At 35.5% G+C, this 264,374-nt stretch overlaps 8 protein-coding genes and 1 long non-coding RNA gene across 15 annotated transcripts in view; 6 read left to right on the top strand and 3 right to left on the bottom strand.

The window, feature by feature from the left end:
* Nucleotides 1-2,132: 2,132 nt before the first annotated feature.
* On the top strand, nt 2,133-19,416 carry LOC128994480 (uncharacterized). The gene is made up of 6 exons (XM_054419064.1): nt 2,133-2,243; nt 6,705-6,809; nt 9,625-9,693; nt 11,287-11,424; nt 13,444-13,938; nt 17,635-19,416. The coding sequence occupies exons 1-6, from the start codon at nt 2,186-2,188 to the stop codon at nt 18,708-18,710; spliced, it is 1,941 nt and encodes a 646-aa protein (XP_054275039.1). The 5' UTR covers nt 2,133-2,185; the 3' UTR covers nt 18,711-19,416.
* A 13,026-nt stretch (nt 19,417-32,442) lies between these two features.
* On the top strand, nt 32,443-103,134 carry LOC128995103 (hairy/enhancer-of-split related with YRPW motif protein-like). 4 transcript variants are annotated; one of them, XM_054420004.1, is made up of 7 exons: nt 32,443-32,643; nt 67,897-67,986; nt 88,673-88,745; nt 98,029-98,204; nt 98,727-99,032; nt 99,695-99,882; nt 101,029-103,134. In XM_054420004.1, exons 1-7 carry the CDS (start codon nt 32,637-32,639, stop codon nt 101,593-101,595), a joined length of 1,407 nt encoding a protein of 468 aa, XP_054275979.1. In that variant the 5' UTR covers nt 32,443-32,636; the 3' UTR covers nt 101,596-103,134. The 4 variants fall into 4 exon arrangements, with proteins under 4 accessions (XP_054275979.1, XP_054275978.1, XP_054275980.1 ...); XM_054420003.1 differs by having other exon boundaries at nt 98,012-98,204; XM_054420005.1 differs by lacking the exons at nt 32,443-32,643; nt 67,897-67,986; nt 88,673-88,745 and adding an exon at nt 95,809-96,038 and having other exon boundaries at nt 98,012-98,204.
* Nucleotides 103,135-107,709: 4,575 nt separating this feature from the next.
* Nucleotides 107,710-180,202, bottom strand: LOC128994337 (rho GTPase-activating protein 39-like). 4 transcript variants are annotated; one of them, XM_054418800.1, is made up of 24 exons: nt 180,088-180,202; nt 171,998-172,099; nt 162,500-162,638; nt 161,457-161,585; nt 160,740-160,873; nt 159,884-160,031; nt 155,563-155,863; nt 155,123-155,259; nt 152,511-152,642; nt 152,111-152,280; nt 150,366-150,490; nt 148,381-148,629; nt 146,359-146,598; nt 144,835-144,969; nt 143,634-143,752; nt 139,618-139,752; nt 132,584-132,721; nt 131,412-131,638; nt 130,833-130,931; nt 124,252-124,414; nt 123,147-123,304; nt 119,759-120,020; nt 118,588-118,786; nt 107,710-109,506 (listed from the first exon to the last, which is right to left on the bottom strand). In XM_054418800.1, exons 1-23 carry the CDS (start codon nt 180,099-180,101, stop codon nt 118,592-118,594), a joined length of 3,651 nt encoding a protein of 1,216 aa, XP_054274775.1. In that variant the 5' UTR covers nt 180,102-180,202; the 3' UTR covers nt 107,710-109,506; nt 118,588-118,591. The 4 variants fall into 4 exon arrangements, with proteins under 4 accessions (XP_054274775.1, XP_054274777.1, XP_054274776.1 ...); XM_054418802.1 differs by having other exon boundaries at nt 144,862-144,969; XM_054418801.1 differs by having other exon boundaries at nt 159,884-160,019.
* On the top strand, nt 125,663-130,053 carry LOC128994338 (uncharacterized). The gene is made up of 3 exons (XM_054418805.1): nt 125,663-125,749; nt 127,475-127,542; nt 129,394-130,053. Exons 2-3 carry the CDS (start codon nt 127,489-127,491, stop codon nt 129,937-129,939), a joined length of 600 nt encoding a protein of 199 aa, XP_054274780.1. The 5' UTR covers nt 125,663-125,749; nt 127,475-127,488; the 3' UTR covers nt 129,940-130,053.
* A 3,080-nt stretch (nt 180,203-183,282) lies between the features above and the next one.
* On the top strand, nt 183,283-188,700 carry LOC128994908 (glucose-induced degradation protein 8-A homolog). The gene is made up of 5 exons (XM_054419738.1): nt 183,283-183,392; nt 184,098-184,227; nt 185,156-185,352; nt 186,089-186,286; nt 186,929-188,700. The coding sequence occupies exons 2-5, from the start codon at nt 184,110-184,112 to the stop codon at nt 187,103-187,105; spliced, it is 690 nt and encodes a 229-aa protein (XP_054275713.1). The 5' UTR covers nt 183,283-183,392; nt 184,098-184,109; the 3' UTR covers nt 187,106-188,700.
* Nucleotides 188,701-188,725: 25 nt separating this feature from the next.
* On the bottom strand, nt 188,726-194,406 carry LOC128994907 (uncharacterized). Its single transcript, XR_008490925.1, has 3 exons — nt 194,369-194,406; nt 192,466-192,552; nt 188,726-192,294 (listed from the first exon to the last, which is right to left on the bottom strand). It is a non-coding gene; the product is annotated as an uncharacterized LOC128994907 (long non-coding RNA).
* A 908-nt stretch (nt 194,407-195,314) lies between these two features.
* LOC128995735 (uncharacterized) lies at nt 195,315-232,910 on the bottom strand. Its single transcript, XM_054420752.1, has 58 exons — nt 232,826-232,910; nt 231,386-231,558; nt 230,783-230,925; nt 229,255-229,435; nt 228,664-228,820; nt 228,268-228,383; nt 227,401-227,579; nt 226,540-226,724; nt 225,711-225,893; nt 224,670-224,759; nt 221,253-221,407; nt 220,046-220,223; nt 219,357-219,556; nt 218,452-218,630; nt 217,323-217,456; nt 216,978-217,082; nt 215,189-215,227; nt 214,050-214,205; nt 213,147-213,255; nt 212,257-212,381; nt 211,099-211,253; nt 210,586-210,682; nt 209,726-209,914; nt 209,003-209,157; nt 208,235-208,293; nt 207,497-207,654; nt 207,268-207,372; nt 206,307-206,442; nt 205,853-205,959; nt 204,659-204,850; nt 203,546-203,659; nt 201,863-202,606; nt 201,353-201,459; nt 200,804-200,916; nt 200,560-200,676; nt 200,014-200,130; nt 199,827-199,943; nt 199,508-199,756; nt 199,266-199,382; nt 199,079-199,195; nt 198,892-199,008; nt 198,705-198,821; nt 198,518-198,634; nt 198,331-198,447; nt 198,144-198,260; nt 197,957-198,073; nt 197,770-197,886; nt 197,583-197,699; nt 197,351-197,512; nt 197,022-197,138; nt 196,835-196,951; nt 196,648-196,764; nt 196,461-196,577; nt 196,276-196,392; nt 196,091-196,207; nt 195,904-196,020; nt 195,717-195,833; nt 195,315-195,646 (listed from the first exon to the last, which is right to left on the bottom strand). Exons 2-58 carry the CDS (start codon nt 231,505-231,507, stop codon nt 195,315-195,317), a joined length of 8,367 nt encoding a protein of 2,788 aa, XP_054276727.1. The 5' UTR covers nt 231,508-231,558; nt 232,826-232,910.
* A 1,382-nt stretch (nt 232,911-234,292) lies between these two features.
* LOC128995327 (transmembrane protein 115-like) lies at nt 234,293-239,433 on the top strand. Its single transcript, XM_054420313.1, has 3 exons — nt 234,293-235,060; nt 236,341-236,517; nt 237,399-239,433. The coding sequence occupies exons 1-3, from the start codon at nt 234,354-234,356 to the stop codon at nt 237,586-237,588; spliced, it is 1,074 nt and encodes a 357-aa protein (XP_054276288.1). The 5' UTR covers nt 234,293-234,353; the 3' UTR covers nt 237,589-239,433.
* Nucleotides 239,434-251,322: 11,889 nt separating this feature from the next.
* LOC128993855 (zinc finger FYVE domain-containing protein 9-like) overlaps nt 251,323-264,374 on the top strand; it is a 25,145-nt gene continuing 12,093 nt past the window's right edge. The window contains exons 1-5 of the mRNA XM_054417914.1: nt 251,323-251,441; nt 251,533-251,609; nt 258,788-261,236; nt 262,599-262,750; nt 263,427-263,526. Coding sequence (XP_054273889.1) covers nt 251,384-251,441; nt 251,533-251,609; nt 258,788-261,236; nt 262,599-262,750; nt 263,427-263,526 — 2,836 coding nt within the window. The 5' untranslated portion in view covers nt 251,323-251,383. The remainder of the gene's footprint in view (nt 251,442-251,532; nt 251,610-258,787; nt 261,237-262,598; nt 262,751-263,426; nt 263,527-264,374) is intronic.

Genomic DNA, 264,374 nt, shown 5'->3' with positions numbered 1-264,374 from the left:
TCTAGATTGAAGATTTTTTAAATCAATATTGAAGGTTTCAGGGGGGATAACTGTCTTGTTATGCAAAACTGGTTATTGAGTTTATTCAACCAACCACGGGATGAGGCAGATGGGCGACTAATGTGTATAGTCGTGATTTTCTACAACTCCACCATCGAGTTGTCCACCGTCACTCGCGGGAATATCGAATAGGCTATTATCGAGACGTGCTACATTGAAACTAGCCTATATTTATATAATTCCGGTCAGTGTCCAACGGAAGGTGTTCAGCCTCTCACCTCCCATCATCACTCAACTCCAGACTCCATAGTGGTGGAAGGAGCTCCACTCATTAAATTTAGATGTTTATTTAATTGTATGATAATATAATTGTATAAAGATTTAAAATAGTGTTTTAATTTTTTTTAAATGGCTAATATTGAAAATCTTTGAACATCTGCCATTTTGCGCAGGATCTTTTGAAGTGCGGTTTGCGGCATTGTATTCTACTAAAAACGACCTTTCATTTGATGTGCATATTGACCTATGCTTCCATTTAAGATTGTCTTCCAACTCCTTGTGGGCCGTCCCCCTGAAGAGTTATTGGATCACTGAATATGTGTTAAAATAGAGTGTTATGCCTTGTAACTTTGTACAAAGTATTGTAGCTCTATCTACAGTATTTTTTTTTTAAATATTTAACTGTCTTCAGTTTTAATTACCACCCTGCATACCTGGTTAACATATAGGCATATTCCTGTTATAATATTTCCCTTGAGCTACGCCCCATGGGCTTCAAAGTATCAACATTTTGGAAGAATGTAAATAGTCAAAAATATAAATTGAAATAAGCTGTAAATACTATAATTTGACAGTTCAAACAGCAGGATGTTAAGAGGTACAGGTTCTACTCCCAAGATTCTAAAGCTTTATGATTATGAGAATAGTTTGATTAAAATATTTATGAAAATATACTTACTTTCACGGAATCATTACAATTTATAAATGTTTGGAATACTTTTGATATTGTAGCTTTTTGTTTACAAATTTGAACGGATAAATAAATGTTGGATCAGGATTTTAATGGGTTTTAAAAACTAAGAGATATATGTACTGGTACAGTTTAAAAAATGTAACTTACTCAATGTTTACACTTTTATTTGTGTTTTGTTATAATTCAATTTACAACTAAAAAATTGTATTTACCTTTTGTCTACAGCTCAATGAGTTGTAACGTCCGTTACGGCCGTTTCGTCATGAACATGCCATCATCAGACGTCTTCGGCTGAAGCAGCGTCGTAACAGTAGAAACATATAACACGAACACGAACACATTTTACGAATACAAATATACAAAAATAAAACTAACAGGCCTGTCGCACACACGTTACCGGTTGACATGATCAGAGCTAGATGCCGACTCTAATGAGTGTCTAATGTTGAGATTTTTTAACGCCATATAGATGTTGGCACTCACCGATATGGTCTTTATCACCATGCAAAATTTGAAAACGATTGCTTCAGCCGTCTAGGAGGAGTTTGCGTATTACGAAATGCATAAGAGTCGACGTACTAAACTAGTACTAGTACTAGTTTAAGAGCTTCGCTTGATAAATTTATGAATGTTTACGGCTTTTTGCCTCTAGGCACCTCAAAACAAAAAGAATATCGGTCCCGGGTCCAGGTCTTACCACGAGTACTACAATAATAGTAATACTATGGTAATAGCTTACTCCTTATATGGGAAATTCCCTAAATCACACCTACGGTGGGCTTTTTACAGAATTTGTTATGTGGGTAGGGTACTTATCCATGGTATCTCCAGGCTAATCAAGAATTTTACAAAAGTAGAAGACCGTTGCTGAGTGTAAAAACAAAAAAATACAAGTAATATTCAGTTCAATATTTCTTAACTGTCTCATAAAATATAAAATATTATAATTCTATTTTACATATTATTAAATAGTATCAATACTTGGCTTACGCTCTAACTCATACTTGTTAACCTTTACAAATAAATATGATCTTGAAAAATATTTGCGTCAATAACTAGAAATGATTCGCTGATGTACCATAATTGATCCAATTACTGTTTACCAAGTTGCACTTGTTTTCACCAACTGTCGCACTCGTCAATTCCAGTGTAGCCGCCATTTTCATAAAGTGTGTGTTCCTGTGCGTTAGGAGATGAACGTATGAACACAAAATGGACACATCTACCTGGTTGGCACTGATGGCCACATTTTACGTCTTGCATGATCAAGGTAAATTGTCTTACGAACTTCATCAATTTGTTTTTAAATTCTTGTGCGTACTGTCGAGCAATAATGATCTACTCGTACTTAGTGATGTTGGATTACTTTAGTAATTATTTTGGAACTACACAGGAAAAGGAACAGCTGATTTTAAGTGCGATTTGATGAATTATTTTTTCACCACACTACGATGTTTTTAGCCGTTTTACAAACGTTTGGAGGCTGAAAGCTACGTATTGCTGTCCATGTCAGCTTTCGTCGTCATTTGGGAACCGAGCAGGTGTTTGCGGCCCTAGGATCGAAAATCAGCTGTTAGCTTATTTACTTATAACATTAATGTATTTAATGCACAAGCTGTATCCATATTACCACTATTTACCACAACAATAATGCACACCAACAGTCAACACAACTACACCTTCAAGGTTATGTGAAGGAAAAATTTGAGGAATCAGCAAAAATAATAATAAATAGTTGCTAGTCAGTGAAGTCTATTAATTGAAATGTTTTGGATCATTTGGATACTGATTGTGTATTCAATATGCATTATTGTTTTAAGTAAGTAAGCGAAGCTGATTTTCAGCCCTAGGGATGTAAAAATCCGCTCGGTCCCCAAGTAACGATAGCCAGCAATAATTTTTGGCCACCAATAAACGTTTGTAAAGCGGCTAAAAACATCGTAGTGCGAAAAATACATTGCTCTTATTTTATTGTCACCACAGCTTAGCAACTATTTATTATTTTTACTGATTCCTCTAAATTTGTCTTCGATAGCCTAACCGTAAATTTGCTCTTGTATTGACTGTTATAAGATCACTTTTTGCAATACACTTATGTTAAAATGATTAGTAACTGAGCGGAGCTAATAAGATCGAGCCTTATGCAAACTGTGTAATTGAATCATGCAATGATGGCTGAACACATTTAAACAAAACTTACCAAGGGTTTATTCAATAAAGAGTGGGAAAGATATTCAACCAACAATTTTCAATCTTATAAAACCTACACAATTTAATACTGACATAATTGTTTTCAAATTTTAACATAAGGGTTATGTGTGGCGATTACGAATAACAACGTTGATGTAAACAATCATAGCATATGTTTATAAGCAAACAAACAAACGATCTTAATACAGTACAAAAGGAAGCCAACTCTGGTGAAAATCATTGATCAAAGATTAAACAGAGAGTTCCAGGGCATTTTGAAACTATTACTGATCAAGTAGGTACAGAATCTTTAAGTAACTGTTTCCTTTAATTTGAAATGAGTAAAATGTTCACTCAGGCAATTCGCACTAGATCTTACAGATGCAATTTCGGTACATCTCAGCCAGGATGCAATTAATGGTAAAATCCAGCGCGTTTGGAAACTACCGTGCTTGTGCCGTAAACACTCGTTTTCCGGCCTTTTAGTGGGATATACTAGTATGTAGTGGTGTTTATAAAAGAATGCCGGGATTTTAAACGGTCGTTGCTCAGGGACTATTCAAGATAATTAAATGATTTAAACGTCAAATTGAAGGGAAAAGAACAAAGTTTTTCTTCATACTTTGATACTATTCGGAATAATTTAAGAAAATTCATTTTCATCAATTTTCATCAATCTTATATGAGCGTAAAACTGGCTAAGTCTCTACGCTTAGGGCGATCGGCACAAGATTTATCTGATGCAACTGAATCTTCTTAGGCACAAAGACTCTTATGCACAAAGACTTTTACAGATAACATCATGAAGTGTTGATTTAGGTATGTTCAACTGAAGACTTCGTTGGGCAATCGATTTTTGGGGCTTCTGATGCAGAATTGTCAAATTTCTTCGACTGTGTTATCGCTTGTTTTTAGCCGGCCAGGTGAATGTCATTTCAAAACACTACGGTGCCACGAAACTCATTAAACCAGTGTTAAATTTATTTATCATCTAGAGATTTGAATTTAGTTTAATCTAGCAATCGATATAAACTCTGTGAACCACAGATAACACTCTGTGCCTTCTGTTGTGCCGTAAAAATTGCACTGGCGTAGTGGCGTCAGGCCTCTGAGTCACAATAGCGGCCTATCACCCTGCACTTGTTTTGCGCATTCCAAGGTCAAAGTTTCCTCAAAGGTGTCCTCCTGATTGCGAACAGTCCTGATTGCGAACAGTCCAGACTGCGAACATGTTTGGGTCTACGAGGTGGAGGGGGTCGTCCGTGGGGTGGGGAGGATTCCTGATTGCGAACACATTTTGAGTGGTTGGGGTTTTCAACCCTTTCATATAACCCTTTCATAAACCCTTAACAGAATGATTTAGCCTAAATCACAACTTAAGACTGGTAATATACATAATGGAAAGGATGAATGTTCTTGAAGACACATATCTTTATGAGATGTAGTATAATTAGGTGGTAAAGCCCCTTATTAACAGACAGATTCTTCCAGACTCACAAATTCGTTCTGATAATAGGTATTTAAATTGGCTGTTTATTTAAAATTAATTATAATATGTTTGACTTGAACAAGCAACTACTAAACAATCTCAGAGTAAAGGAAATAAAACAATCATTTCATATGAACTAGGGTACCTGTTGCTCGAAATCGAGCAACTGTCAAGTGCAGGTATTATAGGTACAGAAGTTATTTTAAAACTACAGTAATAACAGTAATAATTTTCGATGAGTTTAAAAGACCCGACTAAATGCTTATGTGACTAATTGTAATACCCACGCTATTAAATAGCTCTTTGATATAATAAAGGCTTCTTGTATTTTAGAATTTTTTGGACCCGGCCTTATTTTTTAGTGTTTTCTACAAATGTTTCCCGACTTAAAGCTTTTAACCAGTAAACATTTCTTGCATGTATTTATTTGTTCGGACTTTAGGTAGGTTTACTTTATCACTGTGACAACATCTGTTGTATATTCTTCATGTTTTTAAGTTGCTTAGCATAACTGACAAAAATGATTCATCTCCCCAAGTGAGTGTGTACCTGGATTCCTTACTGTGAGACCAGGCCTCTCCTCTACTCTTCTTATTCGTATAAGATTTCCTATTAATTGTCTCCTCCTCCTGTTTTCAACATTTCTCCTTTAAACTCAAGAAATTGTCTGTTCTTCCAACAAAACTGATTGACTGTTTAGATTTGTCTATTACCTCATAAATATTACAAACATCGATATTTACTCCCAAAAAGCTGGTGAGTTTCTTTTTATATACAGTTGTTTTTGTTTTTAAATTTGCTTTCAATGTAATTCTTATGGGGAAGATGCGACCTTTGATAGCGTCTCGTGCCCTTAAGGGTAAGAGTTTTTTAAGTTCTAAAACGTTTATGCAATACTACAAATTGAGACGAATTATTTGACACCTCAAACGTTAAAATCGGTCCAGAAATAACGGAGGAGTTTTGTTCACAAAAATAGCCTCACATATTAATATAAGAGAAACTGACTATAATTAGCCGAAATATCATGCATTTGCCAATATCACATTCCAAACTCAATCATTACCTAAAAAAACATCGTCAACGAGCAATTTAAATAGCAACTAAAATAAATACCATACTTACATACATCTTACATCCGAAATAACATGTATATGCATTACACATTACAACATAAATCATTCAATCACATTCCCAACTCAACAAGCAATTAAATCTCACGTTCAACAACAGCTACTAAACCATCTTTACAGATTCAAAAATATTTGTTCGCAGTCTGGACGACTCATGTTCAGGTAGTCCACAGCATTTTTGAGGTGTTCGCAGTCTGGACGATTTTACCCTTGTTCGCAATCTGGACTGTTCGCAATCAGGACACAACCTCCTCAAAACTTGGTAGTTTTAGCTTCAATGTGACGTGTAAAACGTTTAGTTACCTTCAATAGTACCCAAGCAATTACTATTTAAAATCCCGGCATTCTTTTATAAACACCTTGTATTTAAAGTGTGATTTACTAATTTTACTGTAACTTTCTCCCCTTATATGGGGAAAGTAGTATGTCCGTCAAAATCTTACAGTCTGAGTTTCGGGTAGAATACATCCGTTATGGGTCCCCCTAAGCCAGTTTTTGAAGTGATGTCGGTGTTCCTGTGTGTGTGCATGTGTAGCCTACAGAGCTACAGACCACGCCTGTGGTGCGATTTTGATTAAATTTGGGATGTGGGTCCATCCATAGTATCTTTCAATTTTAGAAATTTTGAATTTTGGGTTTTAAATCGTGATTTTTCTATAAAACCCCTTAACACAGAAAATGCAAAAACGGCTTGAGTGATTTTGATTAAAATTTAGTATGTTATAGTCCTTTTAACTTCAAACAAAATGGTACAAGAATTGCTGTAAAATTTCAGTTCAAAAGTGATTGTAACATGTTATTTATAAAATATCAAAGTCACTCCCACCACCCGTGATACAATTGACAATGAGAAAGTATTTGCCAGTTTTCTGATCCCGTTTTTTTGGAAAGTTGTAAGAATGCATTTATGTTTTCGCAGGCATAACTAAGATTATGTGGAACAGAGCCTATGACTATTTGATGTCAGACGATGAGCATCCTACCACGAGTGAAATAGCCGGACACATTTCCGATGTGAATAAAGGTAAGCACGTCTATTCTACGCTCTTCTACTGGTTGCACTGTGGTTGAGTTATTTATAGTTGATGTGAGCCACAGATTGTGCAGATCTGAAATAACTTATTTCTATCGAATGTACGTACCTTTTACCAAGTTAAAGTAATGGAATGACTTATTCCGAGCTATAGCAACTGTTTTGACCCATGAAACTGGTCAGCAACAAAAAATAAGGTAGAATTTTAGACACTAGCGTATTCTGTGACTGGCTCACACATCTCTTTTTTTAATTGGCGATAACTAGTCGATATTGATGGGTTTATTTCAGTATCCAATAGTCAATGCATGTATCTAACAGATCAACTCCAGGTTGATATAAACTGTTGTCCAATAATAATTGTTTTTTATTTATGTGCATTATAAATCTTAAACATGGGCTGTCCATATAAACATGTTGAATCTTATTCACAGTAAGCTCTTAATATGAAACCGAATAGAACACAATTTTAAAATGCATATAATTGATCGGCAATTAACTAGAGGAAGCAGGCTGCCAACGTATGGCTTTGTTTTGTCCGAAAAGAGTGACCCTGTACTTGTAATTTGGGGAGCGTTTAAAAAAGAACACTCTGTATATAGCAGATGAGTACTATTAGTCGTGAATTCATTATAATATTACAAACAACAGGAATTCATTAACAAATGGAGATAGCTTACTGATTAATTAAAACGAAGATTTGGAATATACGAGTATATAACTTGTCCACAAACAGCATTTACAAATAGTTTGTTTATATTGTACGGTAATTTAATTGATCGTCACTTTGCCCGTCTACTATAATTTATTTAGCTATTTAATGTAACTAGTGTACCTGTTGCTCAAATTCGAGCAATTGCGAAGCATTACAGGCGTTATTTTAAAACGAATAACAGTCATAATTTCCGATGACTATAAGAGTCGACTCAAAGATTATGGAAATACTCAAGATGTACACAGCAGGTAGATATAATCAAAATTTTTTGTAAATATCTTATCTTTTTTCAAAAGCTGACCTTGTTTTTTAGTGTTAAATTTTCCCCACTCATAGCCGAATTTTTTTTTAAGGGAGAGGAGGGAAAATGCTTTTACGCACACAGGTAGCCAGCCTGTAGTGTGAGATTCCTGAGTTTATCACAGACTACTCACTAAAAAACCCCCTCTACTCTGTTGGACACAGACCTGGAATTGTTTGTCACATTACTTCAAGTCAGGCCAACATGTGACGTAAGCCCTCGGGGCTCTCACCGTTTTTGGCATTTAGATACTTTATGACCTACACCATAACCATAGCCGCATTAGGTTGTCTATAATAACGATTATAAATAAAAAAAAACATTATTTATATTTCTTCTACTGTACTTGGTTGAGTTCTATGACTTTCCTGTTTCCATTGTTTGCAAATCGGCTCTTTCAATTATTGCTCAAGAAATGTAGCACAGTGTTAATTCAGTTTTATTTTTAGTATATCAAATTGTCCAGTATTTCTCACTTTTTTCCATTGTAATTTAAAAAATTACACCAACCAAGTATCGTCTACTACAGATGCAATACGCCAAAGAATATCGTCTACGTGCAATCTCCAAGAAGTGGTAAAAAAGGCAGAAACCAACCAAATAGATATAAGTTAACTCCATAAGAAATAATTTTATGAGTTACTGTGATATTAGGATTTTCCACTGATTTGGCAATAGAAAATTATATTGCAAAACATGGCACGATTCAGAAGAAAATCGATTTTAAAATCAGAAAAAACCCATTGCAAATCATTCATATTGACAAATTTAGTAAATCACAATTTAAATATTAACAGCTGTTTCAATGTATGCATATGGTCGTAATGTAAACAAATCTGAAGAGGGAACTTAAAAGGCCTCTGGGGCAGAGCCCCAAGGAAATTTACATTGTTTCTCTTTTGATGGCTCATCTACAGACTAAGACCTTTCTTTAGAGACCCCTACCGAGTTTCTACACCCAGCCGTTCTCTCAAATTAGCTGTCACAAAGAAAAACAGTTTCAAATTAATATATAGATTCTAAATTATTTTTACACTTTTTAAACTCTATAAAAGAGAAACTATACATAATATTATCACGTAATGAGAATCAATTGAAAGATGAGCTTCTAAAGTTTTGTATGACACTACTTTGGTAAACATAGTTGCAAAATTAGCCTCTACAGACATTTTAAAATTTTAACTAAGATTTTAAACTAATTGCACACTTTCAACTCTCTGAATTTTAGGTGTCAATTAATTAGTTTTATAAAATAGCACTCAGTTATTGTTGTACGCCATTATTTGAAGCAGCGAGGAACCAAAAAGTAAAAAGTGTTCTGTATTTTAGAGTTTGTGACGACTTCAATCATCGAATGGATGGGTGCTGTGGAGCTAGAGGGGACGCAAGGAGCATTTATAGTTTTTTTGTTTTTAGCCACAATCTTGTTCGATTGTTTTTATTAAATCCCCTTCTATCCTACATACTTTTTATGTCAAGAGTTTCTTAGACTTTGAATTGTGTAATTATTTTAAAACCGTAGTTAAAATCTAAAAATGTCTGAAGAGGCTGATTTTGCAACAATGTTTACCAAAGTACTCCCTATCACACTAAACTTTAGAATATCCTCTTTCAATTGCTTGTCATCACATGACGATAAGTTTTATAGTTTTTCATTTATAGAGTTTCAAAAGTGTCATCAAGAAGCAAAACTGCACAACTGCCAAATAATGAGTCCTACTTCGGATTGCTAAGATATTGGATTCCTCAATTTGCTCTGACTCATTTTGTTATGTGTGTGTATATTCCAGAAAGCGCATCGAACATATGTGATTCGACGGGAGACCCGGCGACATATGTACAAACACAGACGGCTTTTGGTAAGTTAAAACACCACAATGGAACCCAGAAGTAAATTAATGCTAATAAACATATGCCAGACATTGCACAGTAAATTAATTTCCCCCTGGTAATTAATTTCACTGACACACAACTATGATGTTTATATGGTCCGAAATCTATTATATTATTAAAGTGATACAATCAAATTTTATGTAAACGGTTAAGGGCATTTACCAAATAAAAATATAGGCATATGGCATATCAAAATTAAGCTTAGAGTGTGTAGATTTGCCGAAAAGTATTGATATGGACGAAATCCCTAAGGGCTCTGCTCCACAGGCTGATTCCCAAAGGGCTACGCCTTGCATGTTTTGGAAATTAACGTCATTCGATTAATTTAGTGCTGGCCATGCAATTTACAATATACTTTGTTTGTTTACATTTTTGTTTACTTTTTTTATTATTTACTTTTATGTTCTTAAAAGAGGTGCGGTGAATAGACATTGAAGCTATTTCTAGCTGTTTGATACAAGTGAGTGATTAAAGGTGTTCGAAACACGATGAATATGAGATTAACAAACCATGTATGTTCGTTCCAAGAGGTTGTCACCGATCTTTAACAGGTCGCCATTTCATTGAAAAGTGTTTAAGTAAAGTATCAAAGACGTGAAAGAGAGCGGCGAGTTCAGGTACAACCGTACCCACCTCGGCCACCTTAGGACGTAAGGTTTGAAGGCTCCTATGGTTTTACCATCCTTTCAGATGACAATTTATCGAACTTGGGCGCTTTAAATGAAATATATAGTCAAAGTTGATTAAATTAATTTAATGGTGGCTTCTGTACACCCGTGAATTCACGGGTAGAACCTCTTGTAACCATTAAACCTTATTTTTATTCTAACAGCTGATGATTAAATAAATTGCAGACAAATGTAAACAAAAACCAAAAACAAATTATTCTTCCTATACGAACTCCATGCTAACTTGGACCTTCTGTAGGGAGGGGCCCATGGGAATTTGGTAAAATCACTTCTCATTGGCTGCCTACGCTACTAGTAGATAATGATTACCAACGATTATACTTTATGTACGGGTTTTCCTGTTCTTAGAACTTTGATGCTTTGGATGCTATCTTTTTCTATGGGATGAATTTGAAGGCGAAGACTATTTGTGTATTTTTTTCGACACTTTAATAACCAGAGGTAGTTTGACGAAAAAACCAGATGGTTGGTGGTTGAAACTTCAAGAAATATTGGACGCGTCGAATTCTAAAGACATCCGTCAACAATAAAGTTGAAGATTTGGATTGTGTCCCGAAATATACAACCCATGTCTCCCATCACCACCGATCAAAAAATGTTAGTATTTTTTATATATTCTGTATATTTTTTTTAAATGTCACACTCTTTGATCCATATCCCGTCGAGAAAATAATAAATATAAAACCCCCTTGGAAATTAGTAAGAACTTGCCAACAAACAATTACTACTACTACTGCTGCTGCCCTTACTATTATTGTTAATAATGCCAACATTCATAAATATTTGTTTGACATTTCCACAGCTTTACACTAAGGAATTTTCTGTTTTTGTTGGCCGAGTCTATTGTGATGTTAATTTGTTTATTCACAGACAGAAATCCTGAACTCTTGGCTGAAATCCAAAGAAGTTGGCAAGAATTACTCGATGAGAATGGAGCAGACCAAAGTAATACAAATGGTCAAACCGAAAAGCTTAGTGCTAGAGATATTACAGAAGCAAAAAAAACAGGTACGTTTGCCTTGTATTAGAAAATATATTCTTTGACTAAACGAGATGTGACATCGTGCAGATATTTAAGCCTCCAGAAAATTCGGTTGAACTGACAAGGCGATCAGCTATTCAATTTTCACTCTAAAGTCTGCAATACTGTTGACATTTCGAAACCTATTAATGTTTCTGTGTTTTAACATTTTAAATAATAACTTTTCCAAATTTTCCAAAAAACATACTAAAGGCTAAAATGGTACAACAATCATTATCATCCTGTTTTCTAGACAAGAATACACTTATGTATAAGATAAAATTAAGTGTCATCTCAATCTATATGGAATTTATGTATCTCAATTTTTTGTGCAATTTATTTATCTCAATATTAATTTTGAAGATGTGTTGAAATTATTTTATTTTGGTAACTACAAAGTAAATAAACAAAGTGTACCAACGGTTGACTCAAGTACTAATGCAAGAGGGCAAACATATGGAGGAAATAGTGAAATTCCACACCATACTGGAACCGGAGAACGTACAGAGATTGGGATACCGGTACTGCAAGGTACACTAGGGGGTAAAACAGGTACGTGTGCCTTAGGAATAGACTATGGATTCTTCAAATAAAAGATTGTTAAACCTTTTGCAAATTTGTATTTGTACAATCCACACAAGGATACCCCTAGTTAACTTTTTAATGTGTGACAACAGGAAAACTGAACTCTACATACCTTCATAAAAAATAAAACTGCACTTTTTGGACGGTGTCCCAATTTTTCCCGGGACCCCAAAGTGGGGTGTTTTGGGAGCAGCTCCAAAATTGTAAATGTAAAGCCCATCGATTGACACCTCATTTTAAAGACGTTTATTAAAGAAGGATATCAGCGAAAACTAGAGGTCTCGATCTCAACCCAGTACGACATGGCGGTCATTTTAAATATTCATCAGCCTGAGAGAACCCACTTAAATGTAGGCATCAATATCCCATATTAATTTTTAGCGGGTTATACCAGGAAAAGTATACTCCGCATACTCCGCATACGGGACCCCGAAATGGGGTATTTTGGGGGCAGCTCAACAATTTTAAATGTAAAGCCCCATCGAGTGACACTTCATTTTACAAGCCTTTATTAAAGAAGAATATCAGCGAAAACTAGAGGTCTCTATCTCAACCCAGTGCGACATGGCGGTCATTTGAAAATTCATCGTACAATTTAACCTCATTAAAGGTTTTTCTCAGGCTGATGAAAATTTAAAATGACCGCCATATCGTACTGGGTTGAGATAGAGACCTCTAGTTTTCGCTGATATTCTTCTTTAATAAAGGCCTTAAAAACGAGGTTTCATTCGATGGGGCTTTACATTTAAAATTGTTGAGCTGTCCCCAAAACACCCCATTTCGGGGTCCCGGGCAAAATTGTGATACCAACCAAAAAGTGCATTTTTGTTTCTTTTGAAGGTATGCGGAGTTTACTTTTCCTGGTATAACCCGCTAAAAAAATAATATGGGATATTGATGCCTACATTTAAGTGGGTTCTCTCAGGCTGATGAAAATTTAAAATGACCGCCATGTCGTACTGGGTTGAGATAGAGACCTCTAGTTTTCGCTGATACCCTTCTTTAATAAACGTCTTTAAAATGAGGTGTCAATCGATGGGGCTTTACATTTACAATTTTGGAGCTGCTCCCAAAATACCCCACTTTAGGGTCCGGGGAAAAATTGGGACACCGTCCAAAAAGTGCAGTTTTATTTTTTATGAAGGTATGTGGAGTTTAGTTTTCCTGGTGTCACCCATTAAAAAGTTAACTAGGGGTATCCACACATTTGCCCAACCCTGACTTAACTACACCAAACAACAATGAGATAACATTTGAAATACTACTCCATTAAAACCTTTTCACTGTATGGTGTAATAAATGAAGTAGGTGGTATTATCAAAATTCAATTTTATAGTGAAAAATAATTCAGTACCAACTAATCATTGCATAAATGAGTTATGATTGGCTCGAATTTTGAAATATTATTTGTTCATTAATAGGAAACCTTGACAGATGGGCAGAGGTTGAAAACCGCCTTGGAGATATTAGAAAAGGATCAACCAACGTCCAAGCTAGTGTTGGCATTCAAGGCGGAAATAATAAAGGAGGAGTGACGAAAGAGCCACAAGTTGCCAAACCAGAAGACTTATCAAATGCTGGAACCAGTAAAGCTAATCAGGCTGACAAGAATAGTCCAAACACTCCTAGTGTCAAAACAGTCGAGTCATCAAATGCAAGAAATACTGGAACTAGTAAAGCTAATCAGTCTGACAAGAATAGTCCAAACACTTCTAAGGTCAAACAAGACGAGTCACCAAATGCTGGAACCAGTAAAGCTAATCAGGCTGGCAAGAATAGTCCAAACACTCCTAGTGTCAAAACAGTCGAGTCATCAAATGCAAGAAATGCTGCGGGGGCAACAAATACTGGAACCAGTAAAGCTAAGCAGGTCGACAAGAATAGTGCAAACACTCCTAGTGCAAAAACTCGTGAAGGTAAGTTGTTAGGCCATGAACTACATCTACGAAAAAAATCGCTGGTAATGAAACTTGTGTATTTCTTCAACACTTTCCTTGAAATTCATTCCAACACAAACAATTTTGCTACCCGTATACTATTAGCGTGGATGAATTTTAGGCTTTATAACGTAGATTATTTTGGAAGATCTCCTACCTGAGAACAAAGGTGGGAGTTTGAAACAGGAAGGCATTTCCCGACGTATATTTTGTCCAATTTTAAATGTTACACAACAGTCATCAATTGTCTGCAGTCTGAGATCTAATTGTCAAACTTAGTCTTGTGATGTCAACCAGAGCTTAAACACTAGGAAAACGCTCGGTCCCCTGCTATTTAGTTATTACCACAGACAATAGACCATGGTGGTTCCACCTATCACGAAATATATTATAACTGGCTTACCCGTCATGCGTTGCTGCGATTTCAAGAAAGTTAACCATTCCATATTGAATCTCTGGGAGGTATTTTAAAAATTTATAGCACTCCATTTGTTATTTTTAATAATACGTATTATTTATTATGTAATCAAGTGCTATTTTGTAAACAATGTTTGTTGCTTTGCCGTTTAGTGTGTAAACAAATAGATTATTTGTTTTTCCAACTCGAGAGCAGGCCACATAAATAAATAATAATAAATAAAAAGGCCTTTACAGTATTTGCAAGCTAGTTTCATATACAAGTTTTTCAAACTTACTCAAGTCAAACTAAAACCAAACTAACCTAATATATACAGAAATATAATATACAAAATAACTACAAACAAAAACAGTTACAATTTACATTTGTTTTCTGCATTGCGGCCCTGAATTAACCATATGATTTGGAGCTCTTTATGTCATGCGGGAGGCCATTATACAACTGCGGGCCAAAATAAGAAAATGACTTTCTTCCAACCTCAAGCCTCACTTTAGGAATGTGAAGCCTGCGGTCGGAGCGAGTACCACACAGACAGATTTCCCCCCTGTACTTAAGCCTCACACTGAGGCACTGAGGCTCTCCCAGCGTGAGAACTGTGTGGACCAGGCAGCAGGTCAGCCTCCTGCACATGTCATCCATTGGGCTGAGCTTTGCAGCATCTAGGAAGGAGGACACGTGGTCAAAGTGGTTAAGGCCAAAAATGAACCTTATAGCAGAATTTTTAATTCTTTGAACTCTTGCCATTACCTCCTCAGAGATGCTGTTTCCATATGCAGGAAAGCAATAAGTTATGTAAAGGCTGGGAGGACCAAGGACCGCATGAGTTGCATTTTGGCATATTCCGGCAGTAGAGTTTTAAATCTGCTAACAGCCCTCAGTCTACCCACTGCGCGTTGAACTGCAGATGTGACATGGTCAGAAAAAGAGAGATCTTTGTCAAGTAAAACACCAAGCGTGTTGACAGTGTCGCAAACAGACAATCTCATTCCATCAAGGGTGACTTCTATAGCAGATTTACTCAATTCCTGCATCATAATGTTTGGTCCCGTATGCATGACTACACACTTGTCAACATTCAATCCAAGGCCATTCATGACAGACCATGGAAAAATGCTGTGAAAATCAGCATTGATGAGCCGGATTGCTTCTGATGTCTTGTCTGGCTTGTATGACAAGTGTAGTTGGCAGTCATCAGCATTCAATTGTGCTGTACAATATTCTACACTTCTGGATAAGTCAAATTGAACAGCACAGGTCCTAAACAACTACCTTGAGGAACACAAGCGGATAAGGAAGTGCAGGGCAGAACACAGTCACCTACCACCTCTGGCAGGAGAGCTGGGAACATGAGACACGGGGACGCTTTACCAGGTGACTGATTCAGCAAGTCCAGCCGTGGGTCAACCGACAACACCAAGGAATTGGGTGGAATATTTCCTCACCCAATTCCTAACAGGACACGGATGTTTCCGGTCGTACCTGTTTAGAATGTGCAAAGCTGTGTCACCCGATTGCATCGACTGCCCAGGGACTCCCGACGACACGGAACTTTTCGCTGCCTGCGTTGGGAAAGGCCCCGCCTTGAAGATCAAAAGAATACAAGACTGCAAGGTCATGCCAATGATGGTGCAGAGTGAGGAAAATTGTACCCGTGTGTCAGATTTCGTCCAGGGTATTCTCCGTGCGAAGAAGCTTTACCTTAGCCGACATACGGTTTAGGATATAAAATAAGTGAATACCAGAAACGGCTGGAGCCCTAGCGCTTAAGTCACATGTTAGCTTGACTTTAGGAAATGTGACAATCAATCACAGATCTGTGTCTAACATAGTAGGGGGTTTTATGCGTGAAAGCATTTTCCCTCCTCTCCCTTAAAAACCCCAAACCCTGAGTCCAGCTGTTTTTTTTTTTTTTTTTTTTTTTTTATTTGTGGATCACCAACTAAACGAAACATCACACTTTATACAGCTGTTTATAGTTAACAGTAAAAAGTAACAATGTTTACGTTAGAAATCTTCCACTATCTAGCCTACGACCACGACTTAACAATATTTGGGAAGCTTTTCAAAACATTTTTGTTGTCGTTTTACCAACTGAAGTGGATGTGCCTGTACCTTCGTCGTTGAAACAAATAGCTGAGAAAGTGATTCACGATTATAATAAAGGAATATCTTAAATCCAATAACCATAACTGTACAACTAATCAATATATTAATTGGCATTACTTTACCTACATATTTTTGGTCGAGTTTTCGACCACTGAACGACCTCTAGTTAGTCTTAATTTGCACTTTATTAGACCTAGTTTTAAAAACGTCCTTAATTAAAGGGAAAACTTAATATTCCAAATATTTTTCATTCAGTAGTGTATTGAAAAATATCGTTCAAAACTCATCAAAATATATGGAAATTTATTTTTCTCTTTAATTAAGAACTTTTTAAAAACTAGGTCTAATATTTCAAGTACAAATTAAGACTGAATAGAGGTCGTCCAGTGAAAGTGTTTTGACGTTCTCTACCAATTGAATGCTTGCACTTCAAACATATGTTATCAAACGTGTAAATTCTTTCCATTCTTGTTATAAAATATACTACAGCTCCTCGGCTCCAGCTGATTCTTTATTTTTTGCACAAACAAAATAGAATCACATTAATTTCTGCAACTATTTTGAAAACAATATTTTCATTGCTGTATGATATTTATTTGTAAACATCTTGAAATAGGTGTTTATGTGTACAACTAGTGAGCAAAGTCTCATTTTATATATTTATATAAACGATAGACGCACAAGGTTTACCGGGTACATTTTAAACTTGATCATTTAATCACAAAATGGACATTATATTCCGTCAAGAGTTTTGTGTACGGCATATGACAACTAAAAATTATTATAGGTTCAACAAACGTGCTTACAACATGTTAAGATGTATTATGTCTGAACTGCATTATTAAGACTATGGAATAAGCAGTGACATAATTGTAATCTTCAGAATTCAAAATACGAACAATTCTCGCCTTTCACATTCTTTTAATCGTCTTCAAAAATAATTTTCTTTTTGTTCAAACTATAATATTGTTTTTACATTTATGTGCAACATTTTAAATGCAAATAATATCGATTTAATCAGGGGGACCTGTTGATTATCAATATATTAAAATAAACTAATCATAGTGATAATCTTTTCTACAATGCATCTTTGTATGAAAACTGTAGACAACACTATTCATTTCCTCTAATGGCCGATTGTGATGTTGCAGCATTTGTTTTTGGCGACGACAAGTGCATCATTTGTCCGTGGGCTGAATGCAATCTTGGTGATTGGATTAGTGGTTGTGAACGCAGCATTGAAGAGGACCTCGACACCCTGACATCCAAAATTGCCGAACTGAAGGGCGAACGGACGAAGCTTGTCCCAATACTGGCTTTTCACACGGAGAACGAAAGAAAAAAACTCACTAAAGACTACGAAAATAAAGAGAAAATCAAACTGTGGGAGAAGGTAGAAGAAATGTTCGTTGGGCCAGGTGAAAGGTTCAAGAAAACTATGGTGGACCTGGCAAAACCCTTAGACGAGGTTTACGCTGATCAGTTGCATTATATACTGACTAAATTGCTGGAACCAAGGTTGACAAATCATCCCTATTTGAGCTTTGGAAAAACTTTCCCACAAAAGGTGGCGGCGCGGAAAGATTTGATACAAATAATCATAACTCTTACACCTTGTCTTATGCAAAAAGTCAGAAATCTTTATAAGGAAAAGTATCGCGTAGAACTTGAAGATCACATAGACAGAACGTTGTCAACACATCAAACTAAAGAAAAAAGAGCAATGGGCAGAGATTATATCGATTACATTAAGAAGCTTGTCACACGGACGTCATATGTGGATGGGTATGTCAAAAAAAAAGTAACACGCCTTCTGTTAGACGAGATTTTCTTTAAACTTTCTCTTCCCGGAATAAAGATACTTGTTGAAAAACTAGGAGTTGATAACATTAGGAGCACCTTTAATATATACAGCATGTATGACACTGAATTGCATGCAACTATCCTGGACATAGCAGTTAAACAACAGAAGTTTTTTGCGGAAGAACTACGTACATTATTAAAAGAAAAAAAAGTTGACGACGTAAAATTCATCAATTTGATAAGAGGCCACTTTGGAATTGATCTAAAGGATATCATAAATAAGTACGACGAAGAGAGCTTAAAAAAAAATCCATTGGAAGATCCATTGGATGTGGCGTTTGGAAATACCCAGACAACTAAAAAGCATTACTACAACGCGATGATTGCGCTGTTCACTGGTAATACGAAAACCCTGGGAGTCTAACACGCACAATGATTGATAAAGTGATTCTTACTGTTATTTGAGTCTTAAAAAGGATAAAACCTTCTACTGTATGCCAATAACAATTCTGAAGAAACTCCACCGGCATTCTATACTAACGAAGACGTTACAAAATTATTCTATCAATAGTGTGTGTGTGTGTGTGTGTGTAATTTTAAATATTTTCATCAACGTTTAAACTCAGAATTTTTTTTCTTTTGATGGATTTATTTAATTTCTCGTACTTGCTATATTAATCATCATTTGTATTTGTAAATAATGGTAAGAACACGAAATGAGGCAATTAAAGGTAAACAATTTTAAATTGTTAAATGTTATGTCCCCAATTGACTTTGAAATGTACAAGTAGAATGTATATTGTATTGTGATTTATGAGCTTTTTAGATGTACTTCGAGTTGATTACGTTTTAAAGCGTTAATACTGACAAGTTTTTATTTTATTTTACTATATTTGATGCATACAAGTATTTCTTGCAATTTTGCTAACTTTAAGATAATCTGTATAGCCTATTGATGGTATAACCAAAGAGAAAATCGTCCGCTTTAAAATACATCGTTGTGTTGAAAAGCAATTCATGTACTGTAGATGTTTTTACTGGAGTTATCTTGCAAACGGACACATACTCTGTGTATTATATGAGTAAAATATGTATATTTGTTACGTTGATTTCGGAATCAGCAGCAATAAACACGATTAACCTTTCAAAAACTAATTTCCAATTAAAAAATAAGCTCTATACCCTTGATATAAACTGGTAAAAATCTATTTTTGCTATTATTTGCATATACAATTTTAAGTGTCTAATGTAGGCATTATATGTTGCCATATCACATGTACTGTTTTGCACGGATATAAACTGACGTAACTCATGTGTATACTGACCAAAAGAAAAGGGTAATCGGATTTATACCTTCAGCATTATATACTTAAAAATAGATAACCAATTGTGGCTATATTGCGAGGAGGAATTTATGAGAAGTAAACACAACAAAATACATAATTTATTTTCGGTGTCCACCAAAAACACTACAAAATAAGTTTACATAAGGAAATCACAACGCCCATGATTAGGTCAGTAAATAAAAGGTATTAGCAATCTTACACATACTTTCTCCCATTACCTTATCAACAACCTTTATTATGTTATTTTATGGGAAAATAACACAAGTTACAATATCTTTTGGACCGTAATTTGTACGGGAAGGGGATTTGTACAAATTTGTTCAGAATTTAAAGGACTATAACATACAAAACTTTTATCAAAATCGTGTGAACCATTTTTGAGAAAATCTGATTGTTCCGTTATTTATGGGTTAAAAATCAAAATTTCAAAACATTGAACGAAATGCCTGGCTATGCCATGGATTAGTGCCTACTGACTACATACAAAGTTTCATCAAAATCGGACCACAGGTGTGGTCTCTAGCTCTGTAAACATCCACACGCACCCACACACACACACACGCACACACACATACACATACATCACTTCGAACACCACTTTTTGTAAACGAGGTTGTACACGATTATGCTGAAAAAGTGTATTGTGTTTTTGCCATGAATTAGAAATGCAATGTGACCCTTCTTACATGTTATTTTTTTATTTCAAGTGCTCAGTATTCAAGTGTAGATGAAACTTATTTTTAGGCCCAAGGGAAACCTTAAAGGGGTCAAAAATATACATCTCACTTTAGACTTATAGTGAGAATAACCCTTGAGGAGATTTGTTAGTCTATCTCAATTTACATGTTCGGGAAACAAATATACTGTAGCCTGTACAAAATAAACTATGGTCACAAAGTAAAAACAAGAATACCTCCAACTCTAACAAATCTTGTGAAAGTAAAAGATATCATAGGAAAAATTAGAATAAAAAATACGGAATCTTTAGTTTTAATCGGACCGAGCACCATTGAAAGCTGACCACTACACCAAGACGCTGAAAGTAAGTATCCAGTTGATTAAGACTGATGCTACTGATGCTTCCTTGAGTGTAAACTTACTGAATAAACTGATTAAAACAGTTGATCTCGTCTGACTTAAATTACGTACAAAGCGTCTACCAAAAGTTTTGTGAACAGAAGTTTTTTGAACTTTTGTAGATAAAGCAGTGAAGCTTTGTGAATCCATATATAAAGCCCAAAGTACCCATGAACTTTTGAGAAATCTACAAGTCACATCCCCATAAACCATACACTTAAAAGGTTCGTCATGACGAGAAACCTTGCGCAAAATTCAATTATTTCATAAATTGCCCTATAAGGTCGTAATTGCTTTCCAAAGGGACATTTCCGTATACCTAATGTTAAGAATAGCACAGCTGTACTTATTTGTATGTTGTTCTTTCAATTTATTACCTTATTAATATCGTGTGATTATTTGTTTGTAATACTGTATTCAGTTTTGATTATAGAGTATGTTTTACTTTATCAATAGTTTTACTTATGAAGTCAAACGGGGTGAAGCCCGTGGGTAACAGCTAGTAAATATCATACCTAAAATGTATTTTTCCTACAGTCACCTGACAATGTAGCCTTCCTTGCACTGATTATAGCACAGAAAGTTGCTAATTGTCTTAAAATCCACTTATTTTCCCGCACACTTTATACTTTTGCCGCAAAGTTTTTTGATGTTAATTCCGCACACCAGTATTGCTGTCTTTGCTGCACTCGAGAAACTTTCCACACTCACCTACGGCTTGTGTGTAAACATTTTGCTTGTGTGCAGCAAGGTGCTACTTCACCCACTAGTTACACAAATAATATTTACGCCCACTAGTTTTTCCATCATATTCTGTCCATGACGAGTTGGAAATACATCTCAAATAAGAGCATAGCTTGAGCAATACACAAAATTAACAGTCTCTATTAGGAAAACACAGTGCCGCAAACCCCGCTCTTAAAAGGTCCATCCTAGCAAAAGCGACGGTGTGTTCAAAAAACGAGTTTCAGACTGTTGAGTGGAACTTGGTTACATTTTACTAAATACTTTAATGCTTTTACTTAATAGAGTAGACATTCCATCCCCATGTTAAAGTTGTCGCCAGTTTTTGTTCCATCAAAATCGTCTTAGTTGATGAGAGTCACCGACAGATTGTGCTGGTAAATTACTGATTTCTGTCGAATGCATGAACTTTTTACCAAGTCAATGTGATGTTACGACTTTGTGAGCCATAGCAATTAATTGTTATGACCCATCAACTATATCATCAATCAATAATGAGGTAGAAAATATAATTTTAGACAGTAACGCATTCTGTGACTGGCTCACACAACTATGTTCCTTTTTAATTAAAACAATTGGTGACAACTGGTCCATAGATGTCTACTACAGCCTCCAATAGTCAAAGTACGAATCTTCAAGGGCTTTTTTCTACACGCGCATATTCTTGTATTGTAGAACATTGTATGCGAAACAAACAAATTAAATGGACCTGAGCCGCATTTATGTGCATGTTCCTGATATTCCCGTGGGATTTTTGCTCTCACTCTGCCATTATGAAATTACTTTCCCCAAACGCAGTAGCATTACCAATTCGCAGCATTCTTAAAATAATTGTTTTGGAAATGCGTTATATACAACTGAGCATTCGGAATACAAATGGTTTCTATACCTATGTAAGATTTAGTAGCTTTTAAAACTCAACCGTACTTACAAGATATGGTATAAATTCGAGATTAGAGGAACAAACGGCATCAGCAAACTGACACATACTACAGTATCTCCCATTAGCTTGACAACTTGACATTAAAATGTGATTTTTACATACTAGCTGATACCCACGGGCTTCACCCCGTTTGACTTCATAAGTTTAGTAATAGCTATTTACCTTACAAGTGTAGTAAGAGCGTTTTTACATCACACAGGTGAATCTTGTGCAACGAGCGGAAGCGAGTTGCATAATTTACCTAAGTGATGTAAACACGCTCTTGCGTAACGTCTAACGTACAAGATTTTACCTGACCCGACAATATACAGGAGTTTACGAACAATATTTTTCATTATCCATTTCACTCATCTTCTAACAGTAACGTTCATTTGCAAACAAAAGCTAGGTTAGCAAAATTCTTCAAAACACAACAATAAAATTCAAGCGCACAGCTGATTTCTAGCGTTGAACGTTTAGGCCTATTGGTTAAGTTGAGCTGAAATAAACAAAACGGAATACAGTAATACAAACAATAATAATCACACCTGATTTTAATAAGGTAATTGAAAGAATAACATACAAATAAGTCCATGAAGTATTTTTAACATTGTATGGAAAGTTCCCTTTGGAAAGCAATTACGACCTTATAGGGCAATTTATGAGATAATGTATAGTATTGCGCAAGGTTTCTCGTCATGACGATCATTTTAAGTATGGTTTATGTGACTTGTATTTTTCTCAAAAGTTCATGGGTACTTTGGGCTTTATATATGGATTTATTCGGAAAATCGCTTAAGTTGAACCGTTATTACTATAGCATTCGGGGTTGTGCCATTTCCTTCAAAAGTACTATATAGGTTACTAATTTTAAATCTAAATAGGGGCGTTTTTTAAACGAATATGATTTTTCCATTATTTTATGAATTTCATGGAAAATCGTCTACAAAAATTAGAATTGATAAATGAAAAACTCTGGAGATACCATAGATATGTTACCTACTAAATGTTATCATTATCGAACGACGGGGGTGGGTATGTAGCTCCATACACATCTACACTCAGGGAAACCACTTCGAAACTCAAATCTCGAAGATTTTCCCCCATATACCATCACAGAATAAAACGTGGACACTAGATGTCTAGTCTTTGGAGCTTTATGATCTGTGGTAATACTGTATGTGGATGAGGCAAGCGTTTGGATCCAAAATGCAACCCGCTCCACGGCTGAGTAGCAAAATCACGGTTAACGCCGTGCAAAGAATTTGTTAGGCTTGCACCAATAAAACAACATGTCAAATAAATGACTTATTAATTAAACTGTACATTTTTAAACACGATTTTATTTAATTCATTTGTTTGTATCGATGCCAATGTATACACTTGTTTAACAAGGGAACGGCCCAAACCCTAGTTATGTTACTCACTTTTTGCTTCACATAATAATTGTATTGTTCAATGACAAATGGCATCAATGCCAGAAACAATATTAGATTCAGATTTCAAGGTGAACATTACTGTATAACCATTCGGCTATCAGTTCACTGCCACTTGTACACTTCCATAGTGTCAAACTCCAGAAAATAGTTGTGCAGCTAGAAATTGAGATAATATCATCTATATATATAAAATCCAATGTATGTTTGTATGTATGTCCTTTATGGACTCCGAAACCGCTCGACAGATTGTAATGAAACTTTCAGGCATTATTAAGCATTATTCAAGGATGGTTTGTGTGAGCTTTGGTGCAGATCCGTCAAAAGGGCTCCGCCCCAGTGGCTCTGGAGTTTCCCATATTAACCTTATGAGTACTCATATTTAAATGGAATTAAAGAATCTTAACAGCTGGTTCAACTAAACAATTTTATTCTGTGATGTTCAATAGCACTGAAAAGTTAATAGGTTTACCAATAGGGGCAGCACTATTATTTTTTTAAATTTATGACAACATCTAATTTACAACCAAAAGTTGAGTGAGCGTAGCGAACGAACTTTAACTGGAGGCGAGTTAGCGTAGCGAACGAGCTAACCTGAAGGCAAGTGAGCGCAGCGAACGAGCTCCAACCTAAAGGTGAGTGAGCGTAGCGAACAAACTTCAACCTGGACATGATTGAGCAATGCGAACGAGCACATCTTGAAAATGAACGAGAATTTGACATTAAACCACATTAGGACAGGACGACGTCTGTCGGGCCAGCTAGTACAAAATATGTTTCATGTCACTCTAGTCAAACATACAGGGTGATTGATATAAGTGTGCCAGCTGTTTTATTCGAAAAATATAAGAGAAATAAAAAAAGTTAAATCGTAAGTGCCTTGGATTTTTTGTTTTAAAGATGTTAGTCATCATTTTTCCAAATGGCCGCTAACTTTTATTTTTCTTAAGGAACACCCTGTATTTTATGATGTATTCCTGTAGAAAATGTAATTTTAAGACAATTTTACTCTGTGTTTTTTTTTCATAAACCTAACCGTTTCAAAGATAATAATGGTTAAAGTTTTGAAATTTCGTCATGAGAAATAGTTTCGATAAAGTGACCCATGTGAGAAAGAAAAATCTTGATCCAATTCAAGATGTCAACATTTTAAATTATTAATAAATGGTAGATTTTATGAAAGGATGTTAGGAACACTTTATTTAGTACTTAAAGTGCTCCATCAAACGATGCCAAGTTCAAAAAGATACATAAAAATGACTGAAATATCACGATTCGTTTGCCTTGTGTTACAACTAAACATCGTAATTTGTCAGTCGTTTTTATTCAATCTTTTTGAGCTTAGTGACGTTAGAAAGTACACTTTAAATACTAATTAAAAAGTTCTTGACATTTTTTTCATAAAATTCGATTTTTTTATTTTAAATTTAATATTTTAAATGGTCTCTATTTTAAGTTTCAAATCGGACCAAGATTCTTTCGTCCATGGGTCGTTTCTACCTTAATATACATACCAAGTTCCATAAAAATTTGTTGGAACAATCCAAATATAACAATGTTTGTGTAAAAAATACAAAATAGCAAATACCTGGTTAACAAAGAGATATTTGAAAAAGTTTTATTCTTGATTTTTTTTTTTGACCCAAGGAATCACTACGTAAATTATGTTCCTTTTTGAACATCCTGTACAATTCCACAAATTTACCTTTAAAAAGCTACAATGAAGAATATATGCAAGAATATAAAATATACAAGAATATGTGATGCCTACGATGATGACACAATTATTATTATGTAATTATACAACAGACATGTATCAAATAGCTTTTTTCTCCCCACCCCTCTTTCCTGTATGCCCCTGATAGCCTACAGCTCATGTTTAAAGCTTTTAGTGGCTTATCAGGTGAAGTGCTGCATTTCACTGCCGCGGGAAATGCGTTTTCATTTCATTTGAAAACATCACCTTGCATCTCTTTCACACAGGTCACACGTGGTGTCGATAAATATTATTATCCAACAGTGTTTGTATTGTTTATTGTTTTGTGATAAACTCAGGGGTTTTTATAGATTATATTAAATATTAAATACAACGAATTAAGCTAAAAAATAGGTCATTGTATCGGTGTTTCAAAGACAATTGTGGATCAAGGAAAACGGAGTTGTATTTCCTATTTGTCGAACTCAGCTGTTAATTCCAACAATGAAAAGAACATCTGTTTTGGTTATGTTTTGTCTTCGCTACTTGAGACGAAAAACATAATACCAGTTATGTGACAATCGTTAACGGTGATTATTAATTGACTATACTAGGAAAGAAAATGTGTTTTGTTGGTCAGATTTTGCCAAACCGGAGCCGTTGTAACATGTTAACAAAACCCGGAATGAAAATCAGATGTTCGTTACTACAACTATAATGTAACTTACAATGTAAATGTTGGGTGAGTATATCAACAATATTTTTACGCCACACTACATTATTTTGATGAACTTTCCACGCAAGGATTTAGTCCAGAAAACAGCTGTTTGCCGCCAGCTTATTCAAATGGGGTTTCATTGCGTAATACTGTTCTGCAATGAGTTTTACCGGACACCAATCAGCTGATTATACTGTATTTTCGTGGCAATTAGTGGTTATAAACAAAAACATAACCTCTCACGACTAGTGATTTTTAGTCCTTTAGTTGGTGGAAATATATAAGGATTTGTACGGATTAAGTAGTATGGCGTAAACTATCGTACGTAACTCGTCCAAAATGTGTGTACCGGACTCGTATGGTAATCCCGTACTCGACTTCGTCTCGCACGGGAACGACCACACTCGTCCGGTAAACACTTATTTTCAGGACTAGTAACGTAATATACTATTCGTTATACTGTACTTCCCCATTATGCTGACCAGATAATTTCTTACGTTGTTTGCCATTTCATATCAGCCCACAATTTGATTTCGTATGGTTTTGTCAAAATAATAACAGCTGTTCTCTATAATGCGTTTTCTCTGCTAAGACAATAATAAATTCGGATTCGTCGAATTTGTAAGTTGTACACTATAGTGAACACAAAAAAAACTTTTTGTTAACAATTAAATAATAGTTTTATCAATCAAGACCATTTTTTCCGCAATGTCTACGGAGGAATTTTAAAATCAGAAAATTTACAGCTGATGACCTTGCCTCCAGCTGATTTAGCCCCGCAACACATGTATTAAAAATAGCCGTTTTCGTTGATAATTAAATATGGTGTTTTTATAAAATTATTTTGATAATTATTCTTCCTGTAATATTTGTATACTGTTAAGTAATTCTTTCTTCAATTAATATTGCTCTCGTCTTTTAAAAATATTTGTCCTGTTAATTTTCTACAAATCACCACTCGCTTTGTTAAAGGTTTGGTCTAAACACAAAAGGTTATCTAAACATACGAGATTCATTTAGTCTACCGACATCTTCGCAATAACCTTCCACAGATTATGGAAAAGTAATCCAAGTGATTTAATGACATAATTTTATTAGTGTAACATAGCGTTTGAAGCTTGTAACATTGACTAAAGAACATGTCTGTTCTTCAGTTATGGATCGTGTACTTGCTGAAACAAAGTTTGTAACGTGTATGCGAAGTTATCGTAAACTTTATGGGGGATGAGGTTTTGACGTAAAAATAACAGAATGTTCTATAAACTTTTAGGTAATATACTTTTTCAGCATAAACACTTCTTGACAATAAACATGCAAACTTTTTAATAAAACGACCCATGAACCAAGAAAAAACTTTACATAACAGTAGCATCGAATCAAGATTAAAATATATAATATTTTAAATAAGCTGTTGAGCTAATATTAAGTCACATATCTTAATTGGCAATATAAATACTATCGTATTGATGTAAATAACTTATGTTCATCATCAGGCAAACAACATTGTATGTTTTTATTACAATAAATTCCCTTTTGTAGACCTTTAGACCACAAATGTAAAGATAATTCACAAAATTGAAACATCACTGATATATTATTAGTTACATAAATAAGAACATTCGATTAGGCTAAATGTGACATAAAATATATTTTTTAGCGAATTTCCCTATAGGGAAGTAGCTATTACCGTAGGTGGCACGGTAAGACCTAGACCCGGGACCGATTTACTTTTTCATTTTGATGTCCCCAGAGGCCAGAAACACCATTCGTTCAAATTTTCATATATGTATATATATAGACTTATATATATATATATATATATACGTCCGTGAACGCGATAACTTGAGTAATTTTTGTCCGATTTTGATGAAATTTGGTTTAGAGGTGTAAAGCGGGATAAACTTGAATGAGTTAACGAACCAGCACGATCGGACCATGGGAACGGGGCTTTACGGGGGGTTTTATGGGGTAAAAATTGGTTTTTTTCACTTTTGGCCCTCAAAACACAAAATTTCCCGATTTCTCTTTAGACCTTTTTAAAGAGCTTAAAAAAACAAATAATTTAGTATATAAAAGTATTTTTGTTCAATTATTAATAACGAAGATAATTTAAAAATTTGTAAATTTAAAATTCCCATGATATTATGGAGAATATTGTCAAATGTTGTAGTTTGCTTGTTTATGGATATATTTTGATCAAACTTGGCAAATTTATTTATTTTTTTACTAAGCTATCAATATTTTACTCAAAAACACACTTTATTAGTTTCCTTGTAGCAGCAAACCTAGGTACTCGTTAAACCTAATGTTATTAAAATATATTTAACTAAAAATCAATTCAGACAATTGGAAATTCGCTTAGTTGGCAGGTTTTCTGCGGCAGGGGTATTTTTTATTAAAGATGGTTTAATTTATTGTAAGTTTAAAATTTAGCGCCAACCGAACTGAAAGTTACTTAACCATTGTTTTAAAGTGTAATTTTCGACCTGTGAATGTATATAACAATATTTGGTAAATACTTATTCATTTAATTTCACTGATTTGAATTTAAAATTATTATTGGTTTAGTAAAACATTACGTAAAAGCTATAGATATCTACTAGCAAATGCCAATGAAATTCATGTTGGAAACTTTATTTTAAAAGGTAAACAAAGTTCGAAATGTATGTTCACTAGCTAAAAAATTATGCAGTATGACGAAAATCGTGTTTTTCGGCCCTAATTTATTTCCGACCTCGGCTTCACCTCGGGTGTTGATCAAAGTCCTGCGTCAAAAAGAGCATAGGATATGTATGTGAATAAAAAGTCTACTTCCAGATTCCAAAATCATTGGTGAACTCCTTTAAAACAATCGTATTATCATGGTTATATTTTTACAAGTTGAGTTTACTAGATGTGAACTCTTATTTGCCAGTAGGTGCTGCTGTCCAGCGGCTGTAGAGAAAACTACTTCAATATCTTCATTGAGCAGAACCCCAACAGGACTCTTAAAAAATTATTTAACCAAATATTTGTACCAAATAAAAAAACTAATGATTTTAAGTATCACACGAAATCTTCCATGCTGTTCAGAAAAACTATAAAAACCAAGAAATGCTGGTTGTGCATTCAGGAATTTTCTATTTTTTTAATATTTTGCCACCTAATTCGGCTAATTTGCCTCCATAATGCCCAAAATTTTCATAAATTGTCTACTGAGAATCAAGGACCCTTCGTTGTATAATTTACTTCATTCAACTTTGTGAGTGATTTTTGAAAACTGGAAAACTAGAACAAGTGTTTAAATTTAATAGGTTGAGTGGAAACCAAATAACGTTAACCATATATTCTTAATGATGTTAATAAAATATGTATACGATTACCTCAATGTTTAGACTTTTCTAAGCTAAAAATACAGCTTTTATGACTAAGTTGTAAATTAGGTTTTTTTCTCCATCGAATAATATAAACACGAACACGTAAAATTGTAAGTGTAATATATCACAGTATACTTCAAAACAAGATGACATTACTTTTAAATTTCATCAAAAAATTGCTTTTATTTCAAATATAAATACCATAGCCTAGACCAAACCCAAGAATTGCTAATTGCAATACTCTTGTTTAAAAGATCCTACGTTCTAATACGAGCCATTTTTAATTACTTGTATTCCAAATTTATTGTAGAACACGAAAATAACATTATCTATTTAAATCCATTTACAGGCAATTGAGATATTGCTATATTAAGTTTAAAAACATGGTCATTTTTTGGACAAATTTAAAAAAATTCTTTAGGAAGCTAATTTTTAGACTTAGAACCTCTTATATGCATCATCACACTTCACTTACTTTGTACCTACGCCAAAACATTTTTGTCACACTGAGTACCAAACACCCTGTATTGTTCAAAGCAACAATTTCACAGAAATTGGCTAGAAAATTATTGGCATAAGATTTTGAAAGTACTCTATCGTTTTAAGGTAAAAATATACTAGACAAGAAAGGCAACACTCATTTTTATTTAGCAGCGTCAGCAAAAAATATGGTTATGGTTGTGATGTCAGACCACAATACAAAGTTTATGTTAAACCGTAGGTCTCATGGCCCTAAAAACACAAAATTTCACAATTTCTTTCTAAACCATTTTGTAGAGCTTAAAAAACAAATAATTTAGTATATTGAAGTGTTAATATGCACCTAATTGTTACGGATAAAATTCCAAAAAAATTTAATTTTAAAATTCCCATGTTATTCTTATGGAGAATAAGCCAACTGTTGTAGTTTGCTTGTTTATGAACATATTTTGATAAAATTTGGAAAATACATTAATTTCTTACTAAACTACAGTACCTTTTAAAATTTTACATTAAAAAAAACTTGTTTACCCTCCCTGTTGCAGCAAACCTAAGTACTCGTTAAACTAATTCTGTTTAAATAGGGAACAAATGTGATATTTTTAAGGAGATATTTTAGTGTAAATCGAATCAGGCAAATGGAAATTCGCTAAGTCTGCAGGTTTGCTACTTCCCTATAGGGAAATTCGCTAAAAACTGAAGAATGATATAGAAGAACAAATAATATAATGTAATTTTTATTTTTGGACCAACAATGATACCCAAAATAAATAACAACTTGTATGCGTAGTTTTGGTATACTTGCAATGCGAGAAAAAAATTAAACATATTGCATCATCCTACATATTAAATTGTTGTTCATCATAAAAGTAGACAACTGAGTAACACCGGTAACACGAAACCCCAAAATTATGACATTTTATTTTTAATCCAATGTTGGAAAAAATAAATATTATTTGCATCCAGACACGCAAGCAATGGAGTCCCAAAAGTTCCACGTTACGCCGCTAGAGTGCTGGATGGGTCGATGTGGCGTTGTGCTCCACGTGACCCCAACACATGAATGGCACGTGACTTGTGACGTCACGGCTCACGTGGGACGAGGCGTGGTATTTTCGCCCGTTGCCAACATCACGGCACAAAATTATCGTACGTTGTCATGTTGTGGCACACGTGAGCGTTATGCGTTTACTCGAAATTTATAGAAATAGATCTTTGTAATGTTGAATGAAAAGAATTACGTAATGAGTGCTGAATCGGTTGAGGAAATGGAATTTCACTAAAATTATGTTTCATCTAAAAGGATGCTTGGAAACTTTTAGATATTTTATAACAGAAATTTGGTTCTCAATTTTTTAATTAGTTATAGCCATAATGGAGTTACTTACTACTGTGTCTCTTGTGGACGAGTATTTTCTTTTCTGATTGATTTATTGGCAATTAAAATAATAAATTAAAATATAAGTAAAATTAATTTTATTTTTTGTATTTTGAGTCCTGTGGAAGAATGTAATCCTGTAAAAGAGGCCTACACAATGTAACTTGTATCATAGATACAGGAGTAGGCAAGACACTTCTTTAGCGTTTACTATATGCTTGATGTAGCAATCAATGCACTATTGAGGTTTTAGGTTATGTCTTAGGTCAAACCTTGTCAATGGTCAAACCTAACCCAAAATACATAGAGGTCATTTAAAGGAAAACGCCCAAAAGAGTAATACAAATGCTCTAAAAACAAACGGTTAGTAAAAAAACTCAAAATGTTAGAATTAAACGTTTCCATTTTTTTATACCGTTTTGAAAGAACTTATATTTATTCATTTTGTCATTTCAACGCCGGATGCATTTTTCCAGTGAAAAATTATATTTTTTTTAAAGAACGGTGTACTAATGAAAATGAAGTTTTACAGTAGAGAATGCAATGCTTTAAAACACAGTGAATATCGACCTGAATAAATAACCAAGCAACTCAGAAACATGACCATTGTTTCATTAAATTACAGTAGCAAATTTAAATAAATTTTATACAATAACTACAAAAAAAATGTTGTATTAATTAATGTTTTCTTCTCAATGATTCAGGTTGTGGCATAGTCAGCTGGCCAACAATGGACCTTAATACACCAGCTGAGTATGAAATTTGACTCATCAAACATTAAACTGACCGCCATATCAAAATGGCTAGCTAGTGTGCAATAAGCAAGTTTCCTGATCGTCGGATTCCTTTTCCAGTATGTAGATTTACAACCGAATTAAATACGAAGTTCGGCAACAATGTTGGCACGAGATACGATAATATCGTACATGGTACCACTGCAACACTGTTTCCACGACGACAGCGCCCCGCGCGGGCTTATCCACGAACTACCCACAGGCCCACAGCAACATTGAGTGCGTATCCAGATCGGGTTTATCCCAAACTTTTCCGACACATTTCTAGTTAAAGGTGGATTAACATTTCGAGTGTTTTATACCGTGTTGTGGTCAGTGTCGGACTGATGTTCAACCTCTATTTGAGACGAAATGGAGCAGTTGTCGTTTTGGGAAGAATCAACCATACCTAATCACATCAAATATGATAAGTAAGTTTTGACAATTTACGCATGACTTGACAACTAGTTAGGTGTAATTGGGAATTTGTGGAATCTATGCGTTTGGGAGTAGAGGTAATAGGACAATATGACCCCACTTTCGGCGTTTTTGGACCCAGGACTTTTGAAATTTTTTGGCGAAAAAACACCCAAAATAGGTAAAATATGATGGTTTTACCCTATTTTTGGCGTTTTAGAGGCTATATGGGGGCATTTTTTGGTTAAAAAATGTTATTAATACTGAAAAAACAAGCCTGGAAATGAAGAGCTTTTTTTGACCACTTTTTTTAAAACCCAGCTCTCGGCACGTGAACTCGGACGCGCTCCCGACCCATAGGTTACTTCTGATCCCCAGCGATGACAAACTAAAAGTCTTATGAAAAAATGTTAGAAACAAAAATTGAGGAACATCTAATCATCTATACTTCTTCCACTGAAAGTTTTTCTCTGACCGAAAAATAAAAAAAATCCTCGCTTACTTACTTTTTCATGTTTGCTTTGAGTAACCTTTTTATATTTTCCTTAATTAATAATTATACAGTGGCATAAATTAAATTATATTTATATTGTATTAAACAGTAGTTTATGAAGAATTTTAATATATAAATTTTATGCTATAAATATTTTTTTTAGAAGCTAGACAAACATGTAAGTGATAGGAGGCGCATCACTTTGAACATCGTCATGCCCCCGACAGTGCCGTGCTGGTAATACCTAGAGTTTGAAACTATTGCTATTGTTGAAATTATATTATTATAACACATTTACATACAAAAGAAACTGGTAAATGGTTTTAAATTGTTTAACTTTTTATGCTGTATTATTATGTTGAAGGCTATTTTGGTTGCTGGAATTTTAGCTGTTTTGTTGTATATCAAGCCTTTTTTTTAGATATAAGTATTTTTAAACAATAAATCAGACCTTTATTTACTAATGCTATTATTATATTACAATGCATTGGCATACAAATGAAAATGGTTTGATTTATTTGTACTCATATAAAATAATATAATTCTTTTGAGTTATAGGGATGTCTGGTGATTAAATCACAAATTTAGAATATTTAATAATGGACTTTTAAAATAATGGAATTAAGTATAGACTTATAACATTTTCATGATAACTGTTTGATTTATTTGTACTCATTTAAAATAATGTTAAAATAGTATTTGATTTTTATGTTGTATTATTGTTTTTTGTTGTTTAAAAGTTGGAACTAATATAGTGTACCTAAATTTAACCATTTGTCGTATCTCAAGCAGTTTTTGAGAAATAAGCATTTTAAAACGATAAAGTCACACCAGTAATGCATGGAGTTTGTAACCATTACTAACACTGATATTATGTTATAATACATTGTCATACAAATGGAACCATTTAATTTATTTACCAAATGGTACTCATATAAGTTTTAGATTTTTAAATTTTTACCCTGTATTATTGTTTTATATCAAAAGTTGAAATCAATGTAGTGTGCCTAAATATGTTTATTTACTGTATCTCAAGCAAATAGATAGAATAGGATAAAGAGGTGTTTTTGGTGTTTTACCTATGAGAATAACATGGGGAGATTTTAAGCCACTTTTTAAAAAATCGTGCTTATTTATACATTTCTATATAAATGTCCAACTCCAAAAATATTTTCAATCCATATTAATGTCTGTATCATGTGAGATTTGTACCAGTTGGTTTGAAATATTTATAAATATAATGTGTTGCTGGAATCACTTTAAATGGCAAGAAACACATAGTGTTGGGACCTCTGGTAAAATATTGGATTTTTTCTAGTTTGGATTAAATATTTGTGAAAAATTGAAAAAATATGTTTTTTACTCAACTATTTTAGCGTCTTGAAACATGTATTACCGAGGAATCAGGCAAATATTTCGTGCTGAAATTATATTTTACCTTACGTGAGAACTTGGAATCATTATTTAAACTTAGTCCTGCTCCACAGTATTATTGCAGGCTTGCTTCTCGTCCCAAGTGGTGAATTGTGTACAGTTTATGCGTGGTGCAAAGACTGGGTTTTCTTTTTAGTTGTGACCAGCTCATTCCTAAGATGCTAGATGGTATCCACTTTGCCTCTGAACATAAGCAAATTGTAATCTTCAGTTTAGGACTTAAAATTAATGTCGGATGCTATGCCTCTTTAATCGGAAGTTTGGGTTGTGATGAGCTCAACCCCTATCACCAATATCAGCATAGATCCATTGAACTATTATGTGTTATTGTACTTTGTGCTGATTAATATGTGTTTGGTAAATTAGCATGGCACAACACACAATCCCACATCTTGCTAATCGTAGTTGGTAGTTTAACTTAGCAACGATAATAACAAATTATTATGTCATTGCATTATTATGTCATGTCGGGGGTCTATTTGGTGGTCAAAGTAGAAGTAGGGAGCATTGACTTTCTACAATCATGATGAGATATCCAGCCAGAGCCTCAGACTGTAATAAAAAAATAGATGAAAATGCAAACTCTAAAGGCCCTGACCATGTTGTATACTTCCAGGCTGGAACAACCTTTACTTGGAATATTGTATATAAATTGTTTGTATACATAAGACTCTTGTAGTGAATGTACTCTTTGATGAAAATACAAAATAAAGATGAAAACTACTTTATGCAAAGAAGATAAAGTAATTGTGAAGGGTAGCTACAAACAATTGCATTTTAGTGAGCAATTAAAGTTGCTATAATTATTGGGATTGTTTTGGGTAAGTTTATAGATATGCATTGTGTTTACAGGAATTAATCATAGTGGGGATGCCATTTACATCGAGACATATCGATTTAGTTAAAGTGATAAAACGAAGACCATGATAGTGGTGGATAAAGATTTTATTTGTTGAGCAATCGATATGAGAAGGAGTTTCTTGTTAAACAATAACCTGGAAAACCAATACAACATAATGCACTGTCATCCCTTATTGGTATTGTAACTTACAAGCTCTGTTGTTCTTTACTCATTTTCAAAAACATATAAATTATAAAATAAGCCATTTTGTTGTTCATTTTACTGTTATGTATTGCAAGTGTATATATTGAAATAAATGGTTAAATAAATGTAAGTTGAAAAATGAGCCTTATTTTGTCACTAGTTTATTTACATTGATTTGAATCACATTTTTGAACTAACAGATGATTAAATTATTAATTGCATAACATTTGAAACATAGAGATACAACATTTACATTATTAACTGGAAACTATAGATCTATATTATTGTATGAACATAATTTCTGTATTTCATATATGTAAAAGCAATGAGACCATGCTAAATTACAGGATTCAATAACAAAGGAAGCTGATATTGTGCTATATACCTGAGGGTGTAAATATAGAGGTGGGCATTTCCATAGAGACCTAATGGCGAATTAGAATGTGAAAGTTCTATGGTAGAAATATCAAGTATGCAAGAGTGATCATCAGAGGTAACATGGTCATCAGGCAATTCATAGAGAGGGGTCAGTCAGGTTGAACTAGTATATTGCAGTGATTCATCCAATATAGAAACAATAGTTACAAATAACCAGAACCAATTACTGAATATTGTAGTTACCAGTTTTCCTATCCTACTGTTAAAATATGAACCTCATTTTAATATGAGTTGGTGAGTTCATGCCCGGTAACATGAATGTAATAATGGTTCTAAATGTATTTATCTTATTTTATGGTAGATTTCACTATGTGTGCTTACTCTATGGTAAAATTCTTTGAGATCATTTAATATTTAACGCACTTAGATTAGTGAATAAATCATCAAAGTGCGATATAAATATGCTGGGTGAAACGTATTAAAACTTGCTTCCAGTTTATCTATTAAAGGATTGTCAAACGTCTCGGTTTTGCTAACTATGACCTGGTGTCCCGAAAAGGGCTCTTAAGACCATAAGATGACAATACATAAAGTTTGGACTATTGACTGTGATGTGAATTTATGCATACTTTGTCATACAAATTTTACACTATAGTATTTTTACGAGTTCTGACTGTGACTGTGATGTGAATTTGTGTGTATTTCATCGCATAAATTTCACACTATTTTCACTCATTTTATACCACTATTATGATGTGCTGTGCCTGCATGAGTGTGTTGAGCCATGAATATCATAGACTACCAAGCTATAAGGACGTATGCTAGAACTGATCTAACCTCTGCCAAACCCTGAATACGAGCCTGGAGGCACAGACTTTGGACCAAGGATCAATAATTGTAAATAGACAAACCTGTGTGATAGGATATAGAACACTGAAAAATACAAATGTTAGAAACTTTAGTCTTTTACTTATTTACCCTTACCACCCTCTGTTTTGGAGGAAACTGCCTTACAACCAACATTATGAAGATTGCATTAATACTCATGATCTTGGTCATTATAAAATTTATCAAACATAAATCCGTATTTGCCATTATTCATAGACCTTTCCTTGTCTATTATGAAAAAGCTATCCAACACTGGTGGTAAAGACTTTTATATTGATGAAATGAAAAGTCATTATTAATATGATTGTTAAATATAAGGTTTAAAATTTATATTGCCTTGTTTGGATAATATTAGAAAATGTACGTTGTCGCATAAATGTTTGCGTACTTTCTATGTAAAAGCAGTTAATATTTTTATGTTGACCCATTGAGAGAAATTGTATACTATTTGTACTATAAAAAGTCTATTCATGCATATCAGTCCAGTAAAAGTTCTGTTACAATCTAGTCATAGGTCAGTCTCAATTGCATCCATAGTTTCTCAGTCAACCTGTCAGTCATTTGGTTACAGTCTGTTTTCTAACTCTTCATTAACCAATATTGCATAACATTTTTTATTTAAAACACAATATTCTATAAAATTTTCATTGGCCAGTTGTTGTTGATTGTTATAAACAGTACTTGATATACAAACACATACGTTGTCATCAGTCAGGCGTCCAAACAATTAAAAAATATCGTTGAGAAGAAATCGGTTGTTGTATTTAACAACATAAAGGTCGATTCACAAATGGTATGTAATAGTTTAATCATGTCACAGTGTATACAACAACTGACTGTGACTGTGATGTGAATTTGATTAGTTGTGTGAAATGTGTGAAAATAGTGTGAAATTTTTGAAATTGCTTCCAGTTTATATGTTGTCATTAAGCAAGCGTTTAAAAATCCAACAATATCGTTGAGAAGAAACCAGCTGTTGTATTTGACGACATAAAAATCAATTCACACATAACACGTCACAGTTCAATCACATCAGTTACGACACCGTGTATACACCAACTGACTGTGACTGTGATGTGAATTTGTGTGTACTTCGTCACACAAATTTTACACAAATTTCACACATATTTCACACATTTCACACAACTAGTTGTGTGAAATGTGTGAAATATGTGTGAAATTTGTGTAAAATTTGTGTGACGAAGTACACACAAATTCACATCACAGTCACAGTCAGTTGGTGTATACACGGTGTCGTAACTGATGTGATTGAACTGTGACGTGTTATGTGTGAATTGATTTTTATGTCGTCAAATACAACAGCTGGTTTCTTCTCAACGATATTGTTGGATTTTTAAACGCTTGCTTAATGACAACATATAAACTGGAAGCAATTTCAAAAATTTCACACTATTTTCACACATTTCACACAACTAATCAAATTCACATCACAGTCACAGTCAGTTGTTGTATACACTGTGACATGATTAAACTATTACATACCATTTGTGAATCGACCTTTATGTTGTTAAATACAACAACCGATTTCTTCTCAACGATATTTTTTAATTGTTTGGACGCCTGACTGATGACAACGTATGTGTTTGTATATCAAGTACTGTTTATAACAATCAACAACAACTGGCCAATGAAAATTTTATAGAATATTGTGTTTTAAATAAAAAATGTTATGCAATATTGGTTAATGAAGAGTTAGAAAACAGACTGTAACCAAATGACTGACAGGTTGACTGAGAAACTATGGATGTAATTGAGACTGACCTATGACTGGATTGTAACAGAACTTTTACTGGACTGATATGCATGAATAGACTTTTTATAGTACAAATAGTATACAATTTCTCTCAATGGGTCAACATAAAAATATTAACTGCTTTTACTTAGAAAGTACGCAAACATTTATGCGATAACGTACATTTTCTAATATTATCCAAACAAGGCAATATAAATTTTAAACCTTATATTTAACAATCATATTAATAATGACTTTTCATTTCATCAATATAAAAGTCTTTACCACCAGTGTTGGATAGCTTTTTCATAATAGACAAGGAAAGGTCTATGAATAATGGCAAATACGGATTTATGTTTGATAAATTTTATAATGACCAAGATCATGAGTATTAATGCAATCTTCATAATGTTGGTTGTAAGGCAGTTTCCTCCAAAACAGAGGGTGATAAGGGTAAATAAGTAAAAGACTAAAGTTTCTAACATTTGTATTTTTCAGTGTTCTATATCCTATCACACAGGTTTGTCTATTTACAATTATTGATCCTAGGTCCAAAGTCTGTGCCTCCAGGCTCGTATTCAGGGTTTGGCAGAGGTTAGATCAGTTCTAGCATACGTCCTTATAGCTTGGTAGTCTATGATATTCATGGCTCAACACACTCATGCAGGCACAGCACATCATAATAGTGGTATAAAATGAGTGAAAATAGTGTGAAATTTATGTGATGAAATACACACAAATTCACATCACAGTCACAGTCAGAACTCGTAAAAATACTATAGTGTAAAATTTGTATGACAAAGTATGCATAAATTCACATCACAGTCAATAGTCCAAACTTTATGTATTGTCATCTTATGGTCTTAAGAGCCCTTTTCGGGACACCAGGTCATAGTTAGCAAAACCAAGACGTTTGACAATCCTTTAATAGATAAACTGGAAGCAAGTTTTAATACGTTTCACCCAGCATATTTATATCGCACTTTGATGATTTATTCACTAATCTAAGTGTGTTAAATATTAAATGATCTCAAAGAATTTTACCATAGAGTAAGCACACATAGTGAAATCTACCATAAAATAAGATAAATACATTTAGAACCATTATTACATTCATGTTACCGGGCATGAACTCACCAACTCATATTAAAATGAGGTTCATATTTTAACAGTAGGATAGGAAAACTGGTAACTACAATATTCAGTAATTGGTTCTGGTTATTTGTAACTATTGTTTCTATATTGGATGAATCACTGCAATATACTAGTTCAACCTGACTGACCCCTCTCTATGAATTGCCTGATGACCATGTTACCTCTGATGATCACTCTTGCATACTTGATATTTCTACCATAGAACTTTCACATTCTAATTCGCCATTAGGTCTCTATGGAAATGCCCACCTCTATATTTACACCCTCAGGTATATAGCACAATATCAGCTTCCTTTGTTATTGAATCCTGTAATTTAGCATGGTCTCATTGCTTTTACATATATGAAATACAGAAATTATGTTCATACAATAATATAGATCTATAGTTTCCAGTTAATAATGTAAATGTTGTATCTCTATGTTTCAAATGTTATGCAATTAATAATTTAATCATCTGTTAGTTCAAAAATGTGATTCAAATCAATGTAAATAAACTAGTGACAAAATAAGGCTCATTTTTCAACTTACATTTATTTAACCATTTATTTCAATATATACACTTGCAATACATAACAGTAAAATGAACAACAAAATGGCTTATTTTATAATTTATATGTTTTTGAAAATGAGTAAAGAACAACAGAGCTTGTAAGTTACAATACCAATAAGGGATGACAGTGCATTATGTTGTATTGGTTTTCCAGGTTATTGTTTAACAAGAAACTCCTTCTCATATCGATTGCTCAACAAATAAAATCTTTATCCACCACTATCATGGTCTTCGTTTTATCACTTTAACTAAATCGATATGTCTCGATGTAAATGGCATCCCCACTATGATTAATTCCTGTAAACACAATGCATATCTATAAACTTACCCAAAACAATCCCAATAATTATAGCAACTTTAATTGCTCACTAAAATGCAATTGTTTGTAGCTACCCTTCACAATTACTTTATCTTCTTTGCATAAAGTAGTTTTCATCTTTATTTTGTATTTTCATCAAAGAGTACATTCACTACAAGAGTCTTATGTATACAAACAATTTATATACAATATTCCAAGTAAAGGTTGTTCCAGCCTGGAAGTATACAACATGGTCAGGGCCTTTAGAGTTTGCATTTTCATCTATTTTTTTATTACAGTCTGAGGCTCTGGCTGGATATCTCATCATGATTGTAGAAAGTCAATGCTCCCTACTTCTACTTTGACCACCAAATAGACCCCCGACATGACATAATAATGCAATGACATAATAATTTGTTATTATCGTTGCTAAGTTAAACTACCAACTACGATTAGCAAGATGTGGGATTGTGTGTTGTGCCATGCTAATTTACCAAACACATATTAATCAGCACAAAGTACAATAACACATAATAGTTCAATGGATCTATGCTGATATTGGTGATAGGGGTTGAGCTCATCACAACCCAAACTTCCGATTAAAGAGGCATAGCATCCGACATTAATTTTAAGTCCTAAACTGAAGATTACAATTTGCTTATGTTCAGAGGCAAAGTGGATACCATCTAGCATCTTAGGAATGAGCTGGTCACAACTAAAAAGAAAACCCAGTCTTTGCACCACGCATAAACTGTACACAATTCACCACTTGGGACGAGAAGCAAGCCTGCAATAATACTGTGGAGCAGGACTAAGTTTAAATAATGATTCCAAGTTCTCACGTAAGGTAAAATATAATTTCAGCACGAAATATTTGCCTGATTCCTCGGTAATACATGTTTCAAGACGCTAAAATAGTTGAGTAAAAAACATATTTTTTCAATTTTTCACAAATATTTAATCCAAACTAGAAAAAATCCAATATTTTACCAGAGGTCCCAACACTATGTGTTTCTTGCCATTTAAAGTGATTCCAGCAACACATTATATTTATAAATATTTCAAACCAACTGGTACAAATCTCACATGATACAGACATTAATATGGATTGAAAATATTTTTGGAGTTGGACATTTATATAGAAATGTATAAATAAGCACGATTTTTTAAAAAGTGGCTTAAAATCTCCCCATGTTATTCTCATAGGTAAAACACCAAAAACACCTCTTTATCCTATTCTATCTATTTGCTTGAGATACAGTAAATAAACATATTTAGGCACACTACATTGATTTCAACTTTTGATATAAAACAATAATACAGGGTAAAAATTTAAAAATCTAAAACTTATATGAGTACCATTTGGTAAATAAATTAAATGGTTCCATTTGTATGACAATGTATTATAACATAATATCAGTGTTAGTAATGGTTACAAACTCCATGCATTACTGGTGTGACTTTATCGTTTTAAAATGCTTATTTCTCAAAAACTGCTTGAGATACGACAAATGGTTAAATTTAGGTACACTATATTAGTTCCAACTTTTAAACAACAAAAAACAATAATACAACATAAAAATCAAATACTATTTTAACATTATTTTAAATGAGTACAAATAAATCAAACAGTTATCATGAAAATGTTATAAGTCTATACTTAATTCCATTATTTTAAAAGTCCATTATTAAATATTCTAAATTTGTGATTTAATCACCAGACATCCCTATAACTCAAAAGAATTATATTATTTTATATGAGTACAAATAAATCAAACCATTTTCATTTGTATGCCAATGCATTGTAATATAATAATAGCATTAGTAAATAAAGGTCTGATTTATTGTTTAAAAATACTTATATCTAAAAAAAAGGCTTGATATACAACAAAACAGCTAAAATTCCAGCAACCAAAATAGCCTTCAACATAATAATACAGCATAAAAAGTTAAACAATTTAAAACCATTTACCAGTTTCTTTTGTATGTAAATGTGTTATAATAATATAATTTCAACAATAGCAATAGTTTCAAACTCTAGGTATTACCAGCACGGCACTGTCGGGGGCATGACGATGTTCAAAGTGATGCGCCTCCTATCACTTACATGTTTGTCTAGCTTCTAAAAAAAATATTTATAGCATAAAATTTATATATTAAAATTCTTCATAAACTACTGTTTAATACAATATAAATATAATTTAATTTATGCCACTGTATAATTATTAATTAAGGAAAATATAAAAAGGTTACTCAAAGCAAACATGAAAAAGTAAGTAAGCGAGGATTTTTTTTATTTTTCGGTCAGAGAAAAACTTTCAGTGGAAGAAGTATAGATGATTAGATGTTCCTCAATTTTTGTTTCTAACATTTTTTCATAAGACTTTTAGTTTGTCATCGCTGGGGATCAGAAGTAACCTATGGGTCGGGAGCGCGTCCGAGTTCACGTGCCGAGAGCTGGGTTTTAAAAAAAGTGGTCAAAAAAAGCTCTTCATTTCCAGGCTTGTTTTTTCAGTATTAATAACATTTTTTAACCAAAAAATGCCCCCATATAGCCTCTAAAACGCCAAAAATAGGGTAAAACCATCATATTTTACCTATTTTGGGTGTTTTTTCGCCAAAAAATTTCAAAAGTCCTGGGTCCAAAAACGCCGAAAGTGGGGTCATATTGTCCTATTACCTCTACTTTTGGGTGAAAATTAATGGAAATTTGTGCAAAACGTCTTGGCCGGGTCACGTTTTTGACAACGTGCGGAATGGGCGTGGAGGGGGAAATGGAGGGGGTTAACACGTCATAGTGTCTTCCAAGTGTTCTAGAACTGTAAACAAACTATAAACACGTATCTGTCAATAAGTCGTCCTTTACATGTGTGTAATAAAACTACTTCGCAACCTATAACCATTGACTATTGGATACAGAAGTTGTTGTAAAAGTAAAAGCTATAAATTATGCATCCAAGCTCTAAATAAATCAATAAATTATACATCGAATATGGTAAATATTTATTCTACTTAAAATACTACGACGTTTTAACATAGAATAAAATATAGAACACTATAAACAACAAATGAAAAACTAACCCTTCGTCGTAAAAAGTATGAGCATTTAGATTGTATTTATGCATGATTTACTAAAATTCAAATGCACTTTTAAAACGAAAAGTCTATCCAACTACTGATACTTATTTTAATAATTATTGATATTCCAATGTGTTTGGTTAATATATTCCTGTCAGTTGGCCATTTTTCAGGATATGATTGGATATTGTCCACATGTTGTACCATTTAAAGTTTATATTAATATGAGTTTGTCTTAGAATCAATGTATGGTGAAATATGATTTTCATTTATCCCTACTACGAATAAGGCTGCCTTTGACACTTTCGCTCTGTGGCGTCATTATGTCGACACATCCAGTGATGCTCATTTCCTGCTTTCTTTCATACTCTCTTACTCTACTCAGTTTAGAAATAGGTTTATTTGCAGAAATCTTTTCTATCAAAATCTTAATTAGAAACAAACACATACACGAAGAGTCTTGACCTTCATTGAAAAATCCACCTTCAAATTTCTAATCTCTAGACAATACTCCTAGAGCACTGGCATTCAATCTTGGCAAAACGACAGAAAATAGAAGATTACGCCGAAGGCTTCCCCAAGACTTCTTGTTGTTCCTAAAGAGAATTGAACATGCGGCCTGCATCTACAGGGTGTCTCAAGTTTGAGCGAACCTGCAGTGTCATTTATGTTATTTTTTTCCATTTTGTTCAAACTTCCGTGATTAATGTAATGAGCCAGAAGATTTGGGAAAACTCAACAAGAAATGTGTGGAATAGCTTTGCACGCTCTTAATGTTATTACCATTTATTTTTTATCACAATAAACATGCACTAGTGTACATGTTGCTCGAATTCGAGCAATTGCAAAGTATTGCAGGAGTTATTTCAAAACGAATTGCACAGGTCATATTTACAATGAGTTTAAAAGAGTCAACTCAAAGATTATCGGTGTGTAACTCATGGAGAAATTCACGATGTATATAACGGTAATAAACATTTCCTGTAAATATTTGATCATATTTCGTAACCTGGTATTGCTTTTTAATGTTTTCTACAAACATTTCCTGACTTATAGCCAGGATCTTTTTTATTGATAAACCTAAAGCATTCCGGTCGGTTTTCTCCTTCTCAAAATGCCTCGCTGTACAGGCAATACAGGTCATTTATAGAGGGCCAATTGAGAACGAAAATTCGTTTTGGGGTAGTGTTAGGGCGCATTGGTAACCTAATAATTGAGATTGTCCAGGGTCAGGTGCTGACTGTGATGAATTACTACGCCTCCTGTCCATGTTTCGTTGTCGTCGCGTCGGAGGAATTTAAAAGAAAGAAACAAATAAACAAATTATAGCTACACAAAACCACGATAAATGCACAAATTTAAGATACAGCCATACTAACACGATCCGTCTTGGGGGATATGTTTATACAAACTCAAATAGTAAATAAATGTACTGCAATAATATTATACAGCTGATCAGAATGTAAACAATTATGTTCTGCATAAGGATAACATGGGAACTTTCGAAGTCACTGGGGCAGAGCCAAGGAACTTTTTCAAAAATGTAAGGCCAGTTTGCAAATCTACGCGACACGCTCTTTCCAATGAGACGTCAATGGATAAAATCGGTTAAGAAATGGCGGAGGAGTTCAACCGACAAAGTTTCATGTCGCGTATTAATTATATAGATTATACTATTGTTTTCAGATACGAGGATTACAAATCTTTTTATGTTTCATGACTATACATTTTGAAATTCGTATTGATTGTATTGGAGTGAGAACTCCAATGGTGAGAATGCTCTCCTTGGATGGGTCATGACATTATTACATACAAATCTATTAGAGTTAACGGGATTCGTACCCAAGCCCGCTGGACCAAAGTCCCGTGCTATGCTAGACTAGCCGCACCCTGTGAAATGTATGGTTACGTTTAAACTCAAGGTGTGCACATTTTTACCTTTCCCTAACCGCAATACGTTTTGTTGTTTACACGCCAGTACAGAACCCCGGAACCATCTCAATGCAAGGTTCCCGACCGGGAAGTTTTGTAAAGGTTAAGGTCCTGGGTATAAGTGCCCTAGATGTTTCGTCACTGTAGAAGTATGCTTATATGGTGTCGGGAAACACGCCAAGCAATTGTGCTTTAAGGGGGAAGCACATTTTTTGTATTTGTTAAGGGCCACGTACAATTGGGACTGGGACGGTGGCGTCGTCCTGTAATCCAACTAGGAGGTCACGAATTGTGGATATAGGCATGCACTGTGGATGTGATACTCCCTGGTGTGGATTAACGTCCGCAATAGTGAGTACTACGACTATCCGCAGTACTTAACGCTCTCGGTGGAGGAAGACCGTGTGCCCTGTGCGATAGGCATTTCCACTCAGTGCTCACCGCTCGGGCTCTTCCTTGCCCGTCACAAGTATATTTCCGAAACAACAAATAAGGTACAGATGAAAAATGCAATGGGATACTTAAGTGGTGTCTAGCACTAGTGCTGGTGTCTAGGGCAAAGTCCAACACCGTCCCCTCACCACACCACCCCTCACCATCATACTATAACGTTGATTGGAAGAGGAAAACCGAGAACGACTTTTCTGCGTTTAACCTAAGATGGTGTTCAAATTGGTTCATAACTTCGGGAATAGTCTCACTACACTGACACACCAGCCCAGATCACATTTCGAAAACTTCGGTAATTGATCAAGCAATTCTTATCGGCGTCCATGGTTTTGAGTCGACTTTGAAGTAGGAGAACCGATTGGCGTGCCATTCTATTCAGTTGAACAATAAACATTAATGTGATAGAGATTTAAAATTTTTGTCAAAAATTGTTTTATTTGATACAACCTTTTTCAAACAGAATTTTCTGGTTCCAACTGTACACTGCTTTAAAAATATTAGGCCAAGCTTCAAATTTAGAACGATGAAAAGTTTTACTTGCAGTATCAAAAAGCAGTAGCCAAAATCACTATATAACGTTACCCAATAACTCTTGTCGCAGCAAAGTCAAGTTCGATTTCTACCCTTGCATGTTATCAGTAACACGACACCGTTTGGTGGGCGAAGTTTGGCGGGTGTGTGTTGGCGTTTGGCGGGAGTGTTGGCACCTCGACCAGCTGATTCACAGACACGTGGCAAGTTATAACTGTCCTAGCCTCGTTGTAGCTTACATAGTTGCTGCAACAAATAAATACGTTGGAACCACTGCCTTCGTATACGACAAGTATACCCAGGCAAACTTGCAATGGACACCTTAAAATTGGCAGATTAAATTTGACTTTCTACAGAACACAACGTCCATTTTCCATGTAGTAATGAATGCAATATTGGGTTTTCTCTTCGTTGCCTGGACTACAATTATTCTCGTGGACAGCTGGGCCCAGTTTTTAACTATAAAAAAACTACTATATTTCAGGATTGAACCGGCGACCTAACGTTTGCTAGGAACAATGTTCTACAGCCACTCACCTACCAAATACAGTAATACCAAAAGACTATCTATTTGGTCTTTATAATGCAACTTTTCCCTACAAAAACAATGCATACTTAGGTTTTGTTGACACTCAATGCCTTTTCCTCAAGAATTCTCAGATCATTACCAACAATGAACTTTCAAAGCGTGTTACCGTTTCATCTTGACTCATCTACCTTTCATTTGACCTTCATAACTTGAGAGACTTAACATAGTTTCTGCAACGCAAATTGCAGCATCATTGACGAAACGATCTCTTGACGGTCTCTATAGGCTCTAAAGCTCTTTACACCAATACGAGAAGGTTGTGAAAGTAGTGCCTTTCATTTGTAGCTATTCATCTGTGTACCTTGACACCCAACGCAGCTATTGACTATCCCATTGCCACTGCTGAAGCTATAGCTATAGCTAGGATTGAGGTCGTTATGTAGGTATTGGCTAATTGACTCAAAGTATCTCATAGCCTATAGTTGATCGCATTTGATACTGCTTGCAGTGGCGTATCCAGGGTGGGGTTAGGGTTTTGAAATAATAACTTTTTAAATTACTTGGTTACTGTCAAAACGATCCATGGTAGTCCACAAAGACTACAGATGTTTCAACTGTCAAAAATAGAGCACATCTTTAGGTCTGAATGTTTAGCTCCCATGGTCGAATTCTAACATGAGGATGTGCTCCACTTTTTGACAGAACGAAACAGCTGTAGCCGTTGTAAACTACCAAAATCATTTTGAAGGTAACCAAGTACAGTAATTTTAACCTCTATTAGTTAATTCAGACCATCCAGAGGCCATTCCATCAAAAACTTAATTGAGCAATTGCTATTTTGAAACGGACTTTAAATAGCTTGCATTTATTCTATGTATCTGAAGTTATCTACTAAGTTTTCATTGCTAAAGCTATACAAAAAAGATCCTACAAGAAGAACCGACAAAATTGCACCACTGATTAGAAATACACTCCCATAATCCTATGTATGGACCAGCTGACGATAATGTTGAAGTTATTGATCCGGTACGCTTGAATGCGATGATGTCTTCATCGGTCTTAATTTAGCTAATTTCAAAAACCGAACTAAACATAATGGTTCATGAATTTGCATTTCGTCCTCTGGTACATCAAACGAGTGAAAAATTATTTTAAAACTTATACTACCACCCTAAAAATCACCTTCGACGCTATCAAGCGTCCTTCGTCACCGAAAATGAAACACTCATAAACCGAAACTTCAGATTTTAGAATATGGTTAGAAGTCTACTTGCAGTATTTTACAGTGTTATTATACCAGCAAACATAAGTCTTTTTAAGTAAATAGTTACAAGTTGCCCTGATGAGTTTAAAGCTGATAGAATCTATATACAGTGTGTAAATTAAGTATGGAAACAAATCTGTATTTTTAAAACCGAAATAGATAGAAATATTCTATTTGTGGCAATAATAGTTAACAAAGATTCCGCAATTTTTCACATGAAAAATATTTTTTTACCCCCCTAACAGGGTTGGTGGTAGGGGGTGACTTATTTTTTTCAAATAGCAACCCCTATTGAGTGACCCCTCATTTTGAAGGGTTTGTCAAAAGAAACACAATGACGCAAATCCGAGGTGAATATCTCACTCCTAGCTAACATGGCGAATATTCCAAAATGGGCTTTTTTTACAAAAATTACATTTTTCATTACCCACCATTTAGGCTAGGGGTGAAATATCTACCTCGGGTTTGCGTCATTCTTTTTCTTTTAACAAACCCTTCAAAATGAGGGGTCACTCAATAGGGGTTGTTGTTGAAAAAAATAAGTCACTCCCACCCCCTACCCTGTTAAAGGGGTTGAAAAAATATTGTTGATTAAAAAAATTGCGGAACCTATGTCAACAATCAATTCCACAAACAGAATATTTCTATCTATTTCGGTTTTAAAAATACAGATTTCTTTCCATTATTTGTGAAATTGGTGCTTTTCACGTACAATAAATCAAATTTTGGAATATCCGCCATTTGGGCTAGGAGTGAGATATTCACCTCGGATTTGCGTCATTGTGTTTCTTTTGACAAACTCTTCAAAATGAGGGGTCACTCAATAGGGGTTGCTATTTGAAAAAAATAAGTCACCCCCTACCACCTACCCTGTTAGGGGGGTAAAAAAATATTTTTCATGTGAAAAATTGCGGAATCTTTGTTAACTATTATTGCCACAAATAGAATATTTCTATCTATATAGAATATTTCTACAGATTTGTTTCCATACTTAATTTACACACTGTATATAAAAGGCAAAGCCCTCACTGACTCACTGACTGACTCACTCACTCATCACTAATTCTCTTACTTCCCATTTACCTAGGAGGCTGAAATTTGGTACACAACCTGGAAGCGAGTTAGCGTAGCGAACGAGCTAACCTGAAGGCAAGTCAGCGCAGCGAACGAGCTCAACCTAAAGGTGAGTGAGCGTAGCGAACGAACTTCGACCAGGACGTGATTGATCCATGCAAACGAGCTCACTTATGAAGTTAAACGGGGCAAAGCCCGCGGGTACAGCTAGTAACTAATAAATGTCATAATGAACCCCACATAGACCTAGGTCAGGTAAGGTTTGTTCACATAACCCTTAGTTAGACTGGGAAAATTTTAATAGTGACGTCTCTTGGAAATATCAGTTTTTTGTCCCAAAACTTGCTACCACTAATCACATTGACGTGGGGAGTGAGCGCGGGACTTCGGTCCCTGAAGTTCCGGGTTCAAATCCCGCCAAATCACCAATATATTTAAGTGAATGCCGCAACCCCTAGGTCTAGCCAGTATTGTGAAAAACAATCCCGGGCTCGTCCCTAACGTCCAAAACAGAAACAAAAAATCACATTTATGTCTCCCTCTGTTTCCAAAGCTCACCATTGAATATAGTGTTATATATTCAATGGTACCACGCGCAGGAGCACCTGTGGTAGCGGCTTGGACGGGACCTTGGGCCGTGACGGTCGTCTTGTCCCTAGTTCCAGGTCAGGGTTCCGCCGCGACCTTCCTCGCACTCGCCCGACACCCGGCACCCGGTCACTGGGTCAACCGCGCCAGGAGGGTGGAGATGTTCAAGGTCATGGGGGTTTGTCACTGTGGACAAATTTTGGGAGTTTTTTTGTTTACAATTCCCGGTGATGGTGATTTTAGGAATTGTGGATATTGTCCATCGCCGATCTGACCCCGTCTTCAGGTGATGAAATAAGAACATGACCAGATTAGTACAGAGTTTATATTGTATAGGGGATTATTGTGGACGTTTCCCATAATGCATGGGTAAACCATAATGACGTTTCGGGATGTAGAATCTGACACCGTCTTCAGGTGATGAAATAAGAACATGACCAGATTAGTACAGAGTTTATATTGTATAGGGGATTATTGTGGACGTTTCCCATAATGCATGGGTAAACCATAATGACGTTTCGGGATGTAGAATCTGACACCGTCTTCAGGTGATGAAATAAGAACATGGCCAGATTAGTACAGAGTTTATATTGTATAGGGGATTATTGTAGACGTTTCCCATAATGCATGGGTAAACCATAATGACGTTTCGGGATGTAGAATCTGACCCCGTCTTCAGGTGATGAAATAAGAACATGACCAGATTAGTACAGAGTTTATATTGTATAGGGGATTATTGTGGACGTTTCCCATAATGCATGGGTAAACCATAATGACGTTTCGGATTGTGGAATCTGACCCCGTCTTCAGGTGATGAAATAAGAACATGACCAGATTAGTACAGAGTTTATATTGTATAGGGGATTATTGTGGACGTTTCCCATCATGCATGGGTAAACCATAATGACGTTTCGGATTGTGGAATCTGACACCGTCTTCAGGTGATGAAATAAGAACATGACCAGATTAGTACAGAGTTTATATTGTATAGGGGATTATTGTGGACGTTTCCCATCATGCATGGGTAAACCATAATGACGTTTCGGATTGTGGAATCTGACACCGTCTTCAGGTGATGAAATAAGAACATGACCAGATTAGTACAGTTCTCTTATTGTATAGGAGATTATTGTGAATATTTGCCATCATGCGTTGGTAAAACACAACATGACGTTTCGGGATGTAGTATATGATCCCATCGTCAGGGTAAAAGGAGTCTAGAAAATGACAAGCCTAAACACATTTCTACAAGAATAAGTGTAAGATACCTCTAAAGATTTGCCATGATAAGGATCAATTGAGGCCAGTTATAAGGTTAGTTCAATCTTGTTTATAATGAGGTCGTTTTCTTCCTACTAATAGCATCTTGTTGCTTAAAAACAATGATTTTACTATTTTAACTGAATAATATATATATATAACCAACCAATATGGTATATTTAACCAGATGCTTATATTTTGGTATTACAACCATGAAGTGAAGCACGAACCTAAAAAAAAGATAGAAACTTAGTCTACATCATCAGCTACTTTAATGTTACCAAAATAACCCATAAAACAATGGCTAAAGACAACTCTAACAAATCAGTACTCGTGATGAAAAGAATCACTTCAAACAGGAGTGATAGAAAATATTATTTTTTATTGTTACCCTTTTACAGCAAGCAAAAACTAATGTTTTCGTAAGGTAACGTTTAAAACATAGTTTAATATTACCATTTGTGTTGTAAACACAATTTATCACTAAAACTCGTGATTTGGATTAAACCTACATGACGAAAATAGTCACATTAGGCCATGGTAATGAAATAAATTACTACGAATATAAGTTTAGCTTTTCCCCTATGGGGGAAAATACATTTGAATAACTACGGAATATCAAAATGTGGGACAGAAAGTATGTGGTCGCCTGGGCAGTGTTTACTAGATCGGACAAGAATAGGTTGAGGCGTCGCCAACTCGTGCGGTTCGGCACGGGCCAACCGCTGGCTGTCCCACACTCACACACTCACATACCTGGCTACATAGTTGTGTATATCAGCACACGAGTCTGTGACTATGGAGCCTATACACTTTCCGTGTTAAAATTGTTACAAGTATGAAATGTACTGACGATTTCTGCAAACGCCAACTTGGTGACCAAGCCGAACTAAAAGGTGGAGGAATTTAAACGAGCAATTTTAACTCAAAAGCAACAAAACCCTACATATTTATGACATATGACTATTATTATTATCTATGACTGGAACGGGTGGCGTCGTCCTGTAATCCAGCTACTAGGAGGTCACGAATTGTAGATATTTATAGGCATGCACTGTGGATGCGATACTCCCTAGTGTGGATTAACGTCCGCACGGGTGAGTACTACGACTATCCTTAGTACTATCCTGATAATTAGGCCAATTCGTAATTACCAAGGGAAAAAAGTGGTTCGGATTTCACTATAAACTGTAGGTCCCTTAGTTGCCATTAGCTGTATGGGCTATTAATTAACAGCTGTGTCTAAGGAATGTCGGCCTTAGTCACTAAGAAGACTACAAGATCGCGCCACTCATCCTACACTCATCTCCATTCATACTTGGCTTAAAATACCTACTTTCTATGGTCGTTATTTCATAGAACAGTATTAACAGTATTTAGACCAGAAAGAACTAGTATGCAGCTGATATAGAAGTATACTATAGCAGCATTGTATGGATGAGAAAATGTATAATCTACGATTTCGTTTAGATTTTCTTATGACTCAAGTAATAATTGTTTAATCAATGTTCCTCTATCACCAAATGAGTAATTATCGAACAACAGTTCAATAATTTAAGACCCTAAGCTAGTTAAATTAATCTACAAATGATGAATTTCGTCAAATCGTGTTCTCTTGAATTCCATCTATTTTGTAGATGTATCTTGTATAATTGTTCTGTACGTCACGTCGTAATTTTAATTACCAAAACACCCAACCTGCATTATTTCCTAGACGTGCCCCATCAAATATATATACACTTAATTAACTTAACCTAAAAAAATTGTCAGTCATCCGTTATCTAAAGTTGATAAATTATTGAAACGTATTTATTAACACCTTGTATTCACGTGGTTTGGATTGGCATTCTTCTTGCATCCGTCCTTCAGTTGTCAGGTGATTGAGCGGAAGTGAGGAAAAATAACTGCACGTGCAACTTCGCATATTTTATCGGTTTCCACTGATTAAACACGTGCTAGTTCTAACGGGTTTGCTTTTAGAATAAAACTATGAATTGAACAATTCTAGCGTTCATGTTGTTCTTAATGAAGTATATTGTAAAAAAGTTATTATAAATTGTAATTACTGTTGTGCTGTATGAATATTAATTAGATTTTCATCACGTAAGAAATCGATCTGGACAGAATTGCTCCAGAGGTCAATATTTTATACAATGTATATAGTTAAAATAGTGTTTAACCTTGCTAGAGAGAAATTGAAAACATCGCAATGCTTTCTAAAATCTACATAAGTTTCACAAATAATGATTTTTACTGATCAATAAATTATATGTTTATACGAAAGCATTTTACAGGCAAATTATATAATGCAGGCTTTGTATAGAATGACTAGGCATTGTGTATAATGTTTCGACATTCTATAGAATGCCCACATGTGTGTCAGACAAAGTACAGTATAAAATAAAAATATTTATAAAAATATAATTGATTTAACAGGGTTAATTTGTTTTGTTTATAGTCAGGCTACGTTAATTTTAGTTAATTCAAGATTAGATTGGCTAATGTCAAAAAGAAGTAAAAATCTGTTTAAAAAATCCCCTGGTAAAACGAAATAATTTTATTTGGCTAGGTTAGTTTATTTTATGTTAGATGAATTAATGCCACACAAGCATACATAAGTCTGAATTTGAGCTCAATTTCATACCTGGTTCATTTTAGGCAATGTATAGAATGCTTAGTCATTCTATACTCTATGATTATTATACTTTGCCTTTAATATATATAATCTATGAGTATGCGTATTGCCATTGGTTTTATTGTTGTGCCCTGCCTTCTAGATTAGTTGTAAATTGGATGATCACGTGATACGTCCATGCATCACGTGATCGTCTCGCTGGTGTAGCGGGTGATTTAAAATTTAAATACCAAACGAGCTCTCGTCCCACTGCATTCGTCAACCGACAATCTCAATGTATAATATTGTAAAACATAGTTTAAAATGTATAGTGTTTGTTTCTACTGTGTCGCGTATTAATTTTTTAAGTACCTGTGAAAGTTTAATTGGAATTGTTTAGTAAGAATATGAGTAGTGTTGAGTTTTGAAAAAGAAGTAGCATTCATGTTGCTCATGCATAGATAATTCCACTTCTAGACAAACTAAATCAGGACTTTTATTGATTTTATATTTATGGAAGGCAAATAACATTGAATTTGATACAGTAGGTATCTAAAATACCCCCGCCGCAGCAAACCTGCAGACTAAGCGAATTTCAACTTGTCTGATTACATTTTTACTAAAATATTTCCATAAATAAGACATATTTATTCACTATTTAAATAACATTAGATTTAACGAGTGCTTAGGTTTGCTGCTACGGAGAAGGTAAAAAGTGTTTTTTGACCATACGTCAATAGTATAGGATGAAATAAATAAATTTGCCAAATTTTAGCAATATATATCCATAAACAAGTAAACTACAACAATTTTCATTTTCTCCATAAGAATAACATGGGAATTTTAAATAATTACACTATTTTTGAATTTTCTCCGTGACCGTTAGGCATACAACAGCGCTTCAATATACTAAATTATTTCTTTTTTTAAGCTCTACAAAACGGTTTAGAAAGAAATTGCAACATTTTTTGTTTTTAGGGTCAAAAATGGGAAAAACCCATTTTTACCCCATAAAACCCCCCACAAACCCCCGTTCCCATGGTCCGATTATGCTGGATCGCGAACTCGTTCGAATAAACGTAGGTTTACACGTTTGTACCAAATTTCATCAAAATCGGATCATTTTTGCTCGAGTTATCGCGCTAACGGACACACACACACACATATATATATATATATATATATATATATATATGAATTTAAACGGATGGTGTTTTTGGCCTCTAGGGACCTCAAAATGAAAAATTAAATCGGTCCCGGGCCCAGGTCTTACCATGAGTACTACGGTAATAGCTTATTCCCTATATGGGAAATTCGCTAAAAACTAAAAAAAATAAAAGAAATCAGGAATCGACATGAACGCTTTACCGCAATAAGATTTTTTAAAGAAATTCAATTTGGATTCAGCCAATTTACCTTCAAAATTATCATGTTATCCTCATGGACAAAAGATTAATTTACAATGAAACCGAATTTACTTAAACTAGCTGTTACCCACGGGCTTCACCCCGTTTGACTTCATAAGTATTAATAAAACTATTGATTGGTTAGGTTAAGCTAAAATAAACAAAACAGAATACATTAATACAAACAAATAATACACCTGATTTTAATAAGGTAATAAATTGAAAAAATAACAAACAAAATAAGTACAGCTGAAGTATTTTTAACATTAGGTGGATGGAAAGTTCCCTTTACAAAGGAATGAAGACCTTAAAGGACATCTTATGAAATAATGGATAGTTTTGCGCAAGGTTTCTCGTCATGACGAACTTATGTACATTGTATATGGTTTATTGGGGTGTGATTTCTTGTTTTCTCAAAAGTTCATGGGTACTTTGTGATTTATATTGATTAACCGTTTCGTTTTTAAGGAAACAGCTGTTTTCATGCATGAAGTAAAGATTTGATTAAAACATACACACCCCCAGACAATAAGAGAATTGTAAAATTAACTTATCTTATAGTCAGTTATTCGTTTATTGTTCTATGCATTGTAATTTTTGCAAAAATTAAGGAGAGAGAGAGAAAGAGAGAGAAAAATTCTTTATTTACAACAATTATTTTGCAGCAATACATAAAGAAAATCCTCCTTATTTTAAGTCCTTATTTTAAGGGTGAAGCCATTTATTTAGCTTCCAGTAAAACAGCTGTTGTAGCTTCTGCTTTAAATCTGCCAAAAAAAGTATCGACAGCTGATTACACTTCAATAGTTCATTATTTACAATTATTGAGTGCTTTGGATGGCATAAATAAAATATAGCCAGTTTTTGGGTTCGCTAAATCTTTTAGTAAACTAAACAAGTGCTAACAATTTATTTACGCAAATGTACAATTTAACCTGTGGTTCGGTTTTAAAGTGTTTGGATAAGATTTTTTTGATGGAAACTACCTCTGTTTCGTCATATAGTAGATATCGTATAACATACCTTAATTATATAACTGAACTCAACAAATATATTTTCAAATATTATACAACCCGAAATCACTGGAAAATCCAATTGTTATTATATAACCTACAACAATCATTATGTTAGTTATTCCAGTATTGTCGTATGAATTTCATATAATCGTTTTCCTATATAATACACCACTGCCAGCGACCATGTAACACGTCATAACGATGTCATTATGTAATTAAATAATTATCATCATTCCCCAGTGCCTTTTGTATCTCGTGGTGGCATAGTTTTCTCATTTATCAAATAAATAACATGTAATTAAAACAAGATATGTATTTGCTTTCGCTCTTCTAACAGAACCAAATACCCCCGCCGCAGCAAACCTGCAGACTACGAATTCCCATTTGCCTGGTTGGATTTTAACAAAAATATTCACTTAAAGATGTCAGCTTTATTTCCACCCAAAACTTAAACTCGAATCGTTGGCGAAAATAATACTTTCTACATTTATAGACAGTAAAAATGCTTTAGACCTGTTCCACCTAAAATCTATTAGGTAATTGATTAATTTTTTTACTAAATTAAGATTTCCAATAATTCATTAACAATAGTGATAAGATTAATTTTAGCAGTGTTTCCAACATGGACAGCTTTATATTGATAAGATAAATTTGAAGTACAATATTGAATAAATATTGTTTAACGAACGAAAAATAAACATTTTATCAGGAAAGTATAAATACACGTGCTTCCTGATGAACTCGTGTCTATAAATGAAGATAACCAATAGATATTTTTGTTCTAAATGTTTCTACAGGGTTGCTGAGATATTCAGACTAATTTCCTCATACTTTGGCAAATTGGTTATTCACTCTTTGGTGTAACTAGTGTAATAACACTGTGTGTTATATTTGGCTGTATTAATTCGTGGTGGGAATCACAGAATGAGAGAAACCGAATCAATCGGTTATTGTGTCCAAACAGACAACATAATCCGGTTATATTTTGATTCGGTTGAATTATTCTTTCCGAGCGATTCGGTGATTTGTTTATGAATATTAAAAGAATAATTCAAACAACGATAATGGTTTAATAATGTGCATATCAGAAATATTATCGATCCAACTTACTCCATATCAATGAATGTTCTACAATATAAATGAATTCCACTAACTATTGGACTTTTTACTCCAAAACTATTTCATTAAAAATATTACTTTTAAAAAAACCGAAAAAGATTAAATGAGGTGCGTAAATATTATTTGGTTTCTCGTCAGGTAAAATAATTATTATTTGGAACAAAAAATATTTATTGAAATTTTGATTCGGTGATTCATTCAATTAAATATCACCGATTGTCGATAAAAATAACCGACCGATTATTAGGTTATGGAAACCATTCGGCTGTCCCATCACTAGTCATTGATTATACCGAATATATATTCAATGGTAATACATTTACTAAACATATAACACCACGTGGCACTAACCTCATGCAGTGAATGAACGTGTGTTATTTATATGTGTGTGTGAGTGCGTGTGACGTAGTGACCACACGGCGTGACGTACGTGACGTACGTGACGTAACGTGTTGACAGTCACGTGGACAGCCGCAGTGATGGGCGTGGTCACGCGGCTCTGGTCCATCACATCACATGTTGTGCATAACAAATCATGCACATCACAAGTCACACACGTTCACATTGCAGTTGCATGACTTTGAGTTTTACCTCTTACTTTTACTGTTACAGTATTATCAATTCAGAAATGAGTTTTGAATGAAGTGAGATGCATTGTGTAGCTTGTTACCGACTAAGATCAGCTGTTTCATTAGCCAGGATCATTTAAAGCCCAATGATCAGGAACAGCTGGGTCCAGTTTCGAGCCATCAAAAAGCTAGTGACTTTTGATAGAGAGGTGCAATAATGTGAAATAAACTTTCCATTTCCAAGTAAAAATTTTTACTAATTTGGCCGACAGGATGTTTAGTAGAATATAGATTTATTAGTTTCGCTCCAACTATTTGAACAATCAGAACTGCAACTCAAAAATATTGTTGACCATTGCACCTTTTATGACTTCATAAACTATCAAACTATTGGAACGAAAAGGGATATTAGAACTTTGACTGCAGCAAATACTTCGAAATGTTCGTTAAAAATTTTTCCTCTTATAGAAAGAAAAGTAAATAAATATGGTCCATTTAGCTGAGTGGCTGGATGATTAAAACGTCCACTTGCAAACAATTAAACACCATATTTTAAAATTGTCTCCAGCTGACCAAATAAAGACAGCAAATCAATTACGAAGTATGTTAAATTCATTGTTAAACAATTTGTTAAATGAAAAAAAACACTAAGGTACAAGGAAACAACTGCAAAATAACAGAAACATAATAAATCGAACGATACATCAAGTGAAGGAAAATATAGAATGAAAACAAAATTCCGAATTAACATCTAGTAGATATGTAATTTTCGTGTTGAGTTGTTGCCAGTTTCAGAGAAGAAAACTTAGTTCAAATGAGCCACTGGCCAAGTTTTTTACTAAATTGCACTTCTCATTTGTAGGCTATAGGATTATAAAGTTTTTTTACAAAGCCATAAAAGAGAAAATTCTTGTAAAATATAGTACCTTTCATATCCTCATAAACTACCTAAAAAAACATTGTATTGTAAAATACTAAACCACCCCCAACCACCCACTACGTTTCTGGGGTTGTCAGATTCGCTTAAAAGTTAAACGTCAACGGCTTAACAAATGCCCTCACGTTTAAAATTTCCCCTTTAATTGCACTTTTTCCAATTTTCGCGAGTTTTTCTTCCTTTCTTTCAATTAATCGTTTTGGTTCCAAAGTTTAACTATGCATTCAAAGTTGCAATGAAACTTTTAGGAATTAAATATATAACACAAACGAATTTTTATTTCCAATTAGATAGAAAATCTGAAATCAGCTGACCTTCGTAATAGGGATTTCTAAAAATAGTCCTTACCTAAGGAACAGCTGATTTTAGTCAATAACAAAGGTGTACAGAAAATCTCACTCCATTCTACACTCACGTCCAGTTGCAACACTATCTTATTTTGCTACAATTAGAATATAGTATATTACGTTACTAGTCCTGAAAATAAGTGTTTACCGGACGAGTGTGGTCGTTCCCGTGCGAGACGAAGTCGAGTACGGGATTACCATACGAGTCCGGTACACACATTTTGGACGAGTTACGTACGATAGTTTACGCCATACTACTAAATCCGTACAAATCCTTATATATTTCTACCAACTAAAGGACTAAAAATCACTAGTCATAACCTCTCTTAGGGGTTATGTTTTCGTTATAACCACTCATTGCCACCTAAATACAGTATAATCAGCTGATTGGTGTCCGGTAAAACTCATTGCAGTACAGTAGTACGCAATGAAACCCCATTTGAAAAAGCTGGCGGCAAACAGCTGTTTTCTGGACTAAATCCTTGCGTGGGAAGTTCGTCAAAATAATGTAGTGTGGCGTAAAACAAATTTCACCAGCTATAACAGCTGTGACACAGCAATAATGATGTTATACATTACATAGTTTTTTTCAATTACCCTCTATCATGTATGAATTCACAACAGACGGGCGTTGTTTACTCTCTATGGTGCAGTGCTATTAGAACGTCGACTATCAAATCAGCTGATCTGGGACCACGTGACTCTTATATCAGCTGATGTTTACAGTCCCACACGTGGTATAACGGCATTTTGTTATTTTCCATCGGTAATACATAACACTGTCGAGAGATAAGAATAAGTTTTGTCACGTTCTTGCTTTTTGTTTCAGTAACGCTTTTGTTTTATGGTTTTGTACTTTTTTTATCTCCATTATTCTCCATCGGGAAAGTGGATAAGTTTAAAACGTGCTGTTGATAGTTTTTGTTGTGAATATTGAAGTATGATTTTATCACTTCTTCAGTAATTACGAATGAAAAATCCATGGAAAAGTCTAGTTTTTATGTAAATTTCATTAACGAATGTTTTAGTTGCTGTGACTTTAGCTATTACAGCTCTAACTAAGCTGGAACTACAAAATGCAACTGTTAATCACCAATCAACAACACATTTATCAGTTATTAAATTTGCGTACATGTTCAATATGTTTTACCTGGACATACTCGTACATGTTGGGACACGAAAGGTAATGCACGTTTTATTTCAACTTCATATCTATTTAGAGCATAAAAACTAGTGGAATTATTTACTTCGATATTTCTCGTTTGCAAGAAAACGAACGCCGGTTTCCCTTGACACAATAACATTACAGCCAACAAGGCTGTCATCGAGAATCACTTAGCAACAGCTTGCGTGGGAAATGACAAATGTTATTGTTACAGTAGCAGTATGTGTGCGATTGTACCGAGTGCCATGTATAAAATGTGGCGCAGTATGCCGATTTACCTAATCCTATTTGGTTCTCTTGTTTCATGGTTTGTTTTGTTCTTATCTATGTGGTGGGTGTGGCAAAAGATAGTTGTTTGAATTATATGGGAAAACTATAATGAAGATACTGTGAATATGAATAATACGAAATCAAATTAACTATTTGTGGACCCAGTTTCAATGTACTGTACATATGCATATTTATATAGTTACGTTATTTAAGATTTAGTATTTGAAGAAGACCTAAAAGTTGTCGCACTCGAAGAAATACACTGGTCCACAACTTATATCAAGAGCATTCATTAAGATGTCATTAAATGGTTTACACTGTTAAAACCCTTTACAATATTATTAACACACTTTGGTACAGACACTTAACAACATTTCGACTCTTACGTTGTAAGTATTGTACTGTATACCTAAAAATATTCGAACCAATTTTAAATATGTATCGTATTCCTTTCTGTAACATTTGTTAAGTTTTATTAGAACCTCGATAGCAAGATCCTTGATAACAAGGGTCATTTTCAAATACCCGAGAAATTATTTTACCCCTAATCACATGTTAAACCTCAATAACAAGTCAACCTTGATAACAAGTCTTTTTTTATAATTCCTATGAGAGTAAAGGTTCTACTGTAAATCACTATGTTTATTTAATGTGTACAATTATCTAATTTCAGTTTCAAAAATCCCTTAAATTGCTTAAAATACGTAGAAAAAAATATATTTTTGACAAACTTTGGCGAAGTCCAAAAAATCGGGAACTCACTATATTTACGTAAAAATAATTTAATTTAATTGTCTGAAGTATCAATCAAATCTAATTCAATCCAAATTCCGATTACAACCTTCCAACCCGTGTTCGCGTTGAAGCGTGCCAGCGATCCTAGCCAAGCCACGCGTACTCGCTACACACTTCTGCCAACGTAATGTCACGTGATCAGTTTGTTACGTTGGTAGTAATGTCAGAGCGAAAATAGCTAATAAAATGTAGTACGTGATAAGGAAAGAGTGTATAACGTGTATAGATAAAAATGTGTAGTATGTCAAGTAACAAACTTAGGTTGGTAGCATTGTCGAAGCAAATAAAAAATCTGAAATATCAAATGAGTGTGGTATACAAGGATACAGTGAAGAAAACTACAGTATTTATTTACCATACGACTATACTCTGTTCACAAAATTTAGGCGGTTATAGGGGAAGAAATCTGTCCCCTCCACGTCGTGATCCTACCTTTAAAACATAGCTCAACAGCTGATATTTGTCAAAACGTAAATCAGCTGCAACATACATTAAAAAGAAGTGGTGGGGGAAATTCTCCTAAAATCACCTAAATATTGTAAACGGATTATATTACAACGCAGACCCTGTTGAAGGCACAGTCGGTCTCTGATTTACATAATTTAAGAGAATGACTATATTCATACGCTTTCTGTGACCGGTGTGATAATGTAATAAATTTTTCACAGATTTGTCCGTGTCAAACATCGCGTCTTCAGATAAAATTCTGTCAGAAATATCCCTTAGTTGTGTGCTAAGGTTAGGTTGATAAGGTCCAAATTGTTCATTGAACTAATTTGAACTTATTTTTAACCTTTTTTTTCAACCAAACATGAAAATAATGAACAGAAAAAATTTCCACAACAAAACTGCTGGTAATCAGTATGGGTTGGGGGAGGTCAAAATGTATTCACCACTACAAATTTTTAGTGATGGCACCTAATTTGATCTTATTTTTTCTCTATATGCTTCTTCCTCTAAACGAAAATAAAAAAAATAGTGGACAGGAACAAATTTTACTAGGAGTAAAAACCCGTTTTATCACAACTAAGTTGTATTTTGGAACCATAGACTATATGTTTTATCTATGGTAGAACTCAAATTGAAATGTTTTCTTTTGGGTCTGATTAGGTGTTAATTTTGCTTATCTCTTCGACCAATAATAAAAATTAAAGATCAGGGACCACTATTGTTCTTGAGGGAAGCTATAAAAATAGTTAAACTAATAAGAGGGCGTGGTAGGGTCAATATATTTTCTTATAAGCATAATTTATTTTGGTAAGAATTTATCATGCTTCTTCCTCTGACCAAACGTAAAAATGGTTAAAAGGGACATTATTTTTGGAGGGGTGGCGAAATTGGTTACATCACTGCAAGGATGTAGAGGTAGGTTGTGACCAGGGATGGCTGAAAATGTGACACGTGCCTCGATAACAGGTCAGGGTCGTACCAACCTACGCTCTCCCTAACAATAATTCCCTCCTCCTCCCTCCTCTCCCAACTTGTACCACGGCCGCTAATAGGGAAACATTGATTGTAAACGTGTGTTTTTACAGTGTACAGGGTAAAAACAGAAAAATGATGTTTAATGGTGTATTGTGTGATTAATTAACTTGTAATTATTTAGGTTTTGAATTTAAGATAATAATCATATTTTGGATAAAAGGAATTGATTCTTATCATGAAAAAATACTTTTAATCATTCACTTCGTACGTTAGGTTGCCATAACTTTGATGTTACATTTCTCATCTATCTTTAGACTTAGAGTATCTAAATATTTACCCCATATTTTATTCATGACATACTAGTCCCTTCTAGAAAGATTTTGATTTATTCAACCCACAAGTCTGTAGTCTAGTGTTTAAAAAAAAAAAAAAAATAATAATAATAAGTAGAGTCAATTTTTATCTTCTGAGAGGAACTAAATAAACATATTGCCTCTAAAATAGCAAACAAATAAGGGTCATAATTCTCTAGATATATAGCATATAGTTAATATAATATAAAATAGGCAGTTACAATCACCTTAAGTTTCTAGTGATACAGTTCACCAATACTGATAAAATACTGTTTGATATAAAAAAACCGTTGATAAATTTTTGAAAACTCTACAAAAGTCTATATATTTTACACGTTCACACCATTTTTCCAACCATAAACCGTTTTACTGCACAGTTCTGCGAAATCACCACAACATTCCTATGGTAAACATGCGTATTTCCCGAGGAATGTAAAAAGAGCGGAGAAACACCGTTATATTAGGCCGCTATCCAGGACTAGTCGCAATTATTCGTTACAATGGTAATACTTGCATACGGAAGTAGGGTGCGGTAATTATTCCATTGAGATATATTAGCTTTTCTCACGTAAGAAATATTTTTATCCAGACTAGAATAACAGCTGTTTGAAATCCACGGTTAATTGTAGTAAGCCTTGTAAAATTATTAAAATATTATAATTAACACGATAAAAAATAATGCAGTTCTTTAAAACAATCTAGTGCTTGTCTAGTGTTTAAAATCTTAACATTACTATAATTGATTTTAGAAGCGAAACTCTTTCTGTTAGCTTTTTCACGTAAGCAAAATGTTATGTTAGAAAAAACAGCTGTTTGAAATCCATGGTTAATTGTTAATGTTGCCAGCATTGTAAATTTATTGTAAGTATATTGTATTACACGATAACAAAAATAATACTGTATTTACTAAAGCCTAGTGTTTAAAATAATTATATTGATTACTTTCATAGATTTGAGAAACAAAAGACAATTTTACACTTCAGTTATTTTTATTTACCTTCTTTTTTAAATCACTAAAAAAAGTGGAACCCCTTAGCTGCCTAGTATCTACAATTGGCATTGATTTTAAAATACTGAATGGGTATAGTTTAGTAGTAACTTTCAGCAAAGTTTATTATACTTATATCGACCTACAGTACTTACATTTGGATACATTTAGATGCAAGGGAATGTCACAAAACAGTAGTGTAAAAATTAAATTAATGAAGAATCAAGTACTTTAGTTGTGTCAAATGACAAAGAGGGCCATACAAAAAAATCTGTCTCAAAAAATTTCCATTTTTTTAATGTTTCAACGCCAGAAACATGTTTCTCGTTATTTGTAAAGGAACAGTGCAAATTTTAGTCTAGTTGCCATAACGTCTAATGTCGTCCTCTGACAGTGACAAGTGGCATTTTGAATAACATCGTTTGGAATCGAACCAGCGACCTTCAGATTTGAAGGCAAGCACTATAAACACTCAGGTACCCAGACAATTCAGCTTTAGTCAGGCCCCTTTACCCGCAGCACATTATGTTAATTCAGCAGAAATAAAAAATCTAAATAAATATCCTGAGTTGTTATAATGGTTAAAATATTATGTTTACGTATATGTAGGTAGGCCTACTCTACACGATAGGTAGGTACCGTTAGGTAATTAAAATATTTTAATGTATTCACCTTTTTACGCTGTCATTAAATTAAAATTCATAACTATTAACATAACGAAACGTCTAAGCTCACAACAATATACAGAGTGAATTTTAAATGAGTTCCCCCCCTACTTTTTTCTACATTTCTTAAGATATCATCTCCGGACCACGTCAGATCATTGTTGAGTAGTAAGTACTTCATTTTGACTAGGTATACATTTTTGGCCGCCATCTTGGATCCGCCATATTGGATACAAAGTTTTTTTTTCAAATGTAAAGGTAGGGTTGTGACCCATTATTTCAAACTAGAATTTTACGCTGATTACAATGCCGCAATTAGTTTTTAAAAATCTTGATTCGTTCTAAATTTATGAGGACTTTTTATAACTTTATTTTTAGCCCATTTTAACATTGTGTATTAACAAACTAAGACCATAATCTCAAAATAGTGCTAGATAAAGATAAGTATACACCACCATTCATTGTCGACATATTTTCACTTGGTTATGACGGATGTAGGTTTTTCAGCCGCCATCTTGAAGCCGCCATTTTGAAATGTGATCAATTATTTTAAATATGAAGGTGGTGTTGTGACCCATCATTTTGAACTACTTTTTTATACTGGACTCAATGCTGCAATCCGTTTTGGTTATCAAGCTTTCTTGATGAAATATTAAAATACTCTTATTTAAAATTTCAATATTTCAAAATCCAAAGATGCAAATGAAAAACGGATTGCGGCATTGAGTTCAGCATAAAAAAGTAACTCAAAATGATGGGTCACAATACCACCTTCATATTTAAATTAATTGATCACATTTCAAAATGGCGGATCCAAGATGGCGGCTGAAAAAACTACATCCGTCATAACCAAGTGAAAATATGTCGACAATGAATGGTGGTGTATACTTATCTTTATCTAGCACTATTTTGAGATTATGGTCTTAGTTTGTAAATGCACAATGTTAAAATGCGCTAAAAATAAAGTTATAAAAACTTTAGAACGAATCAAGATTTTTAAAAACTAATTGCGGCATTGTAATCAGCGTAAAATTCTAGTTTGAAATAATGGGTCACAACCCTACCTTTACATTTGAAAAAAAAACTTTGTATCCAATATGGCGGATCCAAGATGGCGGCCAAAAATGTATACCCAGTCAAAATGAAGTACTTACTACTCAACAATGATCTGACGTGGTCCGGAGATGATATCTTAAGAAATGTAGAAAAAAGTAGGGGGGGAACTCATTTAAAATTCACCCTGTATAGTAAGATTCCAGTAAACTCTAACCTAAAGTAAACCGGTTGTAATTATCCACTAAATACCTCATAGTTTAACGATTCATTTACAAACTAGCGATTATTAGTTCAATCGATCGACCTTGATTGTTGAAATACGATAATCGAAAGCGGTAAACGATAATCGAACCGTGAAATTAGATACAGTCGTTACATTAACAGAACATACATGGGTGTAGTAACAACACCGTTACCTGATCGTTTGTTAGGATAATCTACGTGAAATACTACGCGATCGCCCTTTCTGTTACGATTACATCTTTCTCTCTGTAACCTTTGGTTATGCAATGCTTATCTTTTTCAATTATCGTTACCGGTTACCCATCGTAAAATCTATCATCATTGGAGGACCGAGGTTTGGTTTTTGAAGGTAAAGAGAATGATGCGGGATTGCTTAAGAAATATAGTTAGATAAACATGAATTTGCCAAACCATCACGTTTCAATAATACTACATCATTAAGTATTTGAAATAGTTTTAATTGATTATGGTTTGGGCTATTTAGATCATGTTTTTTGCCATTTCAACTCCACGCTTAGTTCTTTTAACGTCAACACCTTATATAATGTCCAATAACTGGTGACTGTAAAATTCACTCATAATGTGATACGTACGACAACCGAACTGATTCGTATGGCTCTACGATAACCACATTGATTTATGTGGCTTTACGATAGCCACACTGATTTCTGTGGCTTTACGATAACCACACTAATTTCTGTGGCTTTGCGATAACCACACTAATTCCTGTGGTTCTACGATAACCACATTGATTTATGTGGCTTTACGATAGCCACATTGATTTATGTGGCTTTACGATAGCCCCACTGATTTCTGTGGCTTTGCGATAACCACACTAATTCCTGTGGTTCTACGATAACCACATTGATTTCTGTTGCTTTACGATAGCCACACTGATTTCTGTGACTTTACGATAACCACATTGATTTATGTGGCTTTACGATAGCCGTGGATGTCTGTGGTTTTACGATAACCACACTTTTTCGTCACCTTTACGATAACCACATTGATTTCTGTGGCTCTAAGATAACCATATTGATTTCTGTGGCTTTGCGATAACCACACTGATTCGTATGGCTCTACGATAACCACACTGATTTCTGTGGCTTTACGATAACCACACTGATTTCTATGGCTCTACGATAACCACACTGATTTCTATGGCTCTACGATAACCACACTGATTTCTGTGGCTTTGCGATAGTCACACTGATTTCGATTTCTGTGGCTTTACGATAGCCACACTGATTCGTATGGCTCTAAGATAACCACACTTTTTTCTACAGCTTTATAGCCACACTGATTTCTACGGCAATGACCACATTGATTCATATTGATTTACGATAACACAGTGACGCTGAATCTAATACGACGATAAGGAAAATACCAAGGATATTATGTAAAATCAACTATGCAATAACCACATTGTCTCTAATTTTGACGACAGCTAAAAGACCCCAATGTTCATGACCACATTGACTCCGTTGTTTTAGGCTCCATTGACTTCTACGATAATCGACTGTCACATATACTTTAATTTTTCAGCATTACAGACTTCCATATTCTAGGACAACGCCACTGACCGATTGTTTGTTTCAGCAACAACGGGTCTACGAGTTCCAGAGCCGGCACTCCCCATTTCAAGGAGGAGACGCCCAGCCTCTACCGTTACTGTGACTCCGTCTCCGGGTGAGTCTTCTATTCTAATCTAATTTTTACGAAATTTAATGCCCTTCCCATATAGAAATTTCTGTATATAAAGTGATGAGATACCATTGTGACAAGGATTTTTCACCAAAAAGATGCATCTCGACCATTGTGAAGTGCACTTCTCAGTGAATCCAGAATTCTTAAAGACCCCAGAATATTTTTGAAGGTTTGTCAAACGTATACTACTGGAAAGGGCAAGAAAGGGAGAAAGTGAAGAAATTCCAAAAACCTCTGCTTCAAGAATCGAAGGGAGGAGACAAAATCCAGATGTTAGCGTTTACGTAATTACTTTTGAACTTCATAGACCAAGGAATAGGGTTAACCATCAATTGAAGTACAGTAGTCAAGACTGTTTGCGATTCCAGCTTTACTTGATCCAATAAACAATGTTCATTTGTGTAATGAAAAGAGGAAGAATACCAAAGTTTGACAAAATAAACACTATAAGCCATCCGTATCATACAAAGTTCCAACGTACAAATCTTCAGGATACAGTACAATACTTTCTAGCTGCACGGACTAAGATTTCAGTGGACTTTTCGCGCGCAGCGACATGATGGAGTTAGCCTTGACGAGGCCGCATGCTGCTCTGAAACCTGACACTTCCACTTATAGTATCAGGATCAGCATCACAGTAAGAGCATGCAGTAAATAAACTAAGCCTTGGCCATGAAAGCACGTGGGTGGCATTAGCACTTGGTCACTATAGTGGAGTTAGGAGTACATTGTGTTTGGTCAACTTAATCGAAAATATGAATGAGAATGAGTGTAAAATAAAGAGAGATGTGTTGTGTTGCTTACTGACTTTGACAAGCTGTGTCTTTAGTTATGGCAGTTAGAAAACCCCAAATGAACAAGGATAGTTTAAACCCATCAATGAATCACCAAGAGGTTTCAAACAACCAAAAAGTTGGCAATTTTCTCAAGAATTGACCAGTGACCTTCTGGTAGTATTCTACCCAAATTTGACATGTTAGGTAAGGACTTAGGTCTAATTAGGTTGATCCTAACCTTACCTACCTCTACAACCTCAGCTGTATACTATGCTCTCTGAGAACCAATGGCAAACTTCATGGCACTGACTAGAAAACCCAGGGGTTTTTAAGTCTACAATAGTCAAGGATTTCTTCGTCCAATTTCTAACCACAAATTTCTCATTTAGATTAATAAACGAGCACTACATCCCATCAACCATCTATTTGTTTTAAGTTCGGAATTGGAAATCTTAAAAATAACAACACATTTATGCAGAAACTCGTGATTAGAAAGAAAAAAATCTAGATTGACTTCGAAAAAAAATTGGACGAGTTTGCGAATGTTGAAGGAGGAAAGTTATTTACATAACTGGGCCAGTATTGGGAAATGGGGTCAATGTAGGCCTCTATTTACGTGAAAACAATTTGGCAAAGCCTTTGATATGGAGCCACGCGCGTTGGATGGCTGGCTTTGACAGGCGATAATATGGAGCTAATCCTAGCCCTGCCTGTAGCTGAGATGGAATTTTCACATCTCAATTGTGACATTATTGAGACCTGGTTATTGTCAATATTGGTCTCGTTGTGATAATTACTAAGAACTTTGCATATACCTTTGACCAAGGGTTTTATTAACTCTTGATCAAAACGCCACACACTACACTTGTGTTTAGTGAAGTTTATTCAACGCTGCCATTTTCTAACCCTGGTCCAAAATTTAAACATTGAATCCGCTTGAATAGCGTAGATGGTTTGGACACAAGACAAATACATTTAACACACGGTATTCAAATAAAAACATTTTGATATGCCTATTCCGAGTGCGCAACATTTTGTTATATAGATTAGGAAAGGCTTAAATTAAGGTTAGGTTAAAAGGTGTATAGTCAATGGTTAAACACAGTAGGGTAAGGCTAGGTTAGGTAAGGTTTTGTAGTGTTAGGCTAAGTTACGGATAATATAAAACTATCATAACCCAACACTAAAACATAACCTCTATGGTAATCTACTTTATCAATATACATACCTTAATCCCAACATTCTCGTGACATATTTCAGCAATTAGCATGCCAAAGCAAAGAACTTCTTACTTCACAAATTTTCTAACCTTGAAAACTGCAACAATACAAACAGGTGTAGAATCAGCTGATGCTATCACGTGCTCAGCTGTTCAAGGTCACGTGAAAGTCAGCCAATGGCTAATGGCTACATTTGTCAAACAACAGATTGCACTCACTTTATGAGCTACTGTGAAAGGTTATCTACAATCTAAACGTGTGTTTCAATATTAGATCGATGAACGATCAGCTGTTACGCACCTGTAGAGGGTTTATTGTATTGGTGAAATAAAACACGTTACTGTGAGATATGGTATCGTGGTAAAAGTGATAGTGGTAGTGGTGCAGTTCGACGAATTCCTTTCACCAAATTTACGGGTGAATGCTGTACTGTTAATGAATTGAAAGGAATCGGTATATCGGGATAAAAATGTAAATTAATTTACAAAAGACGAGTTTAAATTGATTTGGAACTACTTCAGGAATTTATATACGTCTGGTAAAGCACTTGCTCTGTTGTTTAAGCATCTACAGATTTGCATTTGAGTATCTAACAATCAAATCGCAGGTTATTAAAGGTAAATAGGTAAAAGGTATAAGGTACTATAATAGGTAAAAATGAGTCCCCCTCTATGAAATTAATAGTAAATAACAGGTCGTGTAAGTAATGAATAGCCTTATTACAAACAATGACAAATCACATTTAAATAACAAAACTGGCCTCATGAAGGTAGCAATGTGATTTGTATTAATCGAAAAATAATTACGGATGATGGCTGGAAATCAGCAATCTGGAAATTAGCTTTGGAAATAATAAACAATACAAATAACCCCACCCTAACCTATATGACTGTTTAGGGTAAGGTTTACCCTAATTACAACTTTAATTTCCACTCATATTTAGTTTCCAAACTGAAGTATTTCGTGTAGTTTTAACATAAAGGCTACCTTATAAATGTTACAATACACACACACGATAAAAGTGGTAAACTAGATAAGGATACACAAGGTAAGAAACGGAAACCTTAGAAACCCTTAAAACAACAAGGGTAGTTTTCTCTTTCAACGGATGATGAAAGTTGACGTAAGAAGGGAGGTGGTGTGACCCACATTCCTAAGTTCAATACTTCATTCAGAGCAGCGCCCACTTGCTCAATGAAATCACAAACCCACCCCACGGGGTTTTCCTTCTCTTGACAGTCCAGCATGAAATTTGATCACGAGTCCTAGAAGAACCATATGAAATAAATATTATGTTATATTTGGTTAGGTGACTCTCTTGACCTTCGTTTAACCTAATCTACAGCCTAACCCGCAACCTAGACATCCCATCTTTATGGACCAGCTGCTGCCTATATTTTATGAAAAAAGAATGTAGTTGTGTGAGCCAGTCACACAGAACGCGCTAGTGTCTACAATTCTATTTTATACCTTTTTTTGTTGCTGGCCAGGTTGATGGGTCATAACAGTTGCTATAACTCATCATAAGTCATTCTCTAAGTTTGAGTTGTGTATTCGGCAGAATTTAGTAATTTAGATCAGCACAATCTGTAGGTGGCTCACATTAACTACGACGATTTTGATCAAAAAGCTGGCTACAAATTTAACATGGGGATGGAATGTCTAGTTGTCTACAACCCAACCTACAACAACCTAACCTATCCAATCAAAAACATCAAAGACGACTATGATACAAACGTAATCATTGCTTAGTAACCTGTTCGTCCCTACCCTCAATACATCAACCGTTGCTAGTGTAACAGTATGTTGTGTCATAGACAGTAATTGTGTGTGTAAGGGTGTAGTTGTGTGTGTAAGGGTGAGACCTGACCTTCATCACATTGATCTGTCTGTACAAAGATGCATCTGCGTAGACGCGTGCATCGCATTTTACCCCTTCCACCATAACATTCGCCCACCCTCACCCTCTCACAATATCTGATAAAATGTTAAAGTTTACCTTCGTACTGACCGATTCATACTGGTTTTCTCAACATAAAATAAAAATACCCCCGCCGCAGCAAACCTGCAGACTAAGCGAATTTCCATTTGACTGATTGGATTTACATTGAAATGTCTACTTAAAAATATAACATTTATTCTTGATTTAAATAGAATTAGTTTAACAAGTACTTAGGTTTGCTGCATCAGGGAGGGTAAAACTGTTTTTTTTTTTTTTTTTGTAAAATGTGAATAGTTAGTAAGAAATAAAAACATTTTCCAAATTTGATTTAAATATGTTCACAAACAAGCAAACTACAACAGTTTACTTATTCTCCATAAGAATAACATGGGAATTTTAAATTTATAATTTTTTGGAATTTTCTCCGTAACCATTAGGCGCATAATAACGCTTCAATATACTAAATTTTTTTTTTTAAGCTCTACAAAATGGTTTGGAAAGAAATTGCTAAATTTTATGTTTTTTGGGTCAAAAATGGGGAAAACCTAATTTTACCCCATAAAACCCCCCGGAAACCCCCGTTCCCATGGTCCGATCATGCTGGATCGCGAACTCGTTCGAACAAACGTACGTTTACACGTTTGTACCAAATTTCATCAAAATCGGATCATTTTTGCTCGAGTTATCGTGCTGACGGACACACACACATATATATATATATATATGAATTTGAACGGATGGTGTTTTTGGCCTCTAGGGACCTCAAAACGAAAAAAAATCGGTCCCACGTCCAGGTCTTACCATGAGTACTACGGTAATAGCTTATTCCCTGTATGGGAAATTCGCTAATTAGCCACGTTTTAATATTCATTTTCGGATGAGTACCCCCACATTTTCAAATTCGTTCCATAAACTACATTTTCTTCTTATGTTAATAGTATCTCGTTTACATAGATCTAAACCTCAGCCAAAGCATACTCATTTTGCAAACTCTTGTCGCTTATTTCGACCATTTTATACTTGATCCCTGTATGGAACGCACTACATCTGTATTCAATTCGTTCAACTTATTGAGCAATACTAAATGAACCTGTAATTTACTTGGTTTTAATCAACGTCTCTATTCCCTTTATTTTCACTGTGCATTTTGTATTACTTATTCAACCCTTATTCGTTGCGTCATATGTACATTTTGTTCATACAGTTTTGTCACCATTCCGTAACCAACAGTTTTGTATTACTACTCAGCCCTTTCAGGTTGTATAAACTGTATTGTATACCACAATGATTGACCCCGTGCGTATGTAACAATCCGCGGTGTTCTAGTCTGGGATCACATCAGATCAGTGACGTCAGTTCGATGTGTCGTTGCTATGGAGACTTCCGACATCCCACAGGATTCGACCCATTTTCCCGCCTACACAGGCGTCTGCGAGTCGACACGCTGCAGTTATCGAATGATCAGTTATCGATAAGTCCACAGAGTAATCGACACGTCGATATATTTCGTTTCTTCAAACGATAGTTTTTGACACTAACGCAATCTGTAACTGACTCACAATACTAACGATGCTCTATTTAATAAAAGGAAATGCGACAGCTGGTCCATATAGATGGGATGTCTACTTCATTGATCTTATAGAGACCGATGGTCTACTTCAGTAGGATACCAAAAATTATTTTAGTATCAAAATATGCTTATAGAATTTTTTATCCATGCTAATACCAATAATGAAATAGATTTAACATCCACACACATTAAAAACTAAAAAGTAGAAAATAATTAATAAATAAAAAACTTTTTTAAAACAAAACGTTTTTAAATGCACTAAAAAGTAGAAAATAATTTTTAAATATGTGGAGAGTATATAAATACTTGTAAGATTTAAAACGAAAAACGTGGGGTGCATGCAATTGATAATAATACATTAGTTCAATAGGTGAAGGTAATTGTAAATTATCTATTGCATGCACCCCACGTTTTTCGTTTTAAATCTTACAAGTATTTATACTCTCCACATATTTAAAAATTATTTTCTACTTTTTAGTGCATTTAAAAACGTTTTGTTTTAAAAAAGTTTTTTATTTATAAATTATTTAGCTCGTTTTTCGTGTCTAGTTCATGTCCGGCGACACTGATCGCTAGTGTCGATGCAATTTTGTTTATATTATTTCAGGGTTAATTTCATGATTTGTTCTTTACTGTTTGGTTTTATAAGTAGGGAACAAGCTATTTTGTATGATCTTTTTATTTGTTTAAACGAGGTTTTAAATTACTGCAATACCTAGAAACAATTTGTAAACAAAACACGACCTTTACAGTGCACTGGACAAAACTGTAAATAAAATTGGCTTCAGCTGTTCCATAAGGCTACGCACTCAATGCTACTGTATTTTATGTCTTAAAGTAAAACTAGTGCGGAAAAGTACAAATTGGGTGCAAAGTGAAAGAATGCAGTAAAATATACAGGAATAAGCATATTCACTTTTAGGTATCTGTAGGAAAAATCAACACGTCCAATCCAAATATAAAACTAAAATGTGTAAATAATACGATAACCTAAATATTTGCAGACACACTAATGTAATGAAAGGTTCCAAAACAGTTATGGCCCGTGTTGGCTCGCCTACGACTAGTTTATGATATTGAGGTCGGTTGTTAGGATGGTAACGATGTGGGCTTGTCTAACATTACATTGCATTGACCTGCCCACTCGTGTAACTACATTATACATTACCCACACACCACTCATTTAGTGATAGCCGAATAATATAACGGGAACTCATATCACACTTTGTTTCAAAGAAGTTAAAATTTTTTTAATTTTGAAAATCGCACGTTCGACTTTATTTTTATTTGTTATTACATTATTTTGGTTACATTGTAACTTTAGGAAATCGTATTATATATGTGTCTGGGAGGTTCGTGTCTTAGTTCCGAGTTTAAGGCTCTACCTCCGGACATTTATAAGTTACAGTATTAACGTTACGAAAACTATTTTGATCAATTGTTTCTATGGAAACAGATAATACTTTGACGTCAGTAGACAGGTTCCATCGAAGGTACAAACCTTAGACCAATATATGAAATTACCGCGAAGGTTGCAGGAATTAAATAAACGTGAAGCATCCACTTCTTAATGACGCAAAGTTTCAACGGTTATAGGCTACGTGAATGTTCCACGAATTTACGTTGACGTCCACAATTGGTCCACGAAAGCTCCAGACACCGTTACAAGCTGCAACCGTTCCCGTAAGTAGACGTTGCAGGTTGCAACCGTTCCCAAAAAGTAGCCGTTGCAGGCTGCAACCGTTCCCGAAAGGTAGCCGTTGCAGGCTGCAACGTTGCGGTTGCATACACGTGACGTGTGTTCGCAACACGTGACAGCCGTGTTGTGACCTTGACATTCTCGTGTCGTCCACCCCAGGGTGTGGCCTCGCTAGCGAGTAGCGATGTCGTGATCAGCGATGCAGCTATCAATATGTCAACAGGTACGTGTGAACGACCCGTGTGGAATATTTCGGAAAATGTTATCGCTGCGATTGTGGAAACTAGAATTCCAATCGGGACAATACGCGATTGTTGAATATTTTGTAGAACATTGTGACCTATGGTAGCTTTTAAAATTGTTTTTATAAAGCAGTAGCATTGCTTGTATCCTTTTATATAAAACCAAAATAAAATTGAATTAAAAATACATTTTTTGGCATGTTTAAATTATTCTGTTTTATCGTTGACCATCGGATACTGAAGTAGACGTCCCATCTAATGAGCCAGTTAGTTGTTACCAACTTTTTTATTTTAAAAAGAACTTAGTCCTGTGGGCGAGTTACAGATTAAGCCGTGTCTAAAATTGTATTTCTTAAACCTACCTTATTTTTGTTACTGAGATAGTTGACGTGAGAAAAAATATGCTATACCCCAAAACGTGCACAGTACTATGCGCGAGCTGTTATACCCGTGCTTCGCAACGTTCGCAACGGGAAGAGAACTCTGAAGAAAATAAAATTTTATAAAAGTTGTTTATATCTGCTGTATACAATAGTTACAGATATATTATTGAATTTAGAACGAAATCTTAATTTTACCACCTATTGAAGTAAAATTATTTTCTCTTTATATTTGGCTAAGGGGTTTAATTTTCCTAGGGAGTCATTGATTACAGTGTATAAGTGGTTTTGACTTATGTTTAAAAATACTATAACACTTTGACTTAATTTGAAAAGATAAACTTATTAAGTGTAGACCTATTTACTGTCAACCCCCTATTTATGATGTCAATAGATAGAAAATAATCTGTAAAACATACCTTAGTGTAGCAATAATATCAATAACTTGGTATTGATGCTTCATGAAAAGGAGGTTTTACCACAAAAAATATAAATTTTACAGAAAACTGTGAACAATATTCTACAAAACTTGTATAACTTGTAGATTGTATTGTCTTTAACCAAACATAACCCTCTTACTAAATAACACACAAATTTCCTAAATGTAAATACAACATTACAAACATATTAAGTAATAAACAAACACCAGTAAATTGAATCGATCAGTTGTTTCTTTTAATTAATTAAATCAAAATAATATAAACTTTAAAAGCATGCAGCTCTTTGGATATCGGCCTGTGGGGCCCTTAAAGGAAGTTCGTTACAATACTTTTCGACAAAATCTACACAATCTAAGCCTTATTTTGATGTGTCATATGCCTGTATTTTTATTTGGTAAAAGGCCTTAAACGATTATGAGAGTATAAATATTTCCAAAGAAAGTAGAGTTGGAACAGTGGAATAACTTGTAAAAATATTTTTTCTGCACGTTTTGATCTGTTTTCATCTAGGGAAATTAATTTAGGGAAGAGAAACCGAAAAGTTATTTTGAAAAGATCTATACTGATCCTCTTCAGGTTGCACGCGTTGGATATTTTTAACCACCCTGTTGCGTATGTAGTCCAGTTTATCACGTGTTTTACTAAATTGTCGCCACTTCTTCACCTCGAGATCGTCTCTTGATAAACATCATAATCTAGGACAAGATTATTCTCGACTCTTGTTAACAAACACCAACCGAAAGTAATTTTCCTCCAAATATCTTGTAATGTATGTTACAGTTTTCATTTATTGCGTTTACTCAAACTATTTGTGTAAGTTTTAGCTCAGTCTTAATTTCTCCCTTATTTAATTATGTTTATATTTATTTTTGCTCTATGTGACATCCATATAAAGCCCAAACAACTATTTTCTAACCAGCATCTTCACCCTTACTTTGTAAGTTTCTCTTTTAAATTAGTTTCTATTCCTCAACTATGATGTATCTTTTCTTTTCACTGATCTGATAGTAAATCAATATCGTATTTGATTTGTTCTAAGCTGTGTGGAATTATTTAAGTAATTGCATTTTAAAAATGTAAAAAAAATTATGTGTAAAATGTATGGTTACTCTTATATTTTGTGAAAACCAATCAAATATGTCCTTTTAAGCTGCCTATCAATGGAATCCCTATAAGGTAGACATTGACTATTATAATAGACATACCAGAAACAAACGAACCCTGGGCCGTTTCGAGCCGCGCAGGTTTGAATGGTACGCCACACCTACCGGCGCGAACCACGTGATCTTTTCGTTTCTGCGCAGGTTGTTATGTTCTTGGGATGAGGGGGTTGGGACATGTTATATATCTTACGACAACCCCAACTATGTAGCCTATTTTATTACATTTAATTTTCAGGTCCATGGGTACTATAGACATTTTATATAGTGTATTACTCAATCCATAGCAGCTGTTGTATTTTTGATCCATAAAGAACATAATTTAAACTTTCTCTTCTTACAAAAAGTGCGGAAGCCTTTACATTCGAAACGGGCGTTCTCTTAGAAAATTGTATCTTAAACATAACCATATATCAAACAATGTATTTCTCAGTAACCGAACCACGATGAGAGTAAAGTTAACGGTGAGTGACACTCAAGTTATCACTGACGTCATAAAGGGCGTGATGTATAATTCAGCGTTTTGATTGGCTATTGTATGCTGACAATACATTGACGAGCTAGGAAATGGTTACTCTATTGTAAATAGACTGCTGATTGTCATTGTACGTATTGATTTTATAGGAACATTGTAGAATGCATCCTACAACACGTCTCGATGTGTCTATGTTACCGACAATGTATATAACGCAGACGTTCTATGCAATGCTTGGAGCATTAAGGCAAAGTATGAAATGTAGTAATGACGATTATATACACTTTGACTATGAAATCCCCATAGGTGTGTAATGTGAGCGTTACTAGCTTACCTTGGTAAATAAAACCATGAGCTGCAATAAAGAAAATATTTGTTTTGATTAAATCAGCTGTTCTAGCTGCACGAAAGGTTACTTTTTTAGTTGGGTCTTTGACAGTCCGAATAATTTTTAAAATTCATAAACAGGTGTGCTGTAATTAAAGTAAAACAATTTCTTCACCACACTATGATGTTTTTAGCTGTTTTACATACTAATTGGTGGCTGAAAGCTGAAAGTTACGTTTTGCTGGCCATGCCAGCTGTCATCGTCATTTGGGGACCGAGCAGGTTTTTACATCCCTAGGGCCGCAAAATCAGCTGCTCGCTTACTTAACATGAATACATAATACACAATCAGTATCCATAGCATTACAATAGAATTGTTTTATTGTCACCGCTGCCTAGCAACTATTTATTATTATTTTTGCGGATTCCTCCAATTATTTCTACTCTACTACCACTACTACTCTATTCCTACCAACAAAACAATTACCTTCAAAAACTTATTTGCAATTTTTTCTAGAGTTTGCCTTTTTTTAGAATGGGTTTTTTTTTATTTACAAAACTACAAAAGCGTTTTTGAAGAAGTATAACATCTGAAAACATGCTCATTAATTAATTACCTTAATTAAGTCTATGTTGTATAATATTTGCTTAAATTCTGACGCATAATATTTTGCGAATTTAAGTCATCAGATGATTTTAAACTTCAAAAATGGTTTTTATACCTTTCGACTGTCACAAAAAAAACTCATTAGTGAGCTACAAATTATTATTGTATTTTCAACGAAGAACATTGAAATATACTCAGTGTTTTAAGTAGTTAAGTTATACTTTCTGTGTATTTTCCAAACTCGTAGATGCACAGAGTGTACAGTTGTAGATTCTACAGAACAGAATGTAGGCCGCGGCACGTGACAAAGTAGGCCGAGGTCGTGTGACCTTCACCCACTTATCAAGGTCACACAATGCCATTGCGCACGTCCTTCTGCTACCTGAAAACTGCTGTCAGTGTCAGCTGTTATCTGGCGAATTGTATATTCACGAGATATTGTTGCTTTGTACTCTATCCAAGAACAATTTATAGATTATTTTGATAAAATAAAAGGTTGGCGAATGACAGGAATTGATAGTTAACATAAAACGTAATCTAATTTAAATCTGCTTAAGGTTATTTACAAAAATCAATGAATTATAGATGTGTTATTGGACTACAAATTGTAAAAAAAAAACTTATCTCTTATTAATACCTATGATTTTATTCTCCTTTTCAATAATACTAATGAAAATGAAACAGAAATAGAAAACTTGCTGAACAAATACTGTACAGTATTTGGAACTGTACTTTGGATTTGATTATTACAGTATTGATGAATAATGTCAAAATGACCCATTCACGAAATGCTTCTCAAACTGTTGAAAAGTAGAATTTAAAAGGATACAATTTTAAGTAAAACGCTTTATCTTATCCATATATTGGTCTCGTGCCAAGCACGTAATCCGACGATGACTTGAGTATTCAACCCAAATCCGGGATATTCAGGGAAAGCATTGCCGTATCCATTATCACATATCCCCTATAGCTCGGTATTTTACTTTCTAATTACACACACTGGTAGTTCAGTTGCATTTAAAACATTTAGTACTACTTTTCAGTCCACATTTTAAGTTGCAAGCTGGTCTAGAGATAGAGCAGGGACTTCGGTGCCCGAGGTCACGGGTTCAAATCCTGCTAATCTCAAATGTATTTTATCTAAGGTATGACGCGACCAATGTAGACCTAGCTTGAAGTAATTTGGGAACAGTCCCGGTCTAGAACCTAAAAAACTTTTTAGTCCACAAAACTCTAGTCTTAGAAGAGCCTGAGTACCTCTGAAATAAACTCCCTCATGCCCAATGTATTTTCAGAAAAGCCCAACGAAATCAATCACGATCATTTTCCAGCAAGATCGTGAATAGAGGAGTTTCGCGTTTATCAGATGTGCGTTGTTCAACAGCTCCCAAATAGCTTCAAAAAGTGTTTCTTTTGTTTTTAAATTGACAAAGACACTTTAAATTATATTTTGTTAAGTGAATTGAGTTAATTCTTTTGCCATCGTTCATTCTATCGTGACAAGAGTAATCTAGAAACAATGATTTGTAAACTGAAAATCTCACGAAGTGAAAAGTGAAGTCCCAAAACTTAGGAAGTCGGAGGACCTTAACAACGTCGTTTCAGTTATCATTTTGACCAGACAGGTCTTTTACTACGTCTGCACTAACAGGAAATGCCAAAGAGTCATCTACAAACAATAATTCGTAAAATGAGACCATGTTAAGTTATTTATCCCAAAAACTAGGAGGACGGAGGACCTCAACAGCTTCCGAACAATTTGATCAAACAGACAACTTTTACTTTGTACTAATAGGAAATACCAACAAGCACTACCGCGTAGTTACCATGAGTCACGTGATGTCTAGGGGGTGGAAGGGGGGAAGGAAGTAGACGGTGTTGTAGTGATGCAAGGAGAAAGTGAGAGAAACTCGATCACGTGACGAGAGTACGTAACGGACGTTGCAACTGTTGCCCAACCTGTCATCACGGACATGACACGTCGATGTCTCTATACTATATAAAATCATTGACTATATATACCTATAGGTTATATATATATATAGGTATATACCTATAGGTATATATAGTCAATGATAAAATGCTAGGCAAAGGTTAATAATTGTCCAAGTTTATGCATTGCCGTTTACTTTTGGAATGCAGGGGTCCCGGCCACTGGTCGTAAATTCAGGGGCCATATTTATATAATCTAGCCTAACCAAACTTCTAACGGATTAGGACCAGAGGTGGCGAGTTCTTCGTTTCCCTGACTTTTGATGCTGAAGAAGAAGACACGTCGACATTGATAAGGTGTTCAATTAAATTTTTTGTGAGACGCCTTTTGTACGTATTTTGAGCTGAAGGGTGAGATATGTGTAGCTTTGTTACTGAAACAGTTGTTCCTTCAGCCAGGATCATTTATTAAAAGTCCAATGATCAAGTCCAGTTTCAGGCCATCAAAGAGCAACTCACTTTTCTCAGGATCGAACCGGTGAACTTTTGATTGATAGACGAGCACTATATCCACTTAGATACCCATCCAACTAGGTGAGATTTGAATAAGCTGTTACTGGTAAAAAATTGTAAACGTGTGTGTATTAATCCACTCTCTGAGAACAATTTCTGAACCGTTTTCGTTCTTAAATGAGAAACAAAATCAAGAAATGTATGTTAAAGTAATATTTTATCTATGTTGATCATCTGTAGTCAGTTTTACTTAATTAGAATTGGATAAGGCACTAGGGCATAAGGCATTGGGTAAGCAACCTATGTGTAATAACGATTTCACGAGTTAACGTTCGGTCTGAACATCATCTTTCTGATAGCATTATGCCATTTCACTCTTAAGGTGTTCAGTAAAGGATAAATCCACAGAAATACTCTGTCACAATTTAATATTCCACTAAATATTGTATTGTGTTAAATAAAAGATTGATAGGTAAATATTAGCAAGTTGGGACTGGATAAAATTATTAGGATGGGTATTAATTGCGCTAACTGACCTAGATAGTCGGGTATTTCTGAATTGCGCCAACCACTCCGGGGAGCCACCCGATACGTTCATTAACTGCACCAAGTGGCGGCCCTCTTTGACTTTAATTGAGTAGGTTAGGTTAGTTTAGGTTAGGATAGGTTAAGTTAGGTTATGTTAGGTTAACTTAGGTTAAGTTAGGTTAAGTTAGGTTAGGATAGGTTAGGATGACACGTAAACAAGGAAATTCCTTCTGCCGGCCATTCACCCCTACCTGGCCTGGGCTTGGCGCAACTAAGGATCATTTTTTGGGGCCCTTTGAGGGTTTGGCGCAATTAAGGAACTCTTTGGCGCAACTAATGCACGACCAATTATTATTTGGAAGCGCTGGTTTTCGAAATCTCACTTCTACGAATGTCTTTGATGTGTTAAACTGTGTCAGGGCAACATGTTTTCACGTTTTGCTCGAAACGTGTCTCACTCTGGAATTTCCAAACTTTTACTTTTCAACACTTCTTATCACGTGATACCAATGATTTGTTACATTTTTTCAACTGATTATTCAAAATGTTCATTTAAAAATACTTTATTAGATGATACCTATTTGACGATTTTTGCTAGTTTTACAAGAGTTTAGTCCACTCGAGTGGATATTAAGTATCCACTTATTGTAGGATTATTGTAGAATATTAAGTACCTACATTTTTAAGGGGTTGACGCATTTTGATACTGTTTTAAGTTACACTCTAGAAAATAATTGAGCGGAGCGAAGCGAAGCTCTATGTTAAAATTGAAAGCCCTATATGTTTGATTAATTAATGGTAAACATTGGTTTGACTCTTTCTGATAAAATATGTCGCAATGCTTTTAGAATGAGAATGATGATCCCAAGACTATGTGGAAGGTTTAAAATACATTTTAACCAGTCTATGAAACTGCTGTAGTTTACAATTCGTCAAAGAAAAAGAATCAGCTATTAAATCACTTGTTTTTATTTTGTGTTTATAAATCTGTGTAACCCTTAATGGTCATGAACGTTTAAACACTATTACAAATATTTAGCTCCGAACTGTTGTCTATAGCACAATTAATTAATTGGCCAATGGCATACTGGAACTACAGTAAGTCAGAACAGATAACAGAATTGCATTAACAATACTGTTAATTTATACTACTCACTTACCTCTTCTTCTGCAAATAAAACGAAATCAGAAAAAACTAGACCTTTTTATTCCACACTTCTTATAACTTATAACACTTTCTTATAATATTTTTTCTTGTTTCACAAAATTGATATAACACAAAGACAACAACAAAAAACAAAATCATATGATAAAGTTAGTTACATGAAATATTCATCATATTAAATTTACAGACCAGGATACATAACAAAAACTTATACTCAAAAGTTCCAATTTATTATTTATTGTATGTAGTGATTTATTTATTTATTGTGTTTAACTAGATTCGCTGGGCTAAAATGGGGTTAGTGAGCACAAACTAAATGTTGATACAGTAGTTTTCAGCACGGGTTAAAATGGAACACCATCCCATTTTTGTGTACAAGGATGAAATTCTAAAGTTTGTGATAAAAATATTAACTAAAAAACACAATTTAAATTTGCCTAAAAGTCAATATAAATATATCAAAGGAAAAAGAGCATGGCCACTTTGAATGACGTCAATTATTTAATTTTGTTGTTTTCGTACTGAAGCAACCAGTCGCATTTCGCGTCAGTGTTTTTCCAGGGAACAGGATCTGCGCAAGGAAAGTGAGCAGTAAGCTGGTCCTTGGCCCGTGATCAACAGTTAACCTTGCTAGATGCGAGGAATACGTAGTTTTTATTTAGTCCTTTCCTCTCCGCTCTTCGGCCAAAAATGATACACCATGAATAGCAAACGCTGAGATACATTATCTTATCGATTTGATGGATGTTTGCAAAAATGTTAACATTTACATACCCCTGTCTTTACTGTTATTCACTTAGACAAAGGTAATCTTCGTGAGCGAAATGTACAGGGTGAGTCAGAATGGCGTTAGATAAGTGTTGTTTTGTTGATCAGCTGCTTTAGTCGTGATTATACACTAACATCTAGTAATCAAGGACAGTTTGGTCGTCAGATTCGAATCATCCAAACTTGTTACATATTCTTTGTTCGCTGTATCCAAAATTCCAAAGCTAGTAACTTTTCTAATTCAGTAGTATCTATTGATTATAATCATGTCGCAAAGTTTTCACTCCAATTCATAGTGTAGAGAAATTTGCTCAGTGAATTACAGCGTGGTAAGCCTGAAGGTCATGGTTCAGATATCAATAATCGCCAAATTATTGCCAGGTGATGACGTGGACGTGATCCTGGGAAACCACCTTCAACTCAAGATCCTGCTATCTAAAAAAAGGTTTATCGAAGAATAGAATTATGTAATTTTGAGAACTCCTCCACTAAAACAATTCCCCACCAATGTATCTCTTCCAACGTCAACTACCCTAGCCCAGCAATCTCTCCATCACCTTGCTCCAGGCAAGGTTGCAGTAGGAGAAAGCATCAGATGGCTGGAAAGAAATTGTGCAAAGGCCGTCCAGTGGCCGAGGTGTGGCAGAAAACTAAGGACTCATTAGACTACGGCAAGGTAGATCTGCAAGGCCGGACATAAACAATGGTCCACCGGCTGACCCTGACCTCAGCACACCTGCGTACTCGTGTCGACACAGGACTCCGCCGCGGTTTGAGTTGATAACATCTAGAATTCAAATATTGAAGATTTAGAGCACGGTTTCGGTTTGGTAATTCGTAACGACTGGTTTATGTTAGAGGTTGAAGGTATTTGGTTGTGTTGTTCGCGGTTGGTTCGGATCGGTGGTCGAAACGTATGCAATACCATAAAAAAGGTTTGAAATGACAAATGTTTATTACTATCTATAAGAGTGAGAAAGAGATTTTGAAGCATTTTGAGAACAAATCAGAGTCCTATTCTCAAATTTGAAGGTCGATGGTTCGATTCAAGCGAGATCGTTTTGGACTGAGATGCCATTTGTCACTTGGTTATGAATAATGTTAACAATGTAACTGGAAAAGGGGTTGGACCGTTCCCTTTCAAAACGTAAAAAAATCCATTGGCTGAAAAATACACAAAATTAAAGAAATGTCACCTCTGTGCATGACCTAAAAGTGTTGGAAACATGTTTTAGAGTTAAATAGGCCCTAAATACTTAAAATAATATATGGACCAGTAAATGCATATAGAACAATACTCATCCTCTGAGTCTGTATTTCCCAAGCTTTTGTCTTTGCACAGGATCGAATCGGCTATCTTCTGCTTCTGGTCACCAGATGAACGCTGTAACCACTTGCCCACCCTAAACCTGGAGGTTGTCTGAATAATCCATACAATCCTCGTCAAGATTTCGTACAACCCATTAAAATTCGTTAGCCATATCCATCAACACTTTCTAGTGACATCATCGGCACACCTGACGGAAGCCAGTGTAAATATTGTTCATCGACCACGTGAGGTTGAAGAATGACTTGCGCAAATGTACTCCTTGTTTACCTAGCCTCGCCCAAGGCTCAACTAGCCTCTCCCCAGGAGTTTTCACAACACTCGACACATTAGATAATGACTTGCAACTGTGTTTTCCTTGTTTTCGCTGGTTCCGGTCATTCACAACAGTTTGTTTGTTTAATATATCTAACGTTTATGTCTGATAACATTTTATTACTTTCTCCTTATATGAAAAAGGATTGTTTTCGTCAACATTTTTGAGTTTGAGTCTTGGAGTGGTATCCATTTTGGGTTCCCCTGAGCACAACACGTGATTTGTCCAGGTCTGCGTGTGTGGATGTGTACAGATCGAGTTACAGTCCACACTTGTATTCCAATTTTTTGTGAAATTACAAGTAATCCATAATCGATGGTAATGGTATGGTGGTGGAGTAATAACCCATGGTATCTCCTGGGTTTTTGTTGTTTTTTTTTTTTTTTATTTCAATGGTTGTTTCCCGTCAAATAACGAAAAATCTAATTTTTACAAAACAATATTTTGTGAAAATTTCGGATTCATAAAATTTGTCGAAACCAAACGGTGGAGTATTGGAAATTAATTATTATAGCCTACTATTTACTCTTATTCACTGCGTCACATTTGTCCACTTTTTTTATAACAGCTGTTTGATTAAAGAATACTACTTGAACACTTTAAAACCTAACCTATAAATAGGTCCATTAAGAGAGTAGTTTTTATAGGAATCAAATTGGAAATATTTTCAATATGCCACCATTTTGTTTCAAACTTTTAAAAAGCTGAAATTTTCACCAAATATTGTTAAACCCTTTACAAATTGGGTTAGTTGTCAAAGCTGGTAAGCAACTAGTAATTTAAACCTCTTCGTGGGACACCCTGTATTGCAAAATGACCAAGGAAATCTATTGATCGATTGATCACGTTTATGAAAACAAGATGTCATCCTGCTTTAGAATCACTGTCGTTAACATAATCAGATGTATCTATGGTGTCGTTGACCCTAGGTTGACATTGTGTTGACATTGTGCTTACCAATGACTGGCCAGTGTGACCCTGTGACCTTGTAATGTATAGACATCATACAACGTGCCACTGGTGCCGCACGTGTCGGGTCAATGTATGGCTGTGGAGTACTAAACATATGATCAGCATCTCCAGAACCTACAAACATCTAGATATCACCACAGACAAGGGAAACAAAGAAACTTTTATTTCCTTAGTCAATGATTGAACACTTGAAAACAGTGTGCAAGTTGGATGAGGCTACGTTTGAGAAAGTGATAAGGACATATTTTAGTTACAAGAGTGGTTTGGAGGTTTTCGGTTGTGTCCACAAAAATATATAAAGTTTTGAAAGACTAATGAGTTTTCTCAAATTGTATTTTCAAGGTGCAAATAGTATTCGATATGATTATTAGTCTGCATTGGCTATTGTAGATTATGAGTGTAATTACTTCGAATATTATTAGAGTTTTGCTGTTGTCAACTCCTGTAACTTTTGTGATTTTCTCATTAAATATAGTTACTCCCACCGCTTACCCACGATTAGGGTGTAATGGAAGAAAGTATTTGCTAGATTTTTTATACGATTTATTTATATTAGTTACGTCTTATGGTTTAAAGTGTGTTTTTTTTTCCATAGAATTTTAGTGTTAATGAATATTACACATTTTGGAGCTGTTAAATACTGTTGGTAGCTTTGCAAAGGTGTGCATCCTTTCGACTAGTTACGTGATATCTAGATGTTTATAGGTTCTGGAGATGCTGATCATATGTTTAGTAATCCACGCTTTGTTTCCATTGTCTGTGGTTCAATATTTTAACGTTATTAATTATCCACAAGAACCTTTGAAATCGTGGATATTCCTGAAACCTCTTTAAACTAATGCATCCACTCATGGCCCCCACAAGGGTGGGGCTGGCGCAACTCTAGTCACAGGGCCCGGGCCCTCAGGGGGCCCGGGCCTACCCATTTGTTTTTTATTTTTTTTCCCATTGAAGATAAATGGTTTACACTTTACAGCTCATAAATTGAAGACAAAAAAATAATATTTAAATATTTTAGAAAAAACAAAGTTAAATAATTTAAAATGTATTAATTCTTGATTCTAAGGAAGTTTATATTTAAATTCTATAGGTGCGTAGGTGCGTATGTACTATACAACAGCAGAACAGCCAGCTCGGGCCCCAGTGGCCGGCTCCACAAACTCCCTCTACCCCTTCCTCCCGCCAGGCGCCTAGCCACTCCTACCTCATTCCCCCCATAATAAACAAAGTTTGGTTTTATAATTGAACTGATAGTTTCAAGAATGAATCCTTATAGTTATAAGTTAAAATAAAATTTGTAAAGCATTGAAAAATTAACATGTACTATGTACCATAGCTAAGGTGACCAGACGTCCCGTTTTAGGGGGACTGGTCCGTCCCGACAAATCCTCTCGGGACGCTTATTTGTCCTGTTTTATCAACATTTGGTCCCGGTTGCACTTTTATGTATGGAATATTTCAATTAATAATTATTGCAATCTAGGTTATTTGACACAAACTTAAAAATTCTTTACTTTTGGAGTTTTAAAAATATGAAAGATTGTAGGCCTAATAATTTTGACCTAAGTTTTCTTCCCAATTTGCTCGGTATAATACTGTACTAAAGCATGGATTGGATAGCATCGGTCATTCTCGGCATTACTCGTGCACATTTGTTTTTCTCCGTGACTACTCGGCGCAAGTTCGGCAGCTCAGGCATCCACTCCCAAAAAATGTAGTATTGTTAAAATTCTTGATGAAAATTGTCACTGAATAAAATATGATTTCATTGGTGTAAGCTGTTAAACTCAATTTACGTAAGTTTTTTCCTACTCCATATTACAAAGTACAATTATAGCAGTTAAGATAGCCAAACCCTCTTACAGGGAAATAAAAAGGACAAAATATTAATAGGCATGGAGCTTTTGTGTATTGATATAATAGTTTTAATTGCTGAATTCCTGTAATTTTAAGTCTTATAAAACTCATTGAAGAACTCTTTTCTTCCTTAAAAAAGGCTGCAAAAGTGCCATTTACCACTCACAAATTTAATACCTAGATTGCCTTAAAAACTCACTAAAATACATGACATTTTAAAAATTTTCCCGGGGGGGGACCCCCGGACCCCCCCTCTACGCTGGGGGGTATTCCATACCCCCCCGACCCCCCGGTTGGTAGGGGGGCCCGAGCCAGATCCTGGTAACAGGGCCCACAATTAAATGTGGGGGCCATGCATCCACTACCTTAGCATACAGATCTAGTAACTTGTTCATTTTACTTTGTTACCTGGGATGGATTTAAAAAATAATTTAAAAACTATTTTGTTTCAGAAATCTCAATTTTTCCACCGTCGCCACCAGCGAGGACGATGACTACAGTTACCACAAGAAAAAAATGTCGAGGGTAAGTTGACTGTCGCTCAATGTCTATACAGTAAAATTCTACTGTTTACAAGTAAAGGTCTCTTTTACAGTAGTCTCCGAATAAAACGTTTTTTCTATAATCTCGGCATGGACATTATAATCAAATTCAGTGTTCTTTCATCAGCATTTTGAAAAAAAAATAAAAGAGAATCCTTAAGTTTGCACTATAAAATAAATTATGGATGTCTGATATGTAACTACTTCAGTATCCAAAGAACCACATTATTTTCTTATGTGTTCCTCCCAAACTTTCAAGATAATGTAGACTGTCCCTGGCCAAGTCAAATGTATTACAAATACCACCCAATATGTACCATAGTGCACTTTAAGCAAAGCTTGACCATCAGAACAAGATAATCTATTCAACAGCAAGACTATTTCGACCCTGACCAAGTGTGTTATATATACTTTCAATACTCAATAACTCCTAAATATATTATTCATAAAGCAAAGCTTGGTCTTCAGATCTCCCAATTAAGATAATCTATTCAACAGCAAGACTATTTTGACCCTGACCAAGTGTTATAAATACTTGCAATACTTGCAATTCCTACTACTTATACTTAAAGCAAAGCTTGGTCTTCAGATCTCCCAATTAGGATAATCTATTCCACAGCAAGACTATTTTCACCCTGACCAAGTGTGTTATAAATACTTGCAATACTCAATACCTACTACATATATTGTACGATTGTACTTAAAGCAAAGCTTGGCCACCATATCTCCCAATTAAGATCATCTATTCCACAGCAAGACTATTTTGACCCTGACCAAGTGTATAAATACCAAGTATTGTATAAATACTTGCAATACACAATACCTACTACAAATATTGTACGATTGTACTTAAAGCAAAGCTTGACCACCATATCTCCCAATTAAGATCATCTATTCCACAGCAAGACTATTTTGACCCTGACCAAGTGTGTTATAAATACTTTCAATACTCAATACCTACTACATATATTATTCCTAAATCAAAGCTTGACCATCAGATCACCCGATTAAGATAATCTATTCAACAGCAAGACTATTTTGACCCTGACCAAGTGTGTATAAATACTTGCAATACTCAATACCTACTACATATATTGTACGATTGTACTTAAAGCAAAGCTTGACCACCATATCTCCCAATTAAGATAATCTATTCCACAGCAAGACTATTTTGACCCTGACCAAGTGTGTTATATATACTTTCAATACTCAATACCTACTACATATATTATTCATAAAGCAAAGCTTGGTCTTCAGATCTCCCAATTAAGATAATCTATTCCACAGCAAGACCAGTTCGACCCTGACCAACTCAATGGCGCGGATCGCGTGCGCGTGCATCATTTCCCATGGTCGACCAGCTGACGGCACTGACCTACCAGCTGACTCACGCTCAAGGTCACGCTTTATCAGCTGATAACAGTCACGTGTTTGTTATCTCGGGGAGAACCGTACGATTGCGACGAGGATCAGCTGTTTTCCTTGTTCCGGAATTAGTCTGTTTGTTTTCTGTAAACACAAGGGGGAAGCTAGAGTGGGGAAACTTGTGCTGTTCAATTTACCAAAATGAATACAATGTACTTTCTATTTTGTTCGTCACGCTGCAGTAAAAACACTTAATTGCAATACATGCAGCGTTGCTAAAGAAGTTCTTTTTATTTCTTGTGTGAAAAATAAGCTGTAGTTGTAGCTGGCCATTTTTCTTTTAAATTCATCCGCTGTTTTGGCTAAAGGAAACCGTTCTGAGTAGGAAATTGTAGCATTATAGATTTCACTAAAATTGATAAGCCTCCTCCTTGTTTATTAATATTTTGTCTTCTTGAAACTGAATCTCAAATTTTCAATTTTGTAATTGCATTGGCGGATTAATACCTCTTGCATCTGACTTTCCTCTTATATATGTGATAATTGCTTTCTTAAAAAAATAACGGATCTTCTTTTTTACCGTTGGTAATCAGTGTATACTATATTTAGAACCCAGTGCAGTATAGCAAAAAATATAGTTACCAAAACGGACCCAAAATTTCTGTTCGACCCTTGATCTTTTTCCGACCTCTATTTTTCTTTAATGTTAAAACTGGAACTCATATCGCAAATACAGTATTCACTTTTCTGATTTTGTCCCACTATATATTCTGTGTTTACTCCGCAAACAAAATATCAAATACAAATTTGTCAAATATTTTTATATTTACATTAATTTGTCAGAACATCATCAAGAAATATGATAACAGGGTAATTTATCTGTCTACAAACACGTTTGTGGCATTTTCGTTTTCTTTTCATTACAAGTACGGTAATGCAGAACCCGTTATGCCCATAAAGGGAACTGTCCAAACAGTGGTCTTACTAGAGTATAATGTTGACCTTTTATTGATAGCCACCATTAATTAATAGCCCAATGACAAAGACAAATCGCATCCAGTTACGATATAGCGAATCGAACCAGCGACCTTCGGAATTGAAGGCGAGCGCCATCACGTGGCTACCCAGACAACAAATTATTTTAATCAAATAAATACGAAATGCACGATGAAAATCTACACGTACTGTTAGGAAGATATTTGCCTGTAGATGTGCAGAATCCCTTTATAAATTAAAATATGCTCAAAAATAAGCACAAAATATTAATTTATTTTTTTTAATGGGCCTAATGGGTCGCTATGCTGGTACCGAAATTACAACGAAAAATAAACAGAAAATCAATAACAAATTTATTAAATACTTATCACATGTTTTATTTACAACGTGGGGTGAAATAAAGAATTTGTACGATAAATATTTTTGGTTGAGTTTTCGACCACGGGGCGACCTCTAGTTTTTATTAATCGGGACTATTTTCTTCGATAATATCGGATGGCGAATTTTTATTTCATGATACAAAATTCATTTTTACTTTCAGTATAAAATCAACTATCAACTATAAACACTTGTATTTCCCAAACCGCAGACAATGCCGATGCTCGCTGTAACAATCAGCTGACTGGTGACGTCATGTTGATCTTCTGTTGTCACGTGCGGCTGAGCGTGCTACCATCACGTACACAGACACCCGTCTACATAACATCGCCCTATCGTTGTAAACGAGCCTGTTATTCATTGGTAAAAATAGCCATCGAAAGGTTACATAATCAAAGTGCTTTTCTACGGGTTTTTGTCGGAATTCTTGCTCACGTTTTGGCGTATCGTGTTATAAAGGGGTAATACGGAATGTTTGCTAAAATGAGCACATGTTTTCGGAAATTTGCGTGTAACATTTTTAAGTTTGTGAACATTATGAGTATTGTAAATAATTTTCCCGTTCTGGCTGAATTTAAGTCGCTGGTAGTTTTAGGGTAAAAATAAATTAGATAAATTCAACCACCGACAAAGTGTGAATAGAAAATACTAGAAGCACCACTGCTTTATTAAAACTTTCTATAAAATATTTTTAAGGTTTGTTACGCTTAATATATAATTCAGTCAGTACAGTAGTGTCTTCCATATCTTCTTTAGGTCCTTTAATAATTTTGTCTTCATTTACTGGCATTGATGCTGTGTCGTCAAAACCAAATGTTTGTCGATATTCCAAGACTTAACTTTTCGTCAGGTTTTGGTGGAAATAGCATCCTATCCAACCAAACCATGGAAAATACCATCCAACCAAAATCATGTATTATTTATGAAAGAGTGGAGATTTTGTAGCAACGCCTAGCAAAAAATTCCGTTGTCGCTGCCGTTTACAGATTTTTATTTTTATTATGTATTCAGTAGTGTTGCTCTTGAAAAAAAATTATTACCCACACAAATACTTCACTTACCTACGCTTTTATTACAATTCAGAAAATAACCAAGAACATCAGTATTTATAGTTAAACTATCGGCTAAACAAGTAAACATATCTAAATAAAGAACAACAAGATATTTTGATATCCAATAGGGAAAACAATAGTGTCGGATTTCCCTAATGTCGAATGTACCAAAACGTGCAGGTGGAATTGGTCTGTTATGATAATGGATAACAGGTGTTCTTCCGATCACCTGCATCGACGCCATGTGCCAAGTTACCAACTTTCACAGTCTCATGCAACGTGCGGTTATCCAACTTAACATCGAGTGTCATAGCACCGAATCCCACAGTGCCGAATCTCATTTTACCATCAGCAACTAATATTTGTGCGATAGTTTTGCCCATGAGGTATCTTAGTCGCAAAGGCAAATTTTTTAAATCTCACAGCACCGAAATTTAAATTTCACAACACCGAAACCTAAAAAATCCTATAACCCCGAATGTTTGTGCTATTCATTGGCTCAGCTAAAACACACGCTCAACTTATTACACGTGATATTATCTAACCCTACCATTAAAGGCTTGTCAACAACGTGTTGGTGAATTTTTCATTGGTAAAATAGTTTAAACCCAAGTACCTACTTGGTTAAAACATTTAAATTCAACATAATTTAAACCTATGGTACTACAGTGTGGGAAAACTACTATGTATTCTATCTAAAATAATAGAAATTATAATTTCCAATAACAATTGACAAAAATATATTTGTTTTAACCTAATATAATTAATGTGATGAGGTAATCATTGCCAACCAACTATACCTACTTGAGAACATCGCAGTAAAAATAAAATATAACACATTTGTAATGAACTACACTGAATTCCGTCAGACATGGCTAAAACAAACGGCATCCTAAAACAACATTCAAACAAATACATTAGATTACTGTAAAAAAATTGTATATTTCATCACTAGGGCCCAAAGTGACTCTTTTTGACCCGAGATCAAGTTTTACGATCGAGGCGAAGCCAAGGTTGGAAAATGAGTGAGGGTTAAAAAGACACTTTTTGCACGTGTGGTGAACTATATTTTTCGTCATATTGCATCATTAATTGACAAACAAAGCTAGAAAACGAAATAATTTTTATGTAAAGATGACCTCTCAAAACGACTTCCAGCTTGTTTTAAATTCTGTTAATGCAAATAATCAGCTGTTTAGTAAGGGATTTTATTTCGTCTATTACGATTGTGTTACAGTACATTATACCATCGATATGTCGAGCAATCGACTACAATAGGCTAAAACCTTACCTAGTAAGTCAATCGATAAATAATTTCGATCGATACAATTGCCACAATCGAAATTTACAACTGTTTACAAAAGCTGATTTTTACTCCCTAGAGACTAAAAATGAAGGGCTACATAAATGCTACTTAGACCCGCAACGCATGCAAAAAACGGCTTTTTTGTGCTGCAGTATGACGAAAACTAAATTTATACCAACTAAAGGGAAATAGAGAGATAAGAAAGTAAGGAATATAGAGCTATACCAAACAATTATTTTGGTATTTTTTTTTTATTTAGACCTACTGTTGATACAAGAGGGTTTAATCCTATTTAGAAATTTTCGCAGTACAGTATTCCAATTTGTGTTGTTGAAATTCGTCGTAATTGGGATCCCAGACAAAATCAACAAAACCTGTAAAATATCAACAATTAAAACAAACTGCACACTTTATACAGCTTCTTTACCACAGTCAATTCGCGATGACTCACTCTTAATCTGGCACGTTTTATTACCACGTGTTGCGCCAACTCTTCAACTCGTGCACGTGTCGGAAATAGAACGTTCACGTAATGGAAACTTCCGATCTAAACATCCTAGCGGACCCTGGTCCGTTACCTGTGCTGGGATGTGGGAACCCGAACATGTGGGCTACGTGACTAGTCACACGCTCACACACGCGCTCTGCAATGGGACGTGATATTTGCTCACGTATAGTAAATCATTGCTGTTGCTACTTAGGAGTCAAAAATTTAGGCAAGTAGTCAGGATTTCTTTTTATGGGGGGCTAAGTTGATGGGGGAGTCGGGTCTGCCCCCTAAGTAAATTAAATAAAAAAATAATAACGATGATTAGAAGAAATAACAAATAATTAATAAGTGCCGAAGCCTCTCAAGCCCCCCCCCCCCAAACCCGTCAAAGTGCCTGATCAGTGTGAAATTGATAACTTCCCTAGAATTTATTGATAATCGATAATTGAATTGATTACGAAATTGGAACTTCATCGTTAGCTGGGTAATTAGATTTGTGAAGGAACATTGAAAATTAAATTTTGAACTAGAATATTTAGTTCTGGCGTTGAATACATGATAATCAATAAATATTAATGAAACGAAAATACATTTTACTATGGAAAAGTATTTGAAGAAATGTACAATTAATTACGTGTTTGTATAGGGGGTCTATTCAAATGGTCTATTCAATTTTGAATGTAAAAAAATACTAGAGGTTAGTTAAAACCAGTTCACACCTCCCTCTATTCATATTCACACAAAACGTATGCTGCAATCTTCTGAGAAATTTCGTTAGTAATTAATTGTATTGCAATAAACAGAGTTTCGTCGACTCTAGTTTATTTAGGAACGTTTTCGTAAAATCTCACTTTTACTACTTTTTGTATCGATTGTAAAATTATTGTTTTACTTTTCACCTATTGTAAATATGCCGTTGGTTGTGTGTAGGCCTACACCAAATTACAGTGAATATGCTTTATCAATGTCCAACAATTAGACAACAAAATTAAAATGCGTAATCTAAATCAAAAAATTCCAATCAGTTGCGGAATACGTCTCCGGTAAAATGTTGGCACAGCAAACAACCTTGGAGACGGTTCTGTATTATCGGGGGCAAGTCATCGAGAGCGGTGTGCGGTGTTGGCGTGTACAGCTCGGCCAAAACTTCTGTGCGCGTGGACGGGTCGCTACTAGCCGAACTAAAACATACGGGCACCGGCTATTGGCAGTGCTGGGGGTAGTGGTGAGGAGTGGCGAGTGAGTAGCAAGACACAAATGTTTTCACAAAAGTACCCCCGCCAACCCCCTCGCCTAGACTCAACCAGATCTGGTCGCGCGCACAGAAACTTTGGCCGACCTGTACGAAGACGCGTGACGAAGCGCGCGGCGAGAAACGTGCGCCGAGGTTATACAAACTCCCGCCAGACTGCTCTCAGTGACGCGCCAAAAGTACAGCCACTAGCCAGTCAGTCAGCCACTTCACTTCAGTTCAGTACAGTGCCGCGGAAAGTGAGGTTAGTTCCGCGTAGTGCTCTCGCCAGTGATAGTGTGACAAGTAACTGTTATCGCGAGTGAACAATGGTTACCCAAAGTGCTACTATTTTGGAGCGGCATCTTCTAATGGCCGGGGAGCCCCCACCGTTACACAGCACTGATTTTCAGAAACTCGCCACCGTGCTTTCCAAAAGGAAGGTGTTGGCTAAAGAGGTGATTAACAAAATTTTGTCTAATAGTTTTACAATGGGAAAAATATTTTGAAATAATTGTAATGAGGTTGGGGAAACTTTTAACAAATTTCAAAAGTTTTAACTAGAAATACTGTTTACATAGGAGGCTTTCAAGTCACTTGATGACAAAAGGTGTACCTTGGAGTATGTTTTTTTTTTATCTATGACATTACCATTGACTATTGGATACTGAAGATATTACTCTATGCTGGCACGTTTTTTTGTTGAAGCCAAGGAAACTTCAAGCAGTCTTAAGTCTTATACTTTAAACTAACTATAGACAAAAATACTCAGAAACTAATAAGAAACCAACAGTTAGCTATCATGTTTTGTTAAACAGAGATTTGTTGCTCAAAATTATTATTTTTTTTCAATTAAACACCATCATAATAATTGATTGAAGGAAACACCTCTAAATTACATTTCCTTTGGATTTGTTTAAAACCTCATGATATACTGTAATGTTGTTAAAACTTTCTCCCTATTACAAATTTGGGTAGAGTATGAGTAGTAAAAATAAATTAACTAAATAGGTACCTTTATATATAGTTCTAAATATTATTTTTAATTTTGTACATTTATTGATAGAAGACCACCCACAAATTACATTAACTTATGTGGTACGCAGGTTACCTGCCTCTAATTCAAGTTATCTGAGGCAGGTATAGAACCTCATGTTAACGTGGCTTTACAGGTTTAGTTCAAGCAGATATTTGCTCTAGCTCAAAATATTTAAAGATTTTACATTCAGTGTAGAAAGAAAGCTAATATGCTGAAGCCTTACATAGGTACACATAAAAACTATCATCTACCGACAGTGTCAGCTACATTGATAGTATACCATTAGCTGATCTAACTATACAAATGAAAAAATTAAACGGAGTTGGGAGTTTTGTTTAATCTTTAGCTCAATAACTTGTCATCTCATTTGATTATGGCGGGGCGCAAAATAGTGTAAACACTCACACAACCACAACCTGATAAAGACAGGACAATGTGAGGCTGTTTTTCAGTGAAAATACCATTGACCATGACATGATAATTTTTGTTAATTCACTTTCAATTCCTCTACTTTGATTGTTTAAAATTCTGGATTAACTGGTCGATCACTAAAAGACATTGCAGAACTTTCAAATTTGGCTCCTAATTTTAAATTGACCACATCTGACCCTGGAAGTAGTGGGACCATAATTAATCTAAAGTGCATGTTAGTCTTTTATCAATGACAGCGTTTTGCCAATCAATTTTGGCCACTGAATTGCTCATCCCATCTATATGTACCGAGCGGTTTTTTTTATTTGTATTTTAATTGGGGCCACAGAGATATAAGGTACGGTGGAAACTTGCTTATGGGATTACTGTGCGCTTTCAGCTAGTAAGTTGTGTGTGCGCGTACATACCTTCTAGTGCAATATACTTGCACGGGCAATATAGCCTACTTGCACGAGCAAGGAAGAGCTCTAGCAGCAAGCTCTTGTGTTCCTATTGCACATGGCACAGGGTCTTCCTCCAGCATGACCAGTGTAGTATGTTATGGAGAGGGAGGAAAGGAGTACCAGGGGAAGTGACTAGTGCTAGACACCATTGAATGTTATCTCCGAACCTTCTCTGTGTTGTAGCATACATAATTAAATGAGCCACATACAGTCACAGAGTGATCTACATTCTAAAATTATATTTACTCCATTAGTTTTTATCCTGAGATATTTGACGTCACGTAGCTAACAGTAAATTACGGTATCCTCTCCGTTTAGCGTGGTTGGAAAAGTTAGTGTATTTAACAGATACCTCAATACAACTACCTTTAATTTCATTCAATAATTGGCTACTCATTTAAAATGGGAACATAATACCTACTAACAGTAGTCAAATGTCAAAAATTGTTCACTACTACCACTATACACATTTCCAATACCCACAACCTGTAGCACTGATTGTTGTGTTTGTTAATAGGACCCCATGTCTCACAGGATCATAGAGAAGCGAAGGAGAGACCGTATGAACAACTGTCTCGCCGACCTTTCTCGACTGATACCTGCAGACTACATGAAGAAGGGGCGAGGCCGCATAGAAAAGACTGAGATTATTGAGATGGCCATCAAACACATGAAACATCTGCAAGACCATCACTCTACATGCCACTTAGGTTAGGATCTTTTCCTTCTTAAAAATTACAGCACTAAACCTAATTTTGTAAAATTTGAATATTGTTGGTGTCCCTTAAGGATCAATTTTGGGCCCACTTCTTTTTTACTATTACATTATTACTTAGATCGCCTTTTTTCAAATAAGAGAAAACTTGTTCTTCTTTGAGAAAATTCAGAAGGCTTTTAATGGTTTAAAATTGGACTCATACGTCCTTGCCATTAGGGATATTAAAAGGTCAGGGCTAAAGAACCATCACATCTTAGCAACAAAGCTGTTATTTCATTCATTCAACATTCAGGTTCACTTTAAGACTGTTGTCTTGGCATCATATAAAACATAATATAAATTACATCTCTTTTACAAGGGTTTTTGGTCCCTATTACATAAATGTTGTACTTAATGCGAATTAACATTAACACTCTTGAACTAGCAAGAGCATTGGTTTTTAACCCGGAACTATGATTAATCCCACAAATTTCCTCAAGTACAACCATTAGTAACACCTTTTCTGTCTGCGCAGGCAATTGTGAGATCGAGCACAACCCCAGCATGGAGTCCGAGGAATCATACTCTCCGCCAGAGAGCAACACGAGAGTCGCCAAGCAGCACATGACAGCTGCAGTGTTGCCAACCCATGAGAACGTTCGGCTACTCGAGGTGAACGGCTCAGCGCAAATCACCGAAGAACATTACCGGCTCGGATACCACGAGTGTCTCTCGGAAACCATGCATTTCCTGGTGGAGGTGGAGGGAATGTTCGCCGGAGATAAACTCTGTGTCCAGCTCATCTCTCACTTACAGAGGCACTGCGATAAAATATTGAAAGGTTTGTTACACTTTGGAATTGATTATCGTATTGCTATGTTCTTCGATGTAGGTATAAAGTTTTTGCCTGAATATCGAGTCGTAGTTCTTCAAGAAAATATCATATTGTGGACATTAAATGGTTCTTCATCTTTTAGCTTTTTTACCAGCGAAGGGATTGATCACATTTAGTATAGTAGAACAATGTCATTTCTCTAATCAAGCAAAGTATAAGTTTTCTTAAAGTGATTCAAAACATTGCTTACCTGGGTTTTATAAAATGTTGACTAGATATATTCTTTTTTTGATGGGTACTGATTTCAATTTGAATGGTTGGGATACAGAGGTAAAACTAGTCAACATGTGTACCCAGTTAAATCCAAATAAGAATTGATTCCACACCCAGTTGATATCCTCAGTTGAAGTATATAATATATTCTACAATTTTTTCCAACATGTAGATTAAGCCAAGGTCAGGATTTGTCTCTTGCCATTCAAAAATCTGAAAGAAAAGGTAAAAATTATCAAACACAAAATTAATAAAACAATAAGCACTACTGTGTTGTTACTTAATTGATTTGAGAAATACTTTCCTAAGCATAATTCTAAAAGCTTCCAAAGTATTAGTGCTACTCTAAGCACGCAAGTTTAGTATTTTTCTCATAGTCACCTATGCTCGTGCAGGAGGAGGATTAAACAATCCCAGAGTCCACCCAGAGACTAGTTCCAGCAGCAAAGAGCGAAGTTCTGGCTCAGGGTCGGGATCTAGCAGCGATGGCGGAGAACGGCAGACGACGGACAACTTCTACAATAGCGCAAGTCAACTGCGAGACATACTCACAAGCAACTCCTTGCCTCAGAATAGACGAGAGGTAATTTAGCAATTTTTTGTTGTTTCTTATTCAAAGATTGCCACAAATCACAAACCAGTAAGTTAAAACATCAGAAAACATCACATACTATACATACATAAATCCAATTTGCTGAGGATTGCATCTGAAATTTGCAGCAACCTACAACTCAATCTGGTCTCATGTCTTTATGTGCAGCTTATGAGAAGTTCTGTCATTGATAGGCATCTATGGATTGCCTAGTAGCGGGTATTAAAAACATTTTTTATTCTCTAGAAATATAACTGCTAATCAGGCTTTTTTAACCTTCCGTTCATGTCTCAAGAAGATTACTTTATGCAAAAGAGAGAGAAACGTCAAATAAACAGTTATGATTAAATTAATTTACATCCCATACCATTAAAAGGTTTAAAAGTTATTATTACACAATAGCAATTCACTTATTCAACATACATAGGACTACAGAAAGACACAATATATATTACAGAACAAAATAAATTGTTAAAACGGTTGGCTCTTTTATGCTTTTTGACAAAATGAATATAATCCAGCTGAATCCCTGCATGTTAGGAATTGGTTTATTAATTTAGTAGACATCATAAACTCTTAGGTGAAATGGTACATAAGGGTATAATAGTTAAAGTAGTTGATACAGCAAATAAAATCTAGCCTACTCTTTCAAAATAATTTAAATTATTTAAAGATAATTTTTAGTCTTTAATTAGACAATAAATTACTTTTACAGGACTGCCAGACTACGGATACGGGAAGTCAGGTGTGTTTCTGAATTTAAATTCATTTTCTCTGTTGTGAGATTGAGTTTTACACTACTTAAGACTGGTCTAAATATGGTTTAGCCTTAATTTCCTGTGTCGAGTATTTTGTGTACTTGCTAAAACATTTGGCTTACCTTGTTTGTCCTTAGTAGTTTTGACAATTAATTCTTTATTTTTTTATGTGTGAAAAATTATGTCTATGACATTGTGGATGGGCAAAGTTAAAACCTCTTAAAAGAAACTAAACTAACTCCTTCAACAAGCTGTTAAAGAGTTGTAGTTACTTAAAAGGAAAATTACCTCAAAGTAAGTTAAATCATAATTTTACATATTTATATATTTTTGTAATGTCTCCACTTGGTAAATATTTTATCAATTACTTTGCTTCCAGATGGTTCCCGAGCCGCCCTCCCCGCCCAACTCAGTCAACGGAACGTCTCTCCCCCACGACAACCATTCATCCTCCGGCTCACTCTACAAGTTCAAAAACAACATCAAGCAACGATTCAGTGCCGAACACTCCGGCAGTGTGGAACAATCTCATCCCATATCCTTGAAGCGACGTCGCTCCGACGACTGGAGAAGACCGAGCGATACTTCGTCCATCCCTTCCCCTCCGCCGGTTAGGTATCCCCCCACCAGTCCTGCGTCACCACCGCCCGCACGCTCGTCAACTCCCGGAGTACCAATTTTCGCGTTGCATTCCAAAGGCTCTTTCTATATCCCACTCACCATCGACCATCACGTACTTGCGCCATTCCTCGCCGAACTTGGCAACGTTGAAACCAATCTCGCCAATATAGTGCTGCATCCTGTCACGATATCCGTTAACTTCCAACAGACGATATCCAGGCAAATGAAACATCCTCAGGGTTGTTATCCCCCCGACTGGAGTTCGACCCCTTCCAGTTACCTCCCCCTCTCCAAGTGGGCTGTCTGTGCTCCTGACAGAAACTGAAGTGTTGTTTACCTGAAAAGTTGACAAACATTGTGAGAAAGGGAGCGTAAATCAACTATGCTGAAAATATTTAGTCATTTCAGTTGAAAAGTTATGTACGCTTGGGTGTTTTTTTATACTTGTTATCCTAACTAATGTTTCATGTAACTTGTTTTCTCTAATGGTACCTGTCTCAATTTGCATTTCCCTTGTTGTAACTGCGTTATAACGAGCCTACCCTGTGTGGGTGCCAGTTTGTTGTGAAGTTGCGTAGTTTTGTAGTCGGGCTGATAAACTTTGTCCACTTTTTGCTTACATTGTTACATAATATAAATTGTTAAAAATATTGATAGTATTAAGTAAATAAGTCGCTCTAAGTAACAAGAGTCTGTTGCTCCCACAAAGTTCATCACAAAATCGTTTGTTGCGAGATATTGTTATGTCATTAAATTAGTTAAAAGAGCTTTATCAAATGTTTAAAAATAAGATTAAGCTGTTTCCAAACTCAAACATGTATGGCTATTTCCCATTAGCACTAATCCAAATTATCAATTTTAAGTCATTAAGTGGCCAGTGGAAATTTATTGTCGATGTATTGAATGTTTGTCAACCTTTGTTATTGGAGTTTGACTATTTAATTTAGTTAATGTAAAGTTAACAACCCTAGTAAATATTTTTTCCGGTTAAGAATTGTTTACAAATTCATAAATAGCGTAGTTTGTCTTGAATCAAATAACATAACAAAAGTTCCTATTGTAAATGATTTATTTTATTGTAGAAAGTTTTGTTACTAAATTGTTTAGGTGAATGATTGCCGAGTTTTTTTACCAACATTTTATCAATAAGAGTAAGAAGAAACTTTGAATGAAAATGTATTGAAATTTTCGCATTCAAACCAAATAGAATCATATAATACTCAATATTCAATAACAAAAATAATTGTAAACCACAATGTGATTTCACAGTTACCATTTTTTAGTTCATGTGCAGAGCAAAATATCTAGATAATAAATCTATTTGTTAACTTATTATTCTAGCTGTGTATAAAGCAATTCACGATTTAATATATTTTCAGCTTTATTGCTAAAGCAAAATTTCATAACATACATCATTTTTCAACTTGCAAGTTAAAAACAGCTGATATCCAATCAGGGAAACATTCAGGTAAATCTTGGGATTTCCCACCATTTTATATCGTAGTTTGTTGCAGTGGTGTAGTAAGGTGGAAATCTGTCTTTTTCCAAAATATGTTCCCGCACTGGAAAATTTACCCCACCACTGGTTTGTCTTTTTTATCATTACCCGTTAACGGGCGCGTTAGGTGTTGATTGTTTTCAAATAAGACATCGGATGTCTCGGTCTAAGTCGTGCATGATCTAATCTCAATGGTGCTGTGATGTAAGCGATTCCCTGTGCCTCTGATCGAAGTTGTTGAATTTTGTGTAACTCAGTGTTTAGTTGTTTAACTGACTGATGATGTATAGAAAGATGTTTGTATATATTTTGAAAATTTATGTTTAGTTAAGTTAGAGAAATAAAATATGTTATTATTTGCAGTTACATTTGAAGTCTTTATTCATGCCCTGTTCCTGAAATTACTTTTTCGTCTGCAGCAAATAGCAGTTTTCAATACACGCGTTGCGGTTCTACGGGAGCTCTTTTTCCCCTAAGAGTAAAAATCTACTGAGCCGAGGGGGGAAAATTATCCGTATCCTCTCTTGTAAACTTCGATTGTAATAGCACAGAGTAAGGAGAGTAGACCCTGGCCTGCTCTCTATAATCAATGGCAATAGCTTATATCGGTCGGAAGTGTGTAATTGTGAGAAGTAATCTTTACATGACAAGTTCACGGGCAAAAATTTTTTTTTCAATCCTCGCTCATTTTCCTTGTTAAACTTGAGCTTGGGTCAAAAAATTAAAATATACTATTTTATTGTTAAATAAAATGCACGTACTGTGTACGTAATTAAATTCAAGAACTGTTTCTGTTTTGAAAACCCCCTCTGACATAATGCCTTGAATTGTCGTTAAAATACCAAGGCAAAATCTGTAGCACAGTTCATGGAGTTCACGAGGAGTATTAACACACTGCAATATAATAAGTTCAATGTATTTATTTTTTTAAATTAGTTATTGTAAACAAATATTATGTTTTCCTAAGCTGGATACATAAGTAAAACAAATTTTTTGGTAACTTCTAACAAACTAAAAAAGTATAAAAATTAAATATTTTAATCAGTGGGATTATTAACTACTTCAACAATCAGTGAATGCATTGAGAGAAATTCACCTCCATTTACATCAACTATTGCTGTTACAATTTTGAACATTCGGCTTGGATACAAAGGTTTAAAATAATTTTACTTACTTGGATTTGGATCAACACTTTTTTGTGATGTGTAATTTCAACTAACAATAATAAGTATAGTTGTTGAGTGTGCATAATTTTTAGAACAGACACCATTACTGAATCAGAATTCTTAATGGGACAAAATAAAAGATAAGTGAAAGAGACGAATGCCAATTTATCAGAGATAAAATATTTTTATCCAATGAATTATATTATTTTCTGTTTTGAATTCCTATTATGAGATGAACGCAAAATGTAAGTGAAGAAACAAAATATCTTGCAAATTTGTATTGTGTTGTATCTATTAAAAGGGTGTCTGTTAAGTTATAACAGTACAATTAAGTTTCTCTTTCCAAGCCTAAAGAGGATCTTTAAATTTGTATTGGTCTGAGAAAATCCATATGGTTCTTTAACACAAAAACTAGTCATATAACTAGGAACTAATCCCTTACTCTTAATATTTAGAGGCCCTTACCACAAAATATACAAAAAGGAAATCTACTTCCATTCCTTCAACATTGTGCTTTTTATAATAGTGTGAAAAACAACAACTGATTGTCAACTATAAACTCAATTTGGTTAGCTGACTACAAATATGAAGTTAAATGGGAAATATAATTTGGCTGTAGTCCTTTCTTTGAGTGGTGTAATTCAAGTAATCTATAGTAAATGGTTTTTGTTTAATCTTTGTGAAATATATGGAACACATTTTTTTAAAGTTGGTTTGAAACTTTCAAATCTCTGAAAATTGTAAATTCAACGTGTAAAAATAATGGTATATTTATATGGTAAGGGTCACACAATGGGAATTTAACATAATAATTCAAAAACAAATAAATGAAATAATTATCTTCCAATACCGATTACAACCTCCAACAGTTTCACGTCCAATCCCTGTCACTCAAATGCATTACATCTCTTAACATAAAAATATTAGTAAATTCAATAAAACATTTTAATAATGTTAATACGACAAAACTTAACATACATTTGGTACAAAAATAAGCTAAATAATCTAATGACAAACAGAAAACAAGCGAAGCGAATATTAATCGTGAAAATGTTACAATTGAGTACTCTGTTACTATGAGCGCTATACCACAAAAGCTGTTTATTCTATGTACATCTATCCTGGCTTCAGGAACTGTGTATATGTACATAAACTGTAACTCAAATTAACTCCTACTGCTATCATTATAATATACTTACTGAGAACTGTTGCAAAATAATTGACCTTGTAAAACTTAAGTTTGGATCCACCTAATTGAAACAATGTTATCGTTATACGTAGGTTGAGTAGATTTATTATGTACTGATATGACGTTCATATTTATTACTAACCAAATTTATTACTGAGTACAAATTATAAACAATATTGGTAAAGTGGTATTACAAAGTAACTTTCTATTCCAATTCTAGAGATAAAATGTTTGGAAACGTGGTATGTTTTGTTTAGAAATAAATATACAGGTAAAATTTTTTCAAAACTTTTCTTAGTACAGTAGAACCTCGAAAACAAGACTCTTGGGGATTATTAGATAAGACTTGTTATCAAGGTAAACTTCTTATCGAGGTTTACTTGACTTTAATACTTTTCATTGAAATAATGGTAACCATACAAAGTAGGTATTTTAAGCCAAGTGTGAATGGGGATGAGTGGTGCAATCTTGTAGTCTTGTTAGTGACTAAGGCTGACATATTCCTTAAACACAGCTGTTAATTAACAGCCCATACAGCCAATGGCAACTAAGGGACCTACAGTTTATAGTGGAATCCGAACAATATTTTTGCCTTGTAATTAACGAATTGGTCTAATCATCAGGATAGTACTGCGGATAGTCGTAGTACTCACTAGTGCTGATGTTGATCCACACCAAGGAGTATCGCATCCACAGTGCATGCCTATAAATATCCACAATTCGTGACCTTCTAGCTCTCGCTCATCCGGACTAATGTAGGGGACGTCCGGTCCGGATTGCGTAAAATCTGGACTATCTAGAGTCGAGCAAATACAGTACTGTATATGCTTATGCACTTATTACTGTACTGTAATAATAAACCATATTCAATACAATTTTTGTCTAATTATAACCTATAATTTTCACCGTGTTATTAGAGTTTTTCATAATCCGAAATAGTCTCCGTCCAGTTTAGCTTGGATAATCGGACTTCTACTGTACTGTGCCACTAGAAAAAAAATCACGATTGCCGATCCGGACGAGCGGGAGTCCGGGCAAGGCCGATCCGGATGAGTATACTGTAGCTGGATTACAGGACGATGCCACCGTTGTGATTGGGGGTAAAATAAATTCAATTGGATTTGAAAATGACACTTTGTTATCAAAGTTCTACTGTACTATTTTGCAAAGTTTTTAATTACACTGCCTTTTTTTCTTTAAGTTATTGTCATTTTCCTAAACATACATTGGACTAGTTATTAGTATTTTTCGGTGGGAAAGTGATAGGTTCAGGGGTTCAATCCCTAACATTGACAAACAGGGCCGGATTTAGCATTTTTGCGCCCCTAGGCCCAAATAATTTTCCGCCCCCTAGTCTGGTCACAGTTACTTCCCTTCAAACCTTTATTAAAAACTATATCATGCCCATATAGGCCTAAGTTTATTGCTTGAATACAACTCCTCGTCGGAATCATTGCAAGTTTTTTTTTTTAATTGATTTGTTTAGCCAGTGCAGTCTTAAACACTTTTAGCAATTTTATGCTTTTAATAAATGCTCACGTTTTTGGCCGTGGTACAAACAAATTGTACAATTGTACTGAAACAAAACAACTCAACCCACCGAGAATTCCTGCAAAAAAATGGCCATTGATTCCAATTCCAGGCCCAAAAACATGAACTCCATGCAGTACGTGATACCATAGATTAAACATACTCCTTTAGTAGATTTGTCATCATTTTGGATTACAGTAGCTGAAAACAATTCTTGTTATTTAATGAGTAAACTTATGTTTTATCTATGTTTAAACCTAGTTTATCGAAAATAAAACGATCTAATCATCAACCATAGGTCGTCTCCTGTTTATGTTACAAGAAATTAAAACACACATCATAGGACTAACCCTATAAAATAATAGAAACAAAATTACGCCAAAACTAACATCCAGTTTCACCAACATGAACTAGACATAAAAAATGTTTGAATTAACAATGTCATAAGAAGTCGACTTCAGTTATATTTAATCTATGGTTGTACTGCATCTAGGTTAAATTTCCAAAGCAAAATTCCTGCCAACCATACCGATCCTTAGGTCTGAGGAGAAAATGGCAGCATTAATGGTGCTTTGGGGGGTATTGAATTTTTACAAAATCTACAAAATCTTAAGATTACTATTTTTTTGTTGATTTTAAACGTAAATTCATCATTGTTTTAATATTCAACACAACGTATTATATATTTTAACTTGGTCCTCCAGATTCTTGTAAGCTAAGTTAATCAAAATATTAGTTAATAACTTTTGTTTTGTGAAGTGAGGGTGGTAACATTGTCTAGCCTACTCCCGTATAACCAATGTTCGTTACCAATTTTGTAACAAAAATGGATGCGTAATTCTGAAAAATAATTTAAATTTCACAATAATTTCTTCTTATGAACTTAAGAATCACAATGCTTTATTAGGCAGAGTTTTTTTTATCAACTATGACTATTTATTTTTATTTATAGATAGAATATAAAAAAAAATCCTCTCGGCCGTGCGCCCTCTGGGACCTTGCGCCCATAGGCCCGGGCCTACCGGGCCTATTGGGAAATCCGGCCCTGTTGACAAAACTTAAGTTGATTGGACCACTTAGTGTTTAACACTCTTAAAAAATTAAGTGCAGTCATAGAACAAAGTAGTAAGTTCAGTGTAAGAACAAAAAACTTCATGAAACAAAACATACCACATTTCTTTAAAATTCCAATAAAACAATACTATAAAAACCACTAATGATTACTCAATAAATACAATGTTTAAAGGAGCACAATGGTGGTATTATATGTTATCGCATAATATATAATTCAATAGTATTTCTAATTTATTCTTTCCACATAATACAAAAATACCACAAGCTAGTGTTGTGTTTTTGGAACTCATTTGGGATTATCAAAGCAAAGTTCTATAAACAGTTTTATAGAAGTTAAATACATATAAAACAAATTGGTAATGTAATTACTACATTAAATCAACATCGCATTGGATTGCTGGGTTTAACAAAATCATTTTGGGACTAAAACTATAGAGAAACTTCAGGGTGATGTTAAATAGTAATAATCGTTTACGTTAGTTAAACTGTGCACAGTCTAAACTATCTTTAAAAGGTTGAAAATGATGTTAAACATAAAAGTATTGTTGTATTTCAGTTTAGATGGACTTAGTCTGTGAGAAAAAGTCCAAGGATTTTTTATAATCTCAATTATAACAATTAAACTTGGAAATACCAGGATTAAAAATTATCCTCGTCGAAGTCTATTTTTAAGTAACAAATTTGAAAACAAAACTGCACATGCTTGTAAAAGTTCAGGCATTTTCACAGCTCATTATTAGTCATAAATTATATCAGACTTGTGATTTAGTGATGACTCAAGATTTTTTCATCCGTTGACCTTATGGTGTTGATAGAACTTACTATCATAGCAATTTTTTGAAGCAAATTTCCTAATTTATTATTAACATTAACAGTGATATCCTAAAAATTTTAACTAAGCCCCGATACTCCCTAACAATTGTTTACATGTTGCCCGAAAATTAGGTCTACAATTATCCTAAAACTTGTTGGCAAAAAATTACCTAATATATAAGACGTTAATGTCCTGAATTTGTCAAAAGTTTTACCTATCATTTTTTATATAAATAAATAACTAAAATTCAAGCATTTATGTTATAATAAGTTCTACCAATACAAGGAAGGTTTAAAGCAAAAACTAATACACTTATTCATCAGTAAATCACGAAGTCAAAAGATGAGAATTACATAATTGTTGTAAATCAATTAATTTAACTACATAAACCAACTACGTTGAAGTTTCTCTAAATTGTTAAGAAATTTACCTACAAATTGAATTATTGATAAATCAATATCAATCAAATATATATTTAGATCCACCAAAAAAGTGCACAGTTCACCAGGTATTTAAAAGCAGGATGAAATGCAAAAATACTTTTTAGCATTGTAGCATGCAGTAGGCTACACAATGGAATTTCTGAAAATTAAATGACTAGCGAGATATTTACTCCGTTCTATAACACAAACAACAAACGCAGAATAGGAAGATTATTATCGATTGAGCACTGACCCTTCGTCTTTCGCTGACGTTGAATTGCGATCAGATTCGTGTACGGATTCCGACCCATAGGGTTTGCATTGTACGAATGCTAGTTTCTTAAACTCTTAAAACGTATTTGTCTGACAAACATGACTAATTCTTTACAGAATGATAAACAACAAATTAAATACAAACAAATTATATTACATTCTGAGATTATTCTTATTTACACGAAAATAAGACTGTATACTTAATCTGCTAACTTTGGTATGAATGGCATAACTCAGGCACAAATTGTAGTGTCTGGTCGCTCCGACCATCTGTAACAAAAGATAAGATTTCCAGTTTATTTTTCAAGCAAATGTCACAAAAGTCAACAAGATACATAATTTAGACACAGGCACAATCAGTAGAATTTTAAGATTAAAGTAAATGTAACGTTGAATTTTTAGAGTACGGTGTTGTATTTAGTGATGGGCGGATCCAAGAAAATGTCGGTACCGGATCCGGATCCAGATACACACTGTCATAAGGGCGGGTTAAAAAAACGTAATTAACAGAATGCCAATTTAAATCATACTGTTTAAAATTAAATTGGTAATGTTTAAAGGTTAATATATCTTATATATAGAGTAATCTCCAGTTGAGCCCATAATCCCTCATTTTGTGGGGGCACTAAAACTTTTCAAAATCTTAAAATGAAACTATGTGCTAAGTTTGAACCACCAAAAGGGCATCTGTGTATATTTTACTATAGTTTGATCTTGAGTATGCTATATCGTGGTTTGTGCATGCAGCATCCAATTTATTTATGCCTGGATCACCTCTTGTAATCTCTTCCTTAAATTCGTTTCAGGTCCACAGTACTGATAGCCGGGTAAGTGAAGTTCTACAGGTGAAATACCCTGTGTCTGTGTACAAGAACACTATTCTGTGTTCTAACATATTAAATGGGGGAATCTTGACTTTTTATTTACCCTGTATGTACACAGAAAATCTTGTACACAGACACAGGGTATTTTACCTGTAGAATTTCACATACCCGGCTATCAGTAATGTGGACCTGGAACAAATTTAAGGAAAAGATAAGCAAGGGGTGATCCAGGCATTAATAAATTGGATGCTGCACGCAAAAACCATGATATAGCATACTCAAGATCGAAGGTAGGGAAGGGTCGAATCCGGATCTTGAATCCACCCAATCTTAAGAAAAGATTGGGAATTGAGGATATTTTTTTTTAGAATAGAATTATGAGGCATATACTGTGACATTGACTAACCATAGAGGTTATTTAAGTCGCAATATACAGTACTCTGACGTGACACTGACCATGGAGGTTATTGACGTCAACAATATACAGTACTGTAACATTGCCTAACCATAGAAGTTATTGACGTCGTAATATACAGTACTAAGACATTGCCTAACCATAGAGGTTATTGACGTTGTAATATACAGTACTAAGACATTGCCTAACCATAGAGGTTATTGACGTTGTAATATACAGTACTAAGACATTGCCTAACCATAGAGGTTATTGACGTTGTAATATACAGTACTGTGACATTGCCTAACCATAGAAGTTATTGACGTCGTAATATACAGTACTAAGACATTGCCTAACCATAGAGGTTATTGACGTTGTAATATACAGTACTGTAACATTGCCTAACCATAGAAGTTATTGACGTCGTAATATACAGTACTAAGACATTGCCTAACCATAGAGGTTATTGACGTTGTAATATACAGTACTGTGACATTGGCTGACCATAGAGGTTATTGACGTCGTAATATACAGTACAGTGACATCGCCTAACCATAGAGGTTATTGACGTCGTAATATACAGTACTGTGACATTGACTAACCATAGAGGTTATTGATGTCGGCAATGTACAGTACTGTAACACTGCCTAACCATAGATTTTATTGACGTCGTCATATACAGTACTGTGACAGTGCCTAACCATACAGGTTATTGACGTCATAATATATACAGTACTGTGACATTGCCTAACCATAGAGGTTATTGATGTCGTAATATACAGTACTGTGACATTGACTAACCGTAGAGGTTATTGACAAATGACAATTCTTTATTGCACATAACATCTGTTAAAGTTATTACAAATGTAATACACAGACAGGTACATTGTCAAGGTTTCTAATAAATAAGGAAATCTAAATAGGTATAAAAAACCTAGGATTTAGCCAGTAAGTTACCCCTACAAAGCTACAGCATGGTGGAACTGTTTATGTTAGGAGAGGTTGATGAGAGATTGGGTGTTTGTTACCAGGAGTCGTTGAAAAATTCCTCAAGAGTGTAATATGCTTTTTCTACTAAAACTGTTTTAATTTTGTCTGTAAATTTTGCTAAGTTTAATTGATTTAAGGAGTTTGGAATTTTATTGTAAATTTTTAACCCCATATAGAGAGGACTTGTTTCATATTTTTTTAAATTATGAGTTGGGTATTGAAAAATGTCTCGTCTTCGTGTATTATATGAGTGATTACTAAGATAATTTTGAAACATACCAGGATTTCCATGAACCATTTTTAAAATTTCAAAAACGTATATTGAAGTTAGAGTTAAAATTTTAAAATTTCGAAACAATTGTCTACATGATGTTTTTTGGGGCAATTTGCAAGAGTTCTGATTATTGACTTTTGTTTTTTTTAAACTTTGTGGACATCTGTGGCTGTCCCCCATAATGTAATACCATAGCTTAAAATAGAGTACACATAAGCATAATAAACATTTTTACATACTTCCAAGGAGGTAACCTGAATTAAAACACTTAAAGCATATCTTGTTGGACTAAGTTTTTTGTTTAGAAAATTAATATGTTCTGTCCATTGTAGTTTACTACCCAAATATATCCCTAAAAACTTTACTACATTTGTGGGCGAGGCAGTAGTTTCTGTTCCATTTTCTGGTTGAATTTCTCAATTTGAAAATTAAAACACTAGTTTTATCTTCATTCAAAAGTAAGCCATTTTTTAAAAACCAATTTGCTATTTCTCCAATTGTTTCTTTGACATCATCATGTAACATTTTAACAGTACTTCGTCTGATGAGAGCTGTTGTATCATCTGCATAAAGGGTAAAGTTACAGATTTGATTTGAAAAATGAAAAGGTAAATCATTAATATATGTGAGGAATAAGAGAGGACCTAGGATTGAACCTTGCGGAACTCCATAGTTATTATTTGCTCAAGAAGAGTATTTGTTCCCAGAGGCGGTTTTAATTACTGTTCTTTGATTTCTATCGCTTAAGTAAGACTTCAAAAGTTCAATTATTTGTCCATGAAAACCAATTGCTGTAAGTTTTTTGATAAGAATTTTGTGATTAACACAATCAAAAGCCTTGGATAAGTCGCAGAACACACCAGCTGTGCACTGCGACTCATCCAAGGCCTTCAAAGCGCAATTTACAAAGTTGTTTAAAGCTGATTGGGTATTTAGATTTTTACGGAAACCAAATTGTTCCTTGCAAAACTTGTAGTTATTTTCCAAAAAGCTAGATAATCTAGTGTGAAGAATTTTTTCATAAACCTTTGAAACATTACTTAATAAAGAGATCGGTCTGTAGTTCTGTACTTCATTTAAACAACCTTTTTTGTGAATGGGTACTATTTCTGAGAGTTTTAGTAGTTGGGGAAAAACACCTTCTGCAAAAGATTGATTAATTAGTGTAGCCAAGATGTTTGATATTTCATTTGCTGACCATTTCAATAATTTAATGGGTATACCGTCCCAGCCACAGGCATTACTGTTCTTTAAACTTAGAATAGTTTTTTTTACTTCAATTTCATTTGTTTGACGAAGATTACCTAATTTTGTCATCTGAACTGTAGGATTGTTAGCATACGGATTGATATTAGCACTGTGTGGCATGTTTGGCAGCTTAAGTATATTGACAATGTTGGAGTACTGATAATATTAAACAGTTCCGCCACGACTACAGCATCATCAATAATTTCATTGTTGACCTTAAGTTTAATGTGAGGCTTAACAATTTAACTTTTAACACCTACACCTAATTCTTCCTTTACAACATTCCACATGGCTTTGGACTTATTTTTTGCTTGCATTATATACCTATCATTTGCAGATTTCTTAGCTTTTTTAACAATCTTTTGAAATATCTTTTTGTAATTTTTTACATAGCTTAGAAAATTAGGATCATTACTAAATTTTGCTTCATAATGTAATTTTCTTTTGTTTATTGATGACACTGTTATCCCTAAAGTAACCCAAGTTTTTGATTTACTTTTATTTTTTGCTTTAAAAGGTTTGACTGGAAAGATTTCATCCATACTTAATTTAATCTTAGCCAAAAAATTTTTGTAATTGTTATCCACTGAACCATCTAAAGATAAAGACATCAAATTACATCTCAAGCTATTAATAAATGGGGCGATGGATCCTTCAGGAAAACGTCTTTGATAGGATTTTACAGAGTTTGTTGATTTGAATTTAAATTTACTACTAATAGGTAACTGAAGGAATAGAGCATTGTGGTCAGACATAGATAAATCAAGATTCTCAAAAGGAGCTTTACCATAATTTATAGAAGTTAGAAAGTTATCAATGCAGGTGTTTGTTGTTTTTGTTATTCTTGTTGGCTCTTTGATGTTTATCAAGAAACCATGACTACTAATTATATTTTTAAATTCTTCTACTGAATTACTATTCTTTTTTAAAAGGTTAATATTAAAATCAGCTGCTATAACAATTTGTTTCTTTTTTGCCTCAATTTTCAAAACAGTTAGGAAGCTTTGAAATTTTTTAAGAAACAAATTACTAATGCAATTTCCTGGTATTCTATAGACTGATACAATTAACAAATTAAGATCTTCAATTTCTACAAATGACCCTTCAAAGGTAAACTCCTCATTGAAAGTTTTACTTAGATCTTGTCGTGAAATGGTAGAAAGGGAATCATGGACTAGTATACAAGATCCACCTCTAGAGTAATTCCTGAAAAATCCATCCCTCAAACTGAAATTGTGTATTCTATTTAACAACAGTTTATTTGATTCTTTTATATTATGTTCATTAAAGCAAATTATTTTAACATTTTTTGTGCTTTTTAATAAAATATTTATCTCTTCAAATTTTTGCTTAATTCCTTGAATGTTGTAGTGCATTATACAATTACTTAGATTTTTTGACAACACAATTTCATTACCGATACCTTTGTCGCCTTTATCAGATTCTGGAAAAGAATACTGCCCATTATCAAACACATCAGTCATGTTAGGTATTACTTTGTAACTAATGGGGGGAACGTGGTCAAATTTCCTAAAAAAGGTATGGCATTTGGTCTGTTAATCTTATACATTTCTATTTTAGTAGTTATATAATTAAGTTGATCAGAATTAGGGGTTGCAAACCCTCTGAATGGAGATTTTAAATCTGGAGAGTGGGGAGGACTGACAGAGTGTGGAGGGCTAGGGGTGGTTGACATTTCAGGGGTAGTGACAGGGCTGAGGGTGATATTACCATCACCTCCACTTTCACTCTCACTTGGCTGGCTCACATCACTCACTACACTTTGGCACCGGCTGGAACCATGGGGAGATGCGGGCAGGTGGTTGCCGGGACAGGGTGTGGTGGAGGTGTTGGCGCCAGTCAGCTCCAGCGGTGTAAGGGTGGCTGCAGCTGGTGGGATCAGCTCTCTCAAGGTGTGCACAAACTCGCTGTGACTAAGTCCTCTCCAAAGCCTCCGCCCGGCTTTTTGGTCATAGGAGACGATGATCACACGTGCGCCAGTCTGCCGTTCGAAGTTAATAACATTTTGAATAAAGTGTTGTGGCTTTATTAGATCTCTGACGCATCCCATTGCTGAGCAGATGAGAGTTGAAAGCTTCTTAGTCTTGGAAGTCTGTTATAAGCTGGTTAAAAGCTTCGTTGTAGTCTGAATTAGTCGGTTTCCCCCAATAGTGATCCTTGGTGACCAGGCTGTAGATGGTAGGTCCATTATCCACTTCTTATTGGTGTCGTAATATACAGTACTGTGACATTGCCTAACCATACAGGTTATTGACGTCGTAATATACAGTACTGTGACATTGCCTAACCATAGAGGTTATTGACGTCTTAATATACAGTACTGTGACATTGCCTAACCATACAGGTTATTGACGTCGTAATAAACAGTACTGTGACAGTGCCTAACCATACAGGTTATTGACATCGTAATATACAGTACTGTGACATTGCCTAACCATACAGGTTATTGACGTCGTAATATACAGTACTGTGACATTGCCTAACCATAGAGGTTATTGACGTCGTAATATACAGTACTGTGACATTGCCTAACCATACAGGTTATTGACGTCGTAATATACAGTACTGTGACATTGCCTAACCATAGAGGTTATTGACGTCTTAATATACAGTACTGTGACATTGCCTAACCATACAGGTTATTGACGTCGTAATAAACAGTACTGTGACAGTGCCTAACCATACAGGTTATTGACATCGTAATATACAGTACTGTGACATTGCCTAACCATACAGGTTATTGACGTCGTAATATACAGTACTGTGACATTGCCTAACCATACAGGTTATTGACGTCGTAATATACAGTACTGTGACATTGCCTAACCATACAGGTTATTGACGTCGTAATATACAGTACTGTGACATTGCCTAACCATACAGGTTATTGACGTCGTAATAAACAGTACTGTGACAGTGCCTAACCATAAAGGTTATTGGCGTCGTAATATACAGTACTGTGACATTGCTTTACCATACAGGTTATTGACGTCGTAATATACAGTACTGTGACATTGCCTAACCATAGAGGTTATTGACGTCGTAATATACAGTACTGTGACATTGCCTAACCATACAGGTTATTGACGTCGTAATATACAGTACTGTGACATTGCCTAACCATACAGGTTATTGACGTCGTAATATACAGTACTGTGACATTGCCTAACCATACAGGTTATTGACGTCGTAATATACAGTACTGTGACATTGCCTAACCATAAAGGTTATTGGCGTCGTAATATACAGTACTGTGACATTGCTTTACCATACAGGTTATTGACGTCGTAATATACAGTACTGTGACATTGCCTAACCATACAGGTTATTGACGTCGTAATATACAGTACTGTGACATTGCCTAACCATACAGGTTATTGACGTCGTAATATACAGTACTGTGACATTGCCTAACCATAGAGGTTATTGACGTCGTAATATACAGTACTGTGACATTGCCTAACCATACAGGTTATTGACGTCGTAATATACAGTACTGTGACATTGCCTAACCATAGAGGTTATTGACGTCTTAATATACAGTACTGTGACATTGCCTAACCATACAGGTTATTGACGTCGTAATAAACAGTACTGTGACAGTGCCTAACCATACAGGTTATTGACGTCGTAATATACAGTACTGTGACATTGCCTAACCATACAGGTTATTGACGTCGTAATATACAGTACTGTGACATTGCCTAACCATACAGGTTATTGACGTCGTAATATACAGTACTGTGACATTGCCTAACCATACAGGTTATTGACGTCGTAATATACAGTACTGTGACATTGCCTAACCATACAGGTTATTGACGTCGTAATAAACAGTACTGTGACAGTGCCTAACCATAAAGGTTATTGGCGTCGTAATATACAGTACTGTGACATTGCTTTACCATACAGGTTATTGACGTCGTAATATACAGTACTGTGACATTGCCTAACCATAGAGGTTATTGACGTCGTAATATACAGTACTGTGACATTGCCTAACCATACAGGTTATTGACGTCGTAATAAACAGTACTGTGACAGTGCCTAACCATACAGGTTATTGACGTCGTAATATACAGTACTGTGACATTGCCTAACCATACAGGTTATTGACGTCGTAATATACAGTACTGTGACATTGCCTAACCATAGAGGTTATTGACGTCGTAATATACAGTACTGTGACATTGCCTAACCATACAGGTTATTGACGTCGTAATATACAGTACTGTGACATTGCCTAACCATAGAGGTTATTGACGTCGTAATATACAGTACTGTGACATTGCCTAACCATACAGGTTATTGACGTCGTAATAAACAGTACTGTGACAGTGCCTAACCATACAGGTTATTGACGTCGTAATATACAGTACTGTGACATTGCCTAACCATACAGGTTATTGACGTCGTAATATACAGTACTGTGACATTGCCTAACCATACAGGTTATTGACGTCGTAATATACAGTACTGTGACATTGCCTAACCATACAGGTTATTGACGTCGTAATATACAGTACTGTGACATTGCCTAACCATACAGGTTATTGACGTCGTAATATACAGTACTGTGACAGTGCCTAACCATACAGGTTATTGACGTCGTAATATACAGTACTGTGACAGTGCCTAACCATACAGGTTATTGACGTCGTAATATACAGTACTGTGACATTGCCTAACCATACAGGTTATTGACGTCATAATATACAGTACTGTGACAGTGCCTAACCATACAGGTTATTGACGTCGTAATAAACAGTACTGTGACATTGCCCAACCATACAGGTTATTGACGTCGTAATATACAGTACTGTGACATTGCCTAACCATACAGGTTATTGACGTCGTAATATACAGTACTGTGACATTGCCTAACCATACAGGTTATTGACGTCGTAATAAACAGTACTGTGACAGTGCCTAACCATAAAGGTTATTGGCGTCGTAATATACAGTACTGTGACATTGCTTTACCATACAGGTTATTGACGTCGTAATATACAGTACTGTGACATTGCCTAACCATAGAGGTTATTGACGTCGTAATATACAGTACTGTGACATTTAGAAAAAAATCGGGACAAAATCGGTCTTGTACATGGATACAGACAGCTTTGTGTCAGTAAAAAAAATCGGAAAAATTGGATCCTTAAAAACCGGATCCAGCCAAAGATCCGAAATTTTTTGGATCCGATTTGGTGCCGGTTCTAGCTCGGATCCAGCGGATCCGGTAGTCACTTTGTATTACATTGTCTGATGATTTCAAAATATGGTAGTCCTGCAAACTTGGCACTTGATAACCAAGATAAATTATGTAGGTTATAAAAAGACAATGTACTTAACTATATTTTCAGTTTAATCTTTAGGCTCTATTTCCGATCAATACTCTTGTATTTCTTAAATTTAAAACCTTTCCGCTTTCCGGTCTAAACTATGCATAATAGATTTTCTAAATACTTGTCCACAAGAACTGCAGGACAAGGTGATAATCCAGTATTAAAACAACTGCATATTCAGAAACTAAAGTGAGCTTTCAAGCTATAAAAATAACAATCCTTAACATTACAGAGCAGTTAAAGACAAGGCGTTACCTTTCTATACGACTCCCTCCACAAAGTTGGTGTCTAAGTACTGAATGAGGGTGCGCATGAACGCCATCTCCTTGCGCGCGTTGTCGAAGATGACGCGAGGGTCGTGGGAGGTGCAGCGCAGACAGTTAGGTGCGATCACCATGGCCAGGTTGCTGGCGTCCATCTTGGTCTGCTGTACAACCTCGCTCCGTGCAAATATCTACACAGTTAAAACAAGTTTAATCATTCACTGCAACTCCGTCAAAGACAATATATGAGATTTGTGCGGACCAAAGAAGTTTGATCAAGCCAAGCAAATATCTACTTATTTAAATGAAGTATAACGATTTACCGCAGCTATACAATTTAAATCACTGACAATACATAAATGAGTGCAAGCCTGAGATTTTTAATCCAGTTGATATTTTTAGTATAAAGTGAAGGTATTGTACTGCCATGCCATAAGTTAATTCGTCACAATTAATCTTTTCAAAATGCATTTGTATGTTATGGTGTAGTTAAATAGCATTTTTAAGTACTAACAAACAAGGACTGGAACTAAGTTTTAGTGGTTGATTTTGGAGTCAGGGGCCAAGGCTGAAAACTGATCACTACGTCATAACTATAATGTGTGATCGTAGCACTTTGCCATCGAGCATTGACACAGCACAACATGCCGTAATCATCCCTGGCAATTGTGGCAACATCTTAAATGTACAATCGCACAATGCTTTGTGCCATCAATGTCTAAAGAATAAATTATTGGTTTGGCTTCATTTTCTAACTTCTGACATTTTTACCACTATTTTAAGCTTCAAGCTTTATGAGGAGGCTTGGCTCGTCTCAAAAATCCAGCTTCTCGCACACCTCTACTGATATAGTAGGCCTAAAGGAGAAATTTATTAAAATCTAATTAAAATATCATAACAAAAATAGAGTCTTTTTCCCTATTAATGAGTATCAATCATATATCACAGATTCAACATAAGGGGAAAAAACAAAATCACTCATCTTTACTGTTATCAATGTTAGTCCAATAAATTTATGTACTCCAAACAAGACAGAATCATCGTTTAGCTCAGCAAAATTTCATAAAATGAGAAGAGTTGGGGAAAAATTTAATTTCCAAAACAGTTTTATAACACCTACAGGTAGCAATATACCCCGACGAAAATAACCTAGGAAAACATACCTGAAGAAATCGCACAAGGTAGGACAAAACGAGCCTGTTGATTTCTGGAAGACTATCGACAATTTGTATCGCTCGGATTGGGTTATCGTGATGCTGAATACACTCGTTGTACATGGTGTCCGGTATGAGTGGCTCGTACAGCTCTCTATACCACAACTTGAGCAGAGACGCAGGAGTGTGAGCGTCCGTCCAGTCTGTGGGCCGATCCCACCTGTCTAGCTGCATCTTGAGACTAGTCACTTCATCTACATCCGCAGATACCCTGTAAACAACAAATCGGTAATAATAGAATGAATCAGTCATTTGAACATACGGTTGGAAGTCAATGAGAGTCATATAGTAAAACATTTCTCTTTAGATGTTACCCGCTAGGTTGATAGGACTACACAACACACAGATGATGCAGTGCTAACAGGAAAAGAGGGTCCAGAATATAATTACTAGTGTAAAACTTTGTGATTGACAATTTAAACCAAATTTTTGGAATCCGAGGGGACCTATGCGCAAATCACGCATAATGGGGTTCATAGCTTAATTAAATGGAAAAATAATAATGTAATACACATTTACTTTTCAAATTTCTAGATCTACACCATAAAGTCTTAACACGTTGAGTGCTGAAATGGGTTAGCATTGCGTGCCTAAAGTGCTGAAATATGATTATTGATAACTCACCAAGTAAATGATGTGAATGCATCCAAAATGTCATTAGAAGATCCCCAGGCCTCCATTTTGGTCATTATTGGTGACGTCACTTCCGGTACATCAATTGATGTAGTCCGCCGGTGGGGCCGGTTTGCTAAGTCACCGCGAAGAAGAAGTAGTCTATTTACTGTCACATTTGTGTATAACGACCCACAAACTTGTTTCTTGACACAAAAGTCGGTAATTATTGAAATAATAACCACACAAAATTATATACAATCCTTCCAAGTGTCATTTAGAACGATCGTCAATGCAAAAAATTAGTTCACACACAATGTCAAAGAAAGAGTTATTGTTATTTATAAAAACACTGTTCTTACAGAGAAGACAATTATAGAAAAAATTTAAAACTATTCAAAAACTATTTACAACCCCACCCACCGCCATTGTCATAATACATTTTATTCGGCGATGTCCTCGTGAAACTTGTCGAAACATCGCAATTCGCAAAGTCCTGGTTCACCGGGGCACACTGCACAAACATAGACGGTCACTTTCCTTTTGCCTTCTTTGGAACATACTCTGCAAAGTTTTTGTGCATGGCTTCCATTTGATCTTCTTTTTTCGTTCTTTGACAGCCTGTGCATACTGCCTGTGGTGGGGGTCCTCATTATTGGTGCTGGTTTGGGGGGCAAGAGTGCTTCGAGTACTTTCTGTCGGAAATCATACAGGGATAGTCTGTTGCCAACGTTATGCATGTTATACAGGTAGAATGAATTGACCATGACTACCTGCAAGAAGTGAATAAAGATTTTTTTTGGCCATCTGAGTGTTTTTCTCTCACATGGATAATAAGACAACATCTGATCCAAGCGATCAACCCCCTTCATATGCGCGTTATATTGCATAACGGCCTTTGGCATTACTTTCAACTGTTTCCTTTTGTTTCTGCTTGTGACCATTTCATTATCGAATTGGGTTGAAATGTACGAGACAGTCCTCTTGTCACGCCATTTACCAATCATGACACTTTCGGCGTAGTTAGAAATGGTTTCACCTTTACTCAATTGGGCCGACTTGACAGCTGCCGGTGTATTTTTACGGTCATTGCGCAAGGTTCCAGTTGTGTAAGTCAAACGACGTAGGAGTTTGGACGACAAAAGAAAACTATTGTAGAAGTTGTCCATAAAAAGTGCATGGCCCTTACCCAAAAAATCGTTCATTAGCATCAAGGTAACTTTTACTGTATGTCCTTTACCGGCACATGGGTCAGTTTTCCCTGTATAGATGTGTAAACGCAGTTGAAGGCCCTCAGGTTCGTTTAGGGAGTAAACTTTTATACCATATTTATGGCGTTTTCCCTTGATGTATTGCCGGAAAACTAACCGACCACGCCATAGAATCATTTCTTCGTCAATGGTAAGCTCGCGATCCGGATAGTAAATCTCACGCATTTTGTTGTTGAAATACTCAATGATACTCCTGATCTTATATGATCTGTCATTAGCGGGTTCCGGCCTATCCTCTGTCACTACTCTTGAAAAATTCAGGCATCTTAGTATTATTTGGAACCGGTCTCGACTCATGAACTTGCTAAAAATACATGTTTCATAAAGGTAATGGGTTTTCCAGTAATCACAAAGACGATTCAATCTAATAGAACCAGTGTGCAACAACAAGCCTATAAAGGTTCTTAGTTCCTCAAGAGTAAGGTCTTTCCATCTTCCAATTCGTGACTTGGGATTAGTATTCGGCCCACAGAAAAATTCAAATGCGTAATCGTTTGTCAATGATACGATACTTTCCAAAAATACAACATCTAATAATAAATCAAACCAATCAATAGGACTATTGTTACCGGGAATTGGCACTTTCAGTCCAGGATCACCTGTGAATGGGATGTCACGCATGCCGTTGGCGCCAAGGGTCGGACTCCATGCTGGACACACCCCGTCGTCGTCATCGGAGCTGTCAGAACTCTCCTCAGAGTCATTTTCACCATCCGAGAACACATTCTCCAACAATTCATCGTCAATATTAGGCTCCATTGCACCACAAACACATTTACACACACCACACAAAAGTACGAGATTACCACGGTCCCGTGCCGAAGTAAAAACCCGGAGCTGAAAACGATCCGCGCCAAAATAAACTCGAGAACTGGCACAACAGGCTGACGCGCGATACAACGTTCCCCGTCTATGTCTGAGCTCACACTGAACCAATAAAGTTGGAGTGGCGCGACTACAGCTTTTGATGTAGTCCGCCAGGGGCGCTCGTGACGTACTACATCAATTGATGTAGTCAGCACTCAACGTGTTAAGAGTGATTTATCTACTTCAATCTGATTGCAAACATTAAAAAAGTAGCTATTTAAAACACATTTTCATAAACAGTTTTTTCTGCCTCTTGTTTACAATCTGGCCGTGGTTAAACATTTAACTGAAGGATGAGCTGTTGGATTACAATTCATATTTAAACCATTATAAAGAAAGTTTGTCACAAACACTGAATCTTTGAAAGTGAACCCTAGAAATAATTTAAACGCAAAGGGATCAAAGTCCTTAAGTTCCATTACCATTCGCATGTGCACTGGATCATAAGCTTTAAAATGACACCTTAATAGTGAAAATCGGTTCAGTAATACAGCTAAAAACGGGGTTACAGCGAAAACACTCACTGTATTAATTACATATCATAATTCTATGTGGGTGCTTAGTCAGGTCTATCGTAGCCAGCCTACCTGAATATGCCTTCAGTCTGGGCTCCCTGTAGCCTCAGTACTTCTTCAGATAGAGTGGTCTGTATCCATGGCAGCTTGTAGTGAGGGAACCTCTCCTTCTGTAGGGCCATCACCTCTTGCAGAGTGGACCCGAACATGCTTGGTCTGAAGATCTGCAACTGAACGACACAGCAAGATTAATGATACAGATCTTATTTATTGTTGAACACCATTAGTGTGCAGTATTTAGCGTAATTGCGTCCCTAGGCCAAATTAGTCCCATTTGTAGAACTTTCCTACACTCGCGACAAAATTGTGAACAATGTTTGCGATCACGGGGACATCATTATTGTCACCCACGCTTATGAGGACCCAGTTTTGTCGTCCCCAATCATGGGAACATCACCGCCATCCCCCTCAATGAATTAATGTGGGCCTGTTGTTAATAAGTGAAAATAGAATTGTTATATAAAAAGACAACTTATAACTTAAAAAAAAACAAACAACGTTGTTGTGTCACTGTTGAATAAAACATTTTGTACAAAACGATGTTGCGGCTCCTTTTTGCTTGCATCCTTGGGACGCGGCCTAGTAGGAAACCGGCATTGACAATTATTATGGTAGACGATGAATAATTTTACTCTTGTTCTGATACTTCCTGAACAAAATAATTCAGAATCATTAGATAAACAAGTAGATTCGTCAGTTAACGTTAATACAAAACCTATCGAACTTTAAAACGGACACATGTTACAAAAATATTATTTTCTGATGAACCAGATATTTGGCATTATTTAGGTTCTTTGTTAGGGAACGGTCAAATCTTGGTCTTGTAACTATTTAAATTTGACCTTTTGTTAAATATTTCATTAGGTGATAGACAATGTAAAACGGCATCTGGGACGAGAATCAAACCATCAACCCTCAAATCTGAAGTAAAGCACTAAAACCCCTTTCTTGACTACCAAGAAAATAGGACAAAAAAAAATAAATTCATAACCAAATTCATAGAATTTTCTAAGCAAATTAGAAGAAGCGAGTCTCTGCAATTGATAAATCCTTATAATCAAAACTTGACACACAATTCACAATCAACAGACCTCTAAATTATCATATTTAAACTTACTCTAGCCTGATCGATCTCCTCCAATGTGGGTTTTCTCGGCGGTCTCTTTCCCCCCTCTCCACCCCTCTCTAGCCGCTTGCAGGCAACACTGGCGTAGTGGCTAACCTGGACGTGGATCGGCCACTTGCCTACCTCTGGGAAGTCAAAGCTTGGATCTCTGTGCCTGTGAAGCATCATGAAAATTAAATTTACAATTAATGAAACAAAACTGAATTTAATCAAAACAATTAACCTGAAAAAATAAATCTGTCATCACCTAATTTTGGCTTTAACTGATCCGTATCTGTTCAGTGTGTGGTAAAGCAAATTTATCAAATGAATCTCTGTTAACAAAAATTAGATGTATTGGTTGTCTGTCTTTGTATTACGCATAAACCACTAGACCAAATTTGCTAAATCTAATAAAAAGAATGCAGAAAAACCTTTTAAGGCTTTTGCTGCTAATGAATTGTGATAAGATTTTAATTTAAAAAATATTTAAACAAAAATATATTGGAAAAATATTTAAAGCTGTTATACCTATAAGTGACATAAGCGGGTTGCTAAAATTTTAGATTCTTTTATAAGACTTTCATATTTTCATAGACACAAATCAAATACCGTAGAGAATTTCCAATACTAAGTGATAAGTTTGTAACATGTTTTATGGTTATGCCAATGATAGTAGAAAATATGTTAAATTCCATAATAAATTGTAACGCCTTAACCATTTTTCTAGACTTGTTTTAATTTCTAGCTCACAACCTTTAACAAAACTGTTGAAGAAAGGGACAATTAATAATTCTAAGATATATTTGATCTATTGTTTCAGTTATTCTCAAGTTAATCTTATTTTAATTATGTGTATAGTTAAAAATTGCCATAAAAAATTTGTGTTATTATTATTAACAGTAAATAATGTTAAATAGTATTTTGAAAGAATTTTTTGTTTTAAGAAAAATTTATGTTACACTTATATCTATAATTCCTATCAAGGGGAAGAGGAACTTTTACAGCAGAAACTTTAAATTGATTTGAAAATATTGTATTAAATTCAATTGATGTAACTCGTGTTGTTAAAATTTTAGTAATAAATGTGTGTATTGAAAACCCAATGTGAATAACAATTGGTATACAACAATGTGAAATCAGCTGATTTATGCAGGAACTAATAACAGCAGTGCCTAACCTAAATATTTACAAATAGTACAACAGTGTTAAATCAGTCAATTTACCAAGATATTAGAAGAACGAAACTAATTTAAGATCCAAATTATTACAATGAGATTGTGAAATCAGCTGATTTACATAGAAACTCTAAGAAAATAGTAGGCTAGTTGAAATGGAAAGAGGAGCGTCTATACTGTTGTTCCTAACGTTTGTAATGGTAATGATGGCAGACTGATAATCATATGTATGTACACAACTGTGTGTATGACAGTGCCACATAAGTATACAGCTAGAAATGTGAACCATTTGTTGTGCATCTTCTGTTTTTTACACAAAACCATCATTTCTGGTAAGTGATATTTATTGCACTTAAAACTAACAATGAACTAGTTGTATTTTGATAGAAAATATAAACCATATGGTAAACTAGTTCTGACATCTGTTGATTGAAATACAATTTTTGTTCTCTATGGTTTATTTTAATAAATAACAAAACTGTATTAAAAAGTTTAAAGTTTACAAAGTTTTTTATTGTTACGGTTTAAACGATGTTATGCCATGTATAAATAAATGTGAAAGGAATTATCAACAAAGTAAAATTTTTTAAACTAAAAATAAAGTAAACAAAGAAAAACTTAAATTTGCTCATGACATCATCCAAGTTGTTGTGTAAATATTTTGTTTTATAAATGCTACTAATTTGTATTGAATGAAACAGATCTTTATATAGACATTTGAAAGATCAAATAGGATCCTCTCATCAAAATTTTTCTGAAAAGATTGATAAATAAATAAGTAAACAGGCAATAGTCAAAACCATGAAAATCCATTAATGATTGATTTGATGTCATTAATCACATAATTAATCACATCACAGATATGATAAAAATCCATTAATGATGGATTTGATGCCATTAATCACATAATTGATCACATCACAGATATGATGAAAATCCATTAATGATGGATTGATGTCATTAATCACATAATTAATCACATCACAGATATGATGAAAATCCATTAATGATGGATTTGATGTCATTAACCACATAATTAATCACATCACAGATATGATGAAAATCCATTAATGATGGATTCGATGTCATTAATCACATAATTAATCACATCACAGATATGATGAAAATCCATTAATATTTCAATGGATCTCTATAAAATCACTGTTATAATATGGGCTCTACTTTCTTTCACAACTTTTATGAAAATAAATTGAAAATTCATAATTCCAACTTTCTAACTAAGTCTGATACGATGTCTTTTGTCTACACCAACATTTAGCTGTACTGTGTCTTGAGGAATACAACATTGTATATGCCTAATGCTCAGTGATAAAAACCTCATAACTGAGATAATACTTTTAAATATTCATAACCCCAACTGTACACCTCAACAGTAATTACTACTTCACTTTTATGTTGTGTTCGTTATGAGGTGATTATTTTCACTGTTCATTGTTATATGAACTCTTGCTTGCTACATGTACAAAGACAAGTTTACATACGTATGTGTTTAGTTGTTAAAGGAATTTTTTTTTGCCAAGATAGTTTATTGTCTAGATTTATCTCTTTTAATAACTTAATAAAATGTTATAAAGACACACTTGCACAGGTCGGTGAGAGACAATCAAAATATATTTCTTTGTGAAGTCATTAAAAAAGTACACATTTATGGAAAGAAGTAGACATTTTCTATTTGAGTCTAAAGTTATTGTCAAACCTAAGACTCATTGAGTCAAGTCGATTAGTCGCACAATAAACAAATTATTTTGTTCTTAGTGGTTAACAAGACAAATTTTTGTACTAATTAAATTTCCAACCTGGAAGTCTTAACTTATATTAGTTTTGATAACTCAATGGTAAATTTTAAAGTTTTAAAAGGACTTTAGGGAACACATATTGTATATTTGAATAAATATAAAATCGTCAAATACCCTCTAAATAAAAATAGCGATTATATGTTTCAATGAACTTATTATAAAGGTAATCTGTAATAGAGGAAAATAATTGTATGTTATGATACATAATTTGAATTTATATGATTTTTCTTTAATTTTCAGAATGAGACTATACCATGAAGCGCATTATACACATCTTCCTCATTATGATCTTGCAAACATCCAGTGAGGTAATTTAATCCATCATATCAAATATTATGAGGAATTTGAGGCATTGTTTGCATTTACAGTTTTACAATACACAACTTCTTAACCCTTCGCGGACGGGTGACAGATATATCCGCCTAAGGCTTTGGCGATAAAGGACGGGTGACAGATGTATCCGCATATGGTTTTTGATGTTCCGGACGGGAAGCGGTTATATCCGCCTTCCCTTCAGACAGACTGGCAGGTGCTTGAGCAGTAACCAGAAGTTTCGGGGTACCAAGGCGCCACTTTCCTGCCCTTTCCATGACTGCGCTCTCCCCCGCACTCTCTCCTTTTTCGCGCGCCAACCCCTCTCCTGAACCTCATCCCCCCTGGCGCACACCCCAAAACTCCTACGCTCCCCCCCCTCGACGTTTCACGTTCAACATTACGTTGTCTTTATTTATTGTTTACATATTGTTCTTTATTTATTGCCTAACGTTGTATGGTCACATCTTCAAAGACGGGTGGCGGATATATCCGCATAATTAAAAACGAGAAAAAATTATTTTGACAGAATAATGTGTTCCACTGTGTTTATTTTATGTATGTATAACAAAACATAAATATTAAAAAATAATTTTTATTTTTTCCTCTAATTTTTTCCCGTCTTATGTCATGATTTTGCCCGTCCGGGAAGGGTTAAGATATTTAATACTTTAATAGTATGTTTTGAGCTGTTTTCTGCCTCCTAACCAAATTGCAATTCCTAGAACTGGTGCAAAACGAAAAGCTTGGATGAAACTTGACATCAAAAGAGGTGCTCAAGTAAGTTTTTTTCAACCACTACAAAAAACTGAGAAACTAGATTTAAGTTAAAGTCAATAAAAATTGGGTGGATTTGATCTATAGTCTATTATTTTTAAATCGGGAACTCGTGGGAAAAAATTTCACACATTTTTCCTGGGTTTTCTGTCAGCAAAACCTTTTTGTAAAGGTTATGATTCTTGGTTACCAAGTCTATGATTTTACTAGGGATCTAAGGATCCCTTGTTATTTCAGATTAGGTCGGCAACAGTTGGTCCGAGGGATCAGTACAAGTCGAAAATAATTATCGGGCCAACCTCAAGTCGAATCGAGACAAGCTTGAGACAAGAAAAATTTATGATTTTTCTGCGATAGTGGGTGACAATGGTGTCGCTGTCACTGCAGAAGTTGTTCACGGTTTGTCGTAACCTCCAAAGATGTTTCCGTTTTGGCGTGCCCTTGGAAGGTATTCACAATTTTGAGATGCCCTGGAAGATGTTCACGATTTCACCCTGACCGCAGAGCATGTTATTGGTTTTGCCGTAACTGCAGAAAGACTTTGCACGATTTTGCTGTTTCTGCGGACCATGTCAAGAATTCACTGTGACTGAGGAAGCATTGCCATGACCGAGAGATGTTTTACGATTTTGCCATGACCTCAGAAGATGTTGATTTTTCTGTCACTACAAAGGACGTTCATGATTTTTCTGTGGCCGTTGACTAAAATCAGGTTTTCACAGTGAAATTTCAAAGCTCCCATATGTTTCCCATTTTTCACGGAACAACAAATTCAAGCATAATATAATTCCCAGTTTTTCTGGTCTGTGGCACACTATTAATACAGGGATCACTACCACTAAATACTGCAAGATACTAACAAAACTTAGTCCCAAAGCGTACGATGACATCCTAAGAGCCACTCATCAAAAAATCATGAAAGCTACTCAGTATATAAATACATCCAAAAAAAGAACTACACATAGATCTATTTTATTTGGTACACTGGTATTGTTAATTTTGATTATTAAAAAAACTACAAGGCTTTTTTACAAAGTTCAACTTTTCTGACACATTTTTTTTATTTTCAGGAACTAGAATATAACGAATTACAAGAAGTGATACAAGAGATCAACGAAATCATCGACGTGAGCTTAACCAACACTCAACTAACAGTTCACAGTGTCAGCAAACACATACTGAGCTCTTTCAACAAAGACGTCTTGTACACGACGGACAATAGAAACATCTCGAGTGACAGTGTCGAACTTTTCATCAAACTTAACACCTTACTAGACTGTCGTGAGTGGAAGCTTGTGCAAAAACAATCGGTTCCGGTCGACATCCCTTTAAACAGATGGATGAAAAATCTTAAAGTAAATTTAGTAGTGTTGGAAAACGAGATTTTAATAATTAACAACAGTATTGACAGACTGGTGATGAACGGTAGTCGGAATTTTACGGAGAAATGTGAATTTTCAAGTAACGAAGACGAGTTTTTTGATTGTTTACAAAGTGCTATCGACAAAGTTTACGACTTGTGTGACGATTTGGTTGACAGACTCAGTAGGACTTTGTCATATTTCAGGACAGTAATGTGTCTCAGTTTAGATTTTATAAATCCGATTGATAAGTAATTAAATTAAAACTTAAATCCTATTCTTTATTTTAATCTTCATTTTTGATGATGCCATTGACATAGACATACTTTGTTTGCACAAAACATTCCATGCATGTCTTAACATTTAGAATAAGTGCATTGTCAAAATTAAATCCATACATAAAACATTTAACATTTAAACTTAACTTAAAATTAATCACTTAAAATATTAAATACAAAAAGTTCTAAATTAAAGTTCTGTAAATATATTCTGTAAATATATTTTCATTTCGGGTTTCATACCTGTGGTTAAAATGTATTGTTTCTGGTAGCTCATTCTTAACTGAATGTATGAAATCGAATAATTCTAGAATATACAACCCCGTTGTATATTGGGGATGAGTTTAAGATACTTGAGGGATTATTGTGGAAACTTTTCTTCACTCATTAAACTAGTAAAACAAAAGTTTCACAACGTTTTGGGATGTAGAGTGTGGTCTTGTCTTCAGATGGAAAGGAATCTAAATCAAAAAGGCAAATAAGAAAAAGAATTAAAAATAGAAAATCGTGGAGCTTGAATCTTCGGACTGTGTGGTCATCATTGTTTGTTTAGTAGAGTTAAAATTCAATTTTTAAATTTGACAATTTTACTTTGTTTGCCTTTTTAGATTTGACTGCTATAAACATCTGTTGTTCTTATCTATTGAATTCCTTGTCTATTGGTCAGTTTGAGTAGAAACCTTGCTATCTTTTAGGGTCATTCACACCTGAAGAAGGGATCAGATAATATATTTCAAAATATTGTGCAGCTTCCATTACTATAGATGGAAAATGTCTCTGACAATCCTTTTACGACACAAAGAATATCGAACTCAGAGCAATACCATTTGCAACACAATATTTAAAACATAATATAAATGTTTTACTCACCTATTCATATAGCTATCCAAGTATGTTTGAAACTTGGGTGACGGTGGGAAAAATGAAAGACATATCGCTAAAAGTTCCCATCCTCTTCGAAGACTCTCCCTGTACAATAAAAGTTAAAGTGTTAATTAGGTTTGGAACTCATACCTAACAATTTTCACTGACTCAATTTTAATCACATTATTGTTTGTAACAAATTATTACTCAGATCATTAGTAGCTACATCTATGAAATCAAATTCAGTTTCCTTTATTAACTTAATTTACCTTTTGACACAAGTTAAAAGGACCATAGTAAGGAGGACCAGAAGTGAATAAACCATATTCACTAAAATAAATTCTGAGATCCTAGAATTACCATCCAATGTTATGAAATATCCAAAATCAGCCATTTCTCAATAACATCAGTATTGAATCTTATGAGATGTTGAGAATTGGAATCAGCCCATCAATAATATTTTACTGAAAAATTCAAGGTTAAATCCAGGATTTTCCACAGTTTACAACTGTCTTATGGTTTTTACCCTGATAATGAAATACCCAATTTCCCTCCATTCCTAATATAACCGAGAAGCAGACATACCTGCGAGGGTTCTCAGTCGTCTGCCGGCAGATCTGTATGTACAGTTCGTCCCGCAAGGCTGGCTTGTTGTACCCAAGGTTGCAGATCTCTAGGGCTACACTGTTCAGACTCATGCCTAGCTTAGCCTTACGATCGCTCATGTAGATCTGCACGAGTTTGAACATCTCCACTGCGTCTTTCTTGAGCGATTTGTCCGACAACACCAGCATCGGCTTTCTGATTGGATCCTGCAAAAGTAATCAGTTAATGGATGTTGCATACTGTCTGATACGCTGTATGATCTAATAGTTATACAAATAATCTACTAGTAAATAAAATTGAAGCTGTAAAGGGTACAGCCTAAAAATACCAAAATGCCACACACAAAATATACCTATGAAAGAACAAGACTTAGGGAAATAAGCACTTGGTAGTTGCAAAAGAGGGTTGTCTGTGAATTGAGGACTTCAAAGAGCTACCAATGCAACAGAGTGAACTAGTTTAAATCTTTAACTATCACCATAGTTATATTCCCCCCGCCACAATTCCAGTCGATCTCCAACTTTACTTGACACTTGTTTTAGTATCTGTTAATGATGGAACTGTAAATTAACGCACCTGTTAAGTATAAATTGCATTTTGTGATAAGATTTTGGTAGTTTTGTAAGTGTTCAACCCCTACTGAAATTCGCTGCCAGTTAACATACAGTATGAGGAGACAAATGTACGGGCGTAAAATAATGTGCGTATATGATTGAGGGAGTTTGGAAAAGGCTGTAGACATTTTCAAGAGGCCAGTTGTTGTAGTTCATTAGCCACAATACAGTTATCAACGATTTTATAGCATTGCATGTGCAAGGGATTGTAGAACTGTTAGGAGATGATTCCAAAACAACCATAAACATTGCACAATGAAAGTTTTTAAACACACCAAATAAAGATTATGGAACTTCGTCGATTTGAATTAGCTTTTTTGGAGACCTGGTTTACTGGACAACCTTCACTTAATCTTAAAAATTGTTTAAAGAAATTACAATTAGTTAATTAATTTGCAGGTTATCACAACACATTCTCTAGATGCATATCTACATCCAAACATAATAGATCATTTCTAAAACTAGACTAATTACTTATCAAGAATTCAAAGCAGCAATTAAATTTAAAAAAGGAATAATCAATAATCTTATACTCACTTTTGACCAAGATAGCATATCTCTGATGGAGAACTTTTTCCTAAATATGCCCTTCTTGTGGATATTGAGATTGTCTTGAGCATACTTCTCTATGTCGCTTTCAGAGGGCAGCTTTTTATTCAAAACTACCCTAGATAGCTGCAACAATAGATATATCTTTAAAAATAACACACAACAAAACAGATGACATTGTCAAAATAGGTATATGTACATCAACATAGAAAATCTCTTTGTTTGTAAAAATAAAAGTAGTTTATGGAGGTTAAAAATTCTGTGCCAATAAATTAAGAAAAAAATAGGCTATATTACAGCTGGACAAGAATTAGTTTATACAGGGTGAGGAAAAGGATATCTCTGTATATTTACTTGGAAAAATATTAGAGGGGGGGGGGGTCTTGACTTTTTATTCACCCTGTATGATAAGTAATGCAACAATTATTGATGAACAGCTGAGCAAATAACCTGAATTTAACTTTGCCATTTTAGTAAATATAGTACAATGGGGTTATTAAAACTGTGATTTTGCTGTGGTTTGCCAGCTTGCCTTCGTTGTTGAAAGCCCATTGGCTACTCAAAATTCGAGATTTTTCACATTCGTCCCAAAGATTTGCTTGCTTTTAAACCAATGGTTTCTCAGGAAATTTAAGCGATTCCTAAATAATGCTTTAACAAGGATTAGATGGAGTTTTCTAACAGCTACAGGAATGTCAAGTAGAAGAGTTTCGTCAATTGAAGGACGTTTCTTCCAAGAAATGGAAAAATGACTCCACCAAGTTAAAATGGCATAAGATAAGCTGTGTTTTGATGCGATATTTATATGTCTACGGTAAATAGTATTAAATGTACTGTTCATAAATTAATTGGCTTTCATTCCTCACACTGTGTACTTGAATTGAATAAATGGGTTAATATCCCATCTACTTGTTAACACTGACCACCATGTTTATTCCTATTGACCACAGCCACACAACTCTCTCTTAAAGTAGTATAGCTCAAAATAAAACTTTTGTCAGAATATAAAGAGCTAATGAATCGTGCTATTTACAATTTACGTATAACTAGAAGAAGCAAAAAGCCATTACAATTGAATACGTTAATTCAGGAAAGGAAAACCAAGTAAATAAGAAATTTGTCAGTAGCTGTTAGTGTATTAGTTTGTCATAATATGAAGACAATACAACACCTCTTCTATACTAATCAATTATCCTAAGAACTAATCAACAAAATAAGACTTCCATAAACCTATGTTAGTACTGCATAAATCCTATTTACCTTGTTACTATATCATGGCATTTGTGTTAGAAGATACAAACTAAAACCTAATCAAAACCAACTTGAATGTTGTAGTAGTAATATTATTTTACAGTGAATACAAACAGTTTGGTATTCTGTTAGATGTTTTGATTATTTGTAGAGGCAGAAATGAACAAATCTGACTAGTCAATAATAAGAAATAAAAGATTGATAAGCAAAATAAATAAAACTAGTAGGAGTGGGCGAGTATTTTTTGAAGTTATGTTGAGTAATTGAACAACTATTGGAATATCGCATTGAGGAAATAGTTGTTCATTCCGATATAGTAAAAAATATTGTTGTTATAGTCTATAAAATTAAGAATACGTACTTTTTTTGTGTTACAATCGTAGTGTTTTGCGTTTTAGGCTTAGGTGCGAGAGGAAAGGGTTCAATCCCCATAGAAAAAAATTAAGGGTTTGCATCCCTTACCCTGAAATGACAATTATGTAAACATAGTGAAAATTTAATTATCCAAATCAATTAAGACTCTATTACATTAGGATAGTAAAAAATTCAGATCGTTGGATTTTCACAAAAATTCAAGGTATCATACAGAAATTAGCCTGAGCTTTTACTATTGTGATTGCACAACTTGTCTGTGAAGATTTTTCGTACAAAAATTTGCGCTTACGCTGCAGTCTTGGATTATGATTCTTAATAACTGTGAGAGACAAAGATGATTCTGTTATAAAATACTATTGTTACAAGTTAAATAGAATGAAATGAAAAGAATACTTTACTGGAAGAAACTTTTATGATGTACTAAATTGGTCAAACTTATTTACAGAATAATTAATGAACAACAGAAAACCATATGTAAAACAAAAACATTTGAATTCTCATAAGGAAGTCAAAGAGTACTAAATATAATAAACATAGTCCAATAGTTATTATATGCAACACTCCCCCTACTCAAGGCTTCCTTAGAGACTTCATGGGAACGTTAAGCCAGTCCAATTTTCTGTCTTAAAACCTTCAACCTTGGTCCAAGAAGAGGTTTTGTAAACAAATCAGCTAGTTGTTCACTTGTGTCAATTTTCTTCACTTCCAGGTTTCCTGCTGTCACTTGTTCTCGAATGAAAAAGTGTTTTATTTCAATGTGTTTGGTTCTTCTGTGATGCTCTGGATTCTGTGCTAGACATATAGCAGCTTCATTGTCTACGAAGATCACAGGTGTACTTTTAAGTTCAGTTAATGAGCTTAGTAATCGCTTTAACCAAATTGCATCCCTGGCCGCCTCACTCGCAGCTACTATCTCTGCTCCCGTAGTGGAAAGTTGAACAGAAGGCTGTCGTTGGCTTATCCATGATATCGCTCCACCTGCGTACAGAGTCAGTAGTCCTGTTGTCGATCTCCTGGTTTCATGGTCACCACCAAAGTCTGAATCACTGTAGCAATTAAGAACGCCACTTCCAATGTGCTTCTTGTACACGATTCCACAATCTTTAGTACCCTGAAGATATCTGAGTATTCTCTTCACTCGACACCAATCATTTATTGTAGGATTTTCTAGGCTTCTGGAGACGACACTCACTGCGTACGCTATGTCCGGTCTGGTACTAACCATGAGGTACATAAGAGCTCCAACAGCTTCTCGATACGGGAAAGACGTCTCATCTGTTCTTTTGTCTTCCTGTTCAGATTTTACTATAGGTGTTGGTGCTGATCTGCAGTTTTCCATGTTGAATCTTTCCAAAATTCTTGAAACATATCCTCCTTGACTTAATTTGATATTTTCACCAGATTTGGAAATCTCCAATCCTAAAAAATAATCTGCTGGTTTTGACTTGGTTTTAAATTCTTTTTTCAATTCTACTAGTAATGAATTTAAGTCTTCATCATGAGTTGAAGCAATGAGTCCATCATCAACATATAGAACAACGATTAACTTATGTCCATTGTTGTTACGGATAAAAAGACATGGATCATCATCACTCTTTTTCAGTCCCAGTTTTGTTAGGACCATTCCAACTCTCTCGTTCCAGCATCTTGGTGCTTGTTTCAAACCATACAAACTTCTATTAAGCTTGCAGACGTGATTACTGTTATCACTGAATCCTTCCGGTTGATGCATATAAATTTCTTCATTTATTTTGCCGTACAAAAAGGCAGTAGACACATCAAATTGTGTAAGTTTCATGCCTTCATTAGCAGCTACTGCGATAACACTTCTGATTGTTGGCATTTTTGCTACTGGACTAAAGGTTTGATTATAATCAATTCCTTTCTTCTGTACAAATCCCTTTACTACTAGACGGGCTTTGTATCTCTCTATGGATCCATCGGCATTTGTTTTTACTTTGTATACCCATTTACAAGGTATGGCTTTGTGACCTTTGGGTAGTTCAGTAAGTGTCCACACTTCATTCATGTGAAGTGAGTTAATCTCATCTTCCATTGCTTTTTGCCATTGCAGATGATCTTCACAGTTCGATGCCTCCATGTATGTATTAGGTTCATAGTGTGTGTTCCCCATAACAGCACTCATCACAAAATCTTCAAAACGAATGGGCTGCCTTACCATAGCTCTATCTCGGAGTTGGCGAGTTTGCACAACGTTTTCTTCCTGTTGTTCTGCTTCCTCGTCTGTCAATTTATCTTCTTCCGATTCATCTTCAGGAAAGAGAATGGGGACATTTTCTACTACAGGGGCTGAACAGTTCTCATCTTTTGCTTCATCGGGGACTTTTTCTTCTGAAGAAATAGGCCTATTTACTATGGATTCACTAATAGACTCTTTCAAAAATTTTACATCCCTGGACCGAATGACAGTACATTTCCATGAATTCCAGAGACGATATCCATCATTACCATCATATCCAATAAGTTTGCATTTCATCGCTTTCTTGTCAAACTTACGTCTTCTCTGCTTTGGAATATGGACAAAACAATCTGTCCCGATAACCCGTAAATGTTTTATCGTAGGTCTTTTTCCAAACCATGATTCATATGGAGTCTTTCCGGCAACTGATGACTTAGCAGTTCTGTTCAAAATATAGGCTGCAGTGTTTATCAATTCAGCCCACAAGCCTTGAGGCAGATCACCGTGAGCATGCATCATTGACCTTGCACATTCAACTATGGTCCGATTTTCTCTCTCTGCAGATCCATTCTGTTGTGGTGTGTATGGCATTGTGATCAACTGTTGTATTCCATTCACTTGAAGGACTCGTCTAATACTTTCATTGTCGAATTCACCTCCTCCATCACATCTCAACTTACATATTACATGGCCTGTGACTTTGACTTCTGCAAGAAACTGCTTCAGCTTCTCTACAACTTGAGATTTTGTCTTCATAAAATAAACACTGCGGTAGCGAGTAAAGTCATCCTTGAACAATACAAAGTACTTTGAACCTCCAATCGACTCAAAGAAAGGTCCACAAACATCAGAGTGAATGATTTCACCAGGTACTGAAGCTCTGTGTTCATCTCTGCTTCTGAATTGTGTTCTGTGCATTTTTCCATAAGCACAACCTTCACATACCGGTACCTCATTGTCAAGCTTGAGATTAAGGTTCAGTTCTCTCCTTGCAATTTCTTGTACATGAGTTTTGCTTTGATGTCCTAGTCGTTCATGAAGTAACTGCAACTGATTAACAGCTGGAACTCCTTCCACAACAGCCATGAGGTCTACTGATTTTCTTACTGCTAATTTAAACAAGCCTCCGCCTTGACTTCGATGTCCTTTGATGAGTGGTTTACCATTTCTATCAAACAAAGTGCAATCCTTGGATGTCGATACAAATTTACTATTTACATTTAAATCTTGAGCAGCGGTTACTGAAAATAGGTTTGCAAAAATACCAGGTACATACCATACATTGGTTAGCTTTACTGTATTCCAAATACCATCCAAATTTGCTTCCATGCAAATTGTTCCTCTACCAATAGCACTTGTCTGTGGTCCATTTGCCATTGTAACTGCATGAGGTAACTCAAATTGTTCAAAGTCAGTAAACATTTCCCTACAATGTGTAACATGGTTGGTAGCACCACTGTCCACGTACCAATCATGTGATGCGGTAGTATTCTGGGTTTGAAAAACACAATTACTTAATATGGTTAGTGCTGCTTGTTTGGATTCTTTTTCCAAGCTTTTCTTTTCAGGTTTTCTTTCAGGTTTTCCATCCGCTATCCATTTCTGACACTCTTGCAACCAATGTCCTTTCTTGTGACAATAGTGGCATGGAAACTTTTTCTTTTTATCATTGTTTTTGCTGTTTTTCTGTACACCTACTAAGTTACCTTTGGCTTCTTTAGATCTATTGACCGCCATTAAAGCTGTATCTTCTTTCTCATTTTCCTTTGAAGTCAGCTTTCTTGCTTCTGTACACAGCCAATTTGTAAGATTGTCAAGGTTTCTCGCTTTATCCTTGTGAATCATTAACCAAGTTGTCTGAAAGTTGGAATATTCTGCTGGTAGGATTTCAAAAATCTTGCAAATCAACAATATCTGAGGTAAACTATCTTCTTTCTTGTCTTGGATTTTCTTAATTTCTTCTTGAAGCTTTACCCATAATGACTTGATTGCAGATAGGTTCCCAGCCATATCCAAGTGTTGATCCCATTTGTAGGTGAAGAACAGAGAGCATATATCATAGGCTTTATTTTCCTCTATTTCCGCAAATAGATTATGCAGCTCCTTCCAAACCTCATCTGGTTTTTCTAGGTTTCTTACCTGAGCTCTTACTTCCTTACTTAATGAAGATGCTAACATAAACATTACTTCTGACTGTGTTTTGTTGTACTTATCCATCTTCATTTTATATTCTTTCATTTCTGTAGCTTGTGTTTCATCTTTAGGTTTCTCTGGCAATTCCATTTTACCAGAAATGGCTTCGTATGCATCTGGGATACCTTTAAGCCTAATTTGCATTAGATATTTCCAATCATCCCAGTTGTCCTTTCCATGCAGCAATTCCATTTTCTGCATAACAAATTCCATACTAAAGATTTTATCTCAAGCAATAAATTATTCTATTTAAAACCTGTAACACACAATATAAGGGTGTCTGGACCCATAACCTGTTATAAAATACTATTGTTACAAGTTAAATAGAATGAAATGAAAAGAATACTTTACTGGAAGAAACTTTTATGATGTACTAAATTGGTCAAACTTATTTACAGAATAATTAATGAACAACAGAAAACCATATGTAAAACAAAAACATTTGAATTCTCATAAGGAAGTCAAAGAGTACTAAATATAATAAACATAGTCCAATAGTTATTATATGCAACAGATTCTACAAGACTGAGGAAGATATTCAAGATTTTGGCGAAATCGCAGAAAAAGACTTTGTTGTTTCCATGACCGCGGTAGATGACGATGATATCTACATCATCACCAGAGAGGTTTTGGATTTTGCCGGCAATCACAGATTCTACCATCTTTAATAAAGATTTTTTCTTCTTAAATTCTTTCTGTAGTTGATTGGGATTTGATTGGGATATAATCAGTGATTCGGATAGTTGGAGTTCTACTGTACTAAGAAAAAGGTGATTTTCCTAAATTAAATTGGGGTATTTTAAGCAGTTTGGAACAGCAAATTTACTAATAGTACAATTAAATTATAATTGAAACTGCTGATGATACCACTAGACCCTCTCAACTTGTGTGTTTTTAAAAGGCCAAGTAAGTACTCGATACTCAAATACTCGATAGTCAAATACTCGCCCACCCCTAAAATTTAGAACAGAGAGAAAGAGAGACAGGGATGCAAGTGTTTTACCTGTTCGTACTGAAGAGAAGCCGAGAGAGGGGAAGGGGAGCATGGGAGAGAGTGAGTAATAAGTGGAAGGGGAGAGGGTGGGGGGCCAGACCCACAGGGAGGGGAAGATGATATCTGTCGTCTGTAGTCAACTCTCTACATGCAAAATAACACAACGTAAGTGAAACTGACAACTACACAACAATAAAACTAAGGGTAAATAAATCAAAATAATGTATAGAAAATCTACAGAAACATAAAGAAACTCGAAATGTGAGGGTTAATGATGTAACAGGCCACATGAACTTTGGCTTAAAGTATTTTGTTTGGAATAGCAGGATTATCCGAAGTAGGAAGAGTCCATAAAACATTATACTGTCACTGACAACCATTTTCAACCAGGAAAGTTTAGAGTTGGGAACAAAGATTGTATCTGAATATGTCTTCATATCTAATTGTGGCCATGATGTTGTACACAAATACTTCCTAGCAAAACAATTGGACCTGAAGACATATTTCTTTCCAATTAAAATGTTCTATATTTGCTTTCAGATGACAGTTAAATATGTTTCATTTTCATTTAATTTGTAAAGTTTATTTGGGTACTTTCCTGTTAAAGGGAACATTCATTATCATCGATGATTTTGTTATCGATATATCGATTTTAACAAATGGAAACATATCAGCTGACAACTACGATAAATAAATATTGTTCAGAATCAACAAACAATAATTTTAAAAAATGTTGAAATTAAACTGTTCTAAACTAACCTAACAAAACTAACCAAACTTGCTGTAACATTAAAACTTCCGTTTAATATTCTCCGCTTGCCTTTAGTGTTATCAAACGGAATTTTTAAATAATACAGCAAGTTTGGTTGGTTATGTTAGGTTAGCTTAGAACAGTTTCATTTCTTAATCAGGGTGTCCACCAGGCCAACCAGAAAAAATTCATGAGTAAAAAAAATTCCAACGCGTTTTGCGCCAACTCCCGCAATGCTGTTTTAGCGCTTACACAGCTCGCTATTTTAGTTATCGTAAAGAGCATTCTCTATGTACTTTCATATAGTACAATTTTGAAGTAATGGGTTGTTTTAAAAGTGGCCTACAGAAATAATAATGCTAAATTACAAAAATTGCACGTAGCCAATTTATGTTTTAAACTCTTCTAAACACATTAAATAAATACCACGTTAAAGGTGAAGATATTACAAAAAAATATTTAAAAAAACTTTCTAGAAGTGTGCCATTTTGAAATTGTTGGTCAAGCCAAACTCGAGGTTATGTTGTAATCATCTTCTAACACAGTCGTAGAGACACCATAATCATTTTCTGCGATAACAGAAAAATCCTGAATCACCACTGTCTCCCGAAGTCACGGAAACGTCATCGTCATCACACGCGGTCACAAAAACGTCATTGTCGTCTCCTGAGGTCACGGAAATGTCATCGTCGTGTCCCGCGGTCACGAAAACGTCATTGTCGTCTCCCGCGGTCACGGAAATATCATTGTCGTCTCCCGCGGTCACGAAAACGTCATTGTCGTCTCCCGCGGTCACGGAAATATCATCGTGGTCTCCCGCGGTCACGGAAACGTCATCGTCGTCTCCCACGGTCACGGAAACGTCAACATCGTTTCCCGCGGTCACAGAATCGTCATCGTCCGCATGCGTTATCGCGGCAAAATCACTAAACGCGGCGGTTTGGACATCATCATCGTCTCACGTGGTCACGGAAACGTCATCGTTCGCATGCGCGATCACGGAAACGTCATCGTCGTCACACGCAGTCACGAAAACGTCATCGTCGTCTCCCGCGGTTACGGAAATGTCATCGTCGTCTCCCGCGGTCACGAAAACGTCATCGTCGTCTCCCGAGGTCACGGAAATATCATCATTGTCTCCCGTGGTCACGGAAACACCATCATCGTCATCACACGCGGTCACAAAAACGTCATTGTCGTCTCCTGAGGTCACGGAAATGTCATCGTCGTGTCCCGCGGTCACGAAAACGTCATTGTCGTCTCCCGCGGTCACGGAAATATCATTGTCGTCTCCCGCGGTCACGAAAACGTCATTGTCGTCTCCCGCGGTCACGGAAATATCATCGTGGTCTCCCGCGGTCACGGAAACGTCATCGTCGTCTCCCACGGTCACGGAAACGTCAACATCGTTTCCCGCGGTCACAGAATCGTCATCGTCCGCATGCGTTATCGCGGCAAAATCACTAAACGCGGCGGTTTGGACATCATCATCGTCTCACGTGGTCACGGAAACGTCATCGTTCGCATGCGCGATCACGGAAACGTCATCGTCGTCACACGCAGTCACGAAAACGTCATCGTCGTCTCCCGCGGTTACGGAAATGTCATCGTCGTCTCCCGCGGTCACGAAAACGTCATCGTCGTCTCCCGAGGTCACGGAAATATCATCATTGTCTCCCGTGGTCACGGAAACACCATCATCGTCTCACGTGGTCACGGAAACGTCATCGTTCGCATGCGCGATCACGGAAACGTCTAAGTCGTCACACGCAGTCACGGAAATGTCATCGTCGTCTCCCGCAGTCACGGAAACTTCATCGTGGTCTCCCGCGGTCACGGAAACGTCATCGTCGTCTCCCACGGTCACGGAAACGCCAACATCGTTTCCCGCGGTCACGGAAATATCATTGTCGTCTCCCGCGGTCACGAAAACGTCATTGTCGTCTCCCGCGGTCACGGAAATGTCATCGTCGTCTCCCGCGGTCACGGAAATGTCATCTTCGTCTCCCGCGGTCACGGAAACGTCGTCATCGTCTCCCGCGGTCACGTAAACTTCATCGTCGTCTCCCGCGGTCACGGAAACGTCATCGTCGACTTCCGCGATCACGGAAACATCGTCATCATCACCCGCGGTCATGGAAACGTCATTGTCTTCACCCGCGATCACGGAAACTTCATCGTGGTCTCCCGCGGTCACGGAAACGTCATCGTCGTCTCCCACGGTCACGGAAACGTCAACATCGTTTCCCGCGGTCACAGAATCGTCATCGTCCGCATGCGTTATCGCGGCAAAATCACTAAACGCGGCGGTTTGGACATCATCATCGTCTCACGTGGTCACGGAAACGTCATCGTTCGCATGCGCGATCACGGAAACGTCATCGTCGTCACACGCAGTCACGAAAACGTCATCGTCGTCTCCCGCGGTTACGGAAATGTCATCGTCGTCTCCCGCGGTCACGAAAACGTCATCGTCGTCTCCCGAGGTCACGGAAATATCATCATTGTCTCCCGTGGTCACGGAAACACCATCGTCGTCTCCCGCGGTCACGGAAATGTCATCGTCGTCTCCCGCGGTCACGGAAATGTCATCGTCGTCTCCCGCGGTCACGGAAATGTCATCGTCGTCTCCCGCGGTCACGGAAACGTCGTCATCGTCTCCCGCGGTTACAGAAATTTCATCGTCGTCTCCCGCGGTCACGAAAACGTCATCGTCGTTTCCCGTGGTCACGGAAACGCTATCGTCGTCTCCCGCGGTTCAAGAATTCAAATTATGGAATAACATGCAAACAATAACTACGTTTCAAAATAAATGTGTACATTGTTAACATCTTTGTAAAATTAAGGTCCTTATTCAACTTTGCAACTTTGTTTAAATAAGTTAAATTTCAGATAAGTAAGTCTAAATAATTTTGTGGCAGCAAATAGCCAGAATGCAAGGAATTACAGAAAGGGCGTGAAAGCAGACATCGATAATATCTTTTAGAATATTTTGGCACTCGCACTCAGTTTTCATATAGAAACATTTGGTTGTAGTAAATCATCGGCTCCATAACAATCAATACTCAATTATGAGCAGAAACTTTAAATTTTATTTGGATCTGTTCCACTGTTTGGAACTGAACTGAAGCAGAATAACAAGTTCAAACTAAATTAACTTAGGCCTCACTTAATAACATGGACAGAAAAGAATGTTGCCAGGTATAAAAGAAGAATACATAAAGCGGGACAAACACTACAGTTTGGTATTGTTACTGAAGTATTAAACACTTACCTCCGCTCGTTCCATAATAGGAGAATACAGGACTGGCGCGGGCGCTGGTGGATCTTTCTTCCTTTTCAAAGAAGCGTGTTGCGTTTCTAATGGTAACGTAGTATTTATTCCTAAAGCTCCTGAAAAAAATGTTGTACATCAGTCCCAACGTAATGTTGTTTTAGGGGTTACAAATTTACTTTGTGTAACAACATAAAGACAGGGGTTGTTATACTGTTGTTGTTGTTATATAGTGTGAACAATTCATATATAAAATTTTATGTTTGTTAAACTGGTATCGGTATTTAGAATTGATCAGTTTTCGTATAAACAAATCTCTTATTGTTTCCATTGTGATTTATGATTTAGAATATTTATTTACATTAGTGAATAACAAATTACTTATATAGAAAGATTTACTTGAAGGCTAAACCTAAAACTTTGTTTAGAAACAAAATTATCGGCTGATTATCGAAAGTTCTCTTAAGTCGTCAATCACATTTTGTGCCAATTTTTTGTATTAATACCAAGTCCTAAACGGATCTAAAAAATTTATTGAGCACAACTAAATGTTGAACAGGATGAATATATTATAGGAAGGATTGAACTCGTAAGATGAGATACACCTTTTTTAACTCCCTCAGTAACCTTTTACTATGTGTAGCTTTTTTTGTGAGCAGCAGAAGAACACTGACTCAGTCCTTGGCAATAAAAAAACTAAACTTTACAAATCAAAAATATCCCATTTAATTTTAACTATAGATTATAACATTTCTATGAAAACTAGTCCTAATAGCTTTGAATTTAACATGCTTGCAATATAATCTATTGAAAAGTAAAAAAAAATTGTATTCCTGCAAAGAATATTTTACAAGCATAACATTTTGCAGTGCAATAATTTGTACAGAATGGTTTTTACATTATGGAATTTTTTTTTTGTACATATATAACATGTTTACAAACTAGCTTTTGTAATTAACGTCAAGAAATTTTACGATAGATTGCACTTTTTCAAAGCCAAGATTTAATAGTCTACTTTACCATGGAAGCGTACTTCTAATTTAACAAAAAAGTCATTTATTTTACCTGATTCAGCTGTACACTACAATGTTAAAATAAATTGTAATTCAACATCTTTTTAGCAACTTGAAAAGCTAAACAAACACAGCTGCAGACGACAAACAGTCACAAACACGACACCGATCAATTATACGCATATTACCAGACAAGGTAGTGGCTAGACTATTACTTCTGGAGGTCTGCTGTTGTGACAGAGAGGTGACATTGGTGTTGTAGCCACTGGAGGCAGCCATACGAGACTCCAGACTGTCAACTACGTAGTCACTGACACGACCATCTACAAAAACACATATAATAGTCATAGTAGACAGGCAATACTATTTTTATTTTGGTTTATGTATGCAGTAGTTTAGTATGGATCTGCAGAGTCCATGAAAGCTGGACCAGTATGACAAAAATTTGTCTGAAACAATAGGACAGACCTTTTGAGTGATAAAATCTAACTAAACAATTGTAATATAAATTGAACGAGACAATTTGTTTGATAAGAATGTAACCATCAATCTTACATCAAGTTAATACTGAGAATTTTATTTTCTGAGAGCATATTAGAACAATACAAATCTCAATTCAAACCCTATGTAAAAATTTTACACTTGGATAGTAAGTCTACTAGGAACGAATATTAATATATTAGCTTTTGCAGATGACGTAGTACTGATGGCCGAAAGAAAAGAAGATCTTAGGGTTTTAACGGAGATACTAATAAAGGAAACTGAGTATGTAGGGCTAAAAATAAATTATGCAAAAACCAAATTCATGATAGTAACAAGAGGAGAAGCTGGAAATAATGAAGAGTTTTTTCAAGTCAACAACCATGAATTCCAAAGAGTAAATAATTTCACCTATCTAGGCGTTCTACTATCTGACAAAAATACGGAAGACATGGAAATTCAGAATAGGATAAATTTAGCAAATAAGAGTTGGTACGCATGCAGTAAACTAATGAAATCAAAACTTTTAACGAGAAAGACAAAAATTAGAATCTACAAAACTATAGTAAGACCTGTACTTTTATATGGAGGGGAAAATTGGATCCTGAGCAAGAACTCAGAAAAGAAAATAATAACTTTTGAGAACAAAGTTTTGAGAACTATATATGGGCCAGTATGTGAAGATGGAGTATGGAGAATCCGCCACAACCGGGAGCTAAGAGAATTATTTCAAGACCCTGATATCATTGGAGAAGTTAAGAGTAGAAGATTAAGGTGGGTTGGCCATATCCTGAGGAGAAAGGAGGAGAGTCTACTGAAGACAGCACTCAGAGGAAATCCGAGGGGAAGAAGACCAATAGGTAGACCGAAAGCCAGGTGGTGGGGTCAAGTACGAAAAGATTTGGAAAGGATGAGGCTTGTAGAGGAAGATGCATGGGACCGAGACTATTGGCGACAGCGTGTTGGCGAGGCCAAGTACCAGCTAGGGTACAAGTGGCCATGGCAGTAAGCAGTAAGTATAGTAAGTCTACTTGCATTATCTGTATCCCAAGTAGGCCAACTTGCAGTATAGGCCTATGTATTTTAAGTATGTCTACTTAGTACTTACAGTACCTGTATCCTAAGTTGGCCTATTTGCAGTATCTGTATCCTAAGAAGGTCACTTCTTGGTTTCTGTATCCTAAGTAGGTCTACTTGTAATATCTGTATCTAAAGTCAAAATCACAACTAACCAGTTGGGTAACTTCTCTCCCAGTTGGCGTATCTGTACTGTTCTACAGTATCTAGATAGCTGGGCTCATCATGCAGGTACTCCTGGCTGCTGGAGTCATCTTGGTTGCTCATCCCTTCGTCATCGGCAAACTCATCACTGTCGTACTCTACTCCTCCTTGTAGCAGCTGACCTGCGTCCTCCTCGTCCGAGTGTAGAGAATCTGCCTCCTCCACAAGACTGTCGCCGAATCTGTAGCAACCTGCGTGAAAAATATTTGTAAGAATTTTTTCACTATGGAAACATATGGCTAGCTCTCTCCTTACTAATTGGCCGTTATAGTTTGCCACAAAAACGTACTGTGAGAAGGATATATGTACCATGGATTCCATCAAGCCAGTGATTTGTAAAAGTATTTGTTAGAAAAATGTTGTGAATGACAAATTGACAACAATCACATTGAATCATTAAATTAGCTGCATGAACACCAGCAACTACAATTTACTTAAGTTTGCCCAATACAGCAACTTAAAAAACAAGAAACAGCTTGCTGATCTAGTGCTGTTTGCTACATAAAGCTGTTTCATTGTGTTAGTTTTGAAATTAATTTGAACAAGTAAGTGTGGTTTGGAAATATCATCATTAATTCAATTCAATTCAAAGATACTTTATTCACATATATACAAAAGTATACATGAATGGCGTTCAGAACAATACATCATACATTATATCGCCTAATACAGTAGACCCCCTCTTAACCGACCCTAATGGGACCGGACCTAGGTCGGATAATTCAAAAGGTCGGATAAAACGGGCAATCCCTAAAATCATAACATAATGAAGTGCTATTCATTTAGAATTATATAATCATTATTTTGAAGTCATACTTGCATTATTTATAAAATAAACTACTCTTATCTCCTTTTTCATATTGATAGAAATGTCACAAATAAACACAAAACACGGTTAAGTCAAATAGGCCTACTTTCAGTGAATATATTATAATACTAGGCAAGAGTCAATAAAATTCCTATTTTAATAACTTTACTACTGTAGTGTATTAATTAAGGCTTTTCAAATACATCGTAATACAGTACAGAACCTTTTGTCGTCATTAAAGATACAAGCGACAATTTTGTTACAAGACAGGACGTTTATTTATGGCCACTCACTGGAGGTTCGAGGCACAAAAACTATCTTGACCTTGGAGTTGTTAACACCCCTTCCCTGCCCTCCCTACAAGTTGCATTGTTTGTTTACTCCAGCGATAAGATAATCAGTTCTCAAAATCGTAACGCACTTTATGATGTTATAAATTTGCCGCACAGATAACATATCTGATCAGATGTGCTCGAGCTACGAACGATGATGACAAACTGACAATAGGCTATCCTATATTTTTTGTGATCAACACAAAATAACTTATTGTTAGTCATATCCTGTGGAGATAAGCGTATGGTTCAGTTCTCATCGCCCAGAGTGGGAGCGGAAATGCCGAGATTCCTAGAAAGCGGCGGTTAAACCGAGCTGCTCTCAAAGCAAGGTCGGTTAAAACAAACTGTATTATTTTACGATCAAAGGCGGATAATCCGATTATCGGTTAATACGAGGTCGGTTAAGAGGGGGTCTACTGTAACTAGATAAAAAATAGATACATTATACATATATATAAAATAAATATTTAATTAATTAAATTAATTAATTTTGTTAAGGATCTGCAGACTTTTACTTTGGGTCAGGTCAAAATTTTTGCCCAAGACCCAAGAAAGAGTTTATTTCCCAAAATGTTAATTGAAATACTACAATGGGCTTAAACATAATATTATACATGATCTTCCCTATATTGCGATGAAATGATTAAGATCTTCCGTGTTCACAACAAGATCACAAACATCTTCCACGGTCACTGAAAAATCCTAAGCATCAGATAGTCATAGCATAATTAAATACATCTCCCACTATATTGACAAAATTGTCTTACATGGTTACGGAAAAATTATGTACATCATGAACATCTTTTAGCACTATTCTCAGAGAAGCCTACCTGACAGTTTAGCCTGTTCTAGTATATACTGCTGTAGGGGTAGAAGGTGTTCCTGCATCTCAGGTTCCAGTATGAACCCTCCCACCCCTACTGGCTGGTTGGAGTACACTGGTGAAGAGTCAGTTTTGTTGTCCACCCTTGGACACAGTGTCAAGCTGTGATTGCCGTTGTTCTTCAGCACAGCTCGTCTGTTGTGCAGCGAGTTGTTGTGTCGCTCCTCCACGTTGTTGAACGTTGGTCGTTTCAGAACTGTTGAACAAAAAAGTAGAGTTTAGGCCTATAACTTTAGTTTTGCAAAATCTATGTTCATTTCAGGCCATCTAACTAATATTTATTCAACAACACACTACTAACATTACTAACAGTCTCAAAAATGAATGAACCACTATGGTATGCATTATGTTTTAGATAATGTAAATTAATGTTTCATATTTAAGATACTGGTCAATGCTGCAATAGACAATATACAATAGACAAAGCTTTATTGTACATAACGCCTGATACAATAATTACAAAAGTAATTCCCAAGCTGGTACATGGTCAATTTATATCTAATTTATATCTAGGTTCCTTAATCTAATTATACCCTGACAAGAGTAAAAACTATTACAATTTATCTTTAAAAAACGTCTGAATTTTGTAATATGCTTTTTGGCTCAAAGTCTCTTTCAATTTATATGTAAAATTTGATTTTGATAAAGTTCTGTATGAATTAGGTAAATGATTGTAGATTTTTAATCCCATGTAAAGAGGCCCAGTTTCAAATTTTGTGTGCGAATGTTTGGGATATTGAAAAGTTTTGTTATTATTTCTCGTTTGATAGTTATGATTTATTTTATATTTTTCAAAAAAGAAAGGATTTGCATGAACATACTTTGCTATTTAAAATATATAAAGAGAAGGTAATGTTAAAATGGAATGTTTTTTGAAAAAAGGTTTACAGCTTTTTTTAGACTTCTGGTGAAAAATAGTTCTGAGAATTGACTTTTGGCAAGTGAACACTTTCTTGGCCTCTGCAGAGTTACCCCATAGAGTGACGCCATAAGCCAGCAAAGAATGAACATACGCATGATATACTGTCAAGCAGACTTCTAGCGGCGTGACCTTGGATATTACACTTAGTGAATACCTTGTTGACCTTAATTTTTTATTTAGATGATGAATGTGATCAGACCAACTTAATTTTGAGTCTAAATTTAGACCTAAAAACTTAACAATTTTTGTATTACTGATTGTGGTGTCTGTAACTATGTTTCTGAGTTTAAATTGAAGAATGTTAGTTTTACATTCATTTAATTTCAGGCCATGGCTCTCAAACCATTCATTGATTTGTTTAATTGTGCTGTCAAAAGTTAATTTAAGTTCACTTAGTGTTTTTCTTTTTAAAAGAGCAGTTATGTCATCGGCATACAAAGTGAAAGCACAGGAATTTGTGGAAAGGCAATTAGGCAAGTCATTAATAAATATAATAAATAATAAAGGCCCAAGTACGGAACCTTGGGGAACACCATATGTAACGCTGGCCCAGTTAGAATAATATTTTATTGATTTTTTTATTACTATTGTGCGCTGCTTTCGATTGAATAGGTATGATCGTAATAATTCTAGTGCCATTCCCTCCAAGCCAATATTCTTCAATTTGATCAGCAGCAACCTGTGGTCCACACAGTCAAAAGCCCTGGATAAGTCACAGAAAACTCCTGCAGTCAACATTGCAACATTGCATAATCAACCTTGCATTCTTACAATTCATCTAATACAAATCTTTATCCTCAGACAGGATTCCAATAATGTTTGAGTTTTTTCTTTCAGGACAAAAATCTTACGTTACCCAAATTGAGATCACAAAAGATGTATTCAGTGTTGTTATGATTGCAGGAGATGATGACAATGTTGTGGCAATCCTTGCCTACCAGTTTTCAAAATCTACTGGATATTTGACCACTAATTGGCAGTGCTTATACGTTGTCTTGTGATCATGATACCTTTGTCGTTGTGTTCGTTGGTAGCAGTGTCCGGATGTAGCAGTGGCTGTGTTCTAGGACTAGAGGACACACTGGTGCTTGAGTCATTCTCATTATCACTACTTGACAGTCCTGCCTCTCTGTCTCTGTAAACGCATAAACTGATAAGAATCACAAGTAAACTTAATAGACGATAAGCAATAGCTTCGTGAACCTTAACAGGTATAAACCAAAATGGCTTGTTGTAGACAATGCTTAACAACATCTGTCACTAAATGGCCAGATACATTTATATTATGAAAATTTTGTGTACCAACTTACGTCAGTGATACTTCGTCCTAAGCTCAACCACTTGATGATGCCAACAACAAAAATTGAGTTACTATTTCATTTTATGTACCATTAGGAAATTTGATTTGGTAAATTTTAAGGTAAAAAAAATCCTATTTTCATTTAGAAATACCCCCGCCGCAGCAAACCTGCCGTCTAAGCGAATTTCCATTTGGCCGAATTGATTTTCAATTGATCTATTTAAATAACATTAGGTTTAACGAGTACCTAGGTTTGCTGCTACAAGGAAACTAATAAAGTAGTGTGGTTTTAGTAAAATATTGATAGCTTACTATAAAATAAATAAATTTGCCAAGTTTGATCAAAATATATCCATAAACAAGCAAACTACAACATTTTACAATATTCTCCATAAGAATAACATGGGAATTTTAAATTTACCATTTTTTTAGTTTTCTCCGTAACCAATAACCGTACAAAACACTTTGATATACTGAATTGTTTGTTTTTTAAGCTCTTTAAGAAGGTTTAGAGAAAAATTGGGAAATTTTGTGTTTTGAGGGTAAAAAGTGAGAAAAACCAATTTTTACCCCATAAAACCCCCCATAAAACCCTGTTCCCATGGTCCGATCATGCTGGATCGCGAACTCATTCAAGTTTATCCCGTCTTACACCTTCAAACCAAATTTCATCAAAATCGGATAAAAATTACTCAAGTTATCGTGTTCACGGACACACATATATATATATATATATAAATCTATATATATATATCTATATATATATATATATATATATATATATACATATATAAAAATTTGAACGAATGGTGTTTTTGGCCTCTGGGGACATTAAAATGAAAAAGTAAATCGGTCCCGGGCCTAAGTCTTACCATGAGACCTACGGTAATAGCTACTTCCCTATAGGGAAATTCGCTAAAAAGCTGTATTTTTGGAGGCTTAAAGATATTTTGAAACAACAATTAACTAAACACGTTGATGCCCTTTTGAGTATACTGGTGAAGAATTCAGGCTCTTAATGAAGACACTAATACGATAGGTAGCCTGGTTGTACCGGTTCTCAAGTTCTTATTGCGAATTTGAGAACCAGTACAATCCAACCATAATAAATTGGTTAATGAGTGGGGCGTTATGCGATTATATTAAAATCTGCTACCCGTGTGATCTTTGACAGAGTGGAGGGATTAAGGGGGTTAAAATCCCCCAAATGTTTCTAGAAATACAGTAAGCTGCCTGACTAGTCTAAAAATACTTATTTTGAAATTAAAAATTCTTGAAATTTTGCATTTTCTAGTTAAAGTATGTTTTTTCTCACTAAACTGTTGAATAAAGGAGTATGTGTAATTTAATGTTAAAATTTTGCACAATTTCTCAAAAAGAAGCCATCTGACCTCCTGTCAAAAAATATTCCTTGATCTGCCCTTGCACCCTATACCCTCATCTAGTAGTACCAACCTGGTAACAATATGTGCAGGTTGCAGACGGTGGGCGTTGGCTAACGTAGAGGAGTTTGAGGAAGACGAGTGAGAGTGTCTTGATTGTGGAGGTGGAGGAGGAACACTGCTGGCGAGGTTGGCATAGTCTGGGCTCAGCTTGGGACATCTGTGTTGGTGTTTCCTGCGCGCCTGCAAACATAACACCTAGTTAGGTTATGTCACTCAAATGTAAATACATTGTACAAAGACCACTAAATATAAAAACGATAAAACGTTTAAAGATTTCTGTGGCCAAGAAAAATAGCTTGATCAGACCTGAGCTTGACCCAAAAATTATTTCTGGCCCGATTCCTCAGACCAGGTTTGCCTGATCCGGAAATATCAGGTAACCGCGGACCTTTCAACAGAGAAATTGTTACCTGAGGTGTAGACTCGACAGATCTTCGTCCACTAGTCAGTTGTGTGTTCCCAGACAAGAAGTACTTCTCATGCATGGAGTCCTCCTCCTCCTGGTCCAAGGAGAGTGTAGAGGACACTGACAGAGGTGCGGTCTGAACAAATATATTGTAGTTTACTACTTTAGTAGATATACATTTTTTTAAACAAATTGTTTTACTAAGGTTTATTGAAATGGAATTAATAAGTGCTGTATAGAATGTAAAATTGTTGTAGGTGTTCTGAATTAGGGAATTTAATAATGCAGTAATATAAGTAAAGGACAATGTCTTGATGATATGTAATAGCAAGAATTAAAATCCATTTTAGCCCCTGAGCTGTGATATTAATTAAAAATAGGTATTTACCTTCGTCTACAGCTCAATCTGTTGTAACTTGAGTTACAGCCGTTTCGGCATTATAATGCCATCGTCAGACGTTGAACATTCAGCTGAAGTAGCGTCGTCATAGTTGAAACACATAACACGAACACGAATAACATTTTACAATTAATAACGAAGACACAACGAACAGGCCTGTCGCACACACGGTACCGGTTGACATTGCCACGATCTGAACTGGATGCCGACTAGAGGTTAATCCTGCATCGTTCTTTGCGTAGTGGTGTTATCAGCTGACCTTTGTACTCCTGCCTTTTGTCTCTTGTCCTGGTCTAAAATACTATTGAAAATTATGTGTGATTTATATTGTAGTTTGTCATTTAATATTGTGTCATCAAAATTATTTTCTGTATAGGCTCTGTAAATTTTGTATTCTTCTAATGTGTCCAATTTATTTCCTTTCTTGCTTGTGTGGAGTATATCGAGGAGTATATCGATATTTGTGTAAATTATTACACAAATATCTAAACAATATTGCCCCAAATTTGAAATTCACGATGGAAATTGAGGAGTCAAACAAAATGAATTTTCTAGACCTGACAATAGAAAAATTGGACAATAGATTGGATTTCAGCATTTACCGTAAGCCAACCACGTCAAACCAAACCATCCATAACACGTCATACCATCCACCATCACAGAAATATGCCGCTTATAATAGTATGTTATATAGATTGTTAAATGTTCCAATGTCAGACAGCAATTTTAATAAAGAACTCAATTTGATAAAACACATAGCGCTATCTAATGGGTACAACAGCAATATGATTGACAGGTTATTAAGTAAGATGAAAAACAAAAAGTCTGGAGACGTCCAACCACAAAAGAAGAAGTATGTGTGTGTAGAGTACTCACATTCAATTCAGTACTCACTTACGAAAGAATTGAAAAAACATGGTATCGAATTGGCGTTCAAGACCAACAACAAGACAATTAATAAATTAAACGTTTCTGATCGTGTAATCGACAAAAGTGAGAAGTCAGGTGTATACAAAATTAAATGTGCTAGTTGCCCGAGCTTTTATATAGGAAAAACTGGACGGACATTCGGAACCAGGTACAAAGAACATCACCCATGTCCAAGAGCCGACAAACAAAAATCATCCTTTGCTCAACACCTGGTTGACAAAAACCATGACATGTATGAAGCAAGAAAGGAAATAAATTGGACACATTAGAAGAATACGAAATTTACAGAGCCTATACAGAAAATAATTTTGATGACACAATATTAAATGACAAACTACAATATAAATCACACATCATTTTCAATAGTATTTTAGACCAGGACAAGAGACAAAAGGCAGGAGTACAAAGGTCAGCTGATAACACCACTACGCAAAGAACGATGCAGGATTAACCTCTAGTCGGCATCCAGTTCAGATCGTGGCAATGTCAACCGGTACCGTGTGTGCGACAGGCCTGTTCGTTGTGTCTTCGTTATTAATTGTAAAATGTTATTCGTGTTCGTGTTGTGTTTCAACTATGACGACGCTACTTCAGCTGAATGTTCAACGTCTGACGATGGCATTATAATGCCGAAACGGCCGTAACTCAAGTTACAACAGATTGAGCTGTAGACAAAGGTAAATACCTATTTTTAATTAATAGCAAGAAGATTAGAAAAAATAAATTATTTGGAAGGGAGGAAGAAGAAAAGAAGAATGAGGTGCAAGAGACCCTCTCACATGAGGGATAAGTGAAGAGGAGGATGAATATGGAAGAGATAAAAGGGAAAAGAATAAGGGAATGAGGAGGCAAGAGGAAGAATAATGAGGAAGAGGAATAACAAAGAGGTATAGGAATAACAAAGAGGTATGAGGAAGTGTAAAGAGGAAGATGAATAAGATTAATCATTAAGAGTAATGATGAAGAATAATAAGGGGGGTTAATGAGGAAGGTTAATGATGCAGATTAATGGGAAAAGGGAATGAAGAAGGGTAATGAGGTATATTAATGAGGATGATTAAAAAGGAAGATAAATTAGGAAGGGGAATTATAGAAAACAAGCACTAACTATGTATTCAAACAATTTATTATGTAGGCCTATATCATAACTTAATATTTATACTAGTAGCTATTATATATTTTATGTTCCTATGTGTATTGGCTATGCCATTGAAAGATGAGAGGAAGAATAGAGAACAACGATCATGTTAATATAAATTGTTTCAATTGATGTTATGTATACTCACAACAGGTTGAGGGGTGGTCTGACTACGACTCCTGGACAGCTGTTGGTTAGACTGACTGTTGGACAGTGCAGGACGTGTCCTAGACACACTTCCAGTGTTGCGGTTCTCATGTCCTAGGCTGTAGCCTCCACCCACACCTGTAAAAATAGATCCGGGTTGTAATTGGTTGCTTTACCCATGTTTCCAATCCAGACACAATGTTTTTATAGGCAGGTATTGTTTTTGCAATATATTGTTCAAAGGCTAGATACAAATGTTATTTCTAACTTATACGAAGTGTGCCTTTGTGCTTGAAAGCTCAAAATTTTACAGAAATCAGTAATTAACATCCGCACACTTTGTCGGCCAAATTGAACATGAATTTAATTTTAAAACTGGCTACAACTCTAAATACAAGAACTTTTATCAACATTGAGAGATATCGCTAACTGATCACTCACTGATATCAATATCAAAGCTCTTCTGCTTGGCAGGCAGGTGTGCGGCGTTGGAAGCACTCCTCTGCACCGAAACACCAGGTCGTCGCTCCTGCGTCTGCCGCTCGGGCTGCGCATTGGCATCGCTGAGAGGTTTCTTCTTCAGCACCGGAGTGGACGTGGACAGCGTCAGACCACTTGATGGAGAGTGTTTGAGCCCGTGGTTAGGCGACTCTAGTGGCTTGACTGAAGACTCCAGGGAGTTGCGGCTCAACGAAACACAACTGGAGTCACTAGACCGTCCTGACTCTTGCACTGGGCCAGTCTGGAAAATTGCAGTGAAATGTAGTTTTTAATTACATTGAAACTACTGTACTGCTTATATTGAAAAGATTGATTGTTTGGTTTAGTGTGTTAAGGAGGTTTTGATTAATAAGGTGAAGATTGTAAGTGGTGAAGTGGGAGATTGCAGATGGTGGATAAGGACGGACTGTGAAAGGAGAAGATGGAAAGGCTTAGTTGAAGACAAGAACTGAGAATATGTAACGTGGAAATAGATAGGCTTTACAATGGATCCTATTAGGTGAATCACACTGCTAATCTAACTTTAACTTTTTGACTTGTTTCATAATTGTTCTCTTGTCCCAAATAGGGGATTTTAGAGATTCTCTATGAGTATAAACGGTAAATCCCTTGTTAAAAATATTCAAGACAGACAAGACAAATTAATAGGACTTGACAAAGATGTGTAATTATTTGACACTGTTTACAAAAATCATAATAATTAATAAAAACATATGTTAGTTAAACTGTATATGAAAGAAGGCAGGCATAGATTAGACATAGATTATTACATTCTCTCCCCCCCAAGAACTAACCATTCAAAAATTAGTTTCTTTTTCCTTTTCATTAGTTTTTTCTTTGGAGCAATAGTAATTTTTGGCCGAGGCTTGCGAAGGCTAACTTTGGCACTCACCAGTTCTTTAGTGATTTTCACTTTAAACATACGTTTTCTTCTTTGATGTTTGATTTCTTTGAATATTTCAGAATATTTCTTATTCCTCTGGTTATCACTGCCGGACTTGTTGTGGTACTGAGAGATGTCAAAGCTCTCGTCACTGACCAGGTTAATTGAATCGTCCACTAGTGACATTCTCCTCACATTCTCGTCTCTGGAGGTTTCCACAGGTGACAAGATGGGATTGTCCTCCACGCTGTCTCCTAGCACCTCCGCCATCGGCTCTTCAAGACAACATTGTGGCGTACAGTTGTGTTTAAACAAGGCCATCAGGCATGGGAACACCCAGCCACACTGAGCACACTTGTTTGTTTGCTTGCCATCGTTAATTCTCCTCAAAGTCTCGACAGTCTCGTCTCTGGAGATTACCACAGGTGACAAGTTGGGCATGTCCTTCACACTGTCTCCTAGCGGCTCCGCCACCGGCTTCTCAAGACACAATTCTGGCATTGCAGGTTCCTCTAAGCAACTACAGTTGTGTTCAAACAAGGCCATCAGGCATGGGAACACACATCCACACTGAGCACACTTGTTTGTTTGCTTGTCATTGTTATTCTTGTGGTCTTTCCAGTACACATATTTCTTCTTGTGTCTAATGGGGTATTGTCAAACTGTATGTCACGTCCGTTACAAATTATCAACTCTGAGTCGTTCTCCGTTTTCTTCACATTCCATAGAGGTTTGGCTTTAATTTGTTTTTCTTTTCTTTTCACTTTCTTCCTTTTGTCAGTTATCGCAAAGATCTTGTTCTTGATTTTGACACTAGATTCCAGCATGGCTTCCTTCAAGACTTGAAGTATTTTGGAATTTTCTATCGGCTCATCGTCAACTAGACCTATCTCATTTTCTTTATCAGGCTCTTCCGTTTTCTCTCCAGCCACTCGGACTGTCTGGACACTGGTGAGAATATCAGAATGTTTCTCAGAGTCTTGAATCATATCCTTAGCCTCCAGGGGTTGGCATTCCTTCTCTAACCCTTTTTCTTTTATTGGATCCCTGGCTAAATGTGCTGTTTTAATTTTTATATCTTTGTTTCGAGTCCTTTCTTCTTGTGAGATGTTTTCTGCACCATATTTGTCAATCTCAAATGATTCCTTTGCTGTTTTGTACAATTTATCATATTTAAAACAAGTCAGAGCAAAGTTGTCATTGATACGTCCTTCACTGTATTCTGGACATTGCAACGACCAGCCTAAGTAACTCCAGGATAAAACTGGCGAGTTAGGAGGCCCTTCCACAACTTTCCTTGTCAATATTAGGTTGCAATTATCTTGACCAATCAAGATGGTAAGTTTGGCATGAGATGTTGGTAGAGGTTGGTCGATTGAATTTAAATGAGACCATGTCTCACGAAGCTTTACTGAATCGATCGACTGTTGAGGTAAATCTAAGGGAAATTGAGTTCTTACATTAGTCAATGTGAAAACTTCGTCTTCGTAGAGCCCTTTTATTTTAAGTTCAACTCGTCTGGACGTTGGGTCAAAATGTTTAGTTGCATTTGACCAACAAGTGGTAAGGGGTTCAATGCTACCACTGATGCCTAATTTATCGGCAGTACTCGAATCTAGCAGAGATATGGTTGAACCGTCATCTAAAAGTGCATATGTGTCAATCTGACAGCTTGGACCATATAATGTCACTGGACATACTCTTAATAAAACACGGTTATTTACCGAGTGATTGCTTATAAATTCTTCTTTTGATTTACCTTTCTGCCTGAAAGTGTTCTGTACTCTGTCCCAGCTGATCTCTTGGGCATTTTTAGAGGTACTGTCAGTAAGCCATGCTGGAATCTAGTGTCAAAATCAAGAACAAGATCTTTGCGATAACTGAGAAAAGGAAGAAAGTGAAAACAAAAGAAAAACAAATTAAAGCCAAACCTCTATGGAATGTGAAGAAAACGTATGCTCAAAGTGAAAATCACTAAAGAACTGGTGAGTGCCAAAGTTAGCCTTCGCAAGCCTCGGCCAAAAATTACTATTGCTCCAAAGAAAAAACTAATGAAAAGGAAAAAGAAACTAATTTTTGAATGGTTAGTTCTTGGGGGGGAGAGAATGTAATAATCTATGTCTAATCTATGCCTGCCTTCTTTCATATACAGTTTAACTAACATATGTTTTTATTAATTATTATGATTTTTGTAAACAGTGTCAAATAAATACACATCTTTGTCAAGTCCTATTAATTTGTCTTGTCTGTCTTGAATATTTTGAACATCCCTCAATTACCTCATTTTAAAAGTCCCATCTCGGAGTATTATTTTGGATTTAGTCATAGAATTTGTTTATCTATAGTGGTAGTACAAAATGACACATAGTACTATGGTATTTATTTCAATTTGCTTTAAATGACATTTTTAGATTTTCTTTACTTAGGAGTTTAACATTATACAAATTCTAAGGAGTTAAAAGAAATAAAACAAATATATTAAATAGTGTCCCTGTTGCTCGAATCCGAGCAATTGCTAAGTATTACCATTGACTATAATATATAGTCAATGGTATTACAGGCGTTATTTTAAAACGAATTTCAATCAAGTCAGCAAATGATTGTAGCAAACTGTTAAATTAGCAAACTTATTGACTGTTTAACATGCTCATCTTCTCACTTTTGATTTCTGACAACAGCTGGAGTTTCATAACAATTTTTGTTTCTCATGTTAATCTTATGGAGAGATAAGAATCTTTAAAGGGCTCCAGGGCCTCACTCTCTCATTATTTCCCTAAAAATAAAGTTTCCTGCACAACTTCACGTTACGCTCTTTCCAATGACACCAAAAACATGACGATTGGTTCAGTAGTTTTGGAGGAGTAATTGTCACAAAAAATCTGCTTGCGTATTAAATAAGTATAGATGTCATTGAGGAACTGGATGTGAAGTAACTTATACTGAAGAATTAGAGAGCTCAGGAACCTATCCATAAGATCAGATATTCTGACAGTGTTAAACGATTTGGTGGCTTGGTTATGTATATATGTAATAGAGGAAAATGCTGTACAAGAAGTGTAAAAAAATTGTATACCAAAGGGAGGTGTCAGGTGTGCAAAAAGACCATATGTGATTAACATGGAATGACAAAATAGTTGAAGATGTAAAAACTAGAAGTTTAAATTGCTACGGCAAAATCTAAAATAGAAAAGTAAACATAAGCAAGAGTTTCAATGAAACAAAACAAGACAGAACATCATAAAAGAGGATTTTTACGCTGAAAACAAATTATATTTCAAACAAGTGACAAGAGAGAGGAGCGTTATGGAGAGATACAAGGGACGATATTGAAACTGGTAAATCAATAATGTTGATATAGAGCAGTAACAGTCAACTAACCTGAGTCTGAGTCGTCCTGTGGTACCAGGACCCGTGACTGCCTCGCCTTGGTCGTCCGTCTCTGTCAGCCGCCCCTGTAGACGGCATCCTGCTGGGTGTGTGAGTCTGAGCAGCCTGCTGTGATGCATGTTGATGCCTGCAACCACAACTACACTCTTGTATCAAACTGTCAATAGATTAATGAATGAATAAATTGTTTCCATTACTTATTATAAATGAATGGGATTGTTAAAAATATAAGTAACAGTTTTAATAAGTTGTTGGTCTGTTGGAAAAACTATCGGTCTTGAAAAAACCGGCATCATCTCCAGCTGTCTTGGTGGAATCACCATCATCTACCACAATGGACATCACTATCAACTTCTGTGATCGCGGCAACATAGTAAATTATGGTCACAATCATTGCTGATGAAGCTTTCTACAATTTTAAAAGCCTTCCTAAATAGTTGCCGCAATTTAAGACTGTGTGGCAAAATGTGACCATAGCTTGAACCCACTTTTTTTACATTTTTGTAAGATAACCATGACTATTACATCACTCATCTTGCTTACTTACTCCCTCGACCTGATTGACCAGGTCTTGCTGGATAGACTGAGTCAAAAAGGTAAACTATAGATAGGTAGCATGACAAATACAACAAAACAAATACCTACATAACTTGGTACATTAGTATTATACCGATCAGACGGATAAATCAACTGCCAAATAAGATTTTAATTAGTTCAAAAACAAAATCTTGCTAATCTATCCTAGCCTAAAACATAGTCCACCCTTAGGTTAGGTTATAATTATTATTAGGTGTGGTCAGTATAATACCAAAGTTTAAATTCAAACATAAACTGATAATCGCTGTACCTATGATGGTGATGATGGTGGTGAGACCGTCGAGATGTCCGAGGGGAAGCTGGGGGTGAGGTCTGTGTCTGGGTCTCTGTGGCTACTCGGCCACTCCCGCTAGACTGTCGGCCACTCTCGACAGTATCTTGACTCTGAGACAAACAGTACAGGGACTATTAGGTTACAAAGTTTAGAAAGAATGAAGATCTGGGTGTCAAAAACATTTGCCAATACATAAAAAGGTAAACTCTCAGGTGATTCATAAAGCTGATAAATCTATGAGGGGTATAAATCTATGATATTAATCTACATCTCTAACTCCCATGGCCATTTGTATCCAAGAAGGTATTTGGTTTCTTCTGATCTCGTCTTCTTCATGGGATTTCGATACTCTCACAACTTGGCAACTACTTCTGAACACAATCTTTTCACCTCTTTTGAACTAGAAGAGAATAATTGCCCAGGCTCTTCAAATTGAGGGTTGGTTGACTAGACTGACAACATTCCCCTTATAAGCACATTGTCACATTTTAGCCAACAAAGTGCATCGGAACACAATAGTACCATGGGCAATGACAAAGGAAGATAAGATTTACAACACAAAACGTTCAAAGGTTAGCTGTACCTGGGGCAAAAGATATTCAATTAAAGGAAAACATGAATGATATTAAGATATTTTAAATGTTTAAATATCTACACTACACCTTGTACAAAGCAAAGTTATGAATAAGTTACCTTAGTAGAATGTGCATGATGAGTGCGGGACCGACCAGGAGTCTGCGTAGCGACTGATTCTTTGGGTTTGTGAGAATTAGATTCATTGACCTCATCTTGAACAACAGGCTCTGTGTTTTGTTTCAGTGTCTGTAATATTACAATCAAAATCAGGTTAAATATCTACATTTCTCTTAAATACTAGAATTATTATATTTTTGTATAATGATTAACACTAATACTAACCAAACTCCTAGATAGACAATGTATGAGGAAGTCATTTTTTAGAATAAGTCTCAAAAGGTTGTCAAAATCAGCAAGAATAAAGACTCAACTTCTGACAAAGGATCTAGTAGCTCTGAAAATCCCATGTTTTATGAGTTTATTTGTGTATTTTCTACTATTTTCATCAGTATGGTGAGCCGTCTGTTAAACCCATACTATGAACAATTAATAGTACTTACTTCACTGTTGCTGCCAGCAAGTTCAACCAAAAAAGACTTCAGTTTTAACATTAGGTATTAGAATATATAGAACATAGAAAATGAATAGAATATATAGAATTATTGGGTATAACTTAATGTTTGGATGTATTCTTGTGCCAGGATGAACTCTTCCCCTTCAAACAAGCCTGCTAACCCAATGGCATAAATCAATCAATTCTTTAACACAGCAACCAGGGCAGTGTTGGACTTTGGGCTGTACACCAGAGACTAGTGCCAGACACTTAGTGTAGGCAATTTTCTCCTTACCTTACTTGTCTGTGCGACAAAACATACTTGGATGCAAATTTTAAGCTATTTGTAAATTATGGGTACTGTAGAATGGATAAGATGATTTGTATAGCTTTGTAAATCGTTACTACAGGTTAGATGGGTCTTTAACCAGAACCATTTTTTTTTTATGCCAATGATCAAGGACAGTTGGGTTCAGATTTGGACCATCAAAAAGACCTTCTGATTACCAGCCGAGCTTTATAACTACTTAACCACCCAACAACTCCATAATCATTGGTAAAGGTTAAAGGTGTACTACAACAGCAAAGCACGGGTAAAGCTACTAACCTGCAACTTAGCCAGAGGTATGATGTCACAATTCTGCGGCCTGTGCCACACTGTCTTCTGAGAGGTGGCGTTGTAGTAGTAGAACCTGCTGGTATTTTGGTCAAACAGTTCCCACCACTGGTTGTTGTCAGTCTTCTTACTGCAATATCAAAATCAGTCTAGTTAAACATATCGGGTTAACCTTGATTTCACTAGAAAAAAGTTAGGTAGCTCAGGAGTTTAGTATCTGGGATCAGGATTCAAAAATGTTATGGCACAGACATGGCAAAAAGTTCAATGTCAACACACATTGTGACTTATCCACCTCAACTATTGTGAAGCATCACTTCAATGTATTGGACCAAAATGTATAACTTAGTTCATGATCATTTAAAAAACATCACCATTCCAAAAAGAAAGAAGCAAAAATGTAAAGACTGGTTGCAGACCAAAACATTTTACAGCCTGTTTAAATGAATTTTTGAGTAGAAATTAGGAGGTTTAATACTTAAAATTTGTTTTATTTGTAATATTTAGCTTTAAGTAATAATAATACTGTATTGACAAATGTCCTGTCATTTTATGGTGAAATGAAATTCTGTAAATAAATAGAATTGTATTTTAAGACAAACAATCATATTGACAAATCTAGAAGTGACATCATTCTTGTTTGTGTGGAATTGTGTTAATTGAAGTTGATTGATGACAGTAATTAAACACATGGGTAATGTAGCACAACTCGCGCCGTAGCTAATTAATTCCACATACATCTTTCAAGATAACACAATTTTCAAAATATTATTTGGAGGCTAAATATTTAGGCTACTGACTTTAAACAATACCCAATGTATTTCCTATCCAGATAATGAAATTAGTACCTGAACACATTTAACAAAAATACTTTTTCATAGTTAGCCTTGAAAATCTATTGTTAGGATTCGGAGAACTCGGATGGTGTATGAGGTTGGAATCAAACCATTCAATGTGCATGTAACATTTTCCTGGTGTTTGTGCAAAAAACTTGACATTTTGAATTTTTTTATGCTCAAAATACTGAGACCTGTAGTCACTGCTCTTACAAAAAGATTGACTGTAACCTTTTGACTATTACTGGAAGCAGGCATGCCATCCCCTTGTTAAAGTTGGGGCCAGTTTTAGAAAAAAATATGTGTACTTTATTAGTTTGGCTAAGCCATCAACAGACAGTACTGATTACAATTGCTGATGTATGTAAAATACGCCAACATGTTTAAAACAAACAAAAGCATATCTAAACCTCAATGGTGTAGCATATGGTCAAGAAAGCTTATAAAATGGCACTGTTTTAAACATATTTGGCACCTTCTTGTATACAGGGTGTAGAAAAATGCAATAAACCAATGTTTTTTTTTTTTTGTTTTTTTTTTATCAAACACCTTAATTTTTGTCTTTGAATCTAATGGAGTTTTTACGGACGCGTTGCAGAAAGTCAACAGTCCCGGAAGGTCAAATAATTTATACCTGTGCCGCTAGGTCAAAAACTACAATGTTTGCAGTGTCTGTAGATCAAAAATCCCAGTAAGTCAAATAGTACAGTCCGGGCTAAAAACGTAGTCTATGTTAAAGCAATTGACTTATTGGGAATTTGACCTAATGCAACAGCAGTTTTAATATAACGAAATAAGATAAAATATAAGTTCAGTTTCGCTGAGTCAACAGTGCCGGAAGGTCAAAAGTATAATCTGTTAAAAACAACGATAGTCCTCTCGACGCATGACTTCAATAATTTCGTGTTTTGGTGTACTTAAAGTTGTGCTAAAATTTTGAAATTTGGCACAGAGCTTCTTGGGTGGTCCTACTCGATGACTATTTTGTTGGAACTTTAAACTATTTACCGATCTAATTAATAAAAATTGAAAAATGTATGGTGAAATAGTTTTAAATCGTGATTTCTAACATGAAAAAGTTAGCATGCGAGATTTTGTTTTGTTTTTGGGTTAGAGAGGTTTTGTCTGTGGCAAAGTTGTAGCTAAAAGTGTGATGCGTAAAATATATATTTTTTAAATTTTTTACAATCAGTGGTTCAATAGATAACTTGGGTTGAAGAGGACGGCAAATTTAGCATTTCGCAACGCATGGAAAGAACTACATCGTACGATGGGACTGCTGAGTGGACTTTTAATTTACACTTCTAAGGACAAGAAAAATATGAATATACAAATCACCAGTTCATTCATATTATTTATAAAACATCTTTCTGTATTACCAGCTTACACTTTTCACTTATATTAATAAGAATACATCATAAACAGGGTGTTAAAAATAAGCGGGGAGATATTTTACCTAGTAATTCCTTGGGTCAAAATAAACAGAAAATGAAGGATACCGTAACATTTTTTCCAAAATCGTTTCGTTAACCAGATATCCGCCATTTTGTATTTTTTACATACAAATATTTATCTTTACACTTTTCCAACCGATGTTAATGAAACTTGGAATGTATGTTAAGGTAGGAGAGACCCATGTTATTCAAAAAGATTCATCTCTATTAACCTTAAAATTTCAAAATTTAACACTTAACTACAATATAATATACTTTACTACACCACAATATTTACGTATCACCATATAAATCTTTAATAAAATAAAACGTTCACATTTTTAAAATCCAAAGTAAATCAATACAATCTTTTTTTTGAAAAATATAGTAAAAAAATATGGCGATGTTAAAATAACGACAGGTGAGTTTCGATCTGGGTGTTTCAGGTTTGAACCTAGGAGGATTTAACATTAATTAACATTATAGTTTAATCCTCCTAGGTTTGAACTGATTGAGAGGAATACATGAAACCGAAGGGGGAGGGATCACAAGTACATTAGTACTTACTTTGATGGATTTAACAAAAACCTTTTCTATTTCACTTATTTTCAGCTGTTTAATTTCAAACGATACGTTTTAGCTACATCATTAACATGATTATCATCATCATCATCGTTTGAGTTTGGGTTTGCGGCAATGTATTTTTATGAATAAAACCTTTAACTTGATACCAAACTTGACCTCTGTTGCTATTAATTGACTGTATGGACTATTAATTAACAGCTGTGGACAACCTTATACGAGTGTGAATAAGTCCGAAAACAGAGTAAGTCCGAAAACAACTCTAAAAAACAATAAGCAATAAATTGCAAGAACCGTTGCTTATATCAACGCAAATAAAACAGTGTTACTTTAGTTTACACATAGTATAGTGTGTAAACCACATACAGTACACCTGTATTCTATCTATTTTACCTTTTATTTTTCCAAGACTTTATAGAAAATCACGCATTACGTGATCAGTGAAGAAAGGCTGTATCCCGTGTGTTTTATAGGTAAAGAAGACAAGGGCGGTCCTAGACATATATTTTAGGGGGGTCACCCAGGGGCGTCGCCTTGGGGGGGGTAGGGGGGGGAGCCTCCCCCCCCTAGAATCTGGGAAAGAGAAAAGTTGGGAATTTCCTTGCCACGAGTTGGGACAGTTGGGAAGTCAGATACAAGAAAAATATATTTTTAAACTGAAAAAAAATTAAATATTTGCAAAAATCCATCAAAGATAAAAATTTTTTTGACTTGGACAAAATACTTGGACAAATAAACTTGACATTTCTTAGATTTAATTTAACTTTGATTAAACAAGGCTAAACCATGGCTAAACACGCCTTATTTTAAGAAATCAATAATCAAATAGCGGTATAGCTTGTTGGAATTTCGTATACGAGAATTTTTGTTCCTTATTGGACTATGTTGGCTACCTTGATCCTGTCCTGTGTTGATGATTCTGAATGATTCGTCTGCGAGTTTGAATTTTGAAAGTGCAATCAATGTAGCCCTTCTGTTTAATTATGTTGTTTGTTAGTGTTTACAAGAAATTCAAAAATATTTTTCACGTCAGTCACATGAAATATATTTTATACCCTTTTTGTGGTATTTGGAGCAGGCTAACTGACCGGAGTACTTGCTAATAAGCAGATTAAAATAACATTAAAGATAGGTTTTGTGAATCTGTATTACCTTTAAAACTCTTATTTTTTAATAACCTAAATGCAATATTTATTATCTGAATATATTTAAAAAATCTACACAAGTTAAGGTTATGTATCATTCCTAATTAAGGATTTACAAAAATGAATCAACTAATTACTCTGAAACAGATCTACGTGGACAAAAAATAGCCTAAAATTTGATGTTTGACTTTCACTCTAAGTTAGATTTTTGTTTAAGTTCTAGTTTGATGAAGATGAAGGTTAACATTTTTATTGTATGTATAAGTTTATTATCAACCAAGTTGAATGTTTTTATTTTATACGAGTCGAGTCTTATTTTAGGTTTATTCTTTTCTAGACTAGAATAATATATATTATTTACAACACTGATATTAATATTTCATCATTACAAACTTGTTTAGGCCTACCCTAGTTGTAAGTTTTATGAATGTTAAAATGTTGTTTTTATCTTCTAAAAGTATTTTAGTTTAATTATTTTGTAATAAAATATTTTTTCTATACTACTTTGTACTCTGAGGCTCATTTTATATCCCTAAAATTTTACACTGCTACGTCTGCTACCACAATGGTTTGTAAAGTTTTTTGAAACATTACTTGTTCAAGTTTTTTGAAGTCATAACATTTCATTATGAATTGGTAGAAGTTTTAGAAATTTTGTATATATGTAAAACTAGCTATGTTTTGTTAATGCAAGTTTATAAATACTGAATTGAATGTTAATGCAGTGTAGTATAATAATTTGTAGATTTTTAAAAATAGTACAGAAATTGATTTCTAAAAAAAAATAGTTGGGAAATCTATGTTAAGCAGTTGGGAAATTTGAGGCTTCTCCCCCCCCTGGAATTTAACCAAGCAACGCCACTGGGGTCACCGGGGGCCTGGGGGGTATGGAATACCCCCCAAAAAGGAGGGGGGTCCTGGGGTTCCCCCCGGGGAAAATATATAAATAAATAAATATAGGCTATACAGGTGATCAACTCAAGGAGGCCACCATTGGGATATCGGAAACGGTAAGAATTAGAGAAAACTTAAAATGGGGGACATTCCTTTATTTTTTGTGGCAGTTAAAAATATGATTTTAGTTTCTTTTTTTTACTCAGCCACCATTTTCCAAAATGGCGGCCAAATTTGAAATTTCTTATGGAACACCCTATATTTTATCATGTTTTCGGATAGAATAGGCAATTTAAAAACTTTTTTATCCTTGACATTTTTTCGATAAACCCACTCGTTTAGGAGTTACAGCCTATGGAAAAATGACTTCCGGTGTACATTTTACATCATGTAACTCCTAAACAAGTAAGTTTATAGCAAAAATGCGAAGAGTAAAAAAGTCTTATAATTGCATCCACATTCCAAAAAAGACCATAAAATTCATTAAAAATATGAATTATATTATTTTAAAAATGGCGGCAAACTTGAAAAGTGGAAAACTTTTTTATTTTATAGTCGTTAAGGAATGTAGATGCAATTCTAAGACGAATTTACTTTCTGCAATTTTGCTCTAAACTTACTCGTTTAGGAGCTACATGATGTAAAATGTACACCGGAAGTCATTTTTCCATAGGCTGTACTCCTAAACGAGTGGGTTTATCGAAAAAATGTCAAGGATAAAAAAGTTTTTAGATTGCATATTCTATCCGAAAACATGATAAAAAAACTAAAATCATATTTTTAACTGCCACAAAAAATACAGGAATGTCCCCCATTTAAAGGTTTCTCTAATTCTTACCGTTTCCGATTTCCCAATGGTGGCCTCCTTGAGTCGATCACCCTGTATATATGAATTTGAACGGATGGTGTTTTTGGCCTCTAGGGACCTCAAAACTAAAAATTAAATCGGTCCCGGGTCCAGGTGTTTAGTAGCTTATTCCCTATATGGAAAATTCACCAAAAACCTAATCTATAAGTATAAAAGAGGATGTTTGTATATATATATATATATATATATATATATATATATTTGTTTGTTTGGCAGTGATAAACTCAGACACCGCTGAACCGATTGCCACGAAACTTGGTACATACGTGTAGAATGTCATGGAATAGGTTTATACACCATCAATTTCGTGATCCGTCCAATCGGCTCCGCCCCAGTGGCTCTGGAGTTTCCCATGTTAACCTTATGAGAAATGGAATTAATGAATCTTAACAGCTGTTTCAATTAAACAAGTTGGTTCTGTTCTATGATGTTCAATAGCATTAAAGTTACAAGGATTACCAACAGGGTGCAGCACTATTATTTCTTTTACATTTATGACAACAGCTAATTTGCAACCAAAAGGTGAGTGAGCGTTGCGAACGAACTTCAACCTGGAGGCGAGTTAGCGTAGCGAACGAGCTAACCTGAAGGCAAGTGAGCGTAGTGAACGAGCTAACCTGAAGGCAAGTGAGCGCAGCGAACGAGCTCCAACCTAAAGGTGAGTGAGCGTAGCGAACGAGCTCCAACCTAAAGGTGAGTGAGCGTAGCGAACGAACTTCAACCAGGACGTGATTGAGCCATGCGAACGAGATCATCTTGAAAATTAAGAAGTTAAACGGGGCAAAGCCCGCGGGATTATAAATAGTCAAAGGCAAGACAACGTCTGCCGGGTTCAGCTAGTAGTTATATAGAACAATATTTTATTCAACCAGCTGTTGGTTAAAACAAATTATATGGGACTAAAACAAATCAATGATTACAAAGATTCCTTTAAAAATTAATTTGAACATCCTACTAGTTTACTATGCATATTTAATTAATCTGCCATCCTCATACCTAAGAATTGAATGTATCAATGGTCAGCATTACACATAGTATAAATAAGTCAACTCTAAATATGTCTTTAAATTTGTGTCACATATGCTGAATGTTTACAGCTGTTATGTTAAGCAAATTATATTGAACTAAAAGCTAGCTTAGAAGGTTAGCGTCGGCTGCTAGACTTTAAAAAAATTAAAACTTAATTTCTAAAAAACTGGTACCCTTAATTATAATTATGGATTTGACATTCCCTGGTTCTCAAAATTATCTTTCTTTCAACACAAAAATAATGAAAATCCGTCGACTGGTTGATTCAGAATGTGAAAAAACCCCATTTACGTTTTAATAATATATATGATAGTTTGGACAGGTTTCAACCCTTCCGAGGCGTAATACGTTTACACAGTTTATGTGTAGACTACATTATAACTCATAAAATAGTTCTAAAATTAAATGGATCTCCTTTTACAAACGTATATAATAACCAGAAATTTTCAAATCGCCCTTGCGTGTATTTCATGCCACAAATTTTGACGAAAGACTTTTTATTACATAAACTATACCTATTTACAGTGTTGACCAAACAGTTGGCAAGAAGCATTAATAGATAAGCTATGTACCAAATATGATAATTTTAGCTTTATTCTAATTATGACAAAACACGAAGTAACTAAAAGCGAGTTTTGTTGGTGTAGTAAGCGTTGCAGGAGGTCTACTTTATACTGAATCGACGTTCACTTTTATTGCTTTTGATATTCCGGCACTTTTGACTCAGCGAAACTGAACTTGTATTTTACCGTATTTCGTTATATTAAAACTGCTGTTGCATTAGGTCAAATTCCCAATAAGTCAATTGCTTTATCATAGACCACGTTTTTAGCTCGGACTGTACTATTTGACTTACTGGGAATTTTGATCTACAGACACTGCAAACATTGTAGTTTTTGACCTAGCGGCACAGGTATAAATTATTTGATCTTCCGGGACTGTTGACTTTCAGCAACATTCCCGTTTTTACAACTGATCCTCCATCATTTTCTATTAGCCTATTCTTATTCCAAATTTAATGTAGAACACGAAAATGACATTATCTACTCAAATCCATTTACAGGTAATTGAGAAATTGCTATATTAACTTTAAAAACATGGTTATTTTTTTAAACTTAAAATAATTCTTTGGGAAGCCAATTTTTACACTTGGAACCTCTTATATGCATCATCACACTTCATTTACTTTGTACTTACACAAAAAAAAATTGGTCACACTGATTACCAATCACCCTGTAGATAGGCCTTACTTCAGCATCCAAGTCAGTTATACAAATTGAGTTTTGTTTCTATAGTCAATAGTGTGTGGTGTAACTGTTTTTTTTTTTTTTTTTTTTTTTTTAACAGCCGTTTTTAATGAATGTGTTGTGGGTCTTAAGTACCATTTTTACTCTCTAGGGATTAAAAATAGTTTTTGGCCCCTGGGGAGTAAAAATCAGCTGTTGTCAACTCAGTTGTAAATTTCGATTGTAAACAAAGGCATGAAGCGGAAGTATGTATCAATTGTTTAATCGATTGTAGTTAATAGTAGCCTTAAATAGTTCAACATATCGATAGCATAATGTATACTAACACAATCATAATAGACGAAACGATTGAATCACTTACTTAACAGCTGTTTGTTTCCATTAGCAAATTAAATAAAAAAAAGCTAGAAGTCGTTTTCTTGAGGATATGTTTAAGTGAAAACTATTTCATTTTTGTGTCTTTTCAACGTCTCGGCTTTGCCTTGATCGTAAAAACTTAAGCTCATGTTAAAGACAGTCACTTTAGGCCCCAGTGATTAAATACAGGGTGATTCAAAATGAATGACCCAGTTTTAACGCTTTATAACTTTTATACTATTAAACTTACCGCTATAAAATTCACATCAAACGAAAAAGCAACTCAAAGAGTTTATGCCTTCCAAAGACACATAGTTTAACAAAATCGATCCAGCAGAACTGTAAATTTAATTGTACAAAGTTAAAAAGTAATCCCCTACTTTTTTTACCACTAGAAATTTGGAGGTTACTTGAAGTTTTTGCAAATAACTTTAAAATGGTGAGGAAATCGAGCAAAGTGGAAGGTAATATTCCGAAAGAGAATGAAATTTCCTACAATCTGCTATTATGCATTCCTTGAAAACACTCAATAAATGTAGCCTAAATTTGGCTTAAAATTAAAAAGTGTGAAATTTAATGTTTGCTATGTTTATTGTCTACACTCAAGACGGGGATTTTTATTTTTCCCCCTTTTGAGGCAATTTTTGGTACCTTTCTTGAGTATTTTCAAAAAATGCGTATTAGTAGATTGTAGGAAATTTTATACTCTTTCGGAATATTACCTTCCACTTTGGTAGATTTTCTCACCATTTAAAAGTTATTTGCAAAAACGACAAGTAACGTCCAAATTTCTAGTGGTAAAAAAAGTTGGATATTACTTTTTAACTTTGAACAATTAAATCTACAGTTCTGCTGGATCGATTTTGTTAAATGATCTGTCTTTGGAAGGCATAAACTTTTTGAGTTGCTTTTTCGTTTGATGTGTATTTTATAGCGGTAAGTTTAATAGCATAAAAGTTATAGAGCGTTAAAACTGGGTCATTCATTTTGAATCACCCTTTATACTATTTACCCCATAGAACCACACCTACTCTTCTATGTCTTCTATCGCAAAGGACCTAATGCAATATAAACCCTGAAATAATCAAAAATACTCACACAGGCACCCCTTTGGGTGGGTCCCAGACGCACTCGCCTGTAGTTAGGTTGGCATACATGTGCTCCTTGGTCCGAGGCTCTATGATCTCCACCCACTCCATTCTGCATCAACACATCAAGGAATCATAACATTGGTACAAATATACTGATAAAGTAAGTGGTGAGTCGGTGGCTCAGTCGGCTTACGGAGAAAATTCAAAAAAAACTTTAAATTTAAAATTTCCAAGTTCATGGATACTTTTTGATTAAAATTTGGTAAATTTATTTATTTCATCGTAAGCAATTAATATTTTACTAAAAACACTCACTATTACATTCACTGTAGCAGCAAACTTAGGTAGGCCTTATCATTAAACATAATGTTGCATTTTTATTCTAAGGATTTGGCATATGAGTAAGCCTATGATAAATAACACCATTTCAGAGTTCTGCCAGTTTTTGCCTAACTCTATCCTGTGGAGTTTAAAGTATCCTACACCTTATTGTCTACATATTGGCTAAACAACTTTAGGTACGGTACTTTATAAAAGCTGACAGCCTTTTACGTTGACTTAAATTGTAAGCTTACCTTTTCGCGTCCATGGACAGATTGATTGTTAAAAATCAACCCTTTAAACTGGAATAGGACTGTCATGTAAATAGTGAGCATTTCCTTTAGTTAATAATCTTATAGTTGACTCTTTTAAAATCATCAGAAATTATGACTGTTATTAGTTTTTAAACAAGTTATTTGTTTATAAATAACTCCTGCACTTCTTTGTAATTGCTCGATTTCGAGCAACATGTACAGTCCCGGCCACTTAAAGAGAGAAAATGTCCAGGTAGACCCGGTCAGGCCTAATCCGCCGTTGTCAAAACATAGCTATTGTTTTGAAACCGAGGGGGTGCGCTACCCCATCCCAGCGGTCATTGCTACTGCCTCCCTTTAATTCTTAGAAATAACTCGGGCCAGTACATATTCTATAAATCGAACGGGTGATCGCCTATAATTAAGTGACAGGTCATTTTATTCACAAAGTGAAGACGAATATCACAAAATTTGAATCACAATTCTACGTCGCTTCGTTGATTGGCTAGTCGATGTTGAGAAGCAGCAGGCAATGACCGCTGAGGTAGCAATGACCGCTGGGATGGGGTAGCGCGCCCCCTCGGTTTCAAAACAATAGCTATGTTTTGACAACGGCGGATTAGGCCTGACCGGGTCTACCTGGACATTTTCTCTCTTTACGTGGCCGGGACTGTACACTAGTGTTATTTAAATATGGGATAAATCTGCCATTTTTTACAAAATATTTGAGTTAAAACCCAACTAGGCAAATGTAAACTCGCTTAGTCTGCAGGTTTCCTACAGGGGTATTATAATTTGCAGCTTGAGAAGGAATTGGTAATGCTCAATGGACTTTTTGATACAAAATAGTGACAGTACCGGTAGATTAAAGTTAAAGGTGCAAATAGCTTTTCATCCTAAGAAAAAATTCAATCCAAACAGAATTTCAAGACTTGTAAAGGAAAAAAAAAATTATTTTTCTCAACAATTATAAAACTACAATGTTGGACTATTACTACTGTACAGTTCAATATACCTGGACCAATGGACCTAAATAAGGAGAAAATAAAAATATTTTGTATGAAAGCTGCCAGCCCAGCTGACAGTCCTTTGGGCTAATGCTGATATAGTGCAGTTAAACAAAACAAAATGATAGTAAGGTAAAACACGATAGAATAAGTGTGATTCAAGGTTGTGTAGATATTTTCTTTGTATATGGAAGAGTTATTTATGAAAAAATCTTATTATTTTGTAATGCATTGTTTTAATGAAAATAAAGCACTGGTTTCATTTCATTTCAATGGACCTAAATATAAACATTAACAGTTAGTTCAGTTAGAAAGTGAATTTATATTCCAGACAGGTTAACAGCATTTAAATTCAAGAGGAAGACAGGTTATCGCTCCTTGGTAACAATTAGGCCAGGTGGTATAGCAGACGCAACAATACTTTTAACAAGTTTGAACAGGTGCAGTGTCAGAGGTTTGGTTTTACCATCAAATTAAAGGCAAATTTGAAATATATAAAATAAAATAAAAATGCTCTAAATTGTTTGTCTCTAAATAATATTTTAATTGTCTTAATAAACCAGCAACTTCTGTGATTAATTTAGGGAGCATAGATTTAGGATGAGTGTAGAATGTTTGACCATTGATAGATGTAGACATTTCATTTCCAAGAATTGAACACATTTAAACTGAGCTCTCAACCGATCGTTCTGATGTTAATTACTAGTTTCTACCTCATAAGTTGGATTATTAAAAATATATACACAGGGTGTTCAAAAAAGGTGGGGACATATTTTACCTAGTGATTTCTTGGGTGAAAATAAAGAGAAAATCACATATAACATTTTTTTCCAAAATCGCTTCGTTAACCAGATATCCACCATTTTGTATTTGTTACATAAACATTTTTATCTTTGGACTTTTTCAACCAATCTTTATAAAACTTGGCATGTATATTAAGGTAGAAGAGACCCATGTTAGAAAAAAAAATCATCTTGATTCAACTTAAAATTTCAAAATGGTGGCCATTTTAATATTTTAAACTTAAATTAAAAAGCGGCCGCCATTTTGAAATTGTAAGTTGAATCAAGATGAATTTTTTTCTAACATGGGTGTCTTTTATCTTAACATACATATACCGGTACCAAGTTTTATAAAGATCAGTTGAAAAAGTCCAAAGATAAAAATGTTTATGTAAAAAATACAAAATGGCGTATATCTGGTTAACGAAGTGATTTTGGAAAAATTGTTAGGTATAGGCCTACTTGATTTTCTCTTTATTTTGGCCCAAGGAATCACTAGGCAAAATATGTCCCCACCTTTTTTTAAACACCCTGTGTATATAAATTACTGTAACAAAACTAAAAATTTGCTGGTGCTTTTCTAGATTTGTATATGTTTAATACTTTTTTAGAATACAAATTTACCTCTTGTTCTAAGATAAAAATAATACCTGCAGAAAATAACACCTGAAAAAAATGTTGGTATTGAATTTTAATATCAAGTTAGTACAATCAATAAAATAATATATTTACTTTGTTTTGCTTAGCTAAAAAATACTACGCACAGTTTAATAATATTGAAACTAGATGATCCAATGCAAAAATGTCATCTCCATTATATGAACAAAGGTGCATATAATTTGACAAAGCCAAAATAATTATTCATCTACTTATTAAATTACTTGATAAGTTTAGTGTGAAGTAAGTATGATCATACAAATAAAAAAGATATTCATTGATTAAACATACTTTCTATAAAATGAAATCTTTTTTCCATTCAGCTAGTTACCAACAGAAACTTTATTGATTTCCAAAATGATTTTTCAAACCTATAACTTAAACAAAAACATTAATAAAAATACCAATAACATATGATTGAAAAAATAAATTTAACATTGTTTTGATTTATGTTTTAACCTTCAACATAACTAACAGTAACTTAACTTTTTTGATTTTTTAATGAAAATTAATAATGAAATAAATTTTTGTAAAAAACAAAACAATGCAAATAAAAATCTATGTTTCAATTTTACTCCATGTCTTACAATTTTCAATAATGATGAGCAAATCTCAACCTACCCGTTCTCATGAAAAGCCTTACGACGAAAGCAACGACATTGTAAATATACTTCGGGAGCAGTGGATTTCCAATAGCTTAGACTCAGGCCCATCAAAGAATAGTGGGAAAAATGAAAAAGAAACTAAGACAGAAGAAAACATAACCTCAAAAAGTACTTCAAGCACTGACGTTACTTCAAGTGTGGAGACTGATGCTACAAGCGTAACGTTCACATCAACAAAGGCCGACCGAAGTGTAAGCACCACTCGGATAACTTTAAACTCAACTTATTATACATCTCATCCCAAGTACACTCCAGACTTTAAGCTAGTGAAGAAAAAGGTGATTACAATAGAAGAATTTGAGGACGATAGAGACATTGAAGGAATAAATCACAAATTTTTCAAGGAAACAAAAGATTATGGAAACCATTTGAAAGAAGAAAGACTCGGAGGTGACAAGAGTGCTACAACCTCTGTTTCCACAAGTTAAAATTTTAAATACTCCTACGATAGATATTAAAGGGTAAACCAACTAATAACTACCCAAATCTGGTTTAAAGGATTATCAATATAAAGATTTCTCAAAACCATGTTAAAGATACTAAATGAAAACTTTGATAGCTTTTCAAGTGACCTTTTAATTTTCAATTTTATATTTCCTATCCTAAGTTTTAGAAGAAAATTACATCTGGTTAATCTAGCTCAGATTGTAGTTTTTAATCAAGTGAGACCTACATAATAACAACTAGGCCTATTGTGAAATAAATTTAATTAAATTCAATTGTGCAAGTTTCAGATTACCGTACCCTAATAAGTTTAAAAAGCAGTGTTTAGAATTTTGTCATCAAAACAAGAGAAGAATGTCTGGATTTTTAAATACAGAGCGTGTCATTAAATAGACAATCATGGATGGCCATTCATATGATGCACATAAAACATAAATACGAAAATTAACACTAATCTTACCCTCTCACTACCATAAACAGATTCCAACAAACTTAATAAAGTATAACGTATAACTAAGATTTTAATAACGATTGGTCAACATGAGCAGACTAATTTTAGCATGCTCATGTTCACCAAACGTTTAACATAACCTAACATGAAACAAACATTCAAACATAAAATAAAGGCCTCACATCTTACAATAGTTTATGAAAAATGCAGGATTCACATAAGTAATATAGGTTAGCTATTCAAAGTTCACAAACAAGTAGACCAATGGATGAACAAGTCTATTGGATGAAATTATTAAATTCCGCTATATGACACAGTTTACTTCAGCCACACTTCTAGGGTCCAAAAATAGGGTATTTTTTGCCTCAGTTAGGATAATATCTGATAAATAGATAGGGAATTTGCCAGGAATTATTAAGGAAATTTAACCTTTTTCTCCAGTGGAAAATTTCTACTTTTACTTTTGTGATGTTTCATGTGTCTCTATGGACTTGTTTAAAGGTAAGCCTGCTTTCCTGTCAATTTCAACTATAAACAATATCTTATCCGTAACAAGTTTATGGTCTGTCAGCACAGCAAATTATGCTGACTAGGTGAACCCGTGCGAATTCGCACGAATAATAAATTAGGATACGTCATTAAAAGTTGCGTCGTTGTATCGACGTTGGTCTTGAGCTCGATCGTTGGCTATACGCATTCTAAGTTCTTTTTGCTGTTCGGTAGGAGTGTTTTGCAGGACGGAGCTCATCATGCTGAAAACTTGCGCGAATGGATTAATATCAACCAAATGTTGAATCAAAATTAAAATGTTAAAATTAAAATCAAAATGTTGAATTAAAATGTTGATGAGGTCAGTGCTGCAAGAGCCATTAGCTTTGTTTAGCATTCTTTCTTGAACAGCGGTTTCAACGTCATAGATTTAAATTTGGGCATATGTGGGATGCTCTTCTTCTGACGGTTGTCAGGTGCCAATTGAGTGATAAATTGTGTCGAGTGCTGACCATTGCGAGTGCAGAGTTGTACTCAAGTTGTACTCAGTTCTGCTCAAATGATTTGCTCCATTAAGTAGGCTCTCGATATAATAGCTTTCTCGGTATGGTGATAGATTCACTTTTCCTTTATGGCAGCAGGATGAAAATCCTTCGCCTCGTCCTCTTTGTTCTTCTTTAAAATGTAGCACACCACATTTCTGACATTTAAATGCCGTCTCACCAAGTGAATACTGCTGAATTCTTGTATTTGTCAGTGTAATTTTTTAAGTAGGCCTACACGTTGCCACTAACTATTCCAGCGACCGGCAATATTTCTTTGTCGTCGGGTCCTTGGCATGTTTAATCGAAAATAATGTAAAACTTTTCTCCCGTCGTGTCCTAAAGGTAACATTTCTTTGCCGGGCTTCTAATTATTTTAAAAAACATGCAAACTGTTTACATTTCAAAGCCAAACAAAACGGCTGGCATTTGATAACTAATGTATTGACATCTGTTTCAGAATATAATAACATTCAAATCAATCACGAATGTTATCCTTATGGAAGGAACTTTGAGGGCAGCCCACGCCCTTAACAATATATATTTCGAAAATCTAAAGCCAGTTTGCATATCTACACACCTAGATGAACATTTTGGTATATAATATGTGGGGTTAAATCTCAAAACAAAAAAACCTTATTGTTCACAAAGTTTCATGTCGCGTATTAAATATAGCCTATAGATGCTGTCAATGAATAATGTTGAATAAAACGTCTAACTTAGGTCTTTCCAAGCTGCCTACGGTAAAAGCTACAGTAGACCGTATATTCTTCCTGTGATATCTATATAGGTACATAATTTTTCACTTCTGTACCAATTACTATCCATTTTATCCACGTTTTAGCTGTTGTCATGTAAAAACTACATGTTCTGTAATCCAAACTATTCAATAGTCTGAACTACCCCTGGTCCCAATTAGGCCTAGTTCGGATTGAAGAGGTTCTACTGTACAGTCTAGGCCTGACTCTAAAGGTTACATTTTTCCATAACTAGGCCTAACAACAATCTTAGCGTTGTTTACAATTGGACTGTATGTAATCAATTGGATTTGATTTAAACTTACCAACACAACGTATGATGCAGGTGTTATATTGTAACTTGTATTACTGCTATAAAGTAGAACCTTGATAACAAGACTCTCATGTGAGATTGTAAAATAAGACTTGTTATCAAGGTTGACCTTATCGAGGTTTGTAATAACACGTGATTAGGGGTAAAATAATTTTAAGGGGATTTGAAAATGACACTTATCAAGGGTGACTTGTTATCGAGGGTCTTCTTGTCAAGGTTCCACTGTTAATCATTTGGTTGGGTTGGATCAAGTTAGGCTATAGGCCTATTTTTTTCTTAAGAGATCCATACTACAAGGTAAGTGTGATCTATATACTGTACTAGCCTACAATAAGTGTTTTCTCTGTAAGTTAACATCCCTTTTTCGTCTGTCTACTTAACTTAACCGATTTTCACGATTGAGGTGTCATAGGTTAAATTAACTTATCTAGCGGAGGGACGAATGGTAACAAAGGCAATTTCTTATAGGGCTCTTCGCCCTCCCTCACGTGTTTGATTTTATTCTAGAGTTTGCTATGTAGGCCTACCTTATTATAAGCTTTCTTACACATAACAACATGGCTATTTAAAGATTTGCTCAAACGGAGGTGCTGGTAACTTATTTTATGTCTACCACGAGTATTGTACTTAGGGATGTGCATCTTCATTCAATGTTGCCAACATGCGTTTGTGAAAATTCCCGTGGGCCTGTCAGACCAAGGTTTCGTAATAGTGTTAAACTTGGGCCTAATGTTTAACTACGGTAGAACGTATTCTGTTAGTGACTCCAGTTAATTAATACTTTCATCTCAATAGGCCTATACATAGTGGCCATAAACGAAAGCTTAACCTATGCTGATTTTGTTTTTTGTTAGAAAAACCTATGTTCTGCTAAAATACGTAAATAAGTAAGTTGCCCTAAGTTTACCTACGATTCTGAACCAACATAAGTTTTTGTGTTCTCTTTAAAGGTAAGTTACCTTTGGTCATTCAAAATGATTAAGGCCTTATGTTCTTCATGAAACCTATGAATATGCAGCTTTCAAGGGTTTCAGTTCATAGCAGATTAAACTATTTAACTTGCAGTTAGGCCTAGTAGGTCTAGGGCCTACTCCTAATATAATTTAAACACACCTTTAATGGGGTCCAAGTTAACTTGAGGCCTACACTTAAAATATTGTAATGGTCACAGAAAGTTATCATCATTAGCTAAGATTTGTTTAGGACATAATTATTCCCAATCTATGCTAACCTTAAATAAAGAAATCGAGACATTAAAACTTAATAGTAGGTAACAACATAGTCTACTTCAACTTCATACTGAAAGATACATTCTGACAGGGCCTAGCCCAAATGGAATCCCCTGTCTAAAAATTGTATCGATTAATAGAGTATTATATGCAAGGGGTATAGGAATACATCCTTAATAGTTTACCTTTCAGAAGCCATGTTTCGGATGTAAGTCAAGACAAAGTTTATACACTAGTAAAAACTCACATACACAAATTAATCACAAATAACTTAGCTACGAGACAGTCATAACATTTCGCAGTCGCCATTTCTTCATTCTCAAACGAAGAGAAGTCAAGTTACTAACTTTCAATACATTGATAAAATAATTATACACGTTTATAAATTAAATACATAAGAATTAAAATAAGCTTTGACTTAATTTTTGGTTTTGCTGTATGAAGAACACTTTACATTATAAATAAATATTGATAAACTGTAAAACGTAGATATAAACTCATCAGTTCAACTTGGTGGTGCAGCAAAGAGGATAAACTCTTTAGATCTAAATTGAAATTCATAAAGCCGAAAAAGCTACACTGTTGATTGTACATGTAATCGCGAATTGCTGCAATTACAGTATTACCGTAAGTCGGACTCGGACAGCGACCCGATACTACTATCATAGACTAAAGTATGTTTTATCTATGCTACTATATCGATACCACGATACCCCAGAGCGTCACCAAAGAGTTCACGTTATGTGAAATCGTCTCTAGAGATGTAATATCAAAATTATCGACATTATATTTATTGGCAAACATTAATACTCATTAATCAATTCATCCTCGTACATTTATCCGAATACTTCCTTTTCCTTACTTTCCTGTTGGTCTACGACTTTCCTTTCCTCAAGGCCCCACTAGACTAGTGGGGCCTTGCATTCACTACGATTAGGATCTCCTAATAAATAAATAATTAAATTGGAACCCTCGGTTCTAGCTGCTAGATTTTCAATTCATATAGTTTTGGTTTTCAATTCTGTATGTTTTATTTTCAATATTTTAATAAATAATATGTTTGTTCATAAATTCAAATTTAAATTAATAAAGTGTGCAAATTAATGAGCTGATGTCACCTGTCTACCACATTATCTTATGGCCATGGTTGAATACGTTGGGCCTACAGACCACGTGTCTTGATGGTATTACAGTACTAGAAAACTCCTGTAACCCCTCCAGTGGAGAGTAGTAACCAAGCCTTCGTAAATACACAAATACCATTAATTTCTTCCAAACAAAACAGCTGTTACAACCCACTCCCGACGTTGCCACTTCAAAGGCCGGGGCCTGGAGTTAAACGCGGCCGTGGCGATGATGTCACCTGTCTGCCTTGTTATCTTATAGACGTATGAAGTTAACCACGGCCCTGGCCGTGATTGTTCAGGTCAAGTTTTTGCTGTTAACGCTGTTCGGTAATTGTTATTCCGGTGTTCGGCCCAACAATATGTTCGATGTCAACTTACCAATGATCGAAGACAGATTTTAAAGTTTTATATAAGTTTAGTGCCACTTTGGCTCCATGCTCCTTGTTTTTCCTTATTGGCTTTACCACAGATTATTGGGGCGATTGACATAGTGATTGCACATGAAATGCAACACAGACAGGAAACTATCAACTTGTCAATCTAAAAGGAGTACAGATTCAAACGGAGTAAGCATAATTAACCTTACGAATAAAAATATGGGGATATTTGGACTTTACACTCCAAGAGTGGCAGAAACAGACAGCAGTTGAATCACGCAACCGCCTTTAACTCCAGGCCACGGCCTTCGAAGTAGCAACGTCGCAAGTAGGGTTGTAACAGCTGTTTTGTTTGGATCAACTAATGGTAATGGTATTCGTATCTAAAGCCCCCCACACACTACCAGACCAGGGGCCCATTTCATAATAAAGTACAAACTAATATTATTAGTAAATCAGCTGATCGTCCAATGCAAATCTAATGGAAATTACAAGTTACAAGTTGTAACTTGTAACTTGTAGTTTATTATGAAATGGGCCCCAGGGGTCCATTTCATAATAAACTACAAATTACAAGTTACAGCTTGTAACTTGTAATTTCCATTAGATTTGCATTGGGCGATCAGCTGATTTACTAATAATATTAGTTTGTACTTCATTATGAAATGGGCCCCAGACCGTCTGGTCTGGGAGTGTGTAGAGAGAGCCGTTCAAGACGGCCTGGTTGCTGCCAGCTGCCAGACGGTCTGGTCTGGAGGTTTGGTCTGGTAGTGTGTGGGGGGCTTAACGAAAGCTTGGTTACTGGACGAGAAAATATTGACTCAGCTTTAAATATACACAAATAGATTTCCAATTCATATTGTTTTGGTTTTCAATTCTGTATATTTTAATAAATATAAATTTAAATTAATAAAGCGCGAATCAATGAGCTGATGTCGCGGCCGTGATGGGTACAATTATGTCTTCAAAATTCATGTACATTTCATTATGAAGATGTTTCTTATATTTCATTTTTACTGATTAGTTATTATTTTATTAAAGTTACCTACCTATGGTTTTAATATAAAAATGCAAAACTTTTTAATTATTCTTAATTTTTATATAGCTGACTTTGGATAATGGTACCATGAAGTCAACTTTCTGCAATTTTATCTTAATAAATAATGGTTTAAATACCTTATAGTGTACTGTCAAAGTGATCCTAGTCTGTATAGCTACTGCAGTTTCGTTCCCGATAGGAACTTCATCGGGCTCCGGGCTGTCAAGGACATCAAATTTCGTTCCAGAGGAAGTCGTTGTAGTTAAAAGCCATTTAGTTACACACAAACGAAAATACGGACAATAAACAAACAAGAATTACAAAAACGCCGGTACCGGGAAACACGATACGCACGGAGAGCAGGTCTATACCGAACGAAACTGCAGTAGCTATTTAGACTACAAAGGATCACTTTGACAGTATAAGCACGTGTAAGGTATTTAAACAATTATTTATTACCATACCAGTGATCCGGAGGCTAACAACATGAAATTATTTCATCTTATTCACCACTTTGTGGGTTGTTTTACCCTATCTGGGTTGCTAGCCCATTTGTAACAATATTGGTTTATGTATGTTATTTTTATTTAAGTATTTGTTTTTAATGTATTTTTTAATGGAATATTATTTTTGTGGGAAGGTCGGAAGTCGCTTAGATTCTTCTATTACATTACATAGTACAAGGGAGTATGTTTTATCTATGATAGTACGTATCCAATAGTCAATGATAGTACGTTTGAAAAGTGGGTTCTACCTCTGTGTATGTGTAGGAAAGTAATTGTATGAACAGCAGCTGTCAACTGGAGAAAAAAAGTAGCATCTGAAAAGAAAGTGAAGAAATGTGAAATGAAATGTCAACTTTTTGAGCTTTGTTGTATCACTTGTATGTAATCTGCATTCTGCAGAATCAGAATACCAAAAGCTAATAGTAACACTTCCTTAGCATTGTAAGTAGTACGATAGAACTTGGGTAAATAAAACTTTTTAACAATTAATTATCCTACCATAAAAAGCTGGGAAAATGTCTAAGTAAAATAACCTAGTTGAAGGTTGCTTGCATTCTTTAACCTAAAGTCAAGTGATGCATTCTTTTTTAAGGAAACGTTACGATTTAATCAACGATTAACGATTGGCTGAATATTTTCTTCTTGAATATGTTAGTTTAATTTAGATAAAATGAATAGGTGGTTCATTAATTAACAAAGTAGGGCTAAAATCAATTATGCTAGGCTACAGTTATATTATAGTCTGAATATACCAACTTATAGTCTGGAGACTATTTCATGTAAAAAAATAGTAAATAAGGGGTAGAAGACCAACAAACATTAGTCCTAACACCCAGGAATGTTAGAAAGTTTAAATGCTAAGGCTATAATAGGCCTACTACAAAGTTCTCAAAACCCAGGCTCTCAGAATTCGCCACTGTAAGTTATAAGAAGAATAGTCACTCAAGTACTTCTTCCTTTTTTCCTTATCTTTGTAAATTTCTGGAGTGTTTAAGAGTCTGTTACTGTTCGTTTCCCTTTCCACCACACTGTTGGTCGCCTCTCTCTTTTGCCTACCATCTTCAACTCTTCCACCAATGTCTTCCTCCAAAAGTTACTGGATGTTCCAACTCTTTTTCACTTATTGTGTTTCTGTTATATTCATAGAGTCCGGTATCCATGAGCTACGCTACTAAACCAGAGAGTGTTTCAAAGGATGAGTGGATGAGCAAACTAGAGGACGTACACGTACATCAGAGCGACATGAATAAACTAATAATGAACTACTTAGTCACAGGTGATTTCAACAGCTTTTAACTTATGTAGCCGTAGGAAGAATCTACTTAAAGGTTTCATTAAGCGAACAATTTATTTAATTTAATGAACAGAAGGTTAAACCAGTTTGATTCAGATTTTAAAACTCAGTAGGTTACTGTGTAGCTCTTTGATAGTTTGTAATATGGACCAAGCTGTCCTAGATTATTGGATTTTAATGAAAGTGTCGAGTAGTCTAAAAAACCAGGTGATTTTTAGTCAGTAACCATTCACTCAATAGGCCCTAACTTAGGCTACTCACTCTTACTAGTTAGGCTACTCAGCCCCATACTAATTTTAGGCTGAAGGGCGTTAGGGTAATTCAATTCAATTCAATTGGTTTATTTACGGCAACACTCATTGTACAATAAATACCATACTTACAAAACACAAAGCTTTCTCATTGAAATGTAGCATCTCTGTTGTTGATTTTTTTTTATATAACTTGTTGCAGTTCAAAACCTTACTGTTTTGACTGAAAATATTGTTTTGACTTGACCTTGACAATATATCAGTCAGAAATTATTTGATGAATATCCTTCTTGAGAAAAAAATGCCTTTGATAAACAAAAATTATATTATTTCCCCTAACTTATCACTGGAAATCTCAGGTTACATATCTGCATCCTTCTATTAAAAAGCCTGAACTATATGATTACAATATTTTTCAGATTACAGTTACTTTGTCAATCATTTAATAAACCTCTATCCTAAAAGTAATTGATTTTGACATATCCCATTACACTTCTAGAATATACATTTGACAAAACCTTCAAAATGATACACTTATGGCTGGTTAGAAAAAACCTGGCAGAGTGGGCAAGAACTTCAAAAATATTACCGTATTTAAGTCACAAGACCACAGTATAACATTCTTACATTTTTTTTAACAAGTGGTTTTCTGCCGGCAGAGGGTTTTAAGGAGGCGGCAGAAAAGTTTCAACAGGAGTCGGGAGTGCAGCCTTCGATGGATTTGAACCTGATGGATAACCGGATCCGGATCAGGGACGCTATCCAGGGAGGCCGGATCCAGGAAGCTACTCTCCTAGTCAACCAGCTTCACCCGGATCTTCTAGACAATGATAGATATTTGTACTTCCATCTGCAGGTAGGGCTGGTTATATGTAAATAGTGCAAGTATGCCGTCTGCCTGGCTATAAAGCCAGTGGACAGGGCAAAATTGATTTTAAAAATTATTTTGATTAAAATCTGAGGACTACATATATTTTATCAATGATGTTGTTTTATTGTACCTTGTTGATTTGATAATTTTATCAATCAGTGTTGCCATCATCAAAATTGATTGAGTAAGATGGAATTGTTTAAAATTTATATCATTAATTATTCCCCCTGTCTGAAAACAGAATTACAAAATTTTCTCTTTGTAGGCCTAACTTTTTTTCTTTTTTCTTTTTTTTTGCTATAACCAATGATTTGAGGATTGAAAAATGTAGGCTAATGTACATACATGCTTGTAGCCTACATAAATTTTAATCAGTACCCTGAGGAAAGTATTTTTGTTTTTTAATGTACTAAGCTTAAAAACAATGACATTGTATGCCACAAAAATAGTTTAGCAGCTGCCATTATGTTTACCTTAATTAACACGGCACATGTCCTAAATGTCTCGATTACAAAAAGGTCTTGCAAGCGCAAAGAGAAACAAACTAAGAAGACTTTCCGACTAAGACAACTTTTCTAACCTAATTTTTTCTCTTATGACTAAAGAAAACAAAAAGAGAGGACGTTTCTTGAATGTTGAAAAAAACTTGCTAGTCCATTAAACTTCCAATGATATGAAATGTTTTAACCTAAATCTAATAAAAAAAACCTTATTTTTGCAGCAACTCCACCTAATAGAGCTGATCCGTGCGGGGAATGTTGAGGAGGCGTTGCAATTCGCTCAGGACCAACTGAGCGAGGTCGGAGAATCAGATCCCGGAGTGCTGAATGAGCTGGAGAGGACACTCGCTCTTCTGGCCTTCGAGGAACCCAATAACTGTCCATTCAGCGATCTTCTAAATCAGACTCACAGGCAAAAGGTACCATGGTTATTTAGCAAGTTTTATGTTTACACAAGCTTTTGTGTAGTTTTATGGTTGATTGAATGAGTTTTGGCTGTGAATATCTGCTGCCAGTCCATAGTGTGAGACGAGAAAACCTCATCAACTCTGTTAAAGACCGATCTACAATAAAATCCCTTTTTTCAAAGGTAGGCTAACATATTTAGTCTACTAAACTGGTAAGAATTTAAAAACCAATTTTGTATAAATTGACCGATATGCATGAATTAAATTTTAAAGCACAAATCATACATCAGTAACTTAAATAAACTATGATGACGGGATGAATTGCATCTCAACACAATAGCTAGTGTTAATGTCTTCGGCTGATAAACCAGACATTGCTGTTCCTGCGACATGGCTTTTGGACAAGCAAGGTAACAGTACATTCTGTTCTTCAGATTGCGTATCACCTTTTTCAGGTTGCAAGTGAGCTAGACACAGCCATTTTGAAAATTGAACACCAAGATCCTGCTACTTTTCGGCTGTTAAACCTATGGAAGTTGATTTTGTGGGCGCAGGACGAGCTGGTGAAGTGCCCCCTCGTTAGGTTTGCCCGAATGACGAACCTCGGATCCGCCACCTTCCTGCCGGCAATCCCTCAATGATTACCTTTTTCAGGTGGCAAGTGAGCTAAACGCTGCCATTTTGAAAATTGAACTCCAAGAGCCTACTACGCCTCGGCTGTATAACCTGATGAAGTTGATTTTGTGGGCGCAAGATGAGCTGGAGAAGAAGAAGGTTAAGTATGCCCGAATGACGGACCTCGGCTCTGCCACCATCCTTCCGCCTCAATGACATCAAGATGACCAGTTCTTTCTCAACCAATGAGATCAGGAGGGACTTTGTGAATAAACATTCGTGATCATAAAAATGTCAAACTTTTTTTCTTTTTCTAATTTTTCTATCGTTTTTCTTATGAATAACTAGTTGTTAGTGAATGGTTTTTAATTTGTTAATGGTATAATTAGATTATATTTTTGTTTTGTGATGTTTGTTAAAATAATTAATCATTTAGTTGATAAGTTTACTGGGTAATTTATTTAATTGTCTTATTCATGTTTTTAATGATGTTTATTTTTTCATTTTTAACAGGATTAGTAACTAAGGATGCTAAGAAAAATTTATAATTATTTTAAATCATAAAACATTGTATAGCTACTACTGATATTGAGTTATGAAATCAAATGCTTGGTAAAATCATTTAACAGATTGAACAATGATCGTGCTTTGTTATAGATTGTTCATCCTTATGGACCAGCCAAACACAATTAATTCTAAGATTAGCTCTGTTTGAATTTTAAGTTTGTACCGATTCAATCATTTCAGTTTTTGTTTTTTATGCCAACTGAAAACCATTTTAATTTAAAAAATTCTTAAAATAATGGTTTACTTATGAAAGAGTAAAGCATCTATCAGAAAAACACTCTAAAATAATAGAGATTAATTCAGTCGACATCATTGCACTCAGACGTTACCAACATAAACACACATCAGATTAAGTGTAGGAAAAGGTCATGCAACCCTAACTTTGCCTGATTGAATAAAATTTTCATTTCATTTTAATTTCACGTAAAAATAATGCAAAATCTTCAAAATTTGCAATAGTATGAGAAGTCTACTTGCACTATTCAGTGTCAATGACTCATAGTCATATGATTCTTCATCTTCTTGCTCTATCATAATCTATTTTAACACAGTAAGGGTTTTTTTCTGTACCATCCTTTTTCAGCTGTTCTAATTAACCAATTTTAACAATTGATGTGTCATTTAAAGCTTATGATCCGGCACTTGTGAATGGCAACAAGAAAGGTAATTTCCTTCAAGGCTTTGTCCCCCTTACATTTCATTTCCAAAGAACCAGTGTTGCTTACTACATTCTTTATAACGGGTTAAATATTAATTGTAATCCGCCAGCTGATCATTCAGTTGAATGCTTAACTAGTCAGATTGTAAACTAGAGACAGACGATACAGTTTATGAAAATGGATTTTTAATAGGCTACTGCTTTGATAATTTCTATATGATTGATGCTCTTAGTGAGATAAATAACTTTAGTCTCTATGGTGTAGATCTAGATCTTTAAAGAGTAAACGGGTATTGAAATTATTTTTAACTTGGAATTCAGTTTCAAACCCTATTAAATGCACTATTTGCACATGGGTTCTCTCGTAATTTTAAATTTGAATTGTGCTACAAACTTTCTACTTATCAATAATTTTTATCATTTCAGTGTGATAGTAACAGATTTTTTACTGATGTCTTATTTATGCTTTATCTTAGGTTTATCTTAGTTTGCAGGTTTAGTAACCTTAGCTTTCTAATGAGAAAAGAATCTTTTTGTTATTGGTTGTATGCAGATTGGTGTAGATAATAAATGTTTGGTAAATTCATATATCTTTATTATATTCCACAATAAACAATTTGTACAATACTGGTAACAATATGGATATCACCTAGATTTACAATGTAGGCTATTACAAGTTTTTCAAGCAAGTTTTTGTAATTACGTTTCCATGTGCTGCAAAAATTTATTGGCATACATTCAACATGTCCAGTACAAGTTATTTGTAAATTAAATACAAATTAAAGCATTTAAAGTGTTACTATTGAAAAATGCATCAAATAATATATTTAGTAAGTTTAAAAACCTTGACAGAATTCACACAATTAAAATTATCCTGAGCACCCTTATGACATTGAACTATAGCCAAATGTAAGATAGTGTGTGTAGAAATTTTATTTGTATAATTCATTTATAACTTAAATTTGATAACCCTAGGTCAAATGTGTTCTTAAATTGTACAGTTTTAAATAGAAATAACAAATTGGGAAAAAGCTCAAATTTGAAAATCATATGCTTGGATGACACCAAGGATATTAATTCGTAACTGATACAACTTAGTATTTTAAATACTTTATAAGGTTTGGATCATAAATCTATCACACATTATTATAATTAAAAAGAATAGATGTTCTGCAAACACGAGTTTAGATCTGCCTTTTTATTTTTTTTATACAATCCACTGAACTGAATTAAAAACTTATGGTTAACACATCTATTCTTTCCAATTCTTAAAAAATTTGTAGATACATTCTCTGTAAATCTAAAATTCAATCCTTGGTACAATCTTTTGAGCTTAGGCAATTAAATATGTCAGAAAATCATTTTAGGCCTTGTAAGGTGGATATTTAAAGAATAAATTGTGTCTTAATTTTTAACAAAATTTGACATAAATAATTTATAAATTTATTTTTCTGTTCTGGGTTTATCATATTGTGCAGTATTTAAAAAATATACAACAGTAATCTACAAACTATCACATTGATATTTATAATAAAAACGAGATCACTTTAATAAAATCACAATAAATCATATAACACAATTAGAATTTACATATTATTAACATCAATATAAAAGTAGCGTTCTCGTTTTCGCTCTCTAAAAGATAACAATATTATTAAGTAAACAGATAAATGCAACTAATATCAATCATCGCATTGTCATAAATTGCTCTAAAAACATAGTTTAGTTGAAGCAATTATTACTGTACAAATTCTAAAAATAAAGGCCATATAATAACAATCACATGTGTTTAAGTAGGACTAGCTTAATAACTAATATTTGAGTTTGTTAGTTTTTGAACCATACACCTGAGTTATGCGATTTTAATATAGCGTAATGAGATTTTAATCCAACTTTGCTTTTATCACTAAAGATAGTTTTTTTAGTTTTATCTTGCAAGTTGTGGAATTTGCAAAACAAGATCTTACACTTGTTGCAAAAAATTTAAGTAAAATAAAAACGATAAAGCTACGTAACTTAGCTAAGAATTCTTAGCACCATTATGAACAACCATTGTGCCACAGTTCGGTATTGGTTGGTTGTACAGAGAACGTTTTACGAGCTGCAGGAGTTAGGGTTTATAATAAAGTAAAGTCTTATCCGGACTCCTTGGGACCGAGGCCAGTCCGGACAACGGGTTTTCCGGGTAAACCGACGTCCCCAAAAACTCGTTAAAACAGGCCGTTTTAATGCATACTGTACAGTATTTGACTTTTAGGAGAGCATTGTATTTAGACACGTGGTTACTGGTCTCAAATCTTTCCCACGAGAACAGCCATTTTGGTGCCGATCTAGTGCGGTTAAACCGATGGGCTGATAAAAATTGTCTGGTTAAAGAGATGTAATTTCCGCCGAGTGTAGTCCGGTTAAACGTCCACGTGGGTGAGTACTATGACTATCTGCAGTACTATCCTGATAATTAGACCAATTCGTATATACCCTCTTTAAAATACACTAACGCTGGGCTTCTGAGACGGGCATGTTATGAACAGACAACCTGTCAAGGTCACGGTATCCACAAAAAATGAACAAACAATATATAAATAGGTAGGGGAGGAAAAGGGGGGAAGGTATTGGGAGAATGGAATGCCCCAAGTAAACAGTGTTACCAGCACACGTTTGTGAAAACTCCTGTGGGCCTGTCAGACCCACAATTATTATTCGGGGAGGGGAGGGGGGGGGTTATTATTTCGGTAAAAGTGTTTATGAACCAAAAGAATTGTTATTCGAATTTCTTTTTTTAAAGAAGCACTCTGTACAACCATTAATACCAATGATTCTCTAAAGCTATGTATTCACATTTTCTAATAATGATGAACAATAATAAGAACTACTGTATTTGTGTTTTTAACCTACAGAGTCTAACTAGGTATTTAAAATTCATTCGAGTCTTTTAAAACAATAAACTAGAATAATACTACAATTTGAGTGGAAATACACAGATTGTTCATTTTTAGACTAGATAATAGTTGCTTGAGTACAGTATACAAACTTATAAATTTGTAAATATTAATAGCTCCATTCATTTTCATTCTGTTGTTACACTTATGTACTACAGAAATGCCAAAATTTACCTTCCTCCAGTGCGTTTTAAACTTTGAAAAATTGTGCCACTATTATTTTGGGAGTTTCCATGAAGAATATTGGTAATCTTAGGGGTAATTTGAAATTGTATTATTGCAACACCCATTATTTTTAACCATGACAAAGGTTATACAATTGTGATGCTATCACGGGTAAGTCTACTTCAGTATCCAAAGTGAAGCTAGTAGATTAATGTAAACGCCTCATTGCAAATGTACAAGTAGCTTTTTTGTAAGCCAGAATTCAATTTGGTCAAGCTTTTTTTTTAAAGCTCTGTTATACACATTTTACACTTTGTCCAAAAATGAATAGGTGAAATTGAAAAATGAAATTATTCTTAAAATCTAGTTTACACACATTATTAGCTTGAGGGGGGTGGTTCAGATTAAGTGTTGGAATTGGATATGCTTATACATTAAGTATTTATAAAAAAATAATTATTTGATTTGAGGTATCTGGGTTTTCATAACTAGCATTAACTAGTTTGGTAGTAAGTTTTCTATTTCCAAACTAGTTACGGTATCTAAATATTTAACTATTATGAACTACTAACGGCAGAGGAAAACCAAATTATCTAATAATTTTAGTTTTGATCATATTTAGCCTACATAAAAAGCTAACAAATTTGGTGTGGGCACAAGTCCCCATGGCCCCTCTCTCTTTTTGTCACTAAACAATAACTTTTATAGTTTTTTTTTTCACAGTAAAATATACATTAGATTAAGCCTAAGCTTAAAAAAAATAAAATATAAGGCAGCTCCTTTAGTTTGATTCCTGGCTTACGAAACATACTACACGGTAATGTTTAACTATTTTCTGCGTGAAAGAAAAAGCTGATAGCTAACACACTGCTCTTCCACATTTGATAGATCACTTACAGACAGACAATACACATATATAAAGGCACTCAACCCAGCTCCTGTGTTACGCAGCCCACTACGCAGACAGGACAAGCAAAATGCCGCAGAACAAGCGGTCGCTGGTACAGACTACGCAGAGCTTGCGCTGTGGAAGGCAAGGATCTGTCGTCTATCTGCCTAGCGGCACCCACTGCGGCCTAAGCAAAAATAGACATGTTTAAATATATTCTTTTGGTTTTATTTGAGACCAATAAATACAAGAAAGCTTTAGCCATGTTTATCGTAAACATTTTTCCCAAGCAAACATGCTTGGTGGACAAAAACCTAGCCAGTTTGTATTTGTGTTAAATTCAAATTTTTCAACTTACCTTTTGCAAAGCCGCACTCCCGTCATATTTGTGGCCGCAAGAGAAACTGATGACTTCGCTGGGTGACGTCAACTCATCGTTCTGAACCTTGAAAATCACACAAATCTACTGATAAATAAATCTACACGAGAAATACAGCTCGTAAATAAAATTGTTGTTTACATTAATATTGAATTTCTTGTTACAATTTCAAAATAAATTCAGTCTTCAATACAAAAATAATTAAGGACTGTTTTTGATGGTTTGGGAAAGAGAAGACGTCTCTACAAATAGTTCTCTTATAATGGATACTAGGCCTACTCTTATTACCAACCTCTTTGTACTGATTTATTTTATTTTATGTGGTGGTATTGCGGGACTGAATTAAATCTAAACAATAAAAACATATGACTGTGAATGTCAATGTGAAATAAAAAAATATATCAGCAAATTTAAATACAGTAGAACCTCGCTAATTGAAATTTAGAGGAAATACAATATATTAATATATTTTGAATCATGGGAAGTTTGAAATATAGAGAGTTTGATTTATAGAGGTCAGGATAAATAAAATTTTAATCATGGAGGTCCCAGTTTTAAGTGTAGAGAGTTTGAGAGAACGGGGACTAATGAACACATTGTGGGAACATCAATAAGAGCGTCAGTTCATGTTTCAACAGGCGTATTTTTTTTCCTGAATTGGAATTACAGAGGCTTACGCTAACGCAGTTTAAATTGTAAAGGTTGACTTTGAATTTTGGAGGTAACAATTTGAATTGAAACAGCAACAAAATTTGAATTGTAGAGGCTCATGTGCAAATTTGAATTGTAGAGGCTGTATTAAGTGTAAAAATCACTTTGAATTATTGGTGTATTATTTTTTTAATTTTAGAGGTTTTCTGAAAGGAACAAACAAACATTTCAAATTAACTTTTGAAGTTTTTGAATTAGCGTGGTTTTACTGTAAATACATAAAAAATAGGTGTTGGTGGGTTGAGATTTCAACCAACCCACTAGGCCTAGTAGAGTGATCTACAAATTGTTTAGCTTCAAAACCTAAGGAAATTATATAATTTAAAAATATAGCATTGAAAAAGATATGCCACCTTATCAGTCAATTCTTTATAGGTGTGTTGGAAGACTAATTTATAAAATCATATAGCTAGATTCACTCACAGTGAAGTCAATGTCAATGTAGGGCTGGGCTGGCTGCTGACAACTGATCTGTGAGATGATCTGGTCCAAACTGAGAGGTTCTGATGCTAGACTGGCTGAGGTCTGCTCTGACCAGCTGAGACCTGACAGTAGCTCCATCACTTCTGGCACATTGTTGTCTGTAGACAGATGACATAATGTCACTAACAGTAAAGTCAATGTCTATGTAGGACTGAGCTGGCTGTTGACAACTGATCTGTGAGATGATCTGGTCCAAACTGAGAGGTTCTGATGCTAGACTGGCTGAGGTCTGCTCTGACCAGCTGAGACCTGACAGTAGCTCCATCACTTCTGGCACATTGTTGTCTGTAGACAGATGACATAATGTCACTAACAGTAAAGTCAATGTCTATGTAGGACTGAGCTGGCTGTTGACAACTGATCTGTGAGATGATCTGGTCCAAACTGAGAGGTTCTGATGCTAGACTGGCTGAGGTCTGCTCTGACCAGCTGAGACCTGACAGTAGCTCCATCACTTCTGGCACACTGTTGTCTGTGGACGGATTACATAATGTCACTAACATTAAAGTCAATGTCTATGTAGGACTGAGCTGGCTGCTGACAACTGATCTGTGAGATGATCTGGTCCAAACTGAGAGGTTCTGATGCTAGACTGGCTGAGGTCTGCTCTGACCAGCTGAGACCTGACAGTAGCTCCATCACTTCTGGCACATTGTTGTCTGTGGACAGATTACATAATGTCACTAACAGTAAAGTCAATGTCTATGTAGGGCTGAGCTGGCTGCTGACAACTGATCTGTGAGATGATCTGGTCCAAACTGAGAGGTTCTGATGCTAGACTGGCTGAGGTCTGCTCTGACCAGCTGAGACCTGACAGTAGCTCCATCACTTCTGGCACATTGTTGTCTGTGGACAGATTACATAATGTCACTAACAGTAAAGTCAATGTCTATGTAGGGCTGAGCTGGCTGCTGACAACTGATCTGTGAGATGATCTGGTCCAAACTGAGAGGTTCTGAGGCCAGACTGGCTGAGGTCTGCTCTGACCAGCTGAGACCTGACAGTAGCTCCATCACTTCTGGCACACTGTTGTCTGTGGACAGATTACATAATGTCACTAACAGTAAAGTCAATGTCTATGTAGGACTGAGCTGGCTGTTGACAACTGATCTGTGAGATGATCTGGTCCAAACTGAGAGGTTCTGATGCTAGACTGGCTGAGGTCTGCTCTGACCAGCTGAGACCTGACAGTAGCTCCATCACTTCTGGCACATTGTTGTCTGTGGACAGATTACATAATGTCACTAACAGTAAAGTCAATGTCAATGTAGGGCTGGGCTGGCTGCTGACAACTGATCTGTGAGATGATCTGGTCCAAACTGAGAGGTTCTGATGCTAGACTGGCTGAGGTCTGCTCTGACCAGCTGAGACCTGACAGTAGCTCCATCACTTCTGGCACATTGTTGTCTGTGGACAGATTACATAATGTCACTAACAGTAAAGTCAATGTCTATGTAGGACTGAGCTGGCTGTTGACAACTGATCTGTGAGATGATCTGGTCCAAACTGAGAGGTTCTGATGCTAGACTGGCTGAGGTCTGCTCTGACCAGCTGAGACCTGACAGTAGCTCCATCACTTCTGGCACACTGTTGTCTGTAGACAGATTACAATGTCACTCACAGTAAAGACAATGTCAATGTAGGGCTGGGCTGGCTGCTGACAACTGATCTGTGAGATGATCTGGTCCAAACTGAGAGGTTCTGATGCTAGACTGGCTGAGGTCTGCTCTGACCAGCTGAGACCTGACAGTAGCTCCATCACTTCTGGCACATTGTTGTCTGTAGACAGATGACATAATGTCACTAACAGTAAAGTCAATGTCTATGTAGGACTGAGCTGGCTGTTGACAACTGATCTGTGAGATGATCTGGTCCAAACTGAGAGGTTCTGATGCTAGACTGGCTGAGGTCTGCTCTGACCAGCTGAGACCTGACAGTAGCTCCATCACTTCTGGCACATTGTTGTCTGTGGACAGATTACATAATGTCACTAACAGTAAAGTCAATGTCTATGTAGGACTGAGCTGGCTGCTGACAACTGATCTGTGAGATGATCTGGTCCAAACTGAGAGGTTCTGATGCTAGACTGGCTGAGGTCTGCTCTGACCAGCTGAGACCTGACAGTAGCTCCATCACTTCTGGCACATTGTTGTCTGTGGACAGATTACATAATGTCACTAACAGTAAAGTCAATGTCTATGTAGGGCTGAGCTGGCTGCTGACAACTGATCTGTGAGATGATCTGGTCCAAACTGAGAGGTTCTGATGCTAGACTGGCTGAGGTCTGCTCTGACCAGCTGAGACCTGACAGTAGCTCCATCACTTCTGGCACATTGTTGTCTGTGGACAGATTACATAATGTCACTAACAGTAAAGTCAATGTCTATGTAGGGCTGAGCTGGCTGCTGACAACTGATCTGTGAGATGATCTGGTCCAAACTGAGAGGTTCTGAGGCCAGACTAGCTGAGGTCTGCTCTGACCAGCTGAGACCTGACAGTAGCTCCATCACTTCTGGCACACTGTTGTCTGTAGACAGATTACAATGTCACTCACAGTAAAGACAATGTCTATGTAGGGCTGGGCTGGCTGCTGACAACTGATCTGTGAGATGATCTGGTCCAAACTGAGAGGTTCTGAGGCTAGACTGGCTGAGGTCTGCTCTGACCAGCTGAGACCTGACAGTAGCTCCATCACTTCTGGCACGCTGTTGTCTGTGGACAGATTACAATGTCACTCACAGTAAAGTCAATGTCTATGTAGGGCTGGGCTGGCTGCTGACAACTGATCTGTGAGATGATCTGGTCCAAACTGAGAGGTTCTGAGGCCAGACTGGCTGAGGTCTGCTCTGACCAGCTGAGACCTGACAGTAGCTCCATCACTTCTGGCACATTGTTGTCTGTGGACAGATTACATAATGTCACTAACAGTAAAGTCAATGTCTATGTAGGACTGAGCTGGCTGCTGACAACTGATCTGTGAGATGATCTGGTCCAAACTGAGAGGTTCTGATGCTAGACTGGCTGAGGTCTGCTCTGACCAGCTGAGACCTGACAGTAGCTCCATCACTTCTGGCACATTGTTGTCTGTGGACAGATTACATAATGTCACTAACAGTAAAGTCAATGTCTATGTAGGACTGAGCTGGCTGCTGACAACTGATCTGTGAGATGATCTGGTCCAAACTGAGAGGTTCTGATGCTAGACTGGCTGAGGTCTGCTCTGACCAGCTGAGACCTGACAGTAGCTCCATCACTTCTGGCACATTGTTGTCTGTGGACAGATTACATAATGTCACTAACAGTAAAGTCAATGTCTATGTAGGACTGAGCTGGCTGCTGACAACTGATCCGTGAGATGATCTGGTCCAAACTGAGAGGTTCTGATGCTAGACTGGCTGAGGTCTGCTCTGACCAGCTGAGACCTGACAGTAGCTCCATCACTTCTGGCACATTGTTGTCTGTGGACAGATTACATAATGTCACTAACAGTAAAGTCAATGTCTATGTAGGACTGAGCTGGCTGTTGTCAACTGATCTGTGAGATGATCTGGTCCAAACTGAAAGGTTCTGAGGCTAGACTGGCTGAGGTCTGCTCTGACCAGCTGAGACCTGACAGTAGCTCCATCACTTCTGGCACATTGTTGTCTGTGGACAGATTACATAATGTCACTAACAGTAAAGTCAATGTCTATGTAGGACTGAGCTGGCTGTTGACAACTGATCTGTGAGATGATCTGGTCCAAACTGAGAGGTTCTGATGCTAGACTGGCTGAGGTCTGCTCTGACCAGCTGAGACCTGACAGTAGCTCCATCACTTCTGGCACATTGTTGTCTGTGGACAGATTACATAATGTCACTAACAGTAAAGTCAATGTCAATGTAGGGCTGGGCTGGCTGTTGACAACTGATCTGTGAGATGATCTGATCCAAACTGAGAGGTTCTGAGGCTAGACTGGCTGAGGTCTGCTCTGACCAGCTGAGACCTGACAGTAGCTCCATCACTTCTGGCACACTGTTGTCTGTGGACAGATTACATAATGTCACTAACAGTAAAGTCAATGTCAATGTAGGGCTGGGCTGGCTGTTGACAACTGATCTGTGAGATGATCTGGTCCAAACTGAGAGGTTCTGATGCTAGACTGGCTGAGGTCTGCTCTGACCAGCTGAGACCTGACAGTAGCTCCATCACTTCTGGCACACTGTTGTCTGTGGACAGATTACATAATGTCACTAACAGTAAAGTCAATGTCTATGTAGGACTGAGCTGGCTGTTGACAACTGATCCGTGAGATGATCTGGTCCAAACTGAGAGGTTCTGATGCTAGACTGGCTGAGGTCTGCTCTGACCAGCTGAGACCTGACAGTAGCTCCATCACTTCTGGCACATTGTTGTCTGTGGACAGATTACATAATGTCACTAACAGTAAAGTCAATGTCTATGTAGGGCTGGGCTGGCTGCTGACAACTGATCTGTGAGATGATCTGGTCCAAACTGAGAGGTTCTGAGGCCAGACTGGCTGAGGTCTGCTCTGACCAGCTGAGACCTGACAGTAGCTCCATCACTTCTGGCACACTGTTGTCTGTGGACAGATTACATAATGTCACTAACAGTAAAGTCAATGTCTATGTAGGACTGAGCTGGCTGTTGACAACTGATCTGTGAGATGATCTGGTCCAAACTGAGAGGTTCTGATGCTAGACTGGCTGAGGTCTGCTCTGACCAGCTGAGACCTGACAGTAGCTCCATCACTTCTGGCACATTGTTGTCTGTGGACAGATTACATAATGTCACTAACAGTAAAGTCAATGTCAATGTAGGGCTGGGCTGGCTGTTGACAACTGATCTGTGAGATGATCTGATCCAAACTGAGAGGTTCTGAGGCTAGACTGGCTGAGGTCTGCTCTGACCAGCTGAGACCTGACAGTAGCTCCATCACTTCTGGCACACTGTTGTCTGTGGACAGATTACATAATGTCACTAACAGTAAAGTCAATGTCTATGTAGGACTGAGCTGGCTGTTGACAACTGATCTGTGAGATGATCTGGTCCAAACTGAGAGGTTCTGATGCTAGACTGGCTGAGGTCTGCTCTGACCAGCTGAGACCTGACAGTAGCTCCATCACTTCTGGCACATTGTTGTCTGTGGACAGATTACATAATGTCACTAACAGTAAAGTCAATGTCTATGTAGGGCTGGGCTGGCTGCTGACAACTGATCTGTGAGATGATCTGGTCCAAACTGAGAGGTTCTGAGGCCAGACTGGCTGAGGTCTGCTCTGACCAGCTGAGACCTGACAGTAGCTCCATCACTTCTGGCACATTGTTGTCTGTGGACAGATTACATAATGTCACTAACAGTAAAGTCAATGTCTATGTAGGACTGAGCTGGCTGTTGACAACTGATCTGTGAGATGATCTGGTCCAAACTGAGAGGTTCTGATGCTAGACTGGCTGAGGTCTGCTCTGACCAGCTGAGACCTGACAGTAGCTCCATCACTTCTGGCACACTGTTGTCTGTGGACAGATTACATAATGTCACTAACAGTAAAGTCAATGTCTATGTAGGACTGAGCTGGCTGTTGACAACTGATCTGTGAGATGATCTGGTCCAAACTGAGAGGTTCTGAGGCTAGACTGGCTGAGGTCTGCTCTGACCAGCTGAGACCTGACAGTAGCTCCATCACTTCTGGCACACTGTTGTCTGTGGACAGATTACATAATGTCACTAACAGTAAAGTCAATGTCTATGTAGGACTGAGCTGGCTGTTGACAACTGATCTGTGAGATGATCTGGTCCAAACTGAGAGGTTCTGATGCTAGACTGGCTGAGGTCTGCTCTGACCAGCTGAGACCTGACAGTAGCTCCATCACTTCTGGCACATTGTTGTCTGTGGACAGATGACATAATGTCACTAACAGTAAAGTCAATGTCTATGTAGGACTGAGCTGGCTGTTGACAACTGATCTGTGAGATGATCTGGTCCAAACTGAGAGGTTCTGATGCTAGACTGGCTGAGGTCTGCTCTGACCAGCTGAGACCTGACAGTAGCTCCATCACTTCTGGCACATTGTTGTCTGTGGACAGATTACATAATGTCACTAACAGTAAAGTCAATGTCTATGTAGGACTGAGCTGGCTGTTGACAACTGATCTGTGAGATGATCTGGTCCAAACTGAGAGGTTCTGATGCTAGACTGGCTGAGGTCTGCTCTGACCAGCTGAGACCTGACAGTAGCTCCATCACTTCTGGCACATTGTTGTCTGTGGACAGATTACATAATGTCACTAACAGTAAAGTCAATGTCAATGTAGGACTGAGCTGGCTGTTGACAACTGATCTGTGAGATGATCTGGTCCAAACTGAGAGGTTCTGATGCTAGACTGGCTGAGGTCTGCTCTGACCAGCTGAGACCTGACAGTAGCTCCATCACTTCTGGCACATTGTTGTCTGTGGACAGATTACATAATGTCACTAACAGTAAAGTCAATGTCTATGTAGGGCTGAGCTGGCTGCTGACAACTGATCTGGTCCAAACTGAGAGGTTCTGAGGCTAGACTAGCTGAGGTCTGCTCTGACCAGCTGAAACCTGACCAGTAGCTCCATCACTTCTGGCACACTGTTGTCTGTAGACAGATTACAATGTCACTCACAGTAAAGTCAATGTCTATAGCACGGGTCACACTAGGCTGGCATCAGCGGCGAATTGAAAGAAGCCGCGACTGTCAGCATATTGTGACCACAAAATTTGCAGCTGACACTGAGCTGACTCAGCCTGGATTGATGAGCAGGTGATGCTGGTGCCAGCTGCTGATCACCAGCGGCTGGCGAACAGCCTAGTGTGACCCGTGCTTATGTAGGGCTGAGCTGGCTGCTGACAACTGATCTGTGAGATGATCTGATCCAAACTCAGAGGTTCTGAGGCTAGACCGGCTGACGTCTGCTCTGACCAGCTGAGACCTGACAGTAGCTCCATCACTTCTGGCACATTGTTGTCTGTGGACAGATTACATAATGTCACTCACAGTAAAGTCAATGTCTATGTAGGGCTGGGCTGGCTGCTGATAACTGATCTGTGAGATGATAATATTTGAGGTTTTAACCATAAAAAGGTTATATTTACCTTTGTCTGAGACAGAGACGTGGTTCACCATGGCCGAGCAGAGCTGTAAGCTGAAGTCGGTAGATAAATTGCTAAGCATCTGTTGGGCGTCCACACTAACTTCTGAGTCATTTCTGTAAACATAACATATAATTACAGCTTTGAACTTTACCATATCACTTAACATAAATGAAAGGAAGGTAGGAAGGCAGGAAGGGATGGTTTTTATACATCTTATCATGTTAGGAAGAGAGGACACCATAAGTTTTGCGAGAACTGCAAGACTTAGATGGTTCGGGCATGTGAATAAAACGTACCAATGTTGACACCAGAAGATTGTTACTTCATAAATAGCCAATTTATGAAGTAAAGAAAATAGGATGACCACAAAGAAGACAGAGAAGACCTGAGAATATGAACTGTGAGAATTTTGGGACATAATCTTTGAAAGGTAAAAAGTTATTGCATTATTAATTTATCTTTGGAAACCAACTTAAATCCTATTAAAAAGCAAAATTTATGCATTAGTGTCAGAACTCAAAAGGGATGATTCTATAATTTACAACTTACCCCAACAGAAGTAGACCCAGAGGGTAAGACACTAAGGACCAATGAGAAAGCAGCAAAGCTTCCAGCCTACACACGGGCAGCTTGTGGTCCGTCCAAAACTCCAACCCCTGCGGAAAAACAAATTTAATAACAAATACTGGATTAAATCTTGGTTTATGTCAAAATAAAACAGGCATTGTATTGGGGTTCTACCTAAGTAACATCTACTTAAAGTTCTACATGGATATTAGCTGTTATTATTTAAAGGGGGTTTGTTCTTTTAATCATAAGTTTTTCTTGATTTGTTTTTTGTAAGACATAAAACAATAGAGGTGGTTTCAGTTAATATATCTGTAAACCAATTTGTTCCAGGTAATATAAACATTTTAAAACTTTACTGAATTTCACATAAGGGTAGGTCATGAGTTTGACGGACAAACAGTATTATTTTATATCCTTCAAATAGTAGCTATAATATTGTTATACTTTGATTGTTGTATGGTAAAATTAACAACAATCCTGTTTGCTCACCTGTTTCAACAACGCTTTCAATGAAGTCTGCGGTCCCTGCTCACACAAGTCTATATAAAACTCCACGATGTTCACTAGATCTTCAATAAGCGCACTATTATGACTAACATCCTCCCCATTGGCGGTCTGCAGTTCCAACTCCTTAATGTGATTATTCACAATCGTTTCGTAAGTCAAACTCTCGCTGTCCGACTTCCGTTTTGCACACTGTTTCACCGGACTGTCAAACACTTCCGCACTCTTGGTGGCAAACTCGTCACAACTCGCCAACGTATCGGGTGTGTCACATCTCGACTCCAACAAGTCCGATTTGGAACAGAGCGTGTCTTGAGATCTAACGGACATTTCTTCCGCTCCCCCTTGGAAAGTGAACATGTGAATTTCCGAGGTGCTTTTTTCTTCCACATCTTCGGGTTTCTCTGGTTTTGTCGGTTCTGCAATGTTTTCTACATCCTCTGTTGATTGCGTGTTAGACCTTGTTCGACTGATCCCTATCTTCTTTGCGGACGACGTGTTGATGGTTAGGCTGGTTTCCAAGGTAGGTACTATCACCTCTGTGCTCACTACAGATTTGCTGGCTCGCTCTAACACTGAAGGTTGACTCGATGTAACGCTTGACGGAGGTTTATGGTTTGTCTCGCTGCTCGCCATAGCAGCTTGCAGTTGGTAGCTCATTGCCATGTCGAACTGCTTATCCAGCATTGCCAACTTTGAGGCCGTTTGGTAATCACCAAGCTCGATGCACTAGGGCAAGACATTTGTGAGTTAATTAAAATAATTTTGTAATCTGTGAATAAATGTACCACGAATAATAGTTGTAATGTGGACATTTTCTTATAGGATTATTTAGTTGGAGTAGTCTACCTTTAACCTTAATGTTAAAGCATGCCAATTAAAGTAATCTGATCATAAGTATTAAATTTAGTTAGATCAAAAGTGGGCAATGATATAATCAGCAAACCTTCATTTAGACTTAAAAGCTTTTTTATTTTTTTTCTCCATATATTAACACTTTGAAAAAAGGTATCAATATATTAATAGGCGAGCATGCTTCTTTAAAACCTTTTTTCTCACCTTGCGTACATCGCAGGCAAAATCTCCGCATACTGTTAGAAAGATATTTGACTTTAGATGTGCAGGTGACAAAATAACAACAAAATTTAAACAGAAAATCTAAACAAATGGAAGAAATTTCAATCACATGTTTTATTTACAGCGTGGGGTGAAAATGAAGAAGTTTGCACAGTACATATTTTTGGTTAAGTTTTTGACCAAAAGGCGACCACTAGTACATTTTTAAATAACACCCAGATTTGTTCTTACACATAACTAATGTTTGCCAATCAAATTTTAATTGAATATATTACTCCTTAAAAATAATAGGGTTTAAAGTAGTAGAGCTTCAAAAACTCAACAATCTTAAGTACACGTAGCCCAAAATATCTCGAGCAAGGGACTATTAAAATACAACCTTATTCTTTACCATCCTTCTTAGTGTTCATGCTTCCAAGTCGTAATGATTTCTGAGCTAATATATTTCATCTAATATTAATCCATAATATTTTTTATTTCAAGTAGGCCTACCGTAAACTATACATACAAGATTGGTTATATTTTTTAAAGGGATCCTCACTTTCAAACCTGATTGTGTATCCCTTACAACATCTATTTACATCTATTTACCTTTTCTCTGAACTTTGCAGTGTCGTAGTGCCCGTGGAAGTATGACAAGGCATAATGCAAGGTCTTGGCACTGTGCGGTGGGTTGTCAAAAGTTGAAAGACGAGCCAGCAGTTTCTGTAACAAACGTTGATTTTAAAATAAATGTTTTAAAATGTGAAGTGGACTTGTTGAACAACATGATTTACAAAGCATATTGTTATAATACTCTTATCAACAACCTAATAAGAACTTTGAAAATTCAGAGTGCAAAGTCCTAATGGATTTTGAAATCTGATAAAAGACAGAAACCTAACCAGGAACAAGAAATACAGTTTTCCAAAGTTTCACAGTACTTTTCACAATTAGTTAATACAATAATATACAGACATGACAGTCGCATCCTAGGACGCTAGGTTCTAGCCTGGAACTGTTTTACACATTACTTCAGGCTAGTCCTAGAGGGTCACGGCATTATCACATGGATAAAGTCCATTGGTAATAGGCAGGATTTGAACCCAGGACCTCGGGCAACGAAGCCCCAAGCTCTACCACTAGACCAGCTCACTCCCACAGTACAGAGGTCAAAGGATATATGGTTGTAAGTTTTATTCTAGTTTTTCTACACAGTATTTATAAGCACCTGCAGAAATCTTTTTCAAAGGCACAAAATGGAATTTAGGTGTCGGAGAAAATAACTCTTCTCCACGAATAATTTTAGTTTAAAACACTCAAAAACATAATTTTTTTATTTTGTAAAGCTAGAACCAACTTTAAACAACGTTTTTGTCAGTGCAATCTCTTTAAAGCCGTACTGAGCTTAGTGAATTTTAAATTTAGTTCTGTTTCCCAAGCAGGCCCCCACAAAGATCCTACTGAAAAGATCATGTAAATTAGGAATAGTAATTAGGATTAGTTATGTTTGGGTTAGTAAGACAGAAAACTTCTTCACTGAGCACATATATTAATTAGATCAAACAATTTGAGACAAAGGTGCAACATAAGTACATAACTAAAGCGATAGTGATTGGGAAGGGTTCTAAGGCACATGCACATCCCACTTTCACCCTAAATGGTTCATACCCAACATCAACACAACTCTTATTATTCTACAAGATGTATCACCCAAGAGCTCACCAAAGAGTCAGATTCTGCCGGATGAGACTGGAAGGCTATTTGTAGAGAAGGTAAGGATGGTATTTCCTTGGGAGTCTCCACCGTGTTCAAAGCACCATGTGGCAGTTTAATGACTCGTTTTGACGTCTTCAGCATCAGTAGCCGGCCTTCCAGCCCAGCCTTGGTGGCGTCTTCTATCGGCTCCCTGCCAAGCTGTGGAGGAATAAATGTAACAAATCAAACAACTACTTAATTTTATTTTTAAGCTTTTTCTCTTCATGATTCTAGATTAATCTTTATCTAATTGACATTTCCGCTAATCTCATGTTTTTGAATTACCAACAAAGACAGAGAGGCTGAAAATTAGTGCTTAAAATGTGTGAACATAAAATTTCACACAATTTCAACATAACACTTCTCATAAATTTGTTTAGAATGGTTGAAACTATTGAAACACAATTTTTTCTTAATATCACCCAAGATGTCTAAGTATTTTCAAGTTAAAAATAAAAAGCTAGGTTAAGATACCTGGAGTACTGTAAAGTGATCCTGATTTTAGGGGTGGCCAAATAACTGAGGTTCAGAATAAAATACAAAAACAAGATAGTGGATCAGCTTCACCACTTGGGTTGACATCGAAATTTTAGGTCGTACTCGTAGACATAGACTACAATTACTTCACCAAACTCCATATACCAGACTTTAAATTTGGTAATACTAATTTTCCAGTGGCAAAAAATTTTAGATTTTAAATATACATTTGAATCGTACACAATAAGCTTTAGCATAGAACTGGAACCTTTTTAAGACCATGTTGAGAAAGGGGCCAGTGGCCTCGAAATATCCAGTGTTTATTTTGTTTTGTTTGTGTTTTCTTCTGTGTTCTGTAGTGAATGAAGTGGGATGCCTACATTTTTTAAGGTAAGCCTGCTTATCCTATCCTTTCTCACACCTATTCTCAGGCAATTAGCCCTTTCTCTCCAAACCGTATTAAGTTAATGAAACATCAATGTTATAAAACCTGATGGATAACTTCTTGATAAGCATCCTACGAGTTATTAAATTACCTGAAAGTACAAAAATATGTCAAATAATACTTGTAAGTAAACAGACAACCCGTCTTGTGAGTTAACAGTATAAGTGTAAATATATTTTTACAAGTGTGTTGTTTGACGTATTTTTTGTACTTTCAGGTAAAATCTAATAGAATATTACCTGTCCAACTTGGTTGCTGCCCCAACCCCATACTTTGCCAGAAGCCTCGATTGCTAGAGTGAAATCCCCTCCGCACTCCACCGTGACAATCTCTGATGTTCCGTTACCTGTCAACCACAAACATTAACAAGAAATCTTCAAGACAAAAAACATATATTTGTAGTTCATTATCAGTGGGAAATGTCAATTATCTTTAACTCAACAATTAAATGTAATCATATACCACTAGGCAAATGTATTATGATCAATTTTAGCAACTTCCTTATATTTTCCAAAACACTAATTTTCATTGTTCGAGTAGCTAAGTAATTAATCTGAAGGTCAACTAATAAAATTTTGACATTAGAAAGTAACCAGTGGACCATTCCCTTACAAAAACTGTTTAAAAAGTTTTCCAGTGTTTTATAAAAAAACGAAGCAAGATTTTGAAAGTTTAGAGCATAAAGACACGCACCGACGGCAATGTGGGTAGGGTGGACAGCCTCTTTGGTGCGAGCTCCGTTGCCGAGTTGAGCATCAAGATTACGACCCCAGGTGTAGATCTGCCCTGTGTCTGTCAGCAGGGTGGAGTGGTGGCATCCACAGCTTATCTGTAATGGGAATGATAAAAGTGAAGAAATAATTCACTATTCACTGCTAGTCAGGATTTTGATGAAGTAGCCAAGTGATTTTGTGGAAATAGGTTACCACTGAATGTAAATATGCCCATAATTACTTATGTTGTGGATTAACCACAACTTTACGTATCCGGGAAGCCTCATCCCTACGTTATCCCAGTTAATCAGGAGTTGAGTGTAGTCAGAACATTGTACCTGTACCTACTTAGGCAATTTTTACACATTCACTACCAGATCTCAAGAAGCACTTCATAAAAAGGAATGTGACAGCTGTTAGGCAACGTGTAAGGATTTCCAGATTCTTACAGTTACCAATTTCTAATAAATATATCTTGAAATTTATCTGCAGCATTAAGATGAGTAGGTCCATATATAATGACCAAACTTTAGGTCCAAGGAATCAGTATACCACTAGAAATATGTTTAATCTTTGGTGCATGCTAACAAAGTCTTTAAGGACTGCTTCCTCAAAATTGTTTTAAATATGTTTTTGACCTGCCAACAACCCATAATACCATAAAATTTAAACTTCTTTGTTGGATGGACACTCAGCGAATAGTTCTATAAAATGTTGTAAGACTTCCATTAACTTGTACTAATTTTCTTTGACTAGATCTATTACCTGATGTGTTAAATGGCTCGATAAATTATTTTATTTTATTTGACTGAGTGTGACCTTGGGATCACAGCTGGCATTACAAAGATATTCCAAACTGAGCATATCAACCACAAAAAAGTCAGTCATGGTGAAGACAATTCAACACAGAATCGTGGGCTCTACTTCAAAGTTGTACTTACCTTAGTGATTTTACCCTCTACATGTGAAGTGTCCACAAGGGTGGGGCTGAGATGAGCCAGACCATCGTCTACCCCCACCAACACTCCAGGGGGAGCGGGGGTGCTCTGGAACAATGGTCAATCAACAAGTTAAATAATGGATATATGATAAATTGTCAACAAATAATGCTCTAGTCTATCTCAACAATTTTCTTCAATTATAAAATTCAAGGTAACAGTTGTAACTTACATTGTTGACGTTTGTAGTCGGTTCAGAGGTGGCTCGTCCTGTCGGAAGACCCTTGAACTCTGTACTTGGACTTACGACCATTTCCGAGTTGAGAGTGACAAAACGAGATGTTGGGGCGAGCTTGAAATGCAACTTGGACTTTCCACCGTCCGCATCACCTGGGAATGGAAAACATCATATAATATCATACTCTCACAACGGGTATACGTAGATACTTGGCTTCACCAAAAAAGTTCTTCCATCTTAATCTTCCCTTAGATCTTCAGATGCTCCGATTCTCGTTAAAGCCGCCTTCTCTTGTTCCACAATTTTTGCAATGGTCTCATTCTGTATGTTTCCTTAACATCTGTTTTCTTCTGAATGTCATAAGTAAGGGTAAAACATAACTGATTTATACTCAAATTTGATTATATCGAATGATCTTCGAATTTGTTTAACGAGATATTGTAATGTGGAAGATGTTTGAAATAGTTTGCCTCTTCCAATCACAGAGTAAAAGTTCAAACGTAATAATCTGTAGGTTAAACATTTTTCCAAGGGTTGTAATTCGTAAACAAGCAGTTTTCTTTGACACAGTCAATTATTAGCCTATATTTTACGTAAAAGCCATAAGGCTGATTATTGGGGGTTTTTAAGGGATCTTACCTGAGAAAATTTTAGTACATGGGCTTGTATACACACACACACATATTCTTTAACTTAACACACAGCTCATTTAATACAAAATCTTTCATTTACCTTCAGATACATCAGGCGTGTCCAAATCTGGTTCAGGTACTTGGTCGTCTGTTACTCCTCTGAAATCATAAAAATACAATTTTCAATATTTATTAGTAGTATTAGCTTTTTAATTGAAGTAAGAAAAAGAATTTCCAACAAAATTTTGGTCTTTTCATTGGTTTAAAATTAATAATTGTTTAAATTGTTGCATTAACACTTAAAGTGCCGTTGACATGTTTGAACATGAAAATTGCATTTATTTCAATGTTAAGCAATGGCGGGAATTCCCGTCATCAGCACCCAATGTGTTAATAGAAAGTTAAGCATTCATTGATGAAAAATCTACAAGATTACCAAAACTTTATATTTAGAGACAAGAAAAATATTTATAAACTAGCTGTTGTATCCGTGCTTTGCAATGGGAAGTGGAAACGAAATAGAAACATTTTGATCTTTACTTCTGTAGCTACACTTTTAGAAACACAATTCGACCTTAATGGCATTTTTAGAAACTTTATGGCTTTTAAATCTGGTGAGAAGTGGAAACCGCAATTTTGGTTTTGATTAATTTGAAATCTTGAATTGTCTGGCTAGCAAGTAGTTGTAGTGCTTGCTTCAAAACTGAAGAACACTTGTTCCGATTTCAAAGCAAGTTCGTCATTGAACCCACGTTCCATTTGTCATTGGACTACTTAATGAGACTAAGACTAGGGTTTTGATCGTTCCCCAACAAAAAAAGTAAGAATTTCACTGATGTTCATAAAAATTGAAAAACATGTGTTGTACCTGATGTCCTTAGTGATCACTGATGCAGAAGCGGCCTGCTGATGCTGTTGCTGCTGTAGTTGGAACCTCGCCTTCTTCTGCGCCTGCGCCTGTAGCCTCAACACCTGCGGACTGGAGCCCCACGAGTACAGGCGGTTAGACACGGCCAGGGCTAGCTGTGAGGAGAGTAACACAGGGGAGCATCAGACAAGAGCACTGTTTAGCATACACAAGCCACTAAACGAAATGAACACTAGGCATAATGCACATTACGGGTGAGTCGGTGGCTCAGTTGGTAGCGTCACAGACTTCGGGCCCAAGGCAGCGATGACGTGGGTTCGGATCCTGGTCACTGCGACTAAAATTTATCAGTAAACATCACGTTCGTACTGTACCGTCTCACCCCTTGCTTTGCTGGATACATTCCACGCACAGATCTGTAGTCTATGTGGACGGGCAAATGCAAAGTTAAAAGAGGTCGCCAACCTCTTAAAAAAAATATATAAAAAAAAAATTAAAAAAAAAACATTGGAAGTCCTTGGAAGACTTACAGGGAACCAAGTGACTGTCAATGTTGAAAAAGAAGCCAGTGCCTCAATATATTCAGATTTTCTTTTGTTTTGTTTTTGGTGAAGTGGTATGACTACAAGTTTTAAGGTAAGCCTTCTTATCCTGTAATTTGTCTCCTTAATTCTCAGGTAGTAAGACCTTTCCAATCAAATATAACACCTAAGGTATACTCACATTGTGGAAATAGCTCGTGGAGATTGATATTATCTTCTCCGGTAGCCCAAACACTTGAACAGGACGGCTGGATTTGAGGTTGGAGCCGGTGCCTAGTTGGCCAAACACACTGGACCCGCACGCCCACACACGCCCAGAGCTGCTGAGCATGAGTGTGTGTGCGTGACCTCCACTGCATGATACTATCACCTGTCACAAATAGGGGGTTTTAATAACGGGACAGTACTTATATCCTGAGATTTCAATTTGTGCAGATAAATTTTGACATCTCAGAACAGATCCCGAATATCAAACCTTGAAAATATAGTCAATGCTATAACATCAGTAGACATCCTTTGTAAGTGTAATAAATAAAGTGGATTCTAAGTTCTGCCAACCTATGTATTTTTAAAACAAAATATCCCACAGTCTAGAATATCATTTGCATCGTAGTTTTTTCAACTCAATTTCACAAAATATGTTGTTAGCAACATTGTTTGATGGATATTCAATTAAACCCCTCTGGGGTCATTAAGACAATAAAGTAAAGAGGTCCCAAGTCAAGGTTTTACTGATAAAATCTTATTCCCTTTGAGTAGAGTACGATATAACATAGTAACTACTTTGTTGGTATTACAAAGCATAGTAAAATGTTCTCTAAAGTACAAGAGTACACATGACAGAAGATTACATTAGCTCGCTCAGAAGTAACTGGGACAAGAAAGACACATCAAAACAGTTGTTGTACAATGATATAAATACTTGTCTTTGCAAGATACCAAGCAATGGTTTACTTCAGCATGAAATAGGCTATTGGCCTAATGTGTGTTTAACTGTTGAATGGGGGTAGTAAGTAGAACCAACAAGTGGTAGGTTATTACCTCAGAGGACAGTGCTTCTATGAGCGCAGGGTAACAGCAGTCTTCAACATTGCCGTGGCCCAGCTGACCATGTACACCCCAGCCCCAGCTGTACATTCTGCAACATACAAATGTTAGTATGAAGCTGTTCCAGCAGGGATGGTTTATACCACTCTTTTATGGCTAATTATCAAATACTCTTCAGTAACATCCAACTACTCAGTCCTTCCACAAGTACAGAGGAAACACTCTATGTTTCACAAGTGGTGTCTAGGATAGTCCAACACAACCCCCCCCCCCACCCTCATGTACTACAACACTCACAGTGGAGGAAGACCCTGTGTTCTGTACAATAGCAATTTTTGCACAGTGCTCGCTTCTAGGACTCTTCCTAGCTCGCCACAAGTATATTACCGGCACAACATACCAGAGCTAAAAGTGCACGGTTGTCCCATAAACATGTTTCCTCTGTACCCTACTTCTCTGTAGGTTAATTAAATTATCAACCTTAAATGTTGGTGTCTGCTAAGTTACCTGCCAGCAGCAGTTAGAGCCAGAGAGTGATACTGTCCTGCGACCACGGCCACAATGTTCTGGTCATACAGTCCTTCCACTAGCCTCGGCTCCGAACTCTGACTTGTAGGTCCGACACCTAGCTGTCCGTACCTCGACGACCCCCACGCATACACCTGTCACAATCACCAGAAATGTTCATAAGTGTGTCAAAGGAAAAAGATTTAGTGAGGTGCATTTAAAAAAATGTAAATACATTCAGGATATAAACTTTTAGATTTATATTTTGAGTTTAAATAACTTTATGATTGGCGATATATGTGTTGGTGATATAATACGGATGAAATAAAATTTGTGTTCTAACATTACTTGATAAATCTATAAAGTTAATAAAACAAGGTGTTTCCCTGTTACATCCCCTTTCCAGCTGTGTTACTTAACCGATTTTTAGGACTGAGGTGTCATTTTAAAGCTTACGATCTAACAGAGTGACAAATGGTAACTATAAAGGTAATTTCCATGAGGGATTTATCCCCTTAGTGTTTGATTAATTTCAAGAGTTCACTTTCAAAGATTCAATGTTACTAACCAAAAACCGTTTAAATGTGAATTTTAATTTACACGGAAACTGATTGAAGTAAGTTAATCACTCTTTAATGTAACAAATTGATTTTATTGTAGAATAATAGTGAGTTGTTTTTGCTTAATAATAAGTGGACGTAAACATAATCTTTGAAAAGTAAAATGCTATTGCATTATTTGTCTTGACTCAGAAACATGTTTTAGAACTCAATTTAAATGTTCAATTCGTGCAAGGGTCCCCACAAACCAAAAAGTAGATACAAAGAACTGTTACATTGACTATCGATCTTAACTAGTCAAACTAAAACTATATATTTTTATGTTATCTACGCAATCAGCATTTTTAAAGATTTTTAAGGAAACTGTCTACACCCAGGTTTAACGTAAAAAGGTTTTACGTCCTTTTTTTGTTGGGTAGCAACATTCATTGGATTTTTAAAATTTAAATTAATTTTATCTAAACTCAAACATGTTGACAAAAAAACTATTTGTATAGAAAGTAAACAGTTATCAAGTTATCAAATAACACACACTTTACATCTACAAAACTATAACTCCCTAGCTCCTTTCATTGTGACATCTTATTGATTGACTCACCCCGTTGGTAGTGAGCGCAAGTGTGTGCAGTTTACCACAGCCTACACTGACTACTTGCACCCCCAGAGCTGGAAACAGTGGCAGTGGTAAGGGTTGTAGAGTCTGGCTAAGGGTGGGTCCCACACCTGCAAAACAATACAACAATGATCATTAAGTTCCAGCTATTGTGATATTGTGATGTAGCACAATAGTTTCTGCATCCAATTTTCTAACAGTAAATAACATTTTACAGCCATGCTGTGCAAAAATTAATCTGTCAGATTTGGTGGAATGGAAAACAAATGTAAAAAAAACTACACTCACAGTGACACCACTTGTAAATTCACTCAACCCCCTAATTCCATAACTTTTTGACTCCCCTTTTGAATATAATGATTTCAACTATTAACAATTGACTATCCTCACATAAACTTATTGATCAGAGATTTCCCTACTTTTTTTCTGGCGTACCACTTCACAAAAAGAAATTATTTTGCATACTACTTAATAATGTGGAAGTAATGTATTGAAAATGGTACCATTTATTACTTTGGAGACCTAACTAACCCATTTTCAACCACGTATCCTGTGAATGTCATATATACACAATGAATTACTGACTACAATACTAGGTTCTGAGCGAAAAAAGTTGAGATTTCACTCATGTTGCTTGAGTTCTATTATTGCAAGTCAGCAAATAAGTTACTAATATTAAAATGATAATACAGTATCTTCTTCGTTCTAAGATCTTGTTCACTACACACAGTTGCGGATTGGCCATGAACTAACACTGAAGGATCAGCTCAAACAATCTTAACACACAATAATCATATTTTTATAATGTCACCCTGTACCAAAGGTTGGGAACACTACATATCAATCTTAATATTATCATACTGTGTTTCTCTTACCTAGACATCCATTAACAGTGTAGCCCCACATATACAGCTGTCCGTTCCTCACCAAGCCAACATGAGTGTATCCACCACTCACTGTAACCGGAGATAGGCTAACTGGCTCCTGTAAAAATTATTGATATTTAAACATGTAGCCTGGATAAACCCATGGTTGTAATTTTTTTTATGAAAAACGTTTTTGTGGAAACACACTGGTAAATCAAAAGAAACATTGTTTTATATCGGAATTGTTTGATAAAAGCACTATGTTAAAGGTAACATACAGTTTAGGCTTAAGCAGTTTATTTGTTTGAATGTCAGAAACGAATCCAAAAACAAACATGGTTATATTTTGAAGGAAAGCCAAAAGGCTGGTTGAGAACTTTTTTGAAAATGGATAGTGTTCATCTAGCTTATCCGAGAAACATAAATTTGAACAGCTAATAGATACACAAATAAAACATAACAAAACACAGATTTTCCGTCTTGATGTAGGACTTCTTTAGGGAATAAATTGAAGAGAAATGTCATTTAGAATTAAAACTGGAGTCTTTTCTAGAACTACGGTTGTCACATAGAGGAAACCATTTATGTTTTGTGATCTTTTACTAGTGTATCTTACCCTCTGAACTCTTTCTTATTTTTACCAGGTAAGATTGCTGGACTCTATATATTTCCAAAACAAAAATAAACACTTGTAAACAAACTATGTTAAGGCAGAGGTAAGACTAAAAAGGATCCTTTGTCTGCGACAGGTAAACCTAGAGAAAACAAAAGTTGGAGTGCTGAAGTGAAAGGTCAAAGGAGGTTAGGAGAAATCTAGACCTGGCAGAATATTATTCGCAAAAAAATAATCAAGAACAGAGTGGCTACAGGAGTAAATAAGCGAGGACCTACAATTCAAAAGGTCGCTCTTACCTTGGTAGACTGGTCGTTGTCGGAGTGATGGGATGGAAGGTCCACCATGAGGTCTGGGCTGTAGCGACTACTACCACCAGGACGACAGTGGCCCAGGTACAGACACACCAGCAGGTAGCTGGTTAACCAGTCACTCAGAGGGAACTGGGAATCACCCTGGGGCAAAAGCAGTGATACCATTCTACAGCAACCAGTAGTTATTTACATTTAAACTACAGTACAATCCCGTTAATCCGTCACCTACGGGACCAGGACCATGGTACAGTGAAAAATTTGGATTATCTGAGGAACAGTTTGGGTTACAGCTGGTCATTTGGGCACAAAAGATTATTACAATGCCGCGGTGATTGTAAAACGTTTTTTACATATGTCAGGATCACAGAAGTTGATTATGAAATCACCGTGATAGGGTTCACGGATGTAGCAGAGGTCTTTCACAATGTCTCAGCTGTTTTTGGTTCAAATAAAATCAAATTGAAAGATATTCACATATGTTATTACACATTTACATGTATGGTGTCCATGTTAATATACAATAATGTAGTGATGGGCGGATCCAAGAAAATGTCCAAGAAAGGGCGGGTAAAAAAAAAACGTAATTAACAGAATGCCAATTTAAATCACTCTGTTTGAAATTAAATAGGTAATGTTTAAAGATTAGTACATCTTATATATAGAGTTATCTCCAGTTGAGCCCATAATCTCTCATTTTTTGGGGACACTAAAACTTTTCAAAATCATAAAATTAAACTTTGTCCTAAGGTTACTATAATTCGATCTTGAGTATGCTTAATCGTGGTTTTTACATGCAGCATCCAATTTATTTATGCCTCAACCACCTCTCGTTAATCTCTTCCTTAAATTCGTTCCAGGTCCACAGTACTGATAGACGGGTATGTGAAGTTCTACAGGTAAAATACCCAGTGTCTGTGTACAAGAAGACTGTACTGTGTTCCAACTTAGAAAAATATGTATTAGATGGGGGAGTCTTGACTTTTTTAATCACCCTGTAAGGACACAGGAACACAAGACCGATTAACCAGATAACACGGCGGTACAAATTATTACCGGTGGAAGTGCATATGCCGGGCTATCATTACTGTGGACCTGGAACAAAATTCGTTGGTTAAAATTATTACCTGTTTAAGTGCATATGCCCGGCTATCATTACTGTGGACCTGGAACAAAATTGAAAAAACTGCTATATACAGTACTGTGTATTTGCTCAACTCTCGATTGTCCGGATTTTTCGCAATCCGGACCGGACGTCCGCCACATTAGTCCGGATGAGCGTACATGGATACAGACAGCTTTACGTTAGTAAAAAAATCGTGGAAAATCTGTCTTGTAAATGGATACAGCAGCTTTGTGTTAGTATAGAAATCGGGGAAAAATCGGTTTTGTACATGGATACAGACAGCTCTGTTAGTAAAAAAATCGGGAAAAATCGGAAAAAATCGAATCCATCAAAACCGGATCCAGCCCAAGATTCAGAATTCTTTTGGTCCGATCGGGTGCCGGTTCCAGCTCGGATCCGGCAGATCCGGTAGCCCGATATCTGGATCAGACCATCACTACAATAATGTTTAAAATGTTCAGAATGTTACATGATTTGCCACTATTAATCGTACCACTTTAGGTTACGCTATATTCCAAATTTTAAGATCTACTCTTTTAACTTCTGCTAGTTTAACCCTTTCAGTGCTAGGCCAATAATTCATATTTTGTAAGACTTTTTTGTTTGCCTTTTAATTCCATTACACGTTGTTGAATTTTAACTGTCATGTTGTCACTATTTTATTAATTAGGCTAATTTTGAATAATAACACAATAAGAAAATATATAAGAAAGATAAATCCCGGTATTTGTAGTAAACATCAAATAAAACTTAGTTTTTGTTGTAATTTTCCTGGTTTTCCTATAAATTTTTATGTTCTGATAGCATTATTTGAAACCGAAATCTCACAAAATCAAAAGACATATAGTTTACAATGTAATATTGAATTTAACCCTGATTTAGTTGGACAAGGTTATTGTAATATAGCAATTTTAGGGAAACTAATGTTTTGCAGCAAAGTCTCAGGAACACATTTACTACTACTAAAACTAAAAGATTGCATCTAAATAGTCCGTGACTAGCTGGTGCTGCTACCTAGTAACGCATTGAACAACCATCTGCAACGCCATCTGTTCGCAATCGGTGGTGACAGCTTAAATACCGGGTTTTGACTCCCCAGTCTTCAAGCACAGATAGCCGAGAAGGCTAGGGCGTGTGTCACTTGGCCAGTGGCATTCGTCTGCTCGGGTTCGAATCCCGTCCTGTGTGGCAAATAATTGGTGACCTGTGTGTTTGTAGCGATATACTACAACCACTGGGGCATAGTGAGGTGTTCATAATCCTTGGTTTAGACATACACCTCGAAATCATCGGATTGGGCGAATCTTTTAGCTAAGTGGTTGGTAGTGTATCCTATGAACATGCAGGTCACCAATGGCCGTTTTGCTATTTTTTTAAAAATAACCTTCCTCTCTCTATCCCTTAGGGTTTTTTTAAAACAACGATATATCGTTTCATATCACTCAAAGGGGTAACAGTGTTAGCGAATATCAATTTACTGTTCTAAATTCTAATACTGTCGACCACTTACAAATCTTCATCTGCCAATGACAAAAATCATGTAACAGTCATTATTATTACATACCAACTATTATAACGCTGCTTACAATTTATGACTGGACTAGTCAAAATTATACTATCACAAGTATGTGTGAAGAAAAAAAATACCTCATCTATCACAAAATAATTTGCTTAGACCGTTATACACATTATTGGACAAATTGACGTATACTTCTTTGTTTTAAGATTGTTGTTACTAATGTAACCTAAGCTTATACATAATAAGTAAGTACTTTTATTTAATGAGATACCTTGTCAGTTTTAGCTTGACTGGTCTTATTGGAAGACTCATCCAGTAATCGTTTAAGGACAGGTCTAACGGAAGGCTGAGATGGGTCGTACAGATTGGCAAACCTCTGTAAAAAACACCATTGATCAAATGCAAAACAATATCACTATGGTATGATAAAATTAATAATGAATATTTGTAATAAAAAAAGAATTGCCATGTCAAAGAACAATGCTTACTCCGATCCATATAATTTTTTTTTGTTTTTAAGAGGTTGGCGGCCTCTAGAGTCCATTATATAGTTATACTCATTGCAAATATAGCAGATAAAATAAAAACACAGAGTTACAACCAAGGTCATACTTACTTGCAGTATAAATGGACTGAACGCTGAAAGTCGAGATTTTACAAAACCCATGTGAAGTTTTGCGAAATCAGGATTAACAACCAATGCTTGAGCGAGGTTTGTGTTGCTCATACACTCCCAGAATCCCTCACACACTGTTAACAAATGAGTAACACCAAGTATTAATCTAAGTAACAATCTATTACTTAGAGTATTGTCAACATTTTCCATTATGATTGTCACGTTATATCATTTGATTTGAATCTTTGAAGATATATTTGCTAAGTTAAAATTCACAATTTTCTCTTTTGCTAACATAAGATATGTTGCTCCTCTGTTCAATTTAAAAAATAAATTAAATTTCCCACAGAGCCACCAAGCCTGTTAGTTATAACTGCATTTCTTTCCCGGTTTTTCCCTACGTGGGTCAATCCTATTGCGTACTTTCCAAATTAAAATTAGATTTATTTGCCACAGGACCAATGTAATATGATGTTTTATTGTTTTACTAAAAAAAATATGTAAATTCATTTAGGGAATATTTCAAAAACAAGCTTCTTTAGGCTATTAAGGTTATAAGAAAAATCAATATCCCCTGATATCCGCTACACTACAATACTTCCAGATATTGACCAGGACAATCGATAAAGACCAGGATTTCTAGGACACCCATTACATGCCAGAATTCCCCAGACATCTAGTAAATTCCAAAACACATACTACATTCCAGAATTGCCATGACACCCACTCATTATAGTGTTTAAAACATCCACTACATTTCCATAAAAACCAACCCACAAAATTCCTATATTTCCAGAACACCCGCTACATTTCAGAATTTGCAGGTTCCCAGAACATTCCAGAATTTCCCAAACATGCACTGAATGCCACAACCCTTACTACACTCAAAGGTTTCTAGGACACCGAATAAATCCATAATTCCATGATTTCTAGGATACACACATTCCAGGATATTCATGATACCAACATTTCAGGATTTCCAGGACACCCACTACATTCCAGTATTTTCAGGATACCCACTTCATTTCAGTTTTGCCAAAACACCCACTAAATTTCGGATTTCTGGATTTCTAGAGGAATCCTGTCTCGTCCAAACAACCCGCTTCACACTTCACCATCATGTACTCACGTTCACAGTTAAGCGTAGGTGTGTGTTGGCAGTTGATGACACGAGCCAGGACGTCCAACACGTGAGTGGCAAGTCCTCGTTGGTCACACAGGTACTCCAACACCGTACACAGCCCGCTCTGACCCACCACGCTGACTGCCAGCACCTCGTCATAGTGGTGATTGTCTCTCAACAAGCCCCTGCAAATTACAGCACTATCAATACAGAGTAGGCCTACGTTCTTTTCTTGGTTAGGTTAGGTTACGGGGCTAGTTTTAGTCAGCTAAGTATGGTTAGGTTATGCTATGTAATTTAATTTTTCGCAAATTTAAGAATTTTTTAGGGTAAGTTTATTTTTAAAGGGGTTTATTTCATCCTGGCACCAAAAAAAAATCAAAAACTTTTCATTATACAAAATTATTAATGTATTTTACCGTCACTGGTCCGAAAATTTGCCAAGAAAGTTTTTTTTTTATGTCAGAGTAAGCTTCCAACCCCAAAGATCCTTCAAGCCAAGCTAAAAAAAATCATTATGCTCAACCATGTACTAAAATATTAATTTAACCAAGTCAAAATATACATAAACTAACCAAACTTTTCGAAAGGGTGTGATTTACGATGTGAAATTGGGACCAAGCACTTGTGTTATGTTTTGTTCGGTCATGAAAGTTTGGTAAATGAAGAGGTTTTCAGTTTTCATTTACATTTACATTCCTTGCTTTCCTGAGTTGTTTGTACTTTTTCATTGTGACTGGTAATTGTAGGGGTAGCCCAGTGGTTGTAGTCTTTGTTTGTTAGCTTTATTCATCAATTGGACCTCGCCGACAAGTTTTTTAAACTTGGTGAGGCCAAGCTGTTGTAATTTCTTTAATAAATATATTTGAATTTGAATATGCATAGACAACTATCTTGGTTTAAACACTAACCTGAACTGGGTCATGATGTTATCGGAGCTCTTGGCACGCAAGCATTGTTCTGTGAACGTCAACACACTGAGGTTTGCAAGATGGAGACTCTCGGTCTGAGACAGAGGCTGAGACGTCTGCAAAAGACCCGTGGTCATAGCCAGTAGCTGTTGAGTGAAGCCAGCACTAGCCATGTGTAGCACACTCTTCACTGGTCGACACTACAACACAATATAGGCCTACTCATGAAAAACCAGGATAGTACAAAATCACTTGACGTCTTTGTACATTTTTCACTTTAATAAATTACACAATATAACAACTTGTATTTTTATTAATGTTACCTTGTTTATTCTGTCATAAACTATGCTAAGCTAACCTGACCTAACAGCCGCATTACAGTGAAAAGAGAAAGAAGTCTTATTAAAAAACCTTTAATTGTTATTTGTATTACCTGAAAACTACATCCGATAAGATATAAATATTAAACTAATAATTCATTCGATAATATCTTAGGTTCTCTGCGTAACTGTACCCGTGAAAACCACTCACCACTCAGTTGTGTGAAATACATTGAAAATAGCCACATAAATATGTGATAAAATATCAAATTTCACACAGTTGAAAGAACGTAATTGAAAAACACTAAGATAACTTTATTACTAAACTTTTCAATTTCCTAAAAGTTATTGACTATCGACCAGTCTCACCCTAGCTAGCTTGTATAGAGTGACAGCACTGTCCAGTTGTCCGGCTTCCAGCTGTTTTTCTGCAGCGGTCTCCAACAGCTGTTGCAGGTCCAGCCCGAACATGTGACACAGCCGCTCCGCACGCTCCAACTTGTTGGGGTTCATCACACACGCAAACACCACCTCTCGGGGGGATTTCCTGTGACAGTGAATCAACTACAGTACAGTACAGTTCCACAAAATCTAATATGAAAGAGTGTTTGAGTTTGAGAAATGCTACATGTTGAGAAAAGGGGAAAAACAAGGTGTAACAGTACAATTAATTTTTTTCCTCTTACAGCATTTACAACACTACTAGTGGCTTGTAGGGGCAATAGCCTCTATATTCTAGTAATTATTTTGTACAAATTATTAGTCTCATGGGTTACCCTACCTTGAATTATCATTTAACTTTTTTTATCATGATATGTATAATAGTTATTACATACCTGCATAATGCATTTTGATGTCTGCTCTGTTTAAAATACAAATTCCAAAGGACATGTGGTGTGTTTATAATATAAACTTTCAAATCATAATACAACTAAGGAACATTTCCCAATATCAATCTTCTTGACCATTCTTGTTTTCCAGTCTTCATCTATCCTAATGCCCAAAGTGCTTGGCCAGTGTATGGCAAAGACAATGTACTGTGTTACTATTGCAGATACCAAATACTTTAGTTCACCACCAGGGTCATAAGTAACGGTGTACGGTTCTGCAGACCCTACAGGTTTGCCACAACATCTAGACTGCATGGAACGTGGGGATTGTGGGAATTTACCAATGTATAAGAACCGATATTTCTCTTCAAATTAAAGCCATTTCATTAAACAACTCTCTAAAAAATCCCCAAAAATTTTATATTTGAACCTTTTTCTGTCTATCTATGAACATAGAATCGTATGGATACATAGGAGCTTAACATAGGATTAAAATTATTCCAGGTAGGTTACTAGTTAACTCTAAATATTTTATCAGTCCCATTGTTATTCCTTAAAATATATTTTACATGTTTTTGCATTTATTAAAATTTATATTCAAAATATGCATTTTTCTGATGCTGTTTTACATTCCTTTGACACAGCCATGATAGTTATAAAACACCAACCTCATCACGACCTTGTAGACAGCTTTGATGCTGTTTTACATTCCTTTGACACAGCCATGATAGTTATAAAACACCAACCTCATCACCACCTTGTAGACAGCTTTGTTGGTGACTACGGCACATTGATCTAACGGACTTTGCTCGGCCAAACCACTGCTTCTGTTGCTCTTGTAGGTCTTCTTACGGTTCGTCGTCTCCTCTTCCAATCGACCAAAGAACTTCTCATTTTGATCCTAAAAAACAGATCCAAGTGGATATTCATGCCTCAGCAAGTAAATGTCATCGAACAAGGTCGAAAAGACTGTGTTCGCCTCCTGATGTTTTCAATTCAACGCGACCTCTGCCGGGTAAATGAGTACCTAGGTTTGTTGCCACAGGGAAGGTAATAATTTTTGTTTATATTTCAAGGTTAATGGCTTACCGTTACTACAAAATAAACAAATTTGTAAAATTTGATCAAAACATATCCATGAACAAGCAAACTTTTAGAGTTTAGTTTTTCCCAAAAGATAGCAGGAGCATTTTAGATTTAAAGTATTTTGAACTTATAAAGCCCAATGATCAGGAACAGCTGGGTCCAGTTCAAACCATCAAAAAGCTACTGACTTTCTTCAGGATCGAGCCGGCAACCTTTTGATTGTTAGACGAGCACTATAACCACTCAGCTACACAGTCAGTCATAGGCTAGCCAGAAACAACCACAAAGTATGATGTAAGGTCGCCGGTTCGATCCTGAGAAAAGTCAGTAGCTTTTGATGGTTCGTGGACCCAGCTGTTCCTAATCATTGGGCTTAAAATAAATGATCCTGGCTACTGAAACAGCATGATTGTCAGTAACAAAGCTACACAGATCATCTCACACCATTCTACACTCATATTTGGGATTAAATACACAGGTGGCGTCCCCATCACAATAATTGATGAGTCAAAGTTAATTAAAAACACAAAAATACATCTTATCAGCCTAAGATGCTACAACTGCTGTAACGTGTTTAAAAGCTGTCATGTTAGCACACAAAGAATTAGTTGTAAACTAACTAGGTGGCGTTTGCAGAGGCATCCACAAAATTGAGCGGAGTCATCAAGAGTTTATATTATATTGTTTTGGTCATACTACTAATACAAGTTGTTTTTAAAGCATGCGTTGCGGGTCTAAAGTAGCATTTTTACTCTTTAGGAAGTAAAAATAGTTTATATCCTCTATGGAGTAAAAATCAGCTGTTGTCAACTCAGTTGTAAATTTCTATATTGTAAACGATTGCATGTATCGAAATATGTATCGATTCGTGCTTCATAGTTATTTTAACCTACAGTCTACAGTCTCTTCCCATAGCCTTTTAGCATTGCAGATACATTAATCCATTCCCAAACTCAACACGCTCACCTTTACTACTTCCTTCACCATTTCGTACGTTAGAGACTTGTTTCCTTCCTTCTCATAGCATTTTTGGATTAAAGATACGTCAATCTAACTACCACAGACGGTTTTCAATCTATGCTCATACTTTACTACTTTCTAAGCCATTTCCTACATCGTGGACCTGTTTTCACCACTTTCCATAGCAATTTAGTATTTTAGATACGTTAATCTAATTGCCACAAACATTCCCCACACTCCGCACTGCTAGCCTTTACTACTTCTTTCACCATTTTCTATGTCGTGGGGATGCTTCCATCCCTTCTCATAGCATTTCAGCATTGCAGATTACAAACGGTTTCCAGTTCCCACACTCCACACTGCTCACCTTACTACTTCCTTCACCTCTTCTTACGTCGCGGACCTGTTTCCCTCTCTTCCCATAGAATATTAAGATTGTAGATACCTTAATCTAATCGTCATAAACAGATCCCACACTCCGGACAGCTCACCTTGACGACTGCCTTCACCACGTCATACGTCTCGGACCTTTTCTCTCCCTTCCCATAGCATTTTAGGATTGCAGATCCCTTAATCTAATCGTCATAAACAGTTCCCACACTCCGGTTTGCTCGCATTTACTACTTCCTTCACCACTTCCTACGTCACGGACCTGTTTACCTCCCTTCCCATAGCATTTTAGGATTGCAGATACCTTGATCCAATGGTCATAAACAGTTCCCACACTCCGGACAGCTTGCCTTGACTACTTCCTTCACCACTTCCTACATCGTGGACCTGTTTTCCTCCCTTCCCATGGCATTTTATGATTGCAGATACCTCAATCTAATCGTCATAACCAGTTCCCACACTCCGGACAGCTCGCCTTTACTATTTCCTTAATCACTTTCTACATCGCGGACCCGTTTTCCTCCCTTCCCTTATAATTTTTAGAATGCAAATACCTAAATCTAATCGTCATAAACGGTTCCTACACTCCGGACTGCTCGCCTTTACTACTTCCTTCACCACTTCCTACGGAGCAGACCTGTTTCCCTCCCTTCCCATAGCATCATAGGATTGCAATGCCTTAATCTAATGGTAATAAACAGTTCCCACCATCGAAGTATATAACACAACTTGTGTTATATACTTCGATGGTTCCCACACTCCAGACTGCTCGCATTTACTACTTCCTTCACCACTTCCTACGTCACGGACCTGTTTACCTTCCTTCCCATAGCATTTTATGATTGCAGATACCTTAATCTAATGGTCATAAACAGTTCCCACACTCCGGACTGCTCGTATTTACTACTTCCTTTACCACTTCCTACGTAGCGGACCTGTTTCCCTCCCTTCCGATAGCATCATAGGATTTCAAATGCCTTAATCTAATGGTCATAAACAGTTCCAACACTCCCGATCGCTCACCTTTACTACTTCCTTCGCCACTTTTAACGCCACGGACCTGTTTCCCTCACTTTCCATAACATTTTATGATTGCAAATGCCTTAATCTAATGGTCATAAACAGTTCCCACACTCCAGACTGCTCACCTTTCGTACTTCCTTTACCACTTCCTACGTCGCGGACCCGTTTTCCTCCCTTCCCATAGAATTTTAGGAATGCAGATGCAGATACCTAAATCTAATCGTTATAAACAGTTTCCACACTCCAGACTGCTCACCTTTAGTACTTCCTTTAGCACTTCCTACGTCACAGATCTCAAGCTAGTGTCGGCATTTGATTATAATTATGATTCATACCGTTTCTGTTCTAATATCTGTGGGATAATGCTATCAGCTATTTCTTCATCTGCTGCATTAAAAAGTCAACAGCTGATCATATATCTTTGTTTATGTGTCAAATACTGCTTCCATAAGGATTACATTGAAACTTTGAGACCCAGTGGGGCGGATTCCTGAGAGTTATTTTTAACGCTATATAGATGTTGGCACTCACCGATATGGTATTTTTCACCATCCAAAATTTGAAAACGATTGATTCAGCCGTCTAGGAGGAGTTTGCGTATTACGAAATGCATAAAAGTCGACGTATAAGAGCTTCGCTCGCTTCGCTCGCTCCGCTCAATAATTTGTCTGTAGATAAATCAAAATCAAAATAAACATCCTTGCCTTTAAGTTTGGTGTTATCCTGTAGAGAGCTTGGATTTCTTCTCCATCTTGGAAAAAGAACTGCTGTAGTAAGGAGTCTGGGTTCACTTCCTAAAATGTAAAAAAGTAATTGGATGTAAGAATGCATTAACTTAATGGAAAATATAGCTGACCCTTTAATTTATTAAGTTGTGTCTCTTTATAACTGATTCTTAATGCTAGATTATGTTCTCATTTTCATTTTTTAATACATTTCATGATTGCTATGATATCCATGATTCAACTACAAAAAAATTGGGGGAGCGAGCTGGTCTAGTGGTTAGAGCACGATCCCTGACGTCTCGAGTTCAAATCCCACCAAATAACCAATGGGTTTTTTTTATCTAAATGATATACTAAACGCGTTTGTAGTTGTGGGTTGGGCTATATTCTCTCCCAATTACCTATAATTTGACCCAAATACCCTATTTGTTGATTAAACTTACTTAAGTACTGTACTTAAGTATTATTTGGCGGTTTGTTGGAATTACAACTTTCGTTGTTACAGTATAAACATAAATCTTGGCTCTAGAACTTAGTACAAGTGATCTTAAATGTTTTATTGATTTTATTACCAGAATAAACTTTTTACCGTAGTATAAGCCAGTTTCCCAACAAAGCATCCACGTGATAAGTTCTAGAAATTTCTAAGGATGGAGAGCCGCATGGCAGTTCTACGACTTTGGTCTTATCTTAAGTTAGAGTAAGAGCTTTAATAGGAGCACAGTATATTATGAAACAGAATCTGAAAATCCTTAATTAGCAACCTGCCATTGCACTCATCGGCGTGAGTATTTAATCGTTTAGTTGTTTAGTGTATGGTGTATGGTTATGTAGTGTTGTTTTTTATTTTGACGTGCATTTTGCAAATTTAGTTGGTCCAACTCTTACCAGTCTATAACAGCCTTCGCTTAAGACCCAATGAAATATTTTATTTTTTTATTTTACAAAAAATAAAAACTCACAGACACAATAAAATTTACAATGATTGACAAATTTTCTAAAAATAATTATTCCACTTACGCTGTTGAGAATCTGTTTGTCGCTGTCGATGCGGCACTGGGACATGCGGTAGGAGACGACCGACAGCTGTCGACAGCCGAGGTCTGTCACGTAGAGCAGCCAGTCCGTCAGTCTCACCAGACCACACGGGCCTGGCAGTCTGTGTATGGAGATGGGGCTGAGATTCAGTCCAACCCCATACACCTGTCCACAGAGGTTAGGATTGGTTAGCTATTACCTCAATGAACATTCCTATAATTTATAAACTGATACCTAACACTCGTAAACCTGGTGAGTAGCCTTAAGTATACAGGGTGTCCACAGAAATTTTGTCATTAATTTCCATGACTTTCCATGACTATCCATGACCATTTCCCATTGATTTCCATGACTCGCCAACTTCACTCGAAAATTATAATATACACACATGAATAATACTGCCTAGACAAGTTATTTCACAGAAAATACTGAAATATGTATTAAAGATAACAATGGAGTACAATCGGTAAAACAATGCAATAATACAAACTCAAAACAAAACTAACTTATAGCTTGAACTCATTTAACAAGGAGTAAGCTAGGTTTTTATTAGAGAATTTACAATGACAACTAAATCTACTCAAATCACAAAGGATTGGAAATTGTTTATGGTCCTTCTTAAGGCAAAACTGTTTTCATTGTGTACACCTCCCATGAGCGTTTAAGAGTCCGTGGGACACCTGATGGACGTGTTAAACCTCAGATAAGCTGGACGGGCATGTTGAGTCTCCCGCACATTTGTGCTGAAACTCAATTTAAACATTTGCTATTGAAACTCAATTTAAAAGCATAGCATATAAAAAGTTCATACCGTAACGATGTGTGCAGGAGCGTAGTGGCCAACAATTACCGGCTTCCCTCTTGCAGTCTGTAGGTAGAGGGACGTCTCGTTCAGTAGCTCCAGCTTGGGCAGAATAGCGGCCCCACTCAGCGACTCGCTGTCAGACGACACTGAAGACCTCTGTCTGGACACTGACTCCTCACTACTGCTACTGCCTGCAGTGATCATGGTGATTCAGTAGCATAGTGATTTAACAATTGATTGTTTTGTAAAGAAATTATCTAAACTGTTTTCCTCCTTTTTTTCAACAGAATTAATAAATTCTATTTAACGTTAATTGTTGTGAAATTGTCTTTTACAAAATTGGTTGCTTTATTCAGTCAAATCCTTATCTGCCCTTGACTCGGTCTTATGGTAAGTTCTACCGCACTTCTATGATCTTTGAATATTAATTTCATGAAATTTTAATATTCCAACATATTTGTGTATTTGTACTTTGTAGAAGGTAAACTACATTAAATTTCTCAGTTAACAAACTAACTGTAAGTTAACTAAACTAAGAGTAATGATTTTTAAGATTTTTTGTTCTGTGGGTTATTTTAGTACCTAAAACTTCAGTGCTAGTATGGTAGTTAAATTAGTTTAGTTACTGGGTTATTTATTGCCCAGGTCCTTTTTTAGAATTAGCACCATAGAACTCAGAGCTGATATGGCGTCAGTTATCAAACTTTACAGTTATTAAAAGTACATTAAATTAATTATAAAAACTACTTACAATGAGCATCTTAGGCTCAGATTAACGCAAAAAACTGACTTAAGCAGTATGAGGAAACGTCACTATCATACAAAGAGCTACGAGCTTGAGTTTGACAGAAAAAAAGTAGTATTTACCTCTTCTTTTAGCAGAGATGACAGAAGTAGTCACTCCCCTGTTCCTACTCTCCGAGAGTTTCTGCCGAAGTGTAGCCAGTTTCTCCACTGACAGTTGCTTGAGACCCTGTAGCCTAGCTCGGGCCAGTGGGAAGCTTGTCATAGAAGGTCGAACAACCGACTCCTCAGACCCTACTACACTGTAAGCAAATAAGAGTTAAGCTACATTTCAAGATTATGTGGCTATATTTTTTTAGTTCAATTGCTAACCAAAAATATGTTAATTAGTGTTTAGTCTAGAGAGAAAAAGAAAAGGGACACTTAGCGTACAATACAAATTTCATGTAGTTGAAACATTTTGGAAATCTTAATTTGTACAATGGTATTTGTAACAATGGTTGAAAGATTTATGGGAAAGTTTATTTGTAGATTTCAATAGTTTTTTTGTAAGTTCAGTGGATAAAAACTACCGTAGTTTATACGTATATAGGCTACCTAATATTAGGGTAGTAAGTAAGGGAATACAGTTTAATAACAGATTGTATCTACTACCTTTTTTGTTTCCTGCATTCATGAGCTAATAGTTTGTATTTGTAGTTTTGAAAGTCTCGGCCACAAAAAAAAGAAACATTCTAATTCAAGTTCTGGAAACTGGGACAACACAACAAGTATAAAACAGTTTCATTAACTTTGTGCCTGTCCTTGATCATTGGGATTTTAATAAATGATCCTGACTAAAAAAACATCTGTTCATAGTCAGTAACAAACCTTCATAAGTTCGCTTTTTTCTACTTGAAGCGTCCAACATTCTAAATTCTAAAACATTCTACAAACTGATATACTACACTACTACTCTTCTTTTGGTAGAATACTTTTACAGTCAGTCACCTGATCAGTGACGTGTTCGACTCAGCCCTGGAAGGTTCAGAGGGCAACGGCCACGAGTATCCCATCTCTCTATCCTCCAACACCAGCTTCCATTGGATATTGTGCTCGTTGGTTATCTGTCAAACAACATCACAGTAACGGAGACGATTATTCTCAAAATATTGACAATGAAATAGAATCAAATATTTCATGCCAGTATTCAGGTAGCCTATGATGGGTGCAAACTTAAAAATTCATAAGTTTCATTTTAGGAAGAAATATATATATATATATATATATATATATGCAGCTCAAAACAATCTGTAATGAAAAATGAAACACCCAACTAGGAGTGGGACGAATTAGAAAAATAGAAACAGAATATTGTAGGCTAAAAGTAAAAACACAGATACTAACCAGGAGAAACACAGGAGGATTGTCGAGCAAAGTGTCGTCTTTGCAGACTTGAATGTTGGTAACACTTCCTTCGACAGCAGTGCGACCAACAACACAGCCAGTACGTAGCATTGCCAACACGATTCCTCCTCTGGAACCTCCGACGATCACAATAATCCTGTAAATAGACATCGTTAGTTGCCGAACACTAGAGACAATTGTTAGAAATAAAGGCACTGAAACTTAACAGATGGGAGCTTTAATTCCTAATGTCCACTCTTGAGCATTCCTCTCGTTTCTCCTCCTTTTAGACGGTTATGCTATAGCTCATCATAAACACCCATTGTTCTTGAAGGATGTTGAACCTTACAAACGAAGCCAACAGGGGAACTTGTACAATTTATTGACCTATTACAAAATTCTGCCAACTTTCTGATTTTTGCATTAGGAATCCTAAAAGATTTTGATGTGTGGCATTCTAGATTTTTTACTGTGGAATTCTCTTAAATTTACTTTTGCAAGTGTCCAATTCGACCAATGTATTTTCAAATATACAACAATTGAATAAAAACATCTATTCCTAAACAAAATTTCAAACCAACACAAACTCACTGGCATCGCCCATCGGTCAGTGTTCTGTCCCACCAGGCCACTGCTGTGGGACACAGGTCGGCCATTTTGACACCACAGATTGGCGGCAGAGCTGTGATGTCATCCACTGACCAATCACAATCCCGAGTGTCCAAGTTGGACGGCAGCTGGGTTGGTACCAGGTACAGCGAGCCATCGTGACCTACGTGGTTATACAGAAATGTTAGGCTAATAGAGTCAGAGGTTCTATTTTGTGGGTGGGGACGGAACTGGGGGATAGGGCACACCTCCCAGTTAAAAGGGGATCTGGGTGTGTCCCCTAAGAAAATTTTGTGGATATAGGTTAATTACATTGATTAACTAGCAGATTTAGGCATTTTTACTCACAATTGTTGTTTTTTGTTGTAGGTACTTGGTAAAACCAGGAATTACAAGTGGATTTTGAAATTCAACTTTGAAAGCATGATTTTAGTGCCATTTCATTGTAATAGAGACACCCAGCTGTGTTTGTTTTCGTAAATGCTAATCAAACTCTGATAGCACATAAAAACCAGACTCTTAAAAAAACGTGAACATCGTCTGCGGTCACGATAATATAAAAATATTTTATGCGTTCACAGCTTAATAATGAACATCTCTCGCACATTCTCTAGGTTCTCTATTGAACATTCTCTATGTGGAAATAGTGAACATCTTCCGTAGTCACAGCAAAGTCGTGAGCATCTTCTGTGGTCATGGAGAAATCTTGACCATCTTACCCACGTTCATGGTGGAATTATTGTGAAAATCTGAAGAGTTTGCAAAAAACCTTAAAAATCACTCGCAATCACGATGTGATCATCAATTTTTGATTGCCTATCTTCACGAAATTCTCAACACGGTTGTGTTAATAAACGCTCCGTTTGAAACTATTTTTCATATGACTAGTGGGTCTCTAATCCGCCCCTGACTAGAGTAGAGTGAATCAGAGAGTGAAAGAGTTTTGTTAGCTCCATTGCGTTGTAGGTTATAACAAAGGTCCTTAGACACAAGGCTTATACATTTGTTTATTGCATTAAAAAAAAATAGTAAGTTAGTTCTGCAAAAGGTTTTGCTTGGATGGGCAGCCTTGGATTCAATATAGTAGGAGACATATATTTTGTTAGAATTGAGTCAGTTTAGTGAACAATCTCAGTTTACTGAGGTACTACGTACTATGAAAAATCTTTAACTTTAGTTTAAATTACAATTAGGTGTCTGTCTGTCTCTATTTTTATCACAGAAACACTGCTGTACAGTACCAAATTTATTCAAATTTCATACAAAATGCTGTATATAATTTAGTGTACTATGGTTTTCTTTAGTAGTTCTAGTATCATTTCAATATCATCTTGGAGCCCCAGGCTTTAAATTTTAAGGCAGAGCTTTTGAAAGTAGCCTGTTTATTAATTAATCCTTGATTGTTGGGCTTTCAATTAATGGTCCTGACTAATGTAACAGCTGTTCTTAGTCAGTAACAAAGCTACACAAGGCATCACACTCCAGTCTGCAAATATTTTTCATTACTTACAGACGACAAGCAGCCAATTCCCAGAGGCGGGATCGAATGTTGCCGACTCAATCCTCTTCTGAGGGTCTTCGAACCAAGGGACACATCGCACAACAGGAGTATCTCCAGCGGGAGGGTTGTGGTAGAACAAAACATCCCCTGATCTGCAATTTAAAGAGCATATAATTAAACATTGGTGGGTAAAGAAATAAAATGCTAGGCTAACTCAAAAGGATTTGAGAAATGTGTTCTAGAAAATTTAAAATGAAATTCAAAATTATGGACCTGTAATGTTATGAGCGTTCTTACTACATTTACAGTTAAATACACTATATTCACATTTTGGCACACTAGTGTTGTTGTTAACCCTGTTGGTGAAATCAATATTATTTGATGTCCTATGCACTACCTATATTTCCAAGACTGGTAGGTAGTTTAGAATGATTTACTTTTTAATGGTTGTATAGGTAACTCAACAGAACAAGGCTCGTTTGACAAACAGTACAAACCTGTACCGTATTGATAACAGATGCTAATTACCTTTCAAAATATAAGTTCAAGTTTCACACAAGCTTTACACTTAAGGTATCTAGTTTAGGAAAGGAAACGTTAAAATTTACTTACTCCAACACCAAAGCAACCGTTTGGTGACCTGGAATGCCATTGAATGTTGACAGACATATTTTAGCAGCAGACGCTACTCGAGTTAACTCAAACAATTCCAAGCTGTCGGATTCTTCAGTCATAGTAAAGCCCTGAGCTTACGTACTGCCAGTAGGTAACATTTACTAGCCTACCTAAAATAAAGGTTGCAGATAATTGTCAAATATAACCAGAATATTAATCTTAAATTTATTAGTAGGCCTACCCTAGCTTAAGTACTTTTAAGTAAGATAGTGGATAACATGTTTGGATATCACTTATAACAATTTTATACAGTTAATTGCCTAGTAGCCTACAAATACTACTTGTCTGTTAAATAATTCACTTTTGTCTTTGCATTTAACTATAGGTTTGTCGTTGCTCTCTAGTCAATTTGATTTTATATTAGTCTATATATTTATCTTTCTCAGTTGTTATTGGTTGTTGGCTTGTGGGTTTGTTGTTGTTGTTTTATATTATTTATTTATTGTTGTTGTTTTAAATTATTTATTTATTAGTAGGCCTATACCTTTGGTTATTTTGTCAGTTTTTGTTTTGTTCGGCTAGGTTTGTCATTGTTATTTGTCATTAGATCATTATTATATTGTTGATTTGTATTTCTAGTCTATAAGCACAAAATTTTGTATTATTAATTAAGCCATCCTGAGTTGAAATGTTTTGATTTGTATGGCTGTAAAATGGAGATGTCCTTTGGAAATAAATAAATAAATAAGTTTTGAGGTTCTTTTGTTATAGGCTACCTACTTGTAACTTACTGTTCCAGTTCCAAACAACAAAATAGGAGGAGGGTATTCAGTTATTTAGTCTCACCCCTCGAGTGAAAGGCTTACTTATTTTGCCGAGTAGTTAAATGCATAAATATAGAGATCTAACACATACCGTACTACATCTTACATGTGTTGGCAGATCAATCAAAATGGTAGGGCCTAGGCCTAATTCAAACTAGGAGGCTACCGGTAATTGTGGTAATAGTAACATACTAGACTAAGAATGTGAAGGCTACCTAAGGATCAATGGCGAAACTTATATCCGACACGGATACCATTGCATTATTGAATATTAAATAATTGCCCATACCAAAAAAAAAACTTCTTTATTGTAATAGGCTAATCCATAAAATTACAAAGTCTGAACCTCTAAGCTAGACATTTATAAATTGTATCATTTATTAATTTAAAAAGTTATGAAAGTTTCAAATTTTGTGTAGCTATCTATAGACATTAAGAAATTCCATCATAAACTTCAGCATAACAAATATTGATCCTGAGACTAGGTATAAATCTTTAACATTGGCTACCGTACTTATTTACAACTGATTGACAATAAAATAATAATAAAGTTAAGTGAAAATAGGTCTAGCATAACTACAGTAATAAAACTGAACAATACAATACAACTTACTTAATACATGTTAATATATTTGAATTTGATTGCCGTAATCAAAACAATTAACTCTTTTATCTAACACCAACACCTAGCCCTAGCAGAGTAGCAGAAAGCAATATCTGGATTCCATTTCCCATTCCACCCATTCCCATTTATTTCTTTTTTTTTCAAATCCTTGTTCCTTCTTTTCCGCAATCCAAGGGAACATAGCAAAATGAAAAGATCAGCTGATCAGATTTTGATTTAATAAAGTTTAGCCACCCATTGAATAAAAGGTTATTTATAAAATTGTAGTTATTGCTTGGTATAAGGTGGAAGGAAAAACATAGGTGTGCTATTCCCGTCATATGCTGATGTCACCAGAAGTGCAAAACAATCACCTATTGCCACATGAGTATATTTGTTTTGATTTTATTGTTATTGTTTTTATAACTTTTTCCAAAAGGTGAAATGGTGTTTACAAGCTGGGTGACGTCAGCATATGACGGGAATAGCACACACCTACATTTTTTCCTTCCACCCTGGAAGCACAAGGTATTCTGTGGTGTGCAGGAAACTTTATTCGTTGAGTGGGCCCGCGGTGCGGAGGGGCTCGCGAGCTAGGTGGCCCGTGAACCGTGACCTTTTGCCACGATCGTAGATCGACGAGAGAATTTACCCGCGGGTAACGATGATGATGTCTCCAAGGCCGTAGGAGATGTTAATTAAATATTTTGCCACGATTGCGGAAGAAGATAATGACCTTTCTTTTTCCGAGAGAGATTTCCCCGTCACCACGAGTCGTGGCAGATATTAGGGATTGGGCCGTGAACGCGGGAGACGATGATGTTGTTATCTGAAGATGTCAAAGGTTTGGTTGCAATCACGGTAGACTATGATAAATGTTTCTTCCATGACTACGGGCAGTATTCACGAATTTGCCACGATCATAGAAGACGACGGTGATACCTCGGTGCCTCGGGGGATGCCGTGCCAAGCTAAAGTGCAAGTTTAGATGGTAATTCATGTGATAATGTTTTTAAAGATTATTGGGACAGGATTGAGACTACTTGAGACGTTGCCACTTCGAAGGCCGCGGCCTGGAGTTAAAGGTCACCGTTGGCCGTGTGTCAATGGTCCAAGCTTAAGAAACAGCTGATCTTAGTCAATGACAAACTTACATAGCTAGCTCTCCCATCCTAAACTCATCATTTACTCATGTAAGGAAGGGTCAAAATAATTAACATATCCATATATATATTTGTTGTTACAATAACTTTTTGATACTAAATGCTGGTTCCGAAAGTATAATACCAGTTAATAGGGTGGTTGTTCTTGAAATCGGATTTCAACGAATAATCCTCCACATATATGTAACTTGAGATTTTATTGGTGGTGTTGGCTCAAAGCATTACGTTAGTCTATGGCTTTCCACTTCTCTACTGTACTTTCTTCTCGTCTTGTTTTCGTCTTCTGCTCGACTCGACAGTCGACAGTGTTTGGCGTTTGCTGCTGTTGTTCTGTTATTCTAGTCGTTCTAGTTTGATGATAAAGATAAGTAAACATGGCGGCCATGAAAGTTTTGAATAGGAATTTACCATATATAAGACAACAGTTATTAGCTCTCGTAGGGAACACCAGTGTATTTGTGAAGTTTATTTGTGTTGCTGTTATTGTTACGTACTTTTTGTCATTTTCTGAAGAGGCTGTGAAAGTTATAAGTGTAACTCCAGGTTTCCTTCTACCTCCAGTGTTTTGGATATGGACAGCATTTACATTTTGCTTCTTGGAAATTCATTTTTGGGAAGTCTGTGTTGACATTATTACTGTAGGGTTGTGTGGGAAATTAATTGAACCACTATGGGGTGCATTCGAAATGATGACTTTCTTTGCAATTGTCAATGTAGGAGTAGCTTTGTTAAGCTCGGTATTTTATTTGCTATTGTACATGTGCACATTTAACACAGACTTGTTGTTTTCAATTCAGATCCATGGACTTTCAGGATACATAGCAGGAATTTCAGTCGCTGTAAAGCAAATTATGCCTGACCATTTGATTGCAAAGACGCCTTTGGGAAAGATATCAAACAAGAACATACCTATGTTGATTCTATTTATTTATATTTGCCTGTGGTTGTTAGGGTTGTGTGAAAGAACTAATCCAACTATGTTTGCATCTGGACTTCTTGTTAGTTGGATATATTTGCGATTCTATCAGTATCACACAAATGGATCAAGAGGGGATATGGCAGACAATTTTACTTTTGCAAGGTTAGTTCAACTTGCCAATGATGAAGGCCTATGAACAAAACTTTACTACACAGTCAGGACCACGAGAATCTGCAGTTCCCGGCAGCCAATCACAAGACAAGGCTAGTGTGACGTTGTGGTTGGTTGGTTAGGTTTAGGACGCCTAAACCACGTCCGGGTGTCCTCTGTGAATTAAAATACTAAACAATATTTTCAAATCAGCTGGTATTATTAGATTTAGCAACACCACACTGTCCTCATTGGCTCCTTCGGAGTCACGTGGTAAATAGGCTCCTCCCTCAACTGCAGACTCTCGTGGTCCCGACTTTAAGCTATCTGACTCCATTGTAATATCAAACCAAAACTATTAGTATTTTTAATTGTACTTACTTGTCTATGACTATTCTACTTTCAATAATCTTACATAAACCCTACCCGCTGCTAAAGTTTTCTTTCAAAGAGTAAGGAAGTTACTGTAATCTAAAAAAGATAAAAGAAACTAAGTTAACTTAATCTAATCTTACTCATCCCAATGACATGAATTTATTGCAATAAAAAATATATATTACTGTTGTTACATAATATATAAGTTATTATTGGTTAGGCCCTATATAGAATTAGATCCTGCCGGTAACTCATAACTTAAATATCACTTAACTTCGATCAATAAGAAAAATTGATTAGCCTATGGCAATAAATTTAGCTGATGGATTAGTCGGCTTTTATCAAAGATCTGCTTGCCTGTAACAATGAATAGGTACCAACTTAAGTTAGTATACAATCAAATTCAGACTTGAATTATTTTAGTGATATGATTTGATGAAACATAACAATTGACATATTTGACTTGCGCCTAAATATTTTTATGAAATGTAAACAATAGTTTCATCAATAAATTCTCAAGATTAAAAAGCCTTACTTTACAAGCTAATCGAACTCGCAACAGAAGTCCAATTAAGGGTCATATTGGCATGATAAAATTCAATTTCCGAGTAAGACAGGTCAAATTGTTGTATCGTTATAACAATAGATTTTTAAGTTAGATGAAATTAGAATGGAAGTTTCATGCTGATTAACCAAGAAGATAAGTTAACCTGCCTAACACAGCCAACTGGTTGATTTCTGGAGTGCTCTACATAGTAGGCTATGTAGTTATTTTAGAGGCAAGTCAGTTAACTGGTTTGGTCATAGTCTTACTGTAACTAAGTTATTACTTCCCACTCCAAATAGTTTAATCTTACAACCATACCGTTTTTAAATTTTTACTAACAAATACCACTAATGAGTCAACCAACTTTCAGCTTCTTTCCGAACGTCTTGCAGCCGCCAATTGGTGTTGTGAGCAATACAGTTTACAGCGGATTAGTTCGGATCGGACTTTGCCGAAAGACTGTGAGAAAGTTTGACCTCGCCGCTGCTCCTACTGGTGTCACTGTCACGCTGCCAGGAAACGACCCTCAAGATATGGAAAGGAGAAGGTTAGTGAAGACACTTTATAGGCTACTGTAATATGGGCAAAACATCACGACTACTCCTTAGGTTAACCCACACTATTCACTTTGGATACCTAATGAGGCCCGGCAAACCTTGAATTTGGCCTCAACGGCAACTCCTTACATTTCCTCTATTTTTTAGGTTAAATTATGAACTTTAAGTGATCGGAAAAAATATTATTGTATTGGTTATGATTTCAGCAAGCTATTCAATACATTCCAGACCCATATTTTAATTAAACCTATCCAGACTCAAAATAAATCCTGAGTTCATGTCCCGAGTCACTGGGAGTCTTATGGTGAAGATTGCAGAGGGATTCCCATTATTTTATTTGTCAGGATAACTAATTTCTATTTAGGCTACAGTACTTGTGTTAATACTTGTTGTATTACAGTATATGTATTTATTAAGCCATAATGACAATTGCCAAATTTATATTATCTCAAAATTACAATTTTGCATGTGATCCTCAGAGTTGTAGACTCCCAGTGATTACATGTGGACTTAAAGTTGCAGCTTTAAATAATTTACACCCAATGATGTAGGAACCTGGAAAAAGCTACCGGTAATAACTAAAAAAAACCCCTATATCGGACAAAGAACATTAAACTTCTATTTGGAAAAGTTTAAACACTACCCCACCTGGACTCTAGGCTTTTAAAGGTATTGGGCTCCTGTTCTCCCTGTGGAATTCTGTCTCCACGGTGTGAAATTAATTAGTACAATTGACTTTTGTATAATCGACAACTCATAGATGTGTGCTACCGTTTATCCTCTTTTGCATTCTCACCCTACTGCAAGGTATGGGTAAAACAAATTGAAAAAATATTTGTCAATTTATAGACCCACTTTTTTATGTTTTCAGGCAAATAGCTTTGAAAGCACTCAGTGAACGGCTCAGCAAAGTTGAACATCCGCAGGTTAAATCCCAACGAGTGAAAGGTGACACGACCATATCAATACCAGTGTTACCACTACCAACGACACCACTAATCCCGCCAGCAGTTACAGCAATAAACATGGACGCCTCACCGGCTCCGTCCACTAACACGTGATCAGACACTACTAACAGTGAGACAAAAGAGACTATCGTATGTGATCTACGAGATATTTGAGTGGTCTCGTAAAACTTGAAGACGTTAAGGATTTATCTGTGTTATAATCATGTTCATCTATTTAGTGTTACAAAGATATATTGTTGAATCTTTGAAAGTATAACGTTTTTAGACGTGTATAAAGTATTTATAATTTTAATAGTGTTAGATTTGTGTGAAAAGAAGAAGTTCTTGAGAAGCCCTGGCATAAGGTGAGGTAATAGTTACTCATTTTGAAGTGGAAGTTATTTAGTTTGGATTTTTTCGACAACTAAAAGTACTTGACCGTTGATTGTTGTTTATTTTTATCAAACTATAGCTTTATGTCATTCACTTTACACCGATTAGCCTTCAAAAAATGTTTGTTATGTATTGAAATAATAGCGACACTGTTTTTTAATATGTGTGCATTTCCTTTGTAAAAAGTATCTAGTGATTATTCTTGTCATTTTATAGGTTTGGATGTTTTAAGTTTTATAAACGGTCTATTAAAGGTGTATTTTTTAGTGAATGTTGGTGAATGTATCGCTGTTGCATCATCTATCTTATTTCATATTAATACTTATTGTGGCCTCTTACATTTTATACTCTTTAATATTAAATTTACCTCTTATAAGGAACATTTATTATATTTTTAAATTTACACATACACCTTAAGATATTAATTTTCTGTTTGTTGATAGTGCCAGCATATTCTGATGTTATGAAGATATTATTCGTCAAAAGCATTCAAAGGCAGAATATATGATATTTTTTAAATATTTTAAGACAACCTACTTTGGGCAATCTACTCCCCATTTTCCTTATATTCCCTATAAATCAGTACTGAATAGGCTGTTTTCTAGAGGTGTCAACTATTCATTGATACTTTATTTTAATTTAAGTTTTTATTTAATAAATGGTCCTGTTTAAAGAACAGTTTTGATCCTGGTCAGTAACAAAGTTACAGTAGCTATCATATCAATCAACCATTTAAATTAAATATAAAATCTATGATTCTAAACCATCATTGCATTCATATTCTGCTTACAATACTCCTCTAGGTTTCTTTAAATAATAAAATGGAGAAAAAGTAGTAGGACTTCAACTCTTATAATAGGATTCTTGCTCCTGTACCAGATTACTAACCATGTCCCACTACCTTAAAATATTTTGATGTTTACCCTTAGGAATCAAGAATTTTTTAGTCCACAATTTGTCCCTTGTATTCTTATATGGAGATTAAACAGCTCAAAAGTCATGTAACTTCTTGATAACAATATTCAAACTGAACTAAGCCGGGTTTTCCTAGACGCGGAAGAGGAGCGCGGAGAGCGGAAAAGCGATTAACATGGCGTTCCGCTCCGCTTCTAGAAAACAGTAACATAAAATTACCTAAGAAAAGAGGAGTCCGTTCTCCGCGTTCCTCTCTCCGCGCTCCGCTCCGCGCCTAGGACAGCCCAGCTTTAGATTGACGCCACAGTAATGTTTGGGGGGAATCAACAATAATGGATGAGATTAGCCTGGTCCTAAAATAAAACTCTTCTACATCACAAAAATTCAAATTTATGCTTTCATTTTACAATGCTTAGCTACCACATGACTACTTTCTGGCCACAATTTTTAACCTATCCCTTGTATAATAATTATTTTCCTTTATGAATATATGTATAATAAAGTGTACAGATGTATCTCAATAACTTAGAAGATAAGCTGATGTAAATAGATTTATTAATGTTGAGCCTTATTAGATAACTGCTAGGCACCAAAAAGTTGTAATCTTTTAAATTTGCTTTTTTATTCAATAAACCTTTTTCCAAAATGTTATGCAGCATTTAAGTGATACATACCTATTTTATTCCTCCAATTTCTAGTATTATGTTTACCTGTACTTGCTGTCAATTACCAAATATTTGAGCCAAGGTCCAAGGAGTTTTAGGGCTAATGAAGCTCTTAAATATGTACTAAAATTCAGTTTTCCTTTTACATTTTATCTGAGTCACCTCAGTGTCCTCAGTCACTGGTACAAATTGTATCCACTTTCTGCATAAAGTTTAGTACTCTTTTGTCATGATTAGCAACTGGTTTTGAAATTTTTTGTTTGAAATAGATTAGTTCCTAACTTTCTGTTACTATCAGAGCATAGATATAACAATTTTTCTGCAATTAAATAGAAAGTAAAAAACTGTCTTAAAATTATGAAAGTTAATTTTACTTTTATGATTGGCTTAATAGTCAAGATGACTTTAAAACAAACAGTACAGTACTTTAAATACAGTCTTATGAGTCATTTAAATGAAGAAACTTAGCCTTGTTTACACTAATCTGGCTGAAATATTTAGGCGGTTTAAGGGGAAGAACTCTTATCCCCTCCACTGGAACTGACCAAGACAGCTGTTTGCTGTTATGTATAAGACGTAAACAAACCACTTCTATTTTTCATTTTTACCTAATTCATACAGGCCTTATACATGGTTGGAATTAGACGTTTTTTGATTGGAAAAGGCTGATTTTCAAATTATATCCTGGGGGCCTAGGGGGTATTCCATACTAAAATTTCTGAATTTAGGCACTGAAATCTGTGTTTGTAGCTATTATATGTGACGCGAAAAATGTTATCAAATTCGTCTTGATTTAAAAGTTTGTTTAGTATAGCATACACAGTTAAGAAAACCGTAAAAAAAACTAACTAAATTACTGTAACACTTAAAAAATATAGCTCTTTTTATAACAAAATATAGGTTAAATATACAGATAAATAACCTGAACTTGAATTTAACAAACAAATAAATGGACGCAATGACGCCTATCACAAACGTCCAGTACGCAAAAGGAGTCCGTGACGTACTAGGTTTCTGACGGAGCATTTTTCTCCCAGTGACTAGATCACTGAGTAACTAAAGACTTATAGAGATCCATCACCATTAAAAAAAGTTGTTATTTATTCTTTTTACCTGCTCGACAGAAAAGTGGATATATATCCACTTTTCTATTTTCAATCGAGCTATAATCACCTATAAACACCACTATACAACCAATAACGATCTCAAAGGTTCATTTCTGCTCATGGATTGGAAAAGTGAGCCCGTGGACTTACGTATTTATAAGTGAGCGAATCAGTGTTACGTTTTCAAAAGATCGCTTTGAAAGCGATCCCGCAGATTTGTTACAGCGAGTCTGTGGACTCGCGGTGACATTTTTTCGGCGTTGTAAACTGCTCAATTTGAGCAATATTAAAAAAATAAAATTAAAAGATCAAAAGGTTACAGCTCAAATTTAAAAGCTATCAAAGCTAAATTAGAATAACATTTTCATTAGCAGTATTAAAAATAATTTAATTAAAATAGTAACTAAACAAAATAATTAATTTCTAATATAACATTATTAGTCATTAAAGTCGTTGATGTTGGTATATTATAACAACATTTACATTATTATTCTACAATCAATCAACCCTTTGATTGCCACGGTTTTCAATATTGTTAGAATTCGATTCCGTCTGTGCTCTCCATATCAATGTCATCGGTACTGTCGCTGTCAGTTGTGTCGTTCTGGAGATCAACTACGATACTCTGGAAGTTGTCATCACGGATGCCTATTACCTTTAAAAAGTCCTCTTTCTGAATATTCTCACTGTGTCGCACGCAGTTTTTCCAATCTTCAACGGTAACACTTTTAATAGACTCTTCCAGTAAATTTCTCACATCTTTAATCTTAAAAGTTTTGTTTTGCTCTGCCACCTCCCCTTTCACCTGTGACCAAATCAATTCTATAGGGTTGTACTGACAATGGTACGGGGGAAGTCTCACCACTTTAGTGGTGGGAATCACCGAATGAAAATAACCGAATCAATCGGTTATTGATGCTGAATAGACTAATTCGGTTATTTTATCCTGGTTCGGTTAAATTAGTCTTACCGTGCGATTCGGTGATTTAGTTATTTAGTTGATTTAGTTTGTCACATTATCAGGTAACTAAAATTTATTCGGCGATTCGTTCGACTAAAAATCACCGATTGGCGCTAAAAGACTAAATTCTATTCAGTTTACCATAAGATAAAAATTACGGTAGTTGTGGTTTGTGACAGTTAATAATGACTAAAATTGATTCGGTGATTCATTCAACTAAAAATAACCGATTGACGCAAAAAATAACTGATTGATTATTCGGTCATGGAAACCATTCGGTTATCCCACACTACACCACTTCATGCCCCATCCACAGAGCAATGTCATCGATTTCGAATCTTTTATATTCCTTTCTGTGACTTCTGACGATGTTTAATAATTCTCTGACAGTGTGTCTCGGGTTGTGAGGTATCCCTTTGCTGGTTAGCCATTCTGTAATGTCCTTTTTTTTTGTCTTTGAAGAGGGAATTTTTTCTTTCAGTTTTGAGTGATAGCTGGCATTGTCCATAACAACAATACACCCCTCATCTAAGAGTTTCAACATATCTACAAACCATTCTGTGAAAACTTCGTGGTTCATTTCCTTGTGGTCACCTGTACATTTGGACTGAAACACCAGCTCAGCTCCTTCAATGAAACCGTGCTTTGCTGATCCGGCGTGAACAATGATTAATCTCGAACCTTTACCGATTGGGACACGCAAACCACCTTCGTTTGACGAATGTTGCCAAATGTATTTCTTTGAATGATTTTGGTTAATCCAGGTTTCATCCAGGTAAACTATAGGCCGCTGTAGTGGATCTTCTCTTAAGTCATGCATTTTTCGGAGGAATTCTAATCTTGCTGTTACTATGTCGTCTCTTTCCATTAAAAAACGCCTACCATCATTACACTTCTTAAATGTGAACCCACATTTTTTTAAAACCTTCCGCATAGAGTCTCGCCCCCCTCTAAATCCGATTTTATCTCTTAAAACATTCTTCAGTTTATCACAGGTCACATATTCTCCTCGATCATAGAACTCTAATACAGTACGTCGCACGACATCTCTGTCAAAGCCGTCAAGGCCTGTAATCCACTTTTTATGAGGCTTCTTTTTTGTAGATGATAGAAATTGGTTCCTACAATTATTATGTATAGGATTTTTGTTTCCTTCTGCGGTAATTCTTTGAATACTTCGAAGTGACAATGAGCATGCATCTGCAGTAGCTTGTTGTGTGTTTGAGAATAATTCCAATACTGTAACATTTGGATGGGTCTTAACTATATCCTTTAGGTTTTGATCAACACTAAACACTATTTTTTTAGTCTGTACTGAAATATCTGGAGCTTTAGTTGCCATTTCAAATCACACTGTATTACTTAAGTATACAGAAACCAAACCACATAGTAAACAAAAACATCAACAAATGATTACTCATTTGTTTTGACATTTGCTAACAAAGCGTTATCAGCTGGAGCTGGAGAGGCTATTAGACAAATAAGTGGAGAGGGGGATATATGTAAAATTCCCCTTAAACCGCCTAAATATTTCAGCCAGATTAATAAAAGTAAAAAAAATACTTTTAAATTTTAGCTAATTCATGAACTAAATTAGAAAAAGGGCTTTTATTGATTGAAAAAAGGCTTAAGATGATATTCCAACCACTGTACAGTACTTATTTAAATTTTATTTTGTGGTGGTAATGATGAAGAGGTCTCTAGCTATTTACACTAACTTTACATATGTAATGTTTTTGTCTTTTTCAAAATATAATATCTAAAAATGTTAATAAATTCCTATCTTGCCTTTATTTAAAACAAGGTTGACATTTTAGATGCAAAATTCTTGAGGTATTTTCCACAATAGTTCAAGGGGTAATTGGGGCAATGTTCTGAATGAAAAATCACTCATAGGGTCCTCACAAAGCTTTTATTTGTTACTCTAGATTCTATCAATTTGATTAGCATCATCAATGAGATGGAGACACCACCTATGTGCATATTTTAGAAGGATTAGTGTAGAAGAATGGTGTCCGATGGTCTGTGTAGCTTTTAGCGAATTTCCCATATAGGGAATAAGCTATTACCGTAGTACTCATGGTAAGACCTGGACGCGGGACCGATTTTTTTTTTTGTTTTGAGGCCCTAGAGGCCAAAAACACCATCCGTTTAAATTCATATATATAAATATATTTATATATTTATATATTTATATATATATATATATATGTGTGTGTCCGTTAGCACGATAACTCGAGCAAAAATGATCCGATTTTGATGAAATTTGGTACAAACGTGTAAACCTACGTTTATTCGAACGAGTTCGCGATCCAGCATGATCGGACCATGGGAACGGGGGTTTACGGGGGGTTTTATGGGGTAAAAATAGGTTTTTCCCATTTTTGACCCAAAAAACATAAAATTTAGCAATTTCTTTCCAAATCATTTTGTAGAGCTTAAAAAAACAAATAATTTAGTATATTCAAGCGTTATTATACGCCTAATGGTTACGGAGAAAATTCCAAAAAATTTTAAATTTAAAATTCCAATGTTATTCTTATGGAGAATAAGTAAACTGTTGTAGTTTGCTTGTTTATGAACATATTTTGATCAAATTTGGAAAATGTTTTTATTTCTTACTAACTATTAACATTTTACAAAAAAAACAGTTTTACCCTCCCTGATGCAGCAAACCTAAGTACTTGTTAAACTAATTCTATTTAAATAGGGAATAAATGTTATATTTTTAAGTAGACATTTCAGTGTAAATCTAATCAGTCAAATGGAAATTCGCTTAGTCTGCAGGTTTGCTGCGGCGGGGGTATTTACTGACTAAGATCAGTCATCAGTTGTTTCATCATTTCAAAGCACAATGTCCCAATGATCAAGAACAGCTGGGTCCAGTTTCAGTCAAAAACGTGTGTAGTTTTGGGAATATAGGATAGGTAATTTATTCAAAAACAAAAACTCTGATAAACTTCCCACTAATGATTGGAATGGATTGGAATATCTAACACTACACAATAGCAATTATCTATTGAGGGTCAAGTTTTAAGAGCATAACTCAAACTAATTTTAACAATGCTTAGTTTAGACGGTGGCAGGGGGTAGTGGCGAAATAGCAATAATATTGGAATTAAGAAGGGGAGAAGGCACAGCCCCAAGAATAAGGATAACGACCCAAGCAACTCCTCAAGAAGTATTTATTATCAATCTTTGAGGAGAGGTGGGTGTTGGGTTTCAAAACCCTCTAATGTTAGAACCATATTCTGACGGTAGGACAAGGTACATCGTGTTAACATTAAAATTTAGCTAGAAGGCTATAGCATAGACTAACTAACCTATGTTTTGTCTATGGCTATAGCCATAAATCCACATCAGAAAGGCTGCTAGTTAAATTCTAAATACGGATTAATTCCATATCCATTCATAATTGCCCACATAGCACATAACATCAATTTGACGTAAAAATTTAGTAAAAGACGTCAAATTGACGTCCTGATCAAATTGTAGACGTCATATTGACGTCAAATTGTGGTCAATTTTTTTTATCACATATTTCAATGAAAAAATTGTGTATCCTTTATTTTTAATGACGAAATATAATTTGTGCTAGTATGATAATCAAAACCAACTTCATAATCCAACTGGAACAAAAATTATTATCAAAATGTTTACATCATTTTGCCGTAAAAATGACATAAAATAATTTATCAACTACACTGATCAAAAATCTGTATATAATTTAAAGTGAAAATGAAAAAAAAATCTTTTGAGACTTACTTATACAACTCGTACGAAAACCTACATTAATTGTGGTATACATTAATTTAAGCTATAGTTCACATATTTTACAGTGTGAAAAAAGTACATAATATAGCCTAATCAAATTGTAGAGTTCCATTGAATACAAGTGTCAAATAAGTGCTTAAAGTCGTGTAGTAAAACAACGCTATTTTCTTTAAAAGTCAAGAAAGTTTCTTTTCGGATGAACAGAATGTCATATTGTTTTAAAAAGGCATTTTACTATGGCAAGCTACATTAAAAACTTTATTTATGTACACTTTATTTATAAGGCAAGTTTGTAAAAGCAGTTAGTTGACTCCAACAGTAAAGGTGCCTCTATCTTCTATCTTTTTCTTTGGTCCTTGTCCATTAATAATTTTTGTTGTCATGCCTGTCTGCTGGTCTGCTTCATATGGTTGAATGTTTATGTTTACCAATGTTTGTTATATATGTTTGCGTTATTTATTTGTGATGGCCAAAAAACCAGCCGACTTTTTCTTGAATGAATTATTTATAATCATCCAATTATTGAAAAATTAAGATGTGTTATTACATTAATAACTTCATTTGATTTTGTAGTTTCAATTGTTAACAGTTTTTTTAGTCTAACTTAGCTAGTTTTACTTAAAAACAAGTGTTCAGGCCTAGAAGCATCTAGTTCAACCGGGAAATCCAATTTCAACAGAACTCAGGCAAGTACTAATCATTTTACCTAAGCAAATAACTTAGCTTTAACATTAATCGGTAACATTAAGCCTATTTCATATCTTAGACTCCTGGCCCACGGCTATTTAATTAGGCAGAGGATACGCGTCCGGCAGTTACTGTCATAACCTAACCTAACTAGCCTAAACATACTTGCTGATAGTGAAAAAATCGAATGCAGGTTAAATTCTGTTCATAAAATTAAATTATAAATGCCTCAAATTCTAACAAAAGATGTACAGTTAAGAAGAAATGGCATTCTAAGCTAGGTAAATCTTTAACAAAAAGTTAACTTAGTGCCTCCGTTGGTATTGGATCTAGATAACTCTTGTTCATCAGCCGAGTAGGCTACTCTATCCACTACACCACTGAATACGGCTGTACGTCGTATCGTTGTGGTTATAGTGTTCCGGGCCAACACAACCCGGTGAGGTTGCTGCCGGACGATTAAATTAATCTACGTTCGGTTACAGGACGTGTATCTTCTGCGATTTAATTAATACGATTGCAGCAAAGTATTTAGCCTAGGCTATCTTAGAAGTAGGCCTACCCTACAGTTTCAAGTTAAGCTAGGCTTGTTTGGTATCGTAGGGGTAGGTCTAAGTTAAGTAAGTTAGGCTATCTTTTGGATAAGGAGTCTAAACCTAAGAAAAGGTAATGTTCTAGCCTAACCATTATGTACTAACTTAACTTATTTTGGAAACTGAAGCAGGTTACAAGTCATTCCGTCAATCAGGACTTGCCAGTTTAGTAGCCTATTTAAATCAGTAGGCTAACTCAATAACTTAACAAAATAGCCAAGGTAGTTGGATGAGCCATCTACACAGAGTGTGCTAGCCTACTGTTTTAAATTCTATTTTATAGTATAATTCTTAACCACTTACACCTAAATAGGCCTATATGTGTAAACCTTTTGCATTTCAAACTGAGTTCATCTTGCCCATCATCAAAATTTGCTGGATACCGATATTTAATATCCAATGGGATAATTAGGTTACCGGTACTCAGTAGCCTACTTAATTTCATCTGCTTTTCACTTTGTAAACATAGCCTACGAACAGCTGATGAACAGTAACACTATTTATCTAATTAACCCTGAATTGCCCACTTCGCGACTTCACTTCACTAACAACAATAGATATAGTATAGGCAGGCCTAGTGTGATACATTGAGAACTGTAATTATGTTGTTCCAAGCAAAAGCCTATAAATTTAAAGTTAGGCTACATCATTCCAATCAACCGTAATTAAAACTACCTTATCTTCTTTACAGTACGGTACAGAGGCTATCATGAAGAACTCCAAATGCCCAGGGTCTACCGCCAACATTGTTGAAGACCTCAAAATAATTGGATGCGGGTGGCATGCTACTTGAGGTTTCTTAGCCTAACTTACTAAAAGTAAGTTTTCATAGATAAACTTAACTTACATGTATTATATAAAAAATGAATAAGGAAATATGCCCAAGTATGAACAAATGAAATGTTTTTGAATCATGAAAATAGTGTTGTTCCTGTAACCTAAATAAATAAATTGTTAGGCCCATGATTTAACTTTTTTTACATAAAGTTAATTAAGCATCATTAAACATTAACCACCATAATAATTTAAATAATCCACCATAAACGACAACTCCAACTTTTTATTTAAGTTCATTTTTTGTGATATTGCGATTGTGTTGGTTCCGCGTTTAATTTTCAGAGGAAGCATTGCCTAATTTCCACTTCCAAATCCTGACATGTATTACTACAATAATCCTGCATGTTGAAATACTATTCCCTCTCAAGATGCAATAATAATATTAGATGAAGTAAATTTAAAATCATTTACAGGTAATTAGCAATCATGTTGTGATTTAATTTATATTTAAGATATTTTGTTTTGTAATAGGGATTGTTTACTGTTCTATGATTTGGTTGGGGTATATAATTAGCTCTTCAAAAGAGGGATTCAGAGTTGTGATTTAAGAGACGAATTTGACCTAACAGTAATCTTCCACCAACTTTCAGTTTCTATACCCTCTGTATGAAAGGGCTTGTGGCCCTTCTTATAGGTTATAGTCACATCAAGTAGGCTGTTGGCTAGTACTTTAATCCATCACAACAAGATTGTTTAAGCTTCAATCTAACTGTAGCCTAATCGGAGCATGACCAAGATACAAGATTAAACTAGTTTGTACTCTAACGACGAGATAACATTGTCACTGTTAAACGCTACTTACGCATCTTAGGCTACGCCAATTATCGATTATTTATTTAGAAGGTCAACTTGGCTATTAACTTACACTATGAAGAATAAGTTAGTAGGCCTAACCATTAATGTATTTACCATATCATGATCAATTCTGTGTTCATCCTAAGCAGGCCCCCAAAGATTCTATATTTTTATATTACAGTATATTTTTTCCAGTTAATCATAGTACGTATGCCGTATGCCTACATTCATTTATTACCCACTTTCGTCAGATAATTATAAATTGTAAGACGGGTTCGTTTTATTGAATCGGCCAGGGTAGAATACTAGTCAGACCTAGACTACAGAGTCATTCTTAAAGCTAGACCAATTTTAGGGTGAATATGAGATAGCTCTCACCTAAGCGTCTTCTAGATTTCATGAGCACTTCTAGAGCTCTATAAAATCCCCTAGGGTCCCTTCGATAAAATTAAAATAACTAATCAGTTAAAAAGAGTGAAACAGCTTTTTATCGACACCTGAATTTTATCGGCTCCTTCTGAGCATTCCGAGGAGGGAATTTAAGTGTGGCTGGTTCTATGGGTAGGCCTAGTCTTTTTCGTGAATATAATTTTATTTGTTTTTTCTGCGTTCGTTTAAAATGGATTCTTAATTTTATGCTTGATTTTAATTTATAATCCTTGTTGGTCAAACTTCTTGAACCGTCCTAATTTTCCACTCTAATGGGTTAACAGGTAAAATTTTTGAATACGCTAAGTTCACAAACGATCAAGCAATACACATTTTGAAGTTCAGTTGCCATCCTCAAAAAAAAGGCACACAAAGATCAAAATCGTAAATCGCTTTCTATTAAAATTATTTAGAAATAACTACAAATAATACCTCATATTTTTAAACATAACTGAGGGTAAATATTTCTGAAAATTTTTTCATCTCAATAAATAAAATCAACAAATATATGCCTATAGGCTATTAATAAAAATGCCCATGTATGAGCGTTTCTCAGTAGGCTATAAAAAATCACATGCATCGCAAATTAGCTAGCATGAAACTTGTTTGCAAAGCCCGGCCACATCTTGTCCAAAAACTTAAAAGAGTTGGTAAATTTTACTATTTTGTCACACCACCCTCTTTTTCGTGTCTGTCCTCCTGGGTCTTTAAGACGGATAGGTGTATTTGTATATTTGGTTAGCCCCTCAAACCGTTGGTAAATCAGTACCAGCCCTCTGACACAACATTTGTGCGCTGCTATCCATTTAATGATCTTTCTATAAAGAATCTATTTTGTATTTTCATAATCAACCATTTTTATTTATTGCTTGTTACAGGAGGGTGCAATAGAGAAGAATTGGAGAGCGAATATGAGTTATATAAGTAGTGTGGATGTTAATGATGTACCTAGTTTTATTGTATGAATAAATATTTTTATTTGGACTCCAGGTTTTATTTTCCAGCATAATTAATTCCTATTCTATTTTTTAAAATATCATAAATTGAAAATATTTTTGTACAGTAAAATGTAAAAAGTACATAAAAGATTCTGTATGAAATTTATAAAGCCGATCATTTCCGTTTTGTAAGATACTTTTATTTACATAACCTAAGAATATAAACACCATAATTTGAATTAGATCAGAAAGTAAGAGCATAAAAATATATTTTCCACAGTTTAGTTTATACCAATGTCAAACACTGCTATTGAAAAAAAATTGAAGCCTAACAAATATAAATTGCAGTATTTTTTTAGTAGGCCTAGTTTTTTTATCTGTTATGCAGAAAATTCATCAGCTGATGCCTAGGTCATCCATTTGTTTTACAATTTGTTATAAAACTTATTACCTTTGTCTAGGTTAGGTATTTATTTACAAGTTTTCCTCAGCATGGTTCCAACAGATTTTTGCAAAAGATTTGCCAATTATGTCATCAAGATTTTGCAGAACTAAAAAATTTTTGGCACTAGTAACATTGAAAATTAATATGAATACAATTACAGTTCTATGAAGAATTACCGATAATTTTATAAAAAAAATAGGGGAAATATTTTACATTATTTTTATGTCAATTTTACATTTTTTTGCTCAACATAATGATGTCAATTTGGTGTGAATTTGACATCATTTTGCCTAAAAAACTGAGCAATATTACGTCAAATTTACAACAAAAAGACGTCACATGACGTCAATTTTTTACATCATTTTTACATAAATTTTATTTTCTTTTTTACTTCATATTGACGTCATTTTGACGTCATATTGATCTTGATTGACGTCAAAATGACGTACAAAATATCATTGACGTTGACGTCTTTGACATCAATTTTACGTCAAATTGATGTACTTGTGCTATGTGGGTGGGCTCCTATAATTGTAATTACAACGTTAGACTATTCCTTTGCATTTTGTTATAAAGTACCTCTGGCGCTGGAGTTGATATTCACAAAATAAACCTGACGCGACCAAAGAATCACCTTTTTTTATTGAATTCCTTTTAGTTATTCAAGTTGTTCTAATTTCATTAGATCACTGATGCGCATCACGTGTTGATGTGCAATCTGAACTTAGATCTCCAAGAACTAAAAGAATTCTACAAAATAAAAGCATATATGATGAAAGGTAACTTAAAAAGTTCTTGAAACTGGGTAAAAAAATCAACTTTCAATGAATCACTCCTGAACTGGACTAGGGACAAACAATAAATACAAACAATACAAACCATGAATCCTGAACTGAGTTAATTTTGTTCTAGTTCTTAAAGTACAGCGTCATGGTACTAGGGGGAGGGGCTGCTAAGTTCATAGAAATAGAAAGTCGCTAGAGTGCTATGCGTCTGGGGGAGGAGGATGTCGGGCTTCATCATCCTGATCCTTCATAAAAATATAAATAAATACAAAATAGGTATATCAAAAGACGAAAGTATTCTGACAGAATTTTCAAAGCGTTGACTTTTTCGATTTATCGCATATCAAAATATTACAAATGAATATACTTCAATTAATATAGTATGGATTAGGTATACAGTAGAGAAAATCGTAAAAGGTTAGGTTAAGTTGGTAATCAGGAAGACGATATTTCATTGGCCCTGATTTCAATGTGAGAAGAGTCAGGAACGTCGAACGTCTGTTTGTCAGTCAAGTTGAATACAAATATTGCAAATGGCTACAGCCTCTACTATGGAGTAATAAAATGTGATGTTATTAATTTTATAATGGAGAAGTTTGCCGTGGATCTTGAAAAGGTTTTGGACGAGTTTGAATATAATGAAGGTATGCTTTTAACTATTCGATTTTCTATTAGATTTGTTCAAGCATTCATGGTTTATCAACAGATATTCAATGTGTTATTTCCCTGTTCCAGAACGAGAAGAAAATATTTCTGTTGCATCAATCAGAAACTCATCACATCCTGCTCTTGGTTTAGGGGCTTTGAGACAGGTATGTCCAATTTTGATTACTTTTGTAGAGAGACGAATTCCCCGCGCCAATTTGGGAATACTAAATTAATGGTTAGACAGTGTAAATTAGGCCTGGTTAGCTTATGACTAAACTTAACTGCACAATAAGTACAGCTAGTACTTTAGTCAATGTTGAATAGCTAGATAATAACATCAGGTAAGTAGGCCTACAAATAAAGACCTATTTCCTCAATTCTTAGCTTTGTCAAGTTTGTGTAGCTTAGTTGGTAACGTGTAGGCCTAATCGGACAGCCAATAGAGTCTGCTCAGTAATACACAAAAAGTTCTAAAAAATTAGAGCATAGGCTGTACAAACGATTACTTTACATTAATTTTCTTAAGTTAAAAAAAAACATGAGTTAACTTAGGCCTAGGGGGCCTACCTTGATTAAGCTACTGCTTGAGTAGGCCTGTAGTTGAATTAAACCAGGAAATAACACAGGCCTACCAATCATTTGTTTGTTGTTGTCTGCCCTTCCCTTTTTATCTAGACCTATTGAAGATAGGCCTAGGCTTAATATAGGCAAAACAAACCTAACAGCTGATGTTGTTATGAGTTATATTACTTCAACTATTTTGTTTTTATAGTTGGTAGTCTTGAGTAGCGGGGATGTCTCTCTGCGTAGAGATCATCGTCCTTCTTCTTAATTTTGTACTCCAACGTATAACACCTAAATTGTATAACATGCTGATTCAAGATGTATTAAAAAGTCTTAACATTGACTTGGTGTTTTATTAATCATATATTTAAATAAAAGTAAGAGTACATCATGGCGCAGTCTGAAGAAGCAACGCTCCCAAGGTAATAAGTCGAGTGTGTTTTATAGGACTTAAAAATGGTGTGTAGGCCTAGTCGACCTCACATGTTCAGGATTGCAAGTTCCGTTTTAAAAATTCAATTAAGATGTCTTTTAAGCCTCCCAAGCCTCTAAATATTGATGACAATGTTTCGGTGGGATGGACTCTCTTTAAAAATCAATTCCAATTGTTTCTAACGGCCACTGAGGCCGATGCTAAAAGTGACCATGTAAAGGTAGCTCAACTACTGAATGCGATTGGACCTGATGCATTATCAATATTTTTCACGTTTAAACTGGGGGAAGTGTCCACATTAAAATTAAAAGATGTTTTGAGTGCTTTTGATAAACATTTCTCTCCAAAATCTAATGTTGTCTATCAAAGATATTTGTTTCACAAGCGATCTCAGGGTCTGGGGGAGCCCTTTAATAGTTTCCTTACTGACCTTAGAAAGTTGGCTATCTACTGTGAGTTTGGGAGTGAAGAGGATAATATGATTCGTGACCGGATTGTAATGGGCATTAATGACCAGTCAACACAAGAAAGGTTCCTTCGTGAAACCGATTTAAAATTAGAAGACACAATCAAGTTTTGTAGGTTAGTTGAAGCTAGCCGAGAGCATGTTTCGAGCATTTCGAAAGACAAGGCCTTAGTTGGCCTAGAGTGTAGTCCTGTACAATCATCTAGTACATATTCCCAAGGTATAAAGACGGAGAATGTAGTCCATAGTGTGGGTCGTGGTAACTCAAGATGTCCGAACAATAATAAATTTAAAAAGTACTCTCTCACGGGTAGTAAAAGTTCGAATTTCAATAGGCCTTCAAGTGGTAACGGTAAGCAAAATTTTGATTCACAGACTAGGACTGAATATTTGTGTAAGAAATGTAACACCAAACATCAAGCAGCTCAGTGTCCAGCCTATGGTAAAACTTGTAACTTATGTCGTAAAATGAATCACTTCTCTGTAGGCTGTTTTAAAAATAAGAATAATAGGCCTAAACAAGTTAATGATGTACTGGTGTATGACGATGAAGAGTTTAGGATTGATTCCATATCTAACAATCAATGTAAACTTGCTTGGTTTGAAAACTTGTGTATTAATGGACAAAACATTAACTTTAAGCTGGATAGCGGAGCTGAAATCAACATTTTACCTAAACATGTTATTGAACAAATTGACTCTGAGTTATTGGACTTTGTAGTCAAATCTAATGTAAAATTGGAATCTTTTGGTGGCTTTCAACTAAACACTTGTGGTGTGCTCAGTCTAAATTGTACATATAAAAACATTACAACTAAGGAAGACTTCATAATCGTAAACAATCTCAAAAGTATCCCGATTGTTGGACTTGAGACTTGTGTTAAACTAGGTCTCATAAAAAGGGTAAATGCTGTCGAAGAGTTGACGAAGGAGAGTTTTGTTCACCAAAATGCAGATGTTTTTTCAGGATTAGGTTGTTTTAAAGGTAAGCATAGTCTTAAAGTGAATCCTGATGTACAGCCAGTTGTTAAGCCTCCTCGTAGAATTCCGTATTCTGTTATGCCGAAACTGAAAGACACTCTTAACGAACTGGAAAGATGTGAAGTTATTAAAAAAGTCAATGAACCATGTAATTGGGTGAGTAACATTGTCATAGTTGAGAAAAGTGATAAAACTTTAAGAATTTGTCTAGATCCACAATGTCTAAATGTAGCATTAGTTCCAGAGCCATTTATGATTCCCACTATTGATGAAATCAAAGCCAAACTGTCTGGTAAAAAGTATTTTTCAGTATTTGATTTGAAAAATGGGTTTTGGCATATCGCACTTGATGAAAAATCCAGTCACTTGTGTACTTTTAGTTCCCCGTATGGGTGCTATAGGTTCTTAAGACTTCCTTTTGGGTTAAAGGTAGCACCACAAATGTTTCAGAAACTAAATTCCCAGATTTTTTCTGACATCAATGGAGTAACTGTGTACTTTGATGACTTGCTTGTAGCAGCTGAATCCCTTGAGGAACATGATACTATTGTAAAAGAAGTGCTAGGTAGGGCTAGAGCTAATAATGTTAAGTTCAACCCAAAGAAAATTCAATATAAGATGAATAAGGTGAATTTTTTAGGCCTATGCTTTGGTTCGGAGGGTGTACAAATAGATGAAAGTAATATTAAAGTTGTGTTAGAATTGCCGGAACCTACTAGCAAGAAGGAACTTCAATCCATGCTTGGCCTATTTAATTATTTTCGTGAATTCACCCCTCACATGTCTACCTTGACCAGTCCCTTGCGTGAATTGTTAAAAAAAGATATTGAATGGTCTTGGTTGCCTGTTCACTCAGAGTGTGTAAATAAGTTAAAAGAAGCAATAACGTCAGCGCCTGTTTTGGCGACTTATGATAGTTCTAAGCCGGTTGAGGTCCATTCTGATGCTAGTAAAAATGGTCTTGGATGCTGTATAATGCAATGTGGTAGGCCAATCTCGTTCGCTTCTCGCAGTATGACATATACCGAGCAGCAGTATGCTCAAGTGGAAAAGGAATTACTTAGTATCGTATTTGCTGTTACTAGGTACCACAACTTGCTGTATGGTAACAAATTTGTTGTGCATAATGACTCAAAACCCTTGGAGTCCATGATGAAAAAGCCAATTCACAAAATTTTATCACCTAGGTTACAGAGGTTAAAATTAAAACTAATTAAGTATGACCTAGTTTTGAAATACTGTCCTGGTAAACAAATGGTTGTTCCTGACGTGTTGTCTCGCACTTGTAAGCCCAATGAGAATTGTGTTAGTGTAAATGTAATAGAAAATGTGGTACCTTATGTTTTACCAATATCAGAAAATAAAATGGTAGAATTTCGAGAAGCAACAGACAATGACACAGCTCTCAGCCTTGTAAAACAATATTTCAAAAGTGGCTGGCCTTCAGACAAAAGGTCTCTACCAGAGTGTGTAAAGGTTTACTTTGGTAAACGTGGTGATTTGTATGTATTCGATGGCCTGGTATTTTTAAATGATAAGATTGTTGTCCCATGTAGTTTAAGAAAAGCCATGTTGGATCTGTTACATGAAAGTCATCTAGGGTGTGAAAAAACAAAGTCTCGAGCTAGGCAACTGTTGTACTGGCCTGGTATGTCTGTAGATATTGATAATCTTGTGTCTAGTTGTACTCTTTGTCAGAAATTTATGAATGCAAATGCTAAAGATAACCTAATGTGTCATGAGATACCTGATCTACCTTTCAACAAAGTAGGTGTGGATATTGCAGAATATGGAGGTAAAATATTCCTCGTTGTAATTGACTACTACAGTAAATGGCCAGAGTGCCTTGAGTTAAAATCTAAGACCACAACAGATGTGATACGTGAGCTCAAGAAAGTATTTTCAGTTCATGGTATACCAGCCAAGGTCATTGGTGATAATAATCCCTTCGGTTCATATCAGTTTAAACAATTTGCCTTGGACTGGAATTTCAAAGTTGTAAATAGTAGCCCGATGTACCCCCGTTCTAATGGTCAGGTTGAAAAAACCGTTCAAACTATCAAAAAACTGGTTAAAAAATGTAGTGAGGATGGCAAAGATGTCGAGATTGCTCTCTTGGAGCTACGTAACACACCTGTTGTAGGCAATATGTCACCAGCTCAAATCTTAATGTCTAGGAGGTTGCGAACAAAAATCCCAATATCGGCTAGTTTGTTGAGACCTGAAGTTTGCGATAGAAATGTTGTTAATAAATTATTATATGAGAAGCAAACAAAAGCAGTATGGTATCATGATAGAAATAGTCGCCCTAGGCGAGAGTTCAAGGTCTCGGATGAGGTAAATGTGTACAACGTTCGCTCCCGTGTGTGGGAACCAGGTAGAATAATAGGCTTAGCCAAAACCCCTAGCTCATATTATGTTAGGCTGAGTCATAGCGGCTCAACTTTACAGAGGAATGCAAGTCACTTAAGATTAAGGAAAATTAAGAGACCACTTGGTAAATACTCTGGTCAAATAGTAAATCCTAGTGTTACCTATCCTATGTCGCCACTGTTACCCAAAGCTGGTTCGCCTAAAAACAGAATTCCTATGCCTACTCCCTTGCTATCAAACAACAGTAACTCAGTGCCATCTACTCGCACGAGTTCTGTTAGTCCTAGTAAGAATCTTGAACCTAATCCTACAACCACTGTTCATGAGACGCCTGTTAGGTCTGGCCCGAGTAGGCCTAATTCTAGGTTTGGTAGAGTTATCAGACAACCTGAAAGATTTAAAGATTATGAGATGTAAACTCTTGTTGTTTATGGAAGAATATTTTTATTTTAGAATCCAAATGTTTAGTTAAGTATTTGTGGTAAATGGTCACAGAATTTTTATTTTGTATTAATGAAAATATTTTGCTGATTTTGTTCTGTAGGTTAGAATTTTAAAGATAAATTAATTTGAGTACGGTATCAAATGTTTTTAATTTCACATGTGTAAGATGAATTTGAATTTTTAGTAAAATGTTAGCCTATGTTGATTTTTTAAAATGTACTTGTTTCAATTTCACATGTTTAAGATGAATTTGAATTTTTAGTAAAATGTTAGCCTATGTTGATTTTTTAAAAATGTACTTGTTTTTAATTTCACATGTAAGATGAAGATGAATTTTAGTAAAATGTTAGGCTATATTGATTTTTAAAAATGTACTTGTTCAATTTCACATGTTTAAGATGAATTTGAATTGTAGTAAAATGTTAGGCTATGTTGACTTTTTAAAAATGTACTTGTTCAATTTCACATGTTTAAGATGAATTTGAATTGTAGTAAAATGTTAGGCTATGTTGATTTTTAAAAATGTACTTTTAATTTCACATGTTTAAGATGAATTTGTATTAAAATGTTAGGCTAATGTTGATTTTTAAAAAATGTACTTATTTCAATTTCACATGTAAGATGTACTGTTTGTTTCTTTTACTGTTGTTCTAAAAGTACTGTTTATTTCTTTTATAAAAAGGGGAAGTGTTATGAGTTATATTACTTCAACTATTTTGTTTTTATAGTTGGTAGTCTTGAGTAGCGGGGATGTCTCTCTGCGTAGAGATCATCGTCCTTCTTCTTAATTTTGTACTCCAACGTATAACACCTAAATTGTATAACATGCTGATTCAAGATGTATTAAAAAGTCTTAACATTGACTTGGTGTTTTATTAATCATATATTTAAATAAAAGTAAGAGTACATCAGATGTATCTTCAATAAGTTAATCCAAGTTCAATAATTAAATATCCAAGCAAGATCTTTTCCAGACCCAGATTTCATTTGTCATTGGGCTGAGAATTAATGATGCTATCTAACAAAAAGGTCGTCGTTAGATGTAGAAACAAGACCAGGGTTTAGACCATTCCCTTTCAAAACGTAAAAAATTCCACTGGCGTAAAAACACAAAATAAAATAATACCAGTATTTAAAATGTGGTTAAAAGCAGTTATTTAATTGAGGTTCCTGCCCTTAGGAGAGGGTTTAGGCAATATAAAAACTGTTATTTTCAGGGAAGTTTCAAATCAAGACATATCATTCTAGTATACGGTTTATGTGTGTGGCTTATGATTTTCTCAAAAGTTGAGATCCGTTTTAGCTTATAATAATACCTATATCTTTATTTTAGGCCTATAGGTAGATGGATAGGACTATTTTTTTATTCATTCCAACGGACATATCCGTTTTAAAACTAAGTTTTTATACAAATCAAAGATGTATAAAACTCAGGTTGACAGAAATATTGAATTAAGCCATGAGATTACAACAGTTTGTTGTTTCGTTGCTATTTCAACTATTGTACTGTCACCTAAATATATCAAAATTTAGACTACATACAAAAATTCTATTTCCTAATCGACAGTTGTTTCGTCTCTGTTACAGTATGAGATACTAGATATTCTTTTCTCCTACATTCTAGCCAAGAAGGCCTATATAAGTTCTAAGCCTACCTGTGCCACAGCTCTCAATTCCTGTTGCTTTAGATGATTTTTCAAAAAGTTTTAAGGGGGGTTATTCTTCATGGGTTTGGGTTGAATTTGGAATTTTTAAAATCTTTGTTTATAATTAAGTTAAGTTAACTTAACTTATTCTGATATTGAAAGCATAGCATAGGCTATACAGTAGGCCTAATGATTGGTCATATCAACATATATTGAAAGTCATAGATATTTGAGTTAAAATCTAGGCTACTAATAGTTTGTGGTTTAGCTTTTTTTAAGCTAAAGCACTTGATAGATTCTTTATAAGATAGCTTAGGTAAAAATTGATCGATTTAATATACTCGGATACGGTACCAAAGTTTTTCCTCTTCTTAATATTTTTAGTTGTAACATTTTTAATAGCCTACCGTAGTAAGTTGATCCTTTCATTTTCAGGTCCCAGTGGTCAGACCTCCCGCTGCTAGTTATAGAAGACCATCTTTTGAACCAATCAATCTCGCAGATGCCGATTTTGCAGCCTCTCCGCCTAAAACTCCATCTCTTAACTTTAACCTAGGAACATCAGTCACTGAAAGACAAAATGCTGATGAAACCTTTGCTTTTGCTGGGAACAGAGCCCAGCTTAATAATAGAAACTATGTAACAGACAACAAATTAGTATCAGCATTAAACAATGAAGCAAATATTAAAAATCAGTTGTTATCAGAATCAGAAGATGAAACCACTAAAGAATGGCCACAACCTCATAGTTCTATTACAAACGATGAAAAACCAGACTTGCTCGAATACAACAGTAAAAACATAGCTTTTAGCACCAATAATTCAGAAATCCATAATCAACTTCCTGACATAACTTCAGTGAGGTCATTGGATCACGAATCAAACAACAACCAAAACGAGAATATCGCAAGTTCATTAGACCTGATATCGTCCACTAGTAGTCATTTTGCTGGTGAAATCAAAGATGTAACACTTTCGAGTGATACTTACGAGTCAGGTAAGTCAAAATACACAACTCTCAGAGAAAATCATCAAAGTGAAAATGGACTTCAATGCACTGCTCAATCATATGAAACTGTAAATGCTCTAGAAAAAGAAGAAGAAGTAAACAGTGTGGTTTTGAATCCCAGTGTTTCAGATGACAGTTATGAATATTCTAGTTTACCATTACATTCAAACATTACACAGGTATTGAACAATGTGAGTGGAAATCCGGAATTGAGTAATATTGTTCCATCAAGTTCACAAGAGAAAGTTAGGGCTTCAATCTCCTACAATGATAACAGGAGTATTGTAGTTACGACTGGAGAAAATCTTGGAAACGTAGAGGTTAACGTTGATAGTGAAAATATTTATAGCTCAAAAACTGATACCGCAGAGTCCCTTCAACCAATAGGATTCAATGATTATGCAGATGTTTCGGAAGGTGAGCTGGAGGAATATCTGAAAGATTTGGAAGAAATGGAGGAAACGGTTGATTTCAAAGATTTAATTGTACCTGAAGAGTGTTTGAAAATTGAAATCACCAATAATGCAGAAAATAGTCAGATGTCAGTTGAAATGAAGACAGGTGAACGTGGTTTTCGAGATTACGTACCTGTTGAAAGTATCAAAATAAAAGAACAGGAAAACATTGTAAATGATAATATGACTAATGTTAACTGTGACGTTCCATCTATAAACGTTGTAGAAGGGAAATCCTCAATTTCAGAAAGAAGTAAAAATGATATGACACAAAAATGTGAATCTCCCGTTTATCAGTCGGACGATTTTGATACATCTACTAGCAGTACTCCACTGATATCTGAGAATGAATCAACTAGCGAAGAGGTTGATAAAACTCAGGATAAAATATTTCTTAGTGAAGTAAAATCAGATGAAAGCCCAGTTAGTGAAAAGATTACGAATGTTGATGTTCCTACAAGTAAAGAAAATCCTGAAAAAAATAGTACAAATCCATTCTGCAATTCAAATCCTTTTGAAAGCTCTATGTCTAGTAGTAGAGAATCCACAAAGGATGTTGGTGGTGGCACAAATCCTTTCGATGACGAAGACAGCGGCTATATAAGTGAGAAGATGGAATCGAAAAGAAAAAGTACAAATCCTTTTGAAGAAGATGATGATAAAGACATAACCGCTAGCAGTATTTCTGAAACCGAAGATCCTGCCAAGTTGGAAAATCTAAAGGAATGTTTAACTCTTACAGTTTCCAAACCTAAAAGTAAAAACGAAAATGAAAAGGCAAAACTCAATAATTCTGCTTCATCCGCTTCACATAAAGACAAAAGTAAAATAACTAAAGAAGAAATACCGACTGTTGAACCAGTTCGTAAATCTTCTCATACAAATGGTACAGACAAATCCGTAAGCAGTAATTCTGAAACTCAAGTCCCTGCCATGCTGGAAAATTTGAGAATGAACGAATGTTTAACTCTTGAACCCAAAAGTAAAAATAAAGAAAAGGAAAAGTCAAATGTTAATAACTCCGCTTCATCCGTCTCACATAAAGAAAAAAGTAAAATTACTAAAGAAGAAGTACCGACTGTTGAAACTATTCGTGAATCTTCACATACTGATGAAAATACAGCCAACAGTACCAAGGAGTTGAGAGTTCAAAATAATTCTGAAAAGGACTCTTTACCCAGCACTAGTAGCAGTCAAGAAAATCTTCCTAAAACACTGGGTGGTTCAACTAAAATGATCCCTATAAAAACAGCTACTGAGTCACCTTCAGCTGAAAATGTAGACGAAGCTGGTGTGGTAGCGGAGGAGGAAAGACCTCCGAGGCCGAACTCATTGGAACTTCCAAAGAAGATAACCGTTGAGGCAGCCGAGCCACAATCACCTCCTCTACTATCACCTCCGCTGTCACCACCTATCACAGGTAATTCACTTCCTAAAATTCCTAAATCCACGATGAATGCCCAGTAGTCTTGATTAAATTTTAACTTTGACATCCTGTGAGCTTTGCCTGTTTTACAGTTGATTATGAAAATTAATTTGGTTATAAAAATAAGTCATTCAAATCTACTTCAGAAAACAGAATTAAGTTTTACTATTTATTTTAAAACAAAAATATGCATCATTTAACATATCCCGTTCTGTCCTTCATTATTGGGCTTATGATAATGGCCTTGGCTGAAGAAATAGCTGATCTTAGTCTGTTTAATAAAATTACACAGATCACTCCCTTCTTTACTCGCCCAGCTTTCATAATTAGCTTAAAATATATTAGACTAACAAACCACTTTGTCTAACCAGTCTATTTAATTTGTATGAATCAGCTTACTGGGATTGTAAAAAGTAATGTAAAACTTCACTGTAATTTAATATCCCACCTGAGAACGAGAACTTAGTTTCAAGATCAGCGATAAGACATATATATATGGTTGCCTTGGCAGGCATGTATGGGTCAGTTTCTCAAAGATTCATGGCATTGGGATAGATGGTTTTGTACCTTTAAGTCTAGCCTAATACATAAATCTAACCCAAAACCCTTATAATAAACATTCATAACAGTAACTTAAGATTCCTTAGAGACTAACGACAATCTTTGATTTACCCGCTATAGGAGCAATATTAATTGCGAACAGCCGCTGAAGAGTTATTTACCATCCCAAAATATTTATTGAAATACCGTGTGTCTGTGTGATTGTAATTTAAGTATCTTGGGAGCTATGAGATAAAATATTTCATTTGTAGTTTTTCTAATGTTGTAAGAGTTCACACGGCTAGTCATTCAATAGAGGCTAGACTCCAAGGACTCTTAATATGCCTTTGAGGTTATGTTTTTAGGAAAAAGCATTCAGCTTGGATTAAATAAATATATAGGATGGAGAGGACACAGCTAACTCACCTGATGAAAGGTTGCAGACGAGTCAAAGAACACATAAAATCACACACATAATAATACTTAATATTTCGCCTCTTTCAGAGGCTTCTTCAGAAGTAGGCCTAGATGGTAGTTACAAAAACAACTGTTGTTCTTGTAACTACCATCTAGGCCTACTTCTGAAGAAGCCTCTGAAAAAGGCGAAATATTAAGTATTATTATGTGTGTGATTTTATGTGTTCTTTGACTCGTCTGCAACCTTTCATCAGGTGAGTTAGCTGTGTCCTCTCCATCCTATATATTTATTTAATATGCCTTTGGTAAGATCTACCTATTGAAAATAGGTCATCTACTTATTAGTAGGCAGATTTTTGATATCATTACGAGTGTTTAACAAAATAAATCCTGCCACAGGCCAGTTGGCAAGAGAGTTCGGTCCCGAGGACCGACGGCTTGGCAAGATTCCTCCGTTCTGGGTGCCTGACACAGACGCCCTCTCGTGTATGCAGTGTCAGCAGAAGTTCACTGTCATCAAGCGACGACATCACTGCAGAGCTTGTGGCCAGGTAACACAACAACCTCTAATTGTAACTTAACCTTAAGCTACAAAAGAGTGACTTGTTTTTTACACACAAATAAAATTTGACCATTAAATTTTCTAATTAATCTAATATTTATGTCTATGTTAGTGTCAGGATTTTAATTTATTCTTGTGTTGTTTGTAAAAAATCAGTTTTTTTGTGTTTGAAGTTTATGAATTACATTTTTATTTATGTTATTATGTCAGAACCAAGAGTCAATCTCTTGCAAGTTTTGATTGCTTAGTAACATAGCCTCCACTAATACAAGACCGAGGTGAGACAAAAGTGGCCACCGCTGTCTTGGCAAACCAAAACAGCTGTTGCTGTAATTTATGATGTAGCGTACATGTGCAGTGTTTATGTTTAGCCTACATGTTTGTTATTACTATGGCAATAGGCATGCAAGTGCGTCTCTGCAGCCTTGTATCATAGGAAGCTATAATAAACATTTTTTGTTGTCTCCTTGAGCTAACTAAGAATGTTTCGCTTTGGGTTTCGAGATTCGATTAAATTTTGGTTTTGAGATTTAAAATTTTTGGCTATTACAACATATGCTTAAACAATTTTAGTTACTAAGTTCATTAAATTTTATCGCTTAAATGCAAATGCAAGGTTTTCTATCACTACCGGTATTTGCTCACCGTCTTTTTCTTGTTTCTAGGTATTGTGCTACAAATGCTGTTGTAATAAAGCGAGGCTGGAATATATGAACTTTACAGAAGCAAGGGTTTGCCATCCATGCTTCACTATACTAGAAGCCTGTAAGTTGAATGTAACAGTTTTACTTTCTTTCTTTTTGGTCCAAAAAAATATATATAATCCAATAAAAAAAAATATTTATGGAAGGAGATAGAGTCAACTCTTATCTAAGAAAATTAAAGCCAGAGGCTTAAAGATCTGCAATAAAAGTTTACAATACATAACATTGGAATTGTCCTGGTGTAGGGCTTTCAAAGAGTCGATAGAGCCTCAATTTTTAATACTACTATTTTAAGGTAAGCTAACTCTATCCCTAAAACAACGCCTCATTCTGCCACTTGTAGGTACCCCTTGAAAATAAATCAAATAAATGTTAGTTTGCGTAAAAAGATTCTCTCTTCACGGAGAGGTATTAAAAACCTATTTGATTACTGCCTCATTTAAAATAAAGTAGAACCTCAATAACAAGACCCAAGATAAAACTCACCCTTTATGAAAAAATGTCCCTTTCAAATTCCCTTCAATTTATTTGACCCCTAATCACATTTTATTGCAAACCTTGATAAGAAGTCAGCGTTGATAACAAGTCTTATTTAACTATCCCCATGAGAGTCTTTGTTATTTAGGTTCTACTGTAGTTAAATCAGGCAGCGGAAAGCAAAAAGACAACACTCATTGACCTGCTTCATAGTAATTGATTATGCTTCAATATTTTCTACTTGATCAATTAAACAATCCAAAACTGATTTTATTAACTTGGATTTGATAACAACTGGTTAAAGTCCAAACGATTACTTATATAATCTCATAAGTAACCAGCCTAAAATTATCTGGAACATTCAACCAAATTTTCTCTCTATGAAACAAGGTGTTGTTTTTGTAAAATGCTTTTCAACCAATTCATAGTCTG

Source organism: Macrosteles quadrilineatus, unplaced genomic scaffold, assembly GCF_028750875.1.
Source record: "Macrosteles quadrilineatus isolate MER2022 unplaced genomic scaffold, UCM_ALF_1.0 Scaffold_5__1_contigs__length_97177068, whole genome shotgun sequence".
Lineage (NCBI taxonomy): Eukaryota > Metazoa > Arthropoda > Insecta > Hemiptera > Cicadellidae > Macrosteles > Macrosteles quadrilineatus.
The sequence above is the reverse complement of the archived record's forward strand: the minus strand, read 5'-3'. Positions and strand labels throughout refer to the sequence as shown.

What these genes read in the sequence shown, in the direction of transcription:
- LOC128994480 (XM_054419064.1), top strand. Translation starts at nt 2,186, where the DNA reads ATGGACACATCTACCTGGTTGGCACTGATGGCCACATTTTACGTCTTG. An exon ending in TACAGAAGCAAAAAAAACAG is followed by an intron (nt 11,425 to 13,443) that starts GTACGTTTGCCT and finishes GTTCATTAATAG; the next exon opens with GAAACCTTGACAGATGGGCA. An exon ending in TAGTGCAAAAACTCGTGAAG is followed by an intron (nt 13,939 to 17,634) that starts GTAAGTTGTTAG and finishes GTGATGTTGCAG; the next exon opens with CATTTGTTTTTGGCGACGAC.
- LOC128995103 (XM_054420003.1), top strand. Translation starts at nt 32,585, where the DNA reads ATGGAGCAGTTGTCGTTTTGGGAAGAATCAACCATACCTAATCACATC. An exon ending in AATCACATCAAATATGATAA is followed by an intron (nt 32,644 to 67,896) that starts GTAAGTTTTGAC and finishes TGTTTGTTTCAG; the next exon opens with CAACAACGGGTCTACGAGTT. An exon ending in ACAAGAAAAAAATGTCGAGG is followed by an intron (nt 88,746 to 98,011) that starts GTAAGTTGACTG and finishes GTTTGTTAATAG; the next exon opens with GACCCCATGTCTCACAGGAT.
- LOC128994338 (XM_054418805.1), top strand. Translation starts at nt 127,489, where the DNA reads ATGAAGCGCATTATACACATCTTCCTCATTATGATCTTGCAAACATCC. An exon ending in TCTTGCAAACATCCAGTGAG is followed by an intron (nt 127,543 to 129,393) that starts GTAATTTAATCC and finishes TTTTATTTTCAG; the next exon opens with GAACTAGAATATAACGAATT.
- LOC128994337 (XM_054418800.1), bottom strand. An exon ending in CCACCCAAAGGGGTGCCTGT is followed by an intron (nt 162,639 to 171,997) that starts GTGAGTATTTTT and finishes TTGATATTGCAG; the next exon opens with TAAGAAGACTGACAACAACC. An exon ending in ATCATGCACATTCTACTAAG is followed by an intron (nt 160,874 to 161,456) that starts GTAACTTATTCA and finishes TGTTTGTCTCAG; the next exon opens with AGTCAAGATACTGTCGAGAG.
- LOC128994908 (XM_054419738.1), top strand. Translation starts at nt 184,110, where the DNA reads ATGAGCTACGCTACTAAACCAGAGAGTGTTTCAAAGGATGAGTGGATG. An exon ending in AATGAACTACTTAGTCACAG is followed by an intron (nt 184,228 to 185,155) that starts GTGATTTCAACA and finishes TTCTGCCGGCAG; the next exon opens with AGGGTTTTAAGGAGGCGGCA. An exon ending in ATCAGACTCACAGGCAAAAG is followed by an intron (nt 186,287 to 186,928) that starts GTACCATGGTTA and finishes TACCTTTTTCAG; the next exon opens with GTGGCAAGTGAGCTAAACGC.
- LOC128995735 (XM_054420752.1), bottom strand. Translation starts at nt 231,507, where the DNA reads ATGACTGAAGAATCCGACAGCTTGGAATTGTTTGAGTTAACTCGAGTA. An exon ending in CACTGTTAATGGATGTCTAG is followed by an intron (nt 212,382 to 213,146) that starts GTAAGAGAAACA and finishes ATTGTTTTGCAG; the next exon opens with GTGTGGGACCCACCCTTAGC. An exon ending in TAGAAGCACTGTCCTCTGAG is followed by an intron (nt 209,915 to 210,585) that starts GTAATAACCTAC and finishes TATTTGTGACAG; the next exon opens with GTGATAGTATCATGCAGTGG.
- LOC128995327 (XM_054420313.1), top strand. Translation starts at nt 234,354, where the DNA reads ATGGCGGCCATGAAAGTTTTGAATAGGAATTTACCATATATAAGACAA. An exon ending in GACAATTTTACTTTTGCAAG is followed by an intron (nt 235,061 to 236,340) that starts GTTAGTTCAACT and finishes ACCAACTTTCAG; the next exon opens with CTTCTTTCCGAACGTCTTGC. An exon ending in CAAGATATGGAAAGGAGAAG is followed by an intron (nt 236,518 to 237,398) that starts GTTAGTGAAGAC and finishes TTATGTTTTCAG; the next exon opens with GCAAATAGCTTTGAAAGCAC.